This window comes from Daphnia pulicaria, chromosome 8 (genome assembly GCF_021234035.1).
Source record: "Daphnia pulicaria isolate SC F1-1A chromosome 8, SC_F0-13Bv2, whole genome shotgun sequence".
NCBI lineage: Eukaryota > Metazoa > Arthropoda > Branchiopoda > Diplostraca > Daphniidae > Daphnia > Daphnia pulicaria.
The window spans coordinates 8,248,893-8,520,871 of record NC_060920.1 but is presented as its reverse complement, the minus strand read 5'-3'; the positions used below and the strand labels follow the sequence as shown (position 1 = coordinate 8,520,871).

Genomic DNA, 271,979 nt, shown 5'->3' with positions numbered 1-271,979 from the left:
CTCGTCAGCCGTCGTCAGCGGAAAAGGCCCGTCGGTCGTCAGTGCAGCTGAGGGTTTCGCTTTCTTTTGACCACATGGGAAATAACCCGGACATGGGTGTCTCTCCCTTCTACAGCAGCAGGCCTATTTCAAATACACAAGAAGAAAAAATGTGAAAGGAACCAACGACAAAAAGAATAAATACAAGGAGACAGTACAGTCGAAAATATATAGGTCTAGATATCCTATTCTATATACACGGCAACATGTTTCATAGGCTATAGGATTATTGCAAAGTCTGTCGGGACGACTCGGCCGCCGAATTTTATTCATACATTAGATTGACGCGGACCTTGAAAAGAAATGAAAGGAATTCCCTGATGCTTCCCTCAGCTCAAAACAAAAAAACAAATTTGGGGTCTCGGTTTGACTTTAGATTTATTTGTTTTCTTTCGTTGCTGCTGCTTTCTGTCAGGGTTTTTCTTTTTTTGCCCCCCTTCGCTTCGTTCCACTTTTGTTGTTCTACTCTTGATCTCAACGAGGTGAGAGGCGAAAGGAAAAATAAAAAGCGAATTCCGGTGGCAGCACTTTCTTCTAATTCTTTCTCTTACTTATATCCCTGCGCCATTCGTTTGCCTTATAGACTGTACAGACTCTCCTCTATATCCCGTCATGTCTATACTGTAAATATGTGTGTGTGTGTGTTGGTTCGCATTTTCATCTGATGGCGGGCTAGCTCTAGCACACACACACAGAGCGGCTCTTGTCCAAATATTGATTCTCCAGTTTTTCTACGCTCTTTTCTCTCGGGTTCCTTTTTTCTTTCTTGGCCGTAGACTTTTCTAGGAGCCAAAGCGATTCGAGCGAAGAGCGACCAACCCCCCAACACCCGAGCTGAGGGACACCATGGGACGACGTGCACTCTACTTTTCTAACTTGACTCTTTTTCCTTGTTTTTTTCCTCCAGTTCTTTTCTATATACGGGCCAGTAGTACATAGAGAGAGAGGACACAAAACCTAAAGCATAGGTTGTATCTTTTCTTCTTCGTCCGATTTTTTTCCTTTTTATCCCAACATTTTCATTTATGCTCCTTCTTCTATAGGGCTAGGGGCGTTAGGTTATTTCAACGTCCAAACTATAGATACTATACGTGTATATCTACGGGCCCATAGCAAAGTTTTACCCGTCTCCCGCTCTATAGAACTTCATCTCCTCCGCATTTTTTATCGCCGATGTTTTTGTTTCAGCAAAGTCGCTTCGCTCAGTCTCAGCTCCTTATCGATTGAAATAATGCTTTCAACCCTCGTCTCCTTCTTCTTCTTCTTTTTCTTCTCTACTCGCTCCCATGTCTCCACCTTTTCCCTGTCATCACTCTCTGTCCGGCATATATAGTGACACCATTCCCTGTCGCACCATTATCGATAGGGCCCTCAAACTATTATCTATTGCAGTTGGATTTTTTTTTCTCGTCTTTTCTTTCGTGGGTGGGAGATGATAAAGTATTTAAAGAATAGGGCGGAAGGAAAATGTTATAAAAACCCAGACATCAAAACAACATGGCGTTCGTTTTCATCCATCCGATGTAATTGCATAGCAGAGCAGCAGCACTGAATCAAAACGGATGAAAAAATAAGAATGGCTTTAGAGTATATAATATTATGTGTAGGTCCTAGCAATAATCCGAGCATAAAATTTCTGCGCGTGGGTGAGAATTATAGAATGACGTGATGTGTAGGTTGTATTATTACGCGATGCTTTATACCTATATAAACGCAGTCAGCAGCATAATATCGGCCATAAACTTTCTCCGGATGATAACTTTTTTTTAATGATTTTATTCCTATACACGATACCGTAGTGAACTTTTCTTTTTCTTCCCAGTTTGCAGGATTGGGACAGCGATATAAAAAAAAATATTTGAATCGGATGTAATTTTTGTTTAACTGGCTCTTACGTAAGAATATATTTAAGTTGTTATTCCTACGCAAGCTTTATAGCGTTGTAATAACTGCGCACGGAAAAAGAAATCTCGCAACGTAAAAAGAATATTTATGCTATATATACGAGACTATAGCTTTATACTTCACTCGTCCACACACACAAAAGGAGTCGACAATGCTCGTAGCTGTCCGTGCCGTCATTCACGGACGCAGGTGCCAGACTGGGCTAACTGGCCATTAACTTGCCGCTGAAACGAGTCCGTGTCCTCGTTTGAGTTTTTTCTTCTTCTTCTCCTTTCGTCTCCTTTGTGTTTCTTCAAGGGAACACACTTCCGAGTTCAATTCTTCTCCATATCAAATATCAAAGTCCGAACTCGTGCCAACAAAAATAAGAGATGAGAACAATATCAAGAGCTCTTCTGGGACTCGGCGACGAGGGCGCAAGACACTTAACATTATATTCCGCGTAAACTCGGGCAATCTGAATTCCGGCATACGAAACAGCAACTAATTAGGAAATCTATATTCGGAATCAAATTTGTTTCTATTTCTATTTTGATCAAGAAAAATGGTGGCTAAAATATACAGCTGCAGGAGAGGAAGTTGGGCGATTAACTTTGCGCTTGACACTGATGCGTGCCGTATCGCTAAAGAGAAGAATAAACAGCAACTTTTCCTTCTTTATAGTAGTGGCACGAATGTACGGTACAGCGTTTGAGGGGTGCCAACGAGAAGAAGTTATTGCGGAATTCAACAGAACTGTAAACTACAGAATTTCACCAATTTAGATTTGTGTCGTTACGTGGACACCCCCCTTGAACTGTATGAACTGCTTTGGGAACAGTACAAAAGCCTGGCTGCGAGTCGGAATTGTGGCATTACGGCGCGCCCAAGATGACATAAAACTCAAAGTGCGAATACAAACCATGGCCAATGGAAGAGCATATCGATCCAGATGATACAATTTCAACGCCTTAGTCTAAAAAAATCTCTCGGCATTACGCCATCACGGAGAAAAGTGTCAGCCAATACATTTCACACTGTCAGGTCAATGCTGCAGACACAGTTGAAATAAAGAGAAATTATTATGCGATGCAAAATATAGCGGCCATCAAAATCGATACTCTCTCTTAGTCATGTCCGCTGCAAATCGTAAGATGACCAAAAATATTTCTACTCTTTTTAGTGGAAGGGAAAAATAAAGATCCGATCTAAGTGTATGCAGTCAGCCATTTTGGGCGCATCTTATAACTCTTTTGCCTCTCTTCAAGTACGCCAATCAAATTTATTACGTCGTCAATCTGAATGAAGTTTCGGTGACATCATCGCGAGGGGCCCCCAACATACTCGACGATTGCGCAGCAATCTTATATATTCCTATACACGCATAGATAGATTGCACTGATTCAATTGATATGGAGATGGGCCCGGCCCGGCCGCTCACTTTCGTCCCTCTGTCGGTCATTCGACATATTTACTTGCTCATTCCCTTTCCCCGTTTTTTATTTATTTTCAAAATAACATATTCGTCATTCTCCTATTTTCTTTTGCCTTTTCCAGTCAGCTATCTCTCTTTTCTTTCCTTCCTTTTTGGGGTTCTCTTTTTATATTATATGGCTGTCCTTTTCTCCTTCTTGACGGCATCACGTCCGCCCCCGCACGGCCTTTGTTTATTTTCCCGCAGAGACCAGGGGCAGGGGGGGATTACAATCGGTCGGATGATGGAACAGACCCTACGGTCCAATGGAAATATCTTAGGAATAGGCTACGTTAAGGAAATCGATGAATAGCTCAAGGGGTGGTCTCCTCTTTCTATCCTATAGTACCTATTATTTGGGATCCATATCCGACAGCAGTGAGTCCAATACAAGGTTGTTTTCCAACTCTATCGGATAGTGTATCAGGCATCATCTATACGAGACGTTATAGAGCGTATCGATGAGATGAGAACACCATTGAGAAATCGTTTTGAGCTTCCCAGCAAGTACTCGCAGTTCTATGCCCAAGAATGTGCCGCCGAGGAAGTTGAAGGATGCGGGATACTCTCTCAAACGGAGAGATTTAAGACATTCTTCCATTTACGTACTACAGTCAAAAAATATATGAGGAACTCTGTTCCTGTCGAACGAGGGAAAAAGGGCGTATGGCACTGATGTTGTTGTTGTCTTTCGGCTCACGCTCTATTATTTATAGAAATGGCATTAGATTTATACTAAAACTTATTCCCTCAATTTATTCCCTTATGGTTTGTGAGAGGTTTAGATTTTGAGGAGGGGGTTGATTTTTTATCATTTCTAATTTCAATCTTTTATTATCGTAATTCGTAAGCATGCTGATTAGAAGAAAATTGGACAAGTGTCGTCTGCTTCATTATTTAGTTTAAAATTTCGGGAAGACAAAATTCAAGCATGGTTCAAGATTTATACTCTTATAGATTAATTTGTTTTGATCTCCATGCTGCTGTTTATCGGGTAAATAAAACTAAAAAATAATTAAAAATCAAATGGGAGCTAAAGAAGAGTCAAACCTTTTCCAAATTTGTGGAATGTTAGTTCTCGACTAACATTTATCATGTGATTGCCCTGACGATGCATGACAGCTTGTTTGTACTACTATATGTACTCTTTTTTTTTCTTTTTTGTAGATTTGAGGCCAGAGCCAACCATCATAACCACACAACATGCAAGTTTTTTGTGTGCAGGTGTTAAACCTGTCATTAGCAACAATCTCAGGATCATCACTTTCAAGGTAGCTAATGATTTCCTTTACTTTGATTGAATCCGGTAACCTACTAGATATTTGAATGCTGCATTACCTGCATCAGTGCAGTGTATTTCATGTAACCTTTCATTCTTCCATTTGTTAACAATGACGGTTTACCCAGTGTCTCATTTTCAACATTTCCTGACTTGTTGTTTTGGTCAAATTTTTTTTGTAAACCATTTCATGTTTTTTATTTAGATGAAAAGCATCCCATTGCACTGCCAATCGAGTTACGGATCTCTCATTTTCCCCTTACTTCAAATCCTCGTGTACGCCCATGTGAATGTGGGTGTATTCACGAGGACACCCTCTGCCCTATCCCGTCTGGTGTAATTTAACTCGTCACTCTTCAGCGGATGGATGGAGCAACTGTAGATGTCTGGCTGTATTTCCCAGGCATAAAGGTAGGACAAAGTTGACCTCTATTCTTCCTTTTTCACAATTTCTGGTGGGGTTGATTATAAATCGTTACTTAATCACGGAGTATGTTTATTCCTGAGCTAGGCGGTTGACTGCAATTGTTTTCTCCCTGAGTTTTAGTTTTTTCTCAGTAAGGGTTCATTAAATAACTCGTTTGTTGAACGCAGATCAGGCTTGTTTTGTTTTGTACCTCACAACTTTTTCTGTGGGTAGAAAATCATCACATTCGAAAATATTTGAACAAAAATACTTGAAGCAAAGTGCAACAAGACCATTTTTTTGACCAAGAGGGACCTGCCGCCACACCGGCACCTTCTCGTTTTATTTTCTCTCTTTGGTATAATTCGCCGAGCATTTTACTTTTTCTGTTTTTTGTTTTTCTTCGTGTCGGGCCGTGACATTTTCTATTTCCTGTTGGCGTTGGACGTGCTGTATATAGCGACGCTTCTCACTCTCTTTGCATCGTAGCAGTCAGCCCGCCCAACTCCCTCGTCTTTCTTTTATCCTCTGAATCTATGTGTGGGCCATCAGCTTGCCATCATATACCTTCAACACGTATATGGGAGAAAGTTGACGGGTTCTTTTCATTCCACCAGCAGACGTGCAGAGATGAGAAAATATGGATCCAGGTTTTGCTCAGTCATACATATGTGTCATGTATGGGTAAAGCTGGCTTCTTCTTTTGACTGGAACAACTTTGAAAAAAGCTCCCAAGTTATACCAGCGAGAGAGAAATAAAGGGACCGCGGTTGTGACAGATATGGTGCGGTCCTCCACTTTCGCTATTAGAGCTCTCCGGAGCTCGCTCGGATAGCCAAACCATATTCATCTCAGTGCGTATATACAGTCCCGTAAATGTACGTTTGCATGTCCACATATATTCCGCCCAGCGACAACACAACTTCTAGATGATACGGTATATGTATAGTATTAAATCGCTTAACTATCCGTATGGCAACACTACTATTTCAAATTGCGCGTAGGCGGAGTGCGAGAAATGGGAAATAAGTTCGCTATTTTTATTTCCTTATGTCGCCTCTTTTTCTTTTTTTTACACTTCTGTCCGTCTATTTTCTTTTTACCCCGGCGTCGTGGAATTGCAAAAGCGAATGAAGAGGAAGTCGCAGCAAAAGTATGTGGCAAGAGAATTTTCCTTTTGTACCATTTTCTCTTCGCGGTCGATACATTCCGTGCCACATATATACGTGGTAGATCCTCGTAAGCCTCTTTTCTGTTTGCAACATCTCCCCTTTCTTTTTTTCCCGTACGTCCTGCGATCTTGATTTCAGCAATTCTTTGTTCTTTATTTGAATTCGGAATTTCCTGTAAATTTCTCTGGCCTTTTTTTGAATGATTTCTTTTTGCTTCTTTCCAGCCGCCTTGCACTTATTTACAGCTTCGAAGAATATTTGGCATCAGCGACTACATCAAATCCCACACACACGTAAAAGGCCGATTGCGTCATAGTCAAATTCTTGCGTGGGCGTTTCTTTTGCGTGAGCTGCGATTTTATTAATAAAGCTGCCGGCTGCCGGCTGGCGGGAATCGTGGGACGTGCCACAGAGTTGGTTGAACGCCTTATGGTTTACTTACATTTGTTTGAGCTCGATCGAGGGAACAGACGCCATAACGAGGGGGACACAACCATTTGGGTCTCCCCCGCAAAGATTTCTTTATTCGCTCGCAACAGTGCCTCACTCTCCGTCTGAGACACACTCGTCGTTCGATTATCATCCGTATTACTTATCGCCCAGCGTTTCGCCCAGCACCATTTCCGCGTATATCTTGCAGTCTGCAGGTCCCTTTCCGAGCACTCTGTTGCTGGCTTGCTGCTGCTGATGGTCTGCTGGCTTTCGTGAGTGTCTTGGGTTTCATTTCGTGATTGGCTCCTGCTACTGCCGGACGAGAGGGAAATCCCATAACAAAAGTTCATTCATGTGAACGACAAACACAGCAGACCATTCGGATGCTGAAATTATATATCGTGAAAAAAAAATATCCCAGCTAGTCATTGTTATTCGTTACACAAGATCATCCCGAATTGAATTGGCCGAATGAGGGTGGGGCTGCTATACTGGCTAGCCACTAGAGGTCTACAATGCAGACGAGTATAATGATGAGCACACTGCAGCGATGAGAACGATGGAAAATCAAGTTGCACGGCTTTTTCTGCTCCGTTAAGTGTGTACAATGTTGAATCTATTGATGTCGACGGGGGAAGCGCGCCTGTATACCTGAACAATACGTAATAATGGCAACAGGAGCTAGGAGATTCTAGACGATATTGTTGGGCGTGTTTAATATCATTGATGACCTCTGCGCGCGCGCGCTTCGGCTTGCTGCTCCCAACCGATGGAGATCAGTGTGGCAACTGCACATCAACGTCAAATCGAGAAGCATGCGAAAATGATGAGAGACCCAGGCCAAATCGAATAACGACGACCCCTTCCTCCCCTCCACCCCCCCCCAAAAAAAAAAAAAAAAAAAAACTCAACTTCAAAGCGACTACCTTCGCTTCAAGCGCTATCGAGAATTCGATCGAGTTTGATAGTAAGCAACCGTCGCAGAACAAATATTGATATTTTACCTTGATTGAGCCCTTACCTGTAAAACTAAATTGATGCATTTGCGGAGCGTACAAGTATGACGCGGTAAATGATGGTGATTGATGATGCATGTGTAACAGCAAACTATTTTTATTTTGATAGAGCTTCTCCGTTTCACACCAGTGTTATGTGTGTGTTCTGTTAGCTAATCAATAAAAGGCGAGCGGCCCCCAACACGCATGCACGTTTTCACCTGGGTTTAATAATGTACTACACCCAGCAGCAGCAGCAGCAGCAGCAGCTTTATTACGCTGCACTTTGGCAGCAGGAGGACCCGGTCCCTTAGCAAAAATACAGGTTTGAGTGGATGGTTATTACAGCTCGCACACGATTGGCAGCTCGTTTCTCGGCCGTGTTTTTGACGCTTTCCGATCCTATTACAAGCGCTATCTATTTATATACAGGCGACTAGCAAAGTCAAAGGGGGGGGGGGGGGTTGCGCCAACGAGAAAGGATAAGTACAGAGCGTGATTGGTTCCGCCTCAAAACGATCACGTTCTGGGTTTTTATTAGCGTATCCCTTGCAGTTTCCAGGAGAGGACTAGCAAAGTGCGTTGAATTAGAGATCAAGATCAAGATGAAACAATCAACAAGCGGACCCATACGCGCCGTTTGAGCGCCTGTCTACAACATTTCCTCATTTGAACAAGTGGGAAAGGAACCTACTATACTGTATAGTACCAACTCCAAGAATTAAAAAAAAGGGGGGGAATGAGAAATGACTGGAACTTTCGTTATTGACATCACAGGAAATTGTATAGGAGTCGCTCTGATGGATTTCATCAAAATCCAATATCTCTCATTATGGACCTATCCAAGAAGTAAAAAGCGTGAGCGCGCACATTAGAAACTAAGGCCAATCGGAAATAGAGAACCCGGGCTATAGAACTCGGTAGAGTATTGATTCTCGCACCAAACACTATAGAGCAGAGCAGAGCGCATACAGCACCGAAATTGACGAATCGGAACGAACCCAGTTACGCCTCCAAAATTATAACGTTCGTTGATCATACCGGATATTGTAGGTCTACTGAGCCTATATATAACCCAGATCACGATCACGCAGTTGTGTCTAAAGAAAGAAAAAAAGAAAGAACGAACGTGATGACGTGTTCCTTTTCCGTTTCTAACCTTCTATTTCTTACATGTCTCCGATTGGAGCGTTTTGGGCGTCTTGACATTGACTGGGCTTCTGTCAGATCTGTTGGAGACGGAATCAATGACAAGCGCTATCCGCGCTTTATGGCTCGGTACGACACTCTATTTCCTTTCATCTCACATTATCGTACACCTATGTCATTTGATGGGCCAAGAGGCTCGGGAAGAACAGAGCGACGTAGCAGCAACTCTAGCTTAACTGTGTAGTGTGCTATATATTATGTACGTACGTTGGTTCTTGTGCTAGGGGGTGGGGGGGAATCGACATCCAATAATTCGATCCCGACTTTCTTTTCTTCTTTTTTGTTGAGTGGGGTGGTATTTTGTGCGGCTCTCTATACCGTCGCCCTCCAATTGAATCAGCCAATCAAGGTGGGGTAGCACAATGTGTAGCCTATGTACTAGTTCTCAAGATAAGACACAGAGAAAAAGCTCCCGTTTCCTTTATAGCCAGCTCTGCTCCAGTTACGACTTGAATCAAAAGGTATTTTTAAAAAAAATACGCCGGTCAAAGAAAAGCAAGAAAATCCAGTCGACTTGCTTGAAACTGATGAGTCTCACTAATCTTGAATGCTGCTTGTTGAGTCTCCAAACGTCTATAATTATACCACTCTCGTTCCACCGTAGGCAATTAATATATATTATGTAACTCTTGTGCCAGTTTCTCGTTTGATAGACCCCCAACTCCCTATATTGTCTATCATGTGGTGGACTAGCATTTTGATACAACTTAATTAGGTTATTCTCTTGAAACTGACAGTTGATATCAGAAAGTATTCTTTACTTTGAATTGAAATTGATTCCAATCTCCCGATTGTTTCTTTTTGCGGGCTTTGTGCAAGATCCTATCTTCATTTCTTTATTGATTTTTCTCTTTGAATATGACATGAGGACATATACAACAGAAAGGAGAAGGGAACTGATTAATAATTTCCCCGACTTCCGACAAAGAAATTGACCAGTCGAATATATATGAGACAATTGGGAGCAATATCAATACAGTAGCTCTGGTGATCGGAATATATTTACTGTAGACGTCTGATAACGATCACCGACTGCTGGCAAGATGGATGCACAGAAGGCGAAACGGAAGAGTTTTGTATTTATTTTATTGGGGGCATTGGAGACGCAAGTCCTAGCCCCTGTGAGGTTACCGGGGACGATCGCGGGTTCTAACAATTTTCTCCCAGTCATGGCAACTGATTTTTCAACTTTATAGGAACACATTAGCGATTTCCATATTTCTACGACATCAATTGGATATTTCCATAAGAATGAGTCTGTTCCTCCTTCCGAGAAAATAATAGTGTAAATAAATAGACAAATCTAGAGATAGATCTTTTAGACAAGTTTTAGTTTTTTTTGTCTTCCTGTGTACAGCGCCTACTTCCTGGAGAAGTGTATGGTATCTTTAGAATTCACGAATATTGTTAGAAAAAATATCCTGTATTTCTACTTGATACATCATATACGGTTTCTGTATATTATTGCCTTATTATATTCTCTGTTGCTTTCTTGCAGTGTTGGGTTTACTTTAATTTCAAAGCTGATGGCATTCAAATAACCGATGGGGGAGCGCAGAATCCGATATGATTCCCACTAATATCGGAGATGCAGTCAAATAAAATCTGTCGTAAATTCTTCGGGTGATAAAAACAGCGCATAATATTGTTTTTGTTTGTTTGCTTTTTGTTATTGAACGCACTGTATCTTCCATGCACTATATTTCATTTCTACGCCGGAAATATCAAGCCAACCAATGGACTAACGGGACGTTACCAAACAGGGTAAACACGGCATAAATGGGATGATCGCATCTTGCGTGCGTCTCTACAGCATATATGTGATTGGTCAGCAGCCTGTCGACCGGCAGCTATAAGAAGATCAAATAGCCTTTAATGGCTTGCTTGCTCCCCCATTTTACTCCTGCGTCTTCGCCTTTCCTCTTGGTTAGCTCGGCTGCTTGTCTTCTCCTTCTTCTTCTTACTACGCAATTATTCCGCGGTCAGATCTGGTCATGATCATTGCCGTCGGGCCTATTTATTGGTCTTCGCTGCTGTGTGTGGGGGTCACATCATTACGGATGGGGGCACCGCGTCGCGCGGACCATGTCGTTCCATCCGTGACTCCCAACAGCCCGGCCCAGACAGTCCTGGCTGCTACAGTATAGTAGATACAGGCAGCAGCAGCACAGAGCCGTCTAGTAAAAAAAAATAAAATAAAATAAAAATGAGAAACGTCTGAATGTAACCGTGGAAACGAAAGGAGAAAACAAGACAACCGAATCTGCAGGAAAAAAAAGAAATAGAGCACGGCGGAGAAAAAATAAAAATAAAAGTCCTGACTAGGCTCGGCTATATTATGACGCTTGATTAACTCAGACCTAGTTACGGTTGGCAAAGTTTTTGACTCTGGCCGACGGCATGCGTGTGTGTGCAGGCTATTGTGTTACATCGGCCAGGACAACGACAACGGAACTACATATTACACGGCGCGATGAAATTAAATGCGTTCAGACTCGCTCGATTCTCTCTCTCTTCGTGATATGTTCGGCCTTTATTATATTTCCTCTCGATTTTGTTTTCTCGCTTTGATGCTGTTAATGGCAACGTATACAAGAGGCTCGCCGGCGCACACATCCGCAATTTGAACCACGTTAGTCCATAGCTGCGAAACGCTATTTCATCTGCGCAATTATTTGGCAATGGCGCAGGGAATTTCCATTTTTCTACACGTGTGCCTGTATTTTTTCTGATGTTTTTTCTGATGTTTTTTTTTTTTTTTTTCACATGTGAAAGCCCATCTGTCGCGCAGTTCAAGTGTGTATCCGCTATGTAGCATATATAGGCCATCTCCCATGGTAGATTCAGCGCATTGTCGTAGCTAGCGATAGATGATGGACTGTTGCTTGGCTCTCTGAGTCTAATGGAGGATCGAAAGAAGCTAGACCCCGACACAAGAGATGAGGGCTCGTATGTATACACTTGCAGCACTTACGTGGGAAGTGCCACCACCCGGCATTATTCCGCGCGGAAACTATTTTGTATTTTCCTCCAACTATATAACAATCCTATAAAAATGACGCAAATGGGACAATCTTAGTATATTTCAAGGAAAATGTTTTGTTTTTTTTACTTCCCCCGCACGCTCCTGCCCACCGAACTCGTGTAATCTACCAGCAGCGAACTTTTCTTTTTCTTTTTTTAAAAAAAATCTAAAGCTTATTGCGGTTGTCACTTTGCGTGGGAGTCCATCAACCTCCGCGACACGAATCGATTCGCGGAACCGCTCGGTGGATATGGGACCAAAACTTCAAGGGAGGAAACCTCTAATAAGAGTTGAGTTTTGATCTGTTCTCTTTCGTCGTGTCCAATTCGATTCACTGCCAATCGTCTGTGAATGACCGGGCGACCATTCACTATAAACAGCGAACCGACTGTTTTGTGAAACGTGACCCCGGCTGATAGCTCGCTGATAGCTCGACACATTTACGTGAATTGCTCCTGCTGAATCAGTAGGAATAAACGACGTCCAGTTGGAAACCCACAGTCAAACTCGATTGTCGTCTTCTCTTATTATTGTCTTTTAGCCAGGATAGATCATTGGTCACAGCATAAGCTGAGAGAGAGTTAGCATTGCGGAAGTCTCTGGTATGATGTCATTTAAGAGCAGCAGCACTGCGTCTTTTTTGCGCATCTATATACACTATGTATATCTGTGTGATGGAGTGTGCGAGGAGAATGTGGAACTCGACTAAACAACACGACAGCTTCTTTGCATACCGATACGACTAAACGTGTATAGTGCGCGGATCCGGGAAGATGTGCAGTTGGCTCGGGAGCGGGTCCAACTGGCGCTGATGTCGGGCAGAAGAAGATGACAGCATTGTTACATCATCCCGTTATATCGTCGCTCTTCTTTCAAATTGCCTCTAGGCCCTGTCTCAATCTATTTCCCATTGGTGGTTCTCTCTCTCCTTTTTGTGGAAATGTCAAAGAACTTTCCAGCAATCAATTAAGAACGTTACGGCGTCTGAGAAATCTCAAGTTTTGCAAAAATGTCGCCGAAAAAAAAAAGGAATAAATTGGAGCTTGATGAACAAGAACAAAGCCTTACTGCTGCCAAGACTTTGTACCCGTCTGCTGTCTTGTTCATATTTTGTAGACGTAGTGATGGTAACGAAAACTCTCGGCTCGGGAAACTTGAGTTACTTGACAACAGTCTAGACAACGGCAAGTTATACACACACACGCGACACGAAATATGACTTTGGCAGCTACAAGATTCTAGACTTTTGGACGCTGTCGGGATCTATTGTTTCGTCCTCGCCTTTTTCTTTGGCAGTTCGCGACGGGATGATGAATATAGCGAAGGTTCCAATTAACTCTAAGGTGCGGGCCCTGTGTAACGCCTTCCATATTTAATATCTCGGAATATTTCTCATTTCGATGTTATAAGCGGTTATACATATCGCTATACACACACACACCTAATTACATAACGAAACTGGAAATAAAAACGAAAAAGATGAGAAAAAGACGAGAAAGAGGTTATTCGTTTGGGTTGGGGCGCGGTAAGATTCAATTAATGAGCGGTGATTGCTTGGCGCAGTTGATTAATGATCGTTTTGATCAACAGAATTCAGATAGGAAACACTTATTAGTCATTAATGTGAGCGGTAAACGTTCGCCACTCCCACCCTAGCTGGTCTGGCTGCTGCTGCTGTAATACATCTTTGCCGGCCAGGCTCCAGCATCAGCAGCAGCACAGCGCGCACGCAGGAGTATATATATGTACTCTCTCGTCTGTTTCTCTCTTCAATTCGTCTTTTTATTGATCTCCCCTCTCCGGTTGGCAATCGCGTGATTCGCTCCGCAACTCTCGTGTATTTAGTGACTGCACAGGAGTCGCGGGGAAAATACGGCGAAAGCGAACACGAATGAACACTGTCGAGGTTCTCCGCTTTCAATAATAAGTTGTCGGGATACACGCGCGCAGAGAAAATCCCGTAGCATATATACGACTTTTATAACACCGCCCCTGTGATGTAACACGATGTCAACGGTACAAAGCCTTTCTTATTTTCTGTTGATATCAAATAATCAGAGTTGCCTATACAATATAACGGCACCATTTTATTTTTCATTTTCTTGTTTTTTTTTCCACACAAGTTGCACGCGCGCTTGTCCGCCCTGTTTACACATTTGTTATAAAAGTTGTTTTTATTTGACTGTCAATCAGAATCTGCTACGCAGCCCTTTTGTGACAATTCAACAGGCCATCATATAAAAGGTTTCTTATCCCCCCCCCTCAATAATATGAGGTCCCTACATGTTGGAGATGAAGACCCTAGAAATAATTGATGTCCCAGCGGTGCAACAGTGCTGAACACTCGCGAAGATAAATCTCTCGGTTTATTCGGCAAAAAGCTCTGCAACAAGTCTCTCATTAAAAATCGCTTGTTTTCCCGATGCTCAATCAATTTTAATGAGTTGTTAAAACCCGAAAGCCCGGGGTTATACTTCTTATTCCAAGCTCGCTTAGCATTTCTATAATATTATTTCAACCTGCGCATTTTAAACTTCATTCTATATGGGAGGGGGGGGGGGGTAAAACAAAAAAATAATGATCCTATTATACCAGAAAATTTACATCCTAGAATTTGTATGCTCCTATTACAAATTCCTATATTAATAACCCGTCACGTTAACAAATTAAATCAACAACATCTGGTAGAAATTTGCGGATATAATGGACGAGTAATGACGTTGAGAGAGAGACGCGGGCTTCTCCATGTCTATAACATCTATAACATCTCTTACTTTCCGCCATGAGAATGATTACCAAACTATAAGCTGAAATCTCAAAGCAGAAAAGGGGGGAATCAGGGGAGGACAAAATAAAAAAGGATGAGAAAATGCGAGTCGGGTAGGATTATCAACGAGACTCCCGAGATTTTGAGAGCGACTCAAAGTGCGGGATTGGTGGATACAGGCAGCATATAGAGTATACTAAAATGCACGGCTGCCTCTCCTGTGTCAACTGTTGGCTCGCTGCTGTATTATATACAGTACGTCTGGGTACAGCGTAGAGCTGGGATTGTCTGTTTCAACTCACCTACTCTTGGACTGCAGCACACGAGAGGAAATATCAACTGGAGTAGGCGACTGTCGACTCCCGTTGGGGAAGTCAAATATCTAAAAGGTTGCAAAGCTCCTTCCCATTATTGTCTAGCGGTACACAGTAGTCACTTAAAGTCGGACAGCAGAGTCAAAGATCAGAATCTATAGAGAGAAGGGACGAGAGACGACAGCCGCATTACAGATTCCTCTTCTTCAATTCAACTTCAAAGGGGCACACGACGCAACTGACCAGACGAACACTCGAAGCGATGCGACATGATATGCGATGACTAAGGAAGGTAGACAAACTTGGTATTTGACCAGCGTCTGCCTCCGATTTCAACGGGAACGAGAATAATCAAGAGAATGATGTCAGAGTCAATCTAACTTTCTTATTATACCGCGTGACGTATTATAACTGCGTAGATTTGTGTACTAGAAGAATAAGAATACTGCGCACTTGTAACTTTTTGCTTATGCCTCATTTTTGGACAGCGATGATTCGACTTGAGTTCATTTTGATCTATTATTTCTATAGCCTATTAATGAAATTGTAATTTGAGTTGGATATGTTGATGGATCATCACAACGGTTGATTGCAATCCTGACAAACTCTTCTCCAATCAGTTGCAGCATGTTATCATACGTCTTTGGGGTTTTTTTCCTGGTTATAGTGGAATAAATATGGGCTAGTGAGTATAAATAAGAAAACCCATTGAATGAAAAGTTGATTCCCTCAAACAAGAGGAGATCAAAATATCCAATAAAGCTAGGCGCTGGGAAGAAGAAACTCGGGAAAACAAACAAGCTAGAAATGAACCTTCTTTCAATCATTCCCAAGCCCGTTCGTTCGTTGATTGCCCACTGTCATTTCAGCCGACTTATTCTTATTTTGTGATCCTCTCCTCTTTTTTTTCTCTTTCTCTCTCTCTCTAGTCTCTCTCGTGATTCAGAAGTTTATTTTTAATCTTCCTGGAGAAAAGTGATACACTCATCTATAGAAAAAGAAAAAGAAAAAAATACCGTTGACGTCAACCGACTCAATTGACGACAGAATCCATCTAGTGTATAGAGTCCCTCTTCAGTTTTTTCTCCTCTTTTACTTCCGGCTGGGCCGTTCCAGAGCAATTCAGCAGCAGGTATTACACGCCGATCACGTCCTCTCGTTGGTTGCTGCAACCGACAGCAGTTGATGCGCGTGTGGGATATATCCGCTTCGACGAGGAAGTAGATACACAGAAGACATGGTAATGGACGGATAGAGAGAGAGAGAGTGCTGGACAACGGCGATCTGCGTCACGCCGGCATTGCAGCCGGGTGGCGCGTGTGGGAGGCGCAGGATTCCGTGTCTCTGCCTCATCAAAGCATATCGGACTATATCAAGACGAAAAAAGGAAGAAGATTGAGACAATAGGATTATTGCCATCCGTCCAAATTGAATGATAATTACTACTTTGGTCTCTCTGTCGAAGTTATTTGTCCAGTAAACAAGATAGCCCGGGCTGGTGTCAGACTCAAAGTCAACAGAAATAATCAAACTGGCTGGAGAGTCATCTCTAATGTGCATTTCTGTGATTTATTACGCCACTGCGAACGACGAAAAACAAAACGAACAAGCTCATTGTTTACCGCGCGGTCTTATACATTCGCCAATCCCAGCAAATTATTTTCTTTCTTTTATTTGTTTTTTTTTAAATTGCTGCTGGATTTCATGTGTTCACACAGGTCGGCCTCCTGCTGTGCTGGCGGATAAACTTTTTTTCTTTTTTCTTCAGCGACCCCCGTCGTTTTCTCAGCATCACACACACATAGTATATGCTGTGTATAACGTCGCTATATACGTAAACACGTCGACAACTAATCGATCGATACTATATATATATATATTATACCTCATCTTGGAGATTGGTTGTTGACGGCGTGTCTGCTGCTGCTGCTGCTCCACACAGTGTGTGCCTGTGTGTGTGAGCGCCGCCCGCTATAGGCGTCTGTGCAAAGAAGCTCCCGGCGCATCCCACAGCCTGGCACCAGTGTGTACAGCCCCACGAGTTTTCTTTTCTCTTTTAAAAAATAGAAACGTAGCGTGAGAGAGAGAGAGCTAGACTGTTGAAGAATGAAAGAGTGGAAAAGGTTGGAAAAAAAAGAGGGCTCACCATGTCGGAAGACGCAGGATATATATCGTCGCTGCCAATATAAATGATCCTTCTTCTTTTTATATTTCTCTCTCCGTTATTTTTTTCTTCTTCTTTCTTTTTTTTCTTTTCCGCCCCTTTTTCCCCGTGTGTATCCCATCATTGATCGATATTTCAACAGGGTCGCTCTCGGGGTGTTAGCTCAGCAGAGACGACCGCCGTTTCCATACAGCAGTGTAGGGGTGACGTCTCCGGGAGATTTGAATTGATTGCTTATTCCACCATCCTTGCTGCTCCTGCTGCTCCTGCTTGTGGGTACATCTATGTGTGTATGTACATAGCGCATAGGCCCTTGCTTGTGGGATGGATCCAAAACGGATGCCCATCGCGACCTACTATTAGCAGAGCCCTGCGGCCAGCCAACAACATGGTCGGTAAGGAGATGACCGATTGTAAAAGATCCCGGAGACAAATGATATTCCCGCGTCCGTATTGTAGAATGTACGTCGTACGTAGATATACGTCTCGTGGCGGTTGCATTACATAACCGTTGCGCACCACCTTAGCCCTCCTGTTTGTCGCTATACTTACATCGCCGTCCGCGCCGCTTTGTGGCGAGGCTGTTGGCACATCATCACACAACCCCAAACGGGTCACACAATACAACAGCCGCGGCCATCTTATGTACTGCTCTCCTATAGCAGATAGCATAGAGAAACACCAGCAAGCAGTGTGTGTGTGGTAAGCTTGTCACAGCTGCAGCAGGATTATATACTAGGTCCTGCCTATATGTTGTACTATACGTACCGTGGGGCTTAAAAGAAAACAAAGAAAACAGAAACAAATTTTAAAAAGAAGAAAATGACGAAGTCGTGGAAATGAAAACTTTGCCAAACTTTGTCAACCCGTCGTCCTTCTTATTATGTAGTTTCTTGCCCAACTTTGTGACTGCGCGAATTGAGGAAGAAAAAAAAACTTGGGAAGGGCACATCCACAACATCTTACAGCAGCTACAGCAGCCCGTTGTTGCGTCGTGTTGCTCGTTAAAATAACAAGGAGAATATCGAATGACTGATCAGCAAATCTGGCTGTTATTGTAGTCTAGTATGTGCCGTGTATAAAACACGGAAAAGAAAAAGAGAGAGACCCTGATGTCGTGGAAACGAAGCCAATGGCAGCCAATAGCGCTGCTGATGATGGCCTGTGTAGAAGAAAGGGTATATAGACTGGGTTCTCTCCGTTCCGACGGTAGTCTGGCTATACAATATTCAGCACCCGACACAGCAACAGCAGCAGCAGGGCAAATGCCAAATGATGTAGTCGCTGGCGGGAGGAACGACCCAGAGAGCGCTGGGTCCGCATGCAGATGGGAGGCATTTTGCATGGGGGGGATAGACGACATTGTAATAATATATACTATTTATATGATCTTCTCAGTTTACTGGCTTCAACTGTTCGCCCCATGTCTGGCGAGAGAACAGGAGACTATACTGAGCAGCAGAATAGCAGAACCCCAGACGCACCGTATAGAAACTCTCCGTTTCTTATCCGAACCGCCGCGCGGAGCTGCTTCATCAGGAGTTTCCAGCCGTTGCAAATGTTAATGCTGAGACGCTTTGGAAACTTTACGAGACAGCCGGATGGACTAACAGCAATAAAATAATGCAGTGTGTAGCCACTGTAGCGCCCATGATCACCGCGTCGTGAAAACTCGAGAGGGAAAATTATCAGCCGCATGATGAAAAGTCAGGAACGTATTCGTTCCACCATTAAAATTCTTTTTTTTTTTATCCCCATTTTTTTTTCATAATAAAGCTTCAGGTAGGGAAGGGGTCATTTTTTTTTTTTTTTTTTTTTTTTGGGGGGGGGGGGGGGGGGTGGTGGGCAGTTGAAGAATCGATTTTTTTTTTGGGGGGGGGGATTACATACCAAAACAGAAATGGTATATGATTTCAACTAAAACTTATTCCATCAACTTATTCCCTTATCTTTTTTGAGCGGTCCGGATTTTGAGGGGGGAGTTTCATTTTTTTTATCATTTCTAATTTCTATCGATATTTTATTATTATCGTAAGCATGCCGAATTGCCGATTAGAATAAAATTAGACAAGTGTCGTCTGTTAGCCTTTAGTTAAAATTTCGAGATGAGAAAGTTCAAGCATAGCTCAAGATTTATATTCTTATAGATTTATTTGTCTTTGATAACCGTCATACTTCATGCTGTCCAGCGGGTAAATAAAACTAAGAATACAAATAAAATGATTGTGGGAGCTATAGTACAGTTAAATATGTTCAAAATGACAAAATGTGTAAAGTGTTAGTTCCTGACTAACATTTATCATGCGATTGCCCTGACGATGCATGGCAGTTTGTTTGTACTATATGCACCCTTTTTCCTTTTTTGCAGATTTGAGGCCAGAGCCAGCCATCATAACCACACAATAGGCAAGTTTGCATGTGCAGGTGTTACCCTCAACAATCTCAGGATCATCGCTTCCAGGGTAATGATTTCTTTTACTTTTATTGACCTGTGACCTACTACATATTTGAATGCATCAATGCAGTTTATTACATGTAACCCTTTAATTCTCCCATTTATTAACAATTAGGGTTTACTCAGAGTCTCATTTTCAACTTTTCCTGACTTGTTGTTTCTGTCAATATTTTTTCGTAATCCATTTCATGTTTTTGTTTAGATAAAAAGCAGCCCATATTCCCATTGCATTGGAATGCAATGTCAATCGAGTTGCGGATCTCATTTTCCCCTTTCTTTTAATGTCCTCGTGTACGCCCGTGTGAATGTGGGTGTATTCACGAGGACACCCTTTTACCCTATCCCGTCTGGTGTTATTTAACTCTTCAGCGGATGGATGGAGCAACTGTAGATGCCTGGCTGTATTTCCCGGGCACAAAGGTAGGACAAAGTTGACCTCTATTCTTCCTTTTTCACAAATTTTGGTGGGGTTGATTTTAAATCGGAGTATGTTTCTACCTGAGCTAGACGGTTGTCTGCAACTGTTCCCTTTTCCATTTTTGTTTTTCTTAGTCAGGGTTCACTGAAAATCTCATTTGTCGAACGGCTGCAGATCAGGCTTGTTGTTTTTTGTACCTCACAACTTTTTCTGTGGGTAGAAAACCATCGCATTTGAAAATATTTGAACTTTGAAGCAAAGTGAAACAAAACAATTTTTTTTTACCAAGAGACACCAGCCACCACACCGGCACCTCCTCGTTAAACTTATACGACTTCTAATTTCTGCTTGTAATCAGAAATTTATGAGAAATAAGTGAAGTGACAGAGCACTCAACAGCTGAAGTTGAGCCACCTCCAGCCGTATCGATTAAAAGAGCTAGGCTTATCAATGCATCATCCACATGCCCTATCGTCATACTTTACGTAACGATCTGAACAGGAAGAACATGGACGGAATTCTTTACCTATTGAAAATTGTTGGTTTGGAGTTGTACCCTTCTTTCTCTACAGTCGCCTTTTTTTTTAAATCTTTCGTTGACTTATTACATAAACTATCGGAAGAATGGAGATGGTGAGTCAAGTCACGCGGAAGACGACTCTGCGACGGCGTGACCGCTTCGTCCTCTTGAATTATTTATCTTTCCCATCGAAATGAAATCAAAATAAAATACGAAGGAAAAGGCCAATTCACACGCTGGTTCGAGATCGGTAGCTCGTTTCCTTTCTCGTTTCGTGTTATTTCAGGCCCCCTTTTTTTTTCATTTTCCCGTTTGTATACTAAGGTGGGCACGATAAATACCTCATGCATATACAATTCGAGAACGATACGCTACACTATTTCACGCTTTTCTCGGTCGCCTTTTTTCGACCTTTCTCTCTTTCCACGGCTGTCTCTTTTCCTTTTTGTAGTTTTTTTTTTCAATTTAATTTGCCATGATAGTCTGTTGCTTCACAGAAACGGTTTCATTGACAGTTTTGGTACCCTTTTGCTATTTTGCTGGACTGCACTGGAAGGCTACATAGCGAACGTAAATCCCGATGGATTTATATACGGGAGGAGCCCATTTTCTTGTTTCTTTTTTTTTTTGTTTCCACTCGGTCGATTTCTTACCCGAACCTTTTTTGCACGCGAATAACATCAATCTCCCGCAACAGAAACGAGCCAGTCAAGTAGCGGCGTACGCTTGTGCTAGTGGATTACAGTGGACTGGATCGATTTGGCAACTTTCAGGGGGCTGTTTTCTCCCTTTCTTTGGCTCCGAGGAAGAAAGAAACAAAACAAAAACTAACTTTTTAGCGTCAAAAACTTGTTACTTCCCCCGACATCACACCACCATTACGGCACCACTCGCAAATTAAATAAATACTAAACGAAAATGCTACACGCGCGTCCGAGATCCGAGATGCAGCGACTCGCGCATTTATAAAGGATCATCGATACATATAGAAGAGCTTCGGCATGGTTGCCCAGCACAAACATGTACAGTCTTGCATCCCTTAAAATCCATTTCCCTGTAGAAAAAAGGGCCTGAAAGGAGATCACAAAACGAATATTATTATTATTATTGATTTATTTATTTTATTTTATTTTTTACAATTATGTTTACGTATAGACGTTATTACATCGTCGACGAAACCAATAAGTTTCTTTTTTGATAGTCCATACTCCGTTTATTCCGAGTTTAATGGCTTTTCTCCTGTTTGTATGTTCCCGGCTAGACGGCCGTTCAATAGGGAAAACGGTTGCTTTTGAATGAGTAGTATTTGAACCGCCGTTACATGGGTACTTTTGAAAGCCCCACCAAATATCCGATTATTTTTCAGACTGCAATCTGCATAAACACCTTGATGCTAGATTACTATTCACGTATGCCAACACGCTTAACTGGATACATATATACTTTAGAAACCCTGGCGTGCATAGATAATGTTAAGCGTTGCCCGACTAATCGAATCTTGTTGATTTTACTCGCAGCTCCCCGCGCCAACTTTGGAAGACGTAATGTACTCTTACTTCAGACTTATTTGAATTTCAAGACTGTTGTAACTTTGCGTCCGTAAAACTTTAGACGTACTAGGTGCTCTTTTGATCAGATTGTTCTATACTGCAGCAGCTGTTGCATATAAACCATTGCTCATTATTTTCTAAAAAAAAAAAAGTTTGTGTTATATAATTTGATAACTCCCTCAGCAAAGGGTCAGGAAAGGCACTGGGTTACGGTATACATCTCGCCTGACAGGATTCCCAAGCCACTGTGCTCATTTGAGGCTTATAAATACCAAGATTTAGTCGCGTCTATAAGCCCCCCCCCCTTTCCCCCCACGCACGGAGTGACAATAGGGAAAATGTATAGACACACCGCCCATATGTGCCTACAATGACAAACTTAGACGCCCTCGCGGTATTAATTCCGTCCTCCTCGGCTTGATGATGGCGAGCCTTTTTGCTGCTGTAGCCGTGGAATCTCTCGCCGCTAAGACTGTGTGGGTAGAACGCGGGCGAAACTTTGTGTTACAAAAATGAATTATTGATCCTGGGAATCATTATGTTTACCCCTGGTGATAACGGCTCGTCCGCTCATCTCTATAAATTAAAAAAAAAAAAGGTTGATGCTAAGCATGTCGTCGTTCATACAGATTTTTTTTCACGTGTAGTACGTACATGCTGAAACGTATCTACAGCTATGTTAAGACACCCGCCCGCGTGCCATCCAATGAATTAATTTCCGACTGGATTATTTACACGCTAGCAGCGTTCTCTGGATGTTTTCTTTTTCCTTCATATCGGTTTTGTTAGTTTTCCAATGACGTTCTCGAGCTACACAGCGCATAGCGCATACTAATTAATGCGGTCTAGCCTCACCTTTCGCCACGTCGTTTGGCTTTCATTATTCGGTCGTCGGCATTCATCTGATTATTTCCCCTCGCCATCAGAGAATGGAAAGAGTTTTTCACATTGTTGAGGAAAGGCACCGCAGTGATATTATAAGGTCGAGGTCACGAACGGTTATCTGCTGTGAAAATATACTGTAGCGAAAGAGACAAAAAGTGGAAGGCCGTAACCACGTGGAAGTTGACAGCTAGAGGTCACACATCATTTATGTATCATAGTGGGTGGATGTAGACACCCCTGGGAAGTCAAGAAGGGAAAAAGGTGAAAAGAAAAAAATTGACGTAACCTAGATCCTAACTTTTGGTCTCTAAGTAAGACGAATAAGAGCTATGCAGCAATAGACCCCGCTTCGATATTGTGTAGGCTAAAGGGCTACGGGCTACTACATACGTGGCCCGTTTTACGGGAGTGAGCCGAATGATAGACGGCGGTTTGCCCAGTGGCAGCTCACCAGTCCAAGACCTATGTAGATGGGATTATTCAAGATTTGACCTTCAAGGTGGCGGCGATGCTTTGCCTTTTGGCTTTTGGGTTATGACAAGGATATGAGCTGGTGACACACAAAATAGAGCAGCCCAAAAAGAGCTTTATGTTATGCGTGCTCGATAGCCCTCCTCGATGCTTTATTCGATGCCTTATAGCTAGCGCTTCTGGGTTCTTCCTTGAAAATGGGGGGTATTTTTAAAAAAAAGCCTCGACAAAAGCAGCTCTCTCCAACATATATATTATACACACACAAGAGAACACCCACACAATCTGTTTTCACCGTGTGTGTGTGTGTGTGTGTGTGTATATTACGACGCTGTTGCTGGCTGAGTTCTTGGCTTCCGCGCTTTCCTCCCACACGTGTACGAATAGCTTGGGATTTAAACAAGCGAAACGAAATTCCAAACAAAGTAGACCACAGACGAACTAAACGAGAATATACACCAACAAAAGTGGGAATTCTATATTCAGAAACGAAAAGGTCAACCGAAAGGTGTTGTAAGTTGACGTGAAAATGAAAAGGAATAAGGAACTACTAAACATAGTAGAAGCGAAAATTCTTTCGTCGTAGCTGCACGACAATCAGTTTTGTTATGAGGCTTCTATACGCTTTTTATTCTATGTCGTCCATCATACTTTGTTTTTATGTATACAGATCCATATTAGTTACGATGTTTGCACTATATTTCCTCATTACTTTCGCCTTTGCTTCGCTTAGTCGTGTCCGACTAAATCAAAGCCCGAGCTTTTATTTTGCAGCGGATGTCATTTTCTTGGTTTATTCCTTTGAGTCTCTGACGCAACAATATGGGAATTAATGACTGCTTGGGAGCTAGCTCTACACACAGATATATTACATATATATATTCCGTCGGACGCTGCAGATATAGAACTTTCCTTTGCGCATTGCCTCGCCGAATGAATGACTCTCGTCATGTGCTCTGGTCTGGGATGAACTTGTTCCATGCTGCTTGCGGAGACACAAAAACATATTAGTCGCTGGGCGTCTTATTCCTTATTTTTTGATTAATATCTTCTTCTTTTTTCCGCGGGTATCGGTTTGTGTTCTTTTGTTATTATATTCGAAACTATAAGCCAAGGTTGATTACGTGCGTGTGGGCGTTCAGACGTGGGCATCCCAGCTATGGCTGGGGGGGAAACGAAGGGAGGAAATAGTTCTATAAGACTATTTGATTTAGCTCTGGTTTAAGCTGTACATCCGGTGTTGACAATCTTATTTTAAGTCAATTCTATTTTCTGATGTTGCTTCTATCTGGAGCCTATTTTATGGCTTCCAAGGGAACACAACTAAACAGACAATGACAAATACTATTAATATTTCTTGTAGGTGCCGAGTTCTTGTTTGTGATACTGGGCAAATAAACCCGTGGAATTATGGGGAATAATTCAGAAATAATTAAATGCCACAGCTATTCTAGGGTAGATATAAACAGTCTTTATGCGCCCATTTGGAAGATTTATCTGCAATTAATTTTTAAAAAGAATCATTTAAAAAAAAAGTGAATTTAATTCACAGTCATAGCGAAACGGGAACAAGTTGCGTGGTTGCTCCAAAGGAGCTATTCTACACATGTATAGTGGTGGACAGATGATCCTGTTGGACAGTTGCTCTACACCATACAGTGCGCGGACACTGTACAAAGACGTTCTTCCGTGATATATGCGAGAGACGCCAGAAACACAAACAATATATATCTCCTCAAAGACGGAGTAATAAGCGCAACAACAGTATATGATGAGTGGGCGTCCAGGAGCAGGGAAACTGGTCGTGTAGATGCTGAGAGAGCGACACGGAGCAGAAAGAGGACAAATCATGTGAGCGTGATGAGTAGGCTTATATACAAATGCTGCTGTATTATAATATACAGCAGTGCCGAATGAGGTTAATTTTGTTGATGACATTTCCTTCGCTATATCCGTATGGAAACAAGAAAAGGAAAGAGAACAATTGAATGAAATACGACACGTTCTCCGCCGTGTGTATAAATATGCGTACGCCAAAATGGGAGAATAAGATTGGGCCTATGACCTATCACGTCGAGGGCGCGCCATTATTGGTTCATGGTTGGAATTATTTCGGCCGAAAAGTTATTGCAGTTAGAAATTGGAAGGGCCAGCAGAAAAAAAAAAGGCGCTGACTTTTTACTTGTATTTATAGCTCCAGGAAACGGAAGCAAATAAAGCCCTTTATAGCTGTTTGGAAAGCGACATCAAATTACGCGGGCTACACAGAAGGCCTAAATAAACACAAATGAATATATGAAGGGGCCGGATAGAAGACATTACATCTTATTTTGGCATTTAAACTAAATTAAGTTGAATAAATGCACGAATAATAATAAAAAATAAAAAGATCAGGAAATCGCGGATCAGATGCTGATGGATCAGATTTGAACGAAGAGTTATATTCAATTCAAGATGTGAAACAAACAACTGATGCATACAATGCAGATGACATGATTTTAAACATCTGGTCGGAAGCGAGACGCATGGTGGATTGTGATGACCCTCGGACTGTCGGCGGACACCGATGCGTTTGAAGCGATTGTTCCCACGCACCGGAAATCTATGCAGAGATGACGTCGAACGCTCAAAAAGCCGGCCATGCGGATGAGTTTCCACATCGCATAAATAAGCGCGGACGAATGACAATGCGAACCGAAAGCTCTTTTCCGTTCATTCTCGTCTAAAGCAACCATCAGTATCGCACTTATATTTGAATTTGGTTTCTTCGAATCCCATTTATGAACTTCTATTTTCTTTCGCCCAATTTACAGAGTTATAGGATTTCAAAAACTCTGATATTCATCTTCTGTCCTGTTCTTATACCATGCCGGCATACGCAGCATTGTTTTTTTATGTCATGGTTATTTCTATTTGTTCGTGCTGGCTTGAGAATCGGTATTAGCTACTCGTCAATACAGACGCCGGCACCGACGGCATTGTTGCAATGGAGCGAGTCCGAAGTAGAGAAAGAAGCGGAAAGAAATGACAAAAAAACAGCCAGGGAATGTATACGGGACAGTCGGGTGGGGCTGTATGGTTTTCACGTACGGGCCGATATCGATTTTCTTATTTGTCCTTCTTCTTCTTCTTCTCCTCTCTTTTCTACATTTCTCCTTCTTCTTCTTATTCGTCTTTCACCTCTTTCTTTTTCTCTATACGTCCTTCTTTCTTATATTCTCTGCGGTTCCCTTTGGCTTTTTTGCCTTTTTTTGTGCGGCTTACTTTTAGAGGAAGTCTCGGCGTTCTGTGTGGATATACAGGAGAATCCGTCGATTTACTTCTATCATATTGAAATTTGACATCAGCACGATCCTATTTCGTCGGGCGTATTATTCCTCCGCTCATCTTCCCTGTATTGGGCGTCAACATTCATTAGTATTACTCAAGTCTACTGCGGATTGAAACAACCAAGTCAACGTCAAAATGAAATTCTCTCTCCTTGTACGAAACGGCAGCACAGATTGCATGAACCTGTAAATAAGGTTTCTATTTGGGCTACAAGACAAAATAAGACCGGGTTTATACAAAAATGACGCGCTGCTTGGTGATCGAATCACTCAACCTTGACGAAATAGCAATGCCGGAAGGATATCCCAAAGATCCAAAAGAGAATTCACGGCAATAATAATTTTTTTGAAAAAAATGTCTAATAAGATGTAAAAATATAAACCAATAGGTTTCCTGCATTTTTGTTGACGGTATGTATACTATTATACTGGCGGGTAGAGAAGCGACGCTGCTTATGGGGCGATTGATTCAAAACCCTCTCAGCAACGTCTCGTTCGTCTAGATTATTCTCGGGCGCAGGCAGCAGTACTTTAGCAGTTCTCCAGGGGGTCCGCGCGCTCTCATGTTGCATGCAAATTTTCTGCAGAGGAACTTGTTAGCCACCAATGCTGTTGCTCCTTGTGGGCTACACTCCACTCCTGACTGTCGCTCGTCTTTCGCTTTTACGTTTATTCATCGCTATATACTGCTGCTGATTTCATTTGATTTCCGTTTGCCTATTAAGCTGCAAAGTTTCCCGGAACACGTTGTAAAGGCCATTTGGACAGGGAAAAAGAAAAGAAAAAAAAATATGGAAATTAAAATGACGGTCCCCGTCCAACTGTGGCGATATTTCCCCGTAAAATGCGAATACGGAAGAATCCACAAATTTGTTTATTTTCTTTCTTTTTTCTTTCTCTCTCTTTTAAAAAAACTGCGAGTTCAGACATCTAACATCATTTCAAGACCGTCTGGCTTGTCTAGCTTCTCTCCTGTATGTATATATACACTCACGCGACTGTATTTACAACATAAAAACGGAAATGGTCGAAAAGGGAGTAAAGTGTTGATTAGTCAGTGCGGTGCTAGTGGCTGCCACCATCAACCCGTCCATTTGCGTGTGTGTGTGTGTGTGTGTGTTTGCCGGGCATCACTCAGCCATAAGTCTATACCCAACCCCAAAGGTTCACGACTTTAACAGCAAATAGCCTCGCGAAGGCACGAGAAACTCATAAACGGAAAGAGAGAGAGAAAGAAAGAAATCCCACGCAAACAAGCTCGCCAATATTTCCCTAGCCTTTTAGCAATTTGTTTTCTGGCCTTTTTGTTATTTTTATTCCCCTGTCGGTTCCTCACATCTACTGTCTGCCTTTTTGTAATTGTTTACAATCAAGCCATTAAAAAAACACACAACCGATAGATGAAAGTCAAACTTTTGCCTTCTTTTTCCTTCGTCAAACATCAAGAGGAAAAATACAAAGCACAAGCATAACTTGGCCTTTATTGAATTGCCGTTTCCAATCCCAGTTTTTATACAAAGTGTATTCCTAAATATGTATGAGGGAAACTATCTAGCAGAAAATGTCGCCGTGCCTTGCCTGTGTGTTGCTAGGAACGACATCTCCAATGATTTCGAATGCAAACTCAACCGACTATGACGCTTAGATGATATAGTGTTGTGCGCATGATTTATTTACGCCCCAATTCTATACGTATAGGAGCGGCGGATGCCAGGCAGCGTCTTTTGCTTCGTCTCGTTCAATCGCGTGTAGAAAAAGGTGGCACTGTCGTCAGGTGAGTAAACTGCAGTCGCTTTCTGAGCACAACATGTCATCACGCGACTCTGTGTGTTGTGCTATACACTTGGTCCGCCCCAATAAAAACAAAAAAAGGAAAGAAAATAATGGATCTAGAATATATGTAGGTCACGCAGGCCGCTTGGAAATGACGCAAAGGTTAGGGCTGTCTCCTAAAGGTTGCAGACTATTGTTTGATTGAAAGGGGGGGGGGGGGAATGATGTGCTATACATAGGCTGCGTATGTAAAAGAAAACAAACGGCGGATAAGTAGAGCGGAAGCGTGGCACCTGTTCTGTGTAATAACAATATCCGACGTAATAAAACAATGACCGAAGGAGGTCTGTAAGTATGCCCATATGTAGCAAGCGGTAATAGCCTGGAAGGACGAAATACATTTGAGCCCAGGCAACTGAGCGCTATATTTGTTGTGTCTTGCAACGAATTCTGTAAACAGCTGATCCTATCCTAAGGCCATGTAAAACCTTTGAATTTCACTTTAGTAGATTATATCAGATACGATTTGAATTCTTTCAGTTTAATATTTATTTTGTAGTTTTACATTCCCCGTCTTTGCTTTAATACAATCACCTTGACGATTTCACGCTATTCACAATCACCTTGAAATTGAAATTTCCCCTTCTCCTTCGGCTCATCTAAGGTGCCTATTATTATTATTAGATCGTCCACGATTCCAGGTATGCTGCATATGTATTGTTCGGTAACAAGAAATTCAGAAAGTTTGGCGTGCTTTCTCAAGAAAGTGATTCGAATTGCAAGGTCCGTATTTTTTGGTATTTCATAACACATACCGTACTAACTGGAATCCAATGAAATTGGTACTTTAATCTGTACAAATGTGAGAACCAAGGCAGTTAATGGCGAAACTATTTTGAACTGCATTTGTAGCATAGCTTGGGCCTAGGAATTATTTACCAAAAAGAAAATCAGAAATGGTACTTGATTTAAAATAAAACTGATCCCCTCAACTTATTCCTTTATTATTTTTTGCCGTTTGAATTTAGGGAAGGGGTCGATTTTTGGGGGTTGGGGGCAGTCGAAGAATCGATTTTTGGTTTCTTACCGGGGAATTAGTATTACGTACCAAAACAGAAATTAGATTTCAACTAAAAATTATTCCCTCAACTTATTCCCTTGTGGTTTTTGAGAGATTTGGATTTTGAGGGGGGAGTTTGATTTTTCATACTATCGATATTTAATTACCGTAAGCATGCCGATTAGAATAAAATTGAACAAATGTCGTCTGCTTCGTTGAGTTAAAAGTTTCGAGAAGACAAAATTCAAGCATGGTTCAAGATTTATTATTCGTTTTTTATAACAGTCATACTCCATGCTGTCCAACGGGTAAATAAAACTAAGAATACAAAAAAATTATTGTAGGAGCTATAGAAGAGTTAAACCTGTTCCAAATTTGGGAAATGTTAGTTCCTGTTCCTGACTAGCATTTACCATGTGATTGCCCTGACTGGCCCTGATGTGGCAGTTTGTTTGTATCCTACTATATCTGTCCTTTTTTTATTTTTTTGCAGATTTGAGGCCAGAGCCAGCCACACACAATATGAAAGTTTTCTTGTGCAGGTGTTACCCTGTCATAAGTAACAATCTCAGGATCATCGCTTCCAGGTAATGATTTCCTTTACTTTGATTGACAGGTAACCTGCTAGATATTTGAATGCTGCATTACCTGCATCAATGCAGTTTATTACATGTAAACCTTTCATTCTCCCATTATTAACAATTGGATTTACCCAGTGTCTCATTTTCAACTTTTCCAATCTTTTGTTTCTGTCAATATTTTTTCTTAACCCATTTTATGTTTTTATTTAGATGAAAAGCATCCCATTGCATTGTCAATCGAGTTACGGATCTCTCTATTCCCCCTTTCTTCAAATCCTCCTGTACGCCCATGTGAATGTGGGTGTATTCACGAGGACACCCTTTACCCTATCCCGTCTGGGGTGATTTAACTCTTCATCGGATGGATGGAGCAACTGTAGATGCCTGGTTGTATTTCCCATGCCTAAAGGTAGGAAAAAATTGAATTCTATTCTTCCTTTTTGATAGTTTTTGGTGGCGTTGATTATAAATCGAGGAAACGTAGTCAGGGAGTATGTTTATTCCTGAGCTTGGAGGTTGTCTGCAACTGTTCCCTTTTCCGTTTTTGTTTTTCTCAGTCAGGGTTCACTAAATATCTCATTTGTCGAACGACTGCAGATCAGGCTTGTTACGTTTGTATCTCACAACTTTTTCTGTGGGTAAAAAAAAAAAAACACAGAAACACTTGAAGCCAAATGCAACAAAAGAATTTTTTTTAACAAGAGGGACCTGCCTCCACACCGGCATCTCCTCGTTTGCTTACTCGTGTTGATACGATTCTCGAATTGAGCTCCCAGAATCTGGTTTGCTGTTTTTTAATTCAAATTCAATCTGAATTTAGCTCGGATACGCTTTCCGTGTTAATATTATTCAATTCTGAATTGACCCCAAAAAAGGGAAAACGGTCGCAAATTTCCCGCATACAATTCACTATTGATTAGATTTTCTGTTTGCCATTAGTGTGTCTGCCGGAGCACTTTGTTCCAGTGTGGCCGCTACCCGTATCCATATCGTTTTGGGATTGCGCAAAAACTTTCGTGAACTATATTTTTGTTCGCCACATCAGGGATGGGCTCGCAGTCCTCGCACCCCATTTTCCCGGATTGATGTTGTCAGTCAGTCGGTATATCTGCGTTTATAAGCGCTGCCCAAATCGAATAGGGATATTATTCGTATGAGGGAAAACATAGATCGCCTCATACAGGCTCCATCTGGATCTGATTGATTAAATTATTCTTATTTTTTCTTCTTCTTTTGATTATTTATTCTCCCCTCGATCTGATAAAAAAAAAAACGAGAACTCGGAATGGAAACGGCAACGAGGCGTGCGCGGTTGCCTTTACTGTTCCATCCCTAATTCTCTATGTATATCCCTTTTTTTTCCCCTTTGGATCTGGCCTTTCGCAGGTTTTTTCTTCTCCATTGCCGCGTTTCATTCTCTCTCTCTCTTCTCTACTCCTCTCTGTTGTATCTACTACCCCACTCTCCTCCCCCCCCCCCTTTCCTCCGTCATCTGCGCGCCGCCAGAGATCCGCGGATTCAGTACGCTCGCGACGCTGGTCTGGGGTAGCAGCAAGACTTTGCCTAGCAGCTCACCTCATATCCAGCTCACCCATTTGATATCCTTGGGGTTTTTTCATTTTCATCATCGAGTGGTCATCTCTTCCCGTGCGTTCGTGACCAGTGACTCCGAATTGCGTTTAACTTTAAGAGTGACCGCGAATTTTTCGATTCCGGATAATTTACTCCATTCAAGTTCAACACATCCCCTACCAGTGGTTTGATCCGGATAGGATTGATTTGATCGAACTGAATTATGTTTTAAAGTGGTGGCCGTCATTTTTGATTCAGTGTTCCGCAAGCGGAGTGGCTGGAATAGAAAAGGAAAACGCTGTAGAATAGAGACGATGGAACTGTGTTGCTGCGAGGCTCTCCATCGGTCGTCGGTTGCGTGACTTTCGTGAGTGTTTCAGGTGTTTATTGGTCAACTTTGCAGCTCGCACTCGTTACGCCATGTTGTGTCCCGGAGCCAGGCGATGAGAAATGCACGTCTCGCCCAACTTGCACCTCTTTGTGTGACGCCACTCTAGCCGCTACTGATATGGCTCCTCTGCTGGCTCGTTGTACTCTGAATCAGCACTCGTTAGTCTCGATTGGCTCCGTGATTTCGGGGGGTCCGTGTCGGCCGCTGTGCTGGTGAGTGTCGCTGTGACATCGTCGACGTGGAAATCGAAGAAAAGGCCAGACGAGAGAAAAGAGGAGAGATGAGTTTGTCGGCACTCAATCAAACGGCTCCTGTGTGGGCCTCGTCGGGCGCAAGCAGCAGCCGGGCCGGCTCGTCGATGATGCGAGCGGCCGCCACGGCAGCTGCTGCCGGCCTACAATACGTGACGGCCAATATAAGCGACTCGCTGCCGCTGAGCTCCCAGAGGATGACGGCCGGCAGCACCGGGCTGGGCTTCGATGATTTCACGGACGAAGGCTCTTCATCCGTTTTGTTCAGCCAACAGCAGTGGACGTCTGGGAACAACACGACGGGCACAATGGCGGAGGACGACTTCGTTCTCCCTTACTCCTACCCGGAGATGGTCCTGATCGCCATCGTGGCCGGCTTCCTCAGCTTCCTCACCGTGGCCGGCAACTGCATGGTCATGATCTCGTTCAAGATCGACAAACAGCTGCAGACCATCTCCAATTACTTTCTGTTCAGTCTGGCAGTCGCCGACTTTGCCATCGGACTCATCTCTATGCCTTTGTTCACCGTCTACATACTGGCCGGGCGGTGGCAGCTGGGACCTTACGTTTGCGACACTTGGCTCTCGTTGGATTACCTCGCTTCCAACGCCTCGGTCCTCAATCTACTCATCATCAGCTTCGACAGGTAAAGGATAAAGAATAAAACCCCCCTAAAAAAAACTAGGCCCCCACCTGCCACGGGAGCGAATCAGACCAAATCATCCACACACAGACACAGACACACTCATTATCGTGTAGACCTAAGACTTACACGCTACAGTAAATACTCGCTACAACACAATACATTATCTCATTGTGTCGTGATCAATCCTGCATCCTTCCTTCCTCCCCCATCGATCCCCAAATCCTAACTGATGAGCTCGGACTCTGTCCCTACTTCGCAAATGACCGTGCAGAGGCGACCAATCGATTTCTCTATCCGTGTATATAGACAAGGTGAACCCCCAATCACCCAAGTATTAGAGCAACCCGCTCGCGCTAAATCTCCGTTGTTCCTTCCTTACTTTCTTTCTTTCTTTTCCTTTTCGTGAAGAGGCAAATCCTTCATTATATTCCTTACGTTGACTCGAGTACCGTGCTGCACCGCTTTACGTCATCTTTTTCTTTGATTATTCCCCCATTTATTTGCCGCAAGGAGCGACAAACGAGCGTCCTACCAAGGTGATTACTGTATAAATGTTTGTCGCTCTCATCGATTCCTGATTTATTTGATAATTGCGGGAGCAGCACGGACGCATTTAGAGTTTGAATGTTTTTTCGGTTTGAAAGACCTTTTTTTTTAAAGCAACTCGTCACCAAGGATCTAACGAAAAACAAAAAAGAAACTCTACATCAAGTGTCGAGTCGAGTCAAGTAGCTGAGCAGTTGTCTGACGTTGAAAGACTAGAGGCGTCCTTCAACATGTAACTCTTAAAAATCAAGCAGCTAGCGCTGTCTTGTCACTCTTTGGCTTCTGCCCCCTTCTCTGCCCGTCAGAAAATCACCAGTGCACTGCTAACCACGCAATCCCATTTTCCAGCCATTACGATGAGCCCTTCGTCGTTGTCGTCGCAAGGGCATATCCGATTATTCCATTTGGCTCTGCTTATACCACAACTTTTTCGTTATATAGCTTTCAACGACGACTGTTGGGTTGCAGCTAGGAGCTAGCGTCTAGCCGTCCGTGTCTTTATCACGTCCCTCCGTCTGGTGGCGAGTCGCAACGAAGCAGACCAGTAGCTCAGGCTGCTCAGCGCGATTCGCTCCTGTTTTGAGCTTCTTTTTTCCCTCTCGCCATCTGAAACCTCTGGCAAACTTTCTTGGAGCTGCTTGCGTTTTCTGTCCATGACAGCTTGCGTCGCCACCGGCTAAAATAAGTTTTCCAAAGCTCGTCCAGCCGCCTCGGTTATCGTGTTCTTTGTGAAACAAATTGGAAAAGATTGGCGGCCCGCAGAGCTTCTGCGCTTGATACGATCAACACGTTTATTAAGAACAATAGCCGCCCACATTGTATCGCCTACACTTTCAGGTTATGTTGTTCTCAACTGGAAATATTGTTCTCGAGTTAAACAGGCTGGAAATGTGTTTACTAAACGCGTTCAAAGCTTCGATGCTTCTTGAATCTAGTGAAATATTCATCAGCCCTTTGAAATGTCCGCGATTCTTGTTTTGCGTAGATGCGCTCGTCATGCGTTGCGTTAGAAACCGACGAGATTGATGGCGAAAAAACTGTCCGAGCTCAGCCCCGACTAAACTGGTCGAGACGCATATACATCTTCGTCGTTTGATCGCTCGACATTTTTGTTCAATTCTTCCTCATTTAAACTTGAATGCAACTCTTTTTTTTTTTAATGAAAAGCGACTGCTGAGTTAAAAAAAAAAAGAAAAAAATGATTGTAAAATGCGTTGCATATTTAACTCTTGTGCAGTGCCTCAGAGCGCGGCGCAGTTTCAACATATGCGTCTAAATAACGTCTGTCGCCGTATGTGTGTGTTCAGAGGATCTGGCCCGAGTGCGTTTGTGTCTGTTTGCCAGTGTACTCGGCACATATAGACGCCAGTGCGCCACGAGTGACCATGTCTCGTGAATAATTGATTGACAAAGTGCACTCTCTTATATAATGGATATGATGGAAGTGAATGCTGCTCTATAGCATTGGGTGTATTCAATATATCTTACCACCCTGGAGAGATGGGAAGGAAAAAGACCGAGGGATCTGCTTCTATATTTGTTGGCGAGAGGGTGGCTAGCTCGCTAGCTCGCTCGTGAAAACATCTCTGGCAAGAAACGCGTCTCTAATTGACCGTGACGCCAACTGCGCTCTATGATGTATTTGTTTTCGAAAGATCCCACACCGGACTTGTACAACACATACACTATGTATAACACCAACAGGAGTGATAGGATCGGCAATTTGCAACGATCTTTTCTATTCTCCGACAGGGTTGCTGTGCTGTGTAGTAATACGTAACCTGCTGCTGCACTCTCTCCACTACACGATTTACGACTGTCATTGATGTGTGTGTGTGTGTGTAGGCTACTTGCGCAACGAGATATATATATCAACTCTGGCTAGTGTAGATTATATATGGTTTGCGTAACAGATAATCAGATTGCATCCGTCATAGACCTCTTCTACACACGGATATTGGCCGCCCACCCCCCCCTATCCGCTAGCGACCATCTCGTTTGATGAACCATTTAGTTCAAGTCAGGCACAGATAGATCCTAATACATCTATACCACCGTCGGACGCGCTATTATTACGATTGGGGAATAACGAAGAAAAGTGGTGGGAGCCTTTTTCTTTTCTAAACCGATGCGCATCGTGGATGTTGAGTTGTTGACAGATGGGGGAGTTGTGTGGGGGAGGGCATCCCGTGGCTTGTTTGTTTTATCGATTTGTTTAGAGTTTGTTGCCGTGCTTTGTTTGAGGATGTCAAAATCCGAAACAAAAACATTTCAATCAGGAAGAAAGCCACGTTCGTTAGCTGTCGACGTCACGAACAGCACGGTTAATTTAGTTATATAGTTTTCCATGTTGCCTCTGTAAAGCGCGTATCTAGACTAACAATTCCAGCATATACAAGGAAATAAGAGCGCCCAGTAGCTGCTCTCTCTACTATAGCGTTGATGGCGGATAAGCTCAGAGAGAAGAAGAAGAAGAGGAAAGGAGCTGGCGACTGGGTGGGCGGTGTGTCTGTGTGTGTGTGTGTGCAATAAAGTTCGCTCGCTAAACTTATTCGACCGTGCGCTTCTTGTTGGACGAATGGATGGCTAGAGCTATACACAGTGCTGGGCGAGCAGCAGAGCTCCTGTGCCGTCAACGATGCAAAGACTACGACTCAACTGTGCACAAGGCAGGAACGTCTCATCAAAGGAGTGTCGACGAGGTAGAGACGACCAAGAGATGAAAAGAGGAGAGCTGTGGCCATAAATGTATGGCACGGTGGGGGAGAAGAAGATGTTCAAAAGAATTTATTTTTCCCCCCGCGCTTCCTGATCATCATCTTCATCATTTTTTCCCTTTTTTTTCCGCCTTTTTTCTGCTTGCTTTCTTTCCAGCTCTGCACATCACTCCCGTTTTTTATTTTATTTCTTTTTTCGTTCATCTTTTTACCACAGCCAGTTGAAGAGGCAGACGAAAATGTCTCCCCGTTTCCATCTTTTTGGCAGAAAAATAAGGAAAATGATTCGTTGCGGGCTCATTCAATTATACGGCCGCAGTCCGCACAGCCTCACTCTTTTCTCCGTCTTCTTTCTTTTCCCTCTCGTGGGCCCCAGCACCCAACACGCCATCGCTGACTACGTCTACACACACGACCGATGCGCACGATCTTTGATTTGTCAACCGCTCCCGTGCTGCTGCTGCTGCTGCTGCTAAAAAGTGCTGATGATGCTGTTATATCGTAGAATATGTATGCTGCCGCGTTTGCCGTTGCATTGAATCATCCGGCTTCCGACAAGTTTATAGGCCTTTAAGGGATGTAGTGAGCCGATTCTCTGATGGCCGGCGTCTGGTGCGAACAACTTATTTTCCCGACCCCCTTTCTTTTCTCTCTTGCCAAATGCATCGCTCTCATTTCCTGGTAAAAAAGAAAAGAAAAATAAGTACTGCCGGAATTTGAGTTATATCGCCGTAAAGAAGATAACATATTTACAATATGTTATGTCACTTACGTCGTCGCTGTTGTTGCCTCATACGGGCGACCCGACCTGCGACCCGAAAGTTGGAGCTCGTCAAGAAAACGCGTCATCCAATCAAATAACTGAAACTTGGTTTGGGCAAAAGCGATTGGCCACGCCTAAGAGCTGTATAGAACGGCAGGGGGGTTCCCCCAGCCACTAGAGGTTGCATATCTATGAAGAATGAGATACTACCGAGGAGAATCAGGCAAAATCAACTGGCCGCTCACTGCCGTGTCAATACAGTTGCGCTGGTCTTGTTTGGCCGAAAGCCGAAACCTCTTGTCGGAGAGTCGCCGAGTTCTTCACCAATGACGTATTAAAGATAATTTCCCTTTTTTTTTTCCTGGTTAGATTTTTGTTCTCTTTTGTTATTGGGAGGCAAGTTTTCCCCGGGGTCCGTAACTAACAGCCGCCTCGTGCAAACTCTGCGTCCCTTCCACTCTTGGCCGGCATTTGCTTTTTTGGAAAAAGCTTTTATTTCGCCTTCCCCCCCCCCCCCCATTCTTGATTCAGCTTGGCTCTCTCCTCTTTCTATACGTCTCTTGTCTCGCTCTTGTTTTCCTCATTGATCTGGAGGAACTCGTCCACAGTCCGCGGCCACATAGCAGCCATAGGCTACCAACGTCTCCCCCACTCTCTTTCTCTTTCTCTCTCGGTTTACAAATCGGATTGCCCTTTCATCCTCGGCAAACGCTAGAAGCTCCTCTGCCAACAAACGATATCCTTCTTCTTCTTCTTCTTCTTCTCCGTCTCTGTCTGCCGTTTCTCCTCTCTCTAGTCTCCGACCACCAGATCCGCCATCAGATCTTGGGCACCACGAGAGAAGCGCTCCAGCACCAGCGCTTTGCGGATCTCTTATTTCCTCGTCATTTCTTTTTCTTTTCTTTTTTAGTTTTTTTGTTCTTCTCCCGGCCTTTCATTTCTCTCTCTAGCCCTGACATTTAAGGCGATATAACGACGAAATATTAGATAGAAAACAACCGGCCGTAATACGGGAAATGTTACCGAGGGGCCTCCCCCCCCCCCCCTCCCCCTTGACGACCGTATAAGTGCGTAGCCTATAAACTACACAACATCACGGCCGAATAAAAGAGAGTCAACTCGGGGCGACACGTTCTCGATCCGCCGCTCGCGGTGCTGCGCCGACTTGATTCTGAACCCAAGAAAAATTTCTCTCATGATTCCCGTCTGAGCTCCCCATCATTTGATCCTAATGCCCATCGCTAATGGGTTTTCTTTCTTTTATGACCTTTTGATCCATATACTATACTATATACTATATTGAGTTGTTTTTATATCATCCATTTGATATACACAGCGTCGGCAATAGTCTCAGATGAAAGTCCTAATTCCTCCGAAAATCCCAATTTTCTTCTTCTTCTTCTGGTGATTTTGATAAATTCAATGTTTCCCGCTATTCTTGTTATTTTTCCTTTTTCTCTCCCATCACTTTCTTTATTTGAAGCGAGACTCTACAAGCAATGGGAGAGAGGAAAAGGAGTGAGACAGTGACGCCATTGCGGGTTCATGGCAGTCGGCCAAATAGTACGGCGGCGGCGGGGGTTTTATCCGTACAGATACACTCTCCAGATTCCGCCCGTGCGCGCATCCGAGCGCAGCCGGGGAAGATGGAGAGGAGGAAAAGGAGAAGAAGAAGAGCAAAGTAAAGCTGAGAAAATATAAAGAAAATCTACAAGGCGATTTGCAATGCTTCTTACCAGCAAAATCCTACATCTCTGCCGGTGTGGACGAAAGAGAAAAGTAATATCAAAATGTTTTCCCCCCTTTTTTTTTTCTCGCTCCATTGTATCGCAACAAATGGAAAGTTTAAAAAGGCGAAAAAAGCAACACAAGCTGAAAGAAGAGAGATATATATACACAGGAATAATAACATGCAAACAGCTAAACAAAAATAACAATAATAAAAATCTCTTCAAGTTTTTTTTCTTTTCGATTTCGTTTAGCCGTTTCCTTGTCTCGTGTGTCTCGTCGCTTATTGATATGAGATTTTCTCCTCTGGTCCGCATTAATAATCCAGAGCCCCGGGCCAAAGTTATAGAATTAGACATCACCAATTTCCTTCCAGCGCTTTTCGCTTGATCCTCCTCCGACGTCGAACTCCTTCGTTTCGCTTCGTTTCAATCCCATCTTCCTCTAATATGCACGCAGATTATGAAGGATTAGAAACTTTACGGCGACGGCTTAGACTCTTATGTATCGATCTATAATCTTTTTCATTTTTCTTTTCAGATATTTCTCGGTGACGCGGCCGCTCACATACCGAGCTCGACGGACACCTCGTCGGGCCGGCGTCATGATTGCCGCTGCCTGGGTCATCTCGCTCGTCCTCTGGCCTCCTTGGATTTACGCCTGGCCCTACATCGAAGGCGACCGCAAAGTTCCAGAAGGTAAAAAATAAAAAAGACCAATTAGAAAATTGGTTATTTTCTGCTTCATTCAAGAAAATGGGCAAATGAATGAATTCGATTGAAATGTCTAAGAAATGTCAGAGAACGAAAGTGAGAGAGAGGAATAGAGAGAATAATAAGACCAACGGATAGTGGATGTAAGGAGCCGGTCGAAGGATTTTCTTTGGGAGGAAGCGGCAACAGCAGATCAATACCGCAAGTCTACTCTGTATGTGTGTGTGCTGCTGCTGTCTGCGTGAGTGTGTGTGTGTGTCTGAGAAGCGGGAGCCTGCGGGGAAGGAGGAGAGAAGGGCGTCGGTTTGGAGGGTAGGGGAGATAGTTAATCGTCGATTATAGAAAGCAGAATTAAGGAGCGAAACAATAAATGGAGAACGTGAAGAGAATAGAAAGCGGATCATCGATTTTAATACAGTGCCATCCATTTCTAATGAACGGGAAAGAATTCGAGGAAGTGCCGTATCAAATGAAGCTCGCACGCAAATAGACTTGTAGAAAAGAAAAGGAAAGATCTAAAGATGAACACATTTCGATAGATGTTCGCTTGTGAGTCGAGTTTTCCTTCTATAGGCCGTTCTTCCGCCTATACAGTATAGGACTGATAACAACAATGCACTATTGCACCCTAGCATATCAAATATGCAGAGCGAGAAAGAGAAAAGAGAATAGTAGCGCCGAGGAGTTTCCGACAAGTCTCCGGACTCCATGATGGAAGAATATTACACATACAAACGATAGGAGACAACGACCAAGTCAACTATCGCTCGTCTAGAACGCATCATCCTTTCTAAATGGCTGTAGCTGCTGCTGGTGTATATATTCCTCACAATGTTAGTCTTTGACGGGAACCCCTCACTATATCGTCTAGCTGGCACTTGTCCAGCAGTGGTTTTTTATTTTTATTTCCACCCTCCGCGTATAGTTTTTGATTCGCTCTACAGTGGAGGAACACAGTACAAGTTGAAACTTTATCCTTCCCCCAGACTTGTACACATTTGGATTGATATGTTGGAATTAAGCTGCTGAATGCGATTAGCTTCTAGTGAAAATTGGGTACTCTTAAAAATACGTCCAAAGAAGCCGGAAAGTATCTATAGTAAGTCTCTCTGCAGATTGGGAATCGTGAGAGTCTGCCGGAGCAGATCACGAAACAGCGTCTCTCTCTCTCTCTCTTCGTCTTCTGTTCGTGCAGGGACGCCAAAAATCGATAACACACGCCGCTCACGTGAAATAAGATAAACCCCCTTCTCTCCTTCACCCCTGAAAACAAAAATAATTTACATTTATGGTAGTAGTAGTACCGCCGTCTTACAAAATCGGTCTTTTTCCTCCGACAGGAAATTTCTTTCATCTTTTTCAAATATTTCGATGCAAACGACGCCCAAAGAAAGAAAAGTCTATACGCACAGTCAGTCCTTTTTTTAATTATTATGATTATTATTGGTTCCTTTCGCTCTGTATTTTTCGTGTGGATTGACTTGGTCTATGCGCTCTGTTGCACTGTCGATTTGTTGGTCTGTTGTGTGTAGCAATCAACATTTAGCGATAGAGAGAGAGAGAGCCACTAAAGTTTCTTTGATGGAAATGTCGACGAAAGCGCAGGTATATTATATAGAAAAAAGATCTATCTTTGGCATTTATCATTAACGAATTTAATAAGCAATGACGGAAGATGAAATTGAAGGAACCAGTCGAAGTTGGCATGGAGATGTCATGTCTAATAGCCTAACGGGTCCAAATCTAAAAGAAGGCAGACGGCATAGCAGTGAAGCTTTCAAATGAATACAAAGTCTTCGCGAGGATACCTCAAGACTGCGAGATGAGAATGTCATGGAAGCGAAAAGCGAACCGATCAAAAGACAGAAAGCCGATCCCATCAAATGGGATTCGAGAACAAATTTGGATTTAGTTTCTTACTTTTTTCTTTCTTTCATTTTCCCTTTCGTGACACATTTTCTTTTCTTTGCGTCTCTTTTTCCCTTTTCTTTATGCATAATAATGCTGGAGCGCCTATATGTGTATTATATAGATCATCAGCGAAGAAACTGGAATATTTTATCAAGAAGAGAGAGAGAGAGTTCCCCCCGTTTTTCGGTCGAACTCCCACACACAAGTTTGTAGCTCCTTCACTACTCCGCTCATTGAAGGACTCGATATGCTGCTGTATCTTCTCCAGACTCTCTTACAGTCTAGGAGCAGGGCGAAAAGAAATCCCCCCCCAAAAAAGTATACGGGAGATGTGAAGAATTATATATAAGATGAAGCTGGAAAGGAAAAGGTTGGAGGAGCCATGTTCAGCTATATAGAGCCCTTTATTTTCTCTCCTCTCTCTCTCTCTCTCCTTCGCTTTTTTTCTATCCTTCTTCAGCCTGGGCTCTCAAACTCTGGCCCGGTCTCCTCTTCAAACTTGTATAATAGAAGGAAAAGTTTGCCACACTTGAGAACTCTCCGGAGTAGAATGGGAGGCGGAGGTAAAGGATCTGAAATGGAGGCCAACGGAACCGATAGCTGGTATATACCAGCCAGAAGGAAGGAGTGGGAAAAAATAAAAAAGCAAAGAGCAAAAAAAATTTTGCGATTTATATTCCTTCCAAGACTCTAATGAAAATGTATTTAAAGAAATTAGGTTTGAGGTGCACCGGTTGGATGTAAAAATAGTTAATGCCCTTTTAAATGACATCATTTGTTTCGATACATTTCCATCTTTTTGCCTACAAAAAAAGTAAAAATGAAGAGGAGGAATATCAATATATTTATAAGAAAACGAAATCAAGACAAGAAAAAGGGTTGACAAGGCAGGGAAGGAAAAGATCAAGTTGCTTATCATCAGAGCAGCAAGAGAGACGCGGGTCAATACATCAGCAGCCAGCGCTGTTGATGTTCGGGTGGTGGGGGTAGCGCCCCCCCCCCCCTAAAAGACCGGCGCACGCTCCTTCAGTAGTTGCATTATAGGAAGCGAGTACAGCAGTAGAGCAGCTATAGCGGGTGATCAAATGTCTATATAACAAAGAGCTCTTATAAATATATATAATTATATATCTATACCCTTTTTTTTAGTTCTTCTGTAGCTGTACATTGATGGCTCTTTTCTTTCTTTCTATTTTTGTTCCCCTTTTATTTTTTCGCAGCCTGACCAATCATAGCTGATCCTGTTATTGTAGCAAAAGACTGTATACAGCAGAGGAAGAAATGATGAGAAAATAAGAGGCCCAAAAGTTGAGTGGCTTTCCTTTCTTGGCCGAAAGCTACATCCGATGCTGTCCTTACATGTTACATCATCTCTACTCTATATATTAACCGCCTACTCTCTCTCTCTCTCTCTACTCTTTCTATTTTCGCTTGATTCGATTGATGAACTTAATTATTTCTTTCGATGCGATAAATATACTATTACCTTTCAGCTCCAACTAATAAAATGTTGTATAGCCTGTACACAATGATATCCTATACTATATAAGTGGAAATAAAATGTGATTTCTTTATTGGTGATTGTTTGCTCTCTCCCCCAAACAACAGATAAATGCTTCATCCAGTTCATCGAGACAAACAATTACATCACTTTTGGCACGGCCATCGCCGCCTTTTATGCTCCGGTGACGGTCATGTGCGTCCTGTACTGGCGCGTCTGGCGGGAGACGGAGAAACGTCAAAAGGACCTGTCCAACCTGCAGGCCGGCAAGAAGAACGACAGTCACCGATCGAATTCCAGGTACCTTGCTTGGCTTATCGAAGTTGAATAACAGAACAAAAATAAAACCCCCAAAAAGTGAACCTATATACTAACCGCTTGAAAAATCAAATGCGACGCACGAGCTGGCACAAGTAAAAGAGGATTTCATCCATGTTCACTCCATCATTCCCGAGTGTATACAGCCCCAGCAAAAAAATAGGAGAACATATTCCTTCCCATTTCTTCTCTGCCTATATATTAAATAGATATATACAGGCCTATACAGTCGGTCAGACTCGTGTGCTTGTATATAGAGTCTTCGAAGTAAAAAGATTGGGACAAAGAAAAAGTAGCAAAAAGTTTTTGTCGGTTCTTTTTCTCTCAAAAAAGAAGAAGAAGAAGATAGAAAGTCCTTTAGAATTCTCGTGCGTTTAGGTAGTTTGATACGTTTCTTTCTCTCCTTTTATATTCCCTCTCTCGTCGTGTTTAATTCAAACGGAAATCAATCCTCTTTTTTTTTCTTTTTGGCCCCTCTTTTCTTTTGATATTGCGAACGAGAATGAAAAAAAAAAGAAGAGGCGCACGTAATAGACAATCCAAGCAATATTGCAACTCCCACGGTCGCATGTTGGCTTTCAAAGTGAACCTAAACGTGTAAATAGCCTTATATACTTTTGCAAGGCTTTTTCTTCTTATTTTCTAGATCTTTTTCCTTTTTTTTTCACCCCCCAGCGCAGTGTCAGAGTTCGTGTGTCACTAGACAAGGTTATAGAGGGGGCAACTCAAAGCGCAAACTGTTTTCCTCGCGATAGATTGGTCTGTGCTGCTCGTGTGTATTGCATTTGTAGCCAGCAGCTGTATACATCTGTCAGCCAGGCCTATATTAATCTATTATTAAGTTTCACATGTTGTTTGTCTTCCAGCGAATGGCTTTATTGGGATGTCTCTTGTCTTTCCGGAGAAGAAGATATGAATATCGATGACGTAATCCCCCCCCCTCCCTCCCCCCGCAATATGTAATGTTGAACAGAGAGACGACTAGGAGAGGAGTCAGCCGGTCCGTTACAATTTTGTAACGTCACAGGTCGTAGACTACGGCGGCAATATAACAGCGACAACAGAATGAGATTTTCATCTCTCGTTCTTCGTGTTCGTGCGTTTCTCCCTTTTGTTTCTTCGCCCCACACCAGTGTCGACATTATTTCGTTATTGCTTTCGTTCGTATGTCGCCATTTTCCAGCGGGTCCCCGGGACTGCGTATTTTATTCACGGTTGATTCACGTCCACCATCCAGAAGAGTTGGCCAGAATCGACTATATTGACAATTAGCAATTGCTAAACAGTTTTTTTTTCTCTCGCTCATTGACGAGGTAAGAATACTGTATTAGGCTATAGGCGAAGAAAACCAAAAGACAACTTGTTTCGTTTACTCGGCTCGGCTGGTAGTTTCTTGGCACTGATGGAAGGTCTACGTCGACTTGGGGAGTTGGGGGACAAATGCCGTTGTAATTGCGGAGCCAAGTCTTTTATAAAGGACACTAGTAGGAGAGATTATAAGGCGGAATCAGGAAATAGAAATGCCGCGTATTAGCTCGCTATACTCTAAGGTGAGCAATTAAAGGTGTGCAATTAAAAAAAAAACATCAATTTGAAAGTCTCGTCATTTTAAAAAGAACCTGGGATGTTGAAATTTAACACAAATTCTGTTAAGACGCCAAACTTCTCTAACAAGGCCGTCAAACTCGTAGAGAGAACCTATTCGGGTTCGTTCGGTAACTTTTTGTTGGTTGAGTTACTAATCAGTTGCTAATAAAGCTGTAGAATAGTGCTGTCGGCTACAGGCCACGAACCTATACGTTGCTCTCGCTTTTTCGTTCCCAAAAATAATTTCTCTCGTCAACTTTTTAGAGTAACTTTAGTATAACACTGTCATTTCACAAAATCAGTCCAAGAAAAAAAACACGGTTTCAACTTTGTATAATCGGATCTATCAAGGTGGGTGAAGTATACGGTTGACTGATTTCCCAGAAACCTAAATTGTCCAAATGATTGTGGTCTAGCTTTAAAAGAAGAAAAACGAGAGTAGAAACAGAATATTTGCCGGTTGTTTTGGATCCAATTTGAAGGCCACAGGCCACAGTTAACAGAAATCCTATAGCTACAGTCTCAGAATAAAATGAATATCCAATATAATTGCGTGTAACCGCGTAGATTCACGGCCATAATCTCAGATTCTCTGGCAATTGTAGGACCATATTGTCTGTGGAGCACCTTTTGGTCTTTAGACATAATCATATGTAATACAATATTCGCTATAGGCTATTTGACACGCCACCCACGCGTTTTCAGGTTTGTTCAAAGCTATTCAAATGTATCTCAAATGCATTTCGATATAATCCAAGGGCGAACAGCGAACTAATCAAAGTCCCACGGAAATTCTAAGAACGTACAGTATCTGCGCAATATTGGCTATATACAACAAGGTCCCAAAGGGGAAGAATGATGAGGAAAAGACGACATCGGGAGCCGCAGTGAGAAATAGAGAGATTCAGGGTTATAGGACCCAGAGTAAAACTGAAAAATATAGACCACAGCGTAGTAGATCCCTGTATATGTGCAAGAGCGACTATGACGCCAGATCTATATATATATGGCCCGTCATCAAGAATGAAGATCCTCCTCCACCATCCACACAGAAAACTTCCGCTGACCGCCGCTGTGGTCATCGACTCTATCTCTCTCTATAGACACATACACAAAACATCCAAAGGGAAGACGAGAAAAGCAGCGAGGAAGAGGGGAGGGGGGTATCAAAGAAAAGAAGACAAACAAAGACATCAGTAATAGGAGAAAGAAAGAGCGTGTATATATCGGATCTATAGTTCGATGCCCCATATAGAAAAGGGGGGCTGCTACTGCGGGGAGGTTATATATACAGTGGGGCTGTACATTTTCGGCCAAGAAAAGCTCGGGCGAGAGTATATGAGCTTTACAGGGATCTATTCCTACGTATATATATCTAGTCTACTCTACTCTACTCTACTACTACGGCGGGACTCTTATTCTTTTTAACGCTGGAGTTGGATCAAGGCGTTGTGCGATGACCGCTCCCGATGAGCCACCGCGCGTATTGAGCCCCTCCCTTTTGCCTACATGCTCACCCAGCCGATCCCCGGCGCTCTGCCGAACAGATGTTGCTTGTACAACACAAACACGGAACGAGAGACAGACGAGACAGCGGAGACAGCCCACCCTCCATCCCATAAAAAGAAAGAAAGAATAAAAACAAGTAAAGAAGAGGAAAAAATAGAGTAGTATGTACATCCAAACTAATATGGAAGATTGCTGCTGATGGCTTTTATTCATTATCCTCGAGTTCGCTTTCTCCTCTCCATTATTTCCAAATGAGGGACGAACGCGAGTTCTCTCTATACACAACCCTTGATTTGCATAGCGAGGAGGCTAGGTTCTATACGGATGTGTGCAGGCCTCTCTCTCTCTCTCTGCTGCCGCCTCTGTGTTTGTCCTATTCTTGTATTATTGAATCTACATGCGCTTCTCGCCGTCATTGAATTGGTTCAGGCTGGTTCGGGGGGTGGGCTTCTGTTTTATTGTTTCGTCGAATCGATTTGCATTGAGTGGATGGCACAGTCAACGCATACTGCGCTGCTGTGCGCCCCCCTCCTTATATTTCTTCCTCTCTTCGCCAAAAGCAAAAATGACACCGGAGAGCCGACGCAATAATAGAAGCATAGACTTGCACACACACACACACACACACACAAGGCATCAGCCTTGTAGATAGAACCCGAGGAAAACTACTTCCGACGTCAGAAACGACAAGTTTTGTGATTTTTAGAATTCAAATATCCAATGGAACAGCTACACATTTTAGGGAGAGGTTCAAATTGAATTGTTTCAAAGTACAGCATAGGCCCAGTCAGGTCCAGGAATAACGAGAGTGGATCTCAACTTATTTTGGTGTATTTGTCACGTTTCTTGTTTCCGCTTTTATCACGAGCGATACATACGAAAGACGAATACAAAGGATTGTATAGTAGGCTACATGGTTCGAAATAAGATATTGTTTTTTTTTGTTTTTTTTTGTATTATTATTATTTACGACGATGCCAAGTTGTGATGTTATTTGTGTCGTCTGTTGCCGGACTAGATCACACCCATTTTTATGTATTTCCTCTTTTTTCTCGTTTTCCATTTCCTCTTGCTCTCCAACTCACGTAAACTGAAGTGGCGAGGAGCAGGCTGTCCTGATGAAGGCCAACGACGAAGTCGACCACCACCTGAGGCCGGTCGGTGCGGCCACCGATTGGCGCCGTTCACGCTCCGAATCCAGCGGCGCCGTCGACGACTTGGAGACCTCGTACGTGCCAGCTGCCGCTTGTTTGCCCGGACCACATCGCAGACACTATGTAAATATTTCCAATCATTTCGTTTTTCTTTTTTTTTTCTTTTCTTTTTCTATTCCCCACATTCACCTGCCAACATCCTGTATCATTTTCTATCGCTTACTTACTACGTTTATTCACCGTTTTCCTATCGATCTCTTGCGTCATCCAGACACGATTTTTATATTTCCCGCTTTTTTGTCGGACATTTCCGTTCGATATCAGACCACACCTCCCCTTTTTTTTTACAATGATATTTTCTATTTATATTCTAGATAATAGCAATAAAAAAGTAGGTCATGTTTATTATAGTGCCCAACTAAAAATAGTATAGATGCGGAGACGTGCACTTTTTTTATGCGGACTTGATTAAAACAACAAAAACCAGACTTGACGAGGTATAGTCGACGGGAAGTGGCGATGGGGCGTTAGAGCCGTTAGGCCGCCATTTAAGTGCCCGGGACGGTCTACTCTCTAGCCGGTGATATCGATCCAAATAAAAATTGGGGCGAGACCCCCCCGTCTAGCTAGATATAATATAAATAAATATAATCGAAGAAATATTTCTTTTTCTTTGTAAGAAAAAAAAAGAAAAAGAAAGCCTTTTAGACCATTGGATCGATTTCTTTCGGGGAGGGTTTCTGCTCTATCAATTCCACGTCTATACTACACTTTTCTTGATACCATACCCCCACATTCTTCCGAGATGGCTCTCGCCACACCCATTCGTTCTTCGAGTGCAGTAATAGTCTAGATTGGGCCTTATATTCATGGGGTCTCTCGGATGGGTTTTTGTTTCTTTTTCTTTAAGATTTGTATTTTTTTTTTCTCTTTTTTCTTGTTTTTGTGATTCGGTTACATCTACTTTTTTCCCCCTATATTTTATTTCCAATACGGAGAACGGTCCATCATGTCCAGGGAGCGCTGATATACGTAAGCCTCATGCGGAGCGGATGCTTGTCTGCCAGATGGTTTACAAAAGAGATAGGGGGGCTGCTGGCGGACCTGAGATGAAAGAAGAAGAAGAAGAAGAAGGAGCCTATATCATTCCCTGCTCCATCTCCCGACGTCGTTGGCCGACCCTAATAGAATTATACATAGACATACAATACAGCGGCCTTCTCCAGAGAGTGATGTTATTACACGCTTAGCTCATCCACACAATATAACTGTATAAAACCTGTACATCCTAGAGAGAGGGGGGTGGGGGAGAGAGAGAGAGAAGGAGGGAAAAGAAGGAAGGGGCGGCTGAAAATGGATGGCGAAGAAGGTTGGAGAGTGACACTTGATTGAAGCTGAAGAAGAAGAAGGCGCAAAAGAAAAAGCCTAAAGGAGGGAGCGAAGAATACAGACGAGCATCTCCACAAGAAAGAGAAGGAGAGAAAGAGAGAGAGAGAGAGAGAAGACGGATATTGACGGAAAAGCTTTAAAGTGCGGCTGAGCCAAGGCGTCGTGACAAGGGTGTTGTTAGACGGGAGGCGAGCGAAAGGGAAAAGGCAAGAAAAGAAAAGAAAAGAAAATGGGAGGTGTGCGAAAGGAACGCCTATGCGCCGGGTGTCGCTGACGATGTCTGACGTCATCAATGGCAACCCAATAGAAATGAGCTGAGGCCACAAAAATGGCAGGATGAATTTGATGGCAATATAGAAGCCACAGCACATAATAATGCGGTTGAATAGAAAGAGGACGGCCCAAATAGGCTGCTGGCAACGTTCGAATATTTACGAGTTTCATCGAGTTGCCAACCTAAACGACTGAACGTGATGAGCCGCTGATGAATGTGATGATGATTACGCAACAAATAATCTGATTCTATTTTTCTCTTTTTCTTCATCGCCGACAGGCTGGATCGTGGACCAGCTGGGCTTACTGGCGTCGCTGGATGCGCTGGTCGACGTGGCAACACTGGATGAGGAACCTGACCCGTCGCCAACCGCAGCGGCCGCGGAGGCGAGGCGACCGGACGGGCGGCGGCGGTGGGGACACGGAATCCTACAGCGACGGCTCAAATGTGGCGACGACGCCGGCCTCTATCGAGACGCCCTTAGCTTCTTCCATGTCGCGCGGCCCGTCCATGAACATCCGCGATCCTTATTCGTCGACGCCCACCCGATACAAAGCGGCGGCGGCCGCCGCCGCCGCCAACGACCCCCGACTAATCGGCGTCGACAGGCGACGAACTCTGGTGGCCTCCAAGAGTCTGACGCAGGACCACCACAACAAGCAGCTGGCCGACGGGCAAATGTGCCCGTCGCCGTCGATGGATAACGACGACGGAGACACGGACGGCGGCAAGCGCTCGCATTCAGCCGATTCCGTCTTCACGATTTTGATCCGCTTGCCGGCCGACAGCTCGGCCGACAAGGCCGAACACAAAGTCTCGATCCGGATGATTCCGGCCAACATTCCCCCTGCCGCTTCCCACCGCTCGCGGGCCAGCGGGTCGTCAACGGGCAGCGCCAATCAGCCGGCCGTACGCTCCAGATCAGTTCCTGTCGGCAACGAACAGCACGACGGCTACAACAACCGTAGCCGGCCGCCCGGAAGCGGTGGCAGCTCTGCCAGTCAGTACACCAGCAACCGGAGCCTGGCGGCCCGTCCGTCGGGCTCTCGCTCGGCCCAGTACAACGACTCGACCAGCAGTCTGCTGTGCGGGACCAATCTCCACCTGCCCAACGCCCTGTCGCTGAGCAAGTTGACGGCCCTGGCCAAGCCCAACCACTTGCCGCTGCACAAGGGCAAACTCAAGAACCACCACGCCAGTCCGTGGGTGCCTCGCAGCTGCATGCCCGTCGCCCAGTCACCGCTCATCGTCCGCTGCACGCGCTTCAACGGCGGCTCGTCCGGCACACCCGATTCCGGCGACCGGACCCCGTCCGGCGCTCTGCCGATGGACGCCAAGATCGTGCCGAAACACCGGGCCGGCGGCGTCGGTCCTGCGGGTGGAATCGCTGGCAGTCCGGCGGGGAGTCCAGCCGGCGCCCTGCAGACCGTCTCCGGCTCGGTGGCCAACAATTCCGGGGCGGTGGGCAGCAGCGGGTTGCACCCGCCGATCCGGCGTCCCAACCACAACGCCTACAGTCCGTCGGCGGCTGCGGCGGCTGCGGCGGCCAACAAGAAGGCCAACAAGAAGCCGAAGAAGAAGAACCAGGAGAAGCGGCAGGAGCGGAAGGCGGCCAAAACGCTGTCGGCCATCTTGCTGGCCTTCATCCTGACGTGGACGCCGTACAACGTCCTGACGCTGCTCAAGGCGCTGGCGCCGTGCGACAAGGACGACTGCTTCTCGTCCGAGCTGTGGAATTTCTCCTACTACCTCTGCTACATCAACAGCACCATCAACCCCGTCTGCTACGCCCTGTGCAACGCCTCCTTCCGGCGCACCTACGTCCGAATCCTCACCTGCAAATGGCACTCGCGCACCAAAACGGCCGTCCAGCGCGGCGTCTACAATTGAAAATGAAAATAGGCGAAAAGAAAAACAAACAAAACAAAACAAAATAACAAACCCGGTTCACATCATCATCATCATCATCACCGATGGCGAGAGAAAATGATGGAGACGGGCTCCTGCTGGTGATGTGGCGTGTCATACAGTTTTGTCAGCAGGCAAATGTTATATCACGACCCGTGTTGGTTCCGCTTCTCCTATTATTCGCTCCGCTCCATCTCTTGTCGCCTTGGTGCTTCTCCTTTTTCTCCTATCAGGGATGTACACACAAAATTAGAAACAAAAAAGACAAAACTATACAACTCCCACCATCAAATACAAAAAAACAATTTCGATGTGCATGTGCAAAAAAAGAGAAAAAAAGAAGAAGCGGAGACTCTCCCCGGAGCACGTTCTCGAGTGGATCTTCTCTGTGATCATTCGCTTGGAGACACATTGATAGTCCAGCATCAGCACCATCATTGTCTCTCTGTCTATATTTATATGTATCATTCCTTATGTATACATCTACTCTCCTTCCGGTTTTTCCTTTTTTTTCTTTGGGTCCCTTTTTCCTGTTTTCTCATTGGTCGGTGTAGTGATCGTCATAATATTTCATTCGCTGGAGCTCAAAAACGCAACGGAGCACAAAAGGTTCCAAGTGTCGTCAAAATAAAAGGAAAAAAAGAAAAAAAGAAACAAAAAAAGGACCGATGATGAGAGTTGTAATAATATAGAATTAATGATAATCAACTCCCCTCCCTGCCTCTCACCCCGCAGAAGAAGAAGAAGAAGACAAATATTACATTGATTACAATCAGTACGTGATCAGTGCGCTGATAACGCACTTTCTCCTCCTGTATGTTGTGTGTATATAGGAGGGGCTTGTTACCTATTCCGCTTGTTTTCTACGTCATTTGGCGTCTGCCGCTTTTGAAAATGTCAATCGAAATTCTCCCCACCACTTGGTCCGAATGCGAAATGGGTGCGGATTGGAGACGGACGTCATCAGACGGACACGACAACCCCTTCCTCTCTCTCCTTTTCTTTTTTGGCCAAACATCAGACATTGCCCCGATGTAATCATCTCGTCCTTATTAGCTGTACAGCGAACCGGCGGCCACACATTCCTCTCCTCTCGAATGGCACCGACGACCAGCAACGGCGGTAGCAGCGCGCGCAGTCGACACAACAACCCAAAAAAGCCCAGGTCCCGCGACTGGCAGATTGTTTTTTTTTTCCCGTTGGTGTTTGCGTCGGAGTGAAGGGAGGAGCTCTACACAATAAATGCGTCAACAAAAGAAATCGAATCGGCGGAGAAGAAGAAGAGGAAGAAGAAGAAGAAGAGTAATGGGTAATCAAAACAAATCTTTGCTCCCGCTCTTTTCGGTTCCTCGCGGCTGGCAGCGCAGGAGCTGCTCCTTCTCCGCTTCTATATCTATCTATACAAGTTCGGGGAAGAGAGACGAGAGACTCTAGCGAGAGCCCAAGCCGAGCCATCGGCAACCGTTTTCATTTATCACAGACAAACAATCAAGTCGATAACCTCCTCTCTCTCTCTCTCCCCGGTTGTAACACAACATTGGCTATTCGGCTCGCGTTTGCTCTTGCTCGTCCCTCGTCAACAGCCGCGGGAGAGACAAGAGCCAACAAAGAGCAAAGAAAAAGAAAAAGAAAATTTCCTTTTTTTCTTCTTCTTCTGTCGGATCTGGCCGGCTCGATCGTCTCCTCCGTTTTACCTCGAAACCTCTTCGTCTCTCTCTCTCTCTCTTCTCTCCTTTTTGGCTAACGCGTCCAATCTTCCTTTATTATTATCTTTTTTTTTCTTCTTCTTTTTTGGGTTGTTGTTGTTGTTGTTGTATTTTATTTGCGTGAGCTTGGCGGCCGAGAGCTGGGCGGCGCTTTGAAACGTATTTTTTATTATTATTATAATTTTCTTTTTTCTTGTGTACATTGGTGCTCAAATCAAATGAGGTTCAAGATCGGGAGAGGAGCGAGAAGAGGAAAGGCGGCTGTTTTTAGAGATCGCACTCACGCAGAAAAAAACGGGCCGGCGCGTCTGCGCTGTAGCGACACCGCAGACGCGGCCAGTTCAGCATTCGAGAGTCACTATCGACCTATGATACCAAACTCGTTATATCCCGCTCTGCTATATATTATAGCTAGCTCACATCGTCCGTTTCTTTTTTCTTTATTTTGGGCTGGCCCTCGACAAGTTTACTGGATGATTCCATCTCTCTCTTTCTCAATCTTTTTCTCCGCAGCTGTATCGTTTGCTCTCTCTCGTCCTTCGTCCCGTAATCACGCCGTCTCACGCGCATTTAGATATCCACCTTTTAGCTTTTACACATCCCTCCAGCGAATCAATGTCCCCGCCCCTTTTTCGTCCAGTGGAATAGGCCGCGGACTGTTCGACAACGCACCCATTTGTTGGATTTCTTCTTTCATTTGTTGCTTGTTGTTCTTTGATTTTTCCATTTGACAGAAATTCAAATATTTCGGACGCGCTTGTCACAATGTCACAGATTTATTTTCCAATCGTTTTTCTCTTTTCTGGAAAACGCGCAATTGAAGAGGATAGAATAACGAGAGACGTATGACATTTGAATGATTTGCAAGACACACGCCCATTCATCAGCTGGGGGTTTGGCGACTCGTGTGTTTTTGCGTTTCCATCTTCCCATTTCTTATCTTATAGAGACGGGCATTGTGTTGAATCGTCATCTATCATTTGAAAAGAAGAAAAGCTCCGCCCCTGCCCCATCTCTCCCACCTCCTTATTATTATATCCCGACCCGCCATCAAAACGGAAACAATATATTACATCTCCTGTACATTACATGCAGCTATTTGGGCGTTGGTTATATATATATATATGTATACATGTAAACATTATTCTGATGATGCCGTCATCTGTTTTCGTTTTCGACATGTCGTGATTGATCGGGAAAAAAAAATCGGGTTACACGATGCTTCTATTTTGTTCTTTAATCAATCAAGGCGATTATTATATAAGAATTGTGCCAAAAAAATTTGAAAAAAGTTTTTTTTTTTTATACCGAGAAAGAGAACAGTGTGGAATGTATAAAACGTCAAGTTAAAAAAAAATAATGTTGACGACTGCCACTGAGGAGAGAGAGCGTGAAAAAATTTGTTAGGTGATGATTTCGATTTTGTTGCTTCCCCCCTACTCTTTTTGTAAGTGTGTGTGTGTTATATCTCCTGTTGGAAAAAAACCTTCTATATAATGTTATATATATATACTCTGGGCGACAAGAGGTGATCAAAACTCTCCGGGCCCCGTGATGATTCATTCAAGTTTATCGTCTTGTTTCTCTCTCATCTTTTCTATTCGAACGGACGGACGCAGCGCACGATTCGTTGCGCGCACACGCCGGGCCAAAAAAACAAACAACTAAATCGAGACAATTAGCACGCGCACATTGATTATACATATATATAACACTTCAAAGTGATTCATTTCTATCATATGATATGTCTGATATATATAATTCTTTATCCGATTTTTTCATTTTTTCATTTTCCTGTTGGGAATTCGATTCGCTGTGTTATACATAAATATTCGATGTAGACGACATTTCTCGATGTGGCACCTCCCGATTTTCATGTCTCCCGCGCTCCCTGACATATATATCCAGAGAGTCTCTCTCGGTCGGTTTCTGTTCTATTTGTCCTCCTCCTCCTCCCAGATTCCCCTCACCCGACTATCGACCAATCTGTTCCCATTCAACTGCGTACCAAAAAAATAACAAAAAAAAAGAAAAAAATAACCCAAACATGCTAAAAGAAAAACACACACACACAAGACAGTACACACACACACACACACACAAATCCCATAACATATAGAAAAACAAACTGAGTACTATCAAGAGAGAGAGAGAGAAAAAAAGTCTGAGAAAAATGTGGAAGAGCTTTTTGTTGGTTTTGATGTGATGTTGACAAAAGAGCCGGCCAGAGGCAGACGGTAACAAAAGATACAACACGCTTGGCAAGTGGCAACGCGTATTATATATGTATGTATGTACTGACACTCTCACTGGCAGGCGGTTACATGTCCAGTTTGGGATTATTTTATCTCGTTGCAATTGTTTTTTGGGTTTGTGTTTATATTCTTTTGGCCCCCCGACTACGAGCGACACGATGACACACACAAACCACCCCCTCCCAACACACACACACACACACACACACACGTATAAAACTAAATTTGGACGAAAAATATAAAAAGTGGATGCTATTCTCTGTTGGATGGTTAAAATGAAGATACAGAACCATATTGTCGGCGATGTAATAAATTGCTCACCATGCCATCGTTATGATCCATCATTTTCTTGGGTTACATTTTTCTTTTTCTTATTCTTCCGCCGGCTGCGTTGATGTGCGGCTCCTGGGCGGGGTATCAGTTGGTCATTGCACGAGACCTGAAAGTGTTGTGCTCAATTTTTCTTCAGCGACGCCTTATAGCGGAGTGGCAAAATGCGTGGGCGGCGTTCAATGGTCTTGTGACGCCCGGTGGCCAGCAGGTCGGCGACGTTCAAAACGGATCATCAAAAGCAGCAGCGATTTTTCAATCGTGTTTTTTGGCAAGCCGGACGCAAGGAAGGAGGTGCTGCACATAACCCAGCCTGAATGTAAACGAAGAAAAAGGAAAAGATAAAAATAGCAGATGCGCACTTCCGCCAAATGTGAATGTCGAATGGGTTATTGGAAGGATGGAGGCCTCCGCCTCAGCGTACACTGGCTTTTATAATATTTACTCTATATACTCTGGTGTTGTTGTTAGGACGCGAAATTCTTCCCCAACCCAAACAACTCTATAGTGCAAATAGCGCGGCTTCAATCCTTCATCATTTGGCGTGAATGGGGTGTGGTCAGGTTCGTTCAGCCGATCCCAACGCGGAAACGTCAACTTGGGAAAAAGGGGGAAAAAATTCATGGTCGATGATGATTTACACAGCCGCATGATGGATGCCCAAACACACCTCCCCTATTTCAGTCGAGCTCCTCAATCCTGGCCGCGCCTCCATTTTTGTTTTCTTTCTTATTTTCCCCGTTTCATTTTTATTTGATTTTATTTTTTTATTATTTTCAAGGTTCCCTTTATTCTCTCGCCGATCACAATGGCGGCGACATCAGCAGCGCCTTCATTCTCTCGCTTTTGAAAAACGAGAGAACCTTTTGCTGCTCAGGCTACACGTAATTGCACATCATAAATCTATTCTTTTCCTTTTGCAGCCCGTCCATTTTTCTTCTTCGTCTTCTTTTGCTCAATTTACTTTCTTTCAATTTTTCGGCTGCTGCGCCGTTCTCCGGTTGGGAATCGCGCAGGATTCGTCGTCATTGCCCGTATAATAGCGACGGTAACTGGGCACTATATAGTACATATATACAAGGTTGAAAGGATACAAAGATGATGGGAATCGATTCCGTCGGATGATCCGGCTAGAGACGCGCACGTCCTCCCTCCCGCCGTTGTCTACGTAAAGTATAATATTTATATTTTATAAGACAGCAGCAGCCACTGCGCTGAAGGAGCAAAATGGCTGGATGGGAAGTGTTCCAAGTTTTATAAGCTGTCTATATTCCTATTCTTCCCTCGTTTTCCCCTTCAAAACAGGGACTGGAAAAAAAAAGGGAAAAATAAAATCAACTATATCAAATACATTCACGGAGGAGAGAGAGTTAGAAAAGGGGCCGTTCGTTTCTCTGTGTGTATAGGCCTAATGCACAGGAAATCTTTCTATATACAGCGCCTCGGTTATTTTGCGGTATAAGGCCTCCATCATCATCAGTTATGTAACAGATTCTGCGTATACGCTGGAAATCCTGGGAAATGTACGTGAATCGACGATGCCGTAATCACATTGTTCTTCGTTATATACTGTATATGATGGTTCAACCAGCCTTGCTTGTAGAGTATATAAATGCCTAGCATGCACACCAAGACGTGATTTTTAAACAAATGTGTATACTTCAATCATTTGTTTATTTATTTAAGTAAGTAATTCAATTGCTAAATTACCAGCAATAAGATCTTTCTGAGGGTTGCTGACAGTAGAACTCCAAAGACAGAAGAACTCCACCGACAATAGAACCCCAATATTTTTTTAAATAATTTGTTTTAAATGTCTTTGTATGGCGACAGTAGAACTCCAAAGACATAAGAACTCCTTTTTTAAATCTTATTAAAAATATCCGACAATAGAACCCCAGTGCCCGACAGTAGAACTCGACTACGCGACAATAGAACTCCGATAATTTTTTAAATTATTTTCATGTCCGATAATATCAGAAATATAATAATAAGAACTCCGAACTGAAATTATTGGAATTCTATTGTCGCGTAGTTCTTCCTTCGTTAGGTCACTAGGTGGCTAAATATTTCAGTGTGTTTAGGGATTTAGTCGTAGTGTGTTGGTAATTTGAGAGGGAAGTAGGAGGGGGGGGGATCAGCAGACGAATTTCTAGTTCCATTCGACATTTCTTTTTCTTCGAGACGCTGTCCGAAAAGTTGACATCAGCCATTGGCTCATGGCGGGGCACTTTCTTTCCTGACGTTTTTCGTTAATGGTAATTCCTGTTTTATTCTTTAAGGTTGTTGAATTTCAATTTTGTGTGTGCCGTCTGGTTAATTTACGGGTTAAATGTTAAAGACTTTGTTTCTTAATTGAGTTTTACTTTCCCATGCGTTAAGTCTGAGCTTGTTCATTGCATTACGTGCATGTGACCGCTGACTTGTCATGAAGAGAGTCCGCTATTTGCAAGACAATTGAGGTGAAAAGAGGAAACTTGAAAAGGAAATACTGGTAAGCTTAACTGAGAAGTCATTCAAGTAGCATTATTAGCATTTTTCTCTTGATCTCAAAGATAAGTGACATCTTATTTCGGGCTTCCATGTAATTGAGACAGCTTTTGTGAATAGTTTTTTGTTGGTATGTAATGAATCCCAATAAACAGGGTTAGAATTTTCCTTAAATTTGAGTCTAGTATGTATCCGTGCCACATGTTCTTGTTCTTTGCTTAGAATTAACTTGGGCTGTTCATTTAACTCTTGATGTAGATACAACAAGTATGTTCTGCTTCTAAATAAGACAACTTGTGAAAAAAAGTCAGATTTCGAAGAGATGAAAAACATTTTTATCTAGTAGGACATTTCTTTGTTTTTCTTTTAATATTTGAAAATGTCATTGGTTTATCAATTTCTTTTTGTTTTGTAGGGTTCCTTGTTCATTTTGAGCTGTTAATGGTGTTGTCTGGTGTGCAGTGATTTTGCAGTTATTCAGTCGAGAGATGCCCTGAAATGGATGATCAACTGCTGAGACTTCCCTCACTTCATGGTCTTTTTCTATGGAGACGCTGTCCTAGAAGGTTTAGCTTGTCCATTGCAGGCAACTTTTCTCTCTTGACATTATTAGTCTTCAAAATGGTAATTACTGCCTTTATTCCTTAAGGTTATTAAATGTAAATATTTTGTGTGGTAAACTTATAGGGAACATGGCTTTTAACTTGTACTTGCATGGTTAATTACTAATGGTTAAATTTCTAATAGTTCTTTAATCTATCGGTTTAATTTTTACGGTCATGAGATCTGCCGTACATTTTCTCCAAAATGTCGTCTCTTGGTTCATGTTGCACGTTTCGTCACATTCAGAAGTACTTAAGAATAGTAAAAGCAATAACGTTGATCAACTATGAAATCTGAAGACCTTGTTTCAAAATTAGAATTTCATGACTTTGTTTCTGAAGTTAATTGAGTTTTTATTTTTCTAGTAATAGCCTGGTGAAGTCAAAGCTTTTCATTGCGTTACGCACTTACGTGTACGCGATCGCTGCCGTTTAATGAAGGTTCTCTAAGAGGGTCTCTACCACATTGCAAGACAACATTGTGATGGAAATAGGAAATCTGAAATAATAATAATGTAAGTAATCAAGTGTTAGCATTTTGCTTAAATTATTTTCTATGTTTATGTGCTACCTATGCTTGTATTTTGTTTAGAATTAACTGACTTTAAACATTAAGTTCTTGATTCAAATGACATGGCAACTACATCCTGCTTATGAAGAAGACGGCTTTTATGAAAAGATCTTAATACGATGGTAGAGATTTGTCACTTTTTTTTTACTGAACAGAAATTAAAATTCACTTCATTCTTAATAAGCTTAAATGAAATTGTCATGATGTGATGATCGAACCTTTTCTTTATATTTCCCTCTAGTTAAACAATGATAATCTCAAGTGTATAATTGCTTAACTGTTGGATACTTGAACCATTTATTTTACAATTGTAAGAAAGTTAAACTTGCGTTTCTTGTTTTACTTTGAAAATTTAGTTTTCCACGTTCCGTATGATGTTCGAGCTTTTTGTTGTGGCGGTTACGTGCGCAGTGATTTTCCAGGAGAGATGCGTTAAAAAGGTGCTTGTGCAGACTTGCATGCAATGAGAAATGAATTATTTTTAATTGATGGTAAAGACTAACGATAATTGTTGCTTTTTTTTTGTTTTTTTTTTTTGTGGAGTAGTCGTGTTGGCTTTAGAGTTTTTCCAGGGACAAAGCAGCTGATGTTGGCAACATGGCAAATGCCACTGAGCCTGACTTAATGTTCTCTGGACACTGTCAGTTACATTGTTCGTGACCAATGCGGAACAACATTCTTCTTCACAAATATCTCATAAAGGTAACTTAGTTTTTAGTAAGGTTTCTGAATGTAGAAATGATTAACAAATGCCTTTGTTTAAATGCTGAAGATTAAGAAGAACAGTGTTAGAATACATTGTTAATCTGTCATGCCTGTGATACATTTCTGTCCTTGTCACAGAGTCTTATCCCAGTAGGTGTTTTGTCTCTGTTTGGGGTTGTTAGGTAATAGGAATTATGTAGAAAATTGAATTTTGTTACATAGTACCTTGTTCTTGGATAGGAATTCAGCTTTTTTTTTTTTTTTTCATGTAGGATTAGTGGCTTGGTGAGGTTGAGCTTTTTCATGGCAGTTGAGTGTCCACATGGACTTGTTGCAGCGAGCTGGTGAAGGGTGTGGTGAGCTGTTGCGTGACGACCATGGGCTGGTGCGGAGAAGTGCTGCACGCTGTCTGCGGTATTGGTTTGAATTATTTTCATTGCCTGAACTACCAAGTGTTTAAATCTTTCATATTATATGTGTTGGCTGAAGTTTAACTTGCAATTTTTGTTTTGCTTTGGAATTTTTTTCACGTTACAAAGTGTCGTCTGTTCATTGATGTTTTTTTTTCTCTCTATAGGCTTCCATCGTCAGTTAGCTGTATGAGCTAATTATGTTGTTGCTCTTTGGTATGCAGTTCATGTTCAGGTAAGAGATTTCTTTATCTCATCTATTGAAGAATTTGAGAAAATGGCAAAGTCTAAGCTTCATTGCTGTCATGTAGTTGGTTTTGTTGCAGCCAGCTGGTGAAAGGGAGTCCTAGTTGAGCTGCAGCTTTTGAAGCAGTTAACAATGCTCGTGTTATTCCGAAATGTAACATCAATGAAGACATCTTGAAATGGTAATTTGATTGTGATATTGGGTTGTCACAGGGGAAGTTTCATAAAGTCTGATTAAAAGATAAAGTGGGTTTAGAGTTTTACTGAAAAGATGCTTGCTCAACAATTGTAATCTTTTTGATTTAACTAGAACATTATATTCCCTTTTCCAAAACTTCTCATGCAACTTTTTCTTGTGATTTTAAACATTTGTTGCTGCTCGGATTTAATTTTTAATTTAAACTTGACATGACTTTTCTTTCTTTTCTTCCATTACATGTTTTTTATTTTCTATTTCAGCTGGTTCAGGTCTAAATGTTAATTATTTAATGATTTATCTATTTCTCCTCAGGTCTTGGTGATGATGCAATCATCCATCTTCTGCATGGATTTTGTGTTACCAAGAAGTGGAGAAGTTAGACTTGAAGCAAAGCTGCAGGAAAAGAAACGGTAATTTGCCCGATATATTATTTGTGATTTGGGAATTGTAGTTTTTTATTGGAATGTTGTGTTTTGTCAAAAGATAACTTCAAACTGACACAGAAAATTAATGATGATCCTTGTCTTTTTTGCTAAGAAAACGTTAAAAGATAAATTAATCGTTTTCCTGTCTATCTGATATAATATCCCTGTTTTTTCTCATAGGTATTGACGTTTAATGTGCAGTGGTTTTGCAGTCCGACTCCTTTTCAAGCTGTTGCTTTCCTGAATTTTGCTGGAGTCTTTGAAGTAGCTGATCCTGTCATCCTGAAGTTATGATGCGGGGTTATCCTGGAATAGCTGTTGTTGGTGTCTTTAAGTTACTGTGGCAGTTCAATTCGGGTTGATAAAAATATTAATACCCATGTAATATGTGATGTAGTAACCTTAATAAGCTATTTTGTTATCCATTGTGGCATGTTGTGAACTGATTTTGGATCAAACAGCAGTTGTGCTTCATGATATTTCCCTCACCCACATATTATATCTAATAATTCTTAAATAATGGGGTGTTAAAGTGAGCATTCCTTTTGCGTTGAAATTATTCATTTATTTTTCACTTTGTAAAATGTCGAAATAAAAAATTATACAACCAATTTTATAAAATAAAATAATTTATTAATTTAATCTAATAAAAATATTTTAAAATTTAATTTGATTGAATTAATTAAACAACATTTGAGTTAAATAAATTAAGTTAAAATCATTAAATTTAAATGAATCAAGTTAATGCGATTAAACTTTATTAAATCAAGTTGATTCATTTAATTATTACATTTTTAGGCCAAAATGCATGAAATTTAATAAACAAAACCTCCGGTACAAGACAAATATTGTTCTGTGCAAATTTTAAAGCTATTTATACCCAAATAAAACAAACCTAACAAACTCCTTTTTGTCTCATTTGGGTGATAAACAGCTTTTGAAACTCGCACATACAGTCAATCAAGACAGGGGGAGATACTGCCTTAATTGACTGCAGCCAGGGACAACGGTTAAGACATGGCCAATGGTTAAGAGAAACCGGAAAAAGAGCGAAGAGTTGAGGAACAGTTATTACGAGAGCGATAACCATAGTAGGCTTCCGGCTTAGACATCTAACAACTATCAGTTTTGAATTACAGCTTTCTCTTATCAGTTTTCACCAATGGATGAAGTCCATGATAAGTAGTGAAGGAGTTACCCTGTTGGCAGAATGAACATTTATTAGGATGGCAATAATTTTAAATTAGATTTTAGAGACAGAGGGCCTGTTTTAGGAAGTAAAAAGGGATATTCAAGGGTAGCAGCCAACAGGTTACCAAACAAAGGACCTTGTTGACTGTATAGTCATTGTCCTTTTTCTTCAAAGGACATAACTTCTCATAAAGTCTGTCATGCAAAATTAGAAACATAAGAACCTGTAAATAAAAAATTCACCTTGTTTAGAATTTTTGTCATCAATGTGCTATTAGATAGATGTCAGAGCAGAACAATATATACTTAAAATACATATTAGACTGCAACAAAGAAAGTTTGGTGACATTACAAGTAAACTTACACACTAAACTACCAATCAGTAATCCAAGGTTCTCTAGAAGATGGAATGAGAGATTGGTCCATGCTGGGGTTGGTGATCTAGCAAGTCTAACAGACAAACTGTCACATTCCAATGCTGCTCTCCAATTATCAATGGCTATCGAAACCTACAGAAAAAAGAAAGATTTATCACAGGTAAGGCATAGTGCAGAATTACAAGAATAAAGCTAAAGGGGTGATACAGGTGAACATTAATTTAATTAGATGCAAAGTCCCTAAAGTGAGGATCGAATGAGCCTGCAACATGCTGTTGTTGTGAGACAGGGTACTGTGGAACGGATTTTTCATCTTCACCATCATTTGTGATTGACTTAATGTTTGTTCTTGCCTTGTAGTACGTAGCCTAGTAGTGTCCACAATGAATAGAAACACATTCTGAATAACTGGCAGGTTTACCTTACCAACTGGGTGTTTTTCCTTTCAGCAATCCACTGTCCAGCACTGTTGCCCAGGTGCTGAAACGTCTGGAATCTTGCAGACAACATGAACGGATATCTGTCTTGAGTGCCTTCTCCTCAGTGTTGTAGAAGTGTTGTAAAAGTTGGACTGGCGTCCATTAACACCTTGGGGATTTCGTCTGAACTTGTGATGTGTCATGAGTGATGCTGCGTGGTGGCTTCTTGGTGAAATTTGGCAGGGAGATATTACGTGAGTATGAAAGTTATTTGTTACCTTTGTTTGTAAATTTCTTAATTGAGTGTCAACGAGCTAGAGCGGACATTGTTTTCATGTTGCATTTAAATGTTTATTCTTTCTGACGCTAGACGGCAATCTATGATCATTTTTTACCTGTTAGAAATCAGTTTAAATACGCTTACTTTGCACATCTCTGTAGAATTTTCTCAATGCTACTTTTAAAAAATTTTTGGTGATAACTGTCAGTTTCTGTTTCAGCAACAAAGCTCACTTGTTAGATTTTTAATAATGTGTTTTTTTTTTCTACTTCCGTTTTTCTACTTTTCAGTCAGTAGTTCAGTAAATATTCATTCAACGTCCAAAATAACCACACATTCGTGATCCTCGTCAAATTTGTGGTAAAGTTCATGTTTTTTTTTGTACGTTTTCGTACTTCCGGCTTTGAGAATTTTCCTGAACTATAGTTCAGGAGAATTCTCGATTTTGGCCAAATTTTGGATTTCGTTTAAATCACGTCTAATCGACCCCAAATTTCATGGAGATCACGAATCTCTGGTTTAATTGATTGGCAGCCCAATGGTTAAGGCGCTATCGTCTACTTCCGGTATACTTCCGGAAAATTTGCATAAAACTAGCAAGTGAGCTTTATTCTCTGTACAATTCTTAAGACTCCGTGCCAAGTTAAGTAAACAGAAATGGTCTTTTTGATTACTTTTTTTACTATCTAAGGCTGGTTCTTTTCCTTTAGATAGTGTGGGTTTTGGACGTGTCAAATAGAGGGCGTGAAAGAATATTGTGTTGACATGTGCTTATGGGCGGCCCGTTGTCAACAGTTCAGCTACAGCTTTTTTCTTCAAAAATTACCAATGAATTCGTTGGTAAATTGGATATATTTTGTGTGTAATTTGTTGGGCATGTGTTCTTTTCCATAGATGTGTTCAATAACCTTAATATTTCTCATTCATTTCCAGGAGAAAATGTGAAAGGTGTCCTACTGTCAACTATTGTGTTGTAAATCCTGGGATCCTAAAAGGACAATGACTATGCAGTCAACAAGGTCCTTTGTTTGGTAACCTGTTGGCTGCTACCCTTGAATATCCCTTTTTACTTCCTAAAACAGGCCCTCTGTCTCTAAAATCTAATTTAAAATTATTGCCATCCTAATAAATGTTCATTCTGCCAACAGGGTAACTCCTTCACTACTTATCATGGACTTCATCCATTGGTGAAAACTGATAAGAGAAAGCTGTAATTCAAAACTGATAGTTGTTAGATGTCTAAGCCGGAAGCCTACTATGGTTATCGCTCTCGTAATAACTGTTCCTCAACTCTTCGCTCTTTTTCCGGTTTCTCTTAACCATTGGCCATGTCTTAACCGTTGTCCCTGGCTGCAGTCAATTAAGGCAGTATCTCCCCCTGTCTTGATTGACTGTATGTGCGAGTTTCAAAAGCTGTTTATCACCCAAATGAGACAAAAAGGAGTTTGTTAGGTTTGTTTTATTTGGGTATAAATAGCTTTAAAATTTGCACAGAACAATATTTGTCTTGTACCGGAGGTTTTGTTTATTAAATTTCATGCATTTTGGCCTAAAAATGTAATAATTAAATGAATCAACTTGATTTAATAAAGTTTAATCGCATTAACTTGATTCATTTAAATTTAATGATTTTAACTTAATTTATTTAACTCAAATGTTGTTTAATTAATTCAATCAAATTAAATTTTAAAATATTTTTATTAGATTAAATTAATAAATTATTTTATTTTATAAAATTGGTTGTATAATTTTTTATTTCGACATTTTACAAAGTGAAAAATAAATGAATAATTTCAACGCAAAAGGAATGCTCACTTTAACACCCCATTATTTAAGAATTATTAGATATAATATGTGGGTGAGGGAAATATCATGAAGCACAACTGCTGTTTGATCCAAAATCAGTTCACAACATGCCACAATGGATAACAAAATAGCTTATTAAGGTTACTACATCACATATTACATGGGTATTAATATTTTTATCAACCCGAATTGAACTGCCACAGTAACTTAAAGACACCAACAACAGCTATTCCAGGATAACCCCGCATCATAACTTCAGGATGACAGGATCAGCTACTTCAAAGACTCCGGCAAAATTCAGGAAAGCAACAGCTTGAAAAGGAGTCGGACTGCAAAACCACTGCACATTAAACGTCAATACCTATGAGAAAAAACAGGGATATTATATCAGATAGACAGGAAAACGATTAATTTATCTTTTAACGTTTTCTTAGCAAAAAAGACAAGGATCATCATTAATTTTCTGTGTCAGTTTGAAGTTATCTTTTGACAAAACACAACATTCCAATAAAAAACTACAATTCCCAAATCACAAATAATATATCGGGCAAATTACCGTTTCTTTTCCTGCAGCTTTGCTTCAAGTCTAACTTCTCCACTTCTTGGTAACACAAAATCCATGCAGAAGATGGATGATTGCATCATCACCAAGACCTGAGGAGAAATAGATAAATCATTAAATAATTAACATTTAGACCTGAACCAGCTGAAATAGAAAATAAAAAACATGTAATGGAAGAAAAGAAAGAAAAGTCATGTCAAGTTTAAATTAAAAATTAAATCCGAGCAGCAACAAATGTTTAAAATCACAAGAAAAAGTTGCATGAGAAGTTTTGGAAAAGGGAATATAATGTTCTAGTTAAATCAAAAAGATTACAATTGTTGAGCAAGCATCTTTTCAGTAAAACTCTAAACCCACTTTATCTTTTAATCAGACTTTATGAAACTTCCCCTGTGACAACCCAATATCACAATCAAATTACCATTTCAAGATGTCTTCATTGATGTTACATTTCGGAATAACACGAGCATTGTTAACTGCTTCAAAAGCTGCAGCTCAACTAGGACTCCCTTTCACCAGCTGGCTGCAACAAAACCAACTACATGACAGCAATGAAGCTTAGACTTTGCCATTTTCTCAAATTCTTCAATAGATGAGATAAAGAAATCTCTTACCTGAACATGAACTGCATACCAAAGAGCAACAACATAATTAGCTCATACAGCTAACTGACGATGGAAGCCTATAGAGAGAAAAAAAAACATCAATGAACAGACGACACTTTGTAACGTGAAAAAAATTCCAAAGCAAAACAAAAATTGCAAGTTAAACTTCAGCCAACACATATAATATGAAAGATTTAAACACTTGGTAGTTCAGGCAATGAAAATAATTCAAACCAATACCGCAGACAGCGTGCAGCACTTCTCCGCACCAGCCCATGGTCGTCACGCAACAGCTCACCACACCCTTCACCAGCTCGCTGCAACAAGTCCATGTGGACACTCAACTGCCATGAAAAAGCTCAACCTCACCAAGCCACTAATCCTACATGAAAAAAAAAAAAAAAAAGCTGAATTCCTATCCAAGAACAAGGTACTATGTAACAAAATTCAATTTTCTACATAATTCCTATTACCTAACAACCCCAAACAGAGACAAAACACCTACTGGGATAAGACTCTGTGACAAGGACAGAAATGTATCACAGGCATGACAGATTAACAATGTATTCTAACACTGTTCTTCTTAATCTTCAGCATTTAAACAAAGGCATTTGTTAATCATTTCTACATTCAGAAACCTTACTAAAAACTAAGTTACCTTTATGAGATATTTGTGAAGAAGAATGTTGTTCCGCATTGGTCACGAACAATGTAACTGACAGTGTCCAGAGAACATTAAGTCAGGCTCAGTGGCATTTGCCATGTTGCCAACATCAGCTGCTTTGTCCCTGGAAAAACTCTAAAGCCAACACGACTACTCCACAAAAAAAAAAACAAAAAAAAAAGCAACAATTATCGTTAGTCTTTACCATCAATTAAAAATAATTCATTTCTCATTGCATGCAAGTCTGCACAAGCACCTTTTTAACGCATCTCTCCTGGAAAATCACTGCGCACGTAACCGCCACAACAAAAAGCTCGAACATCATACGGAACGTGGAAAACTAAATTTTCAAAGTAAAACAAGAAACGCAAGTTTAACTTTCTTACAATTGTAAAATAAATGGTTCAAGTATCCAACAGTTAAGCAATTATACACTTGAGATTATCATTGTTTAACTAGAGGGAAATATAAAGAAAAGGTTCGATCATCACATCATGACAATTTCATTTAAGCTTATTAAGAATGAAGTGAATTTTAATTTCTGTTCAGTAAAAAAAAAGTGACAAATCTCTACCATCGTATTAAGATCTTTTCATAAAAGCCGTCTTCTTCATAAGCAGGATGTAGTTGCCATGTCATTTGAATCAAGAACTTAATGTTTAAAGTCAGTTAATTCTAAACAAAATACAAGCATAGGTAGCACATAAACATAGAAAATAATTTAAGCAAAATGCTAACACTTGATTACTTACATTATTATTATTTCAGATTTCCTATTTCCATCACAATGTTGTCTTGCAATGTGGTAGAGACCCTCTTAGAGAACCTTCATTAAACGGCAGCGATCGCGTACACGTAAGTGCGTAACGCAATGAAAAGCTTTGACTTCACCAGGCTATTACTAGAAAAATAAAAACTCAATTAACTTCAGAAACAAAGTCATGAAATTCTAATTTTGAAACAAGGTCTTCAGATTTCATAGTTGATCAACGTTATTGCTTTTACTATTCTTAAGTACTTCTGAATGTGACGAAACGTGCAACATGAACCAAGAGACGACATTTTGGAGAAAATGTACGGCAGATCTCATGACCGTAAAAATTAAACCGATAGATTAAAGAACTATTAGAAATTTAACCATTAGTAATTAACCATGCAAGTACAAGTTAAAAGCCATGTTCCCTATAAGTTTACCACACAAAATATTTACATTTAATAACCTTAAGGAATAAAGGCAGTAATTACCATTTTGAAGACTAATAATGTCAAGAGAGAAAAGTTGCCTGCAATGGACAAGCTAAACCTTCTAGGACAGCGTCTCCATAGAAAAAGACCATGAAGTGAGGGAAGTCTCAGCAGTTGATCATCCATTTCAGGGCATCTCTCGACTGAATAACTGCAAAATCACTGCACACCAGACAACACCATTAACAGCTCAAAATGAACAAGGAACCCTACAAAACAAAAAGAAATTGATAAACCAATGACATTTTCAAATATTAAAAGAAAAACAAAGAAATGTCCTACTAGATAAAAATGTTTTTCATCTCTTCGAAATCTGACTTTTTTTCACAAGTTGTCTTATTTAGAAGCAGAACATACTTGTTGTATCTACATCAAGAGTTAAATGAACAGCCCAAGTTAATTCTAAGCAAAGAACAAGAACATGTGGCACGGATACATACTAGACTCAAATTTAAGGAAAATTCTAACCCTGTTTATTGGGATTCATTACATACCAACAAAAAACTATTCACAAAAGCTGTCTCAATTACATGGAAGCCCGAAATAAGATGTCACTTATCTTTGAGATCAAGAGAAAAATGCTAATAATGCTACTTGAATGACTTCTCAGTTAAGCTTACCAGTATTTCCTTTTCAAGTTTCCTCTTTTCACCTCAATTGTCTTGCAAATAGCGGACTCTCTTCATGACAAGTCAGCGGTCACATGCACGTAATGCAATGAACAAGCTCAGACTTAACGCATGGGAAAGTAAAACTCAATTAAGAAACAAAGTCTTTAACATTTAACCCGTAAATTAACCAGACGGCACACACAAAATTGAAATTCAACAACCTTAAAGAATAAAACAGGAATTACCATTAACGAAAAACGTCAGGAAAGAAAGTGCCCCGCCATGAGCCAATGGCTGATGTCAACTTTTCGGACAGCGTCTCGAAGAAAAAGAAATGTCGAATGGAACTAGAAATTCGTCTGCTGATCCCCCCCCCCCTCCTACTTCCCTCTCAAATTACCAACACACTACGACTAAATCCCTAAACACACTGAAATATTTAGCCACCTAGTGACCTAACGAAGGAAGAACTACGCGACAATAGAATTCCAATAATTTCAGTTCGGAGTTCTTATTATTATATTTCTGATATTATCGGACATGAAAATAATTAAAAAAATTATCGGAGTTCTATTGTCGCGTAGTCGAGTTCTACTGTCGGGCACTGGGGTTCTATTGTCGGATATTTTTAATAAGATTTAAAAAAGGAGTTCTTATGTCTTTGGAGTTCTACTGTCGCCATACCCTTTCTGCTGCTGCTGTTGCTTTCTACATTCCTTGGTGTTATCTCTGAATTCTTTGAATTGGTATTAGTTCCGTATACTATATGAAATTGTGTAGCATTTGATTTAATATTTTGATTTTGATTTCCCAGTGGTTCCTCAACAGTTTATTGAAAATATCCGGGGCCATTTTGTGCACGTGAGACCGATAGTTTATGAAATTCAGCATTATATAAAGTGAGAGGCCGAAACGTAATATCTCCTTCTTTCCTTACATCAGCGTTCCGTCAGAGTAATTTATAACAGATATGAGGTATATAACGGTGTCATCTAGGGAATTCAGTGGCGGGAACGCGTAATGCCATATGACACGCATAACTCAGGACGTAATAGCGGCTAACGTCAACGTTCAGTATCATATAGAGGCCGCTGGCCGCCCTGGCGCCAATATGTTTTGATGCCCATCAAATAACCTGGCTATTATTTCTGCTACACCCAAGCACGTCAAGTGGAAATGTTTCTTAGGCTACACGATATTTTTCAACAGCATGCAATCCGACGTAGAATGTAAATCTGGCCGCCATTTCATTCGCAATATTTCGTTCACTAGCCAATTTTTCGTTTGTATTCAGTTCATAATTTTCCTCGACTGGTGCACATAATTTGTTTTAAAAAACTTGATTGAGATAGCCTTCGAAATTGGAAAGCTTATGATTGTGTTGTGCCCTGCCTCGCAGTGTATGTCGCATTGAATGGCGACCGAAATAATTCAGATCCAGCAACTGGTATACTTTCCCATTGACGTTGCCGGGCATTGGGATCGCTTCTAAATTGTGGGGGAGCAGCAGCTGGGGGACGTCAATACTGGAGCATCAATATGCATGTACACAAGGATCGAGGCGAGCCATGCGAAGGAGATTACGCGCTATATAGCTGCAAAGCACGACATCAGTTTCGCTCCACCTGCGCGGTCAATGCGGCAAGGGCGGGTAGATTCAAAGCCACACAGCGTGTGCCGCATTGCCGCCTTTGTGAGAGCCTTAAGCAGCCCATTAAAGCGAATGAGCGATGCCAGATTAAGGTTGCATGTATATATCGGGCGGTATTTGTAATCAGAAGAAGAAAAAAAAAAGGAACTGGTTAAATAAGTCAGATTTCAGACTGTCTGTCTGGGTAATCAAAGGAATTTAATTAAAATTATTTTTTTTTTAATAAATTAAGACAGTTTTAATTATGCTGCTAGGAGACTTTTCAAAGGCCAGTTTCAAGGCGTACAATGACGTCAGCGTCGCTCAGCTGTCGGTGTAAAAAAAAGTCCTACCGTCATACAATAGATTTTAATTGCTTGGAAATTGAATCCGTTTAAAAATTCAATTCCTCTTTTCAGGTCCCCGCCTTTGAAACTTTACGCATTTCGTGCGTTATTACGAGATTTCCGCCCCCAATATGCAGATTATACACCTACACTATTTTAACGTTCCATCTCTGGCGATAATGGTGTAACCAGGAAAGTGGAAATAAATAGTTTAGGAAGCGTTCCAACATTTCATTTTGATCGCTCTAACAATGTTATATGTAACCTAGACGTATTAAGCTAACTCACAGAATTTTAAAAATATTTTAAAAAAAACTCGTTTCGCCACTATCTATTATTTAATCTATCATGATAGGAACAAAAAATATAAGCTCACTAGTCGGCTTTACAGTTCAAAGCACATCTTGGAAAGAAATTTAACGTCATATTTTTTTTAATGGCCGCAATTGCTTGCGATTGCTTGGCCTGTTTTCCTGCCATCCACCGAGAAATTGAATATCAAACAAACGAAGGCATTATTCTAATCTTATCTTACATTAGAAAATGCGCATATAGACTGTGTATACTTGTATAGTCCCAAATCTCACAGGCTGTTCCTTATTATTCGGTCTATCTTCCCCTGAATTTCTGACTATAGCTCTACCGATCGAGAGAGAAAGGGAGAAACGAGTGAATCATAATCGAAAAGTAATACGACGTAGTTTAGAAAGCACCTGTGCAAACAGGAGAGCTTCGTTTGAGCTCTGTACAAATACACTCTATGGCCCTCGTCATGTCGTTTTCTCGCTCGTTTGCATAGTTGTCAGCTTTCGACATGAGATCTGGACGAAATAAGCTGGTCATTTCCAGGCCGGGAACAAATTCCCGCAAATTCCAGGAGATCCGTGCGGTGTTATAACGTTGGATGTTTACCAGTGGAAGAGGGGGAAATCTGGAAAACAGGTTGATTCCTTATGCGCAGTTTCTATTATGCACATCCTCGCCCTAACATGGACATGTTTTATCCCTTTGCCTTCCTTTCATTATGTCTATAATGTAAGAGGAGGAACTTGTGCAGCACGGCGGCACGTTCATAAAAAGCCCGGGAGAGAGTGAGAGCCGCCGCCCTTTATAGACGAAGATCTTATTTATCATTTCGTTCCATCAATATTCAAAGGCGACTGATATAGGGCGCGCGGCGCAGCAAAGAAACGCCGAGCGACGTCGAGCTGAATTATTGCTGGCGCTACTCTTTGATGAGAAGAGTTCCCATGCTATATAGTAGTCTCCTCGGCCGGCTGTTCCATCTATATTCCACTTTCACCTTCTTTTTTCCCTTTGTCTCATTTATTTTCCGCTCTACACTTGCTCTTGTTTTTTCTTCGCTTCCTCCTTTTGTCCTCTCTTTTGTTTTCGATTTGTCTCCGGGTTCGTGTTCCTTTCTTTAATTCTTTCCGAAACTTTAATACTACCCTGTTCTCTCTCGTCCATTTTCTTTACGTATATGTATATTTGGAGAGGGAGCCAGCCAATGGGTATAGTAGTTGGCAAGTCGGCCGATCGATGAAATGGCAGTACGTGTTACACCACCATCCCAACTCTGTGAGAGATCAAAGTGAAGAACGTTTCTGGCATCGACGACTAGCTGACACCGGCTGCACCCAACAATTCTGTGAAGGCCCAGAAGTCAGCAGACAGGTCGATTGACCCTGTACAAATTAGGCCTAGTTATGTAGACTATTTCGTGATATGCGATAACAATATAGCGAAAGGTGCTACCGGCAACGGGCAGTCATACAAGTTCATTCGTGAATACATATGAGGCTTTAGACAGAGTAAAAGCTCAAGGGGACGGGAGTGAGCAGATGGAGAAGAAAAAGAGCGAAGAAGGAGTGCCCAGCGACTGTATGTAGGTTGTAGCTATTAGTGCGATTGCTTGGCTTACACAGCAATACTCGTGACGGACGAATCGGACTGAGCCAAGACCGAACTGCACCATCGGAGACAAAGTCGAGCAGCTAGCAACAGAAAAAAGCGGCGACGGGAGTATTATATAGAATAGCGAAGGCGTCGTTGAAGCGTATATATATCAGTGTCGAGTGCTTCATCGATCGCTCTTCAATTGCCCTCTTAAGATTCAATTGATAGAGCTCTTTCTTCATCCCATTGCTTCAACCTCGATGTCCTTTTCCCCCCTTTTCTTTAAATGTACATCGAGCGTTTTCAGTCTTTTCTTTTTTTCTCTTGTGCATTTCGCTCTAGCTCTGTTTCAGACACATCGAGGCGTGAACATCATTCCTGATTCTTCTGTACACTGACTAATACGGTTATACTCTATTGATCTTGAGACGGGAAATGAGATGAGAACTGAAACGGAAAAGAATGTAAGAAAATAGATGATTCGATTCTGACCACTGCATAAAGTTAGGTCAATAGAAACGTCCACGCAGAACTACAAATGTCTTTTCTTTTCTACAGCGAAGATCTATCCTTCCAATTCACTTGGGTTCTGATTTTACGGGAATATCCACGATTTCTCCCCAAATTGACAAAACAAGTTTCTTGGTACACCTTAGTCATCTACAGTGCATCGAGCAAATTCTCCACGTCTGGCTGACTCGCGTCCAGTCAAGGAACCAATAACTACTGATATTCTCCGAATCAGCTTGAATATGATGCTGAATGTTCGTATTCCCAATTGGACCCGCTTCCAGACTGAATTGGACCTGCTTTTTCTATCAAAATACAATATAACCAAGACACAGGAACTATGATCACAAGAAGCAGAAGAGAAATATTCCATCGATTATCCACTTTTGAACATCTTATTTTTACTTACCGTACTGTGATACTTTTAAAAGTCGAAACATTTTCATAGCTTCTTCAAGATTTTTCACCAATTATTCCGGTGCCATTTGATTGATCAGTTGATCTGCAACATCTAGGAAATCGATAATTAAGTTATAACTGATGTGTATTGGTCTCCGGGTGCTTAGAATACCAAAACACACACACGCACGTATAGGCATAAGAAAAGACACAAACTACAGACTTGCGCTGTTGGCCCCTTCGGGCGAAGGCGGGAACGAAGGATTAGAGAAAAAAAGATGAGAAAAAAAACACACCTACGCGGCACTCACCCAGGGTGTTGAAAATGTTGGGGGGGGGGGGAAGTGGGCGGTTGGATCTAAGGGTGCCGCACATCACAAACGGAAATGATAAGTATACGCGCTTTGCGGGTTGACACCAAGGGGAGACAAGCGCATGATCGATACTCTGAACTAGATTAGATGTGTTCTATTATGTTGGTTAAATACATCAGACTGTTGTAACAGGCTGAAAAAAGAAGGCGGTGGCAGTGACGCAGTTTTGCAAGGCTAGACGAGATTCCCGTAACACAATTTGGATATTTTATGCTAATCTCTGGTTATCAATGTGAATTACTTTTCATTTTTTCTTCTTCTTGCATGGTCCATTACTCGGTTCAGTCTTTTTGAACCGATCAAATCTTTGTACAACGACGTCTTCTAAGAAAAACCAGTCGGGCTGTCAGCCGCCAATGCTCAGAGCACATTAAACAATTACACAAGACAACAAATTCTGTTTCCAGATCCAAAAGGTCACAGATAAAGGCATTATGAATTCCCGATAGGACGAACGAAACAGCGCAGAAAAATGCTCAAGAAGGAGCACTCCAAAAGAAGACTATAAACATTTTCAACATGGATGAAGACAAGAAAAGAAGGTCCTAGGAGACAACGGTTCAAAAATACTCCCTTTTACAGACACTGGCCACGGCTCAATAAGACATTCATTTGCGCGGGACCAAGCTCTAGGCCAAATTGTGTTTAGACAACAATTTGCGAGATTGTACAAACTGCAAAGATGGAAAGCGCCTGACGAAGTCTTGGAGAGCCTAGTTCCTCAACGGGGTTGACGCATTATTCCTCCTTCGAAACTTTACTGCGGCGTTTGACTCGAGCATAAGGTCCAATAGCAGGGTCCATGATGAAATCATACAGAACTTTAACCCACGAATTATGATGAGGCAGATTCTCATAGTACTCTGGAGCAATGGCCTTGACCTGCAAAGTCCCAATAACGGATGTGATAGAGATAAGATATTTCTTCATTCGATAGGGTCAATGGAGACGTTTTGATAACGTACCTGCGGCAAACGCGAACCCGGCACAGCCGGGAAGTCGTGGTGTTCGTTGTGATAGCCAACGTTGAACGTAATCCAGTTCAGAGGTCCATAATACGAATACGTTTCAAAACCTTTGGCGAACATGTAGTGTTCCGATATGAAATGGCCAGCAACAGGGTGAATGCCCATGGCTAGAAGAGAACCAGCGAGTAGATACACCAATGCCTTCGTACCTAAAGCAAGGAAAATGTCGTTATTAATACTTCCTTATCTATATGGTCAGGAATTAGATGGGTTACCCAAGAAGTAAAAGACGGTAAAATCAAAAGAAAGTTGTATAATGACGTTAATTATCTCTGTCATGCTCGGCGGTAGAGGACGAACAAAGAGGGGACGAAAGGCGTAAAAGAGGGGCTGCAAGAACATCCAGACGACTTTGCCGAATGTGGTGCAAAATAACTTAGCTTCAAGACTTGTGGGAATATCGGCATCAAGATCTTCATCTCCTTGATACTGTATAGTAGATAAATCAGAGAGATAAATTAGCTGGAGCGACATACACCCGAATTTTAGAATTCGAACTTACCCTGTGGTGTTCAAGATGATATTTCTTGAATGAAACCGAAAACGGTATACCTTTCGATTGGAAAATTGATTAGGTAACGAAAAAGTTTTTAGAACCCGACTAATAAATATAATACCGATTGGTAGATTGGCAATCATTCCCAAGATCCGGTTAGCCATTGGACGGGCGTGCCCGAATGCCAAATTGTGTGAGATTTCGTGTATGGCTAAAATTGTGAATTAAAAAGTTGTACATATACACATTTATCAACAGATTAGTCAATGTCATTGTGAAGTATATCACAAAATTTTTTACCCAGCATTAGAGAATGATTAATGACTCCACCAAAACAATAAGCCAAGCCAATCACCAGAGGCCATGGAAATCTTGGAACAATAAATATCATAGCCATTTGGACTGTGATCATCACACTTACAATCCATTTGAAATTTGGGTCAGATCCAAAGAGTTTTTTTATCTGGGGGTATTTCTCTGCAGAATATTAAACTTAGTTTTCAAGTACAATGGTAAGTATATAATAAATAATATTTACCAAGAATTTCTTTCCTTCTGGATGCATGGGGTTCATCAGAAGTCGACCACTCAAAATCTGTTCTCGAGACATGGGCACCCATTTTATAATAAAAACGATCACTAAACACAATAAAACCGATTAGATTTGGAGCAGAAAAAGTAACTTGGATTAAACTGAGCATTTTACAGCATTCAACAACGAAACTGATACTGTTCACAATGTTTTGGGTTTCTTTCGAAATTACTGCGTGCGCACCATTGATGACGAAATAAAAACAAAATTGAGATAAATGATGAGATATTACCTGACGCAGTGAAGGGTCGTCACGTGTAACAGAACCAATCGTTTAGCACAAATCAGTTATCACTGTTGATGGGTGGAGGCTGTTGTGTAATAATTACACAGTCCGATATTGCTTACTTGTTACTTCCCGGTTTACACCTGTATACGTTCTGCTTTGACTTTTCCTTTTCCACTCTCTCTCTTGTAGTAGTCTGCAGAGAGAGGAGTGGTGAGAAATGACAGCTCGACGTTGCCAAACTACTAAATAGATACGATCTTCAGCTTGAGCCTTGAGGCGATTGTGGAAGGGCGGGGGATTTCAAAGTGAGATCATGTGCTGCATTTGATTATGACCTTTTATTTGGCTTTTCCTTCCTGAATTACAAAGAGATAACTTGTAATATATTATAATCTGTAATATCTTTGGAAGTCCAGTGATCAATTAGTCTGTTTTGCAACTTAACAAATTTATCAAATCTTGGAAATTGATAAACGCTTGAAAGTATAACGCAGCTTTGTAATGAATTAATGATCAATATTTAGAAGTTGAATCAGCCGGGTACAAGATAAAATATCATTACTTATTGGTACTCGTTGCTTCAGGTACAAACAAAAAGTGATAAAAGAAACATAAAACCCTGCTCAAACACTAAATCATGTATCTTTTCGTAGGCAAGTATGTAAGAGCACGAATGCAGCGCGCCAGGTTCCACTCGTTCACAATTCATGAGTGTTTAGTGGGCCATAAAAATAATTTCAGTTAATTTTATATTTATAGCATTATTTCCATTTTACTGCAAGCAGGATATCATTGGTCTCTGTTTAAACCATCAGTTGAAACCCGACTCAGTCACCTGGTGTCGTAAAGGTATAAACTAAGAGATTAGCCTTTAGAAGGCAATTAACATGTTTAAGAAAGAACATTTCTAACTAAGTCGCTAGTGTGTCTGTGGCGGTGTAAGTGTATACAGTGACGAGCGGTAAATAACCAAAAGGGCGCGCCGGAATGAACCAACGTCATAAAAATGACCGCGTCACTATGTCTGATTAGGCAATGGTACGCTATCTACCGTTAGTCCCACAAACCTGTTTCACCTGCATATTAGTGAACTCGGTAAACTTGAATTTGGAAAAACCAATGCGTAATAGCTGATCACATCTCCCGAGAATGGACCAGAAAATTTTACATCAGTTCTATTTTATAACTATGATTATACATAACTATTCCTGTAATGTTTAACTCTTTCAGTCATTCGAAAATCAACGGAAAAATCTTAATTTATTTTTAAAAAAAATCTTTGTGGGGAGGGGTGGATGCAATTTTAACTGAGAAGTTCAGAGGCAATTAACTTTCAAGATCTATTAGTTGAATTTAAGATATTTAAAAATCATGTATAACTTACGCCACCAGAAATTATAAAGAACGAGAACGACGAATAAATATATACTGCCAATATTGTGTATGTACTTCGAATGTAGTTTACAATGCGACATTACTTATATGAACCGGTATAACATTTATCAATGAGTCAGACAAAGAACTTCGGTTAACATTTTTCTTCGACTTGGTGTTCAGGATAATTCTGGGAAAACCCCATTTCATCGCTTGGCATGTAACGCTTTGCTGGGAGACGGATGCACAGATAGACCACAATTGTGATTGTGTTGGCACAGATTCTTATCTTGGGAATTGCTCAGTCTTTCAAAAAAAACAGAAACAAAAGAAAACAGAGACACGAAAAAATAAAAATACAACCACACCTTTTACCGGGGTTGAGGTATCTTATTCCGGATTGGCTTCTTTTTCAAGCAACTTTCACTAGGCTACTTAATTTCATGAATAAAACAGCATACTATCACTTTCGTCTGTAACGTGGCGCTCTCCAATTCACGTCTACGATACCGCATCAACGGCAATACTACAAAATTTTAAACATGCTGATGTCACAATAAACGTTACACTCGATATTTCTCGATATTCAAAAAAAATCTCAATACAATTTAAGTGGCCAGAAAAACGACTCGGTCTTTTCACGTTTTGATTTTCGAAATTCGGCCTTTGGTTGATTAGCTAACGGGGTTAACCTCTCGTCGGACGAACGATGGTTCGTCTTCATCAGATCGACGGGCATCACTGTTGATGAAACGGGCACTAAAACTGTAATAGAAAAGACATTTTTCTATTGGATTAAGATGTACGTCTTCCAAAATAAGTTGCACAAATAAAATTGGAATTTTTGTAATGGAATCACCAACCTGGACTAAGCCTTAGCTGATTACCGACTCGATACGAAACCATTGGAACGGCATTTGCGTCGTGAATTTGGAAGGAGATGATGACGAAAAGAAACGCCATGAGACGAGAATGCCGAAGCAGGTCCATCACGTCACGTTTTCCGACTGGAAGTGTGGTGCGAAGAAAACACAACGGATATCCCGAGACCTATAGCCTCCGCAACTTTGTCGCACCTTTTCCCCGTTGTTGCGCGTGCAAACTGCAGCATGCAGTCACACTCGAAAGTAGCTGCTGCACCACGCCTGCTGTGGAAAGTTCACGATTTGTTCCTTCTTTTTTCTTTCTCTTATATTGTTTTGACATTCTTTCGTCCATAAAGGGAAAGTCTCTGCTGGCGCTGGTTGCATTGAACGGAAACTGGCTGCTGGAGGTGAACGTACTGAACTCCCTGCTATGTATACATGCACCTTCTAAAAATGGGATACTGCCAACAACGCTGAACTCTAGGTGTGCAGTCTTGCCTCATAGAAAGCACTGAATGAGACCTGTTTTTTTGTATTGTGTTGGTGGTCTGACACTTTAATGGATTCAGCCAGTTCTGTGAACAATCTGCTGAGACTGTCCTGTCGACATCACATATCACAAAATAGGAATTCCCACTGAACGAAGAATGTGAACAACATAGCCTGTTTGCTCGTTTGCTAAACAACATATTTTGAATGGCTTTTAAAAAATAACTTTTATTCAATTTAAAAGTATTCGACCCTTTCCCGATTCACCCGCCGTCCCACTTAACCCTAGCTTTTACCTTGATAAAACAAACATTACATATTGACCTAACCTTATCAGTCGTTCTGTTTGGTGATGTGCTGATGAGTGATGACTGATATAATGGATACTGGACGTACATATTTATTCATACGTTACTACAACTAGCCTACGTTGAGCTGTGTTATAACTGTCACACCTATTTGGGAACTGAAAGATTTTGGATTAGTGATTTATTTACCAATTAATATTAGTAATATTGCAATTCATAAAAAACAAGTCAATTAAAAAGAACTGATTCATAAACTACACATCATAACTGTTTACTACCATAACAACAACAGACAAGACTTTTATTTCTACACGAAATAGCATCACAAATCGTGGACTCCACACGGTCCTAAGCCGCCCCTCCCTATGAGGCGGAGCAGACGAAATACACGATTAAAATACGGTTAAACGTACACGACTGTGCGCAAACGAAAATATCTAGCCCATGCCAGGCTATGCTGGCCCGCCATTGCTAATCAAAAGATAGACGTATCAATAAAGCCATATAAACGACTGAAAATTCGAGCAGAGGTTGCAGTCAAAGAAATGAAAATGAAATTACATGTTTTTCATATCGTCACTTTATTGGCCAGTCTATACGTTGCCGATGTTTCGCTTCAAGTCATCGTTGAAGTCCCAGGTTACGGCGTTCTGAATGGAACCGTTGAAACATCATCCTTCACCGATCGCACTTTTTATGCATTCCGCAGTGTCCACTATGCAGAAACACCCACGCCTGAGAACCGGTATTTGGTGAGAAACTATAAGCTACAAACAAGAAATAACTTTGCGTATGCTTACGTGTGTAATTATACATTTATAGCCACCAATTCCAAAAGCACCATATCCTATGGATGAAGTCCAGGATGCTTCAAGCAATAACCCAGGGTGTTCGCAACCCGGTGTTGATAATGAAGACTGCCTTACCTTAAACGTTATCACGCCTCAAGTACAAAAGAATAAAATAATTAAGGGAATAACAATACTTATGTCTTTCATAATTATATTTAGTTGCCTTCAGAATCCACCACACTTCTGCCTGTTATGTTCTGGATCCACGGAGGAGCATTTTCCCTTGGACAGGTCATCGAATATCAGCCTAATAGATACATGGAGCACGATATCGTTCTCGTTGAAATTCAATACCGTCTTGGCCCACTGGGTGAGAATCAATTTAAGCTTTACATGATTAAATTTTTATTATAAAAATCCAAGCACATTTATTGTAATCTTTTTACTATGCAAAGGTTTTCTCTCGTTCGATACGGATGACGTGCCTGGCAATGCCGCTATATTTGACCAAATTGAAGCTTTACGTTGGGTCAACAAATTCGTCGAGCATTTTGGTGGAGATCCGAATCAAATCACAATTGTAGGAGAAAGTGCCGGAAGTGCTAGCGTTACGCTTCTACTCTTGGCACCACAAACAAGAGGTTTTACAATCCAATTAATTATTCTGCATTAATTGTATAGATCCCCAGTTAATTTTCCGTTGTGTGTGGTTATTATTTCAAACAGGACTATTCCAGCGAGCTATTGGTGAAAGTGGGTCTGTTTTAGCTGAATGGGCGCTTGACCGAGATGGGAGAGGGAAGGAAGCTTCACTCAAAATCGCTGAAATGTCCGGATGTCCAGTGGAGCCTTACGAAGACTTACTTACCTGTGTCCGAAATGTTGACGCTGCAATAATCACTCAGGCTTATCAGGACTACTCGGTACGTTTGTTTCAGAAGATTTTAGTTATTCTATTGTTAATTTGGCTATGAACAAATAACAAAGGCGCTAAAGGCAGAATGATTTTACTTGGCTTTACTCTTGTATTAGAGAGAAGACATGTTGAATGGGAATCTCGGTTTCAGTGGGTCAAATCCCGTGATTCAGGTTGCTGGAGCTCAGCGAGTCATCGAGTCCGACCCACGCGAACTCTTTACCTCAGGAAACTTTGCAACTGTTCCAACTATGTATATTCACCTGGATTGTTGGTTAAAAATTGTTCTTTACATTGATAAATTCCTGATTTGTTCTATTGAAGGTTTGGTGCGAACAAACAAGAGGGTTCCCTTGTATTAGGAGGTAAAATTTTCTATTCAGTCTTTTTTTTTGCTAGACCGCATGCCATTTTGTTGTAACTGTATTTTTTTTAAACAGTTCTGTACAACAGATATCTTGTACCCAAAAATTTGACTGAAGACGAAGAATTTCTAGCAAATGACTTAGTTCCAACCCTTCTTACTGCTTTGCGTAAGTATTATCTGCTGTATAATGAGGTTAAAGGCCTACCTTCGTAAACTTGTCAAAATTATATGAACGCAAGTGATGTATATATATGAATGTTAAACATCTTTTACGGAAAAATAGATATTGACGATCCAACTGGAGAACTGGCAGCTCAGTTGACCGAAAAATATCTGGGGACAGCCGAAATGGGAAATTTTACATCCATGACTCCAGGACTAACGGATGTAAGGAAGCAACGAATACTATATTTGATTAGGCCTACATTTTTTCCCCGTAAAGGGAGAAACAGTATGCGACTAAAACATGAACACAAAATTTTACGAGTTTCCTTTTCGATCAGATGCTTAGTGTGCTTTTCTTGAAAGCACCCACATACGAGACATCACAGATCGTTTCCCAACACAATCCTAACGCATTTTACTACTCGTTTGAATTTGAAGGCAGAAACTCGCTTAATGATTACTCTTTTTCAAGGAATCCAGTGCCAGTTCCTCACGGTATTCGTTTATTAGCCGTACCTTTTTTCTCTCGGATTAAAACATTATCTATATATTATTTGGATCCAGGTGTAGCCCATGCCGACGAGATGATCTATCTTTTCGTGTTTCCATTCCCATCAATTCCACCGGGTCTCAATGCAACTGAGGAAGAGCTTTCGAAGAAGATGCTTCAAGTTTGGACGAATTTCGTTATTTATGGGTAGGTTCATTTATTTATTCTTTGAAAACAGTGAACGTTACTAAAAATTGATTGTTGGGTGTTTACGCCGTACCATTATTCCTGCATGCAGTGATCCCACTCCTGATGGCGTACCACTTCTTGACGGCATTCCAAAATTTTTGACTTACAACACTGTCGATGAATATTACACAGCCATTGATGATGTTTGGAGAACTGAATCGGACTACACATTAACGTATACTGTGACAGTGGATGAGCTTAATAATCCTCCGGCCTATAAAACGCGCAGCTCTTCTAGAAGGCGATCTGGACGTTTCCATCAATCGCTGCCCACCAAAAACAACTATCTTGGTTATTAAATTTCCCGCAAATGCTTTGTCGTGCTTTGTTTTTGTTGAATTGTGAATTTTGGAGCACCTATACAGTTTAATTTTCCTTTTTACACTTTTTCTTGATCAGGTATAGGCCTATATGTACTTTTCATTTTGCTTTTAGTCGTTTTAAAAAGATTGTTAGTTGTTTAAAAAAAATTGCCATTAGGCGATCAATAATCATCAATATATATGTACAATAACTGCAGATGATTTAATAAATTTATGGGAATAATAACTTCAGAGTTTATTCGATAACTTTAAATATTATATTTTTAGTGCACTTGACTGCGCTGATTGCTTGTTACAAATATTCGATTATTCTTTATAAACCCTTGTTATTAAAAAAAAATGTCTGTCATCATTGACATAGGATGATGTTATCTTTATAAAATTTCCCAATGTTTTGATGGATGGTATGATGTCAATTGATGTTATTTTAAGTGTTTGCAGAGCACGAACAGACAAGCGTACTGCGTGACAGTGGCAGACATTCACTACTGAGGAGATACAGACAAGGAAAAAGTAAATATTTTTCACTGTCTGACTCGGTCTTGCTTCAGCTTATTTGTGTATTGCCAATGTTTACATTTGCTCTATTTACCCATCAAACTAGGTTATATCAGTAAGAAAAGCTCCGGATTAATCAAAGATGCGCTTATCTGAGCAAGAGCTATATTGAACAAGATCGATATAATAAAAATTATACGATACCTTTATACATCAGTTATACGTTTAAAGTCTATAACCTCGTCTATAACTTTCATTCGGTTCAGATAGCAGAGCAAAGGCAGACCCAATGTATCTTATAAGTTATCAGTTTTCCATTTTTAATTTTGTTTCACTTTCGAAAACAAATTCAACATTCTGGAAGCTCCATGCAACATTCAGTGAACAACTATGACACCGTCAAACATCGACAGATATGGTGTGGAGAGTAGTGCAGCATTGCGATTAAGAAAAACCAACTAGTCAGCGCTAAAGATAGAAACAGTTAGTCTATATAATAGAATGCATCAGTCAGAAGCTATAGACTGCAGTAGTCACACGGGAAATAATGAAGTCGTCATTTCTAATACCCATCGCGATTCTTTTAGCCAGCCATTATATGGCTCAAGTTTCGCCTCAAGTCATCCTTGAAGTGCCTGGTTATGGCGTTATAAACGGAACGATTGAAACTTCGACTTATACGGAACGCACATTTTACGCATTCCGAAGCGTCTTTTACGCTGAAGAACCCACACCCGAGACCCGCTTTTTGGTGAGTACACATCACAAAAATGACTTTGAATCAGTAGTTAATTGGCCTTAATACATTCCACACTTACAATTAGCCACCCATTCCAAAAGTACCCTATCCTATGGACGAGGTTCAGGATACTACAAGCAATAACGCAGGATGTCCTCAGGCAGGAATTGCCAATGAAGACTGTCTTTCTCTGAATGTTTTCACGCCGCAAGTAAAAATTAATCCAATCAAAATTTATTTGTATTTTTTTTTATCCTGGTTTAATTTCTATATAAAGCTGCCCTCAGTATCCACTACACCCCTTCCTGTTATGGTTTGGATCCACGGAGGAGGATTTTCAGTTGGACAAGCTCTTGAATACTTGCCTAATAGATTCATGGAGCACGACTTCGTTTTCGTTGCGATTCAATACCGCCTCGGCCCACTTGGTGCGAAAAATTTTACTTTAATCTATCTTACTTATTTAAAAAATTCTTTGTCATTTTTCCCCCAAAGGATTCCTCTCCTTTGATACCGATGATGTTCCAGGTAATGCTGGTATATTTGATCAAATTGAGGCATTACGTTGGGTCAACAAATTCGTCGAGTACTTTGGTGGAGATCCCAGTCAAATCACTATCGCAGGAGAAAGTGCTGGCGGCGCCGCTATTTCGCTACTTCTATTGGCACCGCAAGCAAGAGGTATAGACCTTTTTATGGAACGCCATAGGGACAAAAAATTAACTGCTCCCAAGTAAGCATTAATTTAGTGCTCTCCAAAAATAAGTGCTAAAAATTTAGTGCTCTCTCGCATCTGCCCTCTAGCGGGCGGTTCAAAATATTTCGTTTCTCCGCCTGCTTGTGAGAGGAGTTAGAAGCTATCGATTAAAATCCAATATTTAGCTAAACTATGGGATTTCTAAATTCGAATGCTTGCCCTTTTTCTTGCCTCATCACCTTTGCCAACCCGGCAACCCCTTATGTCTTCCGAGAATCCTGAAATCCGTCATCCAACATCCATTCCGGATTCCGGCGATGCCGAACATCGGAACATGCCAGGACTAATATTGTTACTTCTGCTGGGGAAGAAGAAAAAGTATCGACGAAGTACTAGTCACGAAGATTACTTCGACAAAGATGGAATCATAAAAAGAGACGATAAAAATCACAGGACAGAAGGGTGGTGGCGGAGGTGATGGGGCAAGACGCTGATCGACGCTGATGTATTCGAAAATAAGATTTTAATCGATATTCAATAGTCAATTTTTTCATTAATAGCGAAATATTTTGAACCGCCCGCTAGAGGGCGGATGCGAGAGACCACTAAATTTTGAGCACTTATTTTTGGAGAACACTAAATTAATGCTAACTTGGGAGCAGTTAATTTTTTGTCCCTATGGCGTTCCATACCTTTTCGTTTATTTTTTTTTATACACTTTTTAAGCGTGTTATTTAGTAACACACTTTTTCCCTAGGACTATTCCAGCGCGCTATTAGTGAAAGTGGGTCTGTTTTGGCCGAATGGGCACTTGATCGCGATGGAAGAGGAAAAGCAGCCTCTCTTACGATTGCCGAAATCGCTGGATGTCCAGTAGAGCCTTACCAAGACTTACTCACATGTGTCCAAAATGTTGATGCCAAAGTATTGACACAGGCTTACCAGGACTACGCGGTTAGTTTTATAACTAGCGATAACTAGTATTCAATTAATTAGTATTCTGAGCCATCAAATATTTAATGTGATTGTGTATTTTTTTTAAATTCATTTTTTTAGTCAAACGACATGTTGAACGGTGGTCTAGGCTTTAGTGGTTCGAATCCGATCATTCAGGTTGCTGGAGCTCAGCGGATCATCGAATCTGATCCGCATGAACTGTACAGTTCCGGGAATTTTGCAACTGTTCCAACTATGTAAACACTATTGTCTGTTTATGTTTTTATGCAAGCTTTATTCCACGTCATAGTATATTACGCAAATAATACTTTCTTAACATTTGTAACATTATAGGATAGGTGCAAACAAGCAAGAGGGATCTGTAGTGCTAGGACGTAATGCTGTTTTTCAGTCTGGTTAGTTTTCCGTTGGTTTTTAATCTTTTAATGTTTTATAGTTTTATACAGCAGCTACTTGGTACCAAATAATTTGACTGAAGACGAAGAATTTTTGGCTAATGACTTGGTTCCATTTCTTCTTACTGCCTTGCGTAAGTATTGCCCTATACCAATTTGCTCAGAATGATAATTCATTCGCTCAAATTAATACTCATAAAATGTAACGGTGCCAATGTAGATATTGATGATCCAACTGGAGAATTGGCTGCTCAACTGACCGACAAATATTTGGGAACTGCCGAAATGGGAAATTTTACATCCATGACACCAGGATTAACGGATGTAGGGCTGACAAAATGTCAATTTGTTTAAATATAAGATTAATTGCCCCGTCCCGATCATTGACGAGTAATCAAATCAAATTTCTTTTCTATTAGATGTGCAGCGTACTTTTCTTGAAAGGACCTTCGTACGAAATATCACAGCTTGTTTCTCAACACAATCCTAACGCATTTTTCTACTCTTTTGAGTACGAAGGAAGAAACTCGATTTTTAATTATGTATTTGCCGGAAATCCTCCTCCTTTCCCCTCTGGTATATCACGAATATCATATTTTATATTTTATTTCTAAAAATAGTAAATTCTTTATATTTCCGGAACGAAATCATGCTGGTTTATTAACTTTCATGATTTTAGGTGTAGCCCATGCTGACGAGTTGATCTACCTCTTTATTTTTCCGTTTGCATCCGTTCCTCCGGGTCTCAATAGAACTGAGGAAGAGCTTTCGAAGAAGATGCTTCAAGTTTGGACGAATTTCGTTATTTATGGGTAGGTTCATTTATTTATTCTTTGAAAACAGTGAACGTTACTAAAAATTGATTGTTGGGTGTTTACGCCGTACCATTATTCCTGCATGCAGTGATCCCACTCCTGATGGCGTACCACTTCTTGACGGCATTCCAAAATTTTTGACTTACAACACTGTCGATGAATATTACACAGCCATTGATGATGTTTGGAGAACTGAATCGGACTACACATTAACGTATACTGTGACAGTGGATGAGCTTAATAATCCTCCGGCCTATAAAACGCGCAGCTCTTCTAGAAGGCGATCTGGACGTTTCCATCAATCGCTGCCCACCAAAAACAACTATCTTGGTTATTAAATTTCCCGCAAATGCTTTGTCGTGCTTTGTTTTTGTTGAATTGTGAATTTTGGAGCACCTATACAGTTTAATTTTCCTTTTTACACTTTTTCTTGATCAGGTATAGGCCTATATGTACTTTTCATTTTGCTTTTAGTCGTTTTAAAAAGATTGTTAGTTGTTTAAAAAAAATTGCCATTAGGCGATCAATAATCATCAATATATATGTACAATAACTGCAGATGATTTAATAAATTTATGGGAATAATAACTTCAGAGTTTATTCGATAACTTTAAATATTATATTTTTAGTGCACTTGACTGCGCTGATTGCTTGTTACAAATATTCGATTATTCTTTATAAACCCTTGTTATTAAAAAAAAATGTCTGTCATCATTGACATAGGATGATGTTATCTTTATAAAATTTCCCAATGTTTTGATGGATGGTATGATGTCAATTGATGTTATTTTAAGTGTTTGCAGAGCACGAACAGACAAGCGTACTGCGTGACAGTGGCAGACATTCACTACTGAGGAGATACAGACAAGGAAAAAGTAAATATTTTTCACTGTCTGACTCGGTCTTGCTTCAGCTTATTTGTGTATTGCCAATGTTTACATTTGCTCTATTTACCCATCAAACTAGGTTATATCAGTAAGAAAAGCTCCGGATTAATCAAAGATGCGCTTATCTGAGCAAGAGCTATATTGAACAAGATCGATATAATAAAAATTATACGATACCTTTATACATCAGTTATACGTTTAAAGTCTATAACCTCGTCTATAACTTTCATTCGGTTCAGATAGCAGAGCAAAGGCAGACCCAATGTATCTTATAAGTTATCAGTTTTCCATTTTTAATTTTGTTTCACTTTCGAAAACAAATTCAACATTCTGGAAGCTCCATGCAACATTCAGTGAACAACTATGACACCGTCAAACATCGACAGATATGGTGTGGAGAGTAGTGCAGCATTGCGATTAAGAAAAACCAACTAGTCAGCGCTAAAGATAGAAACAGTTAGTCTATATAAAAGAATGCATCATTCCGAAGCTATAGACTGCGGTAGTCACACGGGAAATAATGAAGTCGTCATTCCTAATACCCATCGCGATTCTGTTGGCCAGCCATCATATGGCTCAAGTTTCGCCTCAACTTATCCTTGAAGTGCCTGGTTATGGCGTTATAAACGGAACGATTGAAACTTCGACTTATACGGAACGCACTTTTTACGCATTCCGAAGCGTCTTTTACGCTGAAGAACCCACACCCGAGACCCGCTTTTTGGTGAGTACACATCACAAAAATGACTTTGAATCAGTAGTTAATTGGCCTTAATACATTCCACACTTACAATTAGCCACCCATTCCAAAAGCACCCTATCCTATGGACGAGGTTCAGGATACTACAAGCAATAACGCAGGATGTCCTCAGGCAGGAATTGCCAATGAAGACTGTCTTTCTCTGAATGTTTTCACGCCGCAAGTAAAAACTATTCCCATCAATATTTATTTTTATTTTTATTAATTTTAATCCTGGTTTAATTTCTATATGAAGCTGCCTTCAGAGTCTACTACACCCCTTCCTGTTATGGTTTGGATCCACGGAGGAGCATTTTCACTTGGGCAAGCCCTTGAATATTTGCCTAATAGATACATGGAGCACGACATCGTTCTCGTTGCGATTCAATACCGCCTCGGCCCACTTGGTGAGAACAAGATTAATTTGAACCAAAATTTTTCTTCTTCTACATTTATTCCCTTGCTTACTTCTTTCGAAAGGTTTCCTCTCGTTCGATACGGATGACGTTCCTGGCAATGCTGGTATATTTGATCAAATTGAGGCATTACGTTGGGTCAACAAATTCGTCGAGTATTTTGGTGGAGATCCCAGTCAAATCACTATCGCAGGAGAAAGTGCTGGAAGTGCTAGCGTTTCGCTACTTCTCTTGGCACCGCAAGCAAGAGGTAAAAACCTTTTCGTTGATTTATTATATAATTTTTAAGCGTGTTATTTAGAAATAACACACTTTTTTCATAGGACTATTCCAGCGTGCTATTGGTGAAAGTGGGTCTGTTTTGGCCGAATGGGCACTTGATCGCGATGGAAGAGGGAAAGAAGCCTCTGTTAAGATTGCCGAAATCGCTGGATGTCCAGTAGAGCCTTACCAAGACTTACTCACATGTGTCCAAAATGTTGATGCCAAAGTACTGACACAGGCTTACCTGGCTTACGCGGTTAGTTCAAGTTTGCGTGCCCAAATAACCGATACTTTAAAAACAATCTTTTGGTTTTATTAGTCGAACGATAGGTTGAACGGTGGTCTAGGATTCAGCGGTTCCAATCCCGTCATACAGGTTGCCGGAGCTCAGCGATTAATTGAATCTGACCCACGCGAACTTTATAGTTCTGGAAATTTCGCAACCGTTCCAACCATGTAAAACAAGAAACATATTGCTTTTTTGTGGCATTGGTTTTATCGTAATATTTTTCTGTACATAAACAGGTTTGGTGCAAACAAACAAGAGGGTACCCTTGTGTTAGGAAGTATGCAATCTTTTATTTAAATTTATAATTATAAATTTATAACGCAAATTTTTATTTTAAAAACGTTTTGTCTTATTCTACTACTATACGCAATTTACTTTTTTGTTTTATTAAAAAGTTTTGTACAATGAGTATTTGGTCCCAAACAATTTAACTGAAGACGAAGAGTTTTTGGCAAACGAATGCGTCCCGGTGCTTCTTAATGCATTACGTAAGTTATATAACGTAAAAACGTCTCGAGTCATTTCTTAAGATATTTAAAATGATTTTATTAAAAATCTAGATATTGACGATCCGACTGGAGAACTCGCTGCTCAATTGACTGAAAAATATTTAGGAACTGCTGAGATGGGCAATTTTACGTCCATGATACCAGGACTAACGGATGTAAATATTTTCATTTTTCTCACTTTTTAAAGTTTTCAACAATAAAAAATATTTTGCCCAGTTAATAACCCTGCGCAATTTGATTCCTTCCATTAAAACAGATGTGCAGTGTACTTTTCTTGAAAGGACCTACATACGAAAATTCACAACTGGTTTCTCAACATAATCCCAACGCATTTTTCTACTCTTTTGAGTACGAAGGAAGGAACTCGATTTTCGGCTATTTATTTGCTGCTAACCCCCCTCCGATTCCCCACGGTTAGAGATCTAAATTTGTTGACACTTTGATTGTCAAAAAAAAATCACAAACGAATTTGATTCTGATTTTTAGGAGTTAGCCATGCTGATGAGCTTATCTACCTTTTCATTTACCCGTTTCCGTCCATCCCACCGGGTCTCAATGCAACCGAGGAAGAGCTTTCTAAGAAGATGCTTCAAGTTTGGACGAATTTTGTTAAATTTGGGTACAATATCCTTATCTCTTTTTCAAATTTAGTTGGGATAAACTATTATATTTTTTAAATGTTCCAGTGATCCAACTCCCGATGGCGAAACTCTACTAGATGGCGTTCCAAAATTTTTGCCTTATAACACTGTCGATGAATTTTACACGGCAATTGATGATGTTTGGCGAACTGAATCAGACTACACGTTAACATATACTGTGACGGTGGACGAACTGAATCCCCCCATTCAAACGGGTCAATCTCCTGTAAGGCGACCTGGGCGTTTTCAACGCTCGCTACCTACCAAAAACAATTATCTTGGCCATTGATAATTCTAAATAGTTTAAGTCGACAATTTTCTGACAATCAATCTATCAAATACATCAATAAGTTTTAGCATGTGCATTTTAATTCTCCGCGTATGCTTTATATGTTACTTTGGAGAGTTTGGTAGCCTATATAGTAAGAGAAATCCATAGCCCTAATTTCACACGAATTTTATCACATTAATAATGCAGAATTTGTTTTTAGAAAACGTAGACGTTTTAATTTGATCATAGGTTTTGTTTGTTTTTAATTTGAGATCGGATACAAACTATAAAACATGCATTTCCTCATAGAGACACGGAAAAGTAAACATATCTGTCTGGGAACGATACAATTCAGTTGATCGTATTGTAGTTATTATCGCATCAATTAAATAAGGAAATCCAACTGCAGAAATTGATTGGAGGAATTATACCTTAAATATATACGTACATATACTATTTTTGTTTAAATATTATTACATTTCCAATTAAGTAAAGACTCGTCCCATACCTTCTTACGTGTACAATACGAGGAACAGAATATTATTACGTTGTCTGTCTGATTCGGTCTGATCTTCGTATAATTAGCAAATATCAGTCGGAAGAGTAACTGTCCAGCTGCCATTTTATTTGATATAGAAGCGCAGAATCAAATTTTTAAAGGTTGAAATGTCCATGACTAGCCCTATTCTGATAAAACATAATTAATTTTTGGCTTTTTCGATACAAATCGAAGCGGCAGATAAAACTTTTTGGGCTGCCACAACCATATCGCTGGGTGTGTGATGTTTGTTTACGCTACACGTCAAACTGTATAAACTGAAAAAGGCGGATCAATCAAAATATTTTAGGCTATCTAGCTATGAACGATATAACAAAAGTTGGTTTCTAGGCTGAATTATTACAAAATAAAATCATGCTATCAATATGGGCGCGCGCTAAGATATTTTTAAAATTCACTTGCATTTGTAATAGAGTAAATTTTTAATTTACTTTTTTCATCGCTGACATATTCAGTTTTTTTTTATACTGTGCAAAACATCTTTATGTGTAAAAAATTGTCCACATCAAACAATAACAGGTTTATTTGCGCAATCTTTCAAAATGGTCCCATTCGATATCAGTCAAACAGATATAGACCTATTATCTACATATATATATATAAAGGGATGAAACTAATAAACCAGTGTTAGACTGTAATAGTCAGCGCATAGAAAATGACGTCATTCTTCATTTCTATCGCGATTGTTTTGTTCAGCCATTACGTGGCTGAAGTTTCGCCTCAAGTCATCCTTGAAGTGCCTGGTTATGGCGTTATAAACGGAACGATTGAAACATCGACTTATACGGAACGCACTTTTTACGCATTCCGCAGTGTCTATTATGCAGAAAAACCCACACCGGAGAATCGCTTTTTAGTGAGTACACTATCCCAAAAATATTTGTTGTGTTAGTTACTATTACATAAAGCTTTTATGTCGATTTAAATATACCTATAGCCACCAATTCCAAAAGACCCATTTTCCATGGATGAGATTCAGGATGCTACAAGCAATAACGCAGGATGTCCTCAGCCAGGATCCGCAAATGAAGATTGCCTTTCCGTGAACGTTTACACGCCCCAAGTAATTCTAAATCAAATAAACATATATAGCCAATCTTTTATAAAGATGGATTTATTTTTAACGACAGCTGCCGTCAGAATCTACTACGTCTCTTCCTGTTATGGTCTGGATTCACGGAGGGGCATTCTCACTTGGTCACGCCCTTGAATACTTGCCTAATAGATACATGGAGCACGACATCGTTCTCGTTGCGATTCAATACCGCCTCGGCCCACTTGGTGAGAACAAGATTAATTTTAACCAAATTTTTTTTCTTCTACATTTCCCTTGCTTACTTCTTTCGAAAGGTTTCCTCTCGTTCGATACGGATGACGTTCCTGGCAATGCTGGTATGTTTGACCAAATCGAGGCATTACGTTGGGTCAACAAATACGTCGAGCATTTTGGTGGAGATCCCAGTCAAATCACTATCGCAGGACAGAGTGCAGGAAGCGCCAGCATTTCGCTACTTCTATTGGCACCGCAAGCAAGAGGTAAAAAGCTTTTCCTTGATTTATTATATAATTTTTAAGCGTGTTATTTAGAAATAACACACTTTTTTCATAGGACTATTCCAGCGTGCTATTGGTGAAAGTGGGTCTGTTTTGGCCGAATGGGCACTTGATCGCGATGGAAGAGGGAAAGAAGCCTCTGTTAAGATTGCCGAAATCGCTGGATGTCCAGTAGAGCCTTACCAAGACTTACTCACATGTGTCCAAAATGTTGATGCCAAAGTACTGACACAGGCTTACCTGACTTACGCGGTTAGTTCAAGTTTGTGTGCCCAAATAACCGATATTTTAAAAACAATCTTTTGGTTTTATTAGTCGAACGATAGGTTGAACGGTGGTCTAGGATTCAGCGGTTCCAATCCCGTCATACAGGTTGCCGGAGCTCAGCGATTAATTGAATCTGACCCACGCGAACTTTATAGTTCTGGAAATTTCGCTACCGTTCCAACTATGTAAAGATAATTCTTATAGCTGATGTTGTATTGTACAATTTGTGCAATTGCTTTAATAATTATTGTTTTCTTACACAAACAGGTTTGGTGCAAACAAACAAGAGGGTACCCTTGTTTTAGGAAGTATGCTGCTATCTTTTATTTAAAAAAAATATTATTCGCAAATTTCTATTTGAAATACGTTTTGCCTTATTTTACTATACCCAATTTAATTATTTGTTTTATTTAACAGTTTTGTACAATGAGTATTTGGTCCCAAACAATTTAACTGAAGACGAAGAGTTTTTGGCAAACGAATGCGTCCCGGTGCTTCTTAATGCATTACGTAAGTTTTCTAACGTAAAAACGTTTCAACCCATTTCTTAAGATTTTAAATTGATTTGATTAAAAATCTAGATATTGACGATCCGACTGGAGAACTCGCTGCTCAATTGACTGAAAAATATTTAGGAACTGCTGAGATGGGTAATTTTACGTCCATGATACCAGGACTAACGGATGTAAATATTTTCATTTTTCCCACTTTTTAAAGTTTGCAGCAAAAAATTGTTTTGCCCAATTAATAACCTTGCGTAATTTGATTCCTTCCATTAAAACAGATGTGCAGTGTACTTTTCTTGAAAGGACCTACATACGAAAATTCACAACTGGTTTCTCAACATAATCCCAACGCATTTTTCTACTCTTTTGAGTACGAAGGAAGGAACTCGATTTACAACTATTTATTTGTTACTAACCCCCCTGCCCCTCCAATACCCCACGGTTGGAAAGCTACTTTGATTTTATCAACAAATTACGAACGAATTTGATTCTGATTTTTAGGAATTAGCCATGCTGATGAGCTTATCTACCTTTTCATTTACCCGTTTTCGTCCATCCCACCCGGTCTCAATGCAAGCGAAACTGAACATTCCATGAAGATGCTTCAAGTTTGGACGAATTTTGTTAAATTTGGGTACAATATCCTTATCTCTTTTTCAAATTTAGTTGGGATAAACTATTATTTTTTTAAAATGTTCCAGTGATCCAACTCCCGATGGCGAAACTCTACTAGATGGCGTTCCAAAATTTTTGCCTTATAACACTGTCGATGAATTTTACACGGCAATTGATGATGTTTGGCGAACCGAATCAGACTACACGTTAACATATACTGTGACGGTGGACGAGTTGAATCCCCCCATTCAAACGGGTCAATCTCCTGTAAGGCGACCTGGGCGTTTTCAACGCTCGCTACCTACCAAAAACAATTATCTTGGCCATTGATAATTCTAAATAGTTTAAATCGACAATTTTCTGACAATCAATCTATCAAATACATCAATAAGTTTTAGCATGTGCGTTAATTCCGTTAATTCTTCGTGTATGTCTATATATATTACTACGGAGAGTGCAGTATACGGTAAGAGAAATCCATAGTCCTAATTTCACACGAAATTTATCACATTAATACAGCATTCGTTTTTAGAAAACGTAGACGTTTTAAGTTGATCACGAAGGTTTCGTTTTTTTTTTTTGTATGAGATCGGGTAGGCGAACAAAAACATGCATTTCCTCATAGAGACACGGAAAAGTAAACATATCTGTCTGGGATCGATAAAAGTCAGTTGATCATTTCCGTAGTTATTATCGCATCAATAAATAAGAACATTCAACTACAGAAATTGTTTGAAGAAATGATATCTAAGATGTATACGTATATATTTTGTTGATTATTAAATTTTCAGCTAAGTAAAAACTAGTCCTTTACGTGTACCAACATACGTATGGAAGGAACAGAATATAATTACGTTGTCTGCCTGATTTTCGTATAATTAGCAAATATCTGTCGGAAGGGCTTGTAACTGCCCGGCCGCCATTTTATTTGATATAGAAGCGCTAAACAAATTTCTCAAGGTTGAAATGTCCATGATTATTCTGATAAAATAGAATTAAATTTTTTTTTTTTTGCTACAAATCGAAGTGGCAGAGAAAACATTTTTGACTGATACAACCATTATCGCTGTGTTTGTGTTTGTTTACGCTACACGTCAAACGGTATCAGCTGAGAAAGGCGGATCAATCAAAATGTCCTGTCTATGAACGATAAAACAAACATTGATGGTTTCTAAGCTGAATTATTACAAAATAAAATCATGCTATCAATATGGGCGCGCGCTAAGATATTTTTAAAATTCGCTTATACATTTGTGACAGAGTAAGTTTTTTTTTAGATTCCCATTTTTCATCGCTGACATTCATATATTATTTATTAACTGTGCAAAACATCTTTTTGTGTAAAAAATTGTCCACATGCACACAATAACATTTTTATTTGCACAATTAGTCAAAATGGAAAACCCACTCGATATCAGTTAAACAGATATAGACTTATTATCTATACATATATATAAAGGGATGAAACTAATAAACCAGTGTTAGACTGTAATAGTCAGCGCATAGAAAATGACGTCATTCTTCGTTTCTATCGCAATTCTTTTGTTCGGCCATTATGTGGCTCAAGTTTCGCCTCAAGTCATCCTTGAAGTGCCTGGTTATGGCGTTATAAACGGAACGATTGAAACATCGACTTATACGGAACGCACTTTTTACGCATTCCGAAGCGTCTTTTACGCAGAAGAACCCACACCTGAGACCCGCTTTTTGGTGAGTACATATCACAAAAATGACTTTCACTCGGTAGTTTGGCCTTAATACATTCCACACTTTCCTTAACACCATTAGCCACCCATTCCAAAAGCACCCTATCCTATGGACGAGGTTCAGGATACTACAAGCAATAACGCAGGATGTCCTCAGCCAGGAATTGCCAATGAAGACTGTCTTTCTCTGAATGTTTTCACGCCGCAAGTAAAAATTTATCCCATCAATATTTATTTTTTATTTTTTTATCCTGGTTTAATTTCTACATAAAGCTGCCCTCAGAGTCCACTACACCCCTTCCTGTTATGGTTTGGATCCACGGAGGAGCATTTTCACTTGGGCAAGCCCTTGAATACTTGCCTAATAGATACATGGAACACGACATCGTTCTCGTTGCGATTCAATACCGACTCGGCCCACTTGGTGCGAATAATTTTACTTTAATCTATTGTATACTTATTTAAAGAATTCTTTGTAATTTTTCCCTCAAAGGATTCCTCTCCTTTGATACCGATGATGTTCCCGGTAATGCTGGTATATTTGATCAAGTAGAAGCCTTACGCTGGGTCAACAAATACGTCGAGTACTTTGGAGGTGATCCGAATGAAGTTACTATCGCCGGAGAAAGTGCCGGAAGTGCTAGCGTTTCGCTTCTTCTCTTGGCACCGCAAGCAAGAGGTTTCAAATTTTATTAATTTCCGTTTCAGAAATCTCCTTTGATTCATTTATTTTATTTTGTAATTTACGTTGCCACGTTTGTAATGCTTCAACTACGCTTCCTTTTTCCTAGGACTATTCAAGCGCGCTATTGGCGAAAGTGGGTCTGTTTTGGCCGAATGGGCACTTGATCGCGATGGAAGAGGAAAAGTGGCCTCTGTTAAGATTGCCGAAATCGCTGGATGTCCAGTCGAGCCTTATCAGGACATGCTTACATGCGTCCAAAATGTAGATGCCAAAGTACTGACACAGGCTTACATGGACTACGCGGTTAGTTTTTAAATGTATTCAAACTAAATCACCGAATATTTAATGTGATTGTGTATTTTTTTTAATTCATTTATTTAGTCGAACGATAGGTTGAACGGTGGTCTAGGATTTGGTGGTTCGAATCCGATTATTCAGGTTGCTGGAGCTCAGCGGATCATCGAGTCTGATCCGCGTGAACTGTTCAGTTCCGGAAATTTTGCAACCGTTCCAACTATGTAAACATCATTGTCTGTTTTATTTACGCATGCATTACCTAAAAAATATTTTCTTTATAACATTATAGGTTAGGTGCAAACAAACAAGAGGGAACATTAGTGCTAGGAAGTAATGCTCTTTTTTTAGTCTGGTAAATTGTTTCGTTAATCTTTAATGTTTTAATGTTTTATAGTTTTGTACAACGGCTTCTTGGTACCAAATAATTTGACTGAAGACGAAGAATTTTTGGCAAACGACTTGGTTCCAACTCTTCTTACTGCCTTGCGTAAGTATTGCCCTATGCCAATGTGCTCAGAATGATACTTCATTCGCTCAAATTAATACTCATAAAATTTAACGGTGCCAATGTAGATATTGATGATCCAACTGGAGAATTGGCTGCTCAGCTAACTGAAAAATATTTGGGAACTGCCGAAATGGGAAATTTTACATCCATGACACCAGGATTAACGGATGTAGGGCTGACAAAATGTCGATTTTTTAAATATAAGATTAATTGCCCCGCCCCGATCATTGACGAGTAATCAAATCAAAATTCTTTTCTAATAGATGTGCAGCGTACTTTTCTTGAAAGGACCTACTTACGAAATGTCACAGCTTGTTTCTCAACACAATCCTAACGCATTTTACTACTCGTTTGAATTTGAAGGCAGAAACTCGATTTTTAATTATTTATTTGCCGTCAATACCCCTCCTTTCCCACCTGGTACGTCACGAATATCTTATTTTACTTCTCAAAATCTAGTAAACACTTTGTATTTCCGGAAAGAAATCATTGTTTATTTACTTTCACGATTTTAGGTGTTAGTCACGCTGACGAGATGATCTACCTCTTTATTTTTCCGTTTCCATCCGTCCCTCCGGGTCTCAATAGAACTGAGGAAGAGCTTTCCAAGAAGATGCTTCAAGTTTGGACAAATTTTGTTATTTATGGGCAAGTTACTTCACTTTCTTTATTTTCAAGTTAAGAAATTTTAGAGAAATTATCGATGTTACATGTTTTTTTAATGATTTTGTTGATATTTGTTTTATTGAAATGTTTTGTTTTTCTCCGTTTTAGTGATCCAACTCCCGACGGCGTAACTCTTCTGGATGGCATTCCGAAATTTCTGCCATACAACAGTGTCGATGAATTTTACACGGCGATTGATGATGTTTGGAGAAGTGAAGCAGACTACACGTTAACATACACCGTAACGGTGGATGAACTCAATCCTCCTGTCGCAGGACGCAATGAGGCTTCTAATAAAAGACGTTCTGGTCGTTTCCAACGTCCCCTCTCGACCAAAAACAATTACCGTTTTCTTGGCTACTACTGATAAAATAAAGCACTAAAAACTGTTGTGAGCTGAAACCTTTCAAATTCAATATGCTTCAATAAGATACAATTTGTGCTGTTTTCTATCATTGACAGTGATGATAAATATACATGCATTAAGCAATCGCATAAGGAATAAGTGTTTCTTTCATTTAATCACAGTTCTGAGCTTTGTTATAAGAACTAAACCATATAGTCAGAGTCAGAGTAGACAGTAGAGCAGCGTTATAACTTTTAGAAGTTACAATTTGAATTTACAAAGAAGAGTTAAATGGTTTAACACTTTTAGCACTTGCCGAGAATTGACAACGCTGGATATTTAAACGGCTCTATTCCACAAGAAATTATTTTGCAATAAAAATAACATTCCTGGATTCAACCTTTACAATCACTCAAAGAATGGTTAATATTATCTTACAATGAAAATTTGAAAAAAAAGTGAAATCTGCGTTGTCGAAGATGTGACCACTCCACCACTAGAGGAGCCCTGGAGAAGGCGACATTAAAATTTTTGATTTTAGGCTTTTAGTTTTAGCAGTCGACCTTGAGGCTTGAAGCCTTGAACTGGCTAGATAACGTTGCTCTTATTTCTCTACCTATCTGACTTGACGAGTCACATGGGAAGAGATTTTAGACATTTTTAAATTGTTAAGAGGTATTACACAAATAATATTGATCAACTACATGTGTATTCACCATATTAATTTATGTACATTTTTTAAAGGAATGGAGAAAATTAATCTTCCAACATTGGGGCGTTCAGTTGCCCTTGGAGATCTGTATGATTACTCTCGTGACAAAATCATCCCAAATGGTAATATGAAATTCTTTAGATTTTCTGTAAGTAACTGCATTAACATACAATATTATCTAGGGTTTTCATGTTCCATAAAATGCAAGGAAACAAACATGAGCCAAAACGGTCTAGTCAAGTCTTGTGTGAAGATTCTTATTGATCCATCAGAAGAAGAGAAATGGGCACACTTAAAACTGAAATCTCATCTTCAAGCCAGCATTATGGCACAAATGGTTCCATCTGAAGAACTGTGGTGCTCCGAGTATTTATTTCAAAAACCTAGCTCAGAAAATCTACATGTGGCCTGTGTTACTGTTTACCTGACTGCGTGCATCCACCATGAGATCTGTGACCCAACAGATTTCATTGGCAGTGTAAAGATAAAGGCAATCCAGTCACTTGATAGACCCACCCATGTTGTATCGGAAATAGTTCATGGCTTTAATGCTTTATTTAACTTCGAGCTTCCAACTTCTTCAACTGAAGAGAAAATCTACGCTGAAAATCAGTTGTTTTTATGGGCCAAGAAAACGTTCTCCAACCTGAATGATAAAATTCACCTCGCAGATCAAGATTCGTCTGATTTTTCTATTCTGACGAAATCATCTTGGTATCTCTGTACTGATCTAAAATGGGGTTGCTTTTCTCAAGACGACGACTTTTCCACTTGTCTCAGTGCTCTTCAGAAACTTCTTCGTTGCTGTGATAAAGCTTGTTATGTCCCAGTTAAAATGTCTCTTTGCTCACTAGAAAGCTTGAAAGTTTATGGACCACCGAATCGCGATTTAGAACCAGACTTGGTGTCGAAGCTTTTCTCGCTCAAGAGCATTTTTCTGCAAGTTCATTCACGGTGTCAATTCCTTCTTCAAGACTCATTCCTATCTACGATTCCTCATCTATCGTTTCGCCTTAAAGAGTTCCAGAAATGCATTCAAGCCCTTAATAACTACATTTCTTGCACCATATCTTCAACTTTGATTGGATATAGAAGATGTGGTATTTCGAAAGAAAGCGTGAAGAAAGTTTGCCGCGAAAACATTGACAATTTCTTTTTGGACGATGTGCTAATGGAATGGCTTGTCACTCGACAGCAAGAGCTATTTCTTCTTAAATCCCTGCTAGAAAACGTTGACATCCCATGGAAAGCTGAAGAACTGGTCATCGGAGACGTCAAACCTGGACAACATGCGAAATCCTTTGTATTCAAAACGAAGCTAATTGACGATCCTGTGATATCTAAATTGAAGAAAAGCTTGTTTATGGACGAAAGTGAAGATCTTTGGACTACTTTTGAGATTTTAGAAGCAAATCAAAAAGATGTGGAAACCTTTCGAACCAAACTCAATTCGTTTTGTGAAAATGCTCCAAAGAGTTACTGCTATACAATATTGGTAGCCTCTAATAGCCTTGAAGATGGAACTATTCAAGACTTTAATCGGCCCTTTCTGTCGTCTTCGAATGAACATGACTTCATTCCTTTAACATCCCCGGCGAAAAGTAGAAGTTTACTTGGTATCCCTCCGTTGTCTTTCCACGTTTCGCCAAAGCAGATTGGAGCCATTGCCAAAAATCGAAGTTTATCACTTTCTACTTACGAACACAACGACTGTGTTGATGCGTCCAAGATAAAAAACGTAATCACACTTGATGCCAAAACAATCCAAGGAAACGAAATAGGATCTTTTGGTTACATTGATCTCAAGAAATCGGCACTAAATATAGCTCAAGAAATTGTCCGCGACTGCCGGTGTCTAAAAGAAGGCGATCCTGCTATTTATCTTCTGAAAGCCAACGAGAGGACTAGCCCCAATCAAGAATTTCGATGGTTTGACATTGGTAAACCCTCTAAAGAAAAAGAACGTGGTCACAAGGTTGTAGTCCTGTTGGGTGCTGCCGGTTGTGGTAAAAGTGCTGTCGTCAACGGAATGATAAATTACATCCTTGGTGTGGAATGGAGTGATCCATTCCGCTTCTGCGTTGTAAATGAAGCAATTCAAGATGAAAACGTCAGCCAGACAATTTCCATCACCTCATATTCCATTTACTACAAGGAAGGGATGAAGATACCGTACGACTTTACTATCATCGATACACCCGGTAATACTGGTTAAATATTAAAGTGTGAACTGAGTGATTTTGATTTTGTTTTCCTTTTCTTACAGGTTATGGCGACATTCGAGGATTAGAACGTGACCGGGAGGTTACTCGTAACATTGGTCAATTTCTCTCGCATTCTGAGACGCTTGAAAAATTCGATTTTGTTAGTGCTGTTTGCTTCGTTGCATCATCGGCGGACTGCCGACTGACGCCCGCACAGCAGTACATTTTGGAGTCAGTTTCTAACATCTTTGGAAGCGATGTCCGCAAAAACTTGAGGTTGCTAGTAACCTTCTCCAATGGCGTGAAACCTCCTGTATTGCAGGCAATTCGTGAAGCCTGCATTTCTGGATTTCGTGACGAGCAGGACGTCCCAATCCCATATCACAAATTCAACAACTCGGCCCTCTATGCAACAAACGTTCCCAATCTTGATGATGCTGAAGATGCAATGTATTTTGATCAACTCTTCTGGGACCTAGGTCGCTCGAATTTCCAGTCTTTTTTTGAAAACCTATCAGTAATGCCCGATCACCATTTGGATGAAGTGGAACAGGAAGTTAACTCAAAAATTCGCCTCGAGAAGTTACTACATGATATTGAACTGCAATTGGATATCGCCTTTTGCAACATTGAAAACATCGAAAAATTCAAGCAGATGGTGACTCATTTTAGCAGCGAATTCGAAAGTTATAGGAACTACGAAATTGAAGTTGAAGAACCAGTTGTCATTAAAATCGCTTCCCGTGGATCAAAGTGGGCTTATAATTGCCGAAATTGTTCCTTTTCCTGCGAAAAATCCTTTTCTTCCAAGGACCGAAGTAGAATTGAAGAACATCCTTCATTTCCACGACCCTGCTGCAACAAATTGTGTTTGTGTCCAGGAAAAATGCACGGCTTCGATCAGTACGAGTTTCAGTGGGCGAAAGTGAAAGTCAAGAAAACACTTCAAAACATGAAAGAAACTTACGAAATCAAACAAGGTCGTAAATTGTCGATTCAAGAGCTGCTGGTGCAATGTCAACACGAACTTTATGAAGCCAAGTTGAAAGGGGTGTCGTTGTTAGAAGAATCTTTGGGGGCCTCGGGCTTGAACTCCAAGACAACAATTGTTTCCGATTACGTCAAAACGTTGAAGAGCCTTGCTCGAAGCTCGTCCAGGATTCAAACGTTCGACAATCTACTTCATTTAATAGTGTCGCAAAAGGATGTTCCGGAACTTGCTAGAGCGGATTCTTTGACGAATAACGGCCATTCTTCAGTCGGCAGCGAACATGATGAAGTAAGTTCTCGTGACAGTTCATTTCTAGATGTTAAGAAATGGGGTTTCCACTTGTTGCCGAAAATGTTTTCCAAGTCCAAATTTTAACTAAAAGCTGTTAAAATAACCAACAACTTTTTTTTTAACTCGGAAGTTTATTTTCAAATCTCATTTTCTCTAAACTGTAAAACCACATCGTTATTGGTTTTTGAGAAAATACTCGAATTTCAAGTTTTAATTTTTTTTAAATGTGTTCTCCTTTCTTATAATGTTAACCTTATTTTCGGTAAACGGTAGAACCAAATCGTTATGGGTTTTGAGAAAAATTCGGAATTGAAGTTTCATTTTTTTTACTACGTTCTTCATTGTAATAATGTCCTAACCTTAACATGTTTTTCCGTAACATATTGTAACCGAGAAATAAACCGCTTTTAATGGAAATTTGATCGGGCGTTTATTTTTACTTTCCAACGGCGTGTGTCTGCAACACACTAGTATAATTACACACTAAATAAAATTAGACTTTGCCTCATCAGCTATTATTATTCGACTCAATACATGGGGAGGGCGACACTGCTCTTAAATTATATAAGTGAATTAATCATGGAGAGAATGTGTTGATATATAAAATGCATTATTCATCATATTGACGATAAACCAAAACAGTTTATTATATAAAATTATTGATTGCAGCAGTAGGACGAATCGAGAGGGTATAAAAAGAAAAGAATAGGTATTGCTGCTTGGGGTTCACAATGTTGACGATGACCCATATGCCACTGTTGATTAAACCTCATCTTCGCTTGTTTCGTCAAATGTTTGTCTCAAAGTAGAACCGTTTGAAATAATTGGTCGGGAACTTTGGCCGCCTTTCAAGCCATTTATACTAACCTTTTGATATTGGATATCGGTACGGTTGAAGTCGTCTGCGATGGTGCCCCTCTTGACCATTTTTCCAACCACAAGGACCATCACGAACATAGTGAATGCCACAATTGCGCAATGCCTGCCGGTATTATTTACAACAAAAGTATATTAGAGTTTGACCTAAGATGTTAGACAGTAAAGTATTTTTGCCTCGATTACTTACCAGCTGAAAAGCATGGTTACAATCATCATTTGCTCGTGATCTTCCATATCCCATTGAGCCATACTACCTGGGGGATACAAGATGAACCCGATCTGATAGAACCACGTCCCTTGTAAAAATGTGAAGTATGTTCTAGCAAGGGCGACTGTTACGTTTTCCCGGTAACGAGCTTCAAGAGCCACGCACACCACGCACGCGGTGATGACATAGAACAAATACATATGAACCTAAATTTATGAAATGAAATGTCTTCGTTATCGCTTATCGTGTTTGAGGAGTTTGTGCGTCACATTGACGAACGAACCATCACGTCCATGTGAGACCTGCCGTGAAGGTGGTTCCCAAATAAGAACCCTTCGATACTAAACGCAAGGAAAGCTGCAGCGTAGTCGAGACCCGGTGGCAGATCGACTTTGTAAAAATAGAGGACATCCACGACACCCGTAAAGCCTGTAATAACAAAGTAACTTCTTATAGCATACTTTTTAACTGATTTTCCTTGAAGAATGATTTTTTTTTTACCAAAGAAAAGAAACATGGAAATATGTTGAGCGTTGCCCCAGTGTGCCCAATGGCCATTCTCAAATCCAGTCGCCGTTTCCCCTTGAAATAAATAAGAATATTCCAGAATTGTTACGTGATTCATACGAAAGGTTATGTAGCTATATTCATCCCACACGAGGTGAGGCATTATTCATGGTTGCCATAGACACCGCCTTTATCTCAGCACAGTCACCATTGATAAAATCAACGCGTTGACCAAAATAAAGACGTTATCTCAATTTTAAACTTAATTTGTTGTGCATGTTGATTTTATATACCTGCTATTCCTATTGAGGTAGCCACAATTTTTAAGATGCCTTCGATGGGGACTCTCGGAAGACAAGAACTGAGATGCATGGTACTGCTTCTGTATTCCTCTCCATGTCGTGAAATGCGAGATCGGTAATACCTGTACAGTAAATTTATTGGGAAAACCAAAAAATGGATAGAACATGAATAGATTTATAGGGAAATGTTCCAGAAACTACTACGAGATTTTGCGTCGTACCTTCGCGTTATAGAAATCAGCCACCAAACAGCGAACAAGATGAAAAAAGTGCCGGGAAGCAGGTGGCCTAAAAGGGTGCCCATGATGACTAGACGATGTTAAATAGAGAATCACTCACGAGAAAGAATAATATCGACGCTCTACTCTTCAGGCGATCACTGGGCTAGTGCGCGGTGGACGCACGTCGTCACGTAGCGCACGCAAGCACCGGAGCTATAGAAAGAAAATGTGTTATCGAACAACCGCGAACTGATAAGTGATAACGTCAATCAACCACATCCCTTCTGTCGAGAAACAGAGCGTATACATCAGCAAGATACACAAAGCAAAGTCGATATTTTACCCGGCAAAATTTCTCTCTATTATATATTATTCATGGTCTATATTTGAACGTCATGAGTCATGACTCAGTATCGGAGATAAATCCTTCAAGACGACATGCATAAGTCATGAGAAACGGTACACTAGAAATCGAGGGGAAATTTTATTGTGACTATTAAATGTGATTCCGGATCGATACGTCAATACATACGTCAGGTACGTAAGCGTGTGATTGATTATATTTAGAATTATTTTCTAGAAAAAGTGTGTATGGTACGTAACTATTGAGCCGGGACGATTGGGGGAGTTTTGTTGGTAGTGGACAGTGGTTGCTTGGGTTGCTTGCGTGGATGCTGCTTGATTTTGACGGATTTAACTTTGTCGTCGGGCAATGATTGACCACGCCACAATTTTCGAGCTTTCGTAGAGAGGCTTTTGCTGTCTTGTTGATAAATCTTCCTCCATTTATCGTAGAGCGTCATCACTTTCACTATGGGATCCCCTGTGTTTCATTTTTATGGAGTGTGGTTTGAGTATTATTCACCTAGTGGTTTTATTTGCAATAGCATTAACTATACCATTCTTACCTATTGGCACGTCTGAATAATGCTTGGTGCTCGTCGTGAAAGGTTCTTCTACTGCAGTAAAGACGAGAGTTTCATAGGCCTTCTTATTGAATGCTCTATTCTCATCAAGGGACATTTGCATTTCTCTGATAAAAACTTCCCAGCGAGGTTTATAGTAATCGGCTACTACTCCGGCCCACTGCTTGGCGGCGTAATCTCGTATCTCTCCTCGCGGACCCCAGAGAGTGATTTGATTTCTAGCATTCCACTCGTACTGTAATTTTTCCTGTAGAATTTGCAAAAGCAAATATGAAACTTGAACAACAATTATTTTCGGGAGGATATACAATCTCAAACATACCCCTTCAGTCGTTCCCCAAGATTTGGCGTCAGCTATCCATTTGCCTAAAAGAAATTTTTTCCCAGTTTGGAGTAATTCGTCCAGATCTTGTAATAAATTAATCATTTTATAAGCGATCCCCCTGAAACAAAAAAAAATAAAGTTCACGGACATTTTAAATAAAAGGACAAATATTAAAAGTACTCTATGGCGGTCGAGTTCTTCTCTAGGTAAACCTCCAACAGCTTGCTGTATAAAAGATGAAAAATTTCCTGCATGGATTGTCTCGTCAAATCGACCATATCGTGACGGAAGTTGGAAGCGTTGGATAATAAGGGCTCGGTCATCAAACCGGAAATGAGGTGATCCCAGGCTAAAATAACGTCGTGAGGACTGTACCACACCTGTGAAAAATCAAAGACAATTATGCTTACTGTTCATTAACGAGAAATAGTTAGTAGAACAGAGGAAGACAATTTGACAATGTTATAGAGCAATGAGCATCACGTCTACTTACAAACGGCAATTGCCAAAGTGCGGGTCGTGTGACTAACACATACTGTCCGCGAAAAGAACGACGGGAGGAATCATTGTAAACGCTATTCTGTTAGGTTGGAAGCGCGTGTGCACAATCCCACGTCAGTCAGTAAGTGCAGCCAGAAATTTGGTTTTTATGTATCGGACACATAATAGGCGAAAAAGAGAAAGAAGAGAAGATAATTTTGTAGATTAAGATGAAACTTTACCGGGGGTGGTGGTTTGAAGACGAGGCTAGGTCGACGAGTGAGAACAATATATCTATAGCGAGCGACTTTGTTGGACGCGTTGTACACGCTTCGCTGTTTTCATATCCCCAAGGCACCGTTGTTTGTTTAATTTCAATTGAAAATAATCAACTCGAAACTAACGCAACATTATCAGTTCAACGCTTTTTTTAAAAATTTCTTTTTTAACTTCGTTTTCTACTTCCGTCCACAGATTGGTACTTTTTGGTAGACGGTTAAAGTTTCTTCAATCACAAAAATAAAATAAATAAAATCTTACCTGTAAGAACCGCCAAGCAGACATAACAGCTGTGTTGTTGACTCCGTACCTTCTAACCGTGTATTCGTCAAACCTTAGTAAGTAAATTCAATATAAATAAATATTAGAAAATGTAGCAAGGTGCACGTCTTACTTAAAGAAATCTTACCACTGATTCAAGTTTGGAACTTTATCTCTCCAACCCATCTCAAGCATTTTATCATAAACGACGTAATTTTGGTCTATCCCCTCCATAGTCAGTCCCGTACCTACAATCGTCGAATTCGGGAAATTCCTAGCGTCAATGACGCGCTTCCGTATGAAAATGAAATGCCATTTTTTTTACAGTCATATTTTTAGATTCACTTTTAGAATAGATTTTTACCTGGGATATTATTTGAATAGCACCGTTGAGACCCAACGTTCCTCCAAAATTATGCAGCAGACAGAACACAAAAGGCTGCCCGTAAAAAGAATTGAGTCTGATGTATTGAGGATCCAGTTCAGCTTGAAGGTCTAAAATCAGCATACGGCCCTTTAGAAAGTAAATACGGTATTATATTCGTTTAATCCGGTTTAATCTTACAACGACGAACAATCAAAACGTTACCTGGGGAACAGAAGTTAGTAAAGCCTTTGACAAATCAGCTGTCCAATACTCCGCATCACTTTTAAAAAGCCAACCTTGCATCAACCTTATTCCATTTAAAAAAATAGTTATACAATGCCTTAAATCAATAAATGTGAAGTAACAACCAAATGGCGTCAGGGTCCGCTGTTGTCATGGCGTTGAAAACGGCGGTTCCGACAGATGATACAAAGACGGGATCGGCCTGCTTGGGTCGCACTTCATTGAAAACATCGCAATTGTATACGTGATCCGAGCCAAATTCCAAAGCCATCTACACGTTGTTTGTTTTTAAAAAAATACAAAGTAGAATGTAGAATTTGTCAGCGCCCAGAAACCCAAATTTACCCGTGACTTTTGGGTGGCCTACCTCTTTAATAAACCGTGATCCGATTTCAGTAAACAGCGGTTCGGTTGGTTGAAGGAATAAGGGACTGTAAAAATAACAAAAAGTCTTGATGTAAGTTAGAAACAAGGCAAACAATTTGAACTTTCTCGTTAAACATAAACATAATGAACATGGTGTATAGTAAACAGTCGTGGCGACGATGCGTTCGAGTGTTGAGGAACTCACCAACAATACTGGTCTTGGAAGTTTAACCATGAAGTCAGATGCGTGTAACTCGCGTTAGGATAAACTCTATGGGCAAAATTAATAAATGTCTTACAATGAAAAAATTCAGCAACAGGAAAGACGCTTTTCAGTTCAATTTTGTGGATTACAATACCTTTCCATGGCCCTTGGGACATGCCCAGCAAAAGCTGGAAGGACAGGAGTCATCCCAAAGGAACGCATTCGCTCCAGTATCTTGTGTTGAAGGATAAGCGTTGCCTGTTGCCAGTTGTCGCTTAACGGGCCACCCTGTAACAAGAAAAATAGCCGAATGTTGTCCAATCATTCTGTAATTAAGGAAAATGTTTAAATTTACCCAAGCGCGAAAATTTCCCATTCTTTGCCTGGAAAATCAGATTAATTTTTAAAATAGTGTAAGGCAAGCCACCTAACTTAAAATTGTGGTACAAAACAAAATACTACCAGGCAAAGAAGGCTGGTCCAGCAAAGTGTTCATCAAGGTCTTCCTGTTTGAGACCCAATCCCAAGTAGACGCGCTGCCAAATGATCTCTTGTCCGGTAAAAGCTAAGGGCAAATTGATCCCGTTCATTGCCATCCAATCGATTTCACGCTCCCAACGCGGCCATTTCCACCAAGCGAAACTATAACTGGAAGTGCATGTGTTCTGATAGTAGCGGAATCTGTATATTTTGTAATTTTTTTAAAAAGAAATCGTCATTATAGATTGGTGATTATTTTGTTTTGTTGGATTGAATTTTACTTGTCAAGAGAAGTGATTCGCACTGAAACTTCTGGTAAAATGACGGGTAAGTCCAATTGATCTGCATCCCACGAAACTTGACAATGACATAATTGAGTCAAATAATAATGGAATCCCCAGGCAGCCATCACACCAGTGGATCCCTGAAGGAACACCGTAGTATTTTCTGGCGTTTTGATAACCTGTAGTAATAAGATATTTTGTTTTTCACATTTTACTCTAAAGCCAAAAGAACTTGGATCTTTACTTGAAAGTATCCATTTTCGTCTTCGAGCAAGCCAGGCTCAACTTTGACATCAAATTCACTAGCACGTTCAGGAAGCAGGCGTTCAATTAGGTCTCTGACGGCTTGTGCTTGGATATCCACGGAAGTTCGGGTACGGATGTTATCTAGTGATCCGCCGAGACCTCAATACAAAAATTTGAAATACAAAAGTTAATCCCGAATTTTGTGAGGTAGGTGTAGGTTTTTAGGAAGCCGCCCAAACCCAGTAACCAGATGTACTATCTAATCAGTAAAATTCAATTTCGGTTATCGACTCTGCTCCCCCCCCCCTTTTTTTTTTAGTCAAGCGCACTATCGCCAAAGATAAGAGTAGAGCTCTAGCACTTTCAGTGCTTGTTGCTTTTCTACATGTAGAATTTTGAAACTGAGTTGACTTTGTGGGAGAGATGTTACTAAGTAAATTTCTTACCTCCTTGAAAAATGGAAAAAATTAGCACGAGAATAAGATGCGAAGAGTTGCCAACGTTCGCCATACCCTCGAAGAGCTATATGTAGACGTCTCTTCACTAACAGGATCTAACTTCAACTGAGTCCACGCAACCACTGGCCTTGAAACGGTATCGGTTGTTGTTTTGACTGTGTACACAGCAGTCCTCAAAAGGCAAACCAACAGCGAGCGGATGTTCAAGCTAATTTCTTTATCGAGACATATTTGCTTGTTGCTTTAAGAGAGAAGAGTTCCCCTATTAGTAGGAAGATCATATGTCTTGTTATTGATAGATTGCAACGTTTTTATTTTTCGTATCTCTCACTTGGGTTTCTGCCCAATAACCTCTTGCAATCGCATTTTTTTTTTATGTTTGAAAATTTCTTCTCCCTTCTTTGATTTTGGCGGGTTTCTTTGATATCTTGCAGCGGCCGATTTGTGTCGTCTGCTCTCGTTATGTTTCACAGTTTCGAAAAAGCAAAAAGAAACGTAGGTTCAGATACTTTTTATTATAGAAAACTGAACAACGGATTGGATAGGCTACATGGCTGCAACTTGCAAGAGATATAGAAGAACAAAATAAAATATGATCGTCGTGTGAACTTTGTTGTATAGTGATTCCTCATGCTCTCCATTCCATGAGGTCAGGTACTAAATGAAACTAAGATACAAATGGAATGATATCAGGAGCTTTATACAGAAGAGCAGGAGCCTGTTCCAAATTTGTGAAATGTTGGTGCCCGAGCCCGACTACAGTGACTAGCATTTATCATGTATGCTCGTTGCCAATGCATGGTAGAGTTTTTTTGCTTACATTATGACTTTTACCTTTGTGCAGATTTCAGGTCTGGAGCCAGCCATCGTAACCACAAGATGTACAAGTTTTGATACTGACATGACATCATCCAACAATCTCAACATCATCAATTGGGTAATGATTTTTGTAATTTTTATTAACCTGTGACCTGCCGTATATTTCAATGTGCCTGAAACTTGCATAAATGGGTATTACCTGTAAACCTTAAGTAATCCTGTTTATTAACAATAAGTGGTTACCCAATGTCCTCTTTATAACTTTTCCTTACTTGTTGTCTCTGCATTATTTTTTTCGTAACCCATTTTTTTTTTTGTTTTGTTTTTTGTTGCAGATGCTAGTTTAATTGGAAAAACTCTTTCCTCATGTATACCCATGTGAAGGTGTGTGTGTCCCCTGGGAACTAAACTGGTGACGAAACTAGCGATATTCAGGTTCTAGCGTCGACGTTTCATTTTTGTTCTGTTGCGTCATTTTTCTCCCAGTGTAAAAGGTTGAAGTACGAATGTTTTTTAAACCTTTAACCGGGGGTTGGCAACTCCCCAGAATCCTCGTACACCCTAGCCAGAATCTTGTCAGAATCTTAAGAATCTTTCCAGAATCTTCAGAATCTCATAGAATCTTCAGAATCTCGTAGAATCTTCAGAATCTCACAGAATCCCGTAGAATCCCATAGAATCTCGTAGAATCTCCAGAATCTCACTAAATTTACCCCCTTTTTTAACTTTAAACTACCCCAAAACCGTCTAAAATTCCAGATATTTTGTGAATTTGGTCTTTGAAAAGCTCCAATTGTAAAAAATGCACTAGGAATACTGAAAAATGTAAAAATATGGGTTGCGCTAAATCTTTTTTAATTTTCCCTCCTTTTTCCCACCGCTGGGTGGCGTACACATTTTTTTATCTGCTCATGAATGGAGGATGGGGTGGGAAAAATTTATGGTTAAAAAAACTTAATTGATAATATGCATTAATTCCCAGCAATTAAAGTTAATTTTTCCCGTATATTTTATTTTTAAATTAATAATCGGACTTTTAATTCAAACCTATCAAATTTCTAACTATCAGATTACTTCATCTTACTTGAAACTACAAAATTTTTTTAGCACCTTTTCCTATATCAGTAAATTATCTTAAAGATAATACGATCTACATGACTATTAGCTGTATAGAGCATGCCAAAACGGAGCTACGCCCACTACGTAACATAGTGCATACTTCTGTACAGAAACTGGGCCAAGGACTAGTGGCGCCCCTAGCGGAATTTTGGGGAAAACTTGATTCAGAATCTCGCAGAAATCTCGTAGAATCTCTCAGAATCTCTAGAATCTCTCGGAATCTCTGAGATTCTGAATCCTCGTACACCCAAATTTTGAGTTGCCAACCCCCGCCTTTAACTATCTACCACATCGTTAGTGTAAGGCTCATCATATTTTAAATGTACACATGCGATCTGACAGCTACGATAACGAAAGCGAAGAAATTTTTCAGATTGTAAATCTTGTTCCGATTATCCAACTTTGTTGAAAAATCAGTTGTTAATAAAGTGTAATATACCTAAAGAAAATAATAAGTTTTGTCTACGCTCTCTAATAGTCGAGACAAACGAAATTACGAAAATTATAGGTCAATTTTCTAAGTATTAGACCAGAATAAAGTGATAATCCACTTCTGATCAATGAACATGGTGAATCGAGCAAACTGCTATGAAAATTAACGCAATCATGAAATAAGACGTTTTAGAGTCGTAATCTCAAGAGTTCGAAAATAGCCATGAACGTCAACTGACACAACATCTAGCCATCGTTCTTAGCACAGTGGATTTTTATCGATTGCAATATGATGGATGAGTGTAAGCTGAAACATTGGATTCTGATGATAACAAATAGTTTTTCGTTGGAGTTCAGAAGTAACCATTCGATCAGATACACGTCATCTATCCATAATATCTATCCACAATAAAATTACGATTAAAAATTAAATGACCTTAATCTGTACACTTCCAAGGAAATTGCGTTGCGAAGTAGCATCTGCCATTTTCGTTAAATATCATGAACCAAACATCCCAACATATTATCAATAGTCGAAAGTAAACGGTTGCTGGCCTGTGTAGACTGCTCATTTGATGAAAACAACAAATCAACAGTCAGAAAAGCCTAACGGCAATTATTAAATTTCGCGTGGAAAAAATCATCACTGCTGGATGAGTATCGCTCCAGGTGGTCGTTGCGCAATGGGACGTTTGTTTTGAGCATTTACGCGGTCGACGTGACTCGTCCACGCTTTAAAAAAAAGTTGTATAATGTTTCAGAAAGGAATTTTTTTTTTCGATTAGCTCAACTTTATTTAAAAATCAGCTGTTAAAGGGTAATTGTAATATTGATAAGGACAATAATAAGTTTTGTCTACGATCGCTCTATAATAGTCAAGACAGGCGAAATTATGAAAATTATAAGTCAATTTTCTAAGTATTAGACCAGAAGTGATAATCCACTTCTGATCAATGAACATGGTGAATCGAGCATACTGCTATGAAAATTAACACAATCATGAAATAAGACGTGTTAGTGTCGTAAACTCTAAGAGTTTGAATATAGGAATGAACGCTATTAACTGATGCAACATCAATCCATCGTTCATAGCACAGTGGATTTCTATGGAATTTTGTCAGAGAGATGAGTGAATTATGGATAAGTTCCTAAATTCTAAAGTGCTTTGAAGATAATCATCAGCTGCTATCTTCATGGATGCGCAGCATAATGGACTGGTTCCTCTTTTGAACATCAGGAAAATTTTCATTAATTACTCGTCATGCGTCATCTTCTGCTTCTTAATTTTCTTAACAAATTAACTGAACTATATGTGTTGTCAACCACGTAAATCATTTGGCGATTTAGCATCTTCAATTTTCAATAAATATCATGAATCATTCATTCCATCGTCTTTTCAACAGTCGATAGTAAATGATTGTTAAGACTGTGTAGACTGTTCATTTGATGAAAACAGCAAATCAACAGTCAGAAAATCCTGCCGACAATTATTCAATTTTGCGTGGAAAAAATCTTACTTTGCTGGATGAGTATCGCTCAAGGCGGTCGTTGCGCAATGGGGGTCAGTTTTGTCTACGATCGCTCTTTAATAGTCGAGACAGGCGAAATTATGAAAATTATAGGTAAATTTTCTAAGTATTAGACCAGAATAAAGTGATAATCTACTTCCGATCAATGAACATGGTGAATGGAGCCAACTGTTATGATAAATGAACGTAATCATGAAATAATACGTGTTACTGTCTAACCTTGATGAGTCCGAAATTGCTATGAACGTTAACTGACTTTTCATCTAACTTTAGTTTAAAATATTTTGGATTTTTTTAAAATATTGCGAGATAGATGAGTGATATTGGTGATAAAACTTTGGTTGTCAGGAAAATGAGATTTTCAATTAATGATGCCATCTTATTAGATGTGCAATCAATCGAATTAATCTTCAACCAGCTTCAACCAACTTTACCATGGATTATCCCATGATATCAATCATCTACTACTTCATAATTATCAACTTCAAATAACTGAACTATATGTGCACACTTCTACTGAAATGGTATTGCGATGTAGCATCTTCAAATTTCGATTGACATCATGAACCAAACATCGCAACATCATTTCAATAGTCGAAAGTAAACGGTTGCTGGCCTATGTAGACTGCTCATTTGATGAAAACAGCAAATCAACAGTCAGAAAATCCTGACGACAATTATTAGATTTCGCGTGGAAAAAAATCATTATTTTGCTGGATGAATATCGCTCCAGGCGGTCGTTGCGCAATGGGACATTTCTTTTGAGCATTTACGCGGTTGACTTGACTCGTCGACGCTTTAAAAAAAGTTGTATAATGTTTCAGAAAGGAATTTTTTTTTCGATTAGCCAAACTTTAATTCAAAAAATCGGCTGTTAAAAGGTGGTTGCAATATTCATAAGGAAAATAATAACTTTTGTCTACGATCGCCCTATAATAGTCGAGACAGCCAAAATTACGAAAATTATAGGTCAATTTTCTAAGTATTAACCAAGAATAAAGTGATAATCCACTTCTGATAAATGAACATGGTGAATGAACCTAACTGCTACGAAAATTAACGTAATCATGAAATTAATCGTGTTAGTGACGTAACTTCTAAGAGTTTGAAACAAGAAATGAACGCTAACTGATATGACATTAAGCCATCGGATTAAGTACAGTGGATTTCAATTTTACTTCTATAACGAAATGAGTGAATTTATAAAAAGTTCCTGGATGACATATTGACATGGAAGAAAGCATTATCTGCATCCTTCATGGATGCGCAGCACAATGTAATAGTGTTAAAATGCGTATGTCAGGAGACTACAATTAATTTTTTCATCATCATTAACTGAACTCTAAATATTCACATCCACGTAAATTGTGTGGTGATCTAGCATCTTCAATTTTCGAAATACGATATGAATCAATCATCCATCTTCTTATCAATAATCGAAAGTAAACGGTTGTTGGCCTGTGTAGACTGCTCACTTAATGAAAACATCAAATCAACAGTCAGAAAATCCTGCCGACAATTATTCAATTTTGCGTGGAAAAAATCTTACTTTGCTGGATGAGTATCGCTCAAGGCGGTCGTTGCGCAATGGGGGTCAGTTTTGTCTACGATCGCTCTTTAATAGTCGAGACAGGCGAAATTATGAAAATTATAGGTAAATTTTCTAAGTATTAGACCAGAATAAAGTGATAGTTCACTTCCGATCAATGAACATGGTGAATGGAGCCAACTGCTATGATAAATGAACGTAATCATGAAATAATACGTGTTACTGTCTAACCTTGATGAGTTCGAAATTGCTGTGAAGCCTTACTGCCTATTCATCAAGCCTTAGTTTAAATATTTTGGATTTCTTTAAAATTTATTAAGTTAGATGAGTGTGATAGGTGACAAGAAATCAATGTCCTGAAAAACGGTTCAGACTTCAGCCTATATTTAAAATAGTTCATTGAAGATGTTCCTCAAAAAAGAACTGAATTTTTCAACCCGACATCATTAGATTACTTTATAAAATCCATCATCTGCTAAATCATAATTTCAATTAAAATTAACTGAATTATATTTGCTTATTTCTACGGAAAACATATTGCGATGTAGCATCTTCAATTATCGATAAACATCAAGAACCAAACATCCCAACATAATATCAATAATCGAAAGTAAACGGTTGCTGGCCTGTGTAGACTGCTCATTTGATGAAAACAACAAATCAACAGTCAGAAAATCCTAACGGCAATTATTAAATTTCGCGTGGAAAAAATCATCACTGCTGGACGAGTATCGCTATAGGCGGTCGTTGCGCAATGGGACGTTTGTTTTGAGCATTTGCGCGGTCGACTTGACTCGTCCACGCTTTAAAAAAAAGTTGTATAATGTTTCAGAAAGGAATTTTGGGGGGGTAATTGTAATATTCATAAGGACAATAACAATAATAAGTTTTGTCTACGATCGCTCTATAATAGTCAAGACAGGCGAAATTATGAAAATTATAAGTCAATTTTCTAAGTATTAGACCAGAAGTGATAATCCACTTCTGATCAATGAACATGGTGAATCTAGCAAATTGCTATGAAAATGAATGCAATCATGAATTAAGACGTGCTAGCGTCGTAATCTCTTAAGAGTTTGAAAATAGCAATGAACGCTAACTCATGTAACATCAAACCATCGTTCAAAGGACAGTAGATTTCTTTTATTTATGTCAGATAGATGAGTGAATTGTGTGAACAGTTAATGATTTCCTGATTACTCGAAAATTAACATGTCCTATTCACGGCTTCGCAGCATGATGGACTATGACTAATAGACGAAGATAGACCATCAGATGAGTGTTCCATAATATCACATCCTCTGCTTTAACTATTTTTTAAATAAAAATTAACTTAACAATATCTGTTCGCATCCACGTAAATCGTATTGCGATGTACCATCTTCAATTTTCGATAAATATCATGAATCAATCATTCCATCGTCTTTTCAACAATCGAAAGTAAACGATTGTTGACCTGTGTAAACTGCTCATTTGATGAAAACAGCAAATCAACAGTCAGAAAATCCTGCCGACAACTATTCAATTTTGCGTGGAAAAAATCTCACTTTCCCGTATGAGTATCGCTCCAGGCGGTCGTTGCGCAATAGGACGTTTTCATTTGAGCATTTAACATGTACGCGGTCGACTTGACAGTTTTGTCAACGATCGCTCTTTAATAGTCGAGACAGACGAAATTACGAAAATTATAGGGCAATTTTCTAAGTATTAGGCCAGAATAAAGGGATAATCGACTTCTGATCAATGAACATGGTGAATGAGCCTAACTGCTACGAAAATTTACGTAATCATGAAATGATACGTGTTAATGTCGTAACCTCTAAGAGTTCGAAAATAGCCATGAACGCCAACTGACATAACATCAAGCCATCGTTCTTAGCACAGTGGATTTCTATGGATTGCAATATGAATATGATAGATGAGTGTAAGCCGAAACATGTCATTTCTAAAGAGCAATGTATAAGCAAACAGAGGAAGGTGCTTATTGCTTGACTCCTTAGCAATGAATTCGATGAAATTACACGTCATCTATCCCAAATATAGTGACGATTGAAACTTTTCAAGGCAAGGGCTGACAGTATCGCTGACGGCCTAGCTGGCTGGAATCAGCGACATAGCCATCAATGGCTAGTCGGTTGTCTCGGGGTGGCTATAGCATCCGGAGAGAGCTGGGGATAGAGTAGGGTGGTGTCATATCGCACTCCCGAAATTGTATGGATATTCAAGTTCATTTTCATTTTTCAAGTTCATTTTCATTTTTCAAATTCGTTTTCATTTTTCGAAATCATTTTAGTTTTTCAAATTCATTTTAGTTTTTCGAAATCATTTTCATTTTTCAAAATCATTTTCAATTTATGAAATCGTTTTCAAAAGATTTTCAATTTTTGAATATATTTTCAACTTGATTTCAATATTCAAATCGATTATCAATTTGTTTTCACATCAAATATGGTAATCGATTATTGAACATTTTTTTTGGAAAAAGTGTTCATTCCGCACCCCATATGCTGGCCTGTGTAGACTGCTCATTTGATGAAAACAGCAAATCAACAGTCAGAAAATCCTGAAGACAATTATTAGATTTCGCTTGGAAAAAAATCATCACTTTGCTGGATGAGTATCGCTCCAGGCGGTCGTTGCGCAATGGGACGTTTTAATTTGAGCATTTAACATGTACGCGGTCGACTTGACAGTTTTGTCAACGATCGCTCTTTAATTGTCGAGACAGACGAAATTACGAAAATTAAAGGGCAATTTTCTAATTATTAGGCCAGAATAAAGGGATAATCGACTTCTGATCAATGAACATGGTGAATGAGCCTAACTGCTACGAAAATTGACGTAATCATGAAATGATACGTGTTAAGGTCGTAACCTCTAAGAGTTCGAAATTAGCCATGAACATCAACTGACACAACATCAAGCAATCATTCATAGCACAATGGATTTATTTCAATTGAATTGTGATGGTTGAGTGTAATCTGAAAGAATTCATTTCACAAAAGCAGTATACCTTTATCAACCAATTGAGAAGGGAAGAATAATAAATTGACTCGTTAGAAATGACTTCGATGAAGATACAGATCAACTATTCTACATGAAGGTCCGATTAAAACTAAATTAGCTTTATCTGTACACTTCCACGGAAATTGCGTTGCGAAGTAGCATCTGCAATTTTTGTTAAACATCATGAATCCAAACATCCCAACATAATTTCAATAGACGAAAGTAAACGGTTGCCGGCCTGTGTAAACTGCTCATATGATGAAAACAGCAAATCAACAGTCAGAAAATCCTGACGACAATTATTACATTTCGCGTGGAAAAAATCATCACTTTGCTGGATGAGTATCGCTCCAGGCGGTCGTTGCGCAATGGGACGTTTTCATTTGAGCATTTAACATGTACGCGGTCGACTTGACAGTTTTGTCAACGATCGCTCTTTAATTGTCGAGACAGACGAAATTACGAAAATTATAGGGCAATTTTCTAAGTATTAGATCAGAATAAAGTGATAATCGACTCCTGATCAATGAACATGGTGAATGAGCCTAATTGCTACGAAAATTGACGTAATCAAGAAATGATACGTGTTAATGTCGTAACCTCTAAGAGTTCGAAAATAGCCATGAACGCCAACTGACATAACATCAAGCCACCGTTCTTAGCTCAGTGGATTTCTATTAATTGGAGTGTGATGGATGAGTGTATGCTGAAACAAGTCTCTTCTGAAGAAGAGATTGCTATACAAGGTTCTTCATTTGACTTTCATCAGAAATGAATGCGATGAAGATACACGTCATCTGCCTCTAAGAAAGTTACCAATGAAAATTAAATGACCTTAATCTGTACACTTCCAAGGAAATTGCGTTGCGAAGTAGTATCTGCAATTTTCGTTAAATATCATGAACCAAACATCCCAACATCATTTCAATAGTCGAAAGTAAACGGTTGCTGACCTGTGTAGACTGCTCATTTGATGAAAACAGCAAATCAACAGTCAGAATATCCTGACGGCAATTATTAGATTTCGAGTGGACAAAAATCATCATTTTCACATTTTGCTGGATGAGTATCGCTCCAGGCGGTCGTTGCGCATTGGGACATTTCATTTGAGCATTTACGCGGTCGACTTGACTCGTCGACGCTTGAAAAAAAGGTTGTATAATGTTTCAGAAAGGAATTTTTTTTCGATTAACCAAACTTTAATTTTAAAAATCGGCTGTTAAAAGGTGGTTGCAATATTCATAATGAAAATAATAAGTTTTGTCTACGATCGCTCTATAATAGTCGAGACAGCCGGAATAACGAAAATTATAGGTCAATTTTCTAAGTATTAGACCAGAATAAAGTGATAATCCACTTCTGATCAATGAACATGGTGAATGAACCTAACTTCTTCGAAAATTAACGTAATCATGAAATGATTCGTGTTAGTGACGTACCCTCTAAGAGTTTGAATAAAGAAATGAACGCTAACTGATATGACATTAAGCCATCGGAATAAGTATAGCGGATTTTATTAAATTACGATAGAGATGAGTGAATTTAAGGAAAGCTCCTGGATGACTGACATGAACATTAGAATGAAACATCATCTTCGATGTTCATGGATGTGCAGCACAATGTGCTGTCGTTTCATGAGAAGGTTAGGAGACTTTCAATTAATTAACTCGTCAACATCTGTTTATATTTATCATAAAACATTAACTGAACTATAAATGTTCACATCCACGTAAATCGTTTGATGATCTAGCATCTTCAATTTTCGAAATATAATGTGAATCAATCATTCCATCGTCTTATCAATAATCGAAAGTAAACGGTTGTTGGCCTGTGTAGACTGCTCACTTGATGAAAACATCAAATCAACAGTCAGAAAATCCTGACGACAATTATTAGATTTCGCGTGGAAAAAATCATCACTTTGCTGGATGAGTATCGCTCCAGGCGGTCGTTGCGCAATGGGACATTTCATTTGAGCATTTACGCGGTCGACTTGACTCGTCGACGCTTAAAAAAAACGTTGTATAATGCGTCTCTCGTTCAATGTCTGCGTGATTGTGTACGTGCGGTGTCAGAGTGAGAGAGAGAGAGTCTTTCAAACACTTTACGACATGTTTACATTTTCGTTTCATTTGCGGCCAAACGGAGTGGAGAGAAAAAAAAAAGAGATGAAAAGCGGAGGAAACTGACACATTTTAACCGGTTAATAGCATTTAGCTTGTAGCGTTCGTCCGCCTGTGATGTACCGCTCGCATGCATGTAGCCTAATACCTGCTGCACACGTATATACGTCCACCGTAATGAAGCTCAGAGGGAGAAAAATAAAAGTGTGTGGCCAGCTGCCAGGGCCGTTTGCAAACCAGCCACAAGACAGCGCCATCAGGGTCGAGCCAAAATGACGCTGACAGGTGTTAATCACTCAAGTCCCGGGTGTATAAGAGCGTTCCACACACACACAAGAGCCTGCTCGTTTCGGAGCGTTCAAACAAGAATCAGCCAACAGGATAAAGAAGAAACGATAGAATAGAGAGAGAGAGAAAGCCCATTATCTTTTGTTTCTTTTATTTGATTTCATTGTTTTCGCGACACGTTGGTGTACGTATGAATTTCGGTCGCCGGAGGAAAACGCCTCGGTGGCCTCAAACTCAAACAGCTCAAAAAGACAAACCAAAGTTAAGAAAAACGCAATAGGGGCCGTGTGTGGAGATCTCGAGAACAAACGAAAAGGGGGGGACCGGGACCGCTGCAAAAGTCGGCCAAGTGGCATCCATAACGAGATGGCCAAGGTCTGACTGGACCATTGTTCTCTCTCTCTCTCTCTCTCTCTCTCGGTTCTTTTTTTCAGTTATGGTGCTGCTTATGCGTCAATGCTAGGACAAACTTTGAGCTCCTTGCTAATGGCCAGTAGAATTTTGGTTTTCTTTTCGGGATAGGAGCGTGCGCCAATATAAGGACTCGGTCAAGCTGACTGAAGTGAATTCCGATTTGGAATTCACATCAGTTATCGACGACGTTCGCTATAAGGCACACCTGGCGTGAGGGGGGGGGGGGAGGAGACAACAACGACGTAAGAGATATGTTCTCTCTCGACCTGACCTTCTCTCTCTCTCTACGTATGTCTCTTTGCGAGTCCTTTTGAGAGAAAAAGACGGACTCGTTATGCCGCAGCGACGGACGTGCGCGGCCCAGGCGCTCGTAAACCATACGACCAAAGTTCTAGCTCCTTTCACTTTCTAAACTGCTGTGGAACCTCCATCGGGTTAAATGCAGCAGCAGCAGCCATCGTCTCTCTCTCTCTCTGCGCTAGGCAACTGAAACACTACGTCACACAACAACAACAACAACCACCAGAGACTTCCCAAAAAACCTTCGCCAACCTGTATATGGGCAGAGCCCCGGAGATCGGATGGGGGGAGTGTATAGACATTTTCCCTTTTGATTTTGTTTTCTTAGATATTTCTTTCTTTCTATCTTTCTTTTTATTATATATATACGTATTTTTTTCCCCTTCCACCTATTGCCGAATGGGATTTGAGGTATATAAATATAAATAAGAAAAGTTTGAAATTGTCCTCAACCGTTTTTCCTTTTCGATTCTGATCGTCGTCGCCACATTTGGGAACTTCAACAGAAAAAAAGTTGGGTTTTTCTTTCTTTTCTTTTTCTTTTTGTTGACCATATGATTCCCATCATCGGCCTCGGTCTCTCTCAACTCTTGTTGTGTGTCGTATACCATTTTGTTATCGCCTTCTCTAGTATTAGGCGGTGCGCATCGGCGTGATGCGTCACTCGGAACTTACGGAAAAGAGATTGCGTCATCGCGCCGACTCGCGATGGAATTCCATTTTCCCTTTTATTTTCCAAAATTGATTTATGAAATATGAATAAAAAAGAAAAAAAATCAGATGATTTGAAAATTCGGGTTCCTTTGAATTATTATTTTTTTCTATCCGCCGAGAAAATAAATAAAAATCCCGATGAAACGCCATCGCTGGATATAATCCCGTCAAGCGCAAATAAATACGGACTCATGCAAACCGCAATGCGCGCCAAATACGAATTACCATTTTCGAAAGTGGTCCGCGCGCTCCTTCTCAAATCGCCAATCGTTTGCGTGTACGCCAAGTTAAAACACACACACACACATTGCCGATTCGAATGAAAAGCAAAACCATCGATGTACTAAAGGCAGAAAGAAATGAAAAAGAGAGAAATGATGTGGGCGGCGTAGGAGCTCAAAAGTTTTTTTTTATTTTTTCCTAATTTTGGGTGTACGCATACATGCCCAAATTGAGAAAGAAGCGAAATTTTTTTGCATTCAGCAAAAGGCCAAAAACTATATGGCCTGGCTATTCCGTTACACTGACTCTCTAGGAAGGTGCTGTGCACGTTGTTTGTGTTATTTTTCTTCTCGGTTAGTTATTCGTTTCATTCAAATTGTGCGCGTGCCCTCGCCACAGCGCACTCACTCAAACCGAACCGGTTTAGCCAGTTGAAATCGAAGCATGACTGAAAAAAGAGAAAAAATGAAGGTTTCTTGCCTTTTTAAGGATTTTTTCGATTTTCTTCTTTTTTCTTCTAAATAAATAATAAAAGAACGCAAAATAAAAAAACAAGTCTTCGGGATAAACAGACGAAAAAAAAAATGAAATTCGTGACTCGGGCCCGAACAAACGAAGGGGCCCATATAGCCGAGTGGCAGTGTATGTCGACAACGTTGTCGACATGATCGGTACTGCGTGTGGCATACTCACGAAGCTTGATTCAAGCGTATCGGTGTCGGTTTCGATTCTAATCGGAGTACACAGCACTATACTCTCTATAAGCGGCTTCGAGAGATGTTCTACCAGAAGGCTACGTAGCTACCAGAAAACCGGTGACGTTTGGATCGTGATAGGTTAGGTTGGAAATTCAGAGAGAGAGAGAAAGAGACTCGTGTCTATAATTCATTCCATTCTGTATCGGAGCTGGGGGAAAATAGGGGCGTAGAAGAGACAGAGATAGAGAGAGAGAGAGAAAGAAGGATGAATAAGCTCGTCGCATGTACTCTGTCTGTCTTGTCTTGTACAGGGCCTCCTACTATACAGGAGAGCTAGTGAGATAGGATTTTTGGTTATCCATTCGGAAGTCCCCGAGACCATTCAACAGACTCAGCTTCTTCTTATTCTTCTTCTTCGTCAGGTGTTTGGGGTCTATGCCCCAGACACATTTCTCAATCTATCAGATATGCTGCGCGCTAGCTGGAACCCCTTTTTTTCTTTCTTATTCTTCTTTATCTGACGACCTGTTGGGTAAGTAGTCTGGAGATCTCTCCTTCACGCTTCATTTCTCTATTTTATCCCCTTTAAAAAAAATAATAATAATAATAAAATAAAATAAAGAAATTCCCAGCGTTTTTGGACTTTATCGAACGACACGCAACTTCATCGCGGAGAGAGCGCATTTTTTGTTGTTCTTATAATGTCTTTTAAAAAACATATTTAGTAGTATAGTACGAATTCGTGTTCTTTGGATGTTGTCGAAGAGAAACCAGCTGCCGGAGAAAAGAGAAAATCTTGGAGAGTTATTTTCCGAGGGAGATGATATAGAGGCGGATGGTATTAGATAGATAGATTATCTATCTATCTAATACGCAATATTTTGATACGTGCATATATCTATGATAGATATATTTGGATTTTGATACGTGCATATATCTATGATATGCACGTATCAAAATATTGCGTATCAAAATAATGGAAGGAACCCTTCCCGTTGATGATGATGGGCCCCAGCGAGATACAGGCTGCTTCATCTTTATGGCGTGCGATGCGATCCGCCAGCTAACAGCTTCCCACTCCGATCCCTGTTTATTATATTTTTTTTTTCTTTTCTTCTTTTTCTTCTTCAATTTAATTTTCTTCTTTTTATTTCCATTTCATCTCCCTCTGATATTCCTCCCCTGTTCCCCATTTAGACGGTCTAATACCCTTTCGTTTTTTTATTACCCCAATCTTCTTCTTCCTTCTTATCTGAGTAGGCCAAACCCAAACCCCTTTCGGTCCCCACATCCACACACAATGAAACTTTAGATGAGGAAGTGAAGGTGGACGGATCATGTGATAGGCTCAGCAGCCTGCTGCACGTAACAGCCATCAGATTTTAAAAAAGGGATGTACTACCGTTGTTATAGTATTAGTAAAAATATATTGCGGGTCATATACATAACCAGGAGGTGCCGGGGTCCATCTTGGACAAGTAATTTGATGACTTTGCACATTGTTTGAAGTGTTTAAAACTAAACAATTTTTTTAATTTGATTGTTTGCCCGGCGCAGAAAAAAAAAGTTTTGGGCGGGCTGGTGGGAGGCAGGGATGGTAGTACGTAGATTTTTAATATCTCAAGCGAGGTTAATTAGAATATTTATTACACTTGCAAATATTCTAATTAGAATATTTGTGTAACTAATATAGGCAATATATTTGGTAATAGGCTATGCTGGAGATATTAAAATTTTCCCTCCCTCCCACCACCGCGCCAAAAATTTTCTGGCGGGCTAATTAGAATATTAGCATCGTCTGCTGCTTTCGTTAACAGTTTTCACTTTTCACTTTTTCAGTTTCGAAAAAGCAGCATTGAAGAGAGACGAATCATGGACAAAGTTTCAGAGTTTTATATCATAGAAAACTGAACGGATCACTGGTTTTGGAAAAAAACTTGTACGTGGCTGCAATAGAAATAGGTAAATAGCAGAACAAAATAAAATGTGGTCTTCGTGTGAAATTTGGTGTCATGACTCACCATGCTTTCCTCTCCATGCTGTTTCTCAGGCAAAGAAACTATGAATCTGAATAGAATGATTTTTGGAGCTTATACAGAAGAGTTAAACCGCTGTTCCAAATTTGTGTAATGTTGGTGCCTGACTACAGTGACTAGCATTTACCATGTATGCTTGTTGTTGATGCATGGAAGAGTATGTTTGCTCTATATAACCTTTACCTTTGTGCAGATTTCAGGCCTGGAGCCAGACATCGTAACCAAAAGATGTACAAGTTTTGATATTGACCCGTCATCACCAACAATCTCAGCATCATCAATTTGTGAATTTGGTAATGATTGAATTGTTCCTTTTGTTAACCTGTGACCTGCCGTATATTTCAATGTGCCTGAAACTTGCGTAAATGGGTATTACCTGTAAACCTTAAGTTTATTAACAATAAGGGGTTACCCAATGTCCTCTTTATAACTTTTCCTTACTTGTTGTCTCTGCATTATTTTTTTCGTAACCCATTTTTTTGTTTTTGTTTGGGTAAGCAGATCCTAGTTTGATTGGAAAAACTCTTTCCTCATGTACACCCATGTGAATGTGTGTGTATATTCACCCTTTTCCTTTCCTGCTTGGCGTCTAGGGATTATTTATCACCTTGTCGATGGCAGTTTGTTAGCACTAAATGTAACCTTTTCCTCTATGCAGATTTGAGACCTGAGCCTGAGCCAGCCATCATAACAGCAAAGTTTTGCTTGTGCTGGATCTCCTGTCATAGTGTCATCAACAGCAAAATAATCATAGGATCATCGTTTAGGTAATAATTTTTGTTACTTTTATTAACCTGCATATGGGACCTGCCAGATTTTTTTTATGAGCGCTTGACTTGCATACATGCAGTGTATTACATGGGAACCTTCGATTCTCCTGTTTATTAGCAATTACGGTATACCCCTGGTTTACCCACTGTCTTATTTTCAATTTTTCCTTGCATGTTATTGTTTAAATGTAATATATTTTTCGTAACTCATTGTTTAAATTTGTTATTTAGATAAACAGCATTCCGTTTAATTGGAGAAACTTCCAGTGTCGACCGAGTAACAGATCTCTCTTTTCCCCCTTTCTTTAAATGTCCTCGTGTACGCCCATGTGAATGTGGGTGTATTCACGAGGACTCCCTTTTACCTATCCTTGCTGGTCGTGGATTCAACTTTGCTGTGGATGGAGCCTTTCGGATGCCTGGCTGTGGATTTCCCAGGCATAAAGGTAGGAAAAATTCATCTCTTTTCTTCCTTTTTTGACTATTTGGAGGCGTTTATTGTAAATCCTTGCGTTGCGGAGTACGGAATACGATTATTCCTGAGCTAGACGGTTGACTGCAAGTTTTTTCTTGCCGTTTTTGTTATCTCAATCAGGGTTAATTAAATAAATCATTTCTAGAGCAACTGCACATTAGGCTTGTTTTATGCCTCGCAATTTTGCCTGCGGGTAAACAATCAAATTCTGAAAAATTATTTAATTTTATACACTTCAAACAATAACTTTGCACTGCAAAGTCTATAAAAGTGTATGTGCTATAGGGACCTGCCGCCAGACCGGCACCTCCTCGTTATTTCTTTTCGTTTCTTTTGAATCCACTTACGAACCGAGTGATATCCGTTGATCATTCAGTAAAAGTAACCAGGAATTCAAATTCAACCGCATTTTGACTTTTCACGGCAGTGGGCAGCCGCAGCACACAATTGATCCTTGGCAAGGCAATCGGACAGTTGGTTGGACTAACTGGTGAGGCTTCCTTTGATGCAAATAGAGTTGTAGTTTGACGAAAGAAATAGCCACCCTCTACATAACTGTCGGACCGCTCCGGCGGTCAGGTCAGCAGGGGACTGAAATCTTTTTTTTTCCTATCCCTAACAAACAACATGATTTAATTTTATGGTTGCGATTTGTTTTCCTGGAAAAATTTCCACAGAATGATGGGATGGCCCTAACGATTCTTACCTCGAGAAGACTCGAGTTAAGTGTCGTACGGAAAAATTTGACTCAGATTTGCTATGTGAAATCTGGAGAATGGATCAAGTCATGCGCAGTGTTGGTGACTGCTCGATTCCATTTTGAGCCTACTCTGTGATGTTCTTTAAACTCATATTTACGATTAGTGAACTAAAGCGACTACGGGCCATTGCTTATGCCGTTGTTTTTTATTTTTTGGTGAGGTATGAGGCGAAAAATTGGGGTCTCGTTTTCATTATTTTGCTAGTAACGGATTTATTCATTTTTTTTTATGTTCGAGAATATTAGTCTAAAATTTATATCTCATGTTTTTAAATGTAACATTTCAGTTGCAATATTCGCAGTAAATTTCACTTTCATTGAATTCGTATTAAAAGCAACAATTTGTCAAGGGTCTGCAATGTCCTTGTTGAGAGGGGATTTACGGCCTGGTATGGCAGGAAGGGTGTGTCTACGACGAAGCGTTGGGATCTGAAGTCTGAACATTCCTTTGCTTTACTAGGAAGAAATTACAACTTTGCCCAATATTCTAAAGGATTAAACACCAAGTCCACAAAACTGTTTTTCCTGGGACATGCAGTTGGCTGAAATTATTTTATCTTGCTGTTTTGGGTTTTCAGTCAGGGTTTCATTCAAAAGCACACGTGTAAACGACTGTAGATCAGGCCTGTTTTTGTACTGTACCTCGCAACTTTGTTTGTGGGTTAACAATCGAATTCAGAAATATTTGAACTCGAAACACTTCAAGCAAGTGCAACTTAAACAATTGTTTCCTTCAAGAGGAGGTTTGCCATCCCACCGGCACTTCCTGGTATAATAAACGTATTTTTTTTATTACTAAAAGGAGCATACGTAAGACCCTGACTTATTTATGGTGAAAAGAAGTTCCATCTAGTGGACGTGGACGAACTAGTTTCAATTAAATTTACAAAACAAACTGTCATGTCCGTATTGCATCACCTCTTTCTACAGCTTTTTTCAGCATCAAAATAGAATGAACAAAAAGATATGTTTTTTGTTGTTTGATCTGAAAACAATTTTTCCCGACTGTGCGAGATTATTCTCAAGGACAGTAGATTACTTTTATCTTGCACTTGGAAACCTGCTGGAATCCTCAGTATCATTGTCCGTTGAATTTTTCATACATTCCTTGCTTTTCGCATATTTAGAAAAATTTTGAATCTTAATTGAATAGGCGTATCTTATAGTCGTTTGTAGAAGCGTTTTGAATGCAATATGGATTAATAAGAATATTACAGAATTCAGAAAAACCCTGTAAATTTACAAAAGCTTATCTTGTGCTAAAAAAAAATTATTACGAAAATATGGGATACGGACCAAAAAATTCTTGGTATCTGACTAATTGAATCTGAAGGCTTATTATATCCAAGCATCAAGGTCTTTGGCGAATTCAACCTATTGATGCTCATATAAAGATGAGAACGGAATTCGAAGTGGATTTACTGAAATGAGACGGATCTATACATTCCGTGGGTGAAGATTTTTGTTCGTACGCCAAAGCAATAATAATTCCACCGTGGTGATTTCACGAGACAAATAAGAGCAGATCTAATAGAACGAGAAGTCGTGAGTTCGCCTGCAGCCAATGTCACAAGCGCATCTGTACAGACAGAGACGACTAACTCGAAAAGAAGAGTTGGGGCGGAATTCGATGTCGGTGCTGATGGATATGCAGACGCGCTGGAATGCAGAGAAGGCAATATAACCCAACGACTGCGGCCAGCGCAGCGCGCCAAAGAGAATATGGCAGTCCAGCTGACTCGACGCGACTCGTTTTGACAGCTATTATTTCGTCGTCTGTGTTTTTTAACTCAAGCTGAATGAAACGAAAGAGAATACGGGTAGGGGGTAACATTACCTATACATTACGTGACATTCTAGGTTATATAGTGGCGAAGTAATAATTAGTATAAGGCGTATAAAGTGTGTATAGTTCTGGAAAAGGTGAACTGGAAGCAAAAATAACATATTAACCTTGTCCTTATTATTCCAACTGCAATGCAAATAACTGTCCCTCTCGACGAAATTAACTAATTTCGTCACGCCTGACATAGTCTTAAATTGCTTGTTGATTTCCTGTGCCATATAGCGTTTCTTGACTCCAGTTTCGGCTGGGAGCCAAGTCCTTCTGCCAAGTAATGTGGGCCGCGTTCTAGTGTAGACAACTGAAAAATGTAAAGAAAAAACCAAGGTCAGCAGGTTAAACTTGAAAGCATCCAACAACATAAAGAGTTATTGTCATTAATATTACACTGCTGGTGTTAGTGAACTGCTCACGCTTTACGTGAATGCTATAACCTGAACGAAAACAAATAAACATAATCGCAATGCATTAAGACTTAAAATCAACATACAATTATATTAGTAATAAAATGAAAAAAGACATTGACACTAAGTGGCCGATTGACGTCATCCTAAAATTCGCATAATAACCAAGATACGGTAATAGCCTATTAACGCACTGCCCACACGGGAGCCTGTATGGAAATCGTCCAAAAAATCGTTACTGTGGGACATTTGGAGTGTCTTCTTACTTTCTGTCGTGAATGTCAAAGTCTGGAAATATTCGACCTCCTAGGGGCGCATGTATATTTCAGACATTGAAAATGCAAAAATTTTGCCTTCTTCAACAACTATTTTCCTCGTTTCTTTTTGCCAATCAAAATTCAAAGTCAATTTTGCTTTTGATCTAGTTACTTCTGTGGGCCCTTTAAAGTAAAATAGACTTAGTTTGTGGTTTTCATTGAGGTGTATTATTGAGCGGTGCACAGCGCACTTGATTTGATTGATGGATTCATTTATGTTTTATCTATCTCCTAAAAAATTTAGATTAGATTATTATTCACTAGGGATGAAAAAAGACTCCGCTTTGATTTTTTTTTACTTGTTTTCAGTTAAAACGTGTCGATTATATTTACACGATCAAGCAGGAATCAGGGAGATTTACCAACTGTTTGAATGACGGGTGGAGAGGTACAATTCTATACACAGCAAACACCGTGGATTCACTAACACGAAATAACTACAAAAAATTCAATTTGAAGGGACATGAGGCTATTTTCAAAAAACACTATCGTACTGAAAAATACCACACTACATGACCAATTAATTCATCATTGAAGTGCGTCATCAAATGTGAGGAACACCATTTCCAATTTTATTTTCCGTTTCCTTATTGTGCGTTCCTCCCCTCTTTTTGGTGTCAACAATTTCAAATTCAACAACCCCAAGATCAAAACAAAAAATGTAACGAAAAAAAAATCACACTCGTAATCAAACCTGACATAAAATCAAAAGAAACAACTCGTCAGATTTTGTGGCAGGACTTTAGGCAGGGAGCTTGTCAGATATTTATCCATCAACGTTAGGATCATTTTTTTCCCTTTTTTCCTTGCCATCCCAAAAAAATCAAAAGTGATGATCAATCGAGAATAGAAATTCGTATACAAACGACAACAGAAAAAAGAATCAACAGCAATTTTTTTCAAGGGATCCATTAATAAGACTCATCGAAAGACGCTTGACTAAATCTTTTCGTTCGATTGCTGCTGATGGTGTTGCCCGCTACGTCCATCGTTCCGGCTGTTCCTACTTTGCGCTTGCGAAGGAGAGCCGCGTTGGCGGCTCCGGCGGCATTTAATCCATACAGAGCGCAGTAATCCTCTGCCAAACTGCCTCTTCGGCTCCTAGCCGACGCCATGGGGGAAACGTAGCCACTGCTGCTTGTGCGGCTGAGAGGGAAAGCTGCCACCGAGTGTCGCCCGTGCTGTTGATGGATCGAATGGAAGCTACCGGAAGGTGGGCGCTCCCGACTGGAACTGCGCCGAGCTTTGCTTGAAATCGTGGCGTCCTGTTCCAGCAATCTTTTGCGGAATTCGTCGATGCTGGCACGGCGGGAGCGCGGCCCAACATCGGCCCAAGGCCAAGGCCCCTGTGCGGCTGCTGCATCTTCGTTTATAGCGGTGTTTGTTGGCTCCACGCTGCCACTACGTGATCGATTGGCCTTCAGGGTTTCCTGAGCCGCCAGGCGAATATCGTATCGGCTATTACGGCGGCTGGCGAACCCATGAGCCGATTCAAAGTACCGCACTCCTTCGTCATCGATGATCATGTAATCGATTTGGCCAATCAGTACGTTGTGGGCCGCCTCTGCTGGCACGATGGTCTGCAAGAAATCCTTCAAAATAATGCAGGCCGAAGCGGGAGAGTTTTGCGAAGTCTTGCGCGATGGATTGTTGCTGGATTTTCGTGACGCTGGTGCGGATTTCCATCCGTCGTCCGATTCGTTACTGGACGACCGAGGGCCTGAATAGCTGAGACCCACCGCTTCCATAATTTTCTGTGTGTAGTATTCCTTTTTAGCCTCGTCGCGAGAGTAACGCAAAGTGTCGATTACATAGTGCGAAATATCTTTGGCGCTGTTGATGACGGTAGGGATTGGGTTGTTGGGATCGAAGACTCTAGGAGCAGCATTGATACCCAATTCGGATTCTTCGAGATCTGGATCGTCGCTAGCTTCTTCAGATAGGTCCATATTACGAGCGAAAGAAGAACTACGTGACGTCACCCGACGCGGATGGCGCCTTTCAGCTGAAATTTTACGCAACCGACCGCTGTTGGTGTTGCTGTTGTTGATGCTGTTATCGACAGGGCCATTCAAATATTGCCATTTGTCGATCATTTTAGCTTCGTCAATCGGAGATTTGCATCCATTTTGATATGCGTTCTGGCCGTCTAAACCTTTGAGATCCAAAGTTTTAGTTTGAATGGAGCCAGAAACATCAGCACCAATAGGCGATTTTGCCCATCCCAATTTATTTGTCAAGGCCCTGCCCAACAATCCGTGCAATGCCGATGTGTCTGCTCCACTGGGAGGTTTTTTACTTTGTCTCGAACGGAGGACTCCGAAAATGAGTTCGACGACTTCCGGATCGCGTTCCGTGTTTTTGAGAATGTCCAGCAAGGTGCGGATGGTATTGGCTAAATCTTGTCGGCCACCAGTCTGCGCAAGAGTCTCGGCCGCTTCCAAAGTCTCCCTAATGTACGGATCATTTTCCACCGATTCCAAATCAGTTTTGATGCGCTTGAAAAAGTCGAGGATTAACGGGTCGGACATGAAGTCTCGCTGAACCGGTGGCTCCGCCGGGAGTGCCTGGATTGCGACGTCCGTGTCGCATTCATTTTCACCCAGCTCGTTCAGCACCGACAGGGTGTATCTACCAGCGTCTTCCGTCTTGGCAGATTTGATTTCTAAAGATACCGTTCCATCCGGCAAATGAGACATGGTGGTTGCGTTGCCGGATCGAATGAGTCGGCCGTCTTTCAGCCATTTCACCTCCGGTTTGGGGTGGCCGCTTACTTTTCCAGACAGCTTAAGCGGTTGTCCCTGGACAGCAGTTACTGAAGGCGGTAGGGTCTCGTCGATCGTCGGTAACTTTGGCTTATACCTCTTAACATCGACAGTAGTTTGGCTGGTACTTTGTCCCGTCGGATTAGTTGCGACCATTTTGTACAGGCCAGAATCGGTGACGCAATCTGCTGAAGCAATTTCGATTTCTGCAGTTCCATCCGCCAATAATCTGATGTCCAATCGCTCGTCAGGGATGAGTTCTTCGTTATCTTTGTACCACTTCACTTCCGGTAAAGGATTGCCACTTACTCGGACTTTCAATTTCATGGGGTCGCCGTGGTAGGCTGTTACTGCAGAGGACAGTTCCTCGTCGACCGTGGCTTTTTTGGGTTTCTTCGTGACCCGAACCGCAGTCTCGCTGGTATCTTGACCTAACGGGTTCTCGGCCACCATTTTATACTGTCCGGAATCTACAGCTGCATCAGCGGAAGTGATTTCTAATGCTGCAGTTCCGTCCGGTAGCAATGTTACAGTCGTCCGTTCATCAGGAGTGAGTTCATGGCCATCCTTGTACCATTTCACGTCCGGCAAAGGATTGCCAGAAACTTTAGAATTCAATTTAATTGGCTGTCCCTGGAATGCCGTCATTTTAGATGACAGAGCTTCCTCGATTTTAGCCTCCTTCAATTTTTCCTCGACGTTAACTGTAGTCTGACTGGTAATTTGACCAGTGGCGTTTTTGGCCACCATTTTGTAAACTCCAGCATCTTTCACCGGATCTGCTTTGGCAATTTCCAATTTTGCAGTTCCATCCGAAAGCAACTCGATCTCCGTCCGCTCGTCGGCAACAATTCCTTGGCCGTCTTTGAACCACTTAACGTCCGGCAATGGATTACCGCCAACTTTGACACTCAATCGTAACGTGTCGTCTTCGACCACTTTAGTTTCTACAGGCAGTTTATCACCCAGAAGTACCGGTGCTTCGGTTTTGTGTTGGACGTCGACGGCTGTCTGGCTGGTAACTTGAGCCATTGGATTCACCGCAACCATTTTGTAGAGTCCGGAGTCTTTGGCTGCATCAGCCGAGGCGATCTCAAGTTCTGCAGTTCCGTCCGAAGATAATTTAATGGTCATCCTCTCATTAGCCTTCAGTTCCTTTCCGTCTTTGAACCATTTCACTTCTGGGAGAGGGTGTCCGCTGATTTTAAGTGAGAGTTTCATTTGCTGTCCATGGTATGCAACTAATGATTCCGACAGCGCTTCGTCGATTGTGGCTTCCTTTGGCCTGCACTTTTGGACATCGACATTGGTTTGGCTCGTCACTTGCCCGGTCGCATTCACAGCAACCATTTTGTATTGTCCTGAATCTTGGGCTGAATCGGCTGAAGGAATTTCCAGTTCTGCCGTTCCATCCGGTAAGAGTTTCATAATTATTCGCTCTGTAGCAAATAGTTCGTTGTCATCTTTAAACCATTTGACATCCGGTAGAGGATGGCCACTCAACTTTAACTGGAGCTTCATTTGTTCGCCGTGGAAAGCGATGACCGATGATGCCAAGTTCTCTTCGATAGTTGCTTTTTTGGGTTTATACCTTTGGACGTCGACGGTTGTTTCACTGGTTACTTGGCCAGTTGCATTCACGGCGACTATTTTATAATTGCCAGAATCTTGGGCCGAATCGGCAGAAGCAATGTTCAATTCTGCGGTTCCGTCAGGTAGCAATTGGATAGCTATGCGCTCATCAGAAGTCAATTCTTGGTCGTCTTTGTACCATTTAACGTCAGGTAGCGGATTGCCACTAATTTTCAACTTAAGTTGAAGCAATTCACCGTGATAGGCTATCATCAACGATGAGAGAGCCTCGTCGATTGTGGCTTTCTTCGGCTTCTTGGAGACGTGGACGACAGTTTTAGTGCTAACTTCACCCAAAGAGTTTATAACCACCATTCGATACTGGCCAGCATCCTTGTCTGGGTCAACCGACATAATTTCAAGTTCGGCAGTTCCGTCCTCCAGCAGTCTGATGGTCGTCCGCTCATCATTAACCAGTTCTTTTCCAGGTGGATCGCCCTTATACCATTTGACAACTGGCAAAGGATGACCACTCACCTTGGCCGTTAATTTAAGCATTTGGCCTTGGTATGCAGTAATCTTTGGTGGTAGGTCGCTGTCAATCGTGGCTGTCTTTGGTTTCTTTTCGACATTGACCTTTGTCTGGGACGTTAGCTGGCCCGTGGGATTCACGGCAACCATTTTATACTCACCCGAATCGCATGTTGAATCAGTTGAGGCGATTTCGAGCTCGGCAGTACCGTCCGGTGATAATTTAATAGTCATCCGCTCATCGGGAAACAACTCATGGCCAGGAGGATCTTTGTACCATTTGACATCCGGCAGCGGATTGCCACCCACTTGTACTTTTAAGTGCAACGGCTCCGTCTCCATCACCTTTGTTTCTGCAGAGAGCTTATCCCCCACAAAGGTTGGAGCTTCAGTTTTCTTTTGAATGTCGACTAAAGTTTGACTTGTGACTTGACCCATTGGATTTACGGCGACGATTTTGTATTCTCCGGAGTCTTTTGCAAAATCTGCAGAAGCGATTTCAAATTCCGCTGTTCCGTCCGCTGACAACTTAATTTGCATGCGCTCGTTAGCAGTCAGTTCTTTTTCATCTTTGAACCATTTCACGTCTGGCAAAGGAAAGCCAGACAATTTCAGCTTTAGCTTTAGCGGCTCTCCGTGAAAGGCGATGACTGATGAAGACAGAGCCTCATCGATAGTGACTTGCTTTGGTTTATTTCTTTGGACATCGACGATGGATTGGCTGGTGACTTGCCCACTTGCGTTCACAGCGACCATTTTATACTGGCCTGAATCTTTAGCCGAATCGGCCGAGGGGATTTCAAATTCAGCTATTCCATCCGGCGATAATCTGATTTTCATACGCGAAGTGGTCTTCAGTTCCTTTTCTCCTTTATACCATTTCACATCTGGAAGAGGATGACCGTTAACTTTGACCTAAATTTAAAAGGATAATTAAATAAATATTATGAATAAATCCAATGATAAAGCATTTATCACTATCATTTTTACCTTTAATTTTAACGGTTCTCCGTGATAGGCTGTCACCAATGCGGACAAGTTTTCTTCGATCGAAGCTTTCTTTGGTTTGTTTTTCTGGACGTCGACGGCCGTCTCGCAAACACTTTGGCCCGTTTCATTGATGGCCACCATCTTATACACTCCGGAGTCTATTTCCGAATCCGCCGAGGCTATGTCGAGTTCCGCAGTTCCGTCTTGCGACAATTTGATTTCTATCCGCTCAGTTGAAACCAGTTCTTTGTCACCTTTGTACCATTTGACACTTGGCAAAGGGTTGCCGCTGACTTTGACCTAATTAAGTTATTTAAATTAAAAATAAATATAAAATAAAATTACTTTTACGTTTAATACCTTTAATTTTAGCGGATCACCGTGATACGCAATCACTGAAGACGCCAAACTCTCGTCAATAGTGGCTTTCATTGGTTTCTTTGAGACTTCGACGGCACTTTGACTGGTTACTTGACCCGTCGCATTTACCGCTACCATTTTATACTGGCCGGAATCTTTTGCTGGATCGACCGAAGAAATTTCTAATTTGGCGGTTCCGTCCGGTAGCAATTCAACATTCGTTCTCTCATCGGTAACCAATTCACTGCCTGGCGGATCCTTGTACCATTTGACTTCCGGCGGAGGATGTCCGCTAACCTTAGCTGAAAGTTTCAAAAGCTGTCCCTGGAAAGTCGTTACTTTTTCCGGTAGGGCTTCTTCGATTGTGGCCTTCTTTGGTTTTTTCTCAACATGAACGGCAGATTCGCTAATTACTTCACCCATTGAATTCACGGCGACCATTTTGTATTGTCCGGAGTCAGTGGCTGAATCTGCGGAGGCGATTTCTAATTTTGCGGTTCCATCTGGTAGCAATTTGATGTCCACCCGATCGCTGGAAACGATTTCACTACCCGGAGGATCTTTGTACCATTTGACTTCCGGTAGAGGATGTCCACTGAGTTTGACGGACAATTGGAGCGGTTCCGTCTCCATTACTTTTGTTTCCGTCGGAAGTTTGTTGCCTTCAAGAGCCGGCGCTTCATCTTTCTTCTGGACTTGGACGATAGTTTGGGCAGTCACTTGACCTAGTGCATTGACTGCGATCATTTTGTATTGGCCTGGATCTTTAACTAAATCGGCCGAAGGGATTTCTAGTTCTGCAATTCCGTCCGGTGTCAATTTCATAATTATTCGCTCACTCGAAATAAGTTCTTTGTCATCTTTGAACCATTTCACATCCGGAAGTGGGAATCCGCCAAGCTTTATCTTCAACTTCATTGGATCGCCGTGATAAGTCGTCAACGATGACGCAAGGTTCTCTTCTATTGTGGCTTTCTTAGGTTTGTTCTTTTGAACATCGACGGTCGTTTGGCTAGTACATTGACCGGTGGCATTTACAGCCACCATTTTGTATTGGCCGGAGTCTTTAGACGAGTCAGCTGAAGCGATTTCCAGCTCTGCCGTTCCGTCCGGTGACAACTTGATGTCTATACGATCGTTGGAAACCAATTCTTTGTCATCTTTGAACCATTTGACGCTTGGCAAGGGATTTCCGCTGACTTTTAATTTTAATTTTAGCGGATCACCGTGATACGCAATCACGGAAGAGGCCAAGTTCTCGTCGACTGTAGCCTTCATCGGCTTTTTCGAAACTTCGACAGCAGTTTGGCTTGTAGCTTGGCCCGTCGCATTCACCGCGACCATTTTATACTGGCCGGAATCTTTTGCTGGATCGACTGAAGCAATTTCTAATGTGGCGGTTCCGTCCGGTAGCAATTCAATAGTCGTTCTCTCATCGGGAATGATCTGATTGCCAGGAGGATCTTTGTACCATTTGACATCCGGCGGAGGATGACCGCTAACTTTGGCTGAAAGTTTCAAAAGCTGGCCTTGATATGTCGTCATTTTGGCAGGGAGACCTTCTTCGATTGTGGCTTTCTTGGGTTTCTTTTCGACATTGACATTAGTCTGAGCAACTAACTGACCAGTTGGATTGACAGCTACCATTTTATACTGACCAGAGTCACAAGTTGAATCGGCAGAGGCGATTTCGAGTTCTGCAGTGCCGTCCAAAGATAATTTAATGGTCATGCGCTCATCCGGAATCAATTCCGTACCAGGCGGATCCTTGTACCATTTGACATCCGGCAGCGGATTGCCACCAATTGAAATTTTCAATTTCAAGGGCTCTCCTTCCATTACTTTGGTGTCGACGGGTAATTTTTCACCTAAAAGAGTTGGCTCTTGGCTTTTCTTTTGGACGTCGACAGTTGTCTCGCAAGTGACTTGACCCGTCTCGTTCACGGCCACCATTGTATATTTTCCTGAATCCTTTTCTGGGTCGGCAGAGTTGATTTCCAGTTCAGCCATGCCTTCAGACGACAAGGTAATGTTGGTCCTCTCGTCGGAAACTACCTCTTGTCCGGGAGGATCCTTGAACCATTTTACGTCGGGCGGGGGATCGCCTTCAACCTTCACCGCTAATTTGAGAGGCTCTGCCTCCAGCACTTTGGTTTTTTCGGGCAGTTTGTCGCCAAGAATAACGGGAGCAACTTTTTTTTTCGGTTTGGGTAGCTCCGGTTCGGTCGTTCGGAACACGTTTGCGCCCAAAATCGATTCGTCAATGTCTTTTGGTGCCACGACCTTGACGTCTCCACTATTATTGTTAGCGTTGGGGTTGTTGGTTAACTTGCTGACGGCTATTCCAGCTGCAGCCATTTGTCTCAACATGCGCGAGTTAATGATGGATTCCCCATCTTTTAACGGGTAGTGCAACGCGGCAAATGGGTAGGCTGTGATGAGGCGCAACTCCTCGGGTGTCACGGGGAAACCCTGAACGACGATTTCTTTCTGGTCTTCCGTTTCATCCAGCAAGTCCAAATCGGTTTCGTGTTCCGTTACATAGCGAGGTCCAGTGTCAGTCTCGATCATCTCGCCAGCCAAAAATTTGATGCCACCGTTGGGCAAGTCGACAACTCGGCCAGGCACAAAGTAAGGGCCTGTAAAGATTCCAATTCATACAGTTTTTGATTGCGTGTTTGGCATTTATCAATCTGCTGCTTCTCAAATTTTCTCATTAGTTTTTAGTTTTGTATTATTTTTTGGATGAGAAATATTAGAAATATGACCGAAAATGCAACGCGTCATCGAATTACGTATTTTAAAAAGCGGTGCCAAATTCTGTACATCATTATTATTATTTTAGTTCTAGCATTTTTCACAACTACTACTAAAACTTTTAAAATAAAAAATATATTTAAGGGGAACATTTGAGGTTGTTATTCTTACCCGCATTTGTATCCACAATATTGCCAGGAACGAAAACCGAGCCACGGTCACTACTGTAGAGTACCTGACCCGGAATAAAGGTGCTAGCGCCCGACGGACTCAGCAAAATCTTGCCCGGCACGAATCGAGGACCAGTTTTACTACCAAATACTTGTCCAGGTACGAATTTCTTGCCACTTTCACAGTTGACCATTTGACCTGTTTTGATTTTGGTTAAAATGATATAGATAGTAAAATTTGGTATCGATCCTTTTTTGGAACTAGTCCTTTAACTAAATTCTTTTAACTGGTTAAAATAAACTGGTTATTTGGTTAAAAGTCAGTCTTAGGTAGCTCCCAACTTCATCTTATTTTTGTAATAAATCCGTGAAATAATAATGTACCTGGACAGAAGATGGGTCCTGTGAATCCTTCAGCTGATTTCGAGGTCCCAGTATCAATGACTTGGCCAGGCACAAACTGCTCAATTTTGCTGGGACCAGTCCTCACCGCTTGGCCAGGGATAAAGATGCTGCCGAGTGCAGATTCTATGGATTTTCCAGGTATGAATTTCGGGGTGTCGTCCATTTCCATCAGCTGGCCAGGTACCACTTTGACGTCTTCAGCGTTGGCGGTTCCAACCATCAACTCGTCATGGCCTTGCTCGGTGGGCAGAAATTTGACTTTCTCATCAACTTGGATCATGTAACCCATGTCCGGTTTCTTCCTAGGCATTGCAGTGAACGTGCTGTTGTCGATGGGCAGGCCGTCGCTCACTCCCGTGCGGAAGAAAACTTCCTCTTCTTTGGCGGCCAACAGCAATTGGTTGTTTTGCGTCGCGTCAATTTTGCACGGGACGAATCTCTCCTCCGCTAAGATTCCCGCAACGAATTGCGTTCCCTCTTTTGTTAACATCGTCTCACCCGGAACGAATCGCTTTTGGCCATCCTCAAGGACCATTTGACGACCCGGGCAAAATCGTGTTCGTCCATCCTTTGTCTTGTAACTTTGGCCAGCAAGAAACAGTGGGCCATCAGCTGTTTCTACATTTTCACCCATCGTAAATTCTGGCGTGCCGTTGGGACCGTCCATCAAGACCTGTCCAGCTGAAAATTGGCCGTCCATGTCCACCTGTCCAGCAACGAAACGAGCGCCTTGCGGAGTATCAAAAGTAACGCCGCTAATGAACGTTGGGCCGTTAACTGTTTGAAATATCTGTCCAACGTGGAATTTGTTATCTACAGACGAAGTTTGTCCGGCGACGAATTTCAATCCTTCTCCGTCCGTTTGAATCGTCCTTCCGGGTAAAAATTTCGGACCAAAAAGTGTCTGGACGGCTTGACCATTTACGAATTGGGACGACTTGCCGTCTCTCATAATTTGCCCGGCAGAAAATTTACCATCAAATGTGTACCCTGGAAGAAATCCGACTCCCTCTGGGTTTTGAACGATGCATCCGGGCTGGAAATTTTCTCCTACCATCTTTCCCGGCACGAATCCGGTGCTGGACTGCTGGCCCACCACGAAACGCTCTTCATTTTCACCAACCGGCACCATCATACCTCCTACGGCTCGGATTTTATCTTCGTTCTTCACCACGGGCTGAGTGGTGACGAAACGGACCCCGTCCTGCTCGCTGCGTACCATCCATCCCTTTCTGCCGCGTTCCAGCGCTGTCATAACGGTTCCCGCTTCGTGAATGAAAGGGAGGAACATGAACGATTCGACGTCGCTGAAAAGATCTTTCAACTGGCTGGTGGACGACGAATCTTTCGTGGCCGCGATCTTGTCCAGCTCTTGTACGAAATTGGCTGGAAGTTTCCCCTTAAACGGTCGGATAACTTCATCGAAGACTGGCACAGCTTCAAACCCGACAGACTCTTCGTTCAAAATAGGAACTTGATTCGAGAGGATGAGACCAGGTGACATAGTGTTAGCAGGCAGCTGTACGGGCTGGAAATTCCGGACTGGCAAATCGGGCAGGTCTTCTTCTTTAATAGCTGGCAGAGATTCAAAGTCCCAGTTGTCGATTTTCGGATACAGGAGCTCACGCCAGTCGGTGCCAATAGTCAGCAAATTGGCCGCACTGCGGTGGTATGCCGTGATTTTGTCCATCCGGTCGGTCCAGTCTGCAATAATCACTTGCTCTTGTTCGGATTCTTCCGGCAGGGGTGACGCAGTTGGCGACAAGACGCTATTCTTTTTCGGATCGGATATTTTTCGCTTCTTGTACTGTCGGATTTGTCGCTGCTTCGCCAGGATTTCGTCGTCTTGACCGCCTCCCTCAAGCAGTGGCGGCATGTCGCTGGGAACGGGCAGAGTCATGGGTCGTAGATTCAGGGTCAAACTGGGCCCGTCTTTGAGCCGAATGAGGACGCTGGATCCATCTTTGGCTAGGAGAAGGTTCTCAATCTCACCGCGACGGACGGCCGCTTCCATGTCGGCCGGCAGGACTAAATTCAAGTGATTTTCATCCAATTGGTAGACGAATCGCTGGCCCGGCTGGAAAGTCAAAGTGTCCAGCCGACTGCCCATTCTGTCCAGTATGGATTTGAGTTGCTTGAGATTGGCATCTTTAGCTCCGATGATGGGGTAAAGGTATTTGTATGACTCGTTGATTTGATGTTTGGCCGTGATGCGGCACTTCTCCGATAGCCCGTTGTTTCCCGCGGCTGTCTGCTGGTAGTGATGTTGGTCGTCGGCGTGACTCGTTATGTGACATTTAACGGATTTAGAGATGCGAGCAAATTCAATCAAAGGAACGTACGTGTGGCGGAGTTCCTCTTCAGAGCTGCCAACAGATTTACCCATCAGTCGACATATCCGGCGAGCCTCGACGGGCGAAATGGGCGGCAACAGGGGGAAATAGTTGGGTTTGGGCAGGTTGCGGCTGTTGCCCGTCACTCGACAAAATGTAGGCAACATGTTTGGACTTTAAAAGGAGACCGGGGGAGAATATTATAATCAGTTGTCGACAACGAAACACGCACAGAGCACGTCAACACGCAACGGGGAACAGCAGCAGCTGCAGCTGCTTGAAATTTCGTATTATCCTACCAGCCCCCCCAAAAAAACACTCGCGAGCTGCACAAATTTGTTCGATTATTCGTAATCGTAGAGATTAAGATGTCTGGCGGCTATACGTGGCCGTTTTTTTTTTTTCACTGAAAAAATGAATTCCAAATAAATCTACGCACTCTATGTAAGTGTTCTTTTTGACGGCTAAACAGCATAGCGTCTACCGACTGTTGCCATTTTTATGCGGCCGTTCGTCTTTGGGCGCTTTTCTCCTACAAAGTAGCGCGTTGATCTCTGTCGTGTTAAGCCGAGGACAGACCCCAAAGGAGTAAAAAGACTGACTGACTGCGGTTTCTGCTGCTGGGATCCTCTTATAAATAGCGGAGCCCAACCTTCTAATAGGAAGGAGGAGTGAGGTGGGGGGGTGAGGTGGGAAGTGGGAGAAGAAATAGCGCAACAACAGGGAGCGACAGTGGCGGCAAGGACAAGAAAAAGTTGTGTCTGGCACTATGCAGCACGTCCGTATATGATCGTATGGGAGGGAATGACAGTAACGCCGGAGAGCACGGATGACTGCACTTTTTGATTTCCACCTGAAGCCAAAAAGCCAATCCCGGAATCCCGCGACAAACCCGCGCTGCGACGAACAAGTTTTTGCGCTGGTGCTGCTGGCCTTTCATATCATCCAATCATACTTTCAGGAAAATTTTTTCGCGTCGCGCTGATGGAGATTTCGTGGAAATGAAATACACTAATTAAGTTTTGGGTTGCTCTCCTCCTTCGTCCCTGAGTGAAACTGGGCGACTTGCCCGCTAGATCGTTTCAAGGATCCAATCGACAAGTGCAACAGCAACAACAACATCCGCAGAACAAGAAAAAGCAATGCAAAAATCAAGAGGAGACATATAAGAGGAAAAAAGAAGAAAGTCAGACTGGTGTGATTATTAGAACAGTGCTGGAGAACTAATTCAAAAAAATTGAAAATGTTGATTCTAATATATACATCCCTATCGATGCCATACGTATTCCATCTCTCTGCTCCTTGTTATCTCTCTACCTAATAATAAAACAAACATTTCAAGGGTATATACACTATGTTATTTTTTGCGATTCTCCAGGTTGGCCTTGGAAGATTTTTGATGAGATGGGAGGAGGTTTGAATGGCATTACCATAGCCGCATACCCGGAATGATTCCTGCCTGCCTGGCTGGCCTGGCCTGCCCACCTTCATCATTCGCAAGCCAACAGACGCAGGAAGGAAGGAGAAAAAGATCTGATTTATTTGATTTTCTATTTTCCGCGCGCGCGTCCGTCCTGCTGCTGGCAAGTGGCGAAGAACATACTGGCAACGTGTCACCTTTTCTTTTCTTTTTGCCTTCTTCCCTCATTTCCCCACTGCACTGCCCAAACCCCCCCCCCCCCCCTCCTTCCCCCAATCTCTTTCTGGCTTTTGCATCCGGCCATCACAAATCCAGTCCGTCCGTCCATCCGCCGCCTCGTCATCCTTCATTGCCGAAATTCCTGAAATGACTTTGCAAATGTGTCAATGTCGTCCTTTTGTTTTCTTTTCTATACTATACCTCGGCTTCGCTTCTTTATTTATTTTTTCTTCTAGAGTAGCGGACACGGCGAGTCATTTTCGTTGCCGTTCGACGGGCTTTCAATGAAGCGAACAAGAAAAGCTGAAATGAGAGAGAACGCCGGACTCGATTGCTGTTGACGATGTGAGGCGAGACAAGACCATAGCAAAAATAACGAAAGAAAATAAGGAAAAAGGCGAAACAAAACAAATCAAGAGAATTCAAAATGGACGTGGCAGCGTCCGTCCCGCATTGGCGCGAAAATTCCAAACTACCACCGACGTTCGCGGCGCCCGGCATAAACCATACAAGATTTAGAGGTGACTCACCGTCCAAACATTCGCCCGAAGAGAGCATAGCAGTAGAGTAAAAGTGTTAGTCCGTGACATGCGGCGCGATGAGCAAAACCTCTTTCAACAGCAACAACTAGACCATTGAGTCTTTGCTTGTCTTTTTATACACTGATGTCTGTATTTTCTCGAGTCGTGCGCAGCATCATCAACAACAGCAACAGCATCGGATGAATCAACATTTTTCGCTTAAACGACCGGCGCGCAAGACGCAGAGGTATTAGAGTGCGCTGCTGATGACGGACGCCTGTATCCATATTTGGCGGTGTTGATATGGAGAGCTTTTGCGGATGAATAGAATAAGATATACTTGCTTGGATATATACTACCTGCCTCATGTATAGAAATAGAGCGCGCGCGCGCGGTCGTCGAGACGACTGCTGCTGGGCCGGGCCCCACATCATGCCTGCGCGATGACGTAAAAAGATGTGTCGTGATCTGGTTATTGGGATCCTGCCACCGGCTGTTGGGGCCAAAGTACTTTTCTGCATGCGTCGCCCCTCATATTCTATACTGTTTCTTCCTGCTGTTGATTATATGTATTGATTGATTTATTTATGATGATTTGACCATCGCGCACCACCATCATCTTTTTGCACCGGCAAATGACCAGCGCCTGATGTTTCTTTCTCTGCCGAGTTCTTTTTTTCTTTTTTTCTTTGTTGTTTCTTCGCTTGTTTTTTGCGATGACTAAATTTCTCTCTGCATTCCACTTTGATTTGTTTTGCTGCTTCTGCTGTTTCGTTTTCATCTGCGCTTTCTTTTTGGCAGTGTGGAATGCAGCATACGTATAGTATAGAGAAAAGAAAAAAGTAGAACTTGCGGCCGTCATTCCATCCATTCCTTTAGCGACCAAGAAGAAGCACGAGGTGCGTATTCAAATGTTTCTCTCATTGGAATTCCCATACAATTTTTTCTTGTTCTTCTCCCCTTTCCTGTTGTTCCTTTTTGCAATTGCTACCGTTGGCTTGCTATTCTCTATCCCCTGTTCAATGGCAAGTCCATCGCCATGCAGATCCATTTTCAGACAGCAAGACGACAATCAAGTATAGACCCAATTCGTTTAATTGATTATAACGAGGAGCTATAGTACAGATATTATAGACACGCCCCTCGTTCGCCGTATAGCATTCCATTGCCATTCTAACCATTTAAACGTTTTTTTTAATTAAATCCAACATTTTGGCGCCAGAGAGGGGGAAGAAGGAGAGATGGATGATGCCGGAATTCAAGATGGCCATCGATTCTTCCGACTTTTGGCGGTTTGTTTCTTTTTAAATTTGCAAAAAAGCCAATGAAACGGGAGGAGAAGAAAGGGCAAAACGTTGCGCTCGTTCATCACAATGACATCAAAAGAGTTTGGCCTGCTGATGTTGTGTCTTATGTGCTGTTCTCTATGCGGCGGCCGCTGCATTATCCAATCCGCGCAACTGTCGCGGATATGAACCGTTGCACTGGATGGACGAGGACGACGAATGCCATTCCAACCGTTGGCGACGGCGGCAGTTCGCAAAAGAGTGCACCGTGCTGTAGATACTAGCAGGACATTTGTTTACAAAACACGGATGGCGGCGACAATGAATTGTTAGAAATAAAGAAAAAAAAGTTAGACAAATTTGATCAAACAACGACCATTTAAGTTGAATTCAAAGTCTCATTTTCTGCTCTGTTGTCAGGCTATTTTTGCCAGCTCCCGATGTTTTTTTCCTCTGTTTTTGCCTGAACCGAAATTCCTACATAATCCACTGTCCACCAGGTGTAATAATAATAATAATAAAGGGAACCTGCCTGCCGCTGCCAGATGAAAAATCGTCCAATCCGCCAACGACTCACGATGGCGTCTCCGACTCGCCGTCCAGACGAGGCTCGGATCATTTATCCCGCAGCGGAGGCGATTCTGGCCCTTCTCAACAAGAGAACTCGTCCCTTAAGGATCGTTGACTCAATTTGGAAAAGGGATTCTTCTTTTTCATTTTGTGCTGACGGTTGTCACAAACCATTTCTTTTCTAGTTGATATATTCGACTTGGTTGTCGTTCAAACTAGCCAGCCGTTGTCATAAACTCCGTTTTGTTGCTATAGTGGGCTCACTGCAGGCTTCTGTGTGTTTACAAGCTATGCAGCCGAGATGGGCGGGTGAACAACAAAACAAAACAAAACAAAAAAACAAATACAAACATCTGGTGAGGTATACTATAAATTGATGAAAACCTTCACTCTATCTAACTCTTTTTAACTATAGGACGAATAATATGAATGAGGATTGAGGAGATATCAAGTTGGCAAGCCACGGACACGCATTCTTCAGTCAGTCAGTCAGACAGTTGGGTTGATTTTTAGTTCCTTACGTTAAGGGGTGGGCCATGCAGCTCGGCTATACAGGAGAAAGACACTCTACCCAGCAGCATTGGAAAATAAAAAAAAGGTGAAAGGGATGTGGATATAAGAAGAAGGATAAACGCTATACTCGCGTGGGTATATCTGGGCCGCTTTCCTGCTGCAAGTTTGATCCTAAGGATTTGTCCACGTTGCCAAGACATTTCATCCGAGCAAAGATAGAGAGAGAGGCAACCTCTGCATACTGCTGCACAAACTGATCCCCTGTTCTATCAGCTCCTGTCCGATACAACGGATTTTCCATCCCCTACTACATATGATATAGCTGGCCATCGGATGCATGACACGTCTAATGCGACTGATGGATCATACGCCAATCACGTGAAAAAAAGGCTAAGAAACCTGCTATGACGGGTCTTGGCCAACACGTCGGTGGTACAGTGACACTATACATGATTGCACATTGGAATTTTTAGGCAATACCTTCAATAGCATCCCTTGTTGGACAATATCTATAATTATACAAGGACGCGATACACACACACACACACATACACATACGCACACACACTGCAGGCACTGCTGTGAGGAGGAGGTGACGGGCAGCAGATTAGATTTTCTGGCGATAGTTTTGGCGTGTGCAAAGTGGGCGGTCAATTAAGACAGGAAACGTCAATCATTCAAACACCCACTTCATCATTTGTTGCTGTCGTCAATCACTTGAGTCGTCGTCGTCCTTGAATGCAGATGATGACTATACGCATTGGACAACTTATTCCTACTATCGATCGATATAGTTCGCTAACTTGCGCAACTTTTGGATGAAACTGTAGTAGCTACTTAATATTCAAAGAAATTTATTTTTCAAATTCCAGTTAAAGAGCCCTATTTACGTTCGTCGGTGGTGACAATCAGATAAGAAGGATGTGATAGACGTCCGAAGGCTCACTGGAGACGGTGACATTGCTGAAGGTTATTCTGCTGCGATTTGTTTTCCATTTGGGGAAGTAATATTATGATACATATATGAGGAAAAGCGGAAACGATGTGAAATACTGTTGGGCAGGAAATAACTTCCAATCATGGTTGACGCAATCTCTAGTACCTCCAAAAAGGGCACTGAAATATGTTCTTCTTCTCAACACATTTGAACACGTTTTTTCCCCTTCAGGTCTATAATAGGTAACAACAAGGAACCGATGACGCAATGGAAAAGAATAGCGTGATCATAGGAGGTGATGAAGTAAGACGGTAGAGCGCTAGGTGGCAGTAGGTAGGGCTCCATTGTTCACCCATTTATTTATTCTTCGCAGTTCCGTGAAGTTATATTCTATCTAGACGAACAGCTCGAAAGTCACATCACTGAGATATAGCGATATCGATATTCGTTTAAATGTACAGTTTAATACCTTTCTTCAGTATCGTCGTCAATTGTGCGCATAACGGTGGATACCGGTACTCGTGTTATAATTTCTAACACAATTGTTGTAAGATGACATGAGATTAAAAATAATAAAAAACAAAAGCCAAGTTTCTGCACAAAAAAATTTGTGTATTATTAATACTAGTATAGAGGGTACAGTACAACCTAGTAGAACACAGAGACGTACAGCTCATCCCTAGCTAGAGACAGAGTTATTTATAGCGCTGCAATGATTCTGATCAAATATAGACAAACATAAAAAGTTTTCTGCACAGTGCACACACGTATAAGTATGCACGTCGCAGAGATCGAAAGGAAAACGGGATTATCGCCCTCTTCCTGGTTCTTTGAAATTTTGCAGATCTAGCCACATCATTCATGAAAACTACTTTATGTAGGCTGTAAGGTATTCAGTGCCTACTTAAAGAATGGGAACGCGCAAGAAAACCTTATGGAAAAAGGGGATTTTCTCGGCGCCCTCAAAAATTAAATTTTTTGCGCGAAGAGCGAAATTTTTTTTTTTTTACACAGTCATTAACTCATTATGGCAACATTATGGTTATAAAAGGTAACAGTGGCAACACCGCTCACCGCTTCCAATCCACGGATGTTCGTCTGCATACTGCCATACTGCAACTCTACAGATTCTGCTTTGACAAATTGTCCTGCATTTCTCAAATGGTGAGGCTAGTTTCAATCATTGAATTGTTAAATTGTGGTGATCATTTGGAAAATGAGTTCGTTCACGCAAAATTTTGCTTTTGTTTCTTGGTGGCCTAACCTGTCACCTGTGTTACCCACTGCTGTCCCGTTGCCTCCTATAAACGTGGTTAAAACAGAGCAATCAAACGTCAAATCAAGGAAATGCTAGAAACAGCCTTGAGTTTGAGTATTCAATTCAGTATGACTATTGAAGTTACCAATAACTTTCTGGCTATTTTAACAAAATCTAATATTTCTTCTTTCAGACTGGCATATTTGGACCAACATTGACATGATCATAAAAAAAGACTAATGTCCAGGAAGAAATTAGCTTGGTGAGGAAACTCTTGTCATGGAGAAAAGTTATATGTGGCTGTACTCGAGCCTCCAACAAATGAACTCTTGCTGCAGTTTTAACCGAGACGGAATTTGAAAATCCCCTTCCTCAGCTATACTATCTGAGGCAGGTGACTCCCACAATACAACTATCAAGCAAGTATAAGGTGAATCACATTCAACTGCCTTATTTCATTTGAAAAGGCTAATACTTTGTTATATTTAGTCAACGACAATTGTAATCTGGAACTCGACGAACAAGTTGCTAGAGAGGAATTTCAGACGATCGTCAATGTTTAGAAAGAAGAAGATGACTGCTCAATACAATTAAATCAAAGAAGGACAATATGTAAGCTCTGGTGGAAGCTATGAAAGAGTTTGGCGTTGAAGTGGATAACGATTTAATTTAACTAGCGTCAAATCTGAACCCAAAGTAGAGCCAGAAGGTACATCTATCACCGGCACACCAATATCCAACGGAACTTACTCCACAAGACTGGCATAATTGTAGTGCGTACTGAAATTAACTTGCGAATCATAGTTCTGATGGATTCACTTTCAAGGAGAAAAGCAGTCGACAGTCCTTATAGGAGGAGAGACACTGTAAATGTCATTTGCTTAGCGATTGAGATTAGCGAAAGTCGTGGATACCATCTGTCAATCAATGCGTCTTGTCTACCGACCCGGATCCCCCCTGTATATATCGATCCTCTCGATCCTGGTTGCTTACATCCGCCAAGTTTTTATTGACACTAGCAAGCAAAAAGCTTCGCAACCAGATTCTTTGCCATTTGCAATCGGAATGATCAGTTTGAGTAAGTCAACGTTTACTAGACATTTCCATGTAAACTTCTACGTTTGATTTTGAAAGTGATGAGGTATTTCCACGCCATTCGACCAAGGTTAATCGAAAGTAAACAATTCTAAGGCATGTAAGTTAATCGTTAGAGTTTTGACTTTTCGAAAGATCCATTTTTTAATCTACATCAATTTATTTTGTGAAAGCATGCCGAAGATCTTTTGCCTTTCTCATCCACGTGATCGCTGCCGTGTCATGAAGATGCTTCTTTGAGAGGGTCTCTACTATATTGCAACCTGCAAGACAAAAAAGTGATGAGAACAGGAAATCTGAATTGGTTATAACGTTCGTACTTTTAAGACAAATCAAGCAGGTTAGTATATTGCTTACATTTTAGTCTACGTATGTGTGCTAAAGAGTCGTGCACTCGTAAGTTACTTTAGAATGTTTAAAATGAAATTTAGGTATATTTTCAACATGTTCTAACTGATGCAGTGTTTATTTATCATTTTTCAATTACCATTTTAGAGTTCAACCTGCAGACGGGCCGGCCAGTTTGCATGTCCTTCACGCTTGAAGGTCACGGTGAACATTACGTGTAAAACTGTCAATGCGACGGCGGAGAGGTTGGGTGAGAAAGGTACGTGTTTCATCATTATCAAACAGGTACAAGGCTTAAGAGGTGAAGGTGATGAAAAAATCGTATAAAAAGGAGAGAGAAAAGGCCAGAGACATTAGTCGAGTGAGCATCTCCGACACGGTAACAACTGCAGCGCACTATCTGTCACAATCTGCCTTCTTCACCGTATTGCCAGTTCGCATCCATGGGTATATAATCTGTCTTTACATGGAGTTTTCTATTAATGTCATTTATTTTCTGTTTTTTAAATATGCAAATTAATTAATGTTTGAATTTGTTTACTGTCTAACGTTAATAAGGCGTCGTATGCTGTTGGGTGTTGTATCGTTGATTGGTGGGTCGACCACTGGTGTAATGATGTCTCCTGGGTATGGCGGATACCAAACCGCGACGTTGCCGCCTTACTAACCAAAACTTACGCAACGACCAGTTACTGCACCGAGGTCTTAAAGTACTACACTACTAAGGCACCGGAGTTTTATACCATAACTTACGCTGCCCCGAGTTACTACACTTCCAAGGCGACGGAGCATGACTACGCATGCTGCCCCATCCTACTACACCGAGGCTCCCAAGTATTACTCTGTTCTCAGCTACTTATTGCACCAATTTTCCTAAATTCTACTCTGTTCCCAGCTGCTACACCGAGGCTTCCGCTGATTACTCCACCAAAACGGTCGAATACGAACCCAAAGCGGTAAAGTACTACTCTGCCCCGATCTACACAACCACAACTGAGGCGGCCAAGTATTACGCAGTCCCGACTTACTACACAGAAGCTGCTCTTTCGTACTACGTTGAACAGAAATACTACACTGATCTTTCAGTTCACTACACCACGACTTACGCTACGGGAGACCTTTTACGCTGGTACTATCTTTTGATAACTCACAGCTTTTTTTTTTCAAAACTAATCGTTTTGATTGTCTAGGAGTGGATTACAGTTCAAACAGTGATAAGCTGCTGTTGCAAATTCATGTCTCCGATCCTGATTTCGGCATCAACGGCTCGCTCTCCTACTTTATCCGATCGTCCAACTTGTTTCACATGGGCTCACAGATTTCGTCAGGTTCAGTAGTGCCTTCACCATTTCACGTAACCACCGACGGACGCCTTTTCACCGAATCGCTCATGGCCGAGTACAATCAGGATCGTTTTGTGCTTGAAGTAGTGGCGAGAGAGGAAGCTCCCCCATTCCGAGAAGACACTGCCAACGTTCACCTGTGGGTCTACGAACCCAATCAGCTGTCGATGATTGTCGTGGCCAAGCCTTTGGAACGGGCACTGATAGAAAGAGAGCTGTTGGGTGACGAGCTACGTAACGCTACACAACTGCGGATTGTCATCGATTAAATGCGGCATCACGTGGAAGACGACGGTTCTCTCAACAAGAACAAGACGGACGTCTACGTTCACGGTGTCGACCGTGGAGGCAATAAAACCATCGCACCAGTGTCCGAAGTATTGCGTGCCATCGATTTGCCTTATGACGTTTTACGTTCGTTTAACGACACTGCCATCGTCAACGTCGTTTCTGCCACAGCCGCTCCCAGGAAGGCCCTACTAGAGCCGGCCATAATGGCCCTGATAGCTCTCCTGGTCGTCCTTTTGGTTGGATTCGTGATGGTCATTTTTACTTGCTGTTGCATACGTAATTGGGATATCGTGGCAACCAACAACCAGCACGAATCAAGCAACAAGTCGGGCAGCTCCACTGTCAACAGAGAACTAATGCTGTCGACGATGCATCGCCCCACCCCGCCTCTGTTTCGCATTCACCCTCTGAATTGCTCAACAGCACCGAAAATCCTTTGTGGATCGACAAATACGTCAAACATTACGAGGAACAAGAGTTGAGTATGCGAGTGGCACCCGATTTGGAGAGCCCAATCCGAATGGGAGGTGCTAGTAACAATGCAAGTGGAGCGGATCAAGCCAATCCTTACGCCACGACCCAAAAACCGAGACGAGCTCTACCCTCCATCCATCTAGGAGAAGAAGTGGGCGAATCCAGCGACTACGCTACTATCGGGGGTAGTCCCAATAACAAGTACCCTACATCGAGAGAGACTCAAATCATTTTAGCGGTAAGTCCCAATTTGTTTCTTTATTTACTGAAAGCGAGTTTGACGTTCCTTATTTTAAACAGAGTCGATCGAGCACTCCTCATCTAATGATGAATCAAAATGGAGAACCGATATTGGTAGCCGATTTGATCTAAAGCGACCCCTTTTTAAAATTAGAATGCGCCTTTTTAATTTGTTGACAATGGCGACTATGACACGACGAAAATGATATTTGTACATGTTTTTAGTATTTCTCCTTCGAATTCATTTGTGTGACGAACTTGGTTTCAAATCGTCGTCGTAAGTACACGCTCAAAATTTAAGGTATTTAATGTTTGAATATAATGGCGTTTGACAATTTGAAAAATGTCAATTTAATTATTGGTAGTATTAAATTAATGGGGAAAGAATTAATTTAAGCGAACGGTAAAAGCTCAAGGCTCTGTTGTAAACGCCAAAGTCAGGGGCGGTTATTATTATAGCACCTTTGGCAAGGACGACTTTTACCGACCCTTCCTTATTTTGATGGTTACATCACCAGGTTTCAGGACAAGTGAGCATCTGCGTTTCTCTTTGTCTCGGCGGAATTTGTTATTCTAAGTGATTTTTTTACCAAACGAACTGGGTCAAAGTTTTTAAAGCAGTGATTCTATTTTTTACTTGTGCTGCTGTGAACTTTTCATGGATTTCCATTTTCAGCAGCTCCATTGAACCTCAAAATCCCAAATTCAAAGTATGATAATTCCGTTGCACTTCTTCGTCAAAGTATCCCAATAGCGCTTCACCATGACCAGACGAAAACATTTGAATTTCAAATTTTAACGTTTTTAGTATTTCTCTTTCGAACTTTTTTTACTTGAATTTTGTTTCAAATCCGTTGAAAGTACACACTCAACATTTAAAGTATTTAATGCTGAAATACAATGGCTCTTGACAATTTGCAAGATGTAAGTTTAATAGTAGAATTCTTCAAACGAGTGAGACGAACGCCGAGTTGATTGATTTCCGTCGAACGGGCTCTTAAATTGCGTAGCTTCCCCTTTTAGGATCTTGTTAGCGTCTTTCGATTTTACACGAATGTCTTGAATGTCATCTTGCAATCTGAATTCGTGATTTATTTCAGTTATCATATTGATTTGGCAATTCTATTTGTGGAACCTTACTTGATTATTAGTTTATCTTGACGTTGTTGGCGTTGTTTTAATTTGACCTGGATAGACTTCAATTCCGAATCGCGTTTCTTTAGTCTTCCTCCGATCATTTTTTCTTCGTTTATGTTGCTCGAAAGCCCAGTTATATTCAAACGTTGTTCTTCTACTTTGGTTGCTATCGATTCGATATTTCTTAAAACTTCTTTACGCTCGCCGGAAGTAGCTGCTGCGATGGACGCCTTCGTCAAGGCACATTGTTCCTGTGATCGATTTAGAACAAACTGTAACATCTTAGGTGAAAGTACCGGATGTGTAACCGGATGTTCACTAAAGCCCGGGGACTATTTGTTTGCAATGCTTTTTAACGTAATAGAGGGTATACACAAATCATACCGAGATCAAATAATGATTTAAAGTGTTACCTCCAGATTTCTAATAGATTTTTCGCTACATTCGATGTCCGACTTGAATTTTCGCAGCAGGTTCCTTGCAGATCTCAAATCATTTGCCAATGATTTTTGTTTTATCAAAGCATTTTCTCGTTGGTGTGTTAGCGAAACTATTTCACGGTCCTCCAGAAGTGATTCGTTTGCCTTTTTCTTCGACGACAACTTCAATTTCTCTAGATTTTGGCTCAGCTCTTCTTTAACGACTTGCAGGTGGTCAATCTGTTTCGTAAATTCAGCATTCGTCTCCTTAGATTCGATTAAACGTAATTGTAGATTCACTAAAGTGTGACCTGGGCGTTGATCGCCCATCACTATCACCACCGTCTGATAATCTCAATCGTTTTCCTACGAAATTTTACGGTCACAGTTGTGCACTCCTCGTGAACGACCGACGCCTGCGTATTCTTTTTGTGGACACTTTTAGCAGGCAGCAGGGTCTTATCACTACACTTCCTTCATGCAAATAGTTAAAATTTTCTAATTTTTTTAAATTGTTGTCTTGAGGCCTTTTGGTCCTTGGTATTTGTTTATTTATTGTCAGAATTTGAAAGCTATTTTATTTCAGTGCAGGAGATGTGTTTAAGGTATTTAACTAGAGGGAATTTTTGCGGTTTAAGATGTGTGATTACAGTACAGTAATGTGATTCATTTTTCATCGGGCAACGACTTTTTCCATCAGAAAAACGAACACGGAAATCATGCACCCAACAGCTAAAACAACAAATGCCCCTGTCAGATTAGCCAAAGATATTCGCGTCAGTTGCTTTTTCTCCTTCTTCTTGACGTTCCTATTGTCATTTTTGTCATTCAAGCAAGGCCTAGTATTCGGTTCAAACCAAGTCTGCCACAGCGAAATCAATCCCATTTCATGAAGCCGTAAGGTCCTGTGGAAAAGCGTATGAAGCGTGAGATCGATAAAAAATTGTTATTCAACACTTAAACCCTGTTATACCCTTGATTGAATTTCTCTCGGTAACGACTGGTTTTAGCCATACCCCAGCCGTATCCTAGATTTCCATTATCACTTTTTGCAGCTATAGTTAGTTTGCACTGCCCTGTTCGACGGTAATCTTCTTGAATAGCAGCTTTTAAAGTCACTTCACCCTGTCAAATAATTACTCTTTAGTCAATTGCCAAGCTAGCATGCAAGGGTAATAATTTACGTCCAAAAAAGCATATTGATGCGGTAAAGATTTAACGTGTTCGACGCACTGCCGTGTGGAATTACACCGCGATTTAGAATGAGCACGCAATTTGTCACCCAACGTTTTGTAAAATTTGCTTTCGGCCGTCTGTAATTTAACGACTGAATTACAATCACGCTAAATGATATCAATATTTCAAATTTACAAGAACGTACGGAAAGAAAAATATCAGGACCTAATCCTTTATTGACGACTAAAAGAACATTTGACTCGGCGGCATCTTCAGAAGAAGTTAAAAGCGGTAGAGCGCGACCAGTTTGCATCACCTAAGATATTAGAGTTCCGTTGTAGACGTTGAGGAGTACCAGAATCAAGAAACACCAAGCCCCGACCACCATACGTATGGGGGTGAACTTGTTTGATATGTATCCACCTGTAAAGGAAACATGTGGTTAATATTGAAGAACAGTTTATTTTCATCGTGTATGATATTTAATTAGCTTATTCGAAATACGTTGTACCTTGATTCAGTAATGTACCAAATACGTAAATGCAGATATTTTCTTTCACGCCGACATTAGTAGAATTTTCAGCGTTTTGTGGGAGTAGACTGTTTGTTTTAAGGAATCGATTGAAACACGACAAAGTGACGATCACGGATGCGGTGGCTATCATTAACGCCATCCAAACCTTAATGTATTTAAAATGATTTTAACCGTATTTTAAGAACTGAAAGAAAAATATTTGTGTCCCAAACAGACCCAGAATTGAAATGGCTTGATGACGGCGTCGATGTTATTTTTCGATACCTCGGGCATGGGAATGATAAAAGCTATCGGGGTATAGAGCCAAGGATGGACAAAATTCAATCGCTGCGAACGGACTGGCGTTGGTTGGAGGACAGCGATAATGGCGTCGCATTCCTAGGAGTAAAAGAATTCAAGAATGAAATATCTGGTGCACTACGGTTTTTGCGTTATTGCTCTGTTTGCGTACTCCTCTAACAGCGTAGCTAATCAGGCCAGGTTTATTCGGTCCTCCGTCTTCAAGAGTCTGTAATGGACGTGGAGGGGCATTGATGTCGAGAATCGAGTAGCTGCAATAAAAGAATTAATTCGGTAATAATTTGAGCCGAATAGTCTATACAGTTACAACTTACAACCAGTCCGAGATTTTTATTAACATTTCTTCTTATCTAAAATGTACGTACTTAAATTTATATCGATGAGACAACCAGTCCAGTATACTAGGAGAAACGCCTTCCATGCCGACTAGGTAGCCAGTCGCATTCCTTTGGATCTTTGTTGATACGGGATACTAAAAACCAAAAAGATTTACATCTCATTCCATAATCGTTTTTTTTTTTTAAAGAAAACTATTTCATATGTACCTCTGTTACGATGACCACAAGATGATCTTTATTCAACGGAGACGCTCCCATCAACACCGTAGGTGGTGGCGAGTAATCGACTGATAGCGAAGGTTGACCAATAAAGACAACGATGCTAGTTACTAGGCAGAGGCAGAGGCATAGAATCTCCATGTAAATTTTTGTTTTCTTTGTTTTAGTGAAAAGTTTAAATCTTGTAGCCTACTCTCAGTAAGAGCACAACGACGATTGATTTCACGTCACTGTTGTTATTCACATTATATACGGGTGATACATCATCATATATGAACATTGTATAGGTTCTCTCTGCTCCAAATCCAAATTGGGATGACTATGCTTCATATAGTCAACAAGGTAATAAGGTTCCTTCCTAAAGAACGGTTTTTTGAAATATCAGTTGCCTGCTGTGCCTTCTGTAGCAAAGCGTTTCCCTTCTATGTAGGACTACGACACAATATTTTACATTATTGAACACCTTTCCCGTCTGTGCTGGGAAAAAAAGCCGTGTAATGGATCAATCACAGAAATAGTGTATTGTGTAGTTTTTTTGTTTTTGTTTTTACAGTCGACCGATTCTTTTTGCTTATCGATTAGTTGATTTTCAATAACCAACAACAGAAAATGACAAAATGATGGTCATTTGCTGGGCCGTTAATTATTTTCAGTTATGCTCCCCAAATGTATTTTGAATTAGAAGCGAAATTGCGGGACGATGTCCGAGTGTTCCATGCTAGTAATTGATAATAGGGGACACTGACTTGCTGAGATAGAATCCTGGTATCTTACAGGGCCCCTATAGATGTATTGGATAATTTTGGAAAATAAATTTATTTCCCTTTTAAAATTGAAAAACCATGCAGTTCAGTAGGTCTTTCAACATTTCACTTAACGATGGACGATATAGAACAGGTTTTTTAATGTTTATCGGCACCGCTTTTTTTCAATACCAAAACCGAAGATTATTTTTCCCTGTAAACAAATTACTCTGTGCATAATAAATAATGCAATTTCATCCGTGATATTTTCCTCTCCGCTACGAACAATATAAATGCGTTTTAAAATTGCGACACAAATTCGACAAAGGGAAATCTTAAGCAACCATGGGTAAAAACGAAAATAAATCTTGGTGACTGCGGTCGCGATGCCTAACCTGGTTTTCGCACAGGTATTTTAAAGTTTCAATTTGGTATTAATCGGCGGCGACGAAGAGCTTGGGATCACAGGCGGATACTCGCAGCAATCCAGTGTATACGAAATAGAGGATTTTTTCGAAGGTGAGCGAATCGAGGTCATCCAGCGCCACACGTTTGCTACCCGATTCTCTCATACCATTTGAGTTGAATAATTCCCTGAAGACGGGAGAACGGGCGGCCATCAAGGCCTTGTGGGCTTTGAAAGTTCGTCCACCAACCATGAATTCAACATCGGTCAAACGACCATCAATCGAAGCTGACCACAGATTGTCTGCCAAGTTGATATCTCTTGACTGATAAGAATAATATCCAACGTTTTTACAAGAAACATCGATCATGGAAATTATGGTAAAAGGAGCTTGTAGAGAATTTGGAAGATCGACCGAGAAAATAGCCATGGCCGGCTCGAGATTAGCCACCTTTTTCCACTGGCTGGCGGGAATCCGTTTGCTGTTCGAGGTCTTACCGTCGATTGAAGATTTTGTCTTGATAACAATTATAATATCGATCACATCCAGTCCACCTTCGAGCCACTGTTTGCTGAAGATAAACAATGCGGGATTCTGCTTGCCTTCTTCTAACTCGCATCCGGACCGGAAGCAGACTTGAAACGCCTCTTGGTGATTGAAGTTGACGACTCTAATCAATTTGTCCTCTGGTAAGTGACTAATATCCCAGGAAAAACGGATTTCGGTCGAGTCGGGTTGGATGCTAATTTCTGATCTGTAAACGAGAAGAGGTATTATTTATTTGCTTTAAAACTTTTGATCTAATTATGTACTACTTTGGCCACAGGTCGATCTCGAAAGGTTCCCCCATGCAAGTCGGAGTTGTTGGAGGTTTCGTCGACATGAAATGCTCGGGAAAGGTCTTGGTCGTCAACTTTTCTAGGTCTGTCAGACACAATTGTTTGAGTGTTTCCACTCCATACTTGTCGGCCAACGACAACAGCTGATCACAAACCGTGGCTTTGAACTGAAGCAACATCAATCTCCCAGTATAAATAAACTGGAGAAAGCACTTGAAAGTTTCCGGATCCAAATCATCTGACAAGCGGATGCTGTCACTATTACCGAATTCGGCGGCTAGGCGAGCACTTCGTGCACAGATGATGAACTTGTGCGCGTTGAAGACCTTTTTGCCGATGGAAAATTTTAAATCGGTCCAGCAACCATGTTGAGCGCATGTCCAGAGCTGATCGTCTAAAAGTTTATCGTACTGTTGGTGGACGTAAGTGTCCACGACACCTTCAAGGTAGACTCGGCAAGTATTTTGGCAAACACTCTCTAAATCCCTAAAATTTTCGGTGAATAGATCCAATTTGCTGGCCCGCTTTTCAGAGTTCTTTCTCTTCATTAACTGAGGTTTTCCGTTGTTGCATGTCAGTCGGACCAGTGCCACTCTCAAGCCAAGGTGATGCAAATTTAATATGGTAAGTGATAATGTTGCAACGTCTTCGTTGTACCGGAGACCGAATTGGAAGGTTTGAGGAAACCGTTGACAATTCATCCAGCCGGAAAGAACACCGACACCTTTACAAACGTTTTCTGCTTGCCAGTTCAAATTCAATTCGAGAGCTTTGAACGAGGCAATTAGAGGGATCTTATCGTTCGGCTTCCTCACTGTCAATTCACGTTTCTCAGCAGCTTGAGCCATCTAATCGAATGAACGGATCCAGAATAAACACAATGGAATTTTACTAATTGATTACGGTAAACGAGTGAGCACAGAATAAATACCTGGTATCTTAAGAGCTCCTTGCTGTCCATTTTACAATACACTGAGAAAAGATGACGGAAGTGAGGAACAGGATTTTTGTTATGTCTGCTTGCGTTGAACAACGATACCTGTAAGGCTGTAACTAATACGGCCAATGCTTGAATGTGATGTGAAGAAGAAAAAAGAAGGATCCCGCAAAATAATCCGCAACACGGCGCCACTAAAGTATTTTCTTGGTTTTGACTTTTGAGCTAATTTTGTGGAAATGGTTTATTTTGTTTTTTACTTAAATGTATTGAAAGTTATGTGTGTCGTCTGGACTGGACAAAAAAAAAAGCAAAACAATTCCAACGTTTTTGGTGGGAAGTAGAGGGCGGGTAGCCTATTAATTGCACCTTTGGCAAGGACGATTTTTGCCAACCCTTCCTTATTCTCGTTGCATCGCCAAATTTCAGAACAAAACTGACAGAACCGTTTATTTCGCTGACAAGGGAGAAACTGCGTTCCTTCACGTCCTGGAATTTTTTGTTTTGTGTGTGTGTGTTTTTTTTTTTTTAATTATGCGATCTGTGTCAAAATATTTGCAGCAGTGACTCTATTTTGTTTGTTTTCTGTGTAATATGATGGGGGGGGGGGGGCGTGTAAAAGGCGTGTGTAGATGGCGGGACACAACGTATACAACTGGACCCTGGAACTATTGTGTTTGTTTTGTATTGTGACTGCTTTTCGGTAAGTCGAGATTAACTTACTTATAATTCAATAGGCCCTTGTCTACTTTTAGCAGCTCCATTCGGGCTCAAAACTCAAACTCGAAGTACTGGTAGTGTCAGAAGTAGTCATTTTGCACTTTCTCAAAGGGGACGATTTGGATCGATTTGTCCCGTGCGCAAGGAGTAGCAAATTATCTCAATAACGATTAATGGTATTTAAAAGTAGCGTCCCATTTCGTTAACATCCTGTGCTTCCATGGCATGGATTTTTTGATTACCCAGCATGTTACAATATCAAAATCTGAACTTGGCGTAGCCCATCATATTTGATTCTGTCTATTTATTTCGTGAGACCATTTACAACTAAATAAGTGAAATTCGGCAATTACTACACTCTAAATTCACGAAACAAAATGCAACTTTGATACACAGTATGTTTCATAAATAAAGAAAAAAACAATCAGTAGGTAATAGGAATCTAAAAATAACACGAGATGTTATCATAGCCAACAGCAAACCTCCGGAGTTCAAATACAAAATATTTAGACGCGCAGAGTGAGTGACACTTCAATTTATCTCGGTTGTCGATTTCTCCAATTTTTCGGTCGAAGGGCTTGTTGATTTCCTATTGCATTTTTCTCATTGCATGTTAACATTGACGTTATAATTGTATAAAGAATTAAGCACTGAAATTTGTGATTTATGAAAAAAAGTTTTGACGTGCTTGAATCAGAGTAATAGTTATGTTAGGTTAAGATACGAATTAATGTATCAGGGCGTGTACTACGTATGTCTTTACTTTTCAGGTTGAAATTCAATTCCCCAAAGTACAGTTATTTTTTCCGTGGGAAATTATCAATTCTCCTAAGAAAGTTAGGATGGACAAGGCACATCCAATAGCTAAAGCAGCAAATGCCCCTGTCAAATTGGTCAAAGATAATCGAACCAGGGACTTTTCCTTGTTCTTGTTTTCACCACCATTTTTCCTGTCGTCATAGCAAGGCTTAGAATTTGGCTCATACCAGTTCTGCCACAAAGATATTAATCCTAATTCAAAAAGACGTGCGGTTCTGCGAAAAAAAAAAAAAATATTATGATACTCATCGCAACACCATAGGATATTCACAATACTAGAAATTACCCTCGATTGAATTCCTCCAGATAAGGGCTGTTTTTAGCTAGTCCCCAACCGGCGGCCTGCTTCATATATGGCGCTTCTCCAGCTATAGTCAGTTTGCACTGCCGCGTTTCTATGTAATCCTTTCTTATGGCGGCTTTTAATCCTATTGCAGACTGCTCACCAATAGTATTTTATTGTTAAGATATACGTTGATTCGCATACTATTTTAAATACAAGGTTGGATTTTGTCTCTTACACTTAGATACACGTGTTGAGCCGGCAAAGATTTTACTAGATCGACAGTGTAGAGTTAATATATGGACCGTTGCTGAAGAAGTTCTCCGAGTTTTAGTCATTGGTTGTTGTTTGTTTACCCGTCAGGCCGTCACCTTGTTTGAACACACTAAAGCTCGGGGAAAATGGCGATCCCCGATTCCATTCCCCGAGTTTTAGTTACCCCCGCAAGTGCAGTATCTGTCACTCTCAATGGAGGGCAGCAGTATACAAAAACAAACAACTTATGAAGTGAGTGCTAGTGCTGAAAACGAGACCTTTAAAATAAGGCTTTAACTTTATACGATTAAATTTCCGTTCCAGTAAGATTATATACTATCTATTACTTCAGATTGTATTATAAAGTATTGCTTTTGACAGCATAGTAATAAATTTTACAAATATTGTTCAACTTTATGAATGATGAAGATACATGTAAACCATTTTTAACTTCTTTTTCACAGTTGATTTCCGCTGTGTCCTAATGTTCATACACTATAAACACTTCATTCAAAATTTGCGCATCACAAAACTAAGGAAAATTCCTTACTCTCCCAACATGAGTTTCAATGCAGAGAGGCGATGGGTGAATCACTATGCAGGTCCAGAAACACCAGTCATCACAATTTCCGAACAATTCTCAAAATTTGAAGGAGGGAAGATAGAGTTGGTGAAAGACAATGAAAGTGGACTTGCCATTCTAAAAATCAACCATCCAGAAAGACGAAATGCTCTCAGTGGTAATTTGAAATTATATCTTTTTTCTTTTAACATACAAACTGTTGTATTTCATGTTCTATATGTAGGTAGTATGATGGTTGACCTGTGGAATGCAGTAAACGCATTAGAAGATTGGAAAGCTGGCAAAGGGATAATTTTACATTCTGTTGGAGAAACATTTTGTTCTGGGGGAGATTTAAATACTGTTCGCCAAATCTCTAATCCTGATGATGGCTACAAGATGGCCACTCTAATGCACAACACTTTGACACGCCTGCACCAGTTGCCTTTGATTTCAGTGGCCCTAATTCAAGGCAAAGCTCTTGGTGGAGGAGCCGAACTAGCAACATCCTGTGATTTCCGATTGTTCACTGAAAAAGGGGAAATCGGTTTCGTTCAAGGAAGAATGGGCGTAGTCACCGGATGGGGAGGTGGCACGAGACTAGTCCAGCTTTTGGGTCAACACCGAGCGCTGGAATTGCTACTAACCTCACGTCAGATATCGGCTTCGGAAGCTGTAGTCATGGGTCTCGCGAATGGCATCACAAAATCTGTTGAATTGCCAGAAGCCGTCGAAGAGGCTAAACAGTGGTTGCAGTCTAAATTGAAACACGCGCCAGAGATCGTTCACGCACTGAAGCAAATCGTCGCGACCGCCCGTGCAGTACCTTATGAAGAGTCTCTGAAAAACGAGCGACAAGTTTTTGCCATGCTTTGGGGAGGAGATGCCAACAAGAAAGCGCTAGAGCAGAACATCAAGCACAAATAATTCCGAAATCGAATTCATTTAGTTTGTGGTTAGTGGTTATTATTATTATTATTTTGTATTGAAGCCAGATGTATTTATACAGAACAGTTGAATAGTTTATTTTGAGTTTACAAGCAGAGTGATTTTTCTTCTTTCTTTTTTTCAGCGATCTCACCAAATTGCCAAATGCATTAGGGGGGAAATTAGACTGGTTTTCACCTAAACAAAATCGAATGTATAGACCAAGTGATGATCAACATCGACGACGACATCGACCACCGAGCTGAGGTACTTGGAGAACCTGAAATTCATTTTTTTGTTTTCAAATAATTGATATTAGATTTACCTAATTAAATAACTACGTATACAAACGGGTCTTTTCAAAAATAAACCATTTACCTTGAGATCGCGAATTAGCTACGCTGTTGAACTTTTTAGCTGTGTTCTTGTACGGAACAGTCTGGTCGCCCAGAACGCTTTCGTGAGTCGCTTTTCCTTTCCTGTTAGTGCCAGTCTCGGTGAATTCGCCCGAATTGTCGTCGTTCTCTCCGGGCCGTCTGTCCGCATCGTTCACCGCCGAAGGAATCGCCGCCGCTGTGTGTACAGCAACGTCCAACAACATTAGATATCTCCTAAGATCTCCTTAAATTGATCAACCCCCCCAACTATTTATATACATACATATGTTTTTGCCTCTTGCCAAAGAAAAAAAAAACAAACAAGCCGGGCTCTTTTCAATTTCCTTCCTCCCACAAACGCCATACTCTCCGGAGAGTAGTAGTCTAAGGCTCATTCATTATTTGACGAAAAGGCTCACTTGCTTATTCTGTAAGTCTGTAAGTTTGTGAATCCGCTATTCCGCTAGCCGACGATTGACTTTGAGTGAAAGCAGATTTATATTACACTGCGACTTTTTTAAATAATGGATCATCCCGAGACTCCTCCCCACTACCCCCACCCCCCGTGCACCACACACGTACCCGTGTATTTCTGTTACCGATCTCAGAAATGCTCGGCTCTGCTGTAGGAATATAACACGAATATCATCAACTATTCAAAAGACGACCAAGAACTTGACAGCCCAAACGGCACACACAGAGGCACGGTGACTAAAAGCGTAGACATGTATCACACACACACACAAGCAGACACCAGACCAAAAAATAAAACCGTTTGATGGCTGCTCTGCTAAGGCTGACTAGATATGCAAAAATATGTACCTGGGGAAAAGGTCGACGTTGCCGTTGAAGTCAGACGAGCGTCAACCTGTTTGGGTGGCGGGGGAGTCGACAACATTTCTACGCCATCCAACATGTACATATAAGGCAAGAGAATATAACGGATAAGACGAGTCTCCGATGGAAATATGCGCCAACTATACAGCAGCACACCGTCTATTTTTAATGCGATTTGCATTCTATATCATCATCTACGACGTACCGTAAACTCGGATGGATCCTTCGGCCTCGCCCAGCGAGTTCTTGGAGACGCACTTGTAGTGGCCAATGTCCTGGGCCTCCACCTGGTGGATGTGCAGCCTCATCTGCGTCTGGTAGCCGACGTGCAAGGTGTCGAGCCGGAGCCGCTTGGATGGCAGGAGCATGATGCCGTTGACGTTGTTGGTGTCCGTGCGGGTCCAGAACGTGATGGGACGCGGGTGAGCTTCGGTCAGACACTCGAGGATTAAAGTGCCTCCAAGTGGCGAGCCGAGCAGCTGATGCGGCACGAACATCATCGGTTCAACTGTCCGTGTTATCAATAAGGAATTAGAGAGACCAACCAACGCCAGCAGAGTCGTGCAACATTCGCAGCAGCCGAAATAATAATAATCATCAAATAATCGAATAAGTTCCACACGCTCTCACACATTGAACACCGGAAATAGTTCATGGGTATTATATCTTATGTATAGAAATACAGCACGGGGCTGAGCCGTCATGCGTGCGGGAATTTCGTTCGCTTTAATTGGAAATGGAGAAGGGCGCGGCCATCATCGTGAAATTTAATTGGCACGGGACAAGGCAGTCAGAGTTTTGGACTTTTGACTTTTTTCGTTCAAAATACGGAAAGAGGATCGATTCGGAGAAAATGGGGGGGGGGGGGCTCAAAAGATGCGGTGAGAGGAGTCAAGTCCAAAGAAGGAAGATGTCCAATAACCCCTCCCGAATATCTACGGCGTTCTAACGGGAGTTGAGTTGCGTCAACAGCGTGTGATCAATAGTACGAACGGAAGACATATTTCTGGAGAGCTGAGCTGAGTCGAAATGGAGAGGGGGCCGGGACTATGCACATCTTGAAGCGATTGGCGACTTCAAAGGCCGTCACGGATGTCGGCAAAGTGAAGGATGGAAAGGGACGAACTCGTCAAACAAATCTGCCAAGACTCGAGAGCGTCACTCATCGATTACGCTCTGATTGTAATTGGTTCTCGTATTTTGTCTGCGTGTGTGTGTGAGTCGCGGGCTGTCGTGGGCGGGTATTATACACATATGGGTCTTGGGCTGATCAAAGGAAAGCATATTATATATTCTATCGGTATATAGATCTGTATTAGTTGATCGCAGATATACCTCCCTATACAGAGAGGCCTTTAAGGCCGCTATAGCTTATAGAATCTTGAGAGAGGACCAGTACTTTTATCTAGATGTACGTAATTGGGGAACAGTTTGATTTTAGATATTTAATAGGCCGCCACTAATTATCTGAAGAAGAAGAAGAACTTACACTCGACGTCGAGAGTTATGCGTTTGCTGACGCTTGGCGGCACCCCGTTGCTGGCGATGCACAAATAAGCTCCCGAATCGGTCCGGCTGATTTTAGAGAAGATGAGCTCCTCTCCGTCTTGTGCCACGACCAAGCGGCTCGGCAAATCTGCGATAATTAGCCCAACCATAAAATAAATAAAAAAAGATTAATGAGTAATAAAAAAAGAGTAGTAAACGAACCTCCACGTTTGGTCACGCCAGAAGAATTTTCCATTTGATGATTGCCCGTCTTGCCTTCGATAAGAGGTCGGCCGTCTTCTCTTTTCCAGTTGACTCTCGGCGCCGGAACGCCCCGGCCGCGGCAGAGGAGCGAAACGCGAACGTTCTCCCTGACGGACAGTTGCGACGGTGAACTGTCCTCATCGATCACCGACGGCGGCACTAAAATAATCAAATAAAAATCCAAGAAAACGATCCGGCGTCAATCACCCAAGTTATTTATGTCGACGTTGAGCTCTAATGTTGTTTAATCCGTTGGAACGCTAATCGAAAAAATGACGAAACTTTCGAAAAAAGAAAAGGGGAAAACAAAACAAATAAAAGCTGCCGTTTGACTGACGGTATTGATCAGCTCGTGACGGCTCATCAACTCGACGGGAGAAAATCCCGAGAACTGATGGCAACAGCAACAGCAGCACAACACTCGAGAGTATTATATAGAACATTACATACAGTATCCATTTGGCGTCCGGGCTCTCTTTCATTACGCTTTATAATATGAATGAATAACGACGTGCTGAGGGGAATGAACAGGGGATAGACGACCTTTTTTTTGGATTAGCCGCTATGTGTGTGTGTGTGTACTGTTGCCCATTAATATAACAGGAGGGTAACACACACACGCCGATATTATTAACTCGACGTATAATCCTTTACCGGTTATATTTGCATATGACCGAGAAACCATTTTGTATCAACTCGATCCGTCACTCATCAGAGATACAATATAAATTATTACGAAAATCATGTGTACGCACCGACAACGTGAACGTGGCCCACTTGGCTGATCATCGGCTCCGAATTGACTTGACACATGTAGCGGCCGGCGTCTTCCTGCTGGACTCCGCGGATGTGCAAGTGCCAGGTGCGCTGGTGGTCGTAGGAGACGGAGAAGCGGCCGATCCGGGCCACCACTTGACGGTGGATCGTTAAGATCATTTGTCGATCCAGATGGACCCAGGCCACCTTTTTTCCCGAAAAGAAGATTTGCACATGATTAATAAGTCGACGACGAGTTGATTCAAATTCATTTTTATTTTAAAAATAATAATCAATGCCAAATTTAATTTTGTTCTTACCCTATGGCTTCCCAAATTGTCGACGACGCATCTGAATGAATTGAAGATGAATTAATTGATAATAATAATGATAATGATCATAATTGATATCAATAACTTACGATAGCGCAGCGTCACGGCCGACGGCCACCGTCACGTTGGGCACCGGCTCGGCGAAGGAAACCCGCGGGAGTCCCGTCTGCTGGGCCGGTGACAATGCTGCGCGGGTAATCGGTTTCAAGGAAATTATCATGATTATTTGGAGTTGATGTGATGAATACGAGAGACACGGGCGAATGAAACAGACGACCCAAATCACAAGTCCGCTCATCATATACTCTACATCTCGCGCTCAACGGATTTTTGAAAATGAAATGGGCAATCATCTGCTTCCTCATCACTCCCGCAGAGCAAATTGAAAGACAGACGCGCTACATAGTTTTCCATTAGGGGATATATATGTATATACGGCGGGCTCATTTCAAAACTCTTGGAATAAATATGCGACGGAGAGAGCCAGACGTCTAACATATATATAATAAGTTAGACGTGGGTGGATGTGGGGGGAGGGTTAAAACTCGTCGTCTCTGCATGATGCTGTACAGCTCTGTCGTCGGCATCATGCATGCACCAGAGTTCAATCGCGTCGTTTTCAAATCCGTCGAGAGTTGCCGCTGTTTTTGGATGGCCAAAAGATTAGAGCCAAACATCGGCATTATATAAGAGCGCTACTACAGCTCTAGAACGTTTGCGTGTTTGTATAGAAATCAGCCGTGGGCGGACGGCTAAAAAGACCAGCAGTTTCCTTTCTAATGGGACGACGGTTGGAATATAACGCACACAGAAAGAAAGAAAAAAAAGGAGGGAATAAACATCAAGAGAGATGCAACAGCAGCTCTCTCTATCTCCTTCTGAAAAGGCGCCCGAGCAAAAAGGGAAGAGGGGATTAAGTCGGGTTGCGCTGCTCATTCGTCGTCCCGTAGATATTTCTATTTCCACCGGTTCGCCTTCCTTTTCTTAGTCCTCTCCCTCTACACCATTAGCACGGATGCTCACTTAAGAACCTCAACTGTCGACTCAGCATCAAAGAAAAGTGTGTGCGTGTGTGTGTGTATACAAGCAAAACATGTTATTGTACAAACAGCAGACAAGGCGAACAGCGCCGTTCTTCTTCTATTGGTAATCCTTTTTTTCTCTTTCGCTCTGATCATACGGGTCGGGCGAATATAAAATTAGCCCCCGTGTGTATGTAGGGCACTAATAAAGCAAATTGTAGAGTTCGCTGTGTCGTCACTGCTGGTCTCTATAAGAGATTTGCTGGTGGATTTCAGCGCTCGCCATTCTTGTATTATTGCGCGCTGCTCTCTTGCCGCTCTATACATCGCGTGCTGGCGTAATATCATTAGACCCGCGCATGAAATGTGCACAGATGGCATAAGAAACCTTCTAGGCTTATTTTTTTCTTTTCTGTGCTGTGCATAGCTTGATTGGATATATACTGAGAAAAGGATTGTGGGTGAGGGGAATAAGGGGGGGCCCTGGATGCTGTCAATTAACCTGAACCGTCCCGCGAGCGACTTATAGGCAATGCCCGTATAATAAGGTCGACTCTCTCTCTCTCTCTCTATTATATAGTTGCATGTACAGCACACGTATATACAGCCCTACTAGCTCCTGTCGCCGACCAAAGTGAACCTGACTTGTATATGTCTATATAGGCTTAATAGCCTTTGAACCACTAAACATAGATTCTGATTCGGGTCGCCCAGTTATTTCAGGGTAAGTTGAACAGAGAGGCCCCGGACCCCCCTCCACCGGCATAGTAGTATAGCGTGATAAGAAGACTCCCGACGTTAATGGAATCAACTTGTATACCTTGCTCCTTTAACCAGGAGACTGAGGAAACTCGATTGAATTCCGCACTGCTGCCGCTACCTCAGGTTGAAAATGCTCCAGTGTAAGAGGATGGGAACAAAAAAAAAAAGGAGAATGTACACTTTTATAGGGCGTATACCTTTCGGTCGTCTTCTATCTAATACCATCAAGTTACCTCTTTTTCTTTCTTTTTTTTCTTTTCTGTCACGGAGCCTTTGGGGGATCGCGGTCTGAGGGATTTGTTACGTGGGTTTTCCTTCTGTCAACGACGACGACTCGCAACCCTTAGCCTCTTTATTTTTACAACCCCCGAACGGACGGCGGTGGCGACCGGGATATATTTATATATATATCTACCGCGGAGAAACTCGTGCCGGGCAATATCCTCCTGCGTTCTCGCAGGTCGTATAAAAAGTAAGTAACAAAGACGGACATTGGGAAAACACGAGGAAACTCAACCCCCCAAAAAATAGAGACAGAAAAAAAAGTAGTAGTAGAAGAAGAAGAATAGTGTCGTCTTGTGTCTTGTTGAACGGGAAAAACCTATTCCCAACTCATCAATGGGCATCGAAGATTTATAGGTAGCTCGTCCCACACTATAAGGGTTATATGGCCCACTATATAAAAACCCTTAAAGAGTACAGAAACAAGAAAGAGCTATAGTTTCTCTTTAAATTCGATGGCCCATGTCTATAACTTCTCTCCGCAATTCAACGCGTTTGATTTTGTGTTTTGTTTTGTTTTTCCTGCTCTTTTTAAGGATTTGTTCCGTTGGTTTTTTTTTCCCGGTTCATTTCCTTTTATGGCTCACCTGGATGCGTGTGTGTCGTTTGACGTCACGCACTGTCACGCGAAAAATAACCCCGCCACCCTACCTGAAAAAACATCAGACTGGACATGTCCAGCAGCAGCAGCATCGATCCCCAAAAGGAATAAGATATTACGGCAACTGTAATAAGTTCCAGGTGGTCGCAAGCGATGGGCAATAACAAAAACCGGGCTGTAGCCTATCTTAGCCTATATACCTATACGGGATATAGTCGGGCGCCGGTTTGACCCGATGTTTCTTTGATGACGCGATTACTGGACGCGCGCGCGGGGGCAGACGGAAAAAAACCTTTGCACGAGCTATTCTGTAGACTATATAGACTATAGCATCTCTCAGCTTAAATATGTTTGCTTCTGCTCGGGATTCTGCTAATGGTTTGATTCATAATGCACGACGCAATAATAGTATATAGATAGATAGATAGAGCGAGGAAACTATAACATGTCCACAAACTAGTAGACATACAGTATCACAGAGGCGGAAACTCTTAGCTCATAAACTCCCGCCGACTGACAATTTCTGTATTCGCCCGGCTGCTGTGATGATGTGGGACGAGCTTGTCGTGGCCCACCCCTCGGCGCTCGTTTTATCGACGATTTGTTCCGATTATTTATGAGAGTTAGATATCTCTTACTACTCCAGGAGGATAGCAAAAAAACAAACTCTTAGTCTCCACATATTTATTGTTGTTGTTGTATGGTACCCACACACAATATATGCAGGTGGATATAAAGGAGATCATCAATAGTCTGGACAACCATTGGACGTATTCAACATTCATATAACTGCGGTGGGGTTTTATCCGACCCAGACGTTCTTCCTCCTCTATTGATAAGTGATGAGTTGAGTCTGACAAAAGAATTTCTAATAAATAAAAATGTCTATAAGATGCGGACGGGAATTCACGCAGGAAAATGGATATCTAGACAAAAATCGAGATATTGCCGTTTTCTTCTTTAAGATTATTATTATTTTTGGCTCATTATTATACGCGGAGCGCTGAAGATTAATAATAATATGCCGCATCCTCTTCATTCTCTCGTTGGCAATATCACTCCACTCTTGGACAGATCAAAGTATCTTATAGTTTGAATGGCCTTTTGGTTGAACTAACGGGGGAACAATAACCGAGTCGATCGTTTATTCTTCCCTTTTTTAAAAAATAAAATAAAAAAACCGCATTATGCAGCAGAAAGACTAAATCAACAGACTTTGTACACACACGCGCGCTTCCGTATAGATTCTGAGGAAAAAGGGGGATATTGTATAATATACACAGACACTTTGGCATGGTCGTCGCGGACAAAAGTTGCGTGCTATCGATATGAGCGAGAGATATGATCCGATATAAGACATAGTCTACGTAGTATATAGGCTGGCGATTCAAAAGAAAACAAATTTTATTTTTTTGAATCAACCAACGAATTTTTCGAGTGTCCTTCAGGATCAAACGAAAGTACGAGCCCATCCTTGAAATAAATAAAAAAAAGAACTTTTGTCCTATCCAACTGATATTATCTGCGCCATAAGCGTTCGGGGGGAGAACCGCGTTGTGTAATAGCTGTGCCGAGCTTTTTAACAACACAATACACAACAACTTTTCTATTGTTGTACACTACGTCATGTTGACAAAAAAAACAAAATCCCGGCAGCATTTTTTTTCCCGATTTTCCTATTGTTTTCCTGCGCGTTGTGTGTATATTTTTTTGTACACGAATTTCCTAGCCGCACATACATACATGTGTGGATAGGCCACAGCAGCACCCTCCCCCTCCCACTGGTTTTTATCGCTGACATATACACAAGCTACTTTGTCTTTTGTCTGTTTTCTTGCTTGCGTGTCCCGTGAACTCCCGCCCGCCGACTGTGTGTACCGCTCATATTCTTTGTCTACACGTTTTTTAGAGAAAAACAACATCATCGGCACTTGTACACGGATTGCGTATTATTTTTTTTTAAAGATATAAGCGGCCGTTTTTTTTTATCCTCCCTAACCCTCGACACTCTTGTGTGTGTGTGTTGCGCTAATTGGTTGATGGACAAAAATACATATCCTGTCGACACGGCGGGGTTTCCGTTGATTTTTATTTTTAGAAGAAGAAAAATAATATTTCGTGCCCGAACAGTGGAAATCCATATCACTGACACATTATCATATTTTTAGTGTGAGCCTATCCCGTATCGCTTGATTCAATCGCTCAACTGCCTTTAATCGAGTTAGTCACCACCGGAATGAAGCCTTTGCAACGATAAATGCGCAGCTTTTTTATATAATAATAAACACAGCACAATATAGAAATGCTGCACGACGGGGGGTAGTATTATTATTACGATGAAAGCAAGCGGCTACTAATTGTTTTCGGGTTAAAGGACATTGATGCAAAAAGGTTTCACCCGATATCAATTAGCCGATTGAAATCGCGTCGACCGCACGCCGGAATTTCTTCCTTATTTTCTAATTGAAATCCAATTTCTAAAGCGAAAAAAATGTTATTCTAATATATAAGGTCTCTTATTATATTGCGTTCTCCTCTAAACTGATTTGTGCAACGCGGTTGCCGGGGCGATATCAATCTGGGCCGCACACTCTCCAGGCTGTCAATCACAATCTCGTGGCACCCATGATGGGCTCTATGTGTTAATAGTTCTTGGTCCTTTTTTGGTACACACATAGTCGCCGACTTATATAAGCATCAGAGTGCTGCCAGAGCAGTTGGGGTGATGCTATCGCCGTCGTGTCCAATCTTGGAATAATAACCGGTCCGAACTACCCCCCCCCCCCCCCCACCATACGCCTTGTGACTTTTTTATTTACAAAGACACACACATAAGGCAGCCGGAAAAAAAGAGGACCACCTACATCCGGCAGTATTTAGTTCCGACTTTTCCAACATTAGAAATTATTCTTTTTTTTTTAGCCGCCATCCGCAATTTGCGTGTCACGGAGGTGTCTAAAAAGGTCGATGCGTAGTATATTGCGACCTCAGTCGGCGTTTAATAAATACATAAAAGAATATTAGACTTTGGCGTGTCGTCGAACGCCCAAATTTGACTCTTTTGAACGCGGAAAAAAAAAGCCGGAGAGGGGGAGGCGAATAATATTCCATTAATCTTGTGGCCTAACGAACTGGGGGGGAGGAGGAGGGGAAACTGTATTAGAAGGGAGGTCTATACTATATAGAATCCGAAGAAAATCAACTCCTCCCAAATGCACACACACACATATTATGGAGAGAGAGAGAGAGAGCCCACAGAAAAAGCTCTCAGCTTTCGTCTCCACCTACTTTTTCGACGTGACTTGACGGTCCCCCCGTCCCCTCCTCCATACTCAGTTGGCCCCCAATATTCCAATAGAAGTGCTGACCAGGACCTTACAAATGCAAACAACGTCCGATATCTAGCTATAGCGCGTCGAGGGGCGATATACTACTACCCCACTAGACAAAGTAGACCTCAATATATACGTAGATACGTACCTACGTATATATCTCTCTAGATAAGAAACAGCAGAGCTAGAAGGTTCAAAGAGAAGCCTCGTCTTTCATCTTATGTATTCCCAATCGCGATCACCCCTCTCCCCCTTCTGTTTTGAGTCTTGTTTCACCTTACAGTAGCTATAGATAGTGGTTGGCTATCTACTATTCAGTTCCAGTGAAAAAGTTTGGTTTCAATTTAGACAATCATCGTCAATAATAAATCAAATGCTCTCTCTCAACTTGCAGCAGTTGGTAAGTATATACCGCCGTCGGTAGTCACTCGAATGGCTTTGAATAAGACATTGAAAAGTTGAAGAATTCGGTAAAAGAATCCAAAGAAAGAATTCGTGGAAGAGCTTCGATAAAGAGAAAATGAAAATGAATTTCAATCGCAATTCTTGAATTTATTATATTACATCCCAACCGGAAACTCTTTCGAGTTAAATTTCGACGTCTTGTGACAGCGGCGGGAATTTCAAATCTGCCCGAAAGGAACGCAAAAATAAAAACGCCACCCGCGCCCAGTGAACGAGAGAGACCTATTCATTTGTATAAGAGCATATGTCTCTCTAATCTCCGTTGACGATAATATCTAAGAACAATTTTCTTGTCTAGTTGTTGAATTCGCCTAGTGAATAAATGATCGGAACCACTCAAGGAAAAACTCGGCGGATGAACACAAACAGACGATCGTCTCTCTCGCTCGTTCCATAATTGACAGTCGGACGACGAGTTAATGCCTCCGCCCGCCCTCTTCTAATCTCCTCTCTCTCTCTTTTGCTTTTCTTCTCCAGCACACTTAACATTAGTTTCTATTCCATGTCTTATGTACTACCATCTTCATGTTTCACCACACACAACCCGTTCGTGATCGTCTAAGTAGCTTACACACACGCCATCTCGACCTGGCGGCTCCTTCAACCGACCGACGACACTTTTGTTTTTCTTAATTCAGAAAAGGTAACAAGGAAGCGCCAAAAAATAAAAGAACATCATCAAGAACATAAACTTGTGAAGAACAAAGGTGAGTTCCTCCGCCGTTTATATTTTTTAAATTATCGTCATCTTCCCCCCCTTCATCGCACGTATAACAATAGACGGCGTGATGCAATAAGTCGCTATCCGGGGTCCCCCCGTCAACTTTAATCCCGCTAATAATTCAATCGCGCCACTCCCGACACACAGCAACATAAGCGGGGTCGAGAATAAAAAAATGAATTAAGAACGCAAGGAAAAATGAAAATGAAAAGCAAACGGGAAAGCTCACCTGTGGAAGCATCCGACAGGGCGACGGGATTGGCCGAGAAGTAGAAGAAGAGAATCAATTGCGACACAGAGCCCAACATCTTTTTAGCCATGCTCGGCTTCAATTTCCTAAATCTCCTCCAGGCAGTTCAATCAATCACCAACTGTCGTTTTTTTTTAAATTGTATCAAAGTTTAATAGCTGATCAATTTGCGGTAATAACAGTAACACGATTCGTTGTTGTTATTGGCTCTTTTTGGCGGCTGCCGGGCCGATTTCACGACCATGTCGAATGTTTCAGCGAAAATCGAACCGCGCGGTCGAAGAAAAGTTCAATCTAATTTCTGGTTTTTCGGGGTGGAGGGTCTATAAACCGAAACTTGTGTTTGATTATTTGAAAAATTCAAGCGGGAAAATGTCAGCCCTTTTCACTGCTGCTTCGATCTTGAGTTGCCGATCGTGCCGAGTCAACTGACACGTTCCAGCCGGTGGCGTTCTGCTTTTCAACCTTCTCTCTCTCTCTCTATCACTTTCATCCAATAACATTATACGCCACCCACTATACACACACACTCTCTCTCGATCCTGTTGTGTGTGTCTATACCCCTCGCCAGATCCACGATCCGGGGTTGGGATTTTTTTTTTTGTCAGATTATTTCGAATTGCGCGCGCATCTCGACGGAGGATATATGTCGTCCGAAGAGCCCGATCATTCAGTGGTTCTTGAATCATCAGCTCCTCCCTTTGCTCATCTGAAATTGAAGTGGAAACACGCGCTAATTAGAACCATCTGATCAGTTTCAATAGGTTCGCTCAAGAGTTTTCTACTAGACTCTCCGACCTTAAAAAAAAAACACACACACGCGCCGACAAGAAGTCGAAGAAGTAGAAGAAGAAGAAGAAAACTCTTAAAAAGCCGACAAGGGGGGAGAAAAAAAAGAAACTGGGGAAGAAGACTCGAAGACGAACTACCTACTACTAGAGAAGAGTAGATAGATCTCTTATTGGGACGGAAATCCGCCTTCGCATCATCAGCCAAGACCAAAGCCGATCCTCAGCAGCTGATTATCGAGTATATAAGTAAGGTTTCTTCTTCTTCTTCTTCTTCTTCTTTTTTTGATTTTTATATGTGTACCTTTGACTCACGATGGCTTTCCAGTTGTCGACGGTCATAAGAAGGCCACACACACACACACAAGGGGGAATCTAAAGTTGCCATCATTTGGCGAGAGAGTATAGAACAAGCCGATGAGCTTGTTAGTGTTAAAATACTTTCTACGATTGAAAAGAAAAGAAAGAAACGTTGGACATGTATACACAGCTAGTCGCAGCTAGTGTAAATCCATTGCTGAATCGATTGCATTTTTTCTAGATGACCGTGGAGACTCCCCCTCACAGCAGAGGAAAAGATAGGGCGACAAAGACAGTTATAATAAAGCTATTGTCAAAAACGATTTCTATAGAAAATCTGAGCAAGGTTTTTCTTCTTTACTTCGTGCTCTATCATATCATCGAAGTGCGGGAGTGCCTCCTCCAATGAGCTCCGTTTCTAGACTTTCGATACACAGCCACACAGCAAATCAAATCTTTACATATATTCAGAAAAACCACCAAAATGGAAAAGTTTGTCATGCATTTGTCTTGTTTTGTTTCTTCTTATTGCCTCATTGGGAGATTTTGTATTGGACAAAGTTCTGAAACAAATAACAATACACGTGTAGGCCGTTGAGAGCGAGCTAGCTATATAGCTAGCTGCAGAGAGATGGTGATTGATAGCTGATGGATCACGTTATATCTTTTGTATAGCCAAAAGATTTACCCCCTTCGGCCGCAAAAATTGGCAAGCGGATCGCTCGGCGGATATAGAAAAGTTTTCTTTCCCCTTTTTGTCTTTATATTTCTAATATATCCTTGATGTGCTGCTGCTGGAGACCAGCAGTAGCATAGCACGACGACGTCGTCGCTTATTTAGCCTTTCAACAGAAGGAGGGACCGGCCCCAGTAGGTTTTTCTCTGTGTGTGGTCGAGGGGAGGAGGGATTGATCAAAAGCCGCAGCCGGATCTTATCGTCGTTTGTCTTCATTTTGCCCAAGTCGAACCCTGTTCTGTGTCCTTCGTTTTTTCCCCCCCTTTCCGCCCGTCTATACACTTATTTTTTTTAAAATAATATTCCCGAGACTTATATACATGGAACACTGTGACTTGTATGTACATATATCTACGATATATATCTTTTAAGATAGACTCACTGCTTCCTAGACTTGTATACGGACCCCACCGGTCTATATATTTTAGAGCCCTGATGGTATTACCGTGAATTCGACCGACGCTATCAAACCCACCCTGTCGAATTCTTTTTCCATTCAACTTCTTTTGTATCTTTAAATATTGAAAATGAATACACGGAAAGTGTGTTTTTTCTTGTTCCTGTGCTCTCTCCCCTTTTGATTCTTTTTCTACGATAATAATTCGCTCGATTGGAGAAGAGCGGCCGTTTGACTGTTTGACGTCTCTCAAAGTCCCTCGTCCCCATTTGATTTTGATTCCGTCTGTGTGTTGGATGTATATATAATACGTTCGCCTGTTTTCATCCGCACGGCTTCGTGCCACTAGGCAACCGAATCGAACCGTATCCTCATAGACGTTACGTCGTCGGCCCCCTCCAACCCTTAAAGCCACCCGCCACCACCCGGCCGTCTAAAACTTCTGTGAACATACAGGGCAAAGAAAACCTTGAAAACTTTTTCTCGCCCAGTCCCCCCCATCAATAAGAAATCACAACTGGTGTGTGTGTGTGTGTGTGTGTCTACATTTCCAGCAGCTGGCAAATATTTCAAAAATAAATAAAAAAATAAAAGGATGATATACACGCGCCAACTCTATTGTGGTAATGAGAAAAAAACACCTGTCTAACAAAGAGAGAGAAAGGTAAAAAAAAGAAAACTTTGATGGTTGTCAAGGAACTGAACGCAGCAGCCGATGATTGGAATAAGAACCTGAGGCGAATTTAGCGCTAATGTGCCGTGAGTGTCTTACATGGTAATAAGTTATCCAACCGGAATAACTCCATCGCCAATGGATGGGTGGCTGTCGGCAATCGATTGGCGTCCGCTGCTGGATAAAAAAACGGCGAACACACACACCGCATCCGCCACAATGAATAAATAAAATGTCGGTGCGTGGTGATCATAATAATAAAAGCGAGTAAAGAATTGAGCCGTCATAAATGGAGTGAATGCGACGCCAACCAACAGATGAAAAAAGTTCTTCCTAGCGCTCCTTCTTATAGACATGATATACCCCGCAACAGCCCAGCCCAGCCCAGCCCAGCAGCAGCGTGTATGGACGCGTATTACACGTGAGTGTGTATACACGGGCTCATTTCTCCATAACGTGCCTCGGAGCGAAGAAGAAAAAAAAACACCTCTCGCCCAGCACATGAAAAGAATGACATACGTACATAACGTGGGCACTGCGCTGGGATGGAGGAATAGAGATCCGAGAAGGAGATTTATAAGAAGAGGCCGCCCATTTTTTTGTTATATCCTCTATACATCGGGCGAGCGGTGTGATTGACTATATATAACATATGAACAAAAAAAGCGGGGGGAAAATATATAAAAGTTGCAAACTGCCTTAATATATATATTTTTCCTCGGTCGTTTATTACCAGAGTTCATATATATTTTAAAATGTTGCGAAGGGAGGAAACAAAAATGTTATTAATTATTCAATCAAAACTCTTGTCGAAAAAGAAAATCACAATAGTTTGCTGATTAGTTATTCTTTTTTTCTTCCAGAAATAAAAGAATAGCGAGAAAAGAAAAGAGGCGTGACGAATGAAAGCGTCGCGACGCTTTTTGATTATCCAACTTTTTTTCCCCTTCACTTTCTTTTCTTTTTTTATTATTATTATTTTTTGAGGTTATTATTGGCTTCTCTCTCACTCTCTGCGGGTGTGTGTTTGGGTTCGTAAATAAAATCTAGATGAAGATGCCAACAATAATAGAAGGGCACATCAGCAGCAGCGGCCGGAGCAATAGTCTAACCGACGCCGACGACGACGCTCTCTCCGGCCAATACAATAGAGACTGCCGAGGGAGAGAGAAAAGCAACGACGACGACGACGACGCGCAAGAGAGGAAGTCTTTCGCTGGTTGTGGAAGGTGCACATTATTTTTCATTAAGCTCTCGCACACACACACACACAACAGGGTGAGACCGAACGAGTCTGCCCTTTTTGGGTTGAATGTTCAGCCAGCTCTATACACACACCCCCCCCCCCTAACGTTTTTTTCTTATGTGCGCGCTTGTTGTCGCCCTTTTCATATTATTATATAAAGCTCCCAAGTCGGCTCCTATATAGGCTCCTAGTTTCTAATGAAGGAATCTTGCCGACCCTTTTTCTTCTCGCTAGATCCTCCGCTCTTTGATGCTCTTCGTCGCCCTCTCCTCCCCTCTCTCTCTGTGTGTGTGTGTTTATAAGAAACCAATATAGACGACCAGTGGGGTCAGTTATATAAGAGCCCAGACACCCCACCCCACTCCCCTTTCTGGCTATTGTTCATGAATGAGATTGACTCGTTTTAACATAAACGGACGGAGGGGAGACCCCGGAAGACGATTTCCTTATTGTGTGTGTGTGTGTGTGTCTCTAGAAATTTGTACCCACTCCACGAAGCGGTCAATTAGATCGCACCCCAGTGGGCATATATAGAACATTCCGAATAATAGCGGGGAAATTATTTGAACGATCTTTTCAGATTTTGAGATAATTCGCATAGGCGGAAGATAAGAAAAAGAAAAAAGGGGGACGTTTCACGCGCAAATTTTATTGTCCGACTGCTGTCGACGGCTCGTTTTTTTATTTTTTTTGTCTTTTCACGACCGCGTGTATATGGTCATCATTCGTGATGGAAGGTAAATCCTGGTGAAGCAGAAAAAAAGAGAGCTCAGCTGTTGGTCTAATCTGGTCGAAATGCGGATGCTGCTGGGGCGGATCTATATAAAAAGAAGAAGAAGAAGCTTCTATCTTCTGCACAATATATGGGTTATATATATATTGTCCCAAGAACGCAAAGGGCGGAGACCGACGCCTCGGTCTGTGTGTAACGACGCTCTCCCACCCCTCCTACTCGGCGGTCGTCGTCGCCGACGTCGTCCGAACGCTAACACGATGATAAACGGGCTGTCGGCAATCATTCTTTAACAGCTATAGAGCTTTGACTCGCGACCCGATATTCTGCTGCTGGCTCCCCTTTTTTTCCAACTGGAGAATCAAAAGAAAAATAAAGGGGCAAGCGCCATGTCCAGCCCCCCTATTTTTTCCGTGTGTGTGTGTAAAAGTGCGGACGATGGGAGGATCGCGGGAAAAGAAAAAAAGAGAGTGTCGTGCATTAATCTGTACTACAAACAGGTCCCATCCGCGCAGGATCTGTCGGCCAAACATATCTATAATATATCCGGCATCCATCAAAAGGGCGTGTGTGTGTGTGTGTGTGGACCCATCGCGGAAATCTGTTCGTCTGAAATAGATTTCGTCGAGTGAACAATTTATGCGGGAGGGAAAAGAAAAAAAGTGATTAATAAGAGCCACGGTGCAGTCGTCGGGAGAACTAATGCGATCTTTTCCGCACACTTATGTATCTACATAAAAAAGGGGGGAAGATATGATGTCGCGATGTATAGAAAAAGGAAAAATCGGTTTGAAAGATATTAATCGAAGAGCTACTCCCACTCGGTTGGACAAAATATGAACCAGAAAAAATTCCAGCCCATCAATTGGAGAACTTTGTGAAAATGGTGGAGGGCGGTGGCGGCCATTGGGCTCCACATCAGTTCCCACTTAACTCTTTTCCAATATCTCATCCCGACATTTCTTTTTGACTTTTGGCTTTTCAGACATTTGACTTTGATATCAAAGTTCAATAGAAAAAAGAAAAATCTGGGACTAGACTACATGACCTGAGATTACATTGACGAATTTTAATTATATTCGTATGCAAACAAGAACAGTCGAGGTTATTAACGCCTGCAGAAATCTCACGTTTCTAACGAAATAAAGAAATTGCAACGCCATTGTTTCCATATTTTACAGTGTACAATATAGACGAACGGAAACGTTGTCATTTGAAGTTGTTAATACACACTTTGCGCAGGTATGCATTATTCACGGTACGTATGCATAAGTCTGTATACATTGCATCGAGGTGTAACTCGTCTCAAAGTTAATGTCACGTGACGCCATCAAACTCTGCATAAACGACCTTTTCAACCCAAAAATCAAACGTTATACTAGACGTCTAGTCCATAATAAAATGCGTTGTGTGGCGGTATCAAAACCCGATCTTACACACATGATCCCCCGGACTCGTATTTGAGGCCTAGTCTCGTCAGCTTGGCATTTGAATAATGGCCTACACCACCGACGAGATACCGATGGATATATTTACACGGTCTTCTTTCTCCCTTCTCTTTTATTCCATCCACCTTCCCCCCAGCAGCCAACGACAAAACGTGAGCTCAATGCCAAATCGCTCCCGATTTTCTGATCTATTTTTCCGTATATAGTTGATATGGAATCCTCTAGACCCGGAGTGTGTCTGTATACTTTACAAGGGTTAATGGAGATAACATTTACATAAGAGAGGGCGAACGAGGAGGTGCCGGTGTGGCGGCTGTCCCTCTTGGTCAAAAAATGGTCTTGTTGCACTTTGCTTCAAGTGTTCAAGTTCAAATATTTTCAAATGCGATGGTTTTCTACCCACAGAAAAAGATATGAGGTACAAAACAAAACAAGCCTGATCTGCAGTCGTTCAACAAATGAGATTTTTAGTGAACCCTGACTGAGTGAAAACAAAAACGGAGAAAGAAAACAGTTGCAGTCAACTGTCTAGCTCAGGAATAAACATACCATCTAACGATTCATAATCAACCCTACCAGATTGTCAAAAAAGAAGAATAGAGATCAATTTTGTCCTACCTTTCTGCCCGGGAAATACAGCCAGGCATCTACAGTTGCTCCAACCTTCCGCTGAAGAGTTATATTACACCAGACGGGATATAGGGTAAAAAGGGTGTCCTCGTGAATACACCCACATTCACATGGGCGTACACGAGGACAGTTAAAGAAAGGGGAATTGAAGAGATCCTTAACTCGGCCGACATCGGTAGTTCTTCCAATGCAATGGGATACATTTCGTCTAAATAAAAATAGAAAAATAGGTTACGAAAAAATATTGACAGAAACAAAAGTCAGGAAAAGTTGAAAATGAGACGCTGGGTAAATCCTAATTATTACTAAATGGGAGAACTAAAGGTTTACATGCATTGATGCAAGTACCTGCATGACCATTAGGTCTCAGGTCAATAAAAGTAACGAAAACTATTACGCAATAAGTGATGATCCTGGGATTGTTTCTGGTGACAAGTTAACAAGCAAGCACACAAAAACTTGCATCTTGTTTTATAATGATGGCTGGCTCTGGCCTCAAATATTCATAAAAGAAAAGGTTACATAGGACAAACAAACTGCAATGTACGTACATCGACAGGGGCAACTAACATATTCATAAATTTGGAACAGGTTTAAGTCTTCTTTTACTCCCACATTCATTCTATTTGTATTTTTAGTTTTATTTACCTGCTAAACAGTAAACAGCATGGAGTTGACTTGAACCTTGAATTTGAACCATGCTTGAATTTTGTCATCTCGAAATTTTAACTCAACGTCAACGAGAGCAGAGTCAGCAGACGACACTTGTCCAATTTTCTTCTAATCAGCATGCTTACGAATTACGATAATACGAAAGTTCGATCGATAATTAGAAATTAGAAATGATAAAAAATCAAACTCCCCCCTCAAAATCCCAACCGATCAAAAACGGAAGCCAAGAGCGAATAAATATCTTGAGTAAAAATAATGTCTACTGTTCATTAATGTAATGCATACATCATAATATATGGCCCAGCCGAATACGAGATGTCCCGTTGAAAAACAATCTCTCTCGGCGCCTTTCTATATAATATAACTGACAGTTTTAAAATCTGCTAGAGTTGTTGGGATTTGATTTGAATGATATTATCAAAGTTTTGCCTTGGCGAAGAAAGTCGGGCAGAGAAGGAAATCACGTGTGTGTGACGAGCAGCAATGAGATGTGTCGCGCCAGAAGATTCCGAGTGTGTGTGTTTGTAGGACTTTGGCTATGCTGCTGCTGGGTGAGAGAGTTGATTTTCGTGATAAATCATTGCGAGCTAGTTTTGAACCCGCATTAATGGCCGACGGGTGGGCCGATGATGATGAGCTGGAGGCTCCTATTATAATTAAGATCTAGCGACGACATCATCATTTCATCTTTTGGCACTTGGCAGGCGAGAGAGGGGGGTCGGGGTCTCTCTCTTAAGATTTTCTTATTTGTATTTATTGTGTGTGTGTGTGTATTCTTTCCCCCCTCTTTTTCAGACTTCGTCTGCTTCCATTCTTCCGGTTAGATCCGCTCGCACAGCTATAATATAACCCAACTGATCCGACTCCTGTCGTGCAGATACGACACTCGGTTTCCCGCATCGATAATGGCTTATTTATGTCTTCTCGGCTGCCACCCAGTTTCTCTCTCTCCCCCCACGCTTTTGTTTCAACTGGCACACACCAAAAAAAGATGACGTGAACGCGGGAGAGCTCTGGCGCCGTGATATTTTATATCCTGGCGGTTATATGGGAACGCGCGCGGGGGTTAAAAAAGGAGGACGTCTCATATACAACAGGCCAATATTAAAATTTAAGACGCAGGAAAACAATCCTTCATTGACGCGTTGAGAAAACACTATAGGAGAACTGTGGCCTTTGATATTATAAGGAGCCACACACAGGAGGCGGATTGAAAAAAAAATAAGGAGCGCTCCCGATCGGGAATAGAAAAGGAGCTCGGCTTATATGCGTGACGTGAGGGAAAGAAGAAAAAAAGGTGTCGACTTTCTTAATCAAAAAGAAACAGACCTGCTGCTGCTGCTCCTACTTAAACATCGCACGGGCTCTCTCTCTACTTTCAACCCCCTTTTAGACTTGGGCCTACATATTGCGACTTCTCTAGCTCCTGTTGTCTGCTGTCGTCGCGTGATACGGTCGATTTCATCACGACAAAGGCAAATGAGCTCCCGGCCGATCGAGCCCATCAGCGGCTCGGCTCCCACCTCCCGTCATTCAATAGTCTATATAGGGATGGATGTGTGTCTATATACCTTGAAACTTTCCTCTTGTTTATAGAATACACACCAGCCAACGATCGAGAGAGAATCCGTCAACTTTTGACGGATGAATTTTCGACTTTTTTTTTTTAAATTTCGTTCACCAAAGAAATTACAATTGGAAATGTATCTCTGTCGTTTTGAGCTGTTTTATGACTTAATTCCTTTTGCAGCCTATGTTGTAGGTGCTGGGGGGGTTTTTGCTGGATGATTGGGCTTGAGGATCCTTTTAATAGTAGCCAGTATACCAAAAGACATAAACTGGTCACAGCGTAGGTATACTTAGTGCTATAGAGAGACATGGGACTTTGCGTTAGGGAGCATCGCTCTTACACCCAGTCATAGGCGCACCAGGTTATAGTGTTTATTGCTTTCTTTGAAGCTCGTAACGACGCCGGAGATGACTCGCGAGTAAGGAGCGAGGTCCGTCCGTCCGCGAACGTGATCCTCATCACTGATGCAATATACTCCAAGAATCAGGGGGCTCCTCAAACTCTATGCGTGTGTGTGTGTGTATACAGAGTAGACACAAATAAGGATGTATGAAAATCGTATCTTGTACACATCAATGCCGACCCAGCTACTACTATATAGGCTCCTGCTCCTGCCTTTCTGTTTGTATCGAGCGCATACACGGCCTAATTACGTCCGGAAGGCCAGCACATAATTGCTGCTTCCATGTCTTTTTGTAGCTCTCTCTCTCTCTGCTGTTGCATTGGAATATTTCCTTAGTGTACACACAGAAGCCAGCCGCTTTCTGACGTCGACTGATATATGCGTGTGTCAGTTATATGCATGTATATCAGAGAGAATGGCGTCCGCGATTCCCATCTCTACGTTTTGCATCTGGGAATTTCGGCTGCTCGTCTAAAGTTCCTTTTTGCAAATGATTCGATTTAAAATAAATCCGTTCGGGGGTTAGCAGGTCTCATATAGTCGAGATGCAGTTAGAAACGATATGTGCGTGCTGTGTGGATATAAGATATATAATACCATAGTCTCTTTATTCCGCATTCCGGAATAGCTGCTGCTGGATCCCCGACGTCAGCCGGGGGGAAGAGAAGCCGCACATCAATCGATTTGATGCAATGACGATTTGGCCCATTTCTATCTGTCGTCTGATATTTTGTGTTTTGCCTTTCCAACCTTTATTCGCAGGAGAGGGGGGAGAACGATCCCGCCCATCTTCAAAGTGAGTGATGCGGCGGATGTCTTGGCCTTTATTCGTCCTTTCCCTTAGACACATATATTCAGCGCGTCATTCCTTCCATCGCTGGCGCGGATCACACAAGAGAAAAACACGGTCTCTGCTGCTGCTGCTAAAGGGACTCGAAGATGAAAAGAAAACGATCCCCGTCTATACAGCCCCGACTGCATGCTGTTGCCACTTTAATAGGCCCGGCGGCCGCATGGTAAGTTTGCCGGCACAAAGTGAGTCAACTGGTGATTTATTCACGACCCCCACAAGGCCGGGCAGATTGCAACCGCCTTATATATAGACCGTGTGAGCCGCCGCTCACGCTATATACATGTTTATTTGGGTTATGAGACTCGTAGCATCCGCGTCCTGCGCCCGCTCCACATTCTTGATTTTTTATTCGCCATTTTTGTTGGTTTTTGACGTGTCTCTTATTCTCCTATTACCACACACAGGGCCATTCGAGGCACTATGGAATCTCTTGTCTTTCGTCCTATTCGGGTTTCAACGCCAACATCAATCGATCCAATTTGAACCAACATTTTCCCTTTTTTTACGTCTCGGTATGATATCTATCTTTCACATCATAAAGGGATATAGTCTTTGTTTGACATCCTTTTTTCCTAGACCATATATTGAAATGTGTGTGTCTCCATCCGCTATCCATCTGAGAAAAAAGCTTTTTAGCATTCCCGAAAGAGCGCTAGGAGCATCAGGAGGAGTCCTATGGTATTTATATATACATGTATGTGTATAAACACACTTATGCCGTAGAAATAGGAAGAAGGAGCAGCAGGAGACCCATGTAGGCGTTTATATTCTGATAGGAGAGAAGAAAAACGGTCGAGCGGATTTGCAACTCAATCCTTTCGCGTGCTCTCGTCGTTTTCAGGGTGGGCCCTAGAATCTTTCTGCCATCTTTAGAGGATATCCAGGGGAGAGCCCTTATGAGTCGTCCTTGCTCCTGTGTATAGTGTGTGTACTACACCGTGGAAAATGAATATTTAAAGGCATCCGCTTCGAGTCAATCTCCCTTGTTTGTAGTCGCCATTCTTTCGATGTACTGCGCGAGCATACGTAAGTTTGTTGACTCGCTCCTTTTTGTTTTTTTAAACACCTCTAGCTCCTTTCATTCAGGAATCAAGAGTTAGTGCCCTATCGCCTCGGTTTTTCCCTTTTTTTCTGTTAACTTATTTGGTCGGATTCTTGTAAATATCGTCAAGAAACTAGCCTGCCGCTACAACATGTGCCGGTCACGGGGGTTTTGTATCTCTCTCGTGTGCCGATCCGTTTCAATTTACGGAGCATCAACGCGACGGCCAATTTGTGTCGATCGTCTGACGTGTCTTTCCTGTTCTTATTCCGATCAATTTTAAGGGCTTTCAAAAAGATATATAGAAACGCGGCAGACTCTGCTGCGCGGCGACGAGACACCACACGCGGCATGACATCTTCGCACATCACCGAAAGAAATTGATCAAAAAAGAAGAAGAGAAAGGGAAATAAATCAAACGAAACGATGAAGAGTTGCGAGTTGGGTGGCATGAAGACGAGGGATATTTTTTTTATTTCAGACACTTAAACCCTCCACCCCATCTACTGTGGGTGTCAAAACGGGTAATTGGACACGTCTCTACGTCAAAGAGTCAAAAGTTGGGGTCGAAAGATGGCCAAGATCACGCGTTCACCCATATTAATAGAAAGAGATGATACGTGAGCGGTCTGATGTTATCACTCGGCACACATTTACAATTTAACACAGTTTTATTCACGAGTTATTCATAGACCTTGTTTTGATACAGCCACTGTGACACAATAAGGCGAGTGTTGCCTATTACATTTGCTCTAGATTTGGGTTAGTAGTTTTGAGTTCACAAAAACCAAATACAAAATCTTATCAAGTTGTTGTTTGTTTTGCTTGTTTAAATTTAAGGATCAAAGGGACAATTCGTTTATTTTCAATTTTTCAACCATCAGACAGGACAGGCGGGGTATATCAACAAATGAAATTGGTGTGGCTGCACTTTCATCCACAGTGGTTTTTAAAAAAAGAATGTAAAATCTGAAATCAGGGAAAGACGCAAATTCACTGTCGATCCCCAAGACAATTTTGAAAATTAAAAAAAAAAAAAAATACAGGATCCTTTGAACTTGGCACCATTTAAACCTTAAGTTCGAGAAAGTACGCACGAACAACGTTGTTAAGCTCTGAGAGCGAGTAATCCTGCGTCACAGGAAGCTGGCGGAGTTGCGGCAGGACAAAACGAGGGGGGACCACAATTTCCTCGGATGCGTTGACCGACTAATGAGAGATCAAATAAATTTAAGCTAAAATGACCAGGCATTTTTTCGACTTCAATCAGCAACTTTACCTGGAGTCCGATAACGTTTTTCAAAATGTAAGCCGCTTTCTGGGCTATTTCCGTGCGAACCAGCCTGTGCTTGGCGGAGGGTACGGGTAGAGAGGACACCAAGTTGCAGAGAGATGTCAAGTCTGGTGTTAATTTTTCTAGTTGCATTCCCTTTTCACTGGAATTATCCTGCGTGAAACGAATTTAGATTTACAGATACGGCCACAATCAATCAAAGAAAGAAAAGAAAAAATTCAATACCTGCTTTAAAATTCGATCTACGGCTTTAACGACTGTGATGTAATTCCAATAAACCTTGCCCTTTAGGTACCAATCGGCAATCGTACTGAATCGTTCCGGGTCAGCCAAGGGAGCCAAGAGTTCCTCCAACTCCTGATAGGATTCAGACAGGATAGCTTCCGGAGCAAGTTCATCACAGATGACGTCATGGGCTTGGCTGTAAAGTCCAGCGGCAAGCAGGGAAGTGGCCTGCAGTTTCGGATTAAACGCATAGAGCGCCTTAACTGCTCGACATTTCTCGATCCACTGAGACGGAACGCAAAGTTTTTCGACCAAGAAACGCTCGCACTGCTCGTCCTTTTCTTGTCCGATATGACGGCCGAGGATGTCTTCGACAAACGCTTGAACGGAAGACGGTGACGATTTCAGATGCATCGCAACAAAAATGGCCCAATGCCAGAGGCCACAATTTTCCAACTGGGAAGCGAACGCAATCGACAACTGGGCAGCAGCAGTTTCCGAAAGATGTGAGTAGCCCAAGGCTTGGAGTTGTTGCCAGAGCAACCAAGACAAAACATTTTCGCATACGTTCCATGTGTGGCTCAGAGGATTGACCAACTTTTCCAGCGGAGTCGTACGGTGGCAGTAGAGTGAAATCAGTTGGAAACACAAGTCTCTGAAAAATGAAATTTTAAAATCTTAATGACAGTTCCAATGGTTAATCAACGAATAAAAGGCTTACCTGAACGAAGTAGATGTTTGTGAATAGGAAGGAGCTGGCTCACTGGCATAGATTTCAGCTTCGTTCTGATCTGACGATATTCCGCAAGCGGCCTCATACTCGAGCAAGGCGTCAGTGATGCTCCCAACCGGGGAAATGACGTACCATAGATGATGGGCCAATGCCTTGATCCAATCCATTCCTTCACAGGTGTTGATCTTGCCCTCAGTGGTTTCCCAGACGGTGATTCCAGCCAATAAGGCAAAGACGCGAAGACGATCTTGAGTGATGAAGGCATCGGCGCGGTTTTCCGTCCAGAGGTTCAGTTGGCGTTGAAGCATTCCCTTGAAAGCCAGGGACGATCCTGCTTGTGAAATCAGCAACGCCAGATAGTATTCGCCGTTCTTGTGAGCAAGGCGAGCAGCGCCAGCAACGTCGTGGCGAGCTAGTAGAGTCAAGACCTAACACCAAAACGAACAAGTGATTTACAATTTACACTAACACAACATTTTTTTTAAAGTTATGGATACCTCTTCTTCTTCATTCAGACCGGTGATATTTGTCTCCATGGTAGCTTCTTCCAGCCACTGCGTCAAAGTTTCTTTCCTAGCCATGGTTTCCGCGTGCGAACCCGCCTCGACGTCCAAAGGACCCCAAAGAGCGATGCAAAGATTCCAAACTTTGCCCATATAGTTGAGCAGCTGCAACGCCTCCGGATTGCCCTTGTTCTTCAGTTTGGAGAGTAAGCTCTCGGTGGCTGCTTTGAGGAAACCAACAGCTTGCGATCCTGGTACTGGACGCAGAGTTGGCACACCGTCAACTACAGTTGCCTTGGTTTGGTTCAAATACGTCGCTAGTAAGACAACGTATGGATTTTTGCTGTCAACACTGAAAATATCTTCTTCCAGATCGATGTTCTGCTTCAGATCAGACGTTTTCACCGATAATAGTGAGAGTCGAGTTGTGGTCGAGAGCTCCAAGTGTTGCAAATCGGGACCCCATCCTACACGTGACTGACGATTCTGGAACAAGGAAGCATCCATAACAATTCCAAATTTATCCCGAATGATGGATCGAGACAGGGGAATCTCAGCTGTGGCGAATCGTGGTACCACTTTTCGGCATTGTTCTGAATTTCGGGCGTGTTCCAATCGGACGTAAGTTGACAAGTTTTCGATTTCAGTAGTCTGTTGCAGTTTAGCTATAGCACTGAAGGATTGATCCATCGGTACATGCGACCTATTAAGGTCCTCTGGCTGTTGGATTCCGGGAATGGCGCTAGACTTGAAGAGGCTTCCTGGACTCTGCGCAGGGGAATCTTTGAAGAGGCGACTCATGTCTTTTCTTGGTGCAATCGACTGAGACATCCGCACAGATTGATCGAAGAAGCTTCCAATACCTGAAAGGAGATGTATATTTCAATTTGAGCAAATTTTCTAATAAAAATAATGAGCACAAACTTACCCATGGAAACGTCTTGCATATAATCGTTATCGGCATCGAAGAAAGATGCTTTCATAATTTGAACTCGCTGAGAAGGCATGCCCAATGTTCTGGCCAACTGCGTACTGACGGGCGGAGGTGACTGGACGCGCACCGAGTCATCGAACTCATCAGCGAACCGAGGAATAACCAAATCGTCTTCGACACCCATATCTTCTTCAAATGTCATCGACATTGAGGTGACTTGAGCAATCGTCGCAGACAATCCTCCTAATCCCATACCTACAAAAATGGAAACAACGACAAACGTTAGATAAACAAAACTAAAATCGGAAAGGGGATAAACATACCAGCACCAATGACGGTGGTTTGAGCTGCCTGGCCTTGTGTAGTTGGAAGAGCAGCAGCGGCTTTGGGTGGAGCGGCTGGAAGTTCACTTTCTTCATCAGAATCCTCCAATCCATATTTGGAGAAATGGTTCACTCGAAACACCCAGGATCCTGTTTCAGGTCGGTACTCGATGAATTTAGCTTGTAGGCGATGGGCAGCTCGGGCAAGTCGTTCTTCGTAACGCAAAACAGCTAATCTCTCAGGATTGGTGATGTAGTCTCCAGTGGATTTATCTACAGGCCAGACGCGGTCCAAAGTGATTTCAGCTTTGCGATTTAGTCCTTCTCCTTCAGGAGGTTTCTTTGAATCATCGGGGTATACAGTCACTTCCTTGTGGCGAAACAATACTAGACAACAAAAAAAGAGGGTTAACAATACGTTTTTTTTAAGAATTATTGTGAGGTCACTAACCAATTTCATCCAGATTCAAGTTCGCGACATCCAAAGGGCCTTCGAAAAATATTCGACCATAGCCCTGACGAATAATAGAAAACGAAGTAATAATACACTTCCCATTTTCATCCAATCCTTTGATTGCCAAGTCTTCCATGGTCGGCATTGTCGAATATCCGCAACGACGTAAAACTATGCCAGCAGGGTGAGGAGGCACGATTTCTTCTTCGACTGTTTCACTGATTTCCTCTGCAACAGTGACTTCCCCTTCTCCAAGGCCAGTTTCATCCAGCATACTACTGCGTTCTAGCATCGCTGATTGGTTAAGGAACGCAACAGTTGGTCTACGTATCTTCAACACAGTCAAACTATCATCAAGTTCTTCTCGGACTCTAAGATCTGGTCGAGAGTCTAGGACAACAGGTCTTTCTTCAGAAGGTGTGATTAACGGTGCTGATTTGATGGGTTCAGCATCATCGTCCGGCTTATTATCAGTATCGACGGTAGTGTCGAGGGAAATGGCTTTCAGTTGAAGTTTCTTGACACTTCGTCGAGGTACGAAGAAATCTGTTTTCGCTTCCGATCCAGCTCCGTTCTCCTCACCTTCTTCTTCGTCGCTCAATCCTTCAAAAATCGAACGTCTTCCACCACCAGTCGAGGATCCGTTAAGCAAAGCTTTCGTGCGGATTTTATTCGAGGGAAGGGGTGAGATACGGTATTGAGGAGGAGTTGGTGCAGCCCCGTTGGACAAACTGGTACGGGCGCTTGATTTGATCAATTCTTCTGTTTTTCCTGAAAACGCAATGAAACAATTAATGAATGAAATGCGTTCAACTGTGTTCATTCGAAGTGGCTTACCTGACGGTTCCAGCATTTTCCGGAAGAGAGGATGATCACTAGACTGAGAAATCTCACTTAGCGTCAAGATATACTGATGAATAGGCAACTGGGAACTGCTAGTTCCAGTAGTAGGCTGCGTCGTTCCGAAAGACATTGAAGTTGAGGGTGCTCCAATACTTGTGTTCCCAAAGAGTGAACCGGGAGCGCCAGTACCCATCCCACCAGTAGCTGTTCCAAAGCTAGGTGTAGTGCCAAAGCCAGAACTTCCAAAGGTAGTACCGCCAAATGGACTTGGCTTTGCATTTGCAGCCGATGCCCCGCCGAACATTGTAGTTTGACCGAATCCTAGATTCGACGGAGTTGATGTCACCGCACCAAATGTTTGCCCGGCTGGTTTGACTCCAAAAGCCGTTTGTCCAGGTGTGAACAACCCAGTTCCAGTAACACCTATAAAAAATACAGTCGAAATTTGTTTTGGTGCAAACACAAACAAACAACAAAAACAATTTCCTGATCTAACCTGATGTACCAAATCCACCGAACGCTGGCGTCGTTGTTTGAGCGGGAGTAGTTCCAAATGCAGGGGTAGGTGTCGCTCCAAAACCAGTTATTGGTTTCGCACCGAAGATGTTGGATCCAGCGGACTGAGTGGTTGTCGTTTGAGGAAAACCAAAACCTGCTGTTGAAGTCTGAACTCCCATTGCTGGCTTTGGAGTGTTGAAAAAGCTTTGACTGGTCTGCAATAATCAGAAATAAAAAGAAAACGATAAGTAGGAAACAATCTCAAATAAAAAGGAATAAATAAAAATATTATCATTACCTGTTGTGGGGCACCAAATCCAAATGCGGGAGCGGGTGTTTGTGTCCCGAAAGCAGGAGTGGGTTGGCTCGTAGATTGGGGACCGAAAATCGATGAGCCAAAAGGTTTATTTTGTTGTTGCTGACCGAAGAGACTGGGTTGCTGCTGTTGTTGCTGTTGAGGTGCAGGCGTCCCGAAACCAAATGATGATTGAGTGGAAGTAGCAGGTTGACCAAACCCCATGGGTTTTGCTCCAAAGGCCGAAGGTTGAGCTTGTTGCTGTTGAGGCTGTCCAAATAAGCTCGGCTGTCCCATAGCTAAATACATACGAATTATCTCTTTTGTTCATCATACACAAGAAAAATACTTACTGGGTGCTGGTGTTCCGAAAAGGGGCGTCTGTTGAGTTTGTCCAAATAACGGAGTTGATTGGGTAGTTGTAGTGGTCCCACCAAATAATCCTCCAGTTTGTGGTGCGGTTCCCGGGGTCGGTCCTTTCCGTCCTACAGAGTAGTCTTCAAATCTAAGTTCTTCCAAAGATTTATTGTCATATTCTTTCATGCATGTTATACACTGATGGTGTGTGTTTATTGTCGTTTGGACATTGTTTTTCATCTAAAGACCACAAAATGAAAATTATAATTCATAGAGAAAAATATGTGTATGAATAAATATTATACCATAGAGTCTGTCCCTGTTAGAGGACTGAATTTTACTGGGGTACCAGTAATGGCTCCACCAGTACCACCAAATCCCCCAATTGTGTTACCAAAAGATGATGTCCCAAACAAACCAGTACCCGTTGACGGCGTAGCTTGTGCTGTGGGCTGTCCAAAAAGTGAGGTGGTTTGAGTGGGCTGGGATTGGGGTTGTCCAAACAAGCTACTGGAGGTACTAGTTGCTCCAAAGCCAAATGTAGGTTTAGCTTGAGCTCCAAATCCTGTATTGGTGGCTGCTCCAAACATGCCAGTTGTACCAGTTGAAGGGGCAGTTTGTTGGGTATTAGATCCAAACATACCAGTTGAAGCAGCAGGGGCTCCAAATAGGCTCCCCCCTGAAGTCCCACCACCAAATCCTTTTGTTACAAAACCAACAACATGATTAAGTGCTCTTTGATTGCAAATTAATCAAGTTCATCAAAGTTATCTACTGTTTGATGAAATGTAACTATAAAACATAAATACCTCCAAAGCCAGTATTAGTTGCAGGTGCTCCAAATCCTGCTGTAGGTTGTGCTGCTCCAAAAGTGGCAGTAGGTGTACCAAACAAACCTCCCGAGGGTTGGCTTGTTGTAGTACCTGTGCTTCCAAACATCGAGGTATTTGATCCAAAACCTGTAGATTGGAAAGTTGGTGCAGCCGTTCCAGTTGGCTTTGCCCCAAACGAAGACTGCCCAAATCCTGTTGATGTATTTGTACCGAAACCGCCTAAATGCAACAAACAATGGAGGACAAACAAAAAATGTTGAAATTTAAATGGTGACGTAATGACAAGATAAGATACATTTGTAAACATGAAATATGCTTATGCAATGGTAAAGAATAAAAATTGTCTGGATGCATTACTTATGTTGAAATGTTGAAATTTAAATGGTGACGTAATGACAAGATAAGATACATTTGTAAACATGAAATATGCTTATGCATGGTAAAGAATAATAATTGTCTGGATGCATTACCAAAAGTATTTGATGTTGGGGCTCCAAAAGTGGGTCTATTTTGTCCAAACATTTTTAAAGATGTATCATTGAAGAAGCCGGCACACTCCGCAGCTAAGTAAAAAAGAAAATGTCAAAAATGTCTCCCAATATTTATGGAGTACGAAATGCAACACCACAGAAGTCTTAATCTCGGAGAACTCACAATTTGAACTTACAATGGCTAGCGGTCGTCACGCAAGTTTTTAGAACACAACAGTAATCTCAGCACGCGGGAGTCGTATGAACTTGCTGACAATTCAATGAAACGTTGAAAAGGCAAGACGGTGCTCATACGAATTACGAAAGGCAAAAAGCAGTTGCGGCGCACAAGAATGAGAATAGAAAGAAGGCCGTTTGACTGCGTCTTCCAGCGGTTAGTATTCATTAACTTGCATTTAGCAATTCAATATGTTTACAGTATGATGACACGAAATTTAAGAGGTGTAAAATATTTTAATTTATTAGAATTTGATTGTTGCAAAATTAAAGAGTTTTGGTTAGTTTTCGCAAAAATCTAAACACTGAGAGTCATTATAGGTGGCGCTACGTACATGGCCACCAAAGTTTGACCCTTGATTTAGTTGCATAGTGGGCCTTGTACTTTAGAACTAAACGCAACACTTACGTTTACTCCAAAATTCAATTTTTGAATTGTTGTGTTTTCTTGTTTGTTCAGGCAAAGTGGCTGACAGTTTATTTTTCATTATGAAAAATGTTCTTCTTTTTCTGAAATAGTTAAAGATTCAAGATATTTTTTGTTGTAATAAGTTTCGCAGTCGTGTTAAACAATGGGCCCTGGTCTTGCGAATTCGAGTGGGAGTTCTGTTGAAGAAGATGATGTTTTCAGTTCTCAATTTGCTGCTCTTCTTAAGCCAATTCGAGAGCTTACTAAACAAGGATGTTGGGAGCTGAATATAGCTGATAAATTGGAGGAATATGTCCAGTATATTCAAGATTTGCGGATTGAAGTTAATGTAAACGGGGAGCAAATGAAGCTAGATTTTGCTAAGGCTGCTATGGTTGTACAGAATAGTGCACAAATCTATAGCAAGAAAGTTGAGCAGCTCTGGCTTCTTCTCCAAGAAGTGATTGAGTTTTTAAGTTCGAATGGGTAACTAAAATCATGTACTGTACAATGTTTTACTTTCTAATAAAACACATTTCTCTCTACTCTCTATAGGAATGGTAATGAAAATGATGAAAATCAAACACCTGGCTCCAAGATAAGAAGAAATCACCGAAAAAAACATCACAAAGGAGATGTAGATCTTATCACAGAACCAATTCCACTGAAGTTTAGAAAGTTTGGCTCAAAATTAAAGAGAAAAGCTACAGCCAAAGACATAAAAAAGATCCAAACTTTACCGTATGAAATCTTGCAACTAGAAGAAGTTATAGGAAGCTTAAATTCTGTTAAAATTAAACTCTACACACTTTCAAACGAGCATTTGGGTTACCCCTCTGATCTAAGATCTAATTTCCCCTTTGACCCTTACACTTTGTTTTTGCAAATCCATCACGCAAACGGATTTAAAGTACATCCCGAGAGAGATGTCCTTAACGAAAACCAAGGTAAAATGAAAAATGTGGATATTTTTTTCCGTTTATTAATTTATTTTATTTTTAACGAAGAAGCTGAACATTCCATCGCAGATTTGGTGCCAACCGAACCAGTTCCTATAGCATCTATGCACCAAGATGATCTAGAAGTCGAACCTCCTAACTTGGATGATTGGCAAAATGACGGAGAAATGGCCTCAGAAAACGAAATCATTCCAGATGGCCTCGAAGAAAACGGGAACTCCAACGGTTTAACCGAAGAAGTCGTTGAGAGAATGCAACTACGCCAGAGAGCTCCGGCTCCAATTTCTGTGGTACTCATTAATTCTGTTTTTTTTTTTTATTAGAACGAATGTGTAATATTTTTTTAGATAAATTTTTTATTACATTATTGATCATATTTTTACAGGAGAATCAAGTAAAAGAAAAAGATCCTTGGGGTGGTATGGATCCCTATTCCGAAAGTGACGCTTTAAAGAAACCTTGTGGAGCTCCGGTTCGATGCAAGATGCCTGTTGCCTTGTAAGTTCCGATTTTCGGTCAAACTGCTTTATTACGTCATTTATCAAACAATCGCTTACAGGAGAAAACGGAAAGGGGTGGGGAAGGTTCCCGTAAATGAAGAAATTTGCGTAGAAATAGACGAATTTCTAGGGAAAAGTCAAATCATTAAAAAGCCCGCCTTAAAATATTCCCAGCCTGAAACCGAATTCTGGGAAGATTACGTACACTTTACGAAAACAACTGGGACCGTCATTAAAAAACAACAAAAACTTCGGCCTGAAAGTCAGTATATTTTGAATAATTCGCAAAAGAATGTGGAGTAATGTGTCCTTTACTCCTATCAATAAAGAAAATATCGCGGAAGGGATCGAAGAAATGGACCAACAGGACATCAATAACGAAGACGATGACCATTTCCACAAAGATACCCCAGAGTTTGAAAATAGTTTTGACAATTCTGGTGGTCTTGGTAATAATTCTTAGTTCTCCAACTTAATCTCTCAAATTGAGATACTCACTCATCAGCCCCCTCCCCCTCTCTTTTTTTTCAGATGCTTCATATGACGGTTTTCATCCCGAACTACTTGGGGATCCGGTAGAAAAGGCGAATCCCTCAAGAGAAATGGATGAATCAAAACAGTTTTTTGAACTTGTTCAGCAGTTTATGGCAGAGTATACTGCTTCCGCCAAAGTACATACGATTCATTTACTTCTGATGAAACATTTATAATGAAATCGGTCGCATATATTTATCTTTCAAGGAATTTGTAACATCGACTGAATCGACCCGCCGAGTTCAGGCGTGGCATGATATGATTCAACCGAGACTTCGTGAGGCCGAAATGCGTCGTGATTTTGATATTCACCTTTATGGAAGTCGCATAATAGAGGAATTCGGGTCTGCTGCGCCTATAGGAAGCCAATGTGCTTTTACCAAAATTGTTCATGACCAACCGAAAAACGAAGTAGCCAGATATTTTCTCGCCACTCTGCAATTAGTAAGTTTCATAAAACCTACAGTTCAATTTCGTTTTGATATGCAATTTTATTAACAATTATAGGCAAACGCTTACAACGTGGAAATTCAACTTCAAGATGCTTTAACTCTCGATGGAGTGGAACTAAAACTCCTATCTCGAGAGAGGCATCACGAACACATGGACGATTTCATCTGATGAACTGTCAGCAAGATGTTTGGTCCTAATGGTCCATCAGGGAGAGACGGCCATATCCACGTCGCTGATATCCTTTTGATTTCCTCCATCTTTTGATATATCTGCGATAAAAATGCCATTCCATTAACATACCTTGTTAATAAACAATTTGAAAGTTAACCAGGTTTTCACTTTTACGTACCGTGCGATAAGTCTGAAACATCCTCAATGTCCTGATCTTCGTCTTCTTCCTCTTCAACTTCCATGTCAAATATGCGAACCTTTCTTTTTGACGAAGAAAAGATAGCGGCAACCTTTCGACTGGACGATAGACCGAGGGTAGTAGCTTGAAAGTCGTTTAAGACACGAAACGAGCTTGCTTCAATAAAGGTATTGACATCCACTGATCGAAGATTGCCTTGGCTGAGAACTGATGAAACGAAAACATCTGAATGGAAGGACGAGTTAAAAGGTCCTCGCCGTGACACAACGGGAGCCAAATGTTCGCGTAACAGACATAGACTGAGTTGTACGAAGATGCTATTCGTGCTGCGTTCGATCGAAAGCAAAACTGACATGATCTCGTTGTTATAGAACTGCAGATCAGCTATTTTATATTCGCCAGGAGGTAGATGGTCGCACTTGCCAAAGGAGAAGAATGCTGCTCGAGTCAAGTTCTTACGTTCCTTCTCGGAGGCAAATTCAAACAGGTAAAATCCTGAAGAATGAGTGGTCGAATTTGTCAAGCCAAGAAGATTACACCGATCTTTTGGTTGGTTGATGGATCGTGTTGTGATTCTGATCTTGTCCAGACTGTCCGAAGGACAATCTAACGTCAGGTCGGTGATAAACGGCAACGACGCAGTCTGTCCAACAGCTGAAGGAATAGCTTCGAAACTGGCTTTGACCTGATGTTCCAAATGGGCGAACTCTTGAGCAAGAGAGCGTTCAGCACGGGGTTGAAATAAGTCCGAGTCCTGAAGATTCGCAATAGATGGACAAGCTTCTATCAACATGTCCCAGGGTCTAGTTTTAGAGCTGGCAACAAACGTCAGCGGCTCATTCCTCAAATATTGCCCAATACGATCCAGACGTACTTGTCCATCGGTCTCAAAATCTTTGGCGAGGAAGTTGGCGATAAACCGTACATCTTGCTGGGTACTGGTGGCAAGCTCAGGTGGGATAGGCTCGTCCGAGAGGCGCAAGATGGTAACGTAAAGCCAGCGGAAGAATGTCTTGAGGTACTTGACAGAACCATCGATCACCTGTTGAAGCTCAGCGGTTTTGGCGGTAAAAGAGCCGGCCGCCCGGTATGCAGCCAAACACGAATTGACTTGGAGGCCGAGGCATGAGAAACGATCTTCTTGTTTGGCCAGCCCGCAAAGTTGTGTCAAATAATGCGACAGTTGGTAGTTGGCACACACGATGTGTTTGATGAGCAGTTTCTGCATGTTGCTGTAGGATAACTCTACGGCTTGGCCGATTCGTTTCAATCCTTTGTCAGTCAAGTCAGTAACAAGAAATTTCTCCAGCTTGATCCCGGCGTGGCCAAACATCAGGAGCTCCATCAAGTCGACAGATAAGCTACTCTTGCCGTCGTTGCTTTCATAGCGAACCATTTTCGATTCGAGGTCGACTAGTGCATCCTCCCATGCTTCTTGTAGAGCTTTCTGAGAACTGATTAGACAGTCCATGAGGCCAGTTATCTGTCGATAGAGAAATCCTAGACCGTACAACTCTTTCAAACAATGAGTTATGAGTGGGGTTTCCACAGTCATGAGTAAAACTTCTGAGGATCCGGCACGAACATCGGCTAGTAAACACAGTTGGCTGTGATCACCATTGGGGAAAACACTTCGTACAGGTCCGATTGAATCACTCCCACCACTCATTTCTGAAAGTTTTAGAAGGCAGCAAGGAAAGAGTCCAAAGGCGAATCCATAAACTAACCCATTCTTTAGTCCAATCCACAAAATGCTCAGTAATTCTTCATGTTTCAATCCTTTGTCGCCATCAAGTGCTGACCCAGCATCCAGCTTTGAAGAGTTAACTTTCAATGGTTGAGGCAGCAGCTCTGGCAGCAAGAAATTGTCTGCCTCTTCTTTCACACTCGTGCTGCAGTTTTCCCAGGAAAGAGCTGTGATGGGTTCCTCACATGGGTTGAATGTGTGTACTACTTCTCCAGATTCAACGTCAACTAGAACCACATGCCCAGAACTGTATCCTACAGCTAGTATCACACTGTCTGGTCTCCAAACGATCGCTGTGACTTTCACACCATCACCTCTTTTAGAAAGCTTCCAAACTTTACTCCATGACAACCTCCGCAGAAAAACCTCACCTACAAGAAAATATCATACAAAAAATGTTATTATTAAAGGGACACAATGGAAGAAAGAACGATTGCAAGTTTTCACCAGAGCTGTTTGAGACGGCAATCAGATCTCGTCTGGAAGACCACAAAAGGATTTCTGTTGACGCAGTTCCAAGAATGTGTTTTTCGTCACTCTGTCTCATCATACACGACACCATTTTAAGCTGATTGTGTTTTTACACGACAATCTCGATCAGACAGAAATTCAGGTTTAATGTACATGTGTTTACAACTTTTCGAACTTTTTTCGGTTTCTTCTGAAGGCAACTCTAGCACATCTAGCGGTCAATTTTTAAACTGTCTGGAAACAGTCAGATTTGAATTCAACCTTTTTGTTACGTGTTACCTTCAAAGTGTTCAACGTTATTCGCTTTTTATTTCAGTCACCACTGGAGGCCAACTGTATCGCATGGCTCTTGACGTCCATGGCTGTAGTTCGTTAACTGAATAAATAGGCACACAGCGTGATAGAATATCTTCCCAAAGTTATTTTTTTAAGGCATTTGCCGCCGCATTTTTCAACAAGCATAAGCTCGTCTATCCGTAAATGGATACGAAATTGAATTCGGGTTTCTGGCAAATAGGATAATCTCTTGGCCAAACAGAAACCCAGTTGATAACCTCACCACGTAAAAAATGAGCGCTATTCTTAGGCATCGAGGATTAAGCGACGCATCGCTACCGTGCGTTCGCGGGTGCTAAAGAAATCGATCGGAAAATAACGAACTCCCTGTGCGACACGATTATTTACCTTCATGAGAGCTTGCTCTGTTTTCTGCTTGTCTTGTCGCCGGTCGTTGATAATAATAAAACGTCATGCTGCTATATACAGTAGCAGTTGCCTAATATTTTACAGCACTTAGCCTTAGGAAAAGGTGTGGGCGTTGACGGGGTCTCCCATTTCGTGCAATGTGCAGAAGCTCTCACGCGCGTGGGGGAACACTTCTGCTCCTTCGGAGTGGCACAACATTGATTCATTATTTATTCGTTATTGTCGAATTTAAGGAAAATGTGCTTTTACGTCTAGACGATTGTGTTTTCGTAGCAACTTGTAATCGACTTAAAAGAAACCATGCACGCAGTCAGATGGGAGAAAAAAAAAGTCGATATCCAAATAAGAAAGATTTTCTTCTCCAAATGTATATTGTACCAGTACCTAGCCAATATAGTGCTCCTGGAGAGAGGAGCAACAAGAACCTCGATTTCCACACAACTACTTTGTTTTGCTTGCTGACGTTCTCCTGTTCACACAGTTCAATGATTGCGGATTATGCGTATCAATGCTCGTTATTCGTTGGACTCTAGAGACTGGAAAAAAAAGCACGATTATGGAGTTGGATCTTATTTGTATTCAATACAGCAGTCTAGCGGGACCACCAACGTTCTGGTCGGTTTGAGGTGACTCCGGGGGGACACTGCGAACGGCGGGGTAATGCATAGCAACCACCGTCGATATAGACTCGAAATAATAGGAGAAAGGAGAGTTCATCCGTGCCTAGCCAACAAGAAAGCTTTATCCTATATTCAACAGCGATTGAATATTATTCCAACATTCTTTTTTAAGGCGATTCGGATTTGTTTTCTTTGCTTTAGCTTTAGTTCCTTTTTTTAGTCTTGCAGTGATTTTTCCGTTATTTGACATGAACGTTTGTAGTCGGGCCAAGATTAGATCATTGGTTTCGCTTTGACCGAATGTGAGGCGCTTGAATCTCGTGTTTCTTGATGCAGGCCGACACTCATCAATTCGACGGCAATCGCGTAATTCTCTTTTCCATTCACCAGATAAGCAAACAGCACAGACTATTCAACACAAGGACAAACAGAAGAGAAAACGTGGAAAGGAAAGCGTAGGCGGAATAATATCAATTTTTCTATCCCCTTTTCTTTTCCGCATTTTCATTCTTGATGTGCCTCTGCTTGTTTTTAAAAGAAAAGTCAATGTTCAAAAATAGAACATAGTACCGCCGTCGATGCATTGCATGATTGATCTAATGTGCCTACGTAGATATCCTTAATGGGACCCTTTTTGTCCAAGTTTTTGTCCTTTTGTTGCTTCTCGACTCGCAAAAAGAAAAGAGCCTGGTAAAAAGAAATCAAATTTGCCCAGCTATATTAAGACTTTGTACTATATACACGTCCGCTACGTATTTCCTATCCAGAGTTCACGTTTAAAAGCGTGCGTATAGAGTATAGACTTTATCTATAGGTGTATTGGGTGCACGGGTCTTATTATTGACGTACGCCCACCCAAGTGTCGTATACCTACCTTTTGATCAAAACCAGCAAGGTCTCGTTTCCCGTTGTGAACTTCAGTTATGGCACAACAGTCGCCAAGATATGATCAATGGGCGCATCATCAAATCACTGCCATCGACGAATCGTTTGTTTGACAACGCCAAATTATAAAAGTCGAGCCGGATTCTGTACTCTTCACTTAACGCAAGTCACCGAGTTAAACGAGGTGACGTCAAACTTCGTCAGCGCCAAAACTGCTATACGTGTTTTACATGCTAAAGTCAATCCCGTCATTTTATTTCAATCAAAATTACTATATAATCAAGGGGCCTTATAACGGAAGACGAAAACCAGTCGAAACCAGGTCATTCTCATAACAGCTTGTAACTTACGAATGGCATTAAATTTAACCCTTCAACATTTGGGTCACATTTCTCCTATGAAGAAAGTAGATTCTTCTCCTAGGACACCAGAGCAACATCGAACACGGATGTCACCACCCCCTTCCACCTGATACGTAGGTTACATCCCATTTTAATTAGATTAATGAACCAACACCCTACAAAAAGTTCGGAAGAAGAATAAAGAATGTATGGGAGAGAGACGAGAAGGAAAGTTATTACAACTAGTTAAATAAATGGATCGCGCTGGAGAGAGGGGGGGTATGTACATAGTATATACGGGGAAATATCAGCACGCAAAGTTTTCTCTTTCGTATACATTTCCCGCTACATCCAGACAGCTTTTTGGGGGTCTTGATATAGTAGATATGCTGCCTTTTAGTCACAATGTTTTATTACTATTAATGCGATGATGCCGATAATAAAACAGGGTATAGATCGGCGGTCGCCAGTCACGCATGCAAGTCGTATGTATCAACGTGACCGTTTCCATCAAATATAAAAAGGTGAACCTTTGTGAGCTTTTTTACGGCGTGTGCCGACGTGCTGTATAAGTTCGGGCGTCATGATTGTTCGCCGGTCTCCGTTATTGGGCGCGGTATCGTTTCGTTCCGACTGTTTCTCCCGATTCGTCTTCATCAGAATTCGTTATTAACTGCTCTAATGGATGGTTATTAAAAAATACCCTCGATCGTTCAACGTGAATATCAACACAGGCATTCATACTAAACCGCTGACGTACAGTCGTCCATCATTCAATTCAATGGAGATTAAAAACACTATAGTGGATTATGTACAGGACTGCTGGTTTTGATTCGTTATAATTCTAATCAAACAGAAGGTGCTGTATTGCGCGTAAGAAAACAAACTCTATCGGGATGAGGTACGCATAAGAGTACATAACCAAAGGACTATACGCGGTGCATGCATGATATGCGCCACCTCATCTTGGAGACCTTTCACGCAACAGCATGGCACAAGTGCTGATGATGTGTGGGTGACATCAGTTCTATTTCCGAAGCGTGACTCTACATTGGGAAAATGTTTCTCTTTCTTTTGTTTTCCTTGGACTTTTGCTTGTCCTTTTTTTTCCCCCACAGAAGCGACAGCGGTATATGAACGGACGTAGACACACATAGTTTCTTGCGGCCCCGCCAACGCATCACGCATTAACACCGCTTGCTGCACGGAAAACAGGATTCCCGGCATTCTCCGGCCCTCCTGTCGTTGGGTGCCCGTTGGCCGCTCCATCAGTGTCTCCAGCTGCTGACGACCGCTTTGTTGGGAATTTTCTGGTAGCTACAGATGAAAAGTCGTCAGTTTAGATGGCCACTCGTCGTCATCGTTACAAATACATATATAAATGCTGTGGCGACTTTTACGAAGGTCGAACTGGTTTCTCAATATGCCCTCAGCGGGTCACGTACACGATCCTAAACGCCCTCCGAGCTATGCGCATTGTGTGAAAAGAGTATATATTTGGAAGGATACCAAGAGTGAACAAATAAGGTACTGTCAAATATTCTCTGGCGTCGCGTCTCGTATGAATACTATCCGCAGCGGACGTTTACGGTACAATAGCCACATCTCGATGCCGGAATCGTGTAAAGTGGAAATCGTCTTCCGCTGTAAAACAAAAAATAAAAGACACCACCAAAGTGACAGAATATAAACGACGCGGAACCATTGTCGACCGATTGCCCGCACTTTTTCGTCTCTATTTCGGGACAACTTCAACGTCAAGGAAATGGAAGGACCGAAATAACAGCACAGTGGAGAAAAAGAAGAAGAAGAAGAAGAAGAAGAAAAAAAAAAACGGGATTCCGGATGGGGATGAGTGGGAGTGTATAGCACGTCCTGATTGCATATTGTTTATAGGATGACACCCCCGCAAGCGATGATGATGGCGACGTGATAATTTAATGGTGCGCTTGGCTGAACGGAGACTCTCGGATGACGCCCAGAACTCCGGGATCTGCACGGAAAGAAGAAGAAAACCCACACGGCAATGGTGATCTATATGGATTTCGTGACAGTAAAGGAATAACTTCCGGGGAAAGACCGGGCCAAAGTTGCTGCCGCGTCGGGATAGCGACGTTGGATATAACAAAAAAAATAAAAGATTTTGGCTGCTGTTTCGTGCTGATCTCACAACAGCCCTTGTTGTCTTTATACTTGGAATTGCAATGAACCTCTTGGCTATGGCGCAACACTGGCAACACCAACTGTTTTTCTTTTGAACGGTGACGTACTGAATAAATGAATGAAAATAATAATCACATATATAGATGGAAAGCTTAGATTATATTCGAGGTTGGAAGTAAAACTTTTTTTTTGTTAGATACGATTGTGTAGCAACAACTTGAGGGAAAAACCCTATGACGTCGGTCAATTGTTTGCCGAGGCCGTCGCCATCCGCTTGGCTCCCGTGTTTGTCTATTTGATGGCAACAAAAATGCGACAGAATCAGTAGAGAAAAGAAGAAGGAAAAAAAAAAAAAAAATAGGTTGCCGATGTCTATAGCTACGATTTCGTATGCAGGAAGAGAAAACAGCCGACGGGGACGAATCAACATCGCGGAGCGCGGGGGAAAGCTCTCAGGTTGCGGCGGCAGAGAAGAAGATGGAACGTCAACACGGGAGACCACCCGTAGGCGCAAACGTGGAAAAACTTTCCGTCTTTCGTCACATGTCAAACGAAACCATCTCCAGAACTCGGTTGTGCTGTTACAAAGAATAGAGGAAGAATAAATAAAAAAGGAAACACAACCCACTCTTGTTACCTTGTACGGAAACTAAGACTGTATCAAGTTTTCCCATGTTGATTTACATTTTGATATTTCCCCGGTGGTTGGCAAGAATTGCTGCCGTACGCTTTCGGCGAAACTTGCTGTTTGCATTCATGGCGGTGGCAGAGAACAAAATTTAACTTTTGAACGCAAATAATAATAATAAAAAAAAGACGCTATACACAATGGCGGCCTAATTGAATCGCAGGTGCCGCTCCTTTCTTTTTGTTGGCCAGAGGATTTTCTATACACAGTTTGCGAGTACCGTAGATGTAGATCTAATGGTTTCTGGCAGTCAATTTTCTTTGTAGATCATTCGTTTTCCCCTTTTTTTGATTAAAGTCTCAAAGGAAAAGTTACACTGCTGTGCGTATCATTCGTGAAAGTGTTGTAACCCAGACCAAAGGAGAGTGGGTCCCGACGGGTTCCGTACCGGTTGAAGAAGAGACGCAATTGTGTCTATGGGGATTCGAGTGTTGGCGGTCCCATTCTGACGCCCAAGTCAAGTGGGCACGAATCAAACGGCTCATGTCTAATGCGGCGCCTTTACACTGTTGACTCACATCAGCACTCTGCTTTACGATTATATAGAGGGGAAACCCGCAAAGAGAAGAGGTTGCAGTGAATCTTCAGGTTTCTTTCGATATTGCTGGAAACGCACCACATCCACAAATGTCTACGGTACGGGCCACAATATAGTGCGCAGTTTAATCCAGTCCGTAGGTTGTATACGATTTTCAATTGAAAACCAAATATCACCTTGTGCGTGTGAGCTCTCTGCTCTATATTCCATCTCGTTTTCAGGCTTCCGGTCGGCGGGGGAGGTTCGCATATATCAACGCGGGCACAGTCAGGGCGATGTCACATTCAGAAAAGAGTGAGACGCCGGCTATGCGTCGTTGCTGTTCATTTGGTGACGTCAACAATTGAATACCATCGATTTGATCTCATGTATAGTTTGTAGAATACAGACTGCTGCTTGCTCTTGTTTGGCTGACGTTGGCGCGTAATTTGAAATTGAATTTCTGAAATTTGATGAAAAACAATTGCGAGATAATTACCAAACCAAATGAGGAAAAGGAAATCCGAGAAAAAGGCATTGAACTATTTATTTTTAAATTGGGCTCTTTCGTAAGGCCTATAATTAGTCGCTTCGATGAGGGGAAAACGAAAACAGCATTGATAAAATTAAAAAAATCAGCAATCGAAGCACAGCTGAAATTCTTAGAATTGAATAAAAAAATAGACCAGCACCGGGACAGCACTCACTGGTGTACTGAAAGATTTTAACATTTTAAAATGATTGCATTAGCTAATAACGCAAATGACGACAAATTGATGGCAATATTTATTGATTGCCTTATTCAAATATTGATAGGCGCTGGGAATGGTTCATTAGACGAAAAAGTGCGCACTATGGATGACACGTAAAAGGAGATAAAGTACTCAGTAGATGCTAGCTACTCCTCTTCTGTTGTATAACAGACGACTTTCGGTCTTCTCTCGCCTGTCCCTCGCGTGTTGATTGCCTTTGTATATAGACTATGGGCGATGGGGTAGAGAACTCTAATCGTGTATGCAGGCAACATGACAGCGCCTTATATATATAGTCCACCCTCCACAGCACCACACATAGTCCGACACATAATGTATGGCCTAGCCTATAGTACATTGCGTGCGCTAACATATTTCCTCCTTCACCGAATTGCCGCCATATAATAAGCTTTGAAAATAACTTGTTGTGTGATCAGTTTCGTTGTTTCTTATACAACTGTCGCATTTCAAAAGCAACGGATTACACTAATGCACGAAGAAATGTTTTACAATTGATTCCGAGCTCTATACTTGAAATGGAGGCGGAATATTCGTAGAATAATAATTTGACTTTATAGATGACGCCCTTGGGGGAATATAACCAAGTTATAATACATCAATCGCGATACAGTAGACGATACGTAGATCTAGTTATAGCCTTTTACACTCTTCCGGTAAAAAAGAGATGAAAGGACTAAAGTTAGCAGAGTCTATAGAATAAGGCAGACATAAGTCCCGCGGCTCTATGGTTCATCGTAACTGCGCAGAAGACGTATAGAAAATTGATTACCGTACATACAGAGGCCTAATAAGCAGGTCTTGTGCAGACTCGCACGGAACTCGTTCCCTTTTTTTCTGGATCCGAGAAACAAGGGTCATTATATATAGACCTAATCTATAGAGTTTCCGCTATGACAGCTGACAGAATCTCGCACTTCTGTTGAGTCACGAGAGCACGTGAGAAAATTGAAGGGCAATCGAATAATGATATTGCGTCTCAATCAAAAGAGCAGAAAAAGGGGGGGGGGGAAATGTTCATTGACGCGTGAAAATTCAGGCTCTTCTTCCTATGATCTTCTCTCTTACACTTGGCACTTATTAGTTTCAGCTCTCAAAGGTGTTATGCCTCGATATTCCAACTTCCTCCAATGTAATTAAACTCATATACCTAAATCACCAACTTTCTAGTTCCAAATAATTTCACGACAAACACGGCTGCTGCTCTCGTTAGTTACACTGAGTAACGATGGTCTAGACTTTGACGATCGACAGCTCCTCGCTCATAATATAGGCCGACGACCTTTACAGAAAATTAAAATTCTCTGAGGTGATTAGTTGTACAGCATATGAAACAAAATTTCATTCTCAGCTGCTTTGGATTTATTTTTCCCTAGAATAAAAAAATAAACTCGTTCATATCCTAGCCCACGCTCGAGTATATGATATTAGCGGACGGGAAACGTGTATAATTGGCAAGGGCGCGGCACAGCAACACAGCATATGCGACTATCACTAAACTCGCTAGACTAAAGCGCAGCTTTTTCTTCATCCTCGTTTCTTTGCCAGCTAGTCTTGACTTGTCGATTCTTGAAAAGAAATAAAAGAACGAGGATCCGGAACCCCAGATGACAAAATGGCGTTGCTATAACATCCGAAAGACTAGATTGAATTTATCTAGTTCCGTACGTACAGCGATGTTGAATGTGCAGTTCTTTAGCTTTTGTCTTTCAATAACTTCCCAATAAGTTTTGGTTTCGCAATTTGCTCTGTAGCCTACGCACTTGAAAAAGAGAAGACGATCGAGCAAAATGACTAACGAGCAATTACCAAATGCCAGCAAGTAGATGTATCGTTCATTATGCATAACAGTTATTGAGTTAAATGCTACGTATGAACGCACTGAAACTTTTCGATTCACAGAATCACTTGACTATCTACCTTAGGCTAAAGCCTCTATACGGTAGCTCTTTTCTTTCCCTATTTTTCTTTTCATCCCGGAAATGTTATAAACCAAATCGGCCGTTGCCAGGAGGACTTAAAGAGACAAGAGTAGTAAAGAAATATAAGCTGAGTGTGAGTACATGACAAAGACAAGTCAATAAACTAGCTTATTACCTGGAAGTAAAAGAAAGTATAGCTACATCCAGTGCGGACAGCTTATTACGACGCAAGCCATTCTTATGACGTGTATAGCCTACACACAAATAAATGATGCCTTGGGTTGTATTCACAAAAGTGTTGCGCTTGAACATATGTGTATACTGGACACACTATATGGAGTAAACACGGACCCACCTCACTGCGTTTCTATATGCGACCGCAGGTACTACGTGAAATACTGCTCGTCTTCAACGTCACATCATGAAATATTACTCTTTTGATCAATATAATAGACAACAGATAATTGACTCAATTTTTTTCCCCTTAAACTATTGAACAACAAACTCAAAAGTTCCCCGTGGATTCTGTCTCACGATCGACAAGCAGGCCCACATAGAAAAATTCGGAGAAACCGTAAAAGTGTACAGCCTATACACAGGCACATAGAATTGGAAATTCGATTAATAAATCATTTAGTAATGGAAACCTTGAGCAATAGAAATCTGGCAGAGGAATACATACTTCTATGTAATGCGTTGAATAGAAAAATGGAACACACAATGAGGTACAAAAAAAAACTGATCATTACATTTGCCTTGACCAATTTCACGCACCCATAAACATCATTCATAAAAATCAGAGTCGTGATTACGTAGACACACGCCGATTTAGGAGTTGGCCAAGCGTCTAGCAACATAATGTACCAAAACAACTTTTGCTTTCTAAGGGGTGACTAATAGATATATTTCTCTGTATTTCGTCGGAAAACCTGGAATAATATTTCCGATCACATATATTTTCCATAAGGTTCCATATAGGGTCCAACATGATAGCTGCGCGTCTATCTCTTCCCTCTGTATAGAGCCAGCGTGAATGAATAAGATGCATTAGCAATAAATCCGCGGGACACATTGCCTATTGCTGTCACGTAAAATTCAATTAGCGTCACGGGGAAGAATCGTCGCTTCTCTATGATTATAGTTTACTTGTCCTTGTAACACGATTAACAAACTCGGCTTTTCCACCCACGTCTTCTATCCGTTTCTCAGAATGGCCATTTGGTTCGCGAGTCCATATACCTTTCTCTTCCCTGCCGATGACGCAATTCGATCCCCGGCTTCATGCTGAACAGCACTCCTCTTGAACGAGCTATACAGTCCGGCAGCTGGCTGGTATCACGAAACTCGCCGGCAGCTGCTTCCGACTACCCAAGACGCACGTACGCACATGTAAAACACTGATTTGATTGATCGTACTAGATGTTTTCATCGGCAATTCATCATCTTTGCCATAGCGAGGGGCATGTCTTTTATACTGGGCACGGCTTCGCTTTCGTTTTAGCACATGATGTTTCAATCCGGTAGATGTGAGCAAAGAAATTCGGCAAACGTGATTGAAAGGGAATTTAATGGAGCCCCTTGCTGGCCGGCACCAATCAGCACCTACTTATCATAACAAGTGTGAAGAGATGAGGTGCAGTTTGTATTGTACCACGAGCAGTTTTCTACAATGCGTTAAGCCGTTCCTAGAGTGCTGGCCGTTCCTACAAACACCTGTTTCTTAATAACATGCTATTGACGTCGGATGACGCAATTCGACTTGGGGTTCCCCATGGAGTTTGAATAATTGGGTCCTTGTAGCTAATCAAGTCAAACGTAGGCTGCGATAACAGTAAAATAATTATTTGCAAGTCGAGGTAACAAGGTGAATGAAGCTTCGCACCCTCTCCAGGCCAGCCCCAAACATTTTTCAATTAAAGATTTTTATTCAGACGTATTGGTTTGTCATAAATCTAAATCAGATACTGGAACCCTTCAAGGCTTCAACCCGCAACTGCGGTCATTTATTCTAAAACTAGATATCGATACAAAAAAAGAAAGAAAGATGGATACAAGTGGCCTCGGTGAATAACGACATGAGTTTCCAGTAGCTCTTGTCAACGACTGTCGAGCAATCGTGTTCGCCGAGCTGCTCTCGCAATCCTACCAGAAACCACTTCTTGGAAATGTGCATCTAATATCAACATATACATACTCCCCGTCCCCTTTTATGGCGGCAATGATTTTCGGATGGAAAGATATTTCGCTGCAAATAAAAGAAAAAGAGATGAAAGGTCCGCACGTTCGTCAAGAATATAACGAAGCAGAAAATGTCCGTTTCTCGCTTTCTTTTTTGGTCTGGACGATATTCAGTCGCTGCTCTCGTCATCGTATATAAGCTATACAGTCGCTTGACCGTATGTAATAAGGCAATCTGGCGCTTCTTTTTCTTTTCCCCGTGTTTCACGTTCCAATTCTCCTTGACATGTTTTATTACATTCAAGGGATTTTCTTTTACGAGGGGTTTTCCCCACCAACATTTAGATGGTGACGCTCTATAACTGGTTAGTTCAGCGCTTTTAACTTGTCCATCACGTACCGAAAGATACGCGCTTAAGACTCGGATGTGCTCTTACTTTTCCACAATTTCTGCACCATGGAAACTAGGACGCTTTCATGGCCAGATATGGTGGAATTATTTGTCCGTGTTGATTCATAAGCTAGATAGAGAAAAGTCTCATCTGGAATTCTGGATGATTCGTTGCTATTAAAGAGGAGGTGCCGGTGAGCGGCAGGTCCCCCTTGTTAAAAAAATGGTCTTGTTGCACATTGCTTCAAGTGTTCAAGTTGAAAATGTTTCGAATGTGATGGTTTTTCGGTTTTTCTACCCACAGAAAAAGTTGTGAGGTACAAAACCAAACAAGTCTGATCTGCAGTCGTTCAACAAATGAGGTATTTAATGAACGCTTAGTGAGAAAAAACAAAAACGGAGAGAGGAAACAGTTGCAGTCAATTGTCTAGCTCAGGAATAAACATACCATCTAACGATTCATAATCAACCCCACCACATTGTCAAAAAAGAAGAATAGAGATCAATTTTGTCCTACCTTTGTGCCTGGGGAATACAGCCAGGCATCTACAGTTGCTCCATCCATCCGCTGAAGAGTTCCATCCACACCAGACGGGATAAGGTTTAAGGGTGTCCTCGTGAATACATCCACATTCACATGGGCGTACACCAGGATTTGAAGAAAGGGGAATTGAAGAGATCCTTAACTCGGCCTACATCGGTAGTTTTTCCAATGCAATGGGATACATTTCGTCTAAATAAAAATAGAAAAATAGGTTACGAAAAAATATTGACAGAAACAAAAGTCTGTAAAAGTTGAAAATGAGACACTGTGTAAAACCCAATTGTAACAAATGGGAGAATGAAAGGTTTAAATGTAATACACTGCATTTATGCAGGTAATGTAGCATTGAAATATCTAGTAGGTCACAGGTCCATAAAAGTAAAGGAAATCATTTTACCCTGGAAGCGTTGATCCTGAGATTGTGGCTGACGACCAGGTTAACACCTGCACAAGAAAAACTTGCATGTTGTGTCTGACTTTTTAGAAATTTTCAACTAAGCGACAGCAGACGACACTTATTCAATTTCTTCTTATCAGCATTAAGCATTTAGCATTAAGCATTAGCAATTACAAATGATAAAAAATCAAACTCTTCCCTCAAAATGCGAACCGCTCAAAAATGATAAGGGAACGAGTTTTAGTTGAAACCTAATTTACCATTTTTCTTTGGTATAAAACCGGGAAAGTTTTCAGGCCTCAAACGGCCGCCTACAAATTATTCAAATGCCGTAGTATACGGTTCGTTTTGATAAATATACAGTAGGTTTCCCCTTTTTTCCATTTTTTATTTCTATGTCTCAATGAGCTCACATAAAAACCAAACTGGTAAAACTTGCTGGATGCGGTTGGGAGCTGTCGTGAAATGATTCACCGTGAAAAGCGGGCCGGGAGATGTGTACTGTCGGGCGTGTGCCGCTGCATCAGATCGCGTCTGCATTATGTCCGGACAGCAGCAGCAGCATCGCATCCGTCTCTATATATTTATATTATTCGATGCTCTACACTATATTGACATGATGAAGTGCGGCCGGTGATGTACTATCCACATTTTGTGCTCTGCGTTTCCCGGCGTTTCCTTCTTTTTCCAGCAGATTGTTTAAACTCACCGATTTGTGTGTGAAAAATCTCGCCGTCGGTGCGTGATTTCACTCAATAATCAGAACGTCGAAAACGTCACAACCGGATCTTTGAATGACGAGACAATAATTTCTTTCGATCTATTTTTATTGATTTCTTAATTATCGTTCCTTGGATTGGAAAACACGTCACTCCTCGTTATTCCATGGAGTCGACCCGGAGATTGTAAAACGTAGCATGGACTTGGAACTTATGACGCAACTATGGATGGTATGCTCAGCCGGCGGGGCGCTATAGCCCTTTCGGCTAACCATAACACAAATACACCATATAGCCTTTGGAGTTTGGACAGATTGAATGGAATACGAAGCCAGTTCAAATTGTGTCCAGTAATATTTCTTAGCTTCTTTTTCCCATACAGCGCCTAGCAACCGAATTCTCCTCCCAACAACACCATTTCATTTGGATGGTCTCCATTTGAAATAACCCGATGTGTGTTTACAGAGTCTGACTTATAGAGAGAGATAATGGGTGTTATTTTATTCGGAGAAACCCAGGCCAAAATGACACTGATGGAATACTGATAGTGCTGCGCGCTGTTAGGAAACCTTCACGGACGAGAAAAACTATGACGCCATGGCGGTGTTACCAGTTTTATTTCGCGCTTTTCTCTTCTTCTTCTTCTACTTCTCTCTGCATGTCAATTGGCGCGGTGGAATTGAATTGAACAAGCGGCAACTTTTGGTTGCGCCACTCAAGTCACATGTTTCAAAATAACGAGATCGCCTTGGCTCTCCCGATCTCTTTTCTTGATTTGTATGTACAATAGTATACGTGTAGAGTAGAGAATCAAGCCATTTGTGGCTACATCATTTTCGGGGTCTGCCGAGATTACAATGTGGCAGAGCCGGGAGTTGATGTGGGGGGGGGGGGGGGCCGAGATTGATAAGGAGGTTGAATTTCCCGTACGGAATGGATCCCATGTTTTCGGCGTGAAAGTCCTCCTTGAGGCGGTATGACCTCGTGTTTTAAGAAAAAGAAGAAAAAAAAGTCTCGGTCGTGTAATGTCTGTCGTCATACAGCAGACCCGGCGGAAACCTACACGACGCGACTTGGACACAGCAGAGAGAGAGAGAGAGAGATCCCCCACTTCACACAATACACAAGTCTGTGACGTCAATTGATGAATCGTGAAATCACCAAAAGCTTTCCGTCATTGCCCTTTTTTGTATGTGCGGATCGAGAAATGTTTTGTGTACAGAATATATAGGCTGCACACATGGTATAATCACGACGGGGGTTTACATGGCTATTTTCTTTATTATTACAGGTTATTGTGCTTTTATCTTTTTCTCCTCCAATATCGTGAAAGTCTTTCGAGATTTCAAAGAAATGAAACGGGACCGAAACTTTATTTTCTGCGTGGGTAGACCCGCCAAGCTGAATTGTTAGCGGCATGATGTCTTCCGGTTCATGTTCAACAATAGCGTCTAACAGAAAAAAAAGCGGAAAATTGCCTCATACTTCATTTGCATTCATATGTTAATGAATAGTAACAACAACCCAAAAAACAGGGGGCCAATCCTTATTTCGTTTACCAACTCCCTTTTGTTTTTCCCCCCTGTAAATTGCAATAGGAGAGGGACGGCATCAACAGCCAAGGAAACGTGAGTGAGGCGGCGTTAGTAGCGCAATAGGGCCGGGCCGGGATCTAGCGCCGGGTGGATTCGGGAGAGAGGCGCGCGCGCTCACTCAGCAGCAGCTCTCGGGGTTCTTTTGAACGCGATGAGATAAGCTTCTTTCCCCTAGGTGGGCGTGTGTCTAGGGGAAGCCGCGTCGCCGGCTCTTTGCGTCGCATGCCGTATATAAAATACCACGAGACCCGCACTAAGGCACGTCACACAGACAGCAGAGCTGGTCGCGGAAGCTAGTTCACCAAGTCAAGCCGAGCAGCACAGTCAGCAACAGCTGTTATACACATTCACTCCCCAAACCCCAGCAGAGCCTTTTTGATCCACGCTCATCTTCATCTAACTTATTCCTCTCGCAAAGACACTAACTGTCTTTCACGTTAGTTTTGAGGACGATTTCGGAGCGACAGACAAACATTGAATAGCATAACAACCTGTTTTATTGGATTTCGGTTCGGATTACTCTCTCCAACGCAGAGTCACCAGTTCCGGCCGAAGTGTAAGCGTCTCAACTGTCAACCTCAACACTTGATCTTCTTGTTAAAAGGAGTTTTCAAGGAACTGTGAAAGTTTTTCGATCGTTTTTTTTTTAAACTTTGTTCGTCGTCCAATACCAAGCGAGAACCTTTTGGTATCAACATTTCCTTAAGGACGAACAACCGGAGAAGAGTAACAGAGTAGCAGCATCCAAGGAAACACACACATCAGAGAAGAAAAATGCATCAGAAACTGGCACATTCGGTTCTCATAGCGGTGGTCGTTCTCGCCCTACTGGCCGTTTCCATTCAGGCATACCCGTCTTGGAGGTGAGTTTCCAATTTCCTCGTCAACTTGTATAAAATTTGCATTCAGCATCAGCCTTCAGCAAGATTCAATGTAATCTGATTACAGTCTGTAACGCATTAGCATTTTATACTCTTGCCAATTCGGGGATAGCAATTTAATTGGCTTAATTTGAACGATTTCGTTCATCAGACGTTTTCAAATTGACACATGACTGTGCAGCAGTTAATTGGCTATGGACGAATCGCATTTCAGTATATTGATCGTCGATTTGTTTACGTTATGGCAACAGGGGTAGCCGGCAGAAGAGAGTGTCCGATCAACGACTGGCAGAGTTACAGACTTTATTGGCCATTGCCCGCCTCAAAGGCAAAATGACGTCGTCATCGGGCAAATACTACGGCTACGTCGATCCATCCAAAATGTGAGTCTACTAATTCGCTTACTTTCTTCCGTTTGCTCGCAGACATTGTACATATTTGACAAGCTTTGATTCAATAGAACAAATTGAATTTGCTGTTCAAATATTTTTAATCAGCGATTGATTCGATGCTGTTTCTAATTGTTAAATTTGCTTTCCTCCATCTCAGTGGCCGCAAGAAGCGGAGTCAAGCGATTCCGGCCGACGAATCACAGTTGGACAACCATGTGGAATACGAGAGCCGGGCGGATGACGACAGAGACTCGGCCGAAAGTCAAGAGGAGGTCTACGACGACATTTGGCGTTACCTGCGCAGCAACAACAAAATCCGTTGATCAGGATTTTCGGTTCGCCTACTCGCCCCGCCGCCCCCTCAATCTTCTCTGCGTTCCGTCTCAAAAACCATCATTTGAATTTTGACCCTCGAATTTCTAAGGCATTACTTTTACTCATTTTAAAAAAGAAACAACTGGAATTCCCTCTCAACCGTTCCTATTTTGTTGCTGCTCCTTTGACGTCAAAGTCATTCCCCTCGATGTAACGACGTGATTCGATCATCGCGCCATCAGATCTGAGATATTTAGTCGTTGATAGCCTGTTTTTTTCCATCCATCTTCCCTGTCTATCCTCCACTTTGTCTGTCTCTCTCTCTCTCACTAAAAAAACATCTCTAGTCACCAAGCCGGATTTCAACTTCTGTAAGATGTACTCCTATGTTCTCCAGCAGCGACCACCTGAGCGGAGTCAATATCGTGAGCCCGAAACCTTGTCCCGAGTGTTTCTGCACGGTTCTTTATAACGTTTGAAATAACTTGTAGAGAAATGCGTAGGATATATCAACAGCAGCCTATAGCGTATAGCCGCCGCTTGTTATGGCAGCTGAAAAACAAAACAAAAAAAAAAAACAGCTTCTCTTTTCTTCTTTTTTACTTTTTGTCCAAATGCAAAAAATTAAAAAACAAAAAAAGAAACAAATCTCTATGACACAACTATTCCGTGCAAGGTGGTCCTCATTTTTTACATTGAGTTTTTTAATGTACCGCTACTTTTAAAATTTTTCGTTCTCATTTCTTTAAAGCAATCAATTGCCCGTCTATATTTATTTCCAATTATATATATACTTTATGACCGATATTTGCATAGATTATATATATTATTATTGTTGAGAAAAAAAAAAAACTAAAATTGAACCAACAGAAGAATCGCCAGAAGAAAAGCCAGCCAAAACAAGAACCTATACTGTATTATCACTAATGACTATTATTATTATTATCCTTATGTTGTATGATGTACGTAATATGCTGTCCATGTATATTATATCTTAATTATGCACACCGAAATCTTCCTTTTGTTGTTGTTTGATCTTCCTTCACTTTTTAAACGCCTTTTGTTAAATTACGATTTGTCAATGCACCACCTCTTACAGCAACAACAGCCCCTCCCATCCACACTCCCTCTCTTTCTCCTCTTCATAACTGATAAAAAGAACATGTTGAAATACCGGAGACACGGGAATTTGGTTTAAATCCCCTGAGAAGAGACTCCACCCCCATTCCTCTTCCTCTCCCAATAAGAAATGAAGATGAATCATTGACAAGTGAAGAAGATTTAGAATAGGACTCCTATTCTTCATCCTCCTCCTATTATAGGAGGATGATCATCGTCAGCAATCGATGTGACAGCGAACTTGATGAAAGCGAGCCACAAAGCCCATCACAATGAAATCGACCGATTTATAATCGATGTGTAATCTGCTACGCCTCTCCACCAAAATAAGAATGAGAGACGTAACAAAACAAAAAATAATAAGCAAACAAAAAATCAATACATTTCAATGTCGAACACGCTGGCTTGAACTTCTCAATGTTTGTTTAATTTAAATTATTATTATTATTATTATTTATTTTTTGTTTGCCAATTTGGTATAGAAATTGCTATTGAAGGAAAAAGATTTTGAAAAAAAAAATCTTTTTTATGTTATACAGCGACCAGTTATCCCGCTTTTCAAACGCTCTCGGGTCATTTTTACCCCGGGTAGACAAATCGTTCAAATATGTGCGGAGGAATGTTATTACAATGAAGCTGCGCGATCGCCAAAGAAAAGACACGCCTGAGCCAATATTGGACGCGGTTGAACGCGGTACCCATTTTAGTGTCAACGTCTGGCCAGTAATAAAAAGTCTCGTTACTCTTCGATATTTCAACAAGAATTTCCTCTGGGCAGATCTGGATGTTCTCTGGATTTTCTCTGACCGACCAAATAACCGAGCGACATCACACCACCCCTAGATCCCATATCTTTCCATATTACTTGCACGCCAGAGTAGTATATCGGTGCGCAATGGAGAAACTCCTTTCCGAGCGGTTTGTTTAAATTAGCTAATAAAAGAGCGCCACGTCAGTTCGTTGAATTTGGCACCGAGACCTGTCTTTGAGCTTCTTTTTCCCACCCACTTCTCACGAGTCTCGACTCATTTGCGCATAATAAGCGGCCCGCGCTAATAGAGACCGTGTGACATGTCTCTCGACCGCCTCCTATTACGGTGCTAAATCTGGCTCATCCATTACATGTTAGCTTTTCTCTATCCCATATTTGTGTAGACACTTGGCTTTTGCACTTGTATAACGATTTGCCGCACTCGGGCACTCCACCTTAATGACTAGTTGCGGTGTATGCAGCTATATGTTGTGCATGGGTAGCTAACACTTGCGCCTGTTGTCTGCTCGAGTTTTGATTGTCCACTGTAAGACTTCGCTAGAAATATTTTGAGTATCTAGAAGTTATTTGTTGCAAATTTTACAGGTAAGAAAATGCACTTATTGATTATATTGTACCCTTTTGAGTGTAAGCAACCCAATCAACAAGTTATTAATTAAAAAAAAAAACAATAAGTAACACTCACCCCCGAGGGCATGATTCCGCTTCGTTCTTTTATATAGGTACATCAATTGCGCATCAGCCCAGCACCACACCAATTACGACAGCAGAGAAGCTGCACGAAAAGATGAACCCAGGGCAACCCGCGGTTTATACCGACTTCCCCAAGTATGGACTCGGGGGACCTCGCGGAGATCCCCAATTTTGGTAGAATAAAGTTCCCCAAGTCATTAAGTCCTATTGAAATTCAAGGTGTTGGATTCATACTGGATCCACTCGCTATCGATCAACAAAGCCATCAATGAAGCCAAATAACTTACATATTTTTTCTGAAGTTCAAGTTCCCTCATGCTAACTAAGGTCACTTTGCACGGTCACTTGTTGTGGCTGGATGTATTTAGTGGTCAAATCGAATGTGGCTTTTCCCAAATTGCGTTAGGACATTGTTACAACCGCTGTACAGCCCTGTATGCCTATAGGCTAAAATAGATTGGTATCGGAAGCGGGAAGAAGCCGTCCAATCGCCAAAATTGGTTCGATTTACTGACGTACTATCCGATGATTTAATCAAATCTATCGCAAGGCCCCAATTTATTACGTAATCATGTAAAGTGCGTCAACCGGCGATTCGCTCGCAAATTGTGGCTTAAATAAATCAGTGCCGACAAAAAACTTGACGTAGCGACAAATGCGCATTTCACCCAACAGCAAACACAGATAATAAGACTGTTGAGCGTATTTATAGGGCCATGTCTCCTGTTGGTACAGCGCGTAAGACTAGAAATCTAGAATCGTCAATATTATGTGGACGTGTTGCCGAGTGCGGATCACGATACCGTTCGAGCGTTAAGTGAGAGACGGCATTGATTCACGTCAAGCTCTTATTGCTCCTGATTGTACTTCAATTGAATATCACAGAGCCACCCCCCCCCCCAATTTGCTTGTTCTGCTTTACTTTATCTCGACTTACTCTACTATGAATTTAAAAGGGAGAAGAAGAAAAAAAAAACGAGGTTAAAAGAAAATATCATTAAAGGTTAAGGACGATCAAGAGGGGGATCAGGTTCGGAAGTTCTCCAAGATGCATGATTTTTCCCTACACGTGCGCGCTAGATTTACAGTACAGCAACCTTCCACTTAGTACTGGATATTTAAGATACGAGCGCATACTGATTGACCCGTTCAACTATTTATTACCATCGGTCTAAACACAAATCGAAATAAAGAAGAAATGCTGGTGAATCAGAAATGAATTGCAGCATTATTACGTATCCATTTATAAACAAGAACAGGAACATCTAGACACAAGCCTGCTACTGAGTAAGCTTGTTAGTGTAATTTATTGTTTGATCAAAATTCCATCAGGTTGTCGTCAAAGTCAAAATGTAACCTTAAAAGAATTTGTTATCTTTCGCTGGGAAATGAATGCCAAAAAAGAAAGAAAACGAGACGGCAGCAAAACAAAGTCAAACTCTAAGAGGGTAAACAATCAATAACAACAAAGCAAGTGAGTGACAAATCGAGTTTCGACGCCGGAGAAACTCTCGTCAAAGTCAACCGACAGATATGCTTTTTACGACGCGTAGTAGTAGGCGGGATAGGCTATATCGGGAACCGAGAAGTATGGGCTATAGTGTATACAGTGCTGAATGCAACTCGCATCCCACACAGCGCATCAACGATGCAGTCGAAATTCGAATCAGAGAGAGCCCAGATGAATCTCTTTTTGACTTGAGATGTCCCCCCCCCCCATGAGATTTAGTCGGCTCTAGTGTCGTCAGATCCGATAGCCGACGCTTATTGGATGCTTCACTACGTACTTACTAATAAAAGCATCGCATTCAAAAGCGATCAGCGTGGAAAGAATCAGGAAATGGGCCGTTCAAGCTTTTGGTTTCCTTTCGCGGGAATCGAGGGAGACAACATAATATCGTGTTGTTGTTATGAGCTTTGTGACACGCGTTGGCGGAATCACTGCTCACAACCCGAACGGACTAGATTGATTGTATTATTTATATAACCCCTGTATATAAGAACGGTAGAAAGAGTTCGGATCGAAAGCTTCCGTTCGTGCGCGGATAGATGGCATCTCGTGAGCCGAGAGTCAAGGGTTTGTGCTGCTGGCTGACTTTCTGCGTGCGGGTAATAGTCTAACAATAATAATAACTAGTGGGTCGTGATTCTTTAACTACTACACATAAAAATACCTCCCATCGCCAAACAGCCCCAGGTGGCGCCCTTTTGGGCAAGGTCGAACAGGTGGAAAGTGGGCGGACTTGTTTAGTTCGTGCGTGATTTCGTGAGTCGCCCGCACCATCTAGCGGTAACCGATAGAGAAAACCGTCGGGAGGAAATCGGATGTGGTTCATTCATTGATGAGGATAATTTCCAATTTGATTGAAATTATACAATTCAGCGGTTTCCCGCTTAGTTTCAAAAAAACACAAGTAGCGCTCACAAACGGAGTGTGTAATAGACGTGCGGTTGAGTTGATGGTTTTCGACAGCAACCGCACCGAGCCAGTTACATTTAAGATGCCTATATACACTACATCCCTTTTTTGGTTGTATTTATTCCTTTTTTCTGATAGCACATTATCACCTTTCTCTAGCTCCCACACACAAAAACCCGATCCGATATTATATATTAGATTCCCGGTAGCCGCTTGTTATTCCGGATGAATTGTTCCTGTTTTTGGAATTGCGGTCTTTTCCTTTTTTCCCCCCTTCCATTTGTTTGTTTGAATTATTCCAAATTCTTCTACCGCAAAAGAATGATGGCGATAATGAGGGCCACCCCTTGAAACTTATTATTTGTTTTTTGTATATCAAATGCGAAAAGAATTGGAACAATCAGCGCATCGTCGAGACGATGTAATTTTACTGTACGAAGCTGGGAAATAATCCAGGCCGGACGTTCACCACCAGCGGCGTTCGAATGAAAGAAAAAAAAAATTCGAACAAATACAAAAAAAGCAAACATGCACGCTGCATTCATTTGCTTAGATTTCTTGGGACTCCATCCAGTAAGCTCGTCCGTATTTGTCCACGACGACGACAGCGAATAATAATTCGATTGAAACTCTTTTATCTGACTGTCTGGTGATAATCTGACGGGGTTTCTGCGCGGCACTCTCGCGGTTCGCCAAAAGATATGCGAAACAAGTTTTGAATTTCATTCAAATGGCATAGACACGCCGGCTGGCTCTGGCTGGCTAGAATTAAGGTGCATAAGTCCTCCCCCGGCATCTATATGAATATAACTACACCGGCGTTGTGTCTATACCATGTAGTCTCACATTCATTCAACCGCGATCTCCGGCAAAAGAATAAAAAAAAAAGGGGGGTGTCACAGCCGGGACGACGAACGACTTATGAAAGAAACAAGTCGAGGAAAAACCAAAAAGAAAAGAAATATCAGCATTGTTCTGCCGAGAGTTGAAGAAGAAGAAGACGATGCCGAAATGGGGTCACGCGTGTATTTCTGAAACGCTCTTTTTATAACTCTCTTTCCGAAGTGAAACCAACTAAGAGAGGGGTCGCTATTCTCGCCGTGACACGCGGGAGCGTGAGAACATTTGTGTCTACTATTCCTATATGTACACTCGAGAGACAAAAAGGCAGAAAAGAAAAGAAAAAAAAAAATAAGATAACCAAACAAATTATATTCTCAATAATGAATGAGCAGCAAGCAAGCCAGAAGTAGAAACGAAATAAACTGTTTGTCAGAAAAAAGAAAAAAATAGAAAAAAACACACGGGTGAATAAGATAGCGGTTTCCTACGCATTTTTCATACATGGTCGGGTTTATATTATAGGCCGCAGCCGCTAGCTTCTATATGCGCATTAAATATGGTTCCGCGCTGGTCTTATAATATTTAAAGGCAATCATTATTACGCAAGAGCCTCTGACGCGCATTCTTTCCACCATCACATCACCAGTTTCTCCGCTCTCCCCTCAGCTCCAGGCTTCTCCAGATTCTCAATTTGTCTCGGATAGTTTCTTTCTTCATCACATCTCGAGTATTAGAAAAAAAATTAGACTTTCTGAATGTTATTGGCGCTAAAATTCAAAAAAAGTTTTATTATTAGAGAAACTACTACTATCGTTAAAATGAATAGATGTTCGATTCTTATCGATTTTCCCCACGCCCAACTGTGAAATCGCATGGTGTTCGCTTCCATTCGGGACAGTCGATAGTAATTGGCGTTGAATATTTCACGCTCGTCTCATTATCGAAATTGGTTCTCTCTCTATAGTCGCCCGGTGCGGAGCAGAGCTAGCGCGCGCGGTTGGCTCCCATTATGCGCGTGCCATCGTCTCTAAACGCGGATGACCCCGAGAGTCAACCACGTCGGCAGTCTTAACATAAGGGCATCGTGAAGAATGAATGGGTTCCTCGTGATGGCTCATGGCAGACGACGACGACGAGTGATGTTGTTTCTACTCAACTGGGTTGCTGGATGAGTAAGAGTTTTTCGCAGCTCTCCTGACGAGCGGGAGAGCCGCCTCAGAGTCTGGGTGCCGGGGCAACACAGCAGGGCTATTAGACAGTCTGAAGAGGGAGGAGGAGGACTTGGGAGAAGCCAGGCGAAAAAAGAAAAAAGTTAAAAGAGAAAACCTTGGCCAGTGATGGAAAATAAAATCTCGAAAAAGAAGCAGTTTGTTTTCATGAAATGTCCTCCTTGACCCGTTGACCCTCTTGTTGTTTATCACATCTCTCTTTCTCGTTGCTGACTCTCTCTCTCTCTCGCTAACTCTGTGTGCACTCGTACAGCTAGCTAAAGTATATGTATTTCTTTTTTCTTTTTTTTTTTTGCGGGAGTCACGCGTCCATATAATACGTTCATCCTAATCTTTGATTCGCTAGCCCTTGTAACCGCCTCCCTCTCAGCAGAGTCTCCTCCTCGCCTTATAGTCCGGCATCACGAAAGCGTTTTGAAAATCTCAGGGAATTGCCAAATTCCCGCCTCTGCTTTTTTCGAAGAAAAATGTAAATTTCGCATTGAAATAACAGATCACCCTCAGAGAGCACCACCACCATATACTCATATATATATATATATATTATGTATGATGATTTCGCACTATTGCATCCGTCACGGATGGTCCGTTTTGCGCTCAATGTGGCACGAGCCGGAGGTGCCAGCCCTGAATCCCCGTGAATCCCTTATAAGAAAGTTCTCACAACACCATTTTTCAGCACTTTGGTCATATACACAGCATTATGTAACACTCTCGGGATGGCCTTTCTTTATTATATCTCCGCTTTTTATTCCTCGTCACCACCACACAGCACTAAATAATATCTTCTCCCGATATTATTCAAATCACAGCTTTTATGACGCCTTCACGATTGAATGTACTTGCTGGTTTAGACGTCTCTACGTGTACACATCGTAGAGAGACCACCTCGAGGCTTACCGCACACAATCGAAGCCCATCAGACATTTCAAACCGCACAAGGTAAAAAAAAAAAAGAAAAAGAAGAAGAGCCGGTCCCGGTTCAGCACGCCGGGCCGAATGATTTACGGCCAACTCGCAACGGGGACGCCTCTTGAAAACAACGAGAAAAATCAAAATAACTTGTGACTCTTTTTCTTTAGAAGTACTTGTTGTTACGTCTGTTTCTCAATTCTCGACTCACACGCATCAGACATGGAGCTAGGTAAAAATGGTTGAACAAAATCATCATCGTAACTCTCTCGCACACGGTGCGAACAATTGAATCGTTTCCTCTTTTTTTCTTTTTTTAAATTTAGATATGGACATTCAACGAAGAATCACGTAATAATAGTCACAGATGATGTCGACCGAACAAAGCCGTTTGCTGTCGTACGTAATACATACTTGTTGCAACATGCGTTGGCTCAATTGTCTGATGAACTGGTATAAACGGCGCCTGGTGAATTTACATAGACCGGTTTACTATTATGTTAGACGCATCGTTTTGGCGAGGTTTTGAAAGTCCCGCCGTGGGGGGATATACAGGCATCATGTCGTATGCATATTGTACCAATACTTTGTGAGTACTGTGATGAACACATCACGAAAAAAAAAAGATACAACGGCACAATTTAGGGAGGGTCAATTTGCTATTTTGAAATGTTTTCCCATGAAGAAGGAAGGAAGGGCGTCGTCGTCATATTTCTGTTGAAAAGAGCTAGTGCTCTATTGTTCGACTCCTCTTTTGCATATATTGCGCATCTGACTTTCGTATTTTCTCCTCTCAAACAATCGCTAACCGACGAAAACATAAAAACCTTATCAGACCTTTATACGAGAATGGCGGGAGGAAAAGCCTTGGGCTCCCGTGCGGAAAGTGCGCGAAATTTAAAAAACATTTGAAAAAGAAAACAAACAAATCAATAAATCTAACGAGATTTATTTATCTGATTCCATTTAACCGACGACCTTCGGGTCGTTACTTCAATCCGGTTTCAACGTGAATGTTTCATTAACAAAATCCAAACAATTAGATAACGCCTATTCCAACACACCTGATGCCTTATCTTGGTCGCCTCTTTTTAAGTGACACTCTGTCTGTTACACGTTTGTGTTGATATTCAGCTCGTCACATTTTATAATACGCGCCAAGGGATCGCAAAAGCCACCGAGCCGGAACGCTCACGATGACTCCAGTCCATATAATATAATCGTTGACAAATCGACAGACGGTTGTTCGCCCACTTTGCGCTTCTCTACACAACAGATACGTTTGACTCAAATGGGTTTCTGTCATATGTGCTATGGACCCTGGAATCTTATTTTTTCTTTGTCCGGCGTGACCGCTGCTTCGTGTGTGACAGACACAAAGGAGGGAGGGGTAAAAAAAAAAAGTTGGGAGATATACGAACAAGATTACGTACTTTGCGTTACATCAATTGTGTCTAAACATCAGACACACACACAGAGGACAGTCGAGAATCCAAATTCGAAGCTATTGAGCGTGCGCACCCCGTTTCATTCGTTTTGTTTGTCTATTTTTGCCTACTTTGGATTCTCGCCATTGTCGCTCGTCTCTATATACATCAAACGGACCTTGACTGCTTGAGCTGTCCGACACCCCGGCCGCGCGCGGCCCTTTAGAGCTGCTGCTGCTGTCCCTTTTTGTCCTCGGCTGTCGTGTCGGACGGATGACGTGAATGATCCATTCACGCGATAAAAATTCCCCAACTGACTCTCTCTCTCTCTGTCTCTCTCTCGTTGAAGCTCACGTTTCTCGCGGGGCTCAGCACAGCGCAGATCTCACTTTTTTGTTTGCAGTGTGATGTGTGCTGTTGTGTGCATGTCTCTCTCTCTCTCTCTCTCTATTCCAGCGAATAGGCCATAGAGTACCGAACGGCAAAGCAGCAAAAGCTTTTCATACTACTTTATGTGTCAATTCTATTTCCAGACGTCTCATTATAAAAACCGCGGCTTAGATTTATGCCATTGCTGGGCGGACGAAAATATACACACACATACTAGATGCATAATATATCTGCGCGCCACCGGGTTTAAAGAAATGTACATATATATCTATATCGTCTTCCTCGGCGTCCATAAAATCTAACCTGAATGGCCCCGGCTGTCAGTCTCGACCGGGTTCGACCGAGCTGCATAGCCCAGCTCGCGCAACACGTCCATAGAATTTGTTTTCCCAGCGATAGAGTCCCCGAACGGAGGCAAGCCGGCGGCGGCCTCGTTCTTCTTCTTCTCCTTCTTGGTGAAAAGACATTTCTTTTCAACGTCGAGACGTCGGGCATCACGAAAATTGCATAGGGCAAAGAAGAAGAAGAAGAAGAAAACGAGCGAGAACATTTCTCTAACGAGGAGGAGCGAGGAGAATAAGTCCCATTGGAAATTGGGAGTCGCCAACACCGAGAGCGGAGAAATTTCTTCTTTTTCTTGTTTAAAGTCTGAAACTGGGGGGGAAATTGAGATGCAACGAAAGAAAAGGAAAAACAAAAACAAAAAAAACGACAATTCTTTTTATATGTAGATATTCTTTCCACCTATTTTTGCCTATGGCGGCCGGGAAATGATTGCACAAAGTTATACTGCACACACACACATGTCCTTCGTTCACCGGTTTAGTGATGTAACACGGCGTCTCCTCCCACCCGACGATCGAAAGGAAAAAGAAAACAAGTTGCCGTTGTTGAATAAAGAAAAGGTTCCAACCCAATCATCAGCGCCAAACGCCCTAAACAAACGAAAAGCGACTGCTGCCGAGTGTAACGACGTCATCTTTTCTTCCTTTTTTCCCCCCTCAGATTCTATTTAGAGAGAATTGGTTTGGCTATGCTGCTGCTGGTTTCTTTTTATGATGATTTCTGCTGCTCCTTTCTGATTCTTTTTCGTTCTCGATCGATCCTACTGTTGATGGGTTGTAACACAGAAACGTTGCGTGCCGGATGGACCTGCCCCCTCTTGTCTCTCTCGCTCTCTCATTCTCTCTCTATTCATTCCGATAGGACGCATTTCCCTAGATATATATTTATCTAGATGGAGACATCTACGCTGGATAAACACCTGTCCGTGTTTACAGCTTCTCGAGCGCTCCCCCCCCCCCCTACGAGAGACACTCTCCGCTGCTATAGCTCAGCTCTCTCTCTATCTATCCGGCTATACTATTACAAGCGCGCAACGCAACGACGCAGCGCATTCCACACACGTTGGAACCAAAGAAAACGAAACAGAGAATCCCTTTTTGTCCATTCTTCCTTCATTCTCCTGTACATATACTGTGTGTGTGTTGAGCCCTTTCAATATGAAGATGTCTAAGAAGACTCCCTCTTCGAGATATACCCCCTGATGGCGCCGATAGGCCTACTGTCTATACAACTTGGATTGTGAAGTGTATATACATGTCTATAGTGTGGGGTATACAGACAGTTGGAGGGGAAAAGAATATCTGTGAAGATAGAGGGAGAGAGAGAGAGTTCGGTCGTGAATCATCTATCGGCGGTCGTTTGGACATTGTCGTTCGTTCGTTTTTTTTTCTTCCATGAAACATCACAAAGAAATCAGGGGGTGAAATCGACAGTCGAGAAAAGAGAAGAAATGAAAGAGAAACCGATTGAGAAAAAGGGCGGCTCAAACCAAAATTTCTTCTTGTTTCGAATCGTTGACTCATTCCTTTACTTTTCTTGTTATTCTTTATAACAAATACATCAAAGAAAATGTGAAGTGCATTTAAATTTTAAAAGTCTACGGCGTATAAAGGACGACGATGCACAAGGCGAGATAAGGAGAAACAAAAGGAACGAAGAAATTAAAAACAACCGGAATCTTGATTGAAAAATGCCGTGGCTTTTGAAACAACTCTCGTGATTGGGTATATCCTGCGCGTATATTACTATCTTATACGTAGTTGCTGTTGTTGTTGTTTCTCTACTATACACTAGAGCTCCATCCTGTATTATCCGGTCCCTCCCGCTTCGCCTCCTCCGGGATTCTATCTCGAGAGTCTTTTAGATGACCAAATTAAGGGACTTTTGGACGAGAGCAGCAGCAGCACGCGTGAAACGCGCGGGCGATGGCCGATTCAATCAACCGGTTCGATATTTTGAGATCATCACGGCTCTGGTTATTTGAGAGTGTTATACATTATTCGGGCCTCGCCCAGAGCAGGGCGGGCCGCGAAGTCGATTAAAAAAGAAGAGTATGTATAATATACATATCTTTAATATAAAAAACAAAAAAAAAACACGGAATAACCAGCCAAAAAAATGGGGCCAAGATCAAACAAGAGCGACAACAACAAAAGAAAACAACAGCAACAACAATCGGGACGGGAAGATCGAGCGAGAAAAGAAAAAGAACAAAAAAAAAAGAGTATAATATTTAGCCATTTAGCTGCCTCCTTATTCTTATAACATTTCATTTCTTTCCTTAACGATTTCATGAGCCGGCATCGCAGAGCCTGAGATGATTACTTGCATAAGAGCTGCTGCCGTTTTCATTTTTCTCTCCTTGTCCCGCTTTGAAGAGAAAAACGGGACCGTTTAAAATGGTGAAACACGAGAAACTGAAACATCAACCGAAAAAAGAAAAAATGATGAAGAAAGAAGAACCAACAAAGAATAAGCCAAGAAGAAGAGAACCCCAAAAAGAAGTGCCTATTAGTGAATGGGTGGCGACGGTTCACGGTTGATGATGGTGGCCGGGTCAGTCACTAGCTGCCGTGTTTGCTGCCGGTACATGCGCAAGAGAAAAACACGTCAAAAACCCTCGGCCGAAAGGAAAGAAGAAAAAAAAAAGAGGTTTTTCAGGGCGGATAAGTTTCCTTGTTATTTTTTCTTTCCACTCTCTTCAATCTTCTTTTCCGTGTTTGTGTGTGTGTGTTTGGCTTTTTTTTCTTCTCTCTCTCTCTTCTCCTTCCTGGAGAAAATGAACGTGGGCGCTCCTCTCACACCCGTCAGTCCCGCTCCTCATCTCCGCCAAGAGACAAGAGCCGCGCCCACCTTGACTCTTTCTTCTTCTTTCTTCTTTTTGAGCTTTTCCCTTTTTTTTCTTTCCCCCCTTTACCTACTATACTATATACCTCGGTGGTACCTGCCCGCCTACCTTGGCTCGCAGCCCATCAGTGTGTGTGTGTGTGTGCTAGTCGGCTGCGACTAGAGAGAGTCTCATTCTGACCTGGCCCGTGCGTCGAGTCGGCAGCAGGCGATTCGAGTCTCTCGACACAAGAGCACGTGAGCTGTTGGCTCTTTTCGAGCTGCTTCTCTCCACACTCGTTTGAATCCCCCCATCCATTTAGCCCTTACACTGGGCCGGCTCTTTTATTTATTTTTTTTACTATCTCTATCACTTTATTAGTTTTCTCTCTCTCTCGCTCTTTTTTAAGAAAAGAAACGCGGGTGGTGACCGCTGGTGCATCCCCAGAGATTGTTATCTCAACTTCATCTTGTGACGGGGGGAGTTAATCGTTCGAATTGGTGGTTTTTCGTTACACAACAAATTACGCCGCCTTCCCCCCTCCGTTCATAATCGAGAACCCCGAAAAAAACAAAAAACACTCGACTACTCGATTACACAAGACTTTTGACTGCGCGGAAAAATTTGTTTCGTTTTTTTGAACTTTGATCCCCTCCCCAGCAGCAGAGCGCAGAAATCTTCGGGTTGCCCCGATCCGATTCCGTCACCGTTCGTCTTGTCAAGAAGGTGCCGGGACCCCAAGTCAAGTGGTTTTCTCGTGTATCTGTGCGTGTGGATGTGTGTGTGGATGTGTTAGTGGCTGCTGTGTTTTAAAAAAAGAAAAATATTCGAAAGAATAAAAGATAAAAAAGCTCGGATCGCGACCGGTTGCGGGAAAACTGGACACAACATCTCTGACCTCGGACCGGACTTTCAAGATCACGAATATTCCACATTGCTCGGTAGAAACCGAGACATTGTGAATTTCGGTTTCATTATACACAACCAACTCGCGCCAACTCAAATAACTACAATCATGGCAGTAAGTGTGTCATCCAATCTAAATTATCCTTTTTTTTCTTCATTTTTTTTTGCTGTTTGAATTTTGTAATTCAAATTGGGTCGATTCAAACGGCGCGCCAAGTGATTCGAGCGGGGTAGGAAACAACAAAAAAAGGAAGTTGGGTGGATTACGGTATTGTTATTATTATGACTATTATTGTGATATGATACGCCGAATTACAACGGCGCGGCTATTCGAAAATCACGGGTTCGCTTTCTAATGATCAATTGAAATTCTTCGGCGGGCCCATGCGCGCGGGTGTTTTCACCAGCATAAGCGCCGCGCTCTAACGTCTATACTTCCACCCGGTATAATTCGTTCGTGATCGTGCGTGTATAGACGTTAGATATCTCTGGCGCTGTGTGGGCTGACGATTGCACCTGCTGATGCAAAGTGAGAAGGAGAGAGAGAAAAAAGATCATCAAGGATTTCGTTTTTTTTTTCTTTCTAAACTTCTCCAAGTCAGAAGAAGAAGAAAAACAAAAGAACAATGAAATTACGACCTGTAATTTCCTATTGAAAAATGGGTTCTGCCGAGAGTGGTGGCCGTCGTCGAGAGCGAACGTGAGACGGAGAAATAAAAAAAAAAGAGCGTAAAGGTCCAATTAGAAATGACCTAATCACCGTTCGAGCAGGTGGAAAAACATTACCCTCTGCTTTGCATATTACCGTGTAGTCCGAAATAAAAACAAAAAACAAAGTCGGTTCAAAAATCGTTTTCACGTTGAAAATGGTAACTAGCGGGGGGCTTCTGAAGGGGGAAAAAAAAGTGAGCTATGACTCAAAATGAGAAAAGATATTTTCCCTTTGCCCTTCATTTATTATATATCGTCCGTGTTGTTTCGTTTTTTTTACGTAATATTTATTGCCGACGCTTCTCTTGTCGTTATTGCGTCTGCCTTTGTTGGCTCTGACTGGATCCTCTCCCCAAAAACGACCAAGTTCAACGGGTTCTACTTGTCTATATCTCCTCTCGACTAGTAGGGTAAGAAAACATTAAAACGCACCAAACGTATATGGTTCATGCGAGAGAGTCTATTGAAGAAGAAGAAGAAGAAGAAGAAGAAGAAGAAACAAGAATAAAAAACATATAGAAAAGGCCGCGTCCTTCACCTGCCAATTTTACCAGTGGTGGAGGAGGAGGAGGAGGAGGGTTGAAACTTTTACTTTCGTACGACCCCTTTGGTTGTTTCGTCGGGAGCCAACCAAACGCGCAACCCAACAACCAGCCCCAAACGGGATGATGAAAAACACAGAAGAGAATAAGAAAAAAGGAAAACTTTTCTATACGCTGAGAGAGAGAGAGAGAGAGAACGACTGAAAGACACAGGGAAAAAAGAGAGAACCAGCAAACAAAACACAACAAGGACGCTCGTATATAGATATTCAAATGCGTTCGTGTGTCTATGTGTGTGTGTGTGTACAAAGCGGTTATAGGGCGGCCGGTGTCGGCGCAGAGTGCGCGGTAGGGCTTTCACCAGCGCCAGCGTTTTCTCTCTCTCTCTCACTGAATCACGGAGCCCCGCAGATGAGCCGCCCGCTCCCGCGTGAACACGCGCTACCCTTTTGGACGATTTCAACCCCTTGCCGGTCGGCTAGCCCCGATTGGATGGCAGATTCCGAACGAGCGCGTCGCAAATAACACAATGCTGCCAATCGCCAATCGATTGAGAGTCGTGCCAAAAAAATGATGAAGAAACTCAAGAAATTTGTTTTTTCTTTTTCTTTCATCGAGTCCCGAACGGTGCTGGACTGCTGGCGCCGACTTTATAGACGTGCCTGGTCTTCACCTTCGCTCTCGGTCACCCAAAATAAGCTTTCGATTTTCTTTTCGGCATTTCAATGTCAACGATAGAGCTGGACACTCTCAACACACGAATTTGGGTTTCTTTTTTTTCTCTCTCGACTTTCTTTCTACGTCTTTTGTATGTGATACATGACAGTGAGCTCCAGAGAGAGAGAGAAAAAGAGAGAGAGAGAGAGACATGAAAGACAAAATGTAAAAGATATACACATAGCTGCAGCTATATGCTCTACAGTCTATGCGCAGTATACATAACGACAAGTAGGCTAAAGGAGAAATAGTCTACATTCCACAGGCGAGTCGACCAGCCAGTTGTGTATACAATTATTAAGAGGAACGTGCAAGGAATTGGGCCGTGATATTTGTCTCGTTTGTTCGTTATACATTCGACCCGATGTAAGAGGAGGTACCAGTGTGGCGGCAGGTCCCTCGTGGACAAACCATTTGATAGACTTTGCACATTGTTTTTAAAATGTTTAAAAAAAAAAAAAATTCTTTTAAATGATTGTTTGCCCGCAGACAAAGTTGTGAGGTGTAAAACAAGCCTGATGTGCACGGATTTGCAGCAGTTTCTCTACAAATGAGTTATTTAATTAACCCTGTTGATTGAGATAAAAAAAAAACGGCAAGAAAAAATTTGCAGTCAACCGTCAAGCTTAGGAATAATCGTACTCCGAAACTTTTTAAAACCAACGCAGCAAAAGAAAAGGATAGAGAGAATTTCTCCTACCTTTATGCCCGGGAAATCCACAGCCAGGCATCCATAAGTACCAATCCTCAGTAAAGTTGACGTTGACGCCAGGCAGCAGGATAGGAAAAGGGGCCTTCGTGAATACCCCCACACTCACATGGGTGTACACGAGGACATATTTTTTCCAATTACACTAGGAGCTGTTTATCTAAACAAAAAATTAAAAATGGGTTACAAAAAAATTGTTGTAGAGACAACAAGTAAGGAAAAGTTAGAAAGAAGACTGAGGGTTAACCCTTATTGTTGATAAACAGGCTTAAGTTTCAAGGTTTATGTGTAATACCCTTTTATGCAAGTTTCAGGTAGTATCATTAAAATATGTGGCAGGTCACAGGTTAACACAAAAAATCATTACCCAATTGATGATGCTGAGATTGTTGGTGATGACAGGTTAGTATCAAAACTTGCACATCTTGGTGGTTACGATGGCTGGCTCAGACCTGAAATCTGCACAAAGGTAAAGGTTATAGAGCAAACAAACTCTGTTAGGTATTGACAACAATCATACATGATAAATACTAGTCACTGTAGTCAGGCACCAACATTAGACAAATTTGGAACAGTGGTTTAACTCTTCTGTATAAGCTCCCAAAATCATTCTATTCATATGCCTGAGAAACAGCATGGAGAGGAAAGCATAGTGAGTCATGACACCAAATTTCACACGAAGACCACATTTTATTTTGTTCTGCTATTTACCTATTTCTATTGCAGCCACGTACAAGTTTTTTTTCCAAAACCAGTGATCCGTTCAGTTTTCTATAATATAAAACTCTGAAACTTTGTCTACGTCCATGCTTCTTTTCTCTTTGCTGCTTTTTCGAAACTGAAAACTCTAACGAAAAACGAAAGCAGCAGACGACACTAATATTCTAATTAACCCGCCAAAAAGTTTTTGGCGGGTGGTGGGAGGGAGGGAAAATTTTAATATCTCAAGCATAGCCTATTACCAAATATATTGCCTATTATATTGGTTACACAAATATTCTAATTAGAATATTTGTAAGTGTAATAAATTTTCTAATTAACCTCGCTTGAGATATTAAAAATCTACCATCCCTGCCTCTCACCACCCGCCAAAAAAAATTGTTTCTGCGGGCAAACAATCAAATTCAAAAAAATTTTTAGTTTTAAACACTTCAAACAATGTGCAAAGTCATCAAATTGCTTGTCCAAGATGGACCCCGGCACCTCCTGGTTATATATATATGGCCGCAATATATTTTTACTAATACTATAACGACGGTAGTACATCCCTTTTTTCAAATCTGATGGCTGTTCCGTGCAGCAGGCTGCTGAGCCTATCACATGATCCGTCCACCTTCACTTTCTCATCTAAAGTTTCATTGTGTGTGGATGTGGGGACCGAAAGGGGTTTGGGTTTGGCCTACTCAGATAAGAAGGAAGAAGAAGATTGGGGTAATAAAAAACGAAAGGGTATTAGACCGTCTAAATGGGGAACAGGGGAGGAATATCAGAGGGAGATGAAATGGAAATAAAAAGAAGAAAATTAAATTGAAGAAGAAAAAGAAGAGAAGAAAAAAAAAATTATAATAAACAGGGATCGGAGTGGGAAGCTGTTAGCTGGCGGATCGCATCGCACGCCATAAAGATGAAGCAGCCAGCAGCCTGTATCTCGCTGGGGCCCATCATCATCAACGGGAAGGGTTCCTTCCATTATTTTGATACGCAATATTTTGATACGTGCATATATCTATCTATCTAATACCATCCGCCTCTATATCATCTCCCTCGGAAAATAACTCTCCAAGCTTTTCTCTTTTCTCCGGCAGCTGGTTTCTCTTCGACAACATCCAAAGAACACGAATTCGTACTATACTACTAAATATGTTTTTAAAAGACATTATAAGAACAACAAAAAATGCGCTCTCTCCGTGATGAAGTTGCGTGTCGTTCGATAAAGTCCAAAAACGCTGGGAATTTCTTTATTTTATTTTATTATTATTATTATTTTTTTTTAAAGGGGATAAAATAGAGAAATGAAGCGTGAAGGAGAGATCTCCAGACTACTTACCCAACAGGTCGTCAGATAAAGAAGAATAAGAAAGAAAAAAGGGGTTCCAGCTAGCGCGCAGCATATCTGATAGATTGAGAAATGTGTCTGGGGCATAGACCCCAAACACCTGACGAAGAAGAAGAAGAATAAGAAGAAGCTGAGTCTGTTGAATGGTCTCTGGAACTTCCGAATGGATAACCAAAAATCCTATCTCACTAGCTCTCCTGTATAGTAGGAGGCCCTGTACAAGACAAGACAGACAGAGTACATGCGACGAGCTTATTCATCCTTCTTTCTCTCTCTCTCTCTATCTCTGTCTCTTCTACGCCCCTATTTTCCCCCAGCTCCGATATAGAATGGAATGAATTATAGACACGAGTCTCTCTCTCTCTCTCTGAATTTCCAACCTAACCTATCACGATCCAAACGTCACCGGTTTTCTGGTAGCTACGTTGCCTTCTGGTAGAACATCTCTCGAAGCCGCTTACTGGGCCTCCTTGTGTAAAATATAAATGCTCGGCTATTGAACCGTGTATGCATATTACACAAGTCCGATGATTTAATGAGATGATCTCTCAACATGGGGGGATATTTTTCACAAGGACTTGGAAGGTAACCAACAAAAAGGGGGGGGGGGGGAGGAATTATTTTATTTTAAAGAAAAGGGAAGTAAAAGTCGGCCACCATCGATCCGCATTTTTCTATTTGACTGGTTTCTTATTTGTTGAGCTGGTGGAATTTAAATAAAAAATAAACATCGAAACACAATTGGATAAATATCTCGGCATAGAAACGATCACTGAACACTGATACACCGGGGTGTTTCCAGGCAAATACCGATGCGCATTTATTTTGTTTGCGGGTGTGCGGGCGGCGGGGCTATATAGCTCTCTCGCCCGTGTCTGCCGTTTGTGTGTGTCGTCTTTATTTTTCTGTATGCATAAAACGCCGGAGCTCGTGTGTATATATAAATAAGCAAAATCGGAGGGGGGAATGACTAATACAGAAATTTCCCTCCCATATTTTTCTTTTTTCTTTTTTGAAATGAAAAAGAAAAATGTTGAAAAGAGCTGGACGTCTGCTCGCGCGCGGTGCCAGAGCCCAGCGCCGAATGAAAATAAATAGAAAGACGCGCATTATACCATCAGATCTTTTTATTTTGAAAAAAAAAAAAAAACTGTACGGCTACTACCTTAAAAGAGATTAGCATATCCCGGCGTGGCCACGGCAGCCCAAACAGTCTATAGCTATATATGATGCATACATATTTTATGGGTTTCTTATCATTTGATTCTCTTCTTCTTGTACAAGTCAACGAGTATAAATTACAAAGCAAATCACTCGGCGGGAGGCAGAGTTCCTCTCAGCTCTCTGTGTATGTTTTTCCTATACAACTGCCTGTTTCTTTCCTTTTTTTCTCTCTCTCTCTTATAGAATAGGTTAGATGCAGTCTCTATAATATGCATGCTATATAGGCTATATCTTCTCCAAATAGAATCTCATCGCCCCGATCTCTTCTTCTTCTTCTCCTTTTGTGCGATGGACGCTGGCGACGCTTCAAGGCGATTCGGGAAATCCGCCACGCGTGACTCTTTTTTTTTTTTCTTTTTCGGCGGCCGTTTCAAATCAAAGAAAACGGGGACGTCGCGTGGACAAAATACAAGATGAAAATGATGATCGTGATGACCATGATGATAAGAAGGAAAAAGAGAAAAAACAAAATCGATAAATTAAACGTTACGGACAATGAACGTCAGCGACAAAATGGCGAAATGAGCGGCTTTCACTGCTGCTATGACGTCATTTGAGATCCCAATGATATATAGTGCCTGGGTGGGCGACAATAGAAGTAAAAAAATAAAAATTATAATAACAATAATTTTTATCTTTTCTCTTTTTTTTTTAAAGGCAAGCAGAGCCAATAGTCAAATATTGAGAATAGCAAAAAGCCCATCTCTTGAAAAAAAAAACTTCTTGAAATGAACAAGTCGAAAGTGTCTTGTTCCTGTCTCCACTATAAAGAGACTGTTATACTGTGTCTACCTTTAGAGTCAAGTCATTTTTTTTTTCCTTTCATCTCTTTGATTTTTTCGGGTCCACCACTCCAACTGTGTGACTTCTCTTATTCACAATAAGGTGTGTGTGTGTGTTTTGGGTGTTTTATTTAATTTATTTCCCATTTTTCTCCGGGGCTTTGAGCATAAGGGGATATAGATAAAGAGCAAACTAGTGATAAGGTTCCCGGAGAGAGAGAGAGAGAAGAAGAAGTTTTTTTTTTTCCATTGATACCAAACACGTCACGATTCTTTTCTTTCTTGTTTCTTTTCAAACTCCCAAATGTTTTTTTTAGTTTCGTCTCTCTCTCTCTCTCTCTGATTCTTTAATACTTTTTGGGCAAGGCCATGGAACGGTGTAACATTGTGGGAGCAACCATTAACCCTCCCCTCTTGGCTTGGCGAGACGCGCAACACCGTCCCCATCGCCCGTCCCGACCGAGAGCGAAAGAGAGAGAGAAAGAGAGAGAGAGTTGAGGGCCAGCACGGATAGCGGATGCGAGACATCTGTTTTGATCCGGTGCGTTTTGGCGGGCCGGATGAAGAGCTACGCGCTCGCCATTGGGATGACGTTGTCCAGCGCGGCGGAAATAGTCGGACTGTACCGTTTTCAACCGGATGCGACGACATTTAGACTCGCAAAATGCGTGTCCGGTCACCTGACTGAGAAAAGAGAAAGAAGAAGTAAAAAAAAAAAAGGGCTACACACACACACACAGTACACACACAGACACACACACAAAAAGGAAAATCTAATATTTTGATGGCGTTCCTCTCTCTTTGGCCGTTTTCGTCCGTCCCACCTCTCCTCAGTTCAGAGAGAGAGAGAGAAAAAACGAGCCCTCTGGTTTGATTGACTCACCTGCAACGCGCAGTGCACGCGGCCGTACCTCACACACACGCTCTACACACCTTTGCATGTGTGTGTGTTTAAATATAGCGTGAAAGCCAAAAAAAGACAAAAAGAGCTGCAGGAGAAATCACGGACAAATCCGAGTGGTATAATAGCGTGGCAAAAGTTTGAAGGGGCCAGGCAAATGATCCTCACGCGGGCCATGCATCGTCCAGCGTGACTGCTCTCATGTGCCGGAGTCTTTGACTTATTCATCTTCATCTGATGACCAACTTGTCCGAGGACATGAGAAAACGCACAACCCTCCTCCCCCAACCGCCTTACCAACAACATCATGCAACAACAACAACACAAATAGCAAGAAGCCAGACGCGCCATACATTTCTCATTTTCTGCTGCTGCTGTTGGTTGTTGTTGGTTGTTGTTGTTGTTACCAAACCTCTCGGCTCTCGCACCTTGAATTCATGATGAATTGCCGTTTCGTTTTTATTTTATTTTTTTGCTTTTGTCTGTCTGGGCTCTTTTTCTTTTACGGTGTGCGGCGCCGGTGATTCATCCGCCACCATTGCCACAGTCACACAGACACACACAAAGAGTCAAACATGTTCAAGTAACACACTTTTTCCTTCGACTATCTCCGACGTGTTCTAAAAGGGAAACATATTTCGCATTTTCATCTTCGCGCGCAAGTCCCCAGCGATGGGAAAAACGAGCGGAGATTGCATCAACCGCAAACCCTGTGCGCTCTGTGCGCTGCTGCTGATGCATTATGGATTTGTCTGTCGGTGGTACCCTTTTCGATTTGTTTTTTTTTTTTCTATACGATTTTAGAATTTTTTTTTGTGTTTGTTACTTGACGTGTGTTCCTTTGGGGTATGAATTTAAGGTCCTCGATCGGTTTTGCGTGACTTCCAATTTTTCTTCTCATTTTTTTTTTATTTTGAAATCCCCTGGCTCTTATTTTTTTCTCCTTCCCTTCTCGCAAATGTTTTCTAACAAGTGAAGGTGTTTGGCGAGAATAAATCCGTCGCTTTATAAGATCATTTCCTCCGCCTACTTCTCCTCCTACTCTCTCTACTTGACTTCACCTACTACACCACCACACAGCGTCCGTGATATGTGTAACGATAGAGAGTATAGTGCTGTGTACTCCGATTAGAATCGAAACCGACACCGATACGCTTGAATCAAGCTTCGTGAGTATGCCACACGCAGTACCGATCATGTCGACAATGTTGTCGACATACACTGCCACTCGGCTATGGGCCCCTTCGTTTGTTCGGGCCCAAGTCACGAATTTCATTTTTTTTCCCTCTTTTTATCCCGAAGACTTGTTTTTTTTTTATTTTTATTTTTGCCTTCTTTTATTATTTATTTAGAAGAAAAAAGAAGAAAATCGAAAAAATCCTTAAAAAGGCAGAAACCTTCATTTTTTCTCTTTTTTTCAGTCATGCTTCGATTTCAACTGGCTAAACCGGTTCGGTTTGAGTGAGTGCGCTGTGGCGAGGGCACGCGCACAATTTGAATGAAACGAATAACTAACCGAGAAGAAAAATAACACAAACAACGTGCACAGCATCTACCTAGAGAGTCAGTGTAACGGAATAGCCAGGCCATATAGTTTTTGGCCTTTTGCTGAATGCTGAAAATTTCGCTTCTTTCTCAATTTGGGCATGTATGCGTACACCCAAAATTGGGAAAAAATAAAAAATAAACTTTTGAGCTCCTACGCCGCCCACATCATCTCTCTCTTTTTCTTTTCTATATGCCTTTAGTTGATAGTTTTTCTTTTAGTTCGAATCGCCAATGTGTGTGTTTTTTAACTTGGCGTACACGCAAACGATCGGCGAGTTGAGAAGGAGCGCGCGGACCACTTTCGAAAATGGTAATTCGTATTTGGCGCGCATTGCTGTTTGCATGAGTCCGTATTTATTTGCGCTTGACGGGATTATATCCAGCGATGGCGTTTCATCGGGATTTTTATTTATTTTCTCGACGGATAGAAAAAAAAAATAATTCAAAGGAACCCGAATTTTCAAATCATCTGATTTTTTTTCTTTTTTATTCATATTTCATAAATCAATTTTGGAAAATAAAAGGGAAAATGGAATTCCATCGCGAGTCGGCGCGATGACGCAATCTCTTTTCCGTAAGTTGCGAGTGACGCATCGCGCCGATGCGCACCGCCTAATACTAGAGAAGGCGATAACAAAATGGTATACGACACACAACAAGAGTTGAGAGAGACCGAGGCCGATGATGGGAATCATATGGTCAACAAAAAGAAAAAAGAAAAGAAAGAAAAACCCAACTTTTTTTCTGTTGAAGTTCCCAAATGTGGCGACGACGATCAGAATCGAAAAGGAAAAACGGTTGAGGACAATTTCAAACTTTTCTTATTTATATTTATATACCTCAAATCCCATTCGGCAATAGGTGGAAGGGGAAAAAAAGTATAATAATAAAAAGAAAGATAGAAAGAAAGAAATATCTAAGAAAACAAAACCAAAAGGGAAAATGTCTATACACTCCCCCCATCCGATCTCCGGGGCTCTGCCCATATACAGGTTGGCGAAGGTTTTTTGGGAAGTCTCTGGTGGTTGTTGTTGTTGTTGTTGTTGTGTGACGTAGTGTTTCAGTTGCCGAGCGCAGAGAGAGAGACGATGGCTGCTGCTGCTGCTGCATTTAACCCGATGGAGGTTCCACAGCAGTTTAGAAAGTGAAAGGAGCTAGAACTTTGGTCGTATGGTTTACGAGCGCCTGGGCCGCGCACGTCCGTCGCTGCGGCATAACGAGTCCGTCTTTTTCTCTCAAAAGGACTCGCAAAGTGACATACGTAGAGAGAGAGAAGGTCAGGTCGAGAGAGAACATATCTCTTACGTCGTTGTTGTCTCCCCCCCCCCCTCACGCCAGGTGTGCCTTATAGCGAACGTCGTCGATAACTGATGTGAATTCCAAATCGGAATTCACTTCAGTCAGCTTGACCGAGTCCTTATATTGGCGCACGCTCCTATCCCGAAAAGAAAAGAAAAATTCTACTGGCCATTAGCAAGGAGCTCAAAGTTTGTCCTAGCATTGACGCATAAGCAGCACCATAACTGAAAAAAAGAACCGAGAGAGAGAGAGAGAGAGAGAGAACAATGGTCCAGTCAGACCTTGGCCATCTCGTTATGGATGCCACTTGGCCGACTTTTGCAGCGGTCCCGGTCCCCCCCTTTTCGTTTGTTCTCGAGATCTCCACACACGGCCCCTATTGCGTTTTTCTTAACTTTGGTTTGTCTTTTTGAGCTGTTTGAGTTTGAGGCCACCGAGGCGTTTTCCTCCGGCGACCGAAATTCATACGTACACCGACGTGTCGCGAAAACAATGAAATCAAATAAAAGAAACAAAAGATAATGGGCTTTCTCTCTCTCTCTATTCTATCGTTTCTTCTTTATCCTGTTGGCTGAATCTTGTTTGAACGCTCCGAAACGAGCAGGCTCTTGTGTGTGTGGGGAACGCTCTTATACACCCGGGACTTGAGTGATTAACACCTGTCAGCGTCATTTTGGCTCGACCCTGATGGCGCTGTCTTGTGGCTGGTTTGCAAACGGCCCTGGCAGCTGGCCACACACTTTTATTTTTTTCTCTCTCTGAGCTTCATTACGGTGGACGTATATACGTGTGCAGCAGGTATTACATACATGCGAGCAGTACATCACAGGCGGACGAACGCTACCAGCTAAATGCTATTAACCGGTTAAAATGTGTCAGTTTCCTCCGCTTTTCATCTCTTTTTTTCCTCTCCACTCCGTTTGGCCGCAAATGAAACGAAAATGTAAACATGTCGTAAAGTGTTTGAAAGACTCTCTCTCTCACTCTGACACCGCACGTACACAATCACGCAGACATTGAACGAGAGACGCATTATATAACGTTTTTTTTTAAAGCGTCGACGAGTCAAGTCGACCGCGTAAATGCTCAAATGAAACGTCCAATTGCGCAATGACCGCCTGGAGCGATACCCATCCACCAAAGTGATTATTTTTTCCACGCGAAATTTAATAATTGTCGGCAGGATTTTCTGACTGTTGATTTGCTGTTTTCATCAAATGAACAGTCTACACAGTCTTAACAACCGTTTACTTTCGATTATTGATAAAAAGATGGAATGATTGATTCATATTATATTTCGAAAATTGAAGATGCTTGATCACTCAACGATTTACGTGGATGTGAACAGTAATAGCTCGGTTAATGTTTTAAGGAAATTTATAAGTAGAAGATGACGTGAAAATGAAGTTAAAGTCTTCTGACGTTCTCATGAGAAACAGGTTCATCATCCTGCGCATCCATGAGAATTGCAGGACGTGTAAATCTTCCTCTATGATTACAATATTGAGAAACTTTCCATGTTTCACTCATCTCTCTGTCAAAATTGAATAGAAATCCACTGAACTTAGAACGATGGCTTAATGTCATATCAGTTAGCGTTCATTTCTTTATTCAAACTCTTAGAGGGTACGTCACTAACACGAATCATTTCATGATTACGTTAATTTTCGTAGAAGTTAGGTTCATTCACCATGTTCATTGATCAGAAGTCGATTATCATTTCATTCTTACCTAATACTTAGAAAATTGCCCTATAATTTTCGTAATTTCGTCTGTCTCGACTATTAAAGAGCGATCGTTGACAAAACTGTCAAGTCGACCGCGTACATGTTATATGCTCAAATGAAAACGTCCCATTGCGCAACGACCGCCTGGAGCGATACTCATCCAGCAAAGTGATGATTTTTTCCACGCGAAATGTAATAATTGTCGGCAGGATTTCCTGACTGTTGATTTGCTGTTTTCATCAAATGAGCAGTTTACACAGGTCAACAATCGTTTACTTTCGACTATTGAAATGATGATGCGATGTTTGGTTCATGATGTTAATCGATATTTGAAGATGCTACATCGCAATACGATTTCCCTAGTAATGAGCACACATAGCTCAGTTAATTTAAATTGGTATCTAAGAAGTAGCAAATGAAGGAAATTTAGGAACAATTTGTATAGTAACTTGGCTGAAGATTTTGAACTATATTGTGCACATCTAAAGTCATCTATGTTGATGGAAATGATTGTACACTAAATCGTCTTTTCGGTAACAATAAGTTGTTCACCAATCTTCCTCATCTATCTTGATGTATTTAAAGAAATCCAAAATATTTATAACTAAAGCTTGATGAAACGTCAGTTAGCGTTCACAGCAATTCCGAACTTATAGAGGTTAGACAGTAACACGTATTATTTCATGATTGCGTTCATTTATCATAGCAGTTGGCTCCATTCACCATGCTCATTGATCAGAAGTGGACTATCACTTCTGGTCTAATACTTAGAAAATTGACTTATAATTTTCATAATTTCGCCTGTCTTGACTATTATAGAGCGATCGTAGACAAAACTTAATATTGTCCTTATGAATATAACAATTACCCTTTAACAGCTGATTTTTAAATTAAGTTATTGAGCTAATCGAAAAAAAATTCCTTTCTGAAACATTACAACTTATTTTTAAAGCGTGGACGAGTCAAGTCGACCGCGTAAATGCTCAAAACAAACGTCCCATTGCGCAACGACCGCCTACAGCGATACTCGTCCAGCAGTGATGATATTTTCCACGCGAAATTTAATAATTGCCGTTAGGATTTTCTGACTGTTAATTTGTTGTTTTCATCAAATGAGCAGTCTACACAGGCCAGCAATGGTTTACTTTCGACTATTGATATTATGTTGGGATGTTTGGTTCATGATGTTTATCGAAAATTGAAGATGCTAGACCGCCAAACGATGAACGTGGATGTGAGCACATTTAGTTCAGTTAATTTTCCATTAATAGTTTGAAATAGAAGATGAAGAGTTAATTAATACAATGACTCCTGACGTTCTCAAGAGGAAGCCAGTCCATCAACTGTTCATCTATAAAACGATGACAAGTGACGTTATCTGGAAAACTTTTGTGGAACTCGAGAAGTCGACATTAATTAACTCATCTCTCTGACTAAAATCAATAGAAACCACCACTGCCATTTGAACGATGGCTTGATGTTACATTAGTTAGCGTTCATTGCTATTATCAAACTCTTGTAGGTTACGTCACTAACACGTCTTATTTCATGATTGAGTTAATTTTCATAGCAGTTTGCTCGATTCACCTTGTTCATTGATCAGAAGTAGATTATCACTTTATTCTGGTCTAATACTTAGAAAATTGACGTATAATTTTCATAATTTCGCCTATCCCGACTATTATAGCGAATGAATATTGCAGTCAACCTTTAACAGCCGATTTTTAAATAAAGTTTGGATAATCGAAAAAAGATTTCCAATCTGAAAAATTTCTTCGCTTTCGTTATCGTAGCTGTCAGATCACATGTGTACATTTAAACCACGATGAGCCTTACATCAACGATGTGGTAGATAGCTGAAGGTTTAAAAAACATTCGTACTTCAACCTTTTACACCGGGAGAAAAATGACGCAACAGAACAAAAACGAAACGTTTAGTTCCCTTCTCCATCTGATGATTATTGTCTACTTCTTATACAATACACAAAGTCGACGAGTTGTCTGCGCACTGGGTGGTCTGCCGATGACAAGTATTACGGCTCTAAGTTTTACGTTTATCTACACCAAGTCAAACAACATTTTCTGGTTTCTACCGAGAGTCGTCATCCGCTCCGTGTTGGCCGCACATGTTGTGAAGGCACCCAACATTTCGCAGCAAGTGGCGACGTGGTGGGAGACACGGGACGACCTCGGGAGTGCGTCGCAGCGTGCGTAATCGCCGCCGTCTCCGTCGTGAGCGCGACGTAATACTCTCGGCTCACGGGACTCGACGGGCACAGCAGCAATAGAGAGAGAGAGAGAGAACGGGACATTAATTTGAGATAGAGAAAGGTCGTTCCGTGTCCTTGCCGATGAGATAACACATTGAAATCAAATATGCGATTAAAAGAAACAAAGAAATGGTTGCCCGGCTTAGAAGAGAGAGAGAGAGAGTCTGTAACGCAATTATTTTATTACGATCGTCCGGCAGACTGAAGATTAGACATATGCACAAGCCAAGATGTATCAAAGTGATGACGATTCAGATTCTTTACTGCAACACCTGCCCATTTATTTTATTTTTTTTTGGCTTGGGACGAATCAGGTGTGTTTAAAGATAAAAATTTTGTGATAAAGAAAAAAAAAGACTCGATTTGATTGTCAGTTATTTTATTTGTTTGCCTACCTTCAGACGTGTTGTTGTGAGAGCGTGTGTGTGTGTGTGTGTGTGTGCGTGTTTGGTGTCTGTTATGGGTGTGTGTGGGCGCGAGTGACTTGAACTTGATTTCCGCGGGTGGGCGAACGCGTTTTGCATAAATTTTCAACTCCACCCTGGTTGGTCGAATGTTGATATGGTAAAACCAAAGTCGGGCGGAGGAAAAAAAATCCTTGCTTCCCAATTAATTTGATATATCTTTGAAATCGGAAAAGAGGTAAATAAGACCATTAAGGAAATTGAAACAAAAGCAAAAAAAAAAAACGAAAAATGTCAGGATGATTTAACCCCCCCACGACAGACCCTTAATGAATGTGTGTGTTCACTTTGTGCGATAGTATCAAGTTAAAGGATGGCTGATAGCCGAGCTGGTCAGCATCACTCGTCGTCACAGCATCAGTCGTCTGCTCTGCTGACGCCCAGTAACGCCATCAAGCAATTAGAGTATCCGACCGATCACAAACTCTTTCAGTCTATCCGACGCCAGTTGAACGGTTATGATCAACATCACCATCACCACCATACTCACAATCCGGTACTTTGGATAAGAGAATTCCTGACACTCGGCGGCTGGGATTACCTGCTGGATGCCCTGAAATTTCACAGCCAAAATTCGGGCAAAAATGGTGAGTCGCTTCATCCAGCAGCCCCACATCCAGCGCCGGCTCGGAGATTTTTTTTTTCTGGCTGGAAACGGAATGACCCCCAGACTTTCCAATCAGTCCCGCCGAGTTGATGAGCAACACTCACGCACGACGAGAGCTGGCGGGACTCCCGCTTGGCTCTTTTTGGGGTTTCTCTAACGAGAGAAGTGGAACAAGTGAAATTTGCGCTGGGTTTGGAAGCGAATCACGACAGACCATCAAAGATAAATACGCGAGCTGCTATTAGATTTTTAGACCCGCGATCCTCGTCGTCGCCATCGTTCGGTGGTGTTCCGTTCGTGTTGTTGTTGTTGTTGCTGTTGCCAAAACATTTAAGGAAGCGCTCGCGCCAGCGACTCTTTAACTTGGAGAAGAGTTGAGTCACAACTACACAGACTCGAGAGAAACGCAATAAAAATAAAAAAGGGATGCCAGAAGACGATAATGGGCTATGGCGCGTTTCGCTATCGTCGTGACGCAAAGACAAGGGCATGCTACACACACGTATACCGTCTTGCTCAATCCGTAAATCCTATGTGGATTTCATTCGTTTGTTTCAAACTCTCAACCATGGGGGTTTTAGTTATAACGACACACAAACGTCCGTGTGTGGAGATGTCGCCAGAATGGGTTGGAGCCAAGCCCTTTATTATTATTTTTCTTTATAAGCGCAATTATATTATTTTTTTAAGGAACTACTATATAGGAGCGCGTGTAATAAAAGGACAGCAACTACTACTACTTGGAATTGTGAGGAATGTAACATTCTTTTGTTTTTTGTTTGCTCTTTGGCTGTACACGTTTACGATGTGTTCACGTGCTGACTTGTACGCGATTAAGTCACAGTCAATCTTGTGTTTTTATTTTTCACAATCAGAAGAGAGAACCATAAAAAAGAAAAACAGAAAGCACAAAAAAGCCTGAAGACAAGCTCTCTCAGTCTCAACAGAGACTAGAGCGCTGCGCACAGTCGAGGAGATCTGAGAAATCAAAACAAGAGGAACGATATATAATAATGGAAAAATGTTATAAGGTCATGGCCTGGAGATGACAAGGGGAAATCCAAAGAGAGTGTGACGGATGAGGAATGATTATGACACAAGTGTCAGAAGCCTATTATCTCGGGTGAAACGGTGAAACCTCCGGGTTAAATGCAACAGGACCCGAAAGTGCCCCCCACAGCATCAACAACATGTGAACGGGGTCCCTCGAGTTTTCGACCAACATTCTCCTCCACTGTTTCGAGTTGTTCCAACAGACAATTGATGAATCAGCTTTCATCATCATACATACCCCATGCACCTATGGAAAATTTCATTTTTTTGTTCAACTCAAAGTATATACGATAGAGAAAGACCGGGCTGTGGAGCTTATAGTGGCTTTCAAAAGCTACTAAATACACATTGTAGTGCGCATGAAATGAAAGATATGCAGATCATCGCGATGACGTTTGTGAAAAAGAAAAAGTCCGAATCGAATTGTTATAAGCTGATTTCACTAATATCTGTCTTTTGTTGGCTGTTTTTTGACGCAGGTTGGCATCAATTGAATAAGCGCCAGGTGGACGACGACAGCAGTAAGACCATCAACTGGACGTGGCTGCAGATCGAGTGCGCCGACACGATACGCAGCGTCATGGATTCGCGCATCGGGCTCGACTACATCGTCGAGAACCGCGAGTATGTGGCCAAATTGGCCTCGGCCCTCGACACGGCCAACACCACCGTCAAGAAACAAGTCTTCGAGCTCCTCTCGGCCCTCTGCGTCTACAATGCCGACGGCTACTCCCGCACGCTCGATGCTCTCGAGCACTTCAAGAACCTCAAAGGTGAATATTATACACACGTCTGATTCATCTCTTTGGGCCGCGGTCTTTCCTCGAAATCCTCCTGCGCCCGTCGTCCACTTGATGTTATTTCCACCTTCTTCTTTCGTTTCTCTTTTTTCCTCGTCGTCTCTGATCATCTCTCAGATATTTTGATGATTCACATCTTGTTTAATCATCATATCTCTCTGGCCGCCCGGTCATCAGTCCCTTTTGTTATGTCATGGGAGGCTGGTCGACTGGGTATAATAAAAGTCAAGCCCCTTGGGCCGCGGTTTTATTCTTCAACTAAAAAGTTAAAAATACGCAGAAGACTATGAGAGAGAGAGAGATGGTCCAGACTTAATTTCGCCTTCTCCTTACCACTTTCTTTTTTTATTTTTTCCTCAAAAAGATTTCCCCTATATCCCATCCCTTTTTTTTTGAATTTTCTCTTATTTCGTGCCGTTATCGGCGTGATTTTATCGCATTATCACGGGCTGGAATCAGCAGCAGCTCCGTTCTTTTGAATCTCATTACCCCAACTCCCCTTTTCTTATCTCTCCACTTTTATCTCATGAATCTGTTTAAGAAAAAAAACTTTATTATTAAATATTGCCTTATATTTCGCCCACTGCCAACCGATAACGAATGTCACGAATTTGACGCAGGTGATCGTTACCGTTTCGCCGTTGTGGTGCGGGAGCTGCGCGACGCCCCGACAGTCGAGTACAAGACAGCTCTGGTGGCATTCATCAACTGCATCATCATCTCGACTCCACAGCTCAAGGATCGCCTCCGCATCCGCAACGAGTTCGTCGGCCTCAAACTTCTGGCAACGCTCAACGAGCTGAAAAACGAGGCGGCCTCCGACACCGATCTGGCGGTCCAGATTGACGTCTTCGACGAGCAGCGGGAGAGCGACGAATCTCAATTGCAAGGTACATACACATTACATCCATTCCGGAATTTTTGTTCAAATTCATTCTTCACCAGTTACATGTATGTGTTGAAGTTAGCCAATCGTTTGGCAAATATGCCTTTGGTTATTGCTGTTTAGCAACGATCAGCTGTTCTGACAGCTGATCGTTCTCGTGGTCTTCATTGTGGGTTTGCCTGTCAGGATAAGGTACTGAATTTCACTGTTCGTATTCTTGATAGTTTCTTGTGTGTGTGTGAGAATGGGTAACTAAACTTTAACAGTATGTTACCTGTGAGTGGTTGTAGCTTTGACAACAGGCTGATGGATCGGCGTTGTTGGTTGTTTTGTGCCATCGACGACCGAGAAAAAATCAGCCTCCGAAAATTGTTGGTCCGTGTTGAAATGTCGACATCGCGTGACGGCCTGATAACGTGAAAAAAAAACCCTACACCCCCCTTCGAGTCTCTGGCTGGCCCACCTGCAGCCATAACCCAGGAGCGCGATCCTTAACGACGTGCAATCCGGTGGTGATGTTTTCGGGTTTTTCTCATCGGAGTTTTCGCTCGAACACGTCGTGTTGTAGTTTCCCGATGGACGACTCGATTTATGAATATTATAGTGGGCGTGTAGTAGTTGTCGGACTCCCTACGGGTTTTCTCTCGCTGGCGTTTCCAAACGAATTTCCTATTCAACTTCTTGGGTCGTTTCGTGTGCCGAAGGCTTGTTCTATCTTTGTTTCTCCTTTTTCTTTTTTTCTTTTTCAATGTGGCAAACAATTACGCTTGTGCAACAGACAAAACGGACGGAGAGGGGCCCACCTGGGGTTTTCTGTCTGGACCAGCAGAGAATTTCATTTCAGAAAACAGCAACGGAATAATCACCTACTGGATATAAACACAGAAACCAAAACAAAACAAAACTCTCTTAATCTGATAACCGATGAATTATGGATTGAATTGATAATGAGTCAGTTTGATAATGTTGTTATTTGTTTTTGGGCTCTTTTTTTTTCGTCGATACTTCGTCATAGGTCCTGACGGAGTGGACTTGAGTTCTCACTTGGATGTTTTCCACGCCATCCTGCGCCAGGTGGTGGACACACCCCAGGAGATCCCGTTCCTGTCCATTTTGCAGCATCTGCTCAGGATCGACCCCAAGGAAGCCGTTTCCGATGTGGTGTGGGACACGGCGGAAACGCTGGTCCATCGAGCCTCCCTGATGGAGTCGAAGGAAGAGCTGACGCGCCTGTTACGCAGTCCGTCCCACGCTAAAATGTCGCACCGTGACGAACCCGGCAGTGGTAGCAAGTCACGCAAGCAGTCGCTCAACCTGACCCTATCACCGGCGGGTGATGGCAGCCGGACCCCCGCTGGACTCCTGTCGCCGATGAATGGGCCGCCACCTCCTCCACCTCCGCCACCACCTCCAGGTAAAAATTGAAATTACCTTGCAACAGATTCCATCCGTCACTTTTTGATTACAAAGTTAACAATTTCGATTGGGAAAATTCCTTTGCGTAATTGTGTAGGTGGAATTCCGCATCCGCCTCCTCCGCCGCCTCCAGGTTGCGGTCCACCACCTCCTCCGCCTCCGCCACTCTTGCCCGGCTCGGCTGGTCCTCCGCCACCACCCCCTCCGGGTCTAGGAGGTCTGACTCCACCCGCACCGCCCGCTCCGGCCGTTCATCCGGATTTGAAGGACTTGCGCTTACCACAATTAGATATTCCTCGACCCAAAGCCAAGATGAAGACGCTCAACTGGGTCAAGTTGCCAGACATCAAGGTAAACCAACCAGAAAGACAGAAATTCAAAACGTGTCGACATCTTGACAAACACGCAAACGGTCCGTGAAATTGAATAGTAACCAGACTCGCGTTGCATGTACAGTACACTCGCCTGTCAAACGAAAATAAAAAAATAAAAAAGGCGCTGCAACACTAACACAGCCAACACCCGAAACGCAAACAAGGAAATGGAGACCGTGTTCAGCTAACAAACAAAGACAGTCAAGATGGAGACACTTGAAAGACTTTCTTTTTTTCTAAAAATAACATTTTGTTAACTATGGGGGACCAACAGCAGGAGGAATTACAGTGCATTTAAATGTCTCGCTGTAATTTCTAAATCATTTGGAATGGGATGGCGAGACTGATTGCACACGCCTTTGGTTGATTAGTTTCTTTTTCCGATAAAAAAAGATGATTGATTGTAAAATTGCTTTTTTTTGTACGCGTGTATGCAGATTTTCAGCCGTTCGAATATTTGGACAACTGTGGCCAAGTCACACCAGAAATCGCCCATGGCCGATTTGGACTGGGCGGAGATGGAGGGCCTGTTTTGCCAGCAGCCAGCGCCGGGAACTCCGTCATCAGGTGGAGTCAAAGGATTGGCCAACGGAACGCCCAACGGTAGCCTCCTGGGTACTCCCAACACTCCGGACACGGAGCGTAGGCGCAAGGAGACGACCGAAGTGTCTCTGCTGGACGGCAAACGGAGTCTCAACATCAACATCTTTTTGAAGCAATTCCGGTCGACCAATGCGGAAATTGCCCAGATGATCCGCGACGGAGAACACGACGACATCGGGACGGAGAAACTGCGCGGACTCCTCAAGATCCTTCCGCCCACCGACGAGGTGGAGATGCTCCGCGCCTACGACGGCGACCGCAATCGACTGGGCAACGCCGAGAAATTTCTGCTGCTCCATTTGATGACGATCCCCAACTACCGTCTAAGGATCGAGTCCATGTTGCTCAAGGAGGAGTTCAACTCTCAGATCAACTACCTCGGACCGAGCATCGACGCCATGATCATGGCCGGTGAAAAGCTCAAGGGCAACAAACATCTCCAAGACATCCTCTACATGGTCGTCGTGGCCGGAAACTTCCTGAATTCGGGCGGCTATGCGGGAAACGCTGGCGGAGTCAAACTGGCCTCTCTGCAGAAGCTTGCCGACATCCGAGCCAACAAGCCGGGCATGAATTTGATCCACTTTGTGGCCCTGCAGGCCGAGAAAAAGGACAAGGAATTGCTCAAAATGCCGGAAGAGATGAGCGTCTTGGAAGATGCCACCAAGACGACGGTCGAGCAATTGCGTAACGAGGTCAACGCATTGGACCTCCGCATCACCAACATCGCCAAACAGATTGATGCTCCCAACACGCCGCCCGATATCAAGAACCAGATGGAGGAATTCCTCCGCAGTGCCAAGGACGAAATGGCAGACCTCCAGAAGGATTTATTGGTTAGTCCTGTATTTTTACACTTAAATTTTACGTATTCAAAAACTTAACGTTTCGTTAATTTAAATTCCTGTCGCGCAAAAGGAACTGGATGAAGTGAGGACGGAGCTGGCCGATTTCTTCTGCGAGGATCGCGATTCATTTAAACTCGAAGAATGCTTCAAACTTTTCCTAAACTTCTGCCAGCGCTTCCGGACTGGCGTTTTGGAAAATGAACACCGACGACAACATGAAGCTGCGGCTGAAAATCGCCGTCGGCAACGTGAAGAGCAACTGGCCCTGAAACGCCGTCAAAGCGCCGGTAAAAAAAAAACATATTTTTCCCGAAATGATGTTTTCTTTGTTTATTTCTATAATTTTCTCTTTTTCCGCGACGGCACGCACGCATGTTTTGCATAAAACAGGTGGACCGCAAGGTAGCACCGGAGACAACGATTCCGAAAACGTCATGGATTCCCTCCTGCTGGACATTCGTTGCGGCTTTCCTATGCGCGACAAGGTATAAACTATACATTGCAATTTTTCCCGACTATTACTCAATCGATCCTTGTGTGTCAAACACGTTTTTCCCATTTGATTCTTTTTATCCAACAGTTCCGCAAAGGTAAGAAAGCATCGATCGACCCGTCCGTCGAGGATGATAATGCGTCTCCTTTAGTTCTGGCCGTCGCCAGCTCTCCTCGGGTCAGCCGTAAACGGCTCGGCTCCAACACCGTCGTCACGGTGCCCAGCAGCAACGACGCCAGCCGACAAGACGACAGCCTTCTGGGTAGTTAAATTTTTCATAAAAGATTCGATTATTTACTTATGGATGGATTGATGTGACGTGAATGTTTCTCGATTTTTGCAGAGGACCTGACGCCCAACGGGAGTCTGCGACGACGTCGAAGCCGCGTACCTTCGGAGGAAGACGACACGCTGATGGATTACCTAAGGACGTCGGGTCACGCTGACGGGTCCCGCGAGCGCAAATCAACCGGCAACATACGTAATCATGCGCTTCGGTTCACTTTGAATGGCACTGATTGTCATCTGGTGGCACGTTGGGGACCACCGGTGGCGAGTCTCCCGACGACCCCCAAGGGTTGGCGTCGTGAAAAATCAGCTTGCGTGCTTTATCTCGATCCGCCAGGGTTCTTCTTGAAACATTCTTCGGTGGTGTTTATTCCATTCGTGTTTTTTTTTCCCCTTTCTTTTACAACACATCACGAATTTCCGATGGCAATCTGGTTATTTCCATGCAATACCAGGAAAAAAAAAGAAAAGAGCTATTCTATTCTTTCGTGATTTTCGCTGGGGTCCTGGTCGATTATATAACTCCCGTTTACGGCTGCCGTAAAAGATCCAATTCATTAGCGGACAGGGAGACTTGACGGGGCTCGGGTTGGGGCTGTGGAGACGAGGGGAACTTTATGGTCCTATTCAAAACAGAAAGGGGCTATAGTGGTGGTACTGTTGGTTTCGTGACTCGGGGGGTCTATCATATTTCATAAGGTCTAATACTGTTTCTTTCTTCTTTGTGTACGATTTCATGTTATGTTGTTTCCTTTTTTGGGTGGATTTGGCAGCCGACGGATACGGATCGCTGGATCGTTCTTGGTATCGTAATCGAACCCGAGCCAGCGGCGGACCCGGCCAGAAGAAGCGGCCAGATCTGATGAGCGCCGACTTTACGGGAGGCGGAGGAACTTTGGCTCCGTCACCGTTGGCAGCCCCTCCACCTGTCCAAGACAACAGCGGACCGAGCACGCTGGAGCCGCTGCCGGAGACGACTCTCATCGAGAGCCGGAGGTCACCCAGGCGAGACTGGAAGCCGCCGTTGGAGAACACGGACGTGGTCGGAGTCATGGAAGCCATCGAAGGTGTGTCATAATGGATCTTTTGTGTGTGTGTCCCCACAGCGATGGGACGGTTAAAACACTGGGGTTCAATGGACCTCCCCGGTATCAAAAACGAAATTTCCATAAACGAAGGTGGGTTGGGATCAAGATGAGAGACCAATCGGTCCGGCTCTATTAGAGAAATCGAAACAAAAGATAAGGGGATAAAAACAAACAGAATCAAACAACACACGCAAGAACGGAGAAGCAGACAGAAAAGCGAATGGGACGGCGACGGTTTGACGCAACTTCTTCGTGTTCGCTTCTTCCCCCAAGGTCCTTTAGGTCGTTCATCCGGTTCTCGACAGCACGTAAGAGAGAGAGAGATAGCCATCTGACTATTCCGTCTCGTATATGTACGCAGAAGCGGTTCCTCCAGGTTGGACAAACCCAAGTTGATGGATGGAAATCAACAACAGTCATTCCGGGACGGTGCACCTCCGCGTTGGAGACAAAATGATATTTTTCTCTTTTCCCACCCCTTATGTGTCTATCCCGAAGGTCGCCTTGTTGATAGCCCACGACTATACTACGTGAAAGATTAATTTATTCTCACTGATTATGGCCATGCCCCATCGCCTTTTCCCCCCATACGGGAGACGGGCTATGCGCTATATATGTATTATATTCAGAGAAATTAATTTCATGTTCTCGGGGTTGTTTGATTATTATTCCCTCCTCGGTTCATTTGGTATTCCAGTGGCACTCAAGGTTTCCTCCTCTTTGGGGGATTTTTGTTTTCTTTTAAAAATGAAAGAAAACAAAAATCGTCGATAACCTTGGTCCGATTTTAGATTCTGTTTTTCGTATTTCTTTTTACATGAATAGAAAAAGAGAAAAACAAAACAAAGGCAATCAAGCAAACAAACAAGAACTGGATAGGGGAATTCAAGGGAATAAAAAAAACAAACAACAACATTCTAATTTGAATATGTTCGACTGAAAATGGTAGCATCGTCAAATGAAACGACTGCGTGGATTTTGTTCGTTCTTCAAACGGGATTTTTCTCTGATACTATTTGAATCTAATCTGTTTTGATTTTGTATAAATTTATGTAGATGCTTCAACTCGGGAAAAATCGGCCTGGCAGCGAAAATCGGCATTGCCTGGCACTGCTAGCACGGCAACTGACAACCCCCTGGATGGCCGAAATCGCTTCCGCCGTATGAGGTCACGACTTCAACCGGAAGAAACTGATCGGCCGACAACTCCAGCAACGCCCATAGTTCCATCTACTCCGGTAAGAATAGACAAGGGGGAGAGAGAGAGAAAAAAAAATAGTTATTTGCTCGGGCTGAAATAGACAAATCGAAAAAAAAGGGCTTAGCTTATCGGGACGATTCATCACATTCCACCAGGAGGCCATCAACCTTCTTCGGCCTTTTTTTTCTTCCATTTTTATTTTGTTATTTTTTCTTTCGTTCAGACGAAACTGTTGAAAAATTCAGAGGAGAGATTCCTGTCTCTTTCCAGTTGAATAGGCACAGGCGTTTTCATATTTTAGTGTCAAACTGGACAACGCTCGTAAATCAAAATTTGTAGACATGGAAAATTTTGTAAAAAAAAATATGTACAAAAACTAAATTGCTGGGGGATAAACACAGCGTGGCAACGAAAATTGATTTCTGCGGAAGATGTGATCCCGTCTGCCGACGCAGGATTACTATAAACGACAACTCCGAATGTGTTTTCCAGTATTTCACGATTTAAAAATGCATTTATGTTTGTCAGGTTCAACCGGATAGTGAAGTGGAGCGGAGGAAAGCCATGATAGGATCGTTGGGCAGGCAACCGACTGAAGATAAACTGACTATTTACATCAAACAAGACAGTGAGCCTCATGTCAAAGAAATGCTGCCCACGCTGGTCGAACAGAGTCCGGTCACCACGAGACGAAGGAGCGATCAAGGGCTGTCAACTCCGATTGAAGGATCGGGAACGGCTTCGCGTCTACTCAATCGCTACCGACAACAGACGCCACTAGACGTGCCCAATGACCTTCTGCGAACCATTGAAGAAGTCGATCGCACTCCCAAGAGTCCTGTCGAGACGTCGGAAACTTACGACCGGTCACCCGGTCCGTTGACCGGAACCACACCGCCCGCCACGATCCTATCGGCTGCTGAACGGGAGAAGAAGCGTTATCAACGCACTATGGTTTGATCCACCGATTCATAATTTTCCAAAATATTCTTTAAAAACTAATTCGAACTAATTCAATGATTTACAGACTCCCAACACGTTGCGATCAAAACTCCAGGAGAAACTGATTAGCGGTTTCGATACCAACGAACTGGCTGGAACAATCGCATCCATTCAAATCACGCCGGAAAAGCAGACGGCCGAAAAGAACAACAATCCCAACACGTCGTCGTCTAAAACACCGGTAGATGGTGACTCTAGTGGAACTGGGGAGAGCGAAACTTCGCTTCCGCCCATTCAGCCGGGACCGCGAAAGCCGCGACGCTTGTCACGCGGAGGCCTCAGCGGAGAAGACGGACCGACGGATAAGATTGACATCGATTCGGAGAACATTGAAACACCTCCCGTGACGAGACGCGCTTACGGATCGCGTCCGTTCGTTGCAAGTTCCGGAACAACTTCGACTTCGACTGGCACATCCGAAGTCTCCGGTTCGCCGTCGACCGGAACTTCGTCTTCCAAAAACGGCCGAACTTCCATGAAAGCTGAAGACGACGAATTGGGTGATGGTAATTTCGATCGCTACTCATCCGTCCGTCGCACCCGTCGACTCCGCAAGGCGCCAGAGGGAGCGGAAGAGGACTCTACCAGTTTGGAACCCCGTAAATCGCCCGAAGGTGTCGAGGATCCGGAAGACCTTTCGCAAACAGACGTCATCGTGGGCATGGAAGTGAAAAAGGTTTTGATTTGATTTACTTTCATAAATTTTTTTCTAGAGGAAAGGCAATCGATTAATCGATTTTGTGCTAGTCAGAAAAAAAAGTGCGAAGTTGGCTATAATTCCTGCTGATGAACGTAAAAAAAGCAATCGAAAATCTCTTTCCCTTTTTAAATATCAATTATACGCATTGATGAGCATCTGGGCTTGGATGCAATTATCTGCCGGGGCCAATTGATTACTATTCAATTTTTATTTTTCCCTTCATAGGAAGGAGAAGTGAGCACGGTTGAAGTGACGCGCCGGATGAGCGAGGAGCGTGATCTTCAGCCGCACGCAGGAATCGGCAACAACAACAACAACAACAACAACCACGGAATGGCCGTGAGTAACGAAGACAAGGAACGGCGGCTGCAGCGCTGGAAGGATAAGTTAGGACCGCGGGACGAAGCAGAAACGGCCGTTATGACGGCCAGCGGCGCAAGCGCCATCAAGGTCCGCCGCGATCGACCCTCTCGCACCAACGAAGCCGAACCACCGGTAAAGCCAAACTGCAATAATGTTCCGTCTGTGTATGTACGCATATCGCATCAGCCTTGTCGTGTCCTTCGCTGCCAAAATCCCAACTTAAAACACTTGTGCGGATAAGTAGAGAGACAGAAATCTTAACATGGTCCAAAGAAGCTAAAGCTTATTGCTCAGCATAGGATCGCGTGACGATCATAATATTCCATTGGGGGCATCAACTTTGTTTTTTCTTTTTACGAAGAAAAAGAGGAAGATACCAAGTAAACTCTCTTGAATGAAAACATTTCACAAATGTTTTCCGGAGAGTACACGGTTGGACGGACGCGCAGAGAAGTCCCCCCTGCGCTGCCGATGTTAGATCATTGGAGCGTGCGATTGTCCGCGACTGAAAAAAATTCATATTTTTGTTGGTTTTCTTTTGGTTTTGTTTGTCGGTTGGTTCGTCGTCGGTTGACCAAGCAGCAAGCAGCAGTCCAGCAGCAAGAGCCTGTCCGATCGTTCACCGAACCAACGACAACATCATCGACGGAAGATAACTGGCGCACTCGGCTGGCCAGACAATTCCGGGCCGCTGACAAACTCGATTCTTCTTCCATCAAAGAAGACGATCCGTCCACCCTGCGTGCCAAATCCCGCTCCAGATCTTCCAGCCCACTGAAGGTATATTTATATACCATATGCGCAATGCCGCAAGTTGATTTGATACGCCAGCTGGACGGGCGGACTGCATGACAGACGGCCGGAAACTTTGGTGATGGGTTTTTAACGATTGCACGTTCAAAAAATGGTACCCGATGAACTTGTGAGAATTCCATGCAAGAGATCGACCTCCCCTTTAAAGCCCGCAGTTTTCCTTTCACGCTTTGCTGGATTGCATCCATTCTTTTGAAACATTTTTCATCGGCTGTTAACCTGTTTTGTTTTTGTTTCGCAACTGTCACGAAAATTGAAAAACATTCTTTTCCGTTTGACAGGATGAGACGCAAGGCTCCCGTCTGGCCTTATCGCATTTGCGGGATTCGCCGCCAAGAAAAGCCGATTCCGTCTTTTCCAGGTTGGCACAGGGATCCGGAATGCGTGGAACGAGCAGTGCGGCCAACAACCGAACGTCAACTGATACCCAGCAGGTATAATACTATTTAACATATTTCAGATTTCAATCTAATCCCAAACTCCGTTTAAAAAACTACAAATAATTATCGTTTTACCAGCCGAAACAAAGGCGCAGCCTGTTTGGAGATTCCACTCGTGACAGTTTCACGAAAACTTTGTCGAAGAAATTCGAAAGCCCCGCCAAGCGGCCGGAGGAAAATGGAACGAGTTCATTGCTGAGACGTTCTTCATCCATCCGGACGGCTGATCGTCCCCGTTCGACATTCTTCTCTCCGATCAGCAGCGAACCAACGGTTCCGGAAATGAGAGAGAGGACCATGACGTTGGGCAGGTCATCCAGCTTCCGTGTTGGGAATCGCACCCCAGGTGCCGGCTCGTCCACCCCGTCCACCGCCACGTCGACGACCGAAAAGAAAACAGGCTCGGGTTACACTTCGTCTCTAATGAATTGGCGTCCATTCCGCAAGAGCCGCGATGAGAATGCCGATCCGGAACCCTCCAGCCGGAAGTCGTCGATGAGCTCAACCATGACCAATCGACCGATCGGCGCCAGCAGCACGAGATCGTCTAATTTAGGAACGAGCAACAGCAGCCTGAAACGGTCCACCTCGTCCGTCGCATCACTAACACCCCTGCGGGTATTGTTTTCATTAGCAACCCCTCTTGCACTTAAATGAATTGCGTACTCACGTTTGTTTCTTTTTAACTACGTCATCAAATCAAATCGATAGGGAGGCGGTTATGTCCCTGGCGGAATGTCTTCCACTTTATCCAGCGCCCAAAGGAACGGCCCATCAAGTACATCCTTGATGCGAACAGGTTCGGTCAAAACGGCAGCTGCCCCGGTAAACGGCCGGACAACATCATTCCTCAAAGGTAAGTCACGTGTTCACGATTCTTTTTGGGGTCTAATGTTATTGGTGAATGATCATCGAGGTCGTCACATCCGCCGTGTCCGGATGAGTAAAGAGATTTGTTTCCTATTGATGTTCGTTCCGCTTACGATTCTTTCCATTATGTAGTCTCGTTTATTATGTGGTCGTTTTGTTGTTTTGTTTTCCATTATTGATCTTCTTTTTTTCTTTTTTCTAATTCCGGAAACCAAACTGACCGCACATTTTGCAGTGGCAGTTCCAAGTTCTCCCGCTCCGGTCCGTCGCAGCACGGGGTCCAGCTTCATGCGACCGACCGCGTCGAGCGTGGCCAAGGATAAAGACCTGCTCGGTCCCGTTCTGGTCAAGAGCAGCATCCGCCCGACAGCCGCTACAACCTCCGTCGCTCAACGTCCCAAACTGTTCTGAGCTCCTCCCCCCCCTTTCTACGATTTTTCTCTCTCTCTGTCTCTCTCTCCATTTAATTTATTTTTATTTTTTCGCCGACATTTTCAATTGTTCTTTCTCCGTTGCTTTTTCGGCTTTCAACTCAACAACCTTCCGACTCTCGCAACAACGGGAAAACAGCAAACTACATTTTAAAAGGTTGGTATTTTGTCTTCTATACTCTCCAGCTATGCGCTAAACAAGCCAGAACAATTTCGTTCTTATTCTTTTTCGTCACCATCATAGTGGAAAAAAGATAAGCCCTCCATTAAAAAAAAAAAAAAAAACATAAAAAAAGAACAAAACGCAAATGGATTACATATTTAAGTTCATTTGCCTGCCACACAAAAAAAAAAACTTAAAATATTTCGTGACTGCGTCATTGCGTTTTTTAAAATTTTCATGCATAAAAAAACTTAACCGGTGATATTCCTTCTGTCTCTCTTGTATATGACTTTATATTATATAAAGTCATTTTTTTGTTTGTACTGTACAACAAACACACCAAGCCTTAATTAAGCTCTCTCTCTCTCTTTCTCTCCTTATCTGTCCCTATCTCTCTTTGGTCCATGTTATTGCCGCCTTTATAATCTTTCTCTCCCTATCACTACCTCTGAAACTCTTTTTTGACATTTTCTTGTTCAAAATAATCCCAGGGCCTGACCGTACATATATTATATATTTTTTAAAAATAATTTACATTTTCCCTCCCTCAAATACTTGTTATTTGCTTACCCGCATTCAGTGAGAAATTGTGCCGAGCCTCTCCCTACTCTCCTCTACCGCCTTCCACATCCCGCCTGTGGTAAAAGATGATATCCCGCAAAAAAAAGGTGCCAATTATTGAGTATTCTATCGTCTTGTAAACGCCGACATTCGTTTAGGCGGGGTTGTAAACTCCCAACGTCCAGCGATGTCCCGTCCGCCTCTTTTCCATTTGAAAATATTATTCAGAGCGTTCATCAATACGAAGCTCGCCACTTATATTCGCCATGCCATCAAGCCATCAAACGGCGGATTCTGCTGTCAAAAATAACTTTTAACGGAACACATTAATGGGGAACAAAAAACATTTTTTTTATATAAAAAAAAATTGTGTGTGGTGTAATAATCTCTCCATTTTTAATCGTGTAAAAATACCTTTTTTTTTGGTTTAACAATCGGTGTGTTGATTGGATTCGAAAGGAAGAAATACATATACTCATTCCCGCTTGTAAAATAATAAAACCAACTCATTTACATTCAATAAAATTGAAAACATTAATACAACTACTGTTTTTTTAAAGTGGAATCCTTTGTTTGTATTTCCATCCCGTTTCATTTTGCATACAAGCCATATGAAAATAGCAAAGAAAAAAAAAAAACATTTGATAAAGGCACACAATGCCCAAAAAAAAACAGCACACGACACACGGGGGAGGCGGAATCAAGAAAAAAAAGGAAAAAGTTGAATGAAGCCGAAATGGAATTGAGAAATAAGATTAAAGAAAAAAAAATATCAAACTAATGATAATTTTAAAAGAAAAATGAATTAATATTTCTGGAGTAGTGGCGAATAAGTTGGAGAGAGGAAAAATATATTACGAAAAAGAAAGAAGATTATTATATAAGTGGGATATAATCATTTTTTTTTTACTTGTTTAATTTAAAAAAATTGTTTTCCGAGGGGGAATGTTTTTTTGTTTTTCGGTCCCAATATTATATTCCTTTCTTTTAAGCCGAGACGAGAGTCGCTACATGTACACCAGAGACGAAATACAACACACGCGACAAGTGTCACGAAGCGAACAGTAAAGAATGCAATGGTAATAAATTTCCCAAATTTGTCGTTCGTTTTTTATTTCCCCATTTTCCATTGAGTGTGAAAATTGCTTGCGATAACATATGTCGTGAGTGTGTTTCTCATCGCTCGATGTTGACGCGTTCTCTCAACAGGTTAGACAGATGGAGCGTCTCTTCTCTCGTTCCCGTACGTTTCTCGATTACTTTCCGCAAATGGAAACGGGAATCGCGGATGAGAAAATGAGGAAAGATGAAGGAGAAGAATAAAAGATGGGGGGTAGTACACAACATTCTGGCAAAAAAAAAAAAATAATAATTCCCTTGTTTATGGCGATACCGTTATCTTAGCCTGTGTCTCTGCTCATCTCCGTAACTCGGAAACCATCTCAGACAAAACCAAATAGAGAAGAAAGAAAGAGAAAAATAATAATACTAATAAAAAAGAATGAAAAGGGAGAAAAAAGCGAGAAGAAGAAAAATAAGTCGGGTCCATCTCATTTTTTGACTTCAAAAATCAGCGCAGCGATATTTGGAAAGGGGGATTGTTCCGGTCTACCACAGTTTGGATGAGAATCCACCGGGAGGAACTCGCCCGCGTCGCGGTGTTTCTTCCTTCTTTTCGGCAGCTTCAGCGCTGTAACCCTCGCCCGTTACTGGATTACCTACGAAATTGAAGAGGGGAAACAAAAAACAAAAACAAAGGAAATAATTAATGTCAAAGTTCGGAACAGCGACAAAAGCCATTAAAAGACCACCGAGAATAATAATTCTCTATTCCAGTACGTGTGAGAATGAGAGGGGGTCTTTGGGGTGCACCGAAAATAATTTACGATAAAAAGGAGAAATCCCAGAAAATAAAGTTATTAGTGTGACACAAACATATATACACAAGCTCGTGTCTCTTTTTTTGTGTATGTGTGTAACTTTTCATTCTTTTTTTTTTAGCAGCAGCGGCAGCAGCTCAGCTTTGGGAGTTTTTATTAGGGGGTTTGGTTAGTTTGGATCATTTCCGGCTGGGTCGCTTACACAATTCAACAAGGGACAATAACAACAACAACAGCCAAAAGTCGAAAAAAAGAATCAGACACGATTTCAAACCCCGCCCAAGCTGAACAACATCATTCAAAAAACTGTTTGGCATTGCAGTTTCCGCTGCCGATTCTTCTCTCACACGCAAGATGCACACACCAGTGCACTCCCCCATTCTCTTTTTTTTTGTTGTGTCTGTGTGTGTGTCCATGTTTCTTTTTAATTGAGTTTTTGTTTGGTTTATTTACAGTATTTTGCATTACCTCGCGCACGGTTTCCTTGCTGACGACCAACCGGTGTAGGTAAAGGCTGTTGGTTAGTGTAGGCAATCGGCCCGTTAAGCAGCGGCGTACCTGAGTGATGCAATCGCGACCGCGACCGCGACCCCGACAACACACGCGCACCAATCCAGAACGACGGGTTTCAAATAGTCGAAGCAAATAAAAACGAAAAGAGAAAAAGCCCCCAAAAAGAGAAAAAAGATCCACACCATGAAAAAGGACAAAAATAATAATACAAGGTTAACAAGTGATTCTTATGATTTTTCTTTTAAATTAATTAACAAATAGTGTGCCATGAATTCGTGACGGGTGAGAAAATTTAGGTCTAAATTCAACGGGAAATGCAACGAAAGTTACTCAAATCTACCCAAAAGAAGAGATTTGATTTTAATTTAATGTCATTCAGAATTCTTGACAGGATTCTAACCCGGTTAATAGGATTAATAACGACAAGACATTATTGTTGTTTAAACGTTAATTAGTCGAAGCGAAGAATGTAGCAAGGAAAAAGCGCTTAGCGGGATTCTTCGATTTTTGTTGTTGGACTTTTGTTTTTGTTTACCTGATCGCGGGGTGTTGGGTTCGGAATTGTTGGGCGATCCGTTGGACGTGGAAGTCTGAGACGGAGTAGAAGCGCCGTCATTGGAATCAACAGACGAGGTTTTCACGCCCAAATCGCTCAAATCACCGCCAAATCCCGAGCCGGATCCAAAATGATCAGAGTGGTTAGACTTGGTGCCTGCTGCTGGTTTGCTGTCGGCAGTACCGAAAATGTCGCTCGATCCGCCACCAGGAGGTTTCAACACCCTATAGAATAAAAATAAAAAAGGACAGATCGTTAATAAAAATTATCCCATCCATTCGCAAATGAAACAATCGATTTTAAAAAGTTGTAACAGGTGCGCACTTTCTCTTGCCGCATCCAACGCGATCCATCTCGACACTTCGAAATTCGTAGTAAGCTGGCATGTTGATTCTTAATTAATATTTCACTTGATAACCACGTAAATATAACCACAGACAAAATTCACTCGTTTCCAAACTTAACAATAACTTTCAAACAGAAAAACGGTGCGATAACAAACAGACTGCTCCACTGGATTTGCTTTTGGTCGACCGGTAGTGGCTTTCAAATAAGAGCTGTTCACCTGACGAGAGTCAACGACGGATTTAACTCGGCACTAAGCCGGCCGTTGTCTATTTATGGAGATTCGCCCTCTCTCGGCAGTTGACGTTGCGTGCAACGAGAGGCGGGCAGAATGCGCACTCACAGATACAATGTGCGGCAGGTACCACGCGCTGTTGTAAGACGGGGGAAAGGTAGAAATTTTCCAGCGAGAAGGGGGAGGAATAAAACAAAAACCCCAAAAAAGAAACAGGTGGAGTAGAAACCTCCAGGTGGGTGGAGAACCGAGAAGAAAATTGGGGAGGGAGCAGCAGCAGCAGCGGCGGAGCTGCTGCAACACCAGCAGCGAGCCACGCTTCCTGTTTCCTCTCGGTTATTTCTTTCTTTTTCCGATGGTCTTCTGCATGTCCCCAATATTATTTTCATTTTTCTACCCTTCCACTAGGGCTGGGGTAACAATTGCCCCACCTCGCTGGCAAACCTTTTAAACACCATTTCAGCCTCGAGCAATATTTTTCCTTTTGCCCTTTAAATAAAGAAGTTGAAGGAGAAAGAATAACAATGAAGAAAGAGAAAAAAAAAAGCTCCCGATAATCACCAGCGTGACGCTGAGGGAGACCGAAAAAAACCGGACGAGAAGGCGCTCGTTTCCACCCGACTGGTTCCTTGCCGCCATGTTATACCCCCCTTAATTTTTCTTACTTCTTCCTCCACCATCATCATCATTTCCTTCCAGTCTTGTTATATCCAGAAACTTCTTTTATTTCCAAGCAACAGAAAGAGGGGGGGGGGGGGGGTGGATAACTATCGACGAGACCTCGTTTAAAAAATGAGAAACGTTTTCAAAAAAGACACACAAAAAAGTAGCCACCAACGATGGCTGTTCAATCAACCGAGACATGCTAGCTCATTGTTTCTTTCCTCTTAAACTCGAAATATCGAGAAAATGTGAGTCAGAACAAATCGAACTGGATAATAAAAATGCGAGTAAAAAAAGGAAAAGAGTTGAAGACGAAAAACCAACTGGTCTACGTGTGTGGAAGTCCTTCAACGGTTTCGTTACTCAGCCGCCGCTGCTGCTGTCCACCTGTCAAACCTTACAACATCCACAACAGGGCAGCAGACACACATCATGACTCATGGGGAGAGATAAGCGCACCAACAGTAAGCCACCATCACTGTCATCACCGACAGAACAAAAAACAAAATTTTCCCTTTCGATCTGGAAAAAAAAAATGTGAAAATCAATCGATTTCCAAAAAGGGTCGATCGCGAAATTCCATTTATTAAACCGACACGGAAATCCATCAATCTTGATGAATAGCTTCTCTCTCTCTCTCTTGTAAGCCTGTTGAATGAGTTTTCGGTTCGATGAAAGTTACCTTTTTTTGGCGCGATGCATTCTTCCATTATGACATCGAAGTGCACGCACGCACGCAATCATACACGAAACAAAAGAAAGATAAAGAGTCCCAACCGGTAAACAACGCGGACGGGTATCTCGTTACGATCAACTAGCTTCCATTTCTACCTTTCACCATCCGGCGAATTCAATGCCAATGGACAAGGGAAGAATCCGGCAAACAACACAATGTATCCGCTCAGGTGCATTCGGCGCAACCAGCACGCAGACACACGATGACGATGTTTTTCGGTTGCAAAATAAACCAAACAGACAAAACAAAATAAAAAAACACATTTCCCCGACTTCTCTGTACAAGAGTAATCACGAAAAAAAAAATCCAACAGCAGCAGAAGCTATAAAAGAGCTGTGTGTGTTTTTTTTTCGGAAACTTTAGACTCCACCAACGTATTCCGTGTCTCTCAAGAGTAGCTGCTGATGGGGGGCTATGTAGGTTTCCACCTGATCGAACGATACGAGAGCCAAAGAAAATGGCGGGACTCTTGAAAAAAGGCAAAGCTAAACGGGAGCGTACCCTTTCACTTTAATCCCTCAGTTACTTTTTGACAGCAGCTGCAGCGCTGCAGACATTTAAGACCTACAAAAAAAGAGCAGCAAAAATAATCCCACCGACACACTCTTTTTCCCAAAGTTCTTTTTTTATCCTCATAAAAATAGGTGAATTCGTCCGGTAAGGGTATGAGGAGCGTCATCATGGTCAGCTTCGCTCTTTTACTTTATTTCTAAGAAGGGAACAATGCTTGTTCCGCCACGATCCAGCGGCCGTCAGTCCGGTGCTGAGCTCAACCGGAAATTCACATTTTTTTTTGTACCCCATTCTTTTTAAGGGGCTCGCATATTTCACAAAACAATAGTGAATAGAAAAACAATGGCGCTAATTAACGAGCAAAGACCCGGGGAGAGCAACAGCCGCACTACTCTCAACCTTCTCCTCCCTGCTCTTAACCCAATCAGCTCCGGAGGAAATAGGGAATAGTTCAAAATCAAATCATTAGGCAAACCAAATTCGAAGAAAGATAAAAAGAGATCATCGACACCGAGACGGAATCGGGTGATTGAATCACAAATGGCGTTCTCCCACTGAAATAACGCTATTCGAATTCCGCTATGTTTTAACCTCCGTGCCTCAGTCTCTTTGAGCAGCATTTCTAGGAATGATCGAATAAAGTGGATAAAAATGGGATAAAAGTACCGCTAGTAATTGGTGCGAAATGAGAACTTATGGCACGCACACACACCGGACACAAAGCGAAGTGGTTCCCTTTTATCGCCAACATCAAACCAAGAAAAAGCGAAGCGAAAACCGAAAACGCCAATTACTCGACTTGTTCATCCCAATTCCATCCCCTTTTTTAATAGTATTGTGCAGAAACCCAACTGAGCTTCATGCATCTAATACCGTGTCAGTTCTACATTAAAATAAATAGCGTGAAATTTGATTCTGCCAAAGAAAATAGCGTGATCCATATCCCCCCACTTATACCTGTTACGAAAAACAAAATAACTTTAGAAATGAGAAAGAAAACTATCAAGAACAAAGAATTCTTGTTGGATTTCCCAATGTCGAATCTGGAATCGGTGCGATTCGGAGAAAGAAAAATCCCGTTGTTATATTCCCTTTAGTGACTATGAGGGAACGTGAAGAGCGGCTCACGGTTCCGCATGAACTGTCAGGCAGGCAAATAAAAAATAAGCCGACGAACGGCACGAAAATAAATATTAAAAAAAAGGAAATCGTGCCACCTACAACACAATAAAACGATTGCAGCCCCACAGCTTTTATTTGTTGCAAAATTGTCTTTTGTTTATCACAGGCGTATCAAATTGAATCAAACTGTTGACAAACGAAAAGACCGACTTATAGCAACCAAGCAACAAACATCCCAAATTAGCACGGGAAAACAAATTCACCAAAGAAAAAACAATGTCTCAGCGCCTGTCGGGGCCGAGAGAGAGAGAAATATTTACGTTCCGAATCTCCGTTTCCGAGCTCATTACCTGACGAGAGTTTGTGTACCACACAACCGTGTCAGTGATTCCACTGATGACTCGCTTCCTGATATCAAATTTATTCTACTAAATTAAGGTGGAGGCTCCCACCATCAAGGCTAGTACGGACTTTTTCTTTCACTACCCTTTTCTTTTTAATATTTTGTCATGGAACAATGCGGAGATAAACAACCAAACTAAAAGAAAAACGTGTATCACACACCACCACCCCCACAGCCGGGCGTGGTGTCCCTGGTCTAAACTAACGTCGCCGGTGCTTCATTTCCCGTTGGGAAGCAACGGTGTTATACAGAGAGTCCCCTCTCTCTTGCAGACGAATATAATGGTGGAAAACGTGCGGGGGGTTATGTTTGCATCGAAAAATATTCCCTCCCTTCCTCAGTTACGATATGACCGTTCTCACCCATTCGACGAGATATGAAAATCCATCATGATGGATCACACGCATGGCGGAAGCGCGCACGTGTGCTCTTCCATCCCAACGCCACGAACTGACAATACAACCCATGAACCACTAGGTCAACAGAGACAATCGATCGATAGCGCACGACAGAGGCATACAAAATAAAATCGATAAGGCACAAGCGGCGAAAATACAGAATTTACTTTTCACGAATTTTCGAAAAAAAATCGGAAGGATAGTTATCTTTTTTATTTCTTCTTTTGGACAAGCTGCAAGGATAATGACGTCTAATAAACATAAAGCTAATGACCCGAATCCTGCACATCCCGACGCCCAAAAACACCTGGCCTCTTTTCTTACGTCTAACTTTCCGCTTGGCTGATCTTGGCTCTTTTAAAACTTAAAACTTAGCAATCAAAACAAGACAAAAGAAGAAGCCAACGGAAAATTTAGTCAAGTCGAGATGAATAACGACGACGGAGAACGGAAGATAAAAATTCGATAACAAAAAGATAACACGATGTGCCAAATTATAAAAGTCACGAAATCGCAAAGGCTCGAACTAGATTTTCTTATCGGAAGATAACGACAATTTTTCTCTCTCCAGTCCGTTCTCACGTCCAAAATAAAAAAGCAAGTTTCTTCGTTTACTCATCTATAACTAACAAACAAAAAATGGAAAAAGATGGCGACAATGGAGGACATTGTCTGGTAACTGGAAAGGCTGTCCTGATCGCTTTCATCACAGACGAAGGTTATAAAATAAAAAAACATGCCGCCACGCAGTCCAGTTGCTTTTTTTTTCGGGAGAAAAGACGACAACAATAACCGTGAGCCGCAATGTCGTTCCATCATAATCGAAAATGATCATTTCCCGTCCTTAACATAAAAAATAATAATACTAAACAAAAACAAGAGAAAAAATAAAAGTCGAGTTGTACAAGAAAAGTCGACGCGTTTTCAAAGAATAACGTCACACCCCAGTGACTTTTGAAGCCAAACCGCAGCAGCAGCACCTTCGGCTCGTGATCACCAAAGTCACAGATTAAAAAAACCGGAAAGAATAGAAAATAACCAAGTGTTAAAATGCAAAGAGTAAGAAATTTGGATTTTCCTTGGTGGCCGGAAACTCTTCAGCAACCATCATCACGTCACGCACCGGCATGAGAAGCTTCTAATTCGATTTTTTTCTTTCTCCCCTACGAATCACAAGGAACGAGGGCGTTCATCATTTGCCCTGTCAAACAATAGATTTCTCGATGCGTGAACCATCAAGGGAAGGCCAAAAAGAGAACAAGAAGTTCAAAGTCATTCCTTTTTTTAAATTATTATTGTTAAGGTTTTGGGTTGGTCTACCATCAATACGGTCGCGGTCAATCTTGTTCAGGTGGATCTACGCCTGTCTTACGTCAATCCAAAATGGAATACAAAAGTCGCTGTGTGTGTTTTCTTTTCCCCTTTAAAAAAAAGATTGATCCGAATCCTTAGAAGAAAAAAGGGCAAATGGTAATGTTGTTTGAGACATTCTTTTGACGTCACCTTCATCTATCGCTCCAGGGTCATTACGGTTAAACTACAGGTGAATTCCGAGAAATACAATACCACAATTAAACGCCCAATTTTACAAAACTACTCCGAGGACAATTGCTGTAATCAAGCTAAGAATGTGTTGTCAAGTTGCCATGAAAACAGTGCTACATCATTAAATGTTAACTATCTAAGCGTCTTTTTCTTTTATTACACAAGTCAGTGTCGTAACTATTGAAGAATGGCAACCATATGCTTTCATCATCCAAAAAGGTTTTTTTTTCTTTTCCTTGGGTGCGGGCCATATCGATGGCCACTTCACCAAATAGAGGAGAAAAAATGGAATCGCCTCTAGCGGCCATTGTGAATCCTACAGAAAAAAGAACATTCAAAAAACAAAAGAAGAATGGAATTCTTTTTTCCAACGGCCGAATTCTCCTGTGTTCTCGAAACGCATTCTAACCAGCTGAGCGAGAGGGTTCAAACATTTGAATTGCCAATTTAGCACGGCGGGCACCGTCCGCCATCTTGGGAGAGGCTTTATAAGGAAATTGAGGAAGAAGAAAAAAGAACCGGTTCGACTGATCCTTGTCTGAAAATGCAAAATGGCCACGTGTTTTTTACCAGACACAAGGCCCGTAAAAAGAAGTGGCCCTCGCCATTTGCATGCTGTGAAAAATTTTCGAATAAAAACCTATTATTTGTACAACTGCTGTATAGATTCAAAATTACACTGGCCAAGCGTGCTTGCACATACGCAGATGGTGAGAGCAACCCCAATATTATACGAAATGCCACAGGTTTTGAGTCATACTAAGCTATGTTCGTGTTGCCATGGCGATGGACTAGAAAACACACACGCTCTTAATCCCCCCTCTAACAATGCCACTAGTTAAAATCACCTACCCAACACACCAAACTATTCAGTACTACCAAACTATTCAGTTATGCCATCGATCCATCACGAACCCTAGCGACAAATGGCTGCCGCTATGTGATGTGTCATCATGAAATTAGAAACGCGATACCCCAGCCAGTAAGAAAAAAAGAGCAACCATTTCCAACGACACCCAGTGATGAATCATCAACCATGTAGCAATAGATACAGCTAAACAAAATGCAACGACATGTAAAAAATGTTTAAAAAAGAACTCACTTGCTGGAAATCCTCATCTCGTCGGTCACTCCCACGGTAAAATTGACAGACATGTTGCTGTGCTATGTGTGTCTTTCCTGGCTTCTTCAAGGAATGTTCTCAAGACGCGTGTGTAAGTACTCTGGCACACAGCAGACGAGAAAAAAGGCTGATGATGATGATGACGGTGAAGTAAATTAGCAAACGATGGGGGAAATTAGACGTCGTCGAGGTGTTGTGAGTGTGTGAGAAATGGCTACTGTCACAGCCGAATGCTTCCAACAGTTCGGAGAGTACTAACCGGATCTCTCGAGCAAGAATTCTAACCGGCCACGAGACCCCTCGCTTTTCTTTTTTCTTTTTTCCAGACTCCCTTTTTCTCTCTGTCTGTTATCTGACACACCAGCTGAAGGGGAGGGTTGGGTGGGGGGGAGGAGGGAAAAATATCCGTTGCCAAGTTGCCAAGTTGTGTTCAGCCTCAGGGGGAAATGAGGGGGGTAGAGAGGGGCCGGCTCTCATTTTCGGACCCGGTTTCTCCATTCGATACGCCGGTTGTATGGTAAAAGTCCAGAAAGCTGCGCCAACAAAATTTCGGATTCATTCCGAGTTGGAGTCGGATTTTTTATAACGTCATTCGGATATTTTGGATGAAACTTTTTGTTGTTGTAATGTTCGTGAATGGCGGTTAAAACCAGAGATATTATGTCATTCTCAGATCTCATATTCGAAATCGTACTTTTGATCTCATATGGGCGGTTCCCTTTTTTATTCGAATTTGAATTTTGCCGTTTAATTAATTAAGAGAGCCATCTAGCGGTAATAATTGACTTCATGATTTAATTGGTGACAAAAAAGCAAAAAAAGGAATAGAGAGAGTCATGCAACATTGTACGACAATAACTTGGCGCTTAAAATCATGTGGTGCAAAAATTGCATAAATTTTCGGTGCTCCATACTGAAACTTTTCTTTTTTCTCTAGTATACTGTTGTTCAAACGAGTTGCAAGTGTGCAACGTGGTCGTTGTTCTCTGTATTCGTTGTTCTCAGTACTCTATTGTGCTGAAACTAGATAAAGATTGTAATATGCAAGTGTATGAGGGAATTTTGTGCCATTCCAACATGTGGTCAGGTCTGTCCTTTAAACAATTGTATCAACATGATGCTGAAAAATCTTGTTGAGCCATGCACGTGTTGAGTTTGTGCGATGAAAAACTTGAGATGAGTGGAAAACTAGATTTGTGTATTGAGAATTGAGAATTCCCTTCACATCAGTGACTAAAATTCACTAGATTTTACTATTGCTGCAACATGGTGGTCAACTCTTCATCAAATTCCTTCCCTTCTTCCAGAGGTAGTTTAAGCATGCGATAAATATTAAACCATGACCAGATTTTATAATCATACTGTTTGAATCTAGGCTTCAGTGAAATCCACTTCAAGACCGAAAACCAAGTAGAATGTTAACAGCAGCATTTTCCCCATCATTCTCATTCGAAAAAGGTATAAAAATCCTGCATCATACTTTTTAATTCACTAGTCAGGGGTCTAAAGGTTAGAATAGGTTTATTTACAACAATCGACTGAATATGAAACAGCCCCCACTTGTTAGGTTATGAAAGACGTTTTTTTTTTTTTTAAATTTACAATTAATGAAGCGAAACATACGAAAATGTGTAGCAAGTGCTAATAAATGCTGACATGCTGCAGCTGAAAGATTTCCTTGGTCGTAATAAGACAGGGAATGTGCTGTAGCCAAGTTAATCTGTTGAAATTGTGTTTAAATCCATGTTTCGTTTTTCAACCAGTCTCTTTTCAACATGATGACTACCAGTATCAGTAAAACGGCGATAAAGGTCTCGACCACAACATTGATCTGCAAAAAAAAAATCGTTTATGCTAAATCACCTTTAAATTGTCTATTTACACTGTTTTGTACCTGAGGGAAATATTCGATGAAAGCAACATCAATCAAATTCTAACTCGTCTTTATTTTATTGAGCAATTACCTAGTATTATACTAAAGCTGAATTGTAAAATGTACATTTCAATCAATTTGTCAAGTTGTCTCGAATCAAATTAGCATATACTCAATGCAGAGCGAATAATTCGATTTTCATTTCGGGCCAAGTATATAGCCTACTATAAACAGTGTGTGCGTTCTATTGATTGGCTTAACTAGGGATGCGTGAAACACACAGGCAAAAATCCTCCCCCCGACCAACACGTGTCGCCCTTGCCGGCAGAACATTCCGGACCTTCAAGTTCAAATCCCAATTCTCATCACGAGACGTTACGACATCGTGCAACAGACGGTACAGCCCCGGTCATTGGCACAAAACGGCCAGGAATAAACTGCGCAATCAGCTGCTAGTATATTCCAACCAAACTAAATAATCAAATAATATTCATAGCAGATTTCGACAACATGTGCTGCTCAATAGATCCAATTCCATTACATAACAATAACAATTGCAGAGGAGGTGTATTGATTCTAAGGCTAAAATAATGCATACAATCCTCTGTATTAACAATAAGGGGTAACCCTCTGACTTCCTTCTAACTTTTCCTTATTTGTTGTCTGCAATAGTTTTTTCGTAACCCATTTAAAATTTTTTGTTTAGATAAACAGCTTCTAGTGTAACTGGAAAAACTATGTCCTCGTGTACACCCATGTGAGTGTGGGGGAATTCACGAGGGCCCCTTTTCCTATCCTGCCTGGCGTCAACTTTACTGAGGATGGAGCACTTGTGGATGCTTGGCTGTGGGTTTCCCAGGCTTAAAGGTAGGACAAATGTCTCTCTATTTTTCCTTTTTGACAATTGGTGGCGTTGGTTATAAATCGTTACGGAATACGATTATTCCTGAGTTTAATAGGCCTTTAACCGGAACTGTTTTTTTCTTGCCGTTTCTGTTATCTCAATCAGGGTTAATTAAATAACTCAGTTGTAGAGTGACTACACATCAGGCTTCTTTTATACCCTACAATTTTGACTGCGGGCAAACAATCAAATTAAAAACAAAAATGTAAATTTTTAACACTTCAAACAATATGCAAAGTATTTAAAATTGTATGTCCAAGACGGACCTGCCGGCACACCGGCATCTCGTCGTTGTCGTCTGATTACAAGATGTATAATGTAAGGACGATATCATCGGTAACTTCCGGACACGTTTCCGCAGTTGCTTCTGATTCGTTTA

The 271,979-nt window shown here is 41.8% G+C and overlaps 19 protein-coding genes and 12 long non-coding RNA genes across 72 annotated transcripts; 15 read left to right on the top strand and 16 right to left on the bottom strand.

Moving 5' to 3' along the window:
• Positions 1–4,283: 4,283 nt before the first annotated feature.
• LOC124311748 lies at positions 4,284–5,018 on the top strand. The gene is made up of 3 exons (XR_006910199.1): positions 4,284–4,391; positions 4,565–4,668; positions 4,882–5,018. It is a non-coding gene; the product is annotated as an uncharacterized LOC124311748 (long non-coding RNA).
• A 26,651-nt stretch (positions 5,019–31,669) lies between these two features.
• On the top strand, positions 31,670–52,708 carry LOC124310918 (muscarinic acetylcholine receptor DM1-like). 2 transcript variants are annotated; one of them, XM_046775076.1, is made up of 5 exons: positions 31,670–33,062; positions 39,357–39,514; positions 43,049–43,241; positions 47,452–47,632; positions 49,452–52,708. In XM_046775076.1, exons 1-5 carry the CDS (start codon positions 32,446–32,448, stop codon positions 51,060–51,062), a joined length of 2,760 nt encoding a protein of 919 aa, XP_046631032.1. In that variant the 5' UTR covers positions 31,670–32,445; the 3' UTR covers positions 51,063–52,708. The 2 variants fall into 2 exon arrangements, with proteins under 2 accessions (XP_046631032.1, XP_046631031.1); XM_046775075.1 differs by having other exon boundaries at positions 47,449–47,632.
• A 4,798-nt stretch (positions 52,709–57,506) lies between these two features.
• On the top strand, positions 57,507–61,381 carry LOC124311560. Of its 10 annotated transcripts, none has more exons than XR_006909862.1 (13): positions 57,516–57,629; positions 57,754–57,865; positions 58,277–58,485; positions 58,549–58,712; positions 58,830–58,978; positions 59,391–59,474; positions 59,581–59,736; positions 59,807–59,889; positions 60,012–60,153; positions 60,317–60,384; positions 60,461–60,577; positions 60,907–61,004; positions 61,200–61,381. It is a non-coding gene; the product is annotated as an uncharacterized LOC124311560 (long non-coding RNA). The 10 variants fall into 10 exon arrangements; XR_006909863.1 differs by having other exon boundaries at positions 59,807–59,921; XR_006909857.1 differs by lacking the exon at positions 59,807–59,889 and adding an exon at positions 59,056–59,156.
• A 701-nt stretch (positions 61,382–62,082) lies between these two features.
• LOC124311672 lies at positions 62,083–62,990 on the bottom strand. The gene is made up of 3 exons (XR_006910110.1): positions 62,907–62,990; positions 62,575–62,719; positions 62,083–62,434 (listed from the first exon to the last, which is right to left on the bottom strand). It is a non-coding gene; the product is annotated as an uncharacterized LOC124311672 (long non-coding RNA).
• Positions 62,991–63,175: 185 nt separating this feature from the next.
• On the top strand, positions 63,176–64,570 carry LOC124311698. The gene is made up of 2 exons (XR_006910145.1): positions 63,176–63,260; positions 64,220–64,570. It is a non-coding gene; the product is annotated as an uncharacterized LOC124311698 (long non-coding RNA).
• Positions 64,571–65,271: 701 nt separating this feature from the next.
• LOC124311556 lies at positions 65,272–69,152 on the bottom strand. 9 transcript variants are annotated; one of them, XR_006909847.1, is made up of 13 exons: positions 69,025–69,144; positions 68,789–68,900; positions 68,169–68,377; positions 67,942–68,105; positions 67,676–67,824; positions 67,180–67,263; positions 66,918–67,073; positions 66,765–66,847; positions 66,500–66,641; positions 66,269–66,336; positions 66,076–66,192; positions 65,649–65,746; positions 65,272–65,453 (listed from the first exon to the last, which is right to left on the bottom strand). It is a non-coding gene; the product is annotated as an uncharacterized LOC124311556 (long non-coding RNA). The 9 variants fall into 9 exon arrangements; XR_006909846.1 differs by lacking the exon at positions 66,765–66,847 and adding an exon at positions 68,663–68,727 and having other exon boundaries at positions 69,025–69,142; XR_006909843.1 differs by lacking the exon at positions 66,765–66,847 and adding an exon at positions 67,498–67,598 and having other exon boundaries at positions 69,025–69,142.
• A 4,541-nt stretch (positions 69,153–73,693) lies between these two features.
• Positions 73,694–76,462, bottom strand: LOC124311288 (sphingolipid delta(4)-desaturase DES1-like). The gene is made up of 8 exons (XM_046775722.1): positions 76,287–76,462; positions 76,001–76,101; positions 75,763–75,939; positions 75,584–75,673; positions 75,469–75,518; positions 75,182–75,395; positions 74,904–75,115; positions 73,694–74,820 (listed from the first exon to the last, which is right to left on the bottom strand). Exons 2-8 carry the CDS (start codon positions 76,080–76,082, stop codon positions 74,677–74,679), a joined length of 969 nt encoding a protein of 322 aa, XP_046631678.1. The 5' UTR covers positions 76,083–76,101; positions 76,287–76,462; the 3' UTR covers positions 73,694–74,676.
• Positions 76,463–77,707: 1,245 nt separating this feature from the next.
• Positions 77,708–79,486, bottom strand: LOC124311581. Its single transcript, XR_006909931.1, has 2 exons — positions 78,521–79,486; positions 77,708–78,422 (listed from the first exon to the last, which is right to left on the bottom strand). It is a non-coding gene; the product is annotated as an uncharacterized LOC124311581 (long non-coding RNA).
• A 165-nt stretch (positions 79,487–79,651) lies between these two features.
• LOC124311067 (cholinesterase 1-like) lies at positions 79,652–82,844 on the top strand. Its single transcript, XM_046775352.1, has 12 exons — positions 79,652–80,072; positions 80,143–80,268; positions 80,331–80,481; positions 80,567–80,752; positions 80,838–81,034; positions 81,144–81,280; positions 81,352–81,392; positions 81,468–81,560; positions 81,678–81,781; positions 81,898–82,054; positions 82,124–82,256; positions 82,348–82,844. Exons 1-12 carry the CDS (start codon positions 79,866–79,868, stop codon positions 82,595–82,597), a joined length of 1,782 nt encoding a protein of 593 aa, XP_046631308.1. The 5' UTR covers positions 79,652–79,865; the 3' UTR covers positions 82,598–82,844.
• Positions 82,845–83,615: 771 nt separating this feature from the next.
• Positions 83,616–87,307, top strand: LOC124311071 (cholinesterase 1-like). Its single transcript, XM_046775358.1, has 12 exons — positions 83,616–83,870; positions 83,944–84,069; positions 84,136–84,286; positions 84,354–84,539; positions 85,313–85,509; positions 85,612–85,748; positions 85,846–85,886; positions 85,949–86,041; positions 86,128–86,231; positions 86,327–86,483; positions 86,587–86,719; positions 86,811–87,307. The coding sequence occupies exons 1-12, from the start codon at positions 83,667–83,669 to the stop codon at positions 87,058–87,060; spliced, it is 1,779 nt and encodes a 592-aa protein (XP_046631314.1). The 5' UTR covers positions 83,616–83,666; the 3' UTR covers positions 87,061–87,307.
• An 800-nt stretch (positions 87,308–88,107) lies between these two features.
• Positions 88,108–90,838, top strand: LOC124311074 (juvenile hormone esterase-like). Its single transcript, XM_046775363.1, has 12 exons — positions 88,108–88,333; positions 88,407–88,532; positions 88,605–88,755; positions 88,829–89,014; positions 89,088–89,284; positions 89,348–89,484; positions 89,554–89,594; positions 89,713–89,805; positions 89,878–89,981; positions 90,083–90,239; positions 90,313–90,445; positions 90,513–90,838. The coding sequence occupies exons 1-12, from the start codon at positions 88,130–88,132 to the stop codon at positions 90,754–90,756; spliced, it is 1,773 nt and encodes a 590-aa protein (XP_046631319.1). The 5' UTR covers positions 88,108–88,129; the 3' UTR covers positions 90,757–90,838.
• Positions 90,839–91,933: 1,095 nt separating this feature from the next.
• LOC124311065 (cholinesterase 1-like) lies at positions 91,934–98,593 on the top strand. Of its 3 annotated transcripts, none has more exons than XM_046775347.1 (12): positions 91,934–92,153; positions 92,235–92,360; positions 92,428–92,578; positions 96,439–96,624; positions 96,737–96,933; positions 97,012–97,148; positions 97,217–97,257; positions 97,322–97,414; positions 97,501–97,604; positions 97,699–97,855; positions 97,951–98,083; positions 98,210–98,593. In XM_046775347.1, the coding sequence occupies exons 1-12, from the start codon at positions 91,953–91,955 to the stop codon at positions 98,466–98,468; spliced, it is 1,785 nt and encodes a 594-aa protein (XP_046631303.1). In that variant the 5' UTR covers positions 91,934–91,952; the 3' UTR covers positions 98,469–98,593. The 3 variants fall into 3 exon arrangements, with proteins under 3 accessions (XP_046631303.1, XP_046631305.1, XP_046631302.1); XM_046775349.1 differs by lacking the exon at positions 96,439–96,624 and adding an exon at positions 92,648–92,833; XM_046775346.1 differs by lacking the exons at positions 91,934–92,153; positions 92,235–92,360; positions 92,428–92,578 and adding exons at positions 95,726–95,949; positions 96,028–96,153; positions 96,219–96,369.
• A 358-nt stretch (positions 98,594–98,951) lies between these two features.
• LOC124310877 lies at positions 98,952–103,062 on the top strand. Its single transcript, XM_046774990.1, has 4 exons — positions 98,952–99,122; positions 99,192–99,281; positions 99,342–101,360; positions 101,426–103,062. Exons 2-4 carry the CDS (start codon positions 99,194–99,196, stop codon positions 102,727–102,729), a joined length of 3,411 nt encoding a protein of 1,136 aa, XP_046630946.1. The 5' UTR covers positions 98,952–99,122; positions 99,192–99,193; the 3' UTR covers positions 102,730–103,062.
• A 205-nt stretch (positions 103,063–103,267) lies between these two features.
• LOC124311330 (transmembrane protein 45B-like) lies at positions 103,268–104,951 on the bottom strand. Its single transcript, XM_046775777.1, has 6 exons — positions 104,763–104,951; positions 104,533–104,663; positions 104,234–104,314; positions 104,016–104,161; positions 103,712–103,938; positions 103,268–103,627 (listed from the first exon to the last, which is right to left on the bottom strand). Exons 1-6 carry the CDS (start codon positions 104,843–104,845, stop codon positions 103,408–103,410), a joined length of 888 nt encoding a protein of 295 aa, XP_046631733.1. The 5' UTR covers positions 104,846–104,951; the 3' UTR covers positions 103,268–103,407.
• Positions 104,952–105,233: 282 nt separating this feature from the next.
• Positions 105,234–109,814, bottom strand: LOC124310946 (alpha-N-acetylglucosaminidase-like). Of its 2 annotated transcripts, none has more exons than XM_046775133.1 (18): positions 109,671–109,814; positions 109,223–109,383; positions 108,976–109,157; positions 108,677–108,895; positions 108,570–108,597; positions 108,369–108,502; positions 108,215–108,280; positions 108,011–108,074; positions 107,769–107,914; positions 107,623–107,707; positions 107,398–107,547; positions 107,182–107,324; positions 107,034–107,106; positions 106,736–106,828; positions 106,194–106,393; positions 106,011–106,131; positions 105,671–105,935; positions 105,234–105,585 (listed from the first exon to the last, which is right to left on the bottom strand). In XM_046775133.1, exons 1-18 carry the CDS (start codon positions 109,732–109,734, stop codon positions 105,365–105,367), a joined length of 2,415 nt encoding a protein of 804 aa, XP_046631089.1. In that variant the 5' UTR covers positions 109,735–109,814; the 3' UTR covers positions 105,234–105,364. The 2 variants fall into 2 exon arrangements, with proteins under 2 accessions (XP_046631089.1, XP_046631090.1); XM_046775134.1 differs by lacking the exon at positions 106,736–106,828 and adding an exon at positions 106,507–106,593.
• LOC124311652 lies at positions 109,756–147,429 on the top strand. Of its 4 annotated transcripts, none has more exons than XR_006910079.1 (7): positions 109,756–109,818; positions 110,204–110,461; positions 110,527–110,619; positions 125,933–126,147; positions 138,674–138,805; positions 142,762–145,755; positions 145,815–147,429. It is a non-coding gene; the product is annotated as an uncharacterized LOC124311652 (long non-coding RNA). The 4 variants fall into 4 exon arrangements; XR_006910080.1 differs by lacking the exon at positions 109,756–109,818 and having other exon boundaries at positions 109,838–110,461; positions 142,762–142,970; positions 143,261–145,755; XR_006910081.1 differs by lacking the exon at positions 109,756–109,818 and having other exon boundaries at positions 109,838–110,461; positions 142,762–143,543; positions 144,345–145,755.
• On the bottom strand, positions 129,646–142,019 carry LOC124310809 (muscle M-line assembly protein unc-89-like). Its single transcript, XM_046774822.1, has 5 exons — positions 139,030–142,019; positions 138,647–138,844; positions 135,719–138,357; positions 135,359–135,658; positions 129,646–135,283 (listed from the first exon to the last, which is right to left on the bottom strand). The coding sequence occupies exons 1-5, from the start codon at positions 141,548–141,550 to the stop codon at positions 130,412–130,414; spliced, it is 10,530 nt and encodes a 3,509-aa protein (XP_046630778.1). The 5' UTR covers positions 141,551–142,019; the 3' UTR covers positions 129,646–130,411.
• Positions 147,430–147,994: 565 nt separating the features above from the next.
• Positions 147,995–152,253, top strand: LOC124311584. 6 transcript variants are annotated; one of them, XR_006909939.1, is made up of 12 exons: positions 147,997–148,233; positions 148,301–148,537; positions 148,597–148,719; positions 148,785–148,877; positions 148,934–149,302; positions 149,376–149,542; positions 149,698–149,809; positions 149,882–149,997; positions 150,109–150,384; positions 150,446–150,679; positions 150,741–151,896; positions 151,959–152,253. It is a non-coding gene; the product is annotated as an uncharacterized LOC124311584 (long non-coding RNA). The 6 variants fall into 6 exon arrangements; XR_006909937.1 differs by having other exon boundaries at positions 148,785–149,302; XR_006909938.1 differs by having other exon boundaries at positions 148,597–148,877.
• LOC124311762 lies at positions 149,301–149,776 on the bottom strand. Its single transcript, XR_006910212.1, has 2 exons — positions 149,690–149,776; positions 149,301–149,465 (listed from the first exon to the last, which is right to left on the bottom strand). It is a non-coding gene; the product is annotated as an uncharacterized LOC124311762 (long non-coding RNA).
• A 4,635-nt stretch (positions 152,254–156,888) lies between the features above and the next one.
• Positions 156,889–159,480, bottom strand: LOC124311927. The gene is made up of 3 exons (XM_046776294.1): positions 158,943–159,480; positions 157,988–158,859; positions 156,889–157,926 (listed from the first exon to the last, which is right to left on the bottom strand). The coding sequence occupies exons 1-3, from the start codon at positions 158,970–158,972 to the stop codon at positions 157,200–157,202; spliced, it is 1,629 nt and encodes a 542-aa protein (XP_046632250.1). The 5' UTR covers positions 158,973–159,480; the 3' UTR covers positions 156,889–157,199.
• Positions 159,481–159,952: 472 nt separating this feature from the next.
• On the bottom strand, positions 159,953–161,179 carry LOC124311745. The gene is made up of 3 exons (XR_006910196.1): positions 161,009–161,179; positions 160,774–160,925; positions 159,953–160,702 (listed from the first exon to the last, which is right to left on the bottom strand). It is a non-coding gene; the product is annotated as an uncharacterized LOC124311745 (long non-coding RNA).
• Positions 161,180–161,244: 65 nt separating this feature from the next.
• On the top strand, positions 161,245–162,897 carry LOC124311305 (ethylmalonyl-CoA decarboxylase-like). 2 transcript variants are annotated; one of them, XM_046775742.1, is made up of 4 exons: positions 161,245–161,348; positions 161,490–161,765; positions 161,832–162,542; positions 162,660–162,897. In XM_046775742.1, the coding sequence occupies exons 2-3, from the start codon at positions 161,510–161,512 to the stop codon at positions 162,512–162,514; spliced, it is 939 nt and encodes a 312-aa protein (XP_046631698.1). In that variant the 5' UTR covers positions 161,245–161,348; positions 161,490–161,509; the 3' UTR covers positions 162,515–162,542; positions 162,660–162,897. The 2 variants fall into 2 exon arrangements, with proteins under 2 accessions (XP_046631698.1, XP_046631699.1); XM_046775743.1 differs by having other exon boundaries at positions 161,261–161,277.
• On the bottom strand, positions 162,663–181,147 carry LOC124311159 (lachesin-like). Of its 3 annotated transcripts, XM_046775501.1 has the most exons (11): positions 180,943–181,147; positions 173,983–174,712; positions 166,658–166,754; positions 166,557–166,587; positions 166,236–166,443; positions 165,439–165,639; positions 165,218–165,364; positions 163,934–164,236; positions 163,714–163,791; positions 162,893–163,087; positions 162,663–162,794 (listed from the first exon to the last, which is right to left on the bottom strand). In XM_046775501.1, the coding sequence occupies exons 2-11, from the start codon at positions 174,071–174,073 to the stop codon at positions 162,709–162,711; spliced, it is 1,437 nt and encodes a 478-aa protein (XP_046631457.1). In that variant the 5' UTR covers positions 174,074–174,712; positions 180,943–181,147; the 3' UTR covers positions 162,663–162,708. The 3 variants fall into 3 exon arrangements, with proteins under 3 accessions (XP_046631457.1, XP_046631459.1, XP_046631458.1); XM_046775503.1 differs by lacking the exon at positions 173,983–174,712; XM_046775502.1 differs by lacking the exon at positions 180,943–181,147 and having other exon boundaries at positions 173,983–174,796.
• A 5,189-nt stretch (positions 181,148–186,336) lies between these two features.
• On the bottom strand, positions 186,337–193,595 carry LOC124310834 (nuclear pore complex protein Nup98-Nup96-like). Of its 2 annotated transcripts, none has more exons than XM_046774894.1 (16): positions 193,454–193,595; positions 193,257–193,349; positions 192,763–193,005; positions 192,259–192,653; positions 191,950–192,193; positions 191,600–191,895; positions 191,300–191,516; positions 190,798–191,226; positions 189,958–190,731; positions 189,507–189,893; positions 189,178–189,438; positions 188,244–189,112; positions 187,735–188,174; positions 187,014–187,668; positions 186,774–186,941; positions 186,337–186,703 (listed from the first exon to the last, which is right to left on the bottom strand). In XM_046774894.1, the coding sequence occupies exons 2-16, from the start codon at positions 193,306–193,308 to the stop codon at positions 186,563–186,565; spliced, it is 5,571 nt and encodes a 1,856-aa protein (XP_046630850.1). In that variant the 5' UTR covers positions 193,309–193,349; positions 193,454–193,595; the 3' UTR covers positions 186,337–186,562. The 2 variants fall into 2 exon arrangements, with proteins under 2 accessions (XP_046630850.1, XP_046630851.1); XM_046774895.1 differs by having other exon boundaries at positions 193,441–193,590.
• A 285-nt stretch (positions 193,596–193,880) lies between these two features.
• On the top strand, positions 193,881–196,675 carry LOC124311045 (condensin-2 complex subunit H2-like). 2 transcript variants are annotated; one of them, XM_046775313.1, is made up of 9 exons: positions 193,881–194,388; positions 194,458–194,849; positions 194,913–195,151; positions 195,247–195,359; positions 195,421–195,623; positions 195,691–195,810; positions 195,893–196,032; positions 196,103–196,339; positions 196,403–196,675. In XM_046775313.1, exons 1-9 carry the CDS (start codon positions 194,066–194,068, stop codon positions 196,514–196,516), a joined length of 1,881 nt encoding a protein of 626 aa, XP_046631269.1. In that variant the 5' UTR covers positions 193,881–194,065; the 3' UTR covers positions 196,517–196,675. The 2 variants fall into 2 exon arrangements, with proteins under 2 accessions (XP_046631269.1, XP_046631268.1); XM_046775312.1 differs by having other exon boundaries at positions 194,910–195,151.
• LOC124310966 (anaphase-promoting complex subunit 4-like) lies at positions 196,367–200,248 on the bottom strand. Its single transcript, XM_046775164.1, has 3 exons — positions 198,913–200,248; positions 196,698–198,836; positions 196,367–196,617 (listed from the first exon to the last, which is right to left on the bottom strand). The coding sequence occupies exons 1-3, from the start codon at positions 199,025–199,027 to the stop codon at positions 196,553–196,555; spliced, it is 2,319 nt and encodes a 772-aa protein (XP_046631120.1). The 5' UTR covers positions 199,028–200,248; the 3' UTR covers positions 196,367–196,552.
• A 363-nt stretch (positions 200,249–200,611) lies between these two features.
• LOC124311757 lies at positions 200,612–211,126 on the bottom strand. The gene is made up of 3 exons (XR_006910207.1): positions 211,058–211,126; positions 210,634–210,849; positions 200,612–202,804 (listed from the first exon to the last, which is right to left on the bottom strand). It is a non-coding gene; the product is annotated as an uncharacterized LOC124311757 (long non-coding RNA).
• Positions 211,127–213,620: 2,494 nt separating this feature from the next.
• On the top strand, positions 213,621–216,478 carry LOC124311506. The gene is made up of 3 exons (XM_046776035.1): positions 213,621–214,234; positions 214,504–214,635; positions 214,802–216,478. The coding sequence occupies exons 1-3, from the start codon at positions 214,146–214,148 to the stop codon at positions 214,965–214,967; spliced, it is 387 nt and encodes a 128-aa protein (XP_046631991.1). The 5' UTR covers positions 213,621–214,145; the 3' UTR covers positions 214,968–216,478.
• An 11,634-nt stretch (positions 216,479–228,112) lies between these two features.
• LOC124310825 (FH2 domain-containing protein 1-like) lies at positions 228,113–259,453 on the top strand. 5 transcript variants are annotated; one of them, XR_006909718.1, is made up of 21 exons: positions 243,737–244,378; positions 245,931–246,224; positions 246,872–247,141; positions 248,153–248,551; positions 248,651–248,904; positions 249,365–250,366; positions 250,449–250,665; positions 250,769–250,863; positions 250,959–251,133; positions 251,215–251,352; positions 251,933–252,226; positions 253,304–253,485; positions 253,977–254,402; positions 254,476–255,126; positions 255,376–255,645; positions 256,096–256,293; positions 256,608–256,760; positions 256,845–257,384; positions 257,478–257,622; positions 257,872–258,224; positions 258,811–259,453. XR_006909718.1 is itself a non-coding variant. In XM_046774868.1 (21 exons), the coding sequence occupies exons 2-21, from the start codon at positions 244,105–244,107 to the stop codon at positions 258,045–258,047; spliced, it is 6,153 nt and encodes a 2,050-aa protein (XP_046630824.1). In that variant the 5' UTR covers positions 243,737–243,969; positions 244,091–244,104; the 3' UTR covers positions 258,048–259,453. The 5 variants fall into 5 exon arrangements, 4 of the variants coding, with proteins under 4 accessions (XP_046630826.1, XP_046630825.1, XP_046630824.1 ...); XM_046774868.1 differs by having other exon boundaries at positions 243,737–243,969; positions 244,091–244,378; positions 257,872–259,453; XM_046774870.1 differs by lacking the exon at positions 243,737–244,378 and adding an exon at positions 228,113–228,956 and having other exon boundaries at positions 257,872–259,453.
• On the bottom strand, positions 231,468–232,507 carry LOC124311716. Of its 2 annotated transcripts, XR_006910166.1 has the most exons (4): positions 232,232–232,507; positions 232,041–232,143; positions 231,888–231,972; positions 231,468–231,680 (listed from the first exon to the last, which is right to left on the bottom strand). It is a non-coding gene; the product is annotated as an uncharacterized LOC124311716 (long non-coding RNA). The 2 variants fall into 2 exon arrangements; XR_006910165.1 differs by having other exon boundaries at positions 232,041–232,507.
• A 251-nt stretch (positions 259,454–259,704) lies between the features above and the next one.
• Positions 259,705–269,174, bottom strand: LOC124311460 (microtubule-associated protein Jupiter-like). Of its 3 annotated transcripts, none has more exons than XM_046775962.1 (4): positions 268,803–269,174; positions 261,720–261,964; positions 261,140–261,229; positions 259,705–260,509 (listed from the first exon to the last, which is right to left on the bottom strand). In XM_046775962.1, the coding sequence occupies exons 1-4, from the start codon at positions 268,853–268,855 to the stop codon at positions 260,400–260,402; spliced, it is 498 nt and encodes a 165-aa protein (XP_046631918.1). In that variant the 5' UTR covers positions 268,856–269,174; the 3' UTR covers positions 259,705–260,399. The 3 variants fall into 3 exon arrangements, with proteins under 3 accessions (XP_046631918.1, XP_046631917.1, XP_046631919.1); XM_046775961.1 differs by lacking the exon at positions 268,803–269,174 and adding an exon at positions 262,065–262,336; XM_046775963.1 differs by lacking the exons at positions 261,140–261,229; positions 268,803–269,174 and adding an exon at positions 262,065–262,333.
• Positions 269,175–271,979: the final 2,805 nt, after the last annotated feature.

Excerpts from the sequence above, each read along its gene's own strand:
- LOC124310966 (XM_046775164.1), bottom strand. The coding sequence starts at position 199,027 with ATGGTGTCGTGTATGATGAGACAGAGTGACGAAAAACACATTCTTGGA. Across the intron at positions 198,837-198,912 it reads TGCCGTCTCAAACAGCTCTG|GTGAGGTTTTTCTGCGGAGG; the intron begins GTGAAAACTTGC and ends ATTTTCTTGTAG. Across the intron at positions 196,618-196,697 it reads TGTTTCAGACTTATCGCACG|ATATATCAAAAGATGGAGGA; the intron begins GTACGTAAAAGT and ends TTTTTATCGCAG.
- LOC124311071 (XM_046775358.1), top strand. The coding sequence starts at position 83,667 with ATGAAGTCGTCATTTCTAATACCCATCGCGATTCTTTTAGCCAGCCAT. Across the intron at positions 86,232-86,326 it reads TGACACCAGGATTAACGGAT|ATGTGCAGCGTACTTTTCTT; the intron begins GTAGGGCTGACA and ends CTTTTCTATTAG. Across the intron at positions 86,484-86,586 it reads TCCTCCTCCTTTCCCCTCTG|GTGTAGCCCATGCTGACGAG; the intron begins GTATATCACGAA and ends TCATGATTTTAG.
- LOC124311305 (XM_046775742.1), top strand. The coding sequence starts at position 161,510 with ATGTTCATACACTATAAACACTTCATTCAAAATTTGCGCATCACAAAA. Across the intron at positions 161,766-161,831 it reads AAGACGAAATGCTCTCAGTG|GTAGTATGATGGTTGACCTG; the intron begins GTAATTTGAAAT and ends TTCTATATGTAG.
- LOC124311065 (XM_046775347.1), top strand. The coding sequence starts at position 91,953 with ATGACGTCATTCTTCATTTCTATCGCGATTGTTTTGTTCAGCCATTAC. Across the intron at positions 92,579-96,438 it reads ATACCGCCTCGGCCCACTTG|GATTCCTCTCCTTTGATACC; the intron begins GTGAGAACAAGA and ends TTTCCCTCAAAG. Across the intron at positions 97,856-97,950 it reads TACCCCTCCTTTCCCACCTG|GTGTTAGTCACGCTGACGAG; the intron begins GTACGTCACGAA and ends TCACGATTTTAG.
- LOC124310825 (XM_046774868.1), top strand. The coding sequence starts at position 244,105 with ATGGCTGATAGCCGAGCTGGTCAGCATCACTCGTCGTCACAGCATCAG. Across the intron at positions 252,227-253,303 it reads AGTCATGGAAGCCATCGAAG|ATGCTTCAACTCGGGAAAAA; the intron begins GTGTGTCATAAT and ends AAATTTATGTAG. Across the intron at positions 255,127-255,375 it reads TGGGCATGGAAGTGAAAAAG|GAAGGAGAAGTGAGCACGGT; the intron begins GTTTTGATTTGA and ends TTCCCTTCATAG.
- LOC124310946 (XM_046775133.1), bottom strand. The coding sequence starts at position 109,734 with ATGGCGAACGTTGGCAACTCTTCGCATCTTATTCTCGTGCTAATTTTT. Across the intron at positions 108,598-108,676 it reads GGACCAGCCTTCTTTGCCTG|GCAAAGAATGGGAAATTTTC; the intron begins GTAGTATTTTGT and ends CTGATTTTCCAG. Across the intron at positions 106,394-106,735 it reads TCTTCAAACCACCACCCCCG|GTGTGGTACAGTCCTCACGA; the intron begins GTAAAGTTTCAT and ends GATTTTTCACAG.
- LOC124311067 (XM_046775352.1), top strand. The coding sequence starts at position 79,866 with ATGAAAATGAAATTACATGTTTTTCATATCGTCACTTTATTGGCCAGT. Across the intron at positions 81,035-81,143 it reads AGGCTTATCAGGACTACTCG|AGAGAAGACATGTTGAATGG; the intron begins GTACGTTTGTTT and ends CTCTTGTATTAG. Across the intron at positions 81,281-81,351 it reads TTTGCAACTGTTCCAACTAT|GTTTGGTGCGAACAAACAAG; the intron begins GTATATTCACCT and ends GTTCTATTGAAG.
- LOC124311927 (XM_046776294.1), bottom strand. The coding sequence starts at position 158,972 with ATGGACAGCAAGGAGCTCTTAAGATACCAG. Across the intron at positions 158,860-158,942 it reads AGGAGCTCTTAAGATACCAG|ATGGCTCAAGCTGCTGAGAA; the intron begins GTATTTATTCTG and ends TCATTCGATTAG. Across the intron at positions 157,927-157,987 it reads GAGATCGACCTGTGGCCAAA|ATCAGAAATTAGCATCCAAC; the intron begins GTAGTACATAAT and ends TCTCGTTTACAG.
- LOC124311330 (XM_046775777.1), bottom strand. The coding sequence starts at position 104,845 with ATGGGCACCCTTTTAGGCCACCTGCTTCCCGGCACTTTTTTCATCTTG. Across the intron at positions 104,664-104,762 it reads CTGATTTCTATAACGCGAAG|GTATTACCGATCTCGCATTT; the intron begins GTACGACGCAAA and ends TTTACTGTACAG. Across the intron at positions 104,162-104,233 it reads TTCCATGTTTCTTTTCTTTG|GCTTTACGGGTGTCGTGGAT; the intron begins GTAAAAAAAAAA and ends TTGTTATTACAG.
- LOC124311460 (XM_046775961.1), bottom strand. The coding sequence starts at position 262,126 with ATGCCAGCTTACTACGAATTTCGAAGTGTCGAGATGGATCGCGTTGGA. Across the intron at positions 261,965-262,064 it reads GTTGGATGCGGCAAGAGAAA|GGTGTTGAAACCTCCTGGTG; the intron begins GTGCGCACCTGT and ends TTTATTCTATAG. Across the intron at positions 260,510-261,139 it reads GCAAGGAAACCGTGCGCGAG|GTAATCCAGTAACGGGCGAG; the intron begins GTAATGCAAAAT and ends TCAATTTCGTAG.
- LOC124310809 (XM_046774822.1), bottom strand. The coding sequence starts at position 141,550 with ATGTTGCCTACATTTTGTCGAGTGACGGGCAACAGCCGCAACCTGCCC. Across the intron at positions 138,845-139,029 it reads AGGACCCATCTTCTGTCCAG|GTCAAATGGTCAACTGTGAA; the intron begins GTACATTATTAT and ends AAATCAAAACAG. Across the intron at positions 135,284-135,358 it reads GAGAACCGTTAAAATTAAAG|GTCAAAGTTAACGGTCATCC; the intron begins GTAAAAATGATA and ends TTTTAAATTTAG.
- LOC124311506 (XM_046776035.1), top strand. The coding sequence starts at position 214,146 with ATGCATCAGAAACTGGCACATTCGGTTCTCATAGCGGTGGTCGTTCTC. Across the intron at positions 214,235-214,503 it reads CAGGCATACCCGTCTTGGAG|GGGTAGCCGGCAGAAGAGAG; the intron begins GTGAGTTTCCAA and ends TTATGGCAACAG. Across the intron at positions 214,636-214,801 it reads TACGTCGATCCATCCAAAAT|TGGCCGCAAGAAGCGGAGTC; the intron begins GTGAGTCTACTA and ends CCTCCATCTCAG.
- LOC124310877 (XM_046774990.1), top strand. The coding sequence starts at position 99,194 with ATGGAGAAAATTAATCTTCCAACATTGGGGCGTTCAGTTGCCCTTGGA. Across the intron at positions 99,282-99,341 it reads TGACAAAATCATCCCAAATG|GGTTTTCATGTTCCATAAAA; the intron begins GTAATATGAAAT and ends AATATTATCTAG. Across the intron at positions 101,361-101,425 it reads TACTATCATCGATACACCCG|GTTATGGCGACATTCGAGGA; the intron begins GTAATACTGGTT and ends CTTTTCTTACAG.
- LOC124311288 (XM_046775722.1), bottom strand. The coding sequence starts at position 76,082 with ATGGGTGCCCATGTCTCGAGAACAGATTTTGAGTGGTCGACTTCTGAT. Across the intron at positions 75,519-75,583 it reads GATTGCCAATCTACCAATCG|GTATACCGTTTTCGGTTTCA; the intron begins GTATTATATTTA and ends TCCAATCGAAAG. Across the intron at positions 75,116-75,181 it reads TACCGTCTTTTACTTCTTGG|GTACGAAGGCATTGGTGTAT; the intron begins GTAACCCATCTA and ends TCCTTGCTTTAG.
- LOC124311074 (XM_046775363.1), top strand. The coding sequence starts at position 88,130 with ATGAAGTCGTCATTCCTAATACCCATCGCGATTCTGTTGGCCAGCCAT. Across the intron at positions 89,485-89,553 it reads TTCGCAACCGTTCCAACCAT|GTTTGGTGCAAACAAACAAG; the intron begins GTAAAACAAGAA and ends GTACATAAACAG. Across the intron at positions 90,446-90,512 it reads ACGAATTTTGTTAAATTTGG|TGATCCAACTCCCGATGGCG; the intron begins GTACAATATCCT and ends TAAATGTTCCAG.
- LOC124310918 (XM_046775075.1), top strand. The coding sequence starts at position 32,446 with ATGAGTTTGTCGGCACTCAATCAAACGGCTCCTGTGTGGGCCTCGTCG. Across the intron at positions 39,515-43,048 it reads CGACCGCAAAGTTCCAGAAG|ATAAATGCTTCATCCAGTTC; the intron begins GTAAAAAATAAA and ends CCCAAACAACAG. Across the intron at positions 47,633-49,451 it reads GACCACATCGCAGACACTAT|GCTGGATCGTGGACCAGCTG; the intron begins GTAAATATTTCC and ends CATCGCCGACAG.
- LOC124311045 (XM_046775312.1), top strand. The coding sequence starts at position 194,066 with ATGGGCCCTGGTCTTGCGAATTCGAGTGGGAGTTCTGTTGAAGAAGAT. Across the intron at positions 194,389-194,457 it reads GAGTTTTTAAGTTCGAATGG|GAATGGTAATGAAAATGATG; the intron begins GTAACTAAAATC and ends TACTCTCTATAG. Across the intron at positions 195,624-195,690 it reads ACAAAAACTTCGGCCTGAAA|AAAATATCGCGGAAGGGATC; the intron begins GTCAGTATATTT and ends CTATCAATAAAG.
- LOC124310834 (XM_046774894.1), bottom strand. The coding sequence starts at position 193,308 with ATGTTTGGACAAAATAGACCCACTTTTGGAGCCCCAACATCAAATACT. Across the intron at positions 189,439-189,506 it reads AACCACCGTCATTGGTGCTG|GTATGGGATTAGGAGGATTG; the intron begins GTATGTTTATCC and ends CCATTTTTGTAG. Across the intron at positions 187,669-187,734 it reads CAAACATCTACTTCGTTCAG|AGACTTGTGTTTCCAACTGA; the intron begins GTAAGCCTTTTA and ends TTCATTTTTCAG.
- LOC124311159 (XM_046775501.1), bottom strand. The coding sequence starts at position 174,073 with ATGGCTAAAAAGATGTTGGGCTCTGTGTCGCAATTGATTCTCTTCTTC. Across the intron at positions 164,237-165,217 it reads CATAACTCTCGACGTCGAGT|TTGAACCGATGATGTTCGTG; the intron begins GTAAGTTCTTCT and ends TAACACGGACAG. Across the intron at positions 163,792-163,933 it reads AGGATCCATCCGAGTTTACG|AAATGTTGTCGACTCCCCCG; the intron begins GTACGTCGTAGA and ends TGGATGGCGTAG.